At 46.2% G+C, this 288,358-nt stretch overlaps 1 pseudogene; it reads left to right on the top strand.

Annotated features, from left to right (window-relative positions):
* Positions 1-104,802: 104,802 nt before the first annotated feature.
* LOC147716911 (uncharacterized) lies at positions 104,803-254,399 on the top strand (annotated as a pseudogene).
* The last annotated feature ends 33,959 nt before the right edge of the window (positions 254,400-288,358 follow it).

The raw sequence follows: 288,358 nt of genomic DNA, 5'->3' as shown, positions 1-288,358 counted from the left end.
AGCTCATACTTTCTGGTGGCTCCAGATCCTCCAGAAGCTCCACACCCTCCTACTGAAAGCACAGAGATTACTAATAGAAGGAAATTTACAACTGATCCTTGTCCCCGGAAGTTAGAATGAATCCATCATCTATTTCCTTCAAGAAAGAAGTCAAAGTACTCCTTATGAACACATTTCTTCCCTATATTCAGCCACACTCTTGACTACTTTCACCAACTTTCACCAACTACCTCTTGGTTTTCAATTATTCAATTCTCACTCTATCTTATGGTTTACTGTAATACTGTTTACTCACTTAGCCTTTAGCTCTTATGTAATACTACTTACTTTGTTATTTCCCCTCAACTCCACACTCCGTAAAAAAATTAAATCCCTTTCCTGGTTGACACCTATACATTGTTATTGATTGTATTGCTATGCTGATCTCTGTAAACCTCTAAAATATATGAATAAAATAGAGACACAGACTGATAAGTAGGTAGATAAATTAATAGATAGGTAAACAGACAGACAAATAGACTGACACACAGGTAGATAGACAGTTTTAGAGACAGAAACACAAACAGGTAGACCAAATTAGGAGTCCTAAAGTTAGTAGTCCTAACTTTACTTCTACCAAATTGAGAAAAATCCTAATTTTAAGACTTTCAGTATTCACAGAAGGCATTTAGGCGTCATAAAGTTAGTAGTCCTAACTTTACTACTACTAAATTGAGAATAATCGCAATTTTAGGACTTTCGGTATTCACAGAAGGCATTTAGGAGTCCTAAAGTTAGGAGTCCTAACTTCACTACTACTAACTTGAGAAAAATCCTAATGTTAAGACTTTCGGTATTCACAGAAGGCATTTAGGAGTCCTAAAGTTAGAAGTCCTAACTTCTGTGAATAACAAAATGAGTAAGTTCATTCTGTGAATACCAAAAGTAGTAAGTGCATTCTGTGAATGCCAAAAGTAGTAAGTTCATTCTGTGAATACCAAAAGTAGTAAGTGCAATCTGTGAATACCAAAACAGTAGTAAGTTTAGGATTGAGTCTTAAGTTCATTCTGTGAATCGGGCCCCTAGAGAGACAGTGGAGGAAAAACTATGTGTCTGATGTAAAACTTGCCTATAAAAAACAATTCAAAGACTATCAATCCCTTTGCAAAACAGCCTGGGCTGAATATGTTTCACTCACTATCTCCAATGCCCAGAACTGCTCTAGAACTCTGTTCAAGGTGGTCAAAGATCTATCTGGTTCAAAATGCCAGACCACCCCCCTTATCCTCAATGAATTGCAATGTGAGGATCTTGGCAATTCTTTTCTGAAGAAAGTGGAAAAAATATATTCTGCACTAGAGGGTGATAAGCTTACCAATGCCGCACAGCAGGTAACACTTACTCTGGTACAGTCAATAGCATATGTCCGATGAATCGCAAGAGTACTGAAGCTATCAACAAATTGGAAACCTGGTCCCTTATGGACATGAATTTGTTTAAGAAACTCATTGACAGCCTAAAATCTGGCTCTCCGAGTGATTTACTCCACATTTCCCTGCTGAAGCAGCTTGAGTTGTCATCACTCACGCTAATTATGGAGCTGCTTAATGCTTACTTACAGGAAGCTATAGTCCCGCCTGATTGGAAGTATGCAATGGTTCTTCCACTTTTAAAGAAGACTAATGCAGATCCTTCTCATCTTTCTAATTTTTAGCCAATTTCCCTGCTTCCGGCCTTCTCGAAGATTTTGGAGAAACACATAAACTTGCAGCTGGCTCACTTCGTTGAATCTCACATATTTTTACATCCCTCATAATCTGGCTCTAGAGCAGGCTTTTCTATGGAAACAACTCCTTTAGGAGTCAAAGAAATGCTACGACACCACTTGGACAGTGGGAACGCTGTGGCCCTTATTTTACTTTACCTCATTGCTGCATTTGATACAGTGTCACATCCGTGTTACTTAAAGCTCTGCAACTTTTGGGCATTGATGGCCCTGCACTCAAATGGATGAATTTCTTTTTGAGGAATCGTACGTTTCAGGTTTTCTCCTCCACGGCTTGCTAACAAATTCAATCATCCCTGTATGGAATACCCCAAGGTTCTGTGTTAAGCCCTTTACTGTTTAAAGTTTATGTCCAGTCTCTGGCGGTGATTGCCAAAGAAGCAGGGCTGACCCTATTTCCTTATGCGGATGACACCCAGATCATCTTCTCTCTCTCCGCAGAAAGGGAATCTGAGTCATCTACTTTTCAGTTTGGTCTGAGGAAAATCGCATCTTGGATGCAGACAAATTCACTCAAACTAAATGGGGAAAAAACTGAGGTCCTGATTATAGGAAAAAAACAGGACCTCTGGGGTCCTGAGCAGTGGCCTTCAGAAATGGGACACTTACCCCAACCCACTCTTCAAGAGGCTTTATCATAGATGATCAGTTATCTATGAAACAGCAAGTTGTGAAGGTGGCCTCAACTTGTTTTACCATCTTCGAATGGCAAAAAAATATTCTTTGGATGTTGCAGAGTGCCACTCAGTGAACCGTAGACCAGGCCCTTGTCATGTCTAGTCTGGACTACGGTAATATCCTGGATCTTGGTGCTAATAAAGTTGTGACACAAAGACTGCAGATAGTGCAGAACGCTGCTGTCAGGCTGCTCTGCCAGGTTCCTTGAGCTGCCTCTATCTCAGGCTTTCTTCGGGATCTTCACTGGCTTAAGATGGAGAACTGCATTAAATTCAAAGCCTTGAGCTACACGTTTAAGATTAAAACTGGCACAGTCCCTCAATACTTACAATCCTTCGCCCAACCTTACACACCGTCACACCTTCTTCACTCTACTTTTCAGTTGAAATCTTCAGTTCCAAGAATCAGACTGTCATGTATGGGTGGTCGATCTTTTGCCTATCTAGGCTCCATCCTATGTAACTCTCTTCCTTTGTCATTACGTAGCAAAACAGTTTATGGTAACTTTCGCAGATGTTTAAAAACCTGGTTGTTTAACCAGTAATCTTCTGCTCTGCTTTTTCTCGTCTTTCTGGCAGGCGCCGGGAAACCCTTTTGGGGTAGCTGTGCGCCTTACAAATTCAAATTCAATTCAATTCAATTCCCTTATAAACTCCAAAACCCGCATCTAAAATTAATTATACAAACTCAATATTGTATTTTCAATTAATTAATTAATTATTATTAATAAACAAGTAAGTATTAATTAAGTAAATATAAATTAATTCCCACCCTTTACCTCATAAACCCCACATTCCACACCTAAACAACATCACACAATTACCATAATTAATTATCAAGTAATTAGTTAATATAAATTATCAACTAATTATTAATTAAATAAACATAGTTCACTTCCCACCCATTACCCCTTTAAACCCACAACCCGCACCTAAAATTAATTACACAATTTCTGTAATTAATGTTCTATCAATTGATTAATATTAATGAAGAACTAATTATTAATGAATTAAAAATAAATTACTTCCCACCCTCTACCCCATAAACCCACAACCCACACATAAAAGACAATCACACTATTACCATAATTGATTATCAATTAATTAGTAAATATAAATTAGCAACAAAATATTAATTAATTAAACATAAATTACTTCCCACTGTTTACCCCTATAAATCCCACAACCCACAATTAAAATTTAATAACACAATTTCCATAATTAATTTTCAATCAAATAATATAAAATAACAACTAATTAATAATTAATCAAAAATAAATTCCTTACCACCCTTTACCCCTATAAACCCCACAACCCACACCTAAAAAAAGGCAATTGCCATAATTAATTATCAATTAATTAATATTAATTAACAACCAATTAATAATTATTTACAAATAAATTACTTCCCACAATTTACACTATAAAATGTAAATTAAATAAATACATTATAATCTTTAACTTATTATAATTAAATTACTTCCCACCCTATTCCCCTATGAACCCAAAACCCGCTATAGGAGTAACAAATGCAAAATGTAATTAAAATAAAATTCATAACTACTAAAAATATAATACATATATTAAAACACATAAATAATACTTATATAAAAAACATGTCACATACATTTAAAATATAAGCTAAATTACATAACACTATTCAAAAAAATCGATATTTTAAAAACCCCAAAATCTAGAATCTATTAGATCTCTATTTTATTTGGTAGAAAGCATATTGTCATTGCACATATCAAACATTAAAAACGTTTCATTCTCCTATGTTAAAAACAATTTTGTTGCAATTAAAAACAAATTATTGAAAAAAGTCTGTTGATGACAATATGCTTTCTAGCATAGATTTTGGGGTTTTCTTGTTCAATTAAAATACATTTTGTTTGTAATCACATTTTTGGTAACCTACTTTAGATTTTACAGTTTAGAAAATATATTGGTGGAAGTTCCACTAGAGAGTGTGAGAGACACAGATCCTCATTCCTTACAAAAAGAAGGGAAAGGGAGCTCTTTGTTTGTTGCAGGCTCAGAATGAGTCCATACACTTATTTTTCCTCAAATTGTGGTGTTTGCAGCACATTGTAGGAAACACATAGAAGTGAATGCCTCTTCAAATTTCCTAACTTCACCGTCTGCTGCTCATACACTAACTTTTCTGAGTTATATGTGTACTGTAAGTAGCATAGTTTCATCAATGCTGGAGCATGGACCCCTTCTGGCATGTGCATGGATGTTGAAGTTGTTCTTCTGTAGAGAGGATGTGGCTACTATAGGCATGCTTTGCATACCATCACCATGGAAATCTAAGGACAGTTCTGGGTACAGTGCTTTAAGGGAAGACATCAGTTCTGGAGGTATGAATACGCACAGCCATTCCTGTTACCACAATCTTGATGCCGGACCTTTCAGTTGGCAAAGGTCCGTACTGCTCTCAGTGAAGGTGGATGACAAAATGGTGGTGTTTCTTTACCCTGAACTGAGACCCTGCTTATAGATCAGCTGTGAACATTGTGACTACTACTCAGGAATGTGCAATTAATAGTGAACAGAAGCAGAATAAGGTGAGGCATGCTCCCGTGAAGGGAGTGTTGGACCTGTTAACCTTAGGGTAGACTTCCATATTTGCCAATCATGTTTCTGTTGGCCTTAGGACTCTGTGCACTTTACCACTGCTAAAGTGGTTGTACACTCTCCTTTAAACATGGTTAAATGACTGACACCCAATTTGATCATCTAATTTACTTATACGTTTCTTGTCAAGTAGTACTACTTGTACCCAGGGGCTGCAAATTAAATGGTACTAGTGGGCCTGCAGCACTTATTGTGCCACCCACTTAGGTAGCCCTTTTAATATGTCCCAGGCCTGCTATTGCAGACCTGATGTCTTTAAGGAGTTGATGGTGCAGGCAGATTCTTCAGAGCATGGAATAGGGGATGACTTAGCACAGTTAAATGTGGAGGGCCTAGACTAAGCTGTAGCTTTTATTAGCAAGAGATTACTTCCCCAGGAACAGAGGTGAAGTTCTATTGCAATGGATGCCTGCACTGGGCACTGAAGAAGCTGAAACCACACCTGTTTAGGACTCACTTTCGACAGACCAAAGGCTCATCAGTTGTCTCATGCAAATGAGGGGTGGAGAATCCCAAGCTGTTGAGGTGGTCCATCTCCTTACAGGGAAGGGATTTTACAGTGGAACACCGTCCTGAGTTAAACCATGCCAATGCTGTTGGTCTCTCCAGATTCTTCCACCTTAGTGAGTGATGCGAACTCCTAGGAGGTTGGGTAGTCCTCCCTCCTATAGATGGGGGGCATGTATTAGACCTGTCAGCCTTAGGATGGTCTTCCCCCAAACATTTACCTTTCTTCTCCATTTTTGTTGACCTCATTTTTGTTGACCCTATGGCTCTGTGCACTTTACAACTGCTAACCAGTGCTAGAGTGCTTGTGCTCGCTCCTTTAAACATGGTACATTGGCTTACATCTAATTAGCTCATCTAATTTACTTGTAAGTCTCGATTAAAGTGGTAATATATGTACCCAGGGCATGCAAATTTAATGTTACTGGTGGGTCGTCAGGACTTTTATGCGAACCACAAAGGTATCCATTTAAAACATGTCTCAGGCCTGCCATTACATGCACCTTTAAACTAGCATTTTGATATGGCAAAATAAACCTTTTGCCAGGCCAAGACCTTCCTTTTTAATACATATAGGTCACTACTAAGGTAGGCTATAAAAGACTCACAGGGCAGGGTACCTTGTGTTTAAAAGGTAGGACATCTGGGTTTAGTTTTAATTTGTCCGAGCAGTGAAGAACTCCTAAAGTCATTTTCGCTGTTGCAAGGCCTTTCTTCCTCATTGACTAACACTGGGCTACTTTATTCCATTTAATAAGTGATAATGTTTGATTGGGAGCAGATATAGATATGCTGTTTACACTTAAATTAATTGTCATTTAAAATCCTTTTAAATGGTAAACTCCTATTTTAAGTCACTACTCTCAAAATGCTACTTTTAGAAAGATGTCAGTTCCTTGTCCTACCTATTTGTGCCTTTTGCCAGTGTCCTGCATCTCATGACTATGAATGGCTCTACTGTTGAGTTCTGTGTATTCCTTCTAGACAGTGTAAAAAAAGAGAATTAGGTGTGAACAAGATGAGCCATCTTGCCATGATGATTTGGGGCACAGCTGTACCCAGCAAGTCCCCTTTACATTTCAAATGGTTTTGCCTTCTGCACACACAATGGAACCTTACTCTAGTCTTTTGTCACCCCAGAATTATTGGAGCCTTGAAAGGGGAAGGGAAGAACTTTGCAGAACCAGATGTAGGAGTAGTATCTAGAATCCCCTCCACTTTAAACATATAAATATTGGGCCTCCAGAGTAACTCTTAAGTACATTCCTGGACCTTACAGTATTATACAGAAAAAGGTGTGTATTGCCCACTATAGGATTGACCTGCTGTTATCAGAGGACTGCCCTGCTACTTGAGAACTTCCCTGCTCTCTGAGAATGAAGTCTGGACCTGATCCCTTCATCCCAGGGTATATGAGTGACTCTAAGGGTCATTTAGCTAAACTCATGTCTGAGTTACTGCAACTGGACCTTCCTGAACCTTGCTGGCCTCTGCTGGATTGAGTTCCTGAACCTAAAGAGATGCCTCAACCAGCTCCTGAATTCTTGACTGGCATCAGCTGAGCTCTTCCTGAGAGAAAATGTGAAATCCTGAGGTTTTTGATCTCTTCATGACCTTGAACATGCCTGTTCACTCCGAGACTCTGCCAACTGCGAAAAAACCCAAACGCAAACCTCTGGTGAACCCGACTCTTAATGCTACAGCAACTGCCAGCGATGACTGACAACACAAGATCTGTACTTCAAGCTACAGCAATGACAGCCCGCCATGACTGCCAACACGAAACTCTAGCAACAACCATTCGTGACCCCTGACCAGATCTTCGCGCTAACGTTCTGACCAGTCTCAAGGCAAGCCTCATCTTCTGGTGCAGAGATGACCAGCTGCGATGCTCTCCCTGCTCCTCTCATCCACCCCTACTGCTAATGGCACTCTTTGTGCTGGACTTTGAGAAGGTAACATTTTCGGGAGACTAACCTGGTCTCTGTATTCATGGTCAGGAGATGATCTCCTTCCTCCTCTTCACTCATCTAATTCTCCTCCTCCTGAGCTATTGCGTGTACCTGGCAGGCTTCCTCCCAGACCCTGAGGGCTTTCTGGAGCTTCTACTTCTTGAAGCTGTGTGTTGCTGGAAGCCCTATCTGCCTGCAGAAAACCTTTGAGCCAGGGCATGCAGTGTAACTTTCCAGGCTATTGATCTCAAACTTACAGGTGTACAAATAAAACTAGTTTGGGAATGTTTCTTGTGTAGTGTTTTAACTTTATTACTGTTTGTGTGCTGCATAAATACTTTACACTTTGCCTCTTAGTTAAAGCTCATTGCTTTCTGCCAAGCTACCAGACGTTTAATCACTGGTTCGTTTAGTGACTTTTGTGATTCACTCAGACAAGGAATGTGGTTGTTGCATGAGTGGGGTGGCCAATCCCCTTAAGCAATTACCCAATATCTTACATAAGTTAAATATAGCCACGTTTTAATAAAAATAAAAAGAATGTAAAATGAGGAAGTAATGGAAGCAATGAAGTGTTGCCTAACATTCTATACTTAATCACTTAAGTGGGTGACATAGAGTTGCATAATGTAGTGCTTCTGATACAGAGGTAGGAGATTTGGTTGCATCTGATATTGCGAACCACATGCAAGGACTAAGAGATTAAACAGGAACATGTATGGGGCACGCAAAACACCTATGGTGGCAGAATAGGCATATCAGGCATTTGGAACTGCTGTCTGGTGGAAGAAAAATGCATCACTTGTGTTGGAGAGGAGCTTAGGTGTTGATTGTGTGAGGCATGTGGGATGGCTGTCTCAATGTATGGGGCATGCAAAACACCTATGGTGGCAGAATAGGTACAGCAGGCCTTTTGCACTGCTGTCTGGTGGTAGAAAAAGTTATCACATGTTTTGGAGAGGAGCATACAATATGTAATCTTGGGTGCTGATTGTGTGAGGCATGTGGGATGGCTGTCTCAACACATAAGACACATTGGATGAAGGATATGGCATCGGATGCACACAGATCAGAGGGTGAATAGTGTGCATCAAGTGCAGTCAGGAGGTGTCTGTGTCACATGAGGAGCACGTGTTAGTGCCTATGATGTTGTCTGGTGATAGCATTGTGCTCAGTAAATATCTGGTTGCTTATAAAAACAGGTATTCGGGCAATGTAAAGTAATTGTAAGGGGTGTGCAATGTACACAAGGTGAGAATGTTAAAAAGATCAGGCTTTTGGGGTGAGTGTTTGAAGTGAGATACACTAAGTCCTCATTTGGAAGGCATTTGATGTTAGAGATTTTAGCACACTCCAAGAGATGCATGAAAGCACTGCCAGGGATGTGTCAGTCTGCCTTAGCAACTGTTGAGGATGCATGAAGGGTGACTGTGTGGACACCTGCAGTAAACAAAGTAAAGATATGAGTGTGTGCGGCTTGTTAGGTGAGTGAGTCACATGAGTACCTGAGTGGGACAAAGAATGTTTTGAATGCCTCATCTACGCTGGGGAATAAATGTAGTTTATCAAGAATACAAGGGGCCAGATTTACAAGGAAAGTGACAGTGCATGTGCTGCACTGCGTCACGTTAAAAGAACAGGGATACAACATATTTACAACAATATGTCACATCCCTGTGCTTCCCCCTTCACTGGCGCACAACTGCTGTCATGTGCTGGCACAAGCCCCCTTACCCCCTGGTGCAAGGATGCTTGCATCATGGGGTGATTGTTTATGTGTATAAAGGCTTGCTTTCCTGCACATAAACAATCAGAAATGGTGTTTGTCAACAATTATGTGTGTGCAGAATTGGGAAACAGCCTTAATCATGAATATTTTACAACGATAGTACTAAACAACAAAGTTTAACAACAGCCTTTCCTGAACAACGACTCGATGAAATCACAGCCTTCATGAAAAACGACTACATGAATAACGAAATAGGTCGTTGTAAAAATTAGTTGTTTTTTACCGTCTATTGAAAGATTTGTGATTCAGGCTGTTCCTCCTCCACGGAAGGATCTCAATTCTCGATCCATCACCATCCACCATGCACGCTGACACCTCTGCCAGCCTCTCTTACTTTTAGTTTACTACTCTCTCAGGCTGTCTGTACACCCTCCACGATACGTGATAAAAAAGATGATTATTTGTCATTTGGTTACATTGTTAGCTGGGTGAAAAAAAAATGAAAGTGTGATGATGGAATGCTATTTTCAAGTCTCGGGTGCTCGGGAACACTCTCAACTTACCTGCTTTAATCTTAGGGCAGCGAAATCATACAAGGTGGCGCCTCCTTGGACAGGAGAACAGCATCAAAGGTACATGCCGACCAGATCTGCAACGTAGATCAGCTACTTCATGGTTTGGACTGGAGCGAGGCGGAAGTACAGTCTTGGTTCTGGCAGGTAGATTCACGAAGGGAGACCAGCTCACTTTATCATCAAGAAAGGGGAGGTAGTACATTGAGGAGATTGTGTACATGAAAAGGAGAGGGAAAGTGGCGAGAAGGGAATATTTCCGAATATAGGATAAAAGGCCATTTATGCCCTGCCATTCCAGGACAATGAGGTAGGAGCTGAAGGTTTTCAGGTAGGAAAAATAAATGTGTTGAGACAAAAATAAAAAAGTTTTGGGGGAATTAATTTATTAATATTGTAAAATGATTTTAAACATGCGTTTTTAAAAGCACTGAGTAGTATGATTGGATAATGAGATAATTGTATATTTTTCGTGTTTCATGAAGTCGTTGTTAGGAATGTAGTGGTTAAGCATTGTTCATGGTTAAGCATTCGTGGTTTAGGAATTCGTTGTTAAGGAAGTAGTTGTTTAATCATAGATTCTGCGGAATTAGCACACATGGAACTTGTAAACGTCATTTATTTAAAGGATTGTTTATGTGCAGGAAGGGACACCCTCCTGTACATAATCAAACATTAGAGGTATTTCCTCGTTTTGTGTGTGCTGCATAATGAGAGGAGCAATTAATACATTTCTCATCAATGTCCCTCCCTACGCCTCCCCTGGGGAGGCATAGCATTTTAGACACATTTCCAGATTCACGATTTCTTTTAAATATGGAAATGTGTCAGGAACCATGGGTGTTGTGCGGAAACACCCACAGCAACACCCATGGAACGCCCCTTTCAGGCAAAGTGCTGCTTGTATAGGTGCTGTATGTACAAAGACAGGAAATGTCACGCTGGGTGGCGTTTTCAGAAAAATGAGCTCCTGGTACATCACAAAAAGTGACACACTGGCAGCACAAGGGGCTTGTAAATCTGCCCTAAGATATTTTGGGCATGGAAGGTGCAAGTTGCAAATGACTGGGGAAATTCAGATTTACAAAGAAATTGTTTGCTTCCAATTAACTTGGTATTCAAGGCATTGCTGGGGAGTGTCTCAGGATCCCATGGTAGATTTTTCATATATGTGAAATAACTAAGTATGGAGAACAATTGTGTAGTGAGGTTCCGTGACGATCGTAAGTGGTGTTTTCGACTCGCACGAATATGGTCGAGTCTGGTATCTATGAACCGCAAATGACGAGTTTAGTGGGTGTACGCGTTTTCGCTGTGCTAGCCTAAACCGTTTGTTTGTTTCGTGGGTTTCTACATCCGAGCGCATGGGTTCCATCTTAGATGCGGCATCCATTTTGTCCCTTGCCCTCAAGTAGCCAGCGAACGGATGCTGTCCGCTTCGCGACCCTGGGATTCCCAAGATTTTTGCGGAAGACACGTTTCCTTTGAAAGTGTCTTTATGATGAGGGGGATGACACTGTAAGGCAGATGGCCCCGCTCGAGGCTCATCTTCCTGTGCCGGTCTATTGTCTTAGTTGTGCATCTCATTAGGCACGTCCCTCTGATGCCTGCAGCTCGTGTTTCCCGATACCACCCCTTTTACACCCTTTCGGATCTCCCCACTGTTTCTGTCTTCCTCTGCACCTGTTTCTGTCCCTTCCTCGATCTGTTTACTGCTGATGGGAATGTACTAATGGTGGGAAGATGGGTTTTTACAGTTGGGAACCACCAAACGTTTCCGTACTTATGTTCCGGGCCTTGAATACATGAAAGTAACCCCTTATGGTCTTTATGATGGGAACCGAGTTGTAAACCTTTGTGTACCATGTTAACCTATGAGGAAAAACTGTATAAAAGGAGCGACCCACAGTAGCAATTCGAATCAGACTCCACGAACTTACACATGCTGTACTTCTTGTGACTTCTGTGTTCCCTGCAGTAATAAACCTCGAATCTTTGACGCCGAAGGAAGTGTCCCGTGTCTCTGTCATTTGTACGCCGGAACAGGTTACCCACGAAGGTTTTAGGTGTTATCCCTGGCACCGCTGGGTCTTAGCAGAACCCAGTCCTTCAGTTGGCGCCCCACGTGGGGCTGCATCAGTGGTACCGGTCCAAGCCCGACGATCGTGAGGAACTTCGTGTGAAATCTCCGAGGGAAGGTGCACCCCGCTTCATCGATCCTGTTGTCGAAACAAGTGGCCCGACGACTTTTCCCGCGAAGATCCCCGCCTCCTGACGGCTGCGACGGACTGCTGCCCTGACTGTAGACCTGTTTTGGCGCCTGGGGTAGACCTTGGTACAGCGAGACGATAGACGGGCCTTCCTGGTGACGCCATCGATCTTTGAGTTAAGTATTTGTGGGTCGCTCCCAGAGTCCTTTGTTGTGGGTGCTTAGTTGTTGCATGCTTCCATTGCATTTGTGGTTCTTAGTACTTGGTTCTTTGTTGTGATATTTGACGTCTGCAGTCGCCAAAAACCGAGGGTTTTTGCTCTTTGCAGGGACATTGTTAATCCTATAACCCTTGAAGTTTGTGAAACTCGGTTAGTGTGCACGATGCCTGGCCGTAGTACTTTGTTCAGTTGTTTTAGGAGTTGTGGTACGGATTCCCGATTGGAGGACTCGCGTCCGATACCTCCGATTGGAACTCCAAATTATGAACTGTACAGTAAGCACGGGTTAGGTCCAATTACATTCAATGAGTGTTGGGTTCGCTATACTAGAAAGGATGGTGCCCTTAGTTGGCCACCTCATGGTAGTTTTGAGACCCCGATTCTAGATAATCTTGAAGCCAAATTGTTGCAGAAAAAATCAAGGTTTGATTCCTTTCGGTTGTGGCGTAAAGAAGCCAAACAGAAAGAAATCAAGGAAATTAAACGTAATAAGAGAGAAGGAATTGTGACTACGGTAAGAAACGCAGAGCAGTTCCAGCGAGATAAGGAGGAAAAGGAAAAGGAAGTTTTCGATAGATTGCAGCGTATGTCTGTAGATAAGTGCTATTCCGCTTTACCAGCGGATATGGATAAAAAGGAGGAAGGTATAGAGGACCCTTTAATGTCTTATCTCATGAAGTCACCACCTCCGTATGTACAGGGTACCGCTGCTCCTGTGGTCCCCCCTGTCCCTGTTCCCCAACCTGTCCCTGTTCCTGTACTTCCAGCTGTTCCTGCTCCTCTACCTGCTTCCGTCCCTACTGCTCCTCCGCTTGTACTTCCTCATACTCCTGCTCCCGCTGCCTCTACTGTTCTGGTTTCTCCTGCTGTTCCCTCTGTTTCTGGTACTTCTCTTGTTACCCCATTGGGTTATTCTACTACCTCGTCTACGGGACGTGGTGTCCCTTCTGTTGCTGCTAACTTCTTCAATTCTCTTGGACCGATTCTTGAGACCGCTGGTACCGATGGTCCTCAAAGGCGAAGTCAACTTCCCGGTAGTAGGGAACGTGACTGTCTATATAATATGGCGATGGCTTGGATGAAATATCCCCTTAGGAATCCTCCACGTGTGGTGATTGACACGTTCTCTCAGTTCAATATACCGACACAGAGGTTTGTGTTTGAGGAAATGTGCAAGGTTTTGCGAGACCAAATATCAGTTGATGCATCTGAAGAAACGATGTCTGCTCTGACTGACCTCCAGCTTCAGTTCTCGAGCGGAATGGTAGTGGGTAGCAATGTTCGACGTGCTGTCAAGCAGTTGCTATCTTTTCGTCCTTCAATAATGCCTCGAGCATTGTTTGTAGAAGATATTGAAGGAGCGCTAGATGCGCCTGGTCAGTATCCCATGCGCGAGGTTCCACCAGTGTGGATGCCGGGTGATGCTACTCGAGCTCCGCCGATCTTGCCACATTTTCAGAGAGTGTGGATACATCTTCCATGGAAACGATCAGAGGTTTTGCAGGTAAAACAATCTTTGCCTGACCCTCGCAAAAATCCTGCAGGGTACTATAAAGAATTATCGCAGCTTGTGGATGCTACGATAATGAATCTTGCCGATATCGATATGCTGTTTGGTAATGTCGTACCGCAACCGGTATGGGCAAAGATTCGTCAGGAAAATCATGCAAATGAGCTAGGTGGTGACTGGCCTGGTCTTGTGGCAGCAGACACCCGTCAAATTGGTGGGGCTAAGCCTGAACAGTTAATTACGGATCTTCCTCAGAGAATTATCACTCTAATGAAAACGCTTATGCCAGCTATGAAGGTGAATTGGGACAAGTTGTCCGCTTGCAAACAAAAGAAGGACGAGAGTGTCTCTGATTTCTTTACGAGATTTGAGGAGGCATTCATCGATCATAGTGGTCAGGATATGGGTACTGAGGGTGGTCAAAGGTTGTTCGTGGACAAATTTGTGTCCACTTCGAAGACCTCAATAATTCAGCGGCTCAAGTACTGTGCCAAGAGCTGCAAACCTTACAACTAGGAACAACCTCCCTCCTCCCCACCCATCGGCAGGGGCACCTACTTGACCCCATTTTCAACAATATGGAGGATCTGAAGCAGGACCTTCCCATTCCCTTGCTGTGGACCGACCACTTCCTTGTCCCCTTTCACTTCCTAATCCAGACTCGACATAAAAAAATCCACAATAGCGACAATAAACAACAGAGGAAATGGTCACGTTTTTCCATGGACTCTTTTGAACATCACTTCCTTCTAAACGGTTCTCCCATAGACCTAGGAGTAGAGGTTGACAGGGCTTGCACAGCCCTGGACGGAAACATCACTAAAGCCCTGGATATCACTGCCCCTTGGGCCATTAAGGGTCCGGAGCGACAAACCAAAACTGCACCTTGGTTCAGCACAGCTCTTAGAGAAACCAAGGCAGCTTGCAAGAGGCTCGAACGCGCCTGGAGAAAGAACTATTCACGAGAGGCAAGAGATGTGTACAAAGCTAGCTTAAAAGATTACCATCTCCTAATCAGGAAAACCAAAGCGACCTTCTACGCAGATCAAATAGAAAACGCTAATTGCTCATCCAAGGAACTCTTCAGGATCTATAAAGAGATCACTACACCTCCCCCCTCTTCAGAGCAGGCTGACACCTCAGCACAATCTTGTAATGCCATCGCGGAATTTTTTTACAAAAAAGTACGCAACATTTACACCAGTTTCCCTGATGATGCCAGAACTGGCTCCAACCGTCTTCCTCCTCAGGAAGAAGCGATTTGGGAGGCAAAGATCGAAGACTGCCTCACAGTATTCCAGGTTCCGACGAAGGACCTCCTGATAGCCATGGCTAAACGAATCAAATCAGGCTCCCCTCATGATCCTGCCCCGGCCAAATTCTTGGCCAGCGCCATGAGTCTTCTAGCACCTTATGTTGGCCATATATTGTCTACTTCTTTTAACACTGGCAAGGTCCCCCACGGGTGGAAAAAGGCAGTCGTGCTACCTCTTAAGAAAAAACCCCAAATCAGTGCGTCCCAGCTTAGTAACCTCCGCCCCATTTCGCTTCTGCCCTTCTTTTCTAAACTAGCAGAAAAACTAGTCAATCAACAACTCTCAGCACACATAGAGTCCAGAGGCCTCCTGCATACTAACCAATCGGGCTTCCGAGCCCGCCATTCCACAGAATCAGCCCTCCTTTTTTCGACTGAGGCACTAAGGAAGCACGTGGACGCTGGGCATGTGGCAGCACTGGTGCTCCTGGACCTCAGCGCAGCCTTCGACACTGTGGCACATCATACGTTGCTACAGTGTCTGAAGAAAGGAGGAGTGACAGGCATGGCCTGGCTATGGCTGGAATCTTTTCTTACCAACCGCAGCTTCTCGGTGCAGCAAGGAGGAGCACGATCCGACACCTTTGACCTCGGTCAAGGAGTGCCGCAGGGATCAAGCCTCAGTCCAACACTTTTTAATTTATATGTCACCCCCGTGGCCATTACTGCGGAACGCTATGGGGTGGAAGTAGTAACATACGCAGACGACACCCAGCTGGTGGTCGCTCTGACCCAACCCTCTGAACTAGCCGCTGCAAACTTCTCAGCATGTCTCCAGGAGATGGCTGAATGGATGGCGAAGAACTGCCTCCGTCTTAACGGTGATAAGACTGAGGTGTTGATTGTGGGAAAACCCCCCTCAGTCTGGTCATCTGCCTGGTGGCCGCAGACCTTGGGGCCCCTCCCTACCCCCAGTGATCAGGTGAAAAATCTTGGAGTATGGGTGGACTCAAAGCTTGACTACGACTACCACACCAGACGAGTAGCTGGTGCTTGCTTTTCGATTCTACGGAAACTCCGCAAAACCATCGACCTGCTCCCAGAATCCTCAAGGAAGACCCTGGTCCATGCTCTTGTCACGTCAAGATTGGACTACGGAAATGCCCTGTATCTAGGTGCCAACGTCTCTAGTCGGCGGCGACTGCAGACAATCCAGAATGCTGCAGCTCGCCTGGTCCTCCGGCTGCCTAGAAGAGCCTCCTCTAAAAAATCCCTACAAACATTACACTGGCTCCCGATTAACGAAAGGATCGACTTTAAGGCCCTGTGTATTGGCCACAGGATCGTACATGGTAAGGGTCCGGCCTTCCTTCAGAACCTGTTATGCCCCTATACGCCCACCCGTCAACTCCGCTCATTAGGAGCAGGCCTTCTGGCTGTCCCCAGACACAAAAAAGCCAGAATGGGAGGCAGATCCTTTCGTACTCTGGTGGCACACAGATGGAACTCTCTCCCCCTGAGCTTAAGAGTGGAAACATCGGAGCTCATCTTTCGCAGGAAACTGAAAACATTCCTCTTTCCTAAAGATTAGCCCGTCCTGCTATGACTGTCGGAGCAACTGACTCTTCTGACAGCGCGGGGACACACTGACAGTGTAACCAGGCGCTATACAAAATCAGAAATAAATAAATAAATAAATTTGTTACCGGACTTAAGCAACAAATTGAGAAATTCTGAGAGTGCGTGGGCTGTTTCTACTTCTGCTCAAATATTGGCTACGGCACAATATTATGAGAACAGAGAGAAAGAAGAGAATGATCGTGCTGATAAAAAGACGAAAGAGCCCAAAACGAAAGTGCTGTTGCAGCAAGCGTATCCTCCACGTTCGAATCAGAACGATTCGCAACAGCGGAATCGATCGCAGTCTCAGTCGAATAGATCGCAATCTCGAAATGACTCCTCTTTTGACAGATCTTCATTGGGGTACAATCAGTGTGCCTATTGTAGGAACGAGGGTCATCTGAAATTCGATTGTCCAGTCTTGCGTGATCGAAACAGCGGTAATTCATCTAGAGGAGGTCGTAGCGGCCCCCAACAAACATCACGTGGTAGAGGCCGTGGTGTTCAGACTGATCGTTCCAATAATTCTTCCGATTCTAACAACTGTTTTGATCAGCGTGAATCATCACAGAGCAGATCTGCTCAGTACAATGTAGACGATTATTACGTTGATCACAATATCGACGATGGTAATTACTAGGACAGCCATAGACAAAGAGAGGGAGTAGTATCAGTTCCGGTCGATCAGAGAGGGCCTTATGTCGCAGTTGCCACCTCGGGCGTCGTTGAGCCTTTTCTGTTGGACACTGGTGAAGCGAAAAGATCCATCATGCATTCGAAACTCCCTGGCGCACCTTTGTCTGGCTTAACAAATGTTTCCGTTGGATTCTCTGGCGCCCCTGTTAGCAATCCGGTTTCGTGCCCTTTGCCCCTTACAATTGGGCCTCGTGAGCTGAAAGCTCAGCTGATTTTGACCACTGGTTGTGGTGAAAATCTTTTGGGCCTGGATTTGCTAAAACGTCTGTATGCGACTTTGTATTGTTCTCCTGCGGGAGTAAAGCTTACGTTGGGTGAGAGAGTTGTCTCTCCTATGTACTTATCCATCGATAAGCTTCCACCGGAATTGAGTTCTCTTCCTGCATCTTTGTGGGCGACAGGTCCCAATGACGTGGGCCTGCTTGACATCTCCCCTTATGTTGTTCACTTGAAATCTAATGTGCGTTTGCCACGTATTCCCCAGTATCGTATCTCCCTTGATGGTGAGCGAGCGCTGTTAGCAATCATCTACGATCTGATCGAGAAAGACGTTATTGAGGAGACTCGGGGAAACGTGTGCAATAGCCCTGTACTGCCCATTTTGAAGCGCACTGATCCATCAAAACCACCTGTTTATCGTTTTGTTATCGATTTACGGGAGGTGAATAAAATTGTGATTCCTCAGTTCCCTGTGGTGCCTGACATTACGGCTCTACTAACTCTGATTCCAGCCTCTGCATCTTGGTTCTCAGTGATCGATCTGAAAAATGCGTTTTTCAGCATTCCGATTGCTGAGGAGAGTAGAAACCTTTTCGGTTTCTCTCTTGGTGGCCGCAGCTTCAGGTTTAAACGTGCTCCTCAGGGCTACTGTGAGAGTCCCTCGATATACAGTCAAGCCTTGAAGAGTCAACTTGATGCGTTTGTGTTGCCGGCCGGTGCGGCCTTAATCCAATATGTCGATGACTTATTGGTGGCTGCAGACACTCAGGACATTTGCAGAATTGCTACGGTGTCGTTGTTGCAACGTCTCTGTGACTTACATCATAAGGTGTCACCTTCTAAATTACAATATTGTTGTCAAGAAGTAACCTATCTAGGTCACTTATTGTCAAAGGAGGGAAGAAGGTTGACCCCAGAGAGAATTGCAGCGATTGCCCGAATGACTGTGCCAACAACTCAGAGAGATGTGCGTGCCTTTTTAGGTATCACGTCATACTGCAATCAATGGATTCCAAATTTTTCATTGCTAGCGAAACCATTGGTGGGTCTTACGTGCAAGGATGTTCCAACTCCTTTGCCATGGACGGAAGAAACCCGGTGCAGCCGACTAACCCGGCCACCCCCTGGATCCAGGACCTAGCGCGACTCTGCGCTCCCAATCTCCCCGGGACCGCAAGGTACAAGCGGTATTGTGGTAATCTGCCCGCTCCGCCCCCGGACCTTGAAACATTTTTCTTGTAAATCCCGATTCACCAAGTCACACCGATGACTAACCTTATTACCGATCCTGTCTCATCATTTTTAACTTCAGCTCGCCTGTGAGCTCTTCAACCTTATTCCTTTTGGCTAAAGAGGCTCAAATTTTAATAAGGCAACTACTGTTCTGTCCTGATGATGGACCCCAGCATTTAGTAAGGGGGTCCGAAACGTCGTCGACCTTGTGTACCATATACCAGTACAATGATTAACTACATGAAAGTATGTAATGGTACCTACTGGAATCTCTCTGTTTAATTTTGAAACTTTACAGAGACTTTTTTGATTTTGCCTTGTAAGCCCTTCTGTGTATGTTGTCTGTGTCTATGTATTGTCGTGGGTTGGTACAGGCTTGTGCCCCACGAAAGTGAATTGTTGAAGGTGTATTATTGTTTCGCAAAACGTTTATTGAAATATAAAACTTGAAGACCTCTGTCCGGCTGGGCATGTCTTCTACAATATAGAACTGACTGGGTCTATATTTATGTGTGTTATTATTGTCTCCTTGCTAGGGACCACTGTTGTGTCTGTATGGACGGAAGAATGTCAGAAAAGTTTTTCTGAACTGCGTGACGCGTTGAGGTTCGGCTCATGTGTTAGGTGCCCCTGACTACAGTAAGCCGTTTACACTATACGTTCACGAGAGGGAAGGTTGTGCGTTGAGTGTTTTGACGCAACAATTCGGCGGTAAGCAGCGTCCATGTGCATATTTTTCCTCGACCTTGGACCCAGTAGCAAGAGCATTGCCGAGTTGTCTGAGGGCAACAGCGGCAGCTGCGGTGTCCATTCGACAATCTGCAGGATTGGTCATGGATAATATGCTTACGGTGATGGTTCCACATGCAGTTGACACTCTCTTGAATCGTACGAAAACTCAGCACTTGACGAGTGCAAGGTTGTCTGGTTATGAGTTGACGCTTTTGGCAAGCCACATTCAAATAAAACGCTGTAATGTCCTGAACCCGGCGACTTTGTTGCCAATCAGTATGGAATTAGATGAAGTAGCACCTCATGACTGTTACTTACGAATGGAGGAGGAAACAAAGGGTCGTGTGGACCTGAAAAATACTCCTTTGGAAAATCCCGACGGGACTTTGTATGTGGATGGGTCGTGTTTTAAGTTGCCGAATGGTGATGTAACGACTGCGTATGCTGTAGTGACATTGAGTACGGTTGTGGAAACTGCAAGATTGAATCAGAATTCTGCCCAGGCGGCAGAGCTGATTGCTTTGACTAGAGCGTGTGTGTTGTCGAAAGGGAAACGGGTGAATGTGTTTACCGACAGCCAATATGCTTTTGGCGTCGCACATAGTTTTGGACGATTGTGGCGAGAGAGAGGTTTTATGACATCGCATGGCACTAAGATTCAGCATGGACAGCTTGTGAATGATCTTTTGGATGCACTTACTTTGCCTGAGCAGGTGGCGATTGTTAAATGTAGTGCGCACCGAAAGGTGATAGATGATGTTGGTCGTGGGAATGCGTTTGCGGATGAGACTGCTAAGGAGACTGCCCGGAACCTTGGCATGAGAATGTATGTGACGAGTTCGGTAAGGTGGCCTGCAGAAACTGGTATGTGTGAGGACACTATTGAGAGTGTGAAAGCGATTCAGAACGAGGCCACCGAGACTGAAAAGACGAAGTGGAAAGAGAGTGCGGGAAAGTTGGATGCGAATGGTTGTTGGATTGATTTGTCGGAGCATAAGAGATGGATGTTGCCAGATGCGTATGTACTAGCTGTTGTGACGATGGCATACGGTTTAGCACATATTAGTGCGAAAGGTATCTGCAAGTTGTTGTCCCCTGTATGGAAGAATGACGGTATCACTAAATGTGCTGAGAGATTGGTTAAGAATTGTATGATATGTATGATGTACAACCCTGGAAAAGGAACCCCTACACCTCCTGGCCATTTTGCTCCCCCTTCATGTCCCTTTGAAGTAATTCAGTTAGACTTCATCCATATGGATCGATGCAATAACCTGAAGTACGTTTTAGTTGTGGTTTGCGCATTCTCCTGATGGATTGAAGCCTACCCTCTCAAAGATAACACTGCTTTGTCCACTGCGAAAATCCTACTGAAGGAATACTTTCCTCGGTATGGAATGCCACGGATTGTATGGTCTGATAACGGAAGTGAGTTTGTGGGGAGTGTGATGAAGAGTGTCTGTAAGGGCCTTGGAATTACTCAAAAATTCCATAGCGCCAATCATCCTCAGTCAGCGGGTTTGGTTGAAGGGTACAATGGCACGCTCAAATTGAAGCTGGCGAGGATTCAGGCTACGACTGGTCTTGCGTGGCCTGCCGCTTTGCCGCTAGCTCTTCTGTCAACTAGGGCGACTGTACACTCCCGAGTAGGGCTCAGTCCCTACGAAATAGTGTTCGGCCGTCCTGCGAATGTTTGGGGGGTCCCTAGACCGAGTGTGTTTTCTGATCTTGAGTACCCAATGTTGATCGATTATCTGCATGATCTGACTGCTAAACTGAGGTTAATTCACCAACAGGTCTTTGAAGCACTGCTGACGCAGACGGAGGGTCCAGGCCACCAGCTCCAGCCCGGAGTCTGGGTGGTAACCCGCAATTTCGGAAGAAAACGAAATCTTGAACCCCGCTTCACTGGACCCTACTAAGTGTTACACGCCACGAGGACTGCTGTTCGTTTGGAAGGACGTAAGCATTGGGTGCACGCCACCCACACCAAAAAGGTACCTATACCTTTATCAGCAGACTCGTGGGTGAGGAAAGGCATTGCTTCGTCGGAAACGGAAACTGCACAGACCTTCGTCCCTTTTAGCGACGCTCAGCCTGTTGGAGAGCCCTCAGTGCAGCAGAACGACATTGTTGAACATTTGTCATCACAAAACACAAGATCTGAACAATTGACTGATCAGCAGAACTCTGTCCCACCATCGGATCAGTTGTTTGATGAACAGACACGCCCTGGGAGAAGCCGATACTTTCTGCGATCCAATCCCAAGGACTAATAAAAAAGCTTTTGCTTTCCCCCCATTGACACCATTCAGTCTGAACACACTCGTATGATTTTGGTTTTTGTAAATATTGTGAGTTTGTTTCCACATATGTGTTTTGCTTCCACAGCTAGGAGATTTTGTATATATTTGTAAATAGAATACCTTACATCCGGGTGAACCGTAGGGCCGCGCGTGTACTTCCTTCTGGTTAGTAGGTCTTGACACTAGGTCGAAGGCCGTCGGTTCCTGGGAACTCCTGGGGATTGACTACTGCTACACAGAACGAAGTGCGTCAAGAGACGTTGCGGACGGTTTTAGAGGATGCCGTTCTCTAAGTTGATGGATTTGGAAAAAGCTCAGGCCCAAAGATTCAAGTTGCAGCAAATTACTCGTACCAAATGCTTCATGTTTCAAGTGTTCCTTCTGTTCTTAACTGCTTCTTCGCTATTGGTGGGTGGGGTGTATTACCTGATATTGACGTTCTTGCCTTCTGCCTCACCTACCCCTTCTCCTGAACCTAAAACTACATCCACTGTTTCTCCTCATTCCTTCCACATCTTACCCCAACACGAGCAGGTCAGACGTGCGGAATTTATGAACAATTCCTTCATTCAGCTCCTTCATCAACATCAGTTGGTGGTTAACACTACCAATTGTTGGGTGTGTGGGTTGATGCCACATACCACCGATAAGGGAATTCCGTACTTGGTCCTTCCTTATAGTTCCCAGGGTTCAGCTCGAGCATTCCAAACACTGTTTCGAAGTGCACTAGATTCCTACCCCAATCGAGAGCCATGTCCTCCGCACTTTGGTCCCGGTCCGTACCACAAGCCTTTTGCTATAGCAATCGCTGATTTAGATAGGGATATCTATGAGCCGTCGCTCATCCCAGAGGAGGAGGTGCGAGCCTATAGGGATCTGAGTGAGGCTGAGTATAGTGCGCTCGTGGGTGAAAGACAGCTTAAAAGCTCGTCTCCAATATGGATCGTACCCCACCTTGGTAATTTCTGTCTAAAAGGTCGTGGCCGAAGCCCGAGAGCACATCTTGGAGAGAGTGCTTGCTCCGAGACGTATGTCTTACCGATGCTCTCTTCCCCTGTGTTTCTGACTGCCAAGGGTACGTACTTTGTTTGTCATGATCGTGCGTATACGTGGTTGCCCTCTGACTTTGCGGGCACATGTTACATTGCAAATTTTTGCCACCGACTTTTACAGTCGCCTCCGATTACCACAAGACTCGAATTGTGAGGGGCGTGATTAGCGAAGAGGACACTGCCGGTCAAGAGGCAGGAGACTTTTTCAAGGGTTTCTTTCCGTTTTGGGGACCTATGGTCAATAGTAGGAACCTGAGACAGTTGACCCGAGTGGTGGAATCGACAGCTAATATCACTGCCAGTGCCCTTGGCAACATTACAGCAGAACTTCAGGCGGATAGGCTTATGACGTTACAAAACCGTATGGTTTTAGACGTTGTTTTAGCAGATCGTGGTGGAGTATGTAAGGTGATCCATTCGAGCTGCTGTATTTTCATTCCAGATAACGCTCCGACTGTCTATCAAGCCATTTCGAAGTTGCATAAGATCTCCGAGTCCATACACGTGGACGTAGGGGATTGGACGCTACTTGGGTGGTTTTGGGGCCTAATGTCGACTTGGGGTTGGAAAATTCTGATGATCATCGGGGCTGTTGTAGCATTCCTGTTCACGTGTTGCCTTTGTGTGCAGTGTGGTCCTGCCTTATGTGGCCTCTGTGCTACGACGTGTATAAGACAGCCGCCTGTTACCAAAGGAACTCTGATGGATAGAATTATGTTACAGCAGCATCTGGATGGTCTGATGAATATCGAGTATGAATCCGACTAGTGCTTGCCTACATGAGGGCAAAAGGAGCGTCTGAGGTTCCGTGACGATCGTAAGTGATGTTTTCGACTCGCACGAATATGGTCGAGTCTGGTATCTATGAACCGCAAATGACGAGTTTAGTGGGTGTACGCGTTTTCGCTGTGCTAGCCTAAACCGTTTGTTTGTTTCGTGGGTTTCTACATCCGAGCCCACGGGTTCCATCTTAGATGCGGCATCCATTTTGTCCCTTGCCCTCAAGTAGCCAGCGAACGGATGCTGTCCGCTTCGCGACCCTGGGATTCCCAAGACTTTTGCGGAAGACACGTTTCCTTTGAAAGTGTCTTTATGATGAGGGGATGACACTGTAAGGCAGATGGCCCCGCTCGAGGCTCATCTTCCGGTGCCGGTCTATTGTCTTAGTTGTGCATCTCATTAGGCACGTCCCTTTGATGCCTGCAGCTCGTGTTTCCCGATACCACCCCATTTACACCCTTTCCGATCTCCCCACTGTTTCTGTCTTCCTCTGCACCTGTTTTTGTCCCTTCCTCGATCTGTTTACTGCTGATGGGAATGTACTAATGGTGGGAAGATGGGTTTTTACAGTTGGGAACCACCAAACGTTTCCGTACTTATGTTCCGGGCCTTGAATACATGAAAGTAACCCCTTGTGGTCTTTATGATGGGAACCGAGTTGTAAACCTTTGTGTACCATGTTAACCTATGAGGAAAAACTGTATAAAAGGAGCGACCCACAGTAGCAATTCGAATCAGACTCCACGAACTTACACATGCTGTACTTCTTGTGACTTCTGTGTTCCCTGCAGTAATAAACCTCGAATCTTTGACGCCGAAGGAAGTGTCCCGTGTCTCTGTCATTTGTACGCCGGAACAGGTTACCCACGAAGGTTTTAGGTGTTATCCCTGGCACCGCTGGGTCTTAGCAGAACCCAGTCCTTCAGTAGGGTGAAGGAGATGCATGGAGTGATTGGTGTCTCTGATGTGCAAAAGTCAACTGACATATGTGTAGTGAGACCCTGTAACAAATACGATGATAGTCATTGGGCATGATTCATAGAACTAACTTAACACAAAATCCTAAACTTACTACCATTTTGGTATTCACAGAAGGCACTTACTCATTTCGGTATTTACAGAAGTTAGGAGTCCTAACTTTAGGATTCCTAAATGCCTTCTGTGAAAACCGAAAGTCTTAAAGTTAGGAGTTTTCTCAGTTTAGAGTCCTAAAGTTAGGAGTCCAAACTTTACTACTCCTAAACTGAGAAAAATCCTAAGTTTAAGACTTTCGATTTTCACAGAAGCCATTTAGGAGTCCTAAAGTTAGGAGTCCTAACTTTACTTCTCCTAAACTGAGAAAAATCCATAAAAGTTAGGTTAGGACTCCTAACTTCTGTGAATACCGAAAGGAGTAAGTGCCTTCTGTGAATACCAAAATGGTAGTAGTTTTTAGGCCTGGGCGTAGTGGCGTAGTGGGCGTAGTGGGGCTACGCATAGCATCACGAAGTGGGGGGAATCTACGCACACCCACATACTTCACGTAGCCCCACTACGAGCCGCCCGTCTCCCTCTTGCCCTCTTGTAAATGCCCTTAGAACCATTAAAAGCATTCTAAAAGTAATGAAAACGACCTACCTGAGATGCGGCGTCTCGAGGCTCCCTCTTCCTGGTTTATCGCTGACTTCTTCCTCACAAATGCGTATGCGTGGGCGGCCGCACATGCGCCTATCCCGCAAGAAATGCACCTGCGCGGGCGCCCAGGCATGCGTATTGTGGAGGAAGAAGTCGGCGATAAACCAGAAAGAGGGAGCCCCGGGAGGCCGCAGCTCAGGTAAGTTGTTTTCATTACTTTTAGAATACTTTTAAGGATTTTAAGGGCATTTAGAAGAAGGAGGGAGGGAGGCGTGTGGCAGGCAACTTCGCTCCTCCATGGTGTGTGCGTAGTCTGCCTACTACGCCTACTTTGCGGATTGCAAAGTAGGCAACACTACGTACACTCCATGGACGGAGCGGAGCACTACGCCCACCCCTAGTAATTTTAGGATTTTGTCTTAAGTTAGTTCTGTGAATCGGGCCCTTAGACTTCCATTTTATGTATGATCAACTTTGAGTCACACAAAGTGTGAACAAGTAAAGCCATAAGATCTCTTTCTTGGGTGTTAAAGGTGCGCTTTACAGTTATTTGTGGTAGAAGAAGCATGAATATAGGTCAGTTGAGGGTTTGATGTGAACCTGGAGTGTGTGAATCAGGCAGTTTAGTGTCTGAGACAAGAGAGGCCAAGGGGAGGGCGAGGGGGAAGCACAGAGCACCTAACATGATCGCTTAAGTCATGTTAAAAGCACAGATTAAGTTTCAATATCACCTGAGGTGCATATGGTATGTTGGGGCCACAATCATTCAGGGGATGAAAATACAGGTCATGTGAGTCACAATGGCAGAATGTCTGTGGCATGGTGGGTGAATTCCAATAATGCAGGATGTATACCAAGCAGGAGACTATGGAAAGTAAAACAATTCGGATAGGTGGCTGAGGAATTCAACATCCTAAAAACAGCCATCTGGGTCACAAAAGGTGCCTGATTGCACATCATGTTTTGATGACAGGAAATCTTGCATTGCTGCTGGTTAATTACAATTGGCAAATCCTTGCAAACATAATATTTTCAAACAATGATAATATCTGTGCCTTTTTGTTTAAAAGGATATGACCTAATTATAAAATGTAAAAACAATTGCCCAACGTTCTGTCTAGCTGTGTCCCAATCAGTCATTACCAATTTCTTCCCATCAGATTTGTTTCTTCAAAACGTGGATTCAAATTGACCATAACTACCAAGTTGTATGTATAGCACAAGACGGTGAGATGCTCTTCTCTATGTGAAACATTCAACAAGCAAATACACATATTTCACAAGTGGGTCTTTGATCTGGCTCATATCTTTTGTCAAAGAAACTGATTGGTGGAGAAGCATTCCTTTGTTATCCTCTACTTTTTTAATACCCAAATGATTCAACCGTTTAATTGTTTTTCACCTCAGCGTGCTATAGCGGTGTCATGTTTTGTCTGAGCCATGCCTGAACTGAACCAACCTGTTATGAGTCAAAAAGACTCATCCACTATGCACTGTTGCTGTGGTTGGTTACCATACGTAACTTATTAAAAAAAATTAGAAACAACTTCAAAAACAAAACTTAAACAATGTCATATTATTCAACAGGCACTCTCTTCTGTTGATCACAAAGATACCTCAAAAACTTACAGTTCATCAGATTTCATTGATATTAAATCATTGAATCAATGCAGAAACATTAAATGATACTAACACAAACACATTAAGTTAATCACACATAGTAATAAATCCAAAAGTTATTATTTCTTCCTTTCAAATATGCCCAATGCATTTAAGGCCGAGTGGACCCTTCTTCAGGGGCCTTGAATCTAAAAAGAAATAAATAAATCATATTTTCTAAACTTTTTCTCAAATAAAGGATACATTTATTCACACCATAACGAAGCTCAAAGCATCTAGATTCATGCAAGGTGTTTATTATACAGAATAATTGACCTTTCCCTGTGACAGCATGCTTGTGAAAGTTCAGAAAAACAAAATTAAATAGGCATCAGAAAACGGTGCTCGAAATAAACATAAACCTGTCGATTCTACCAACTCCTTCAACACTGAAACAGCTCCCACCACAACTACACATGTAAAGTTACTTCCAGAGAAAGCCGTGATTCTCACCATACTAATGAAAACAACATAACCACCTAGTGTCAAACAATATCATGTTCATCGCTCCGAGTCGATAACCAAACGGAATCCAAACTCCTTTTAAATCGGTACCCGTTTATGTCCTGTTCTTCGGTTAAACCTTCTCGAAGATTGAAATAAGAGCGTTGTCAGTCGCCTGTAAAACAAACGGAACGGAAAATATGACCTTATGGCGCCTATCTCAAAACTTCCAGAATAAAACTGGCAGCAAATGAAACTCCCAAAACGATACTCTCTCAACAAGGTCTCGTACCTTTAGCCAGCGATTGCGTTCAAGGTACGGTAATCCAAATGCTGCCTCTTACACCCGTCAGGACTCGCTTAACATCCATGGCAATAATGCTTAGTTTAAATCCTGCAATTCCGGAACCGGAACAGCGCGGTCAGTGACTGACCACGCTGTTATTTCAATCTTCGGGAAGGTTTAACCGAAGAACAGGACATAAAAGGGTACGGATTTGTGGTGTTGCGCTCTAGTGGTTACACGTCATGCCGTGACGTGACGTGCCGGCGGCCATGTTGGAGGCTGCGCGCGCATCGGGACATTCAGAGGCGCGAAAGCTTATACCGAATGCGCACCGGCTCGGCGCTCTTTAGTGGAAATATAGAATTAAATAAGTATTACCAGCAACACGAGTGTCGTGTCATTATTGGGGAAACACACACCTTTACAATGGCGACGAGGACGGGATGCTGAACACCTGCACACAAGAAAATAAGAACAAAAAAAGGAAACCAACTTTGAAAAAGCACCAGTGATTCAAGCATCCAGAACAAGGAGCAGGGCAGTTGACCCAAGCAACCAAGGGGAGCAACCAGCCGTGGATGGACACGCAGCCCCTCACCCTAAAGAGCATGGCAAAGCCCACCCCAGCCCACAGTGGGTTAGACAAGCACGTGGGGGGGAAGGGTGAATGAACCCAGGCGGAGCCAATGAAAAGGGCACCCAATAGCACCGCGAACCTGCAACAGGGGAAACGCACTGGCTACCTCAGGATAGAGCAAGGGGGAAAACACAGAAAGTCCCCAGTTACTGACTGAGAAACAGGAGTCGGACAGCACGCTAGGCAGTCCCAGAAGTCACAGCGGCACGCCACCCACGGTCAAGCATGAAAAGATGAGTGCGTAAGCCGGATATGCAACAGCACCAGTGCAGTTCCTGCCTAAACCAGGAGAGCCACTCATGAAGTGGGAAGATTGGAGGGACTACATTGACAACTTCATAGAAGTACTTGAAGATGAAAATGAAGAAAAGTTCAACAGCAAGAGGAAGAAGCGCATTCTACTACTTAACCTAGGCCCAGAAGGGCTCAGGATTTACAAGAGCTTAGTACCTAAACAACGAGGAAGCACAGATAATGACGTGTATGCCCATGCCATTGACGATTTGAACGAACACTACAGGCCAGCAGTGTGCGTATCAGAAGATAGATTCAACTTCCAGCAACGGAAACAACGTCCAGGAGAGTCGGTAGAGGAATACGTTTCGGCTCTGAAGAAACTGGCGGCCACATGCAAATATGACACATTCGAAGAAGAGTTCATCAAAGACCAAATAGTGATGCACACCACGAGCACGGCAGTGCAGGACAAGCTGTGGGCCAGTGGGGAAACCACGCTGAAGGAGGTGATGGTGATAGTCAAGAGGGCAGAATTTGCGCGCAGGTGCGCTGAAGCAACCAAGAAAGAGATGGCACCCAGCCCCATGGTGAACAAAGTCGACGATGAGGAGCCTCGCAGAGACTACAAGTACAAGGGATCATAATCGAAGGCACCCAACAAATGGCAAGGCAACCCTGGCCCACCAGGAAAGCAGATGGGGAGCAGCAAGAAAACGTGTTATAGATGTGGAAGCTGGTCCCACGAAGCGCACAACAGGAAGTGCCCAGCGGTCCGCGCCAAATGTATGTACTGCGGCATTGTAGGCCATTACGAGAAGGTTTGCCGGAGGAAATCTTCCAAGAGCATGGGAAAATATATAGACCAAGATCGTGAAGATCAAGAGGAAGGCATAGCGGAAGAAGTCGTCACCGTACTTTCCATATATGACCAAGTGTTAAGTGTGGATGGCAGAAGAACGACCAAACCTGTACTAGAAATGACGATTGGGGGAGTACCGATAAGCATAGTGGCAGACACAGGCTCGCCCTACACCATCGTCCAGAGAGCGGTGTGGAATGAAACATTTAAGCCACATTTAGGCCCAGAATTGGAAAAACTGGACATCCGGCCAGTCACATACAATGGGGACCGCATACCCATGGTCGGATTCAGACCTTTAAAGTTTGAGTTCAGAGGCCGCTCCGCATTCTGCAAGCTATACATATCAGAGAAAGGGCCATCGGTGTTAGGATGGCTGGACCAAGGCGACCTGGGCATCAAACTGGATCCGGCTGGAAAAGAGCAGATACTACTCACCGAACTTGAAGTTTGGCCAGATCTGGACAAATGGAAGAGAGAGTACCCCAAGGTATTCTGAGGCACGGTGGTAAGGCTGGAGAAATTCTCACACAAAATATTCCTAAAGGATGAGGCCGTACCAGTCGCCCATAAGGTGAGAAATGTGCCCCTAGCTGTGAGAGAAGCAGTACAGGAAGAACTACAGGACTTAGAAATAAAGGGAATCATCGAACCAATCACGTGCGCGGAGTGGCTCGCACCATTGGTGGTAGTCATGAAACCCAGCGGGAAAGTCAGGCTATGTGTAGACCTGCGCGAATTGAATAAGAACATTGTGGTGGAGAAGCTCCCATTACCTAGAATTGAAGAAATGTTGGCCAAGACTAGAGGAATCAAGTGGTACTCCACCATAGACTTGACCTCAGCTTACCATCAAATTGCATTACACCTAGAAAGTAGGAAATTAACATCCTTCATCACCCCATTTGGGTGCTATCAGTTCTGCCGCATGCCGTTCGGACTGGCCTCGGCGGCTGTGTTGTTTCACAAACTGATGCACCAACTGTTTAGAAACATGGATGGCATCCAGTATTTTCAAGACGACATCCTGGTAATGGGGCGAGACAAAATAGACCACGACGCAAAACTCAACAAAGTACTGAAGATCCTAGAGGTTAAGGGCCTCACAGCAGAATGGGCCAAGTGCCGGCTAGGCATGGAGTCGGTGACCTACCTAGGACACGAGATTGGGGTGCGAGGAATCACTCCAAAAGCAGAGAATGTAAAGGCAATTTGTGAAGCACCACCACCCACCAGGTCATTTTTAGGTATGGCGGAATACTACAGTAAGTTTGTGCAGCACTTCGCCACCAAGACACATCACATGAGGCAGCTGACGAGAGAAAGTACTGTGTTTCGTTGGACGGAGGAAGCCCAAGGTGAATTTAAAGTCATCAAAAAGGAAGTGGTAGGAGCAGTGCCACTCCAGGGTTACGACCCCCAGGGAAAGACAGTGCTTACAACTGACGCCAGCGATAAGGGGCTGGGTGCAGTATTGATGCAGGACCGAGGGCAAGGAAGGATGGAGACACTTAGCTTTGCATCCCGCACACTGAGCGACACCGAAAAGAAATACAGCGTCATTGAAAAAGAGATGCTGGCAGTCGTGTGGGCAATGACAAAGTTCAGGCAATTCCTGTGGGGCACACGGTTCCAGTTGAAAACGGATCACAAACCCTTACTGAAGGTTCTAACATCCAGCGGACATGCCAGTGCTATGCCCAGGATCTCGAAGATGACCCTGAAATTACTAGAATTCAGATATGATGTAGAATACATCCCAGGCAGCCGGAACAGAGTGGCAGACTACTTAAGCAGGGCGGCGGCCATGGAACAGGGTGAAGAAGACCAAGCAGGGATGGAAGAGCTGGTGGCACTCATGGAGGACCAAGAAAGAGTCATCAGCAATCAGGAGTGGAAAGAAGCTTATGACGAAGACCAGACCATACAGGAGGTGAAAGTGTACATCACGAAGGGCTGACCGGACAAGAGACAAACCAGCGAGAACCTAAAACCATACTATGAGATCAAGGAAGAGTTGTCGATGGACGACCAAGGAGTGTTCGTGTACAGGGGAGATAAGGTCACCCCTCGGCAAACATCATTCCCAAGTTACTGAGCATGCTCCATGAAGGCCATTTGGGAATCGGAAAGATGAAATTGAGGACCAAGCAAAATTACTGGTGGCCAGGTATGGACTTACAAGCTGAGAGACACGTCAGAGACTGCTTACAGTGCCAGGGAGCAGATAAGACACTCAAACCTCTACGCCCAGCATTAGGAAAATTTGACCCCCCGCAGAATCCGTGGGAAGAGTTGTCTGTAGATATCTTGGGCCCGATTCTGGATAAACAAGGTGTTCAAAAATACGTGTGTGTCCTCATTGACAGATATTCGAAATGGCCAGAGGTGAAAGTGGATGAGGCGATGGATACAGAGACTATCCTAAGGTTCCTGTCTGACACTTTCGTGAGAGAGGGTATCCCCAAGTCCATCCTGAGTGATAATGGCCCCCAATTTACTTCCGACAAGTGGAGCAACTTTATGTAGAGGAACGGCATCATAGCCAAACATACTTCTGTCTACCATCCGGCCAGAAATGGGCTGGTAGAACGATTCAATAGAGTAGAGATGGGGTCAGTGCAAGCAGTGATGTCCAACAACAAAGACTGGGAAAAGGAGATATGGCACATGGTGTGGGCGTACAGAATCACCCCCACAGGGACAGGATATAGCTCCTTCCAAATACTGAGGGATCGTGAACCATTCACTCGGGACAACCGCGTATGGAAGGAGAAAACTATAATGAGCAAGTGGTCCCCAACAGTGGTACAAGCCAATTTGGAAAGGGCACAGGCCATCTATGCCAAACACTACAACAACCGCAGAAACGTGAAGAAGACAGAATTGGAAAAAGGCGAATGGGTGCGAGTAAAGTTGGCAACGTTACAAAGAAAGGGGGACAGCAAGTACAGTAAACCTATGCAGGTCAAGGAGGTGTATGACATAGCGGCTTTGTTGAGCGACGGAAACGTGTGGTCCCAGGATCGCATGGCAAGATGCAACAAAGTTTTACGATGGAGCCAAGGTGGAGCAGAACTAGAAGACATGGAGGAAATCAACGGAGAGCAGGAACAAGCGGATGTGGAGTTGGATGAGAGAAGAGGAGAACAGCATGAGGAGAGAGCTAACGATGGCAGCCAGGGAGCTGCGAAGGAAAGGGACATGAGGGGACAAGATGAGAGTGCGGCTACGCTGAGAAGTGGAAGGGGTGACGTAGAGACTCAGGAGGAGATTCCGTCCACCCCGGTAAGACTGACCCGGAGGGGAAGAGCAGTGGTGAGACCGGCAAGGTTTCGAGACTTTGACATGGACAGCGGACTGTAAGTTAAACGTTTCATTGTTTGGAAAAAGGGGAAATATGTGGTGTTGCGCTCTAGTGGTTGCACGTCACGCCGTGACGTGCCGGCGGCCATGTTGGCGGCTGCGCGCGCATCGGGACATTCAGAGGCGCGAAAGCTTATACCGAGTGCGCACCGGCTCAGCGCTCTTTAGGGGAAATATAGAATTCAATAAGTATTACCAGCAACACGAGTGTCGTGTCATTATTGGGGACACACACCTTTACAGGATTTAGAAGGGGTTTGGATTCCATTTGGTTATCGACTCGGAGCAATGAACATAATATTGTTTGACACCAGATGGTTATATTGTTGTTTGTTTTTTATACGACAGCGAGAATCACGGCTTTCTCCGTAAGTAACTTTACATGTGTAGTTGTGGTGGGAGCTCTTTCAGTGTTGAAGGAGTTGGTAGCATTGACACGTTTATGTTGATTTCGAGCACCGTTTTCTGATGCCTATTTAATTTTGTTTTCCTGAACTCTCATAAGAACGCTGGCACAGGGAAAGGTCAATTTTTCTGTATAATAAACACCTTGCATGAATCTAGATGCTTTGAGCTTCGTTATGGTATGAATAAATGTATCCTTTATTTGAGATTTTTTTTTTTAGCAAATATGAATTATTTATTTCTTTTTAGATTCAAGGCCCCTGAGGAAGGGTCCACTTGGCCCAAAATGCATTGGGCATATTTGAAAGGAAGAAAGAATAACCTTTGGAATTAATACTATGTGTGATTAAATAAACGTGTTTGTGTTACTATCATTTCATGTTTCTGTTTTGATTCAATGATTTATCATCAATTAAAACTGATGAACTGTAAGTTTTTGAGGTATCTTTGTGATCAACAGAAGAGAGTACCTGTTGAATAACATGACATTGTTTAAGTTTTGTTTTAGAAGTTGTTTTTTTAAATACGTTACGTATGGTAACCAACCACAGCAACAGTGCATAGCGGATGAGTATTTCTGACTCATAACAGGTTGGTTCATTCCTTTTGTCGCCACTTGTACGCATCAAGTCGAATTGTGTTCCTACTTATTCAAAACCAGCCTGATTAACAGTAGTATACCACAAGTTTTTTTACCTTTTTTTTAAGTTTAAAATCACTTATGTCTACTTAGAAAGATACCTAGTGATAACTTGAGCTTGAAAACGTGTGTGTGGTTCGCCAGCCTGGGCCACCTCCTTGAAAGGCCTCCTACATTGGATTTAGTCCCACATGGATGCTTTAATGACCTAAAGAAAGATATTCTACTTATGAGACCCTTTCCCTCCACTCCTCTAAATCTGACGAAATGTGGGTACCACGGATGCTAATATAGAATATTGACCATTAGAGGATGCTGTTGAAACAAAACTATTGTTCACCCTATATTAAATGCAGTATGAAGAATACACTGTACAAGCTGTGCTAGCCGAAGGGTAGCCTCCTCTACTTACACAATAAATTCATGCCCATGCTGGTTAGAGTTGTTTCGCAGCTGCATTATTGAAATGCTTTTTGCTAGCTTACTTTAAAGTACTTACTTTTAAAAAGCATACATAAATAAAGGCTCCAGCTGAAGTAAGGGCAGTATCTCGCTGGGCTGAAAGGCTCTCCCTTCACTTCCAAGTGTTGAGGTATCCAAGTGTAAGTCTCTGGGCGTTGCCCATAGTGTATTACATGGTTACTACTTTCAAAGTTCTTCCAGCATTTCCACGTGCCCAGGGGCTTAAGGTCACCCACCAAGAACCGACTGTGTGAATGATTATACTTTTATTTGATTTCATTAAAAAATCATAAAAGGATGGGAAAACCACCATGAGTAAAATTTGCAAAGATGTACATTGTCATTATTTTTGTAAAAGATTTTTAAAAAAGGGCATATTTAAAAAAATATCAACATGTAAGCAATGCTGTCGGAGGATTTCGGAGCCAGATGGTCTAACACTGCATGAGTTGATTAACGGATTCTGCATTGGCCAGTTATCTTGCCGCGTTTTTTAGAAAGTTTATGGCTCCGCAGGACAATGGGATGGATAAGCCCCTGAGACACTGAAATACTGCTGCTGCTCAAGTTCTTATTTGTTAGTTCCTGAAGACCTCCCTAAGGCCCGTTTTGTGTGTTTCTATTAGAATAGGGCATATGCATAGTAGATGCAGTAAGGGTTTATCCCAAGCTCCGCACAGGCGGCATTCCTTTGATTGCCATGCGTATTTCCATTTCGGGATTAGGTCCTTTGATGGGTAAGACCCAAGCCTTAACAGCGTTAAAAAGTGTATTTTCTGATGCAGAAAATTATCTAGCAAATAGGATTGGGGTTGCAACCTCTGGTATGTCTGTATCACGGTCCAGGCATGTGTTTTTTTTTTTGCTAGGGCAGTTTTGTCTAAACGTAAAGAGTGCTGTTTTATGGCTTTGTTGACCACAGATTTAAAGCCGAGTAGGTAGGAGCTGTAAGCCATGCCTCCTCTAACTTTAGTGCTGAAAGCGGGGCCAGCAGAGCTTCGAAGATTGAATTTTTGAAGCTGGCTTGCTTTTCGATTTCTACCCAACATTGGTGGGCGGGTGTGTTTTCCTCTGCATCCCGCATCCTCCAATAGTACTTGACTAGTGCGCCTTGTCTGTCGGGGATCTGGTTTCTTAGACCATAGACAAGTCGAATTTGAGCTTGCGAAATATGGCGGGGAATTGAAAACAGTTTCTTTAAGAGAATTGATTGTTCCAAGTTCAGGCCTTTGCTGTCCTTGCCGTTCATGATTTCTCTGCCATATGAGATGGAAGGCAGGAATTTTGCTGCTATAACCTTTAGTAGGTGACTAATGGAGTCGCCTGTAAGCTTGTTTTTTTAAATTTTGAAGGCAAACTGCAACTTCATACGACCTTGGGACAGATTAATCTTGAAGGTAAGTTTGCAATCAATTTGGAAGCCTAAGTATTTGTATGAGTCCACCTCGGTCAAAGGTCGCTTGTCCAAGGTTGAAGTGAATTTGTGATCGGCTTGATGGTGTTTGTTAAAGCGCATCACCTTCGTTTTTTGATTGATGGTTAGTTGGACCGAGGTGGTATAAGCCCCAAGTTCAGTAATTAGTCGTTGCAAACCAATTGGCGTTTGCGCCAGTAAAAGGATGTCATCCGCATATTGACGGCTGGGTGTGGGCTTTGTGCCAAGTTTCGGAGGGTCGGATTAAATTGACCGAAGGTGCTCGTCCAGATCAGCCGTGTAAATGTTGAAGAGGCAGGGTGCCAGCACGCACCCTTGTTTTAACCGACTGTGTATATCTAAATACAAACTATTGTGTGGTATAGGCGACACTCTAGAATGTCTTACTGATAAATCTTAGACTCGTAGGAAAATGTCTGAAGGTTTGGAGCAGCCTAATGTGGCACCCTTTTTCACGCTGTGCTGATTGGCCTACGCCAGCAAACTTCAGCTCATATCTGCATTTATGACCCACCATTTCTTGGACAGCTGCTGTTGGTTGTGTTGCCAAATCTCTTACAGTGTGTATTGAGTTTCTATCGAGCTTTGGAAAATGTAGATCCTTTCATCCCTTCCGGTTAAGTCATTTGGATGTTGTCGTCTTTCTCTATTTAAGCAATGCTTGTTGAGCTGTTGAATTGCATTTTGATCCATCTCCTCTCCCTTGCAAGCACTCTGACAGAAGTCCCTTTCTAGTGCTCAAAAATCCCTAAAGCCAGTTAGTGATATGTCAAAAGCATGAATAAACAAACACATAAATAAATCAATGGTTGGTGCGAGCATGTCTCATACTACATATTGGGTGCGTTTCCTTTGCCAACAAGATCAATGTATGTCGGGAATACACGGCATAAGGTTTTTAATGAAGATACTTAAAGTTTTCAGGGAGTGTCTACTACTTTATTTTGTATGTTTGTGGATGAGTAGGGAAAGTGGCTGGGGCACACTAAGCATACACGGCATGTGGCTGTGGTACATGGGACATGTCGCGGCTGTTCCACAGAGTGGGTGACTTACATGGCTGATATGTATGGTATGAGTGTGATTAATATGTAACATTCCATAAAATCTCAAACAACCATATTGACTTTTTTCACACCATTATCAAAATAATTGAGTTTTTCTGAATTCATGAAGTACAAACAATCTTCTATGTATTGCGTACAATTTTTTTAAACTATTTGTATTGTATAAATTCAGAAAAGTTAAATTTCTTCCAGCTCACTATCCACAAACTAAATACACTGTGGGGCAGATTTACAAGGACTGGCGCATCCCTGCGTATTAGCAGGGATGCGCCAGGTAAGATGCGTCGCATTTACAATGCGGTGCATCGTGGCGCGAGGATAAACAGATGCGTGACGCATCTGATGGCGTAAGGGCGACGCATTGCTGGAGTCGTGTCGCAAACGCGACGCAACTCCAGCAATGCTGAGGGGCTCCCCATACCTAACATGCTGCGTCATGCCTTACGCCTGTAAAAGCAGGCATAGGGTTTTGACGCAGCAGCATCGGAAATGCGTTACTTATCCAAGGCTTTTTCCGACGGAATGCCCACCCTGCATACATTAAACCTAATGCATGTTTAATGTGGCGCAGGGCTTTACAATGTGATGCATCTTCCTAGATGCGTCACTTTGTAGATCCGTTGCAGTATAGTGCTAGCTTTATGCCGCCGCTGCATCACAGAAGTGACACAACGTCACGCAAAAGTGGCACACAAGTCTTGTAAATCTGCCCCTGTGTCACTCCTTACGCCTGCTTCAAGAAGGCGTAAGGTTTTGACGCAGTGGTGTTCTAAATGTCATGTGGTGAAATCTTGTAGATTTCACTGCATCACTTTTATGAGGCTTTCCTGTGTGCGAACGCCTACCCTGCATACATTATACCTGACACAGGTATAATGTCAGGCAGGGCTTTACAACGTGACGCATCTCCCTAGATGCGTCACGTTGTAAATCGGCGGCAACTTTTACGCTGCCACTGCGTCACACATGTGACGCAACAACGGCGCAAAAGTGATACAAGGGGCTAGTAAATCTGACCCATGGGATTTAAGCATAGAAGTGCCATCTCTGAGACGAAACAGAAGTATAAGCTAGACATGAAATAACATAATCAAGAGCATCACAAATATTGTAAATGTGCCAGGAGGTCTTTAGATGACCACAAATGATAACGGGTAGAGTTTATTAAAATGAACAAATTGAAAATTTCAATTGATGCAGTAGAAAAGTTAGAAGCCATCTATTGAGGACAGGAGCGGTGGGAGAAATAAGAAAACGGAGAGGCCGGGGTACTGAGTAGGACAGCAGCAGCAGTAGCAGTTTATTAGAGGACTACTAAGCTTCAGCTAGACAGAAGAATGAGCAAAATGCATCTGATGTGGTTGTAAACGAAGGCAAGAGTACTATTAAAACTAAGAGGATTGGAGAGAGAAGACTCTAGATTAGTGTTCGAAGAGCAGTCTAGAAAAATACAATTACTCGCATTTTCATTTTTAAATCGGGATCCCTTACATGGTGAGTGATATGGGCTGGAATCCTGATGCCATAAAACAACAAATAACCTCAAAACTTGGTCATCACTCATAGCTTTGCAATAATGTGGATATTATTGGGCAGAGAAGAAGTACCTGGCCTGTATCTTCCTAGCACTGATAGAAGCAGACACGATGAGGCCTGAGACCATGGGTTCTGACCCACTGAATTCCCTTACGTTTTCCCCTTTATAAACTACCTGGTTTGGACCCCTGCCGTGAGGGATCCTCATTCAGCACTCAGGTCCCAGCTGTGGAGGCGGCTAACTACAGTTTGACAAACTGGCAGGCAGGCTTTGGGGACACTGTGGTCTCTGGTAACTTTCAGGAATCTCTTCCAGGTGCGGGTGAGGTTGTTGGGTTCAGAAGTCACCACAGGCACATCTAAGGGTAGTAGGGTGGCAGTGCAGTTCTGACACCATTCATTGCACTAGCACAGCAGCTTGGCCTGTATACGGACCTGCAGTAGCATGCTTGACTGTGGTCATGAATGGTCAGGGTTCCAGCAGTGCAGTTCACTTAGCATGCGTCAGGACAGTGCTGCAGTAAAGGCCACTTGCAGGTTCACCGCAGCGCTATCCCTTCAGGCACACTTCAGCAGTACCGAGGTTCCGCTGCTTCAATGTCACAACAGGGCAGTCTTCTTGTGGAATGCTTCAGGACAATGCCGCTGTGCAGGGTCACATCGGTGCAGTCCGCTTGGGCACACTGTCGCAGTGCCACTTACAGCTGCTTCAGAGGCCCAGTGGTACAGTCCTCTTTGAGTACTAGGAACGGCCACTTCTGGCAGGAGAGTCAACTCTCTAATTCAGAAGCATGCTGGTCACTCTCTGGTTAACAGATCCTCCCCTGTGGGGGTCAGCTGTTTCTGCTGCTCTGGTAGTCAGAGCCTCCTTCAGTGTTGGCACTCTCCTTCCCTCTTCCTCTCAGGTGGACCAACCTCCAGGCACTTCACGACAGGGAGATAGCTCTTCCTTCTGTGCCAGGCTCCAGGTGATGTGTCCTCATCTCTGGGAAGCTAGCTGTCAGCCAGACAAGAGCTTTGGCTGCACAACAGTCCTCAGGGTACTCTGCAGAGCACACCCTTCTTTCATCAAATAGAGCTTGGAAGTGGCACAAGTGTGTCAGCAGTTCCCACTAGTATACAGATAAAGCAAACAAGGGATGTGGATTCCCTCTCTGAAATCTCTGAACCAGTTTGGGTTAATTCTTTTATGTGCCCCTTCCAGGCTGTCTTACATACTCAGCCTTTGTGTAGAGTGATGCTCTTCACAGCAAAGCCATCTCCCGTTTTTAGTTCCCAATCACAGGCACAAATAAGTGCGGCTTTCTGAACTCCGCTATCAACATACACTCTGAGCAGTGATCAGGAAAAGAGGAAAACGGCTGCTGTCCCATGAGAGACCCTTCACGTTAGAGGATGCAGTCCCACTCTTCTCCCTGCCCAGTTACCAAATGGAAGTGCTAAGGGAGTACGCAGGAAGATTAATCAGCAGTCCCTTACAGCAAAAGGACATCATTGAAATTCTAAATGGTGTCCTGCATCCTCTTTCCCCAATTCAGTGCCTGGGTCTCCTCCCTCCATCTTCATGAATGTCACCATTATACTTCTGCTGTCTGGGAAAACCATCCTACCTCCAGCATCTGCACATGAACTGAGCAGGCCTTCCAAAATGGAACCCATGGGCCTCCATCGCTTTGGTTCACTCATAAACACAATGTACGGACCAGACGGCCTACACACATAGACACACAAACATGCACTGACTGACATGTTAGCATTCTGACCTATGTTAGTGTGTAGTATTGGGACTTTACATGAATGAGACAGTAGGTCACTTCCATTGCACAGATAACAAGGTCTGGTCACAACTACTGATTTACAAAACACAGTACGCTGCCACCAAGACTCGATAAGCTAAACTAATGACAGGGATGGTCGCCCATTGTCAAACAAAAATGAGGGCATGCTTTGGGTGACGATCCAGGTCCAGACCTCACTTATGTCCTGGGACAAGCATAAGCCTTCAGACACACTTTTGACTTAGGACAAAATCAAACAACAGGATATCATATACTTGCAGCACACAGGGCATTTGAAGAAAATGTACATCATGCAGGGGCTGTGCGCATCCCACCAAAATAGCCTTTCACAGAGGATACTCATAATTGAAATGTTGGTAAAGTCTACAGACCTTATATTGTCAGTGAGTGCTGATAGGGACTGGATGGGAGCAAAATCTACAAGTGCTGATGACCTTTTCTCACTGCAGTGGCCTGGGACGGCTCAACCCAAGGAGAACAACGGGAAAAACCCAGCCTTCTGGAGTCAGTCAGAATAGGGCTCTCCTTTGACGTTTTGGAGGGAAGTTGTGGCAATTAGGGGCATGTCCTCAGGTCTTGCGGAGCTGTTTAAACAGACAACTTGAAGTTGCCATTTTAGAACATTCCAGAGTGCTAGGCAGGAGGGGTGGAACAATAGCAGGAGTGAATGTCAGAAACTCTGCCTTAAATGGGACGGACCATTGGATGTTCATCAGGCTGCAGTCCTGTGGCAGGTGGGCCTCCGCCTAAAGGTTTCTAAGAAAGGAGCCAGTTTATGTTCTGCCAACATGAATCTGGATGTTCCCCGGCTCTGGATAAGGCTGGGTATCGTGAGTTTGGCAGCGTAGGAGCTAAGATGGACTCCCTATCCACCCAACCCTAAAAGGGGGGAAACCCTTTTTTTAAAAAGCAGTAGTTTTATGATATTTTCTAGTTAAAAAGCCAGGTGCGAAATTATCATGTGCTCTCTTGTGAAACCCTAATTATTTAACTTATAATAACTCTCATAAAATGATGTATTCAATCTGAGTTCAACAGCCATATCAGGTATGGGCATAAACTCGGTGTTATTGCCTCTGAGAGGAAGGGATGGCAGACATTTTTCATTTACCCTTACTTCCTGATAACGTATTCACTTGACAATATGAAAACACATTCTGTGAGATCTGATGTGAGGTGGAAGAAAGGGATCCTATGCAGCACAGTAACATTTGAACAGGATAAAGATGGCTACCAGGGCTTCCATATCATCTTTTTACAATACGAATTGAAGCAAACTACTTGCATTGCACTCATCTTTATTACAAGAGAGACAGACCTGGAGCTTGTGTTTCAATAACCTTGCAATTCTTTTTCTTGGTCATACCGTTGGTTGCAAGTTATATCTCTGCTGCTTTATTTCACACCTGTAATATTGACTTTGTAGTGCCGGAAGGCAAACCTAGGATAACGTTTTGTTTCCAATATTGATAAATATTCTGCATTTTAGGGCTAGCACCTAGCACCTAGTCACCTAGTCACCTAGCACTGACCTTCTATATTTTGCACTGGCTAGGACGCTAACCCTGGATACCAGCGCATGGATACTCCATGGCAGTGCCATGATGCCCCTGGGGTGATAAGGCGTGCTTTACAAATCCAGATAACATAACACTGAAGTGACCACGAAACACATATCTGCAGCATTGAAAATGAACTATACATGTGAAAGAGAATGGTAAATTAAGGCACGTTTTCTCTTCCTAGTTATTTGGCTCGTATGTGGTTAAATTGACAGGGAGTTGTATAAATCTTAATTAAAAGCATAATATACTCTGTACTGCTGCCAGCTGGTAGAATTTCCTGGCAGGACAAAATGCTTTCGTGCACTTGGATCGCAAATTTGCTAATAGAATTTTATAAATAAGATTTTATATAAGTATCTGATTAGAACAGAACTAAGACCTGTTTTATTATAGTGCCAACATTAGCTATAAATTATGGGTACATGTCAGCCTCCAATTTTGAGATTACCGATTCTGTGCACACATTTGTCTCGTCGAACAACAGTTGGGAGCGAATAGGTTCACAAAGCTGAACTTAAAATTCAGATTTCAGTCTAGGGCAGGCCATGCTGTATTTTTTGCATAGCTGTCACCAGGGCCAGACTGGGAACCGAAACCGGCCCTGGCAAAGTGCTCGGCCGGCCTCCCCCTCCCCCCAGGGGGTGGATTGGGGTGCGACCGTGCTCTTTGCCAGGGCCGGTTTTCGCCGATTTTGTTACAGGGCCGTTTTTGCAGCTACGCTGCAAAAAACGGCCCTGTAACAAAAACGGCCCCCTGGGGCCCAAAACCGGCCCCCACCACCGGCCCCCACCCATGCGGCCGACCGGGGGATTGCCCGTTGCCCGCAACGGCCAGTCCGGGCCTGGCTGTCACGTGTAACCATGACAAGGATCTGATCAGCCGCCAACGTAGAGGAAACGTGGAGAGGAAATACGTCCATGAGCTGCAGTACTGAAACACCTGGGGGTGATTTACTAAGGATTCGTGGTGGCACATGCATGCACAAGTCGACACAAAATATTGTGCCGCTTCCCTTGTCAGTGTAAAAGCCTGTATGCACATTGCAAAATTGCCGTTTCACAGCAGCGCCTTGACAACTCTTTGTAAATATCAAGGGCTTCATTTATGAGGTTTTAACATGGGGCAGCACCGCAGGCCTTCCCGCTGCCCTGCCCTACGGTAAATGAAAAGGGCAGGAATGCGCTGTATCTATCAGACACTGCACATTTCTGTCCTTTTCCCATATGCCAGCACTCAAAGGGCCACTGTGTGCTAACACAGGCACCTTTGCACGATGGTGTAAGGGTGGCTGCGTTGGGGGGGGAAAAGCCTCTTCTGATAAAGAATCAGAAGAGGCTTTTTCCTCCTTCTGTGTGTACTACATTCTGCAGCACACATAGACAGGCATTTGTAATGCAATAGGTCTCGCATTTATGAGAGTTTGAGCTATTCGAATTGTAAATGACAATGGCTTTTATTTATGAGTTGATTTTATAACAGATAAATAAAAGGCCTTATCATTTAAACTGCCAATAGCCTAAACTCTCGCAAATGCAAGACCTACTGCATTGCAAATGTGTGCTATACAAATAAAAAAAGCGTTAGGAGTTGCAAGCAGGGTCAAAGCTATTTGAGAAAATAGTGTTAGGAGGCTGTAATTAAAACCTACCGAGTAACAACAGGGGGTGTCGCCATGGGAGGTTTCACAATGAGACAAGGCTTTACTAAGGAGGGACTACCATGCCTTTTGACTAATGAACAGCCACAGTTTACAGTGGACAATGACAAAAGCCAATGAAAAATGTGGGCGGAGAGTAGGCAGAGCTTTAAGTGTCTAGCTTAATACAGCATTCCTCGCAGAGCAACGCATGCGCTGCCCAGATTCGACCTAAAAAACAGTATAATGAACTGTCTCAATCTGTCAAGTACATACCTTTTTTGAAGTATTTAGGCATCTTTACATTGGAGGGAATACTTCCTAGAGTGCAGATTTTTAAGAATAACTCACGGGGGGAAGATATTTGTTTAACTGAAAAGTTATCACAATTATACAGATACTTAATTACAAGGGAGACGCTAGGTGGCGCACAAGCGAAATGGCCACCATGGTGTGAGGCTCCCACAGCCTGGCATAGACATCCTCTAATGATCCTTTCCCCAATGACAAAATTTGCCCTGAAACATAGCCCCGAGTGGAGCCCAGAGTCTGGGGCACCAGCTCGCCGAGTTTGACTGCGATCCGACGCGGACTGTAGATGCTGCAGCTGATTGTGTGAGCGGCCGAGGCGAGTCTCTATGCAGCCTGGAGCTGCTGCGTGGGGACTACCAACACACAAGCACCGCGGCTCCCACGTGGTGTCAACGCCTCGGTGTTGAACTGGCAGTGGCTGGGGAGCGGTGAGTATCTTCATGGTGGTGCCGGTCCGCGCATACTTGCAGTGAGGCAGAAGGCCTGCACAATTGCGCCAGAATAATAACTATTGCAGACGTGAGGCCTAGCGGATTATAGGCCTGAACCTCCACACCGGTGGCGGATCGGCCATAGGTGCAGGCAACACTACGCGAGCACCTCTTGATAAAGACTGCGTTGGGTGCGGTGCGAGGTGCGTGCCAAACTGGGGACCACCCGTCATAGAGAGCGCCAATATACGGGACAATGCAGCACAGCCACATAACGCTGTATTACAGCCCTGTTCCCTGGTGAGAGGCTGGAGTGGAGTCACCTGGACATTTGGGAAATGAGGAACGCCAGAGCAGAGGGGGCGTGTTGCCATTGTCTTAGATCCCATACGCCCCTGAGGCCTGCGGACGCGAGCAGTGGTGCGAGGCAACCTCCTGTTCCTTACAAGGTTGCTGGGGGTCCTAATGTGAGGTGCCAGCCACATATGCTATATATTCCTAGGTGACGTTCCATCAGATACACTGGGCATAAACTGATTCATAGCCCTCAACATCTTGCACCGTACTTGTGGCCCACACTACGCGTTCACTACATATGAGAGAGGACGCAAAGAAAGGCACGTGGCTACAGGCAACAGAGGTTGATACTGGCGCAGAGTGTTTATCGCAGGACATGCATCCCACACAGGGTGACGATATGAAGGCGATCCTCCAAGACGCGCGTCAGGGCTTCACGAACATGATTGATAAAATAGATATTCTATCCACGCATATGGATGCGATAGTCCACAAGATAGATGGCCACGGGACATGCATAAAAGAAGCTGAGCACCGCCTCCGGAGACTGAAGACAACACAGCCTGCATCCAAAACACAGTAACGCAGATGGACAAGCTACTAAAAGTAATAGCTGCGAAGAATGAGGACATTGAAGCACGAAGTCGGAGGAATAATATTCGTGAGCTGGGAATACCGGAAAGTACCAACACGGGCAAAATGGAGGAGTATATTGAAAAACTGCTGCTGGAGGATGTAGGAGTGGAATCGCTATCCCCTCACTTTATTGTTGAAAGAGCTCATTGCTCTCTTGGACCAAAACCTCCTCCTGGCAGCACCCCCCGGCCTATCATCGCTCGTTTATAGAATTAGAGGGACTGAGATGTGGCCCTAAAGTTGGCGAGAGAGAAGAAACAACTACACTTCGAGGGAGTACCCATCACCATGTATCCGGACTTTACCACAAATGTCCAAGAGGAGCGGCGCAAATTCCTCCAATTGACTATGCCCTTCTGTACCCCCGCACGTCTCCGAGTCACATACCAGGGTAAACAAATATTTTACACCAAGCCCCAACAGGTCGAAGACTTCCTAAAGCAACTGAAGAAACAAAAGGCTGCATCCTCTACACTGGCGGGCTCGCCGAGATCCCAGTCACCGTCTTCAGACTGATGGATAAATGAACAGCTAAGTAGCCAATATGTCACTTGCTCAAGAGAATAGACATTGCACTGCATCGGAGTGGAGAACATCTTCAATGCATGTTCTACATAACGATGGGGTGCCTGATGGAAAGGACAAGAGTTCCTCTCAGAGGGGGCATAGAGCATGAAGACAACCAGGCACCCTCGAGGCCCACTAAGGGACATGCTTGACAACACATGCACTCCCTGAACGGCGAGGGATACCCGTGGACCACCTAGTAGACTTTTTCCCCTACGGGTGATCCCCCTTTGCCTTTACACAAGATCTGGAGAGAAAAAAGGGAGGTCCCCTACTAATCCAATCTGTGACAGGGGAAATACATGAAACAAAACAGTCCCTAAAACAATCCCATTCTGTAGGGGTGTGAGAAAGTCTATTCAATAAAGCTGGTAGTCAAGAGAATGCACAAAACAAAAGGAACCAAAACTACAATGTCAAAAAGATTACAATTAGAAATTAACAATAACAAATCATATATTACAAAAAGCAATTCATTCCATACAATACAATCATGTACACATTACATTATATTAAAAATATTTTTGGAAAAACAGTTGTCGACACAGCGTTTCTGTATTGTGATTAACACCTTCTTCAGGACAGTTTTTCTAGGTATGAAAAAAATACAATTAAAATCTGTTTTTGTTAAGAAAATTATGACATTTTATGAAAATTGACATTGAGGACATTGAGCATGCTGTTCACAAATAGCATTTCTTTTTTGTTCCTTATTAATTAAACATCTCAAATATATTTGGCATGACCACCAGCATAAGTTACAAGCAATATAAACAATCAGATCCAATGTATTTCTGGTCCTACTTATGATAGTTATCTATAGAGCATAGTACCTTTTTCTCACATAAGAGAATTTCATACATTTAGTCTACATATCTAAGACAGCAGAGGTGCTGATATCCTGCAATTTATCAACCACTTATAGTAAAATAAAATAGTTGGAATTAAAAGCAAGAGAGGTAAATGATGACCTTCTCAAAAGTTTCCACATTTAATAAGGAAAGAGATACGGAAAGAAATATAGATTTCATCTACTGATTGCACTAAAATTATTTGCTGTAATGACATAATATGTGAATTTTTCTAAGAGTTAAACAAAAGAAGTACCTAATAATGCAAGGTATTCTCGGTGTATATATGTGCACTGGAACCACCGTGGAATTCTATATTCAGTGTGCTGAAACAATATATAATAGTCAATGTTCACTGTTCATGGTATAGTGGCTATTTTACCCAAAGGTTACAAATCAGAGTTACCAGGACTTACCTAGTAGAACAATAAATACAACCAACACTGCTGGCTTGATTAGAATACTGGATCTTGAGCTGATGTGCTTCTATAGGGGTGCGCCAACCTGGTTGTGTGGTCCTAAGTGTCCGCCTCGTCTGGCCTTTAAATTACCCACCTATAAACAAATGTCGTTTTCGTGTCAATCACATATTTGTCTTAAAAAGGGTTTATCGGACTGGTTGGACTATTTCTTTATGTCCTGCGTCATGCTGAATAATCACTCCTTCTCCATTTACTCGGGAGAGGCTAAGTCTATCATTTATTTGTGTAAACATTATTTCACAAATTGACTTCATGTATTAAAATTAATCATAATACAGTTCCTGTGTCGCGTACACTGTGGCCGCGACACAGGAAGTCTATTATGATTAATTTTAATGCATGAAGGCATGTTGACGGGGAGCCAGTGCAGGTCTCTCAGGTGGGGTGTGATGTGGCTGTGGTGGGGGATGTCGGGGATCAGGCGTGCCGAGGCGTTCTGGATGCATTGCAGTCTCAGGAACTTGGCCGACGTTCCTGCATAGAGGGCGTTTCCGTAGTCCAGCCTGCTGGTGCTGAGGGCCTGGGTGACTGTTTTTCTCATTTCGGTGGGGATCCACATGAAGAACCTGTGGAGCATTCGGAGGGTGTTGAAGCAGGATGAGGAGACGGCGTTGACCTGCTTAGACATGGAGAGGGGGTGGCGTCGAGGATGACCCCTAGGTTGCATGCGTGCTCGGTGGGTGTTGGTGCTTTTTCCCAGTGTTGTCAGCCACTAGGTGTCTTCCCAGGCTGAGGGGGTGGGGCTGAGGATGAGGACCTCCGTCTTGTCTGAGTTCAGCTTCAGTCGGCAGTTCTTCATCTATTCGTCAACGTCCTTCATTCCTTCGTGGAGGTTGGTTTTGGCGGTGTGAGGGTCTTTAGTGAGGGAGATGATCAGCTGGGTGTCGGTGGTGCAGGAGATGATTTTGATATCGTGCTGTCGGGCGACGTGGGCGAGGGTGCCATGTAGATGTTGAACAGCTTCGGGCTGAGGGATGAGCCCTGGGGCACGACGCAGATGATCTTGGTGGCCTTGGAGCGGAAGGGGGGAGGCGGACGCTCTGAGTTCTGCTGGAGAGGAATGATGTGGTCCAGTCCAGGTCCTTCTCTTGGATTCCGGCGTCGAAGGCGGCTGACAGGTCCAGGAGGATGAGGGCCTCTGTTTCTCTGTTGTCAAGCAGGGTCCTGATGTCATCGGTGGCGGCGATGAGGGCGGTTTCAGTGCTGTGGTTGCTGCAGAAACCGGACTCGGATGGGTCTAGGATGTTGTTCTCCTCGAGGTAGCGGGTCAGTTGTTTGTTGACGATTTTCTCGGTGACCTTCACCAGGAACGGAAGCAGGGAGATGGGTCGGAAGTTCTTGAGGTCCTTGGGGTCTGCCCTGGGTTTCTTGAGTAAGGCGTTGATCTTGGCGTGCTTCCAGCTCTCCAGGAAGGTTGCTGTGTCGAAGGAGATGTTGATTACTCTCTGGAGATGGGGTGGGATGGCTGTGCTGCTTTGTTGAAGATGTGGTGAGGGTATGGGTCTAATGGTGATCCGGAGTGGATGGTGTTCATGATCTTGCTGGTGTCCTCGTCGTTGATGCTGGTCCAGGAGAGCAGGCGGTTGGTGCGAGTGGTGGTCGTGAGGGTGTTGGTTGTCGGGGTGGTTGTGGCGCTGAAACTGTCGTAGCTGTCATAGATATGATTTGTTATTGTTAATTTCTAATTGTAATCTTTTTGACATTGTAGCATTAGTGGTTCCATTTGTTTTGTGCATTCTCTTGACTACCAACATTATTGAATAGACTTTCTCACACCCCTACAGAATGGGATTGTTTTAGGGACGTTTTTGTTTCATTTGCACGAGATCTGGTCATTGACCACCAAAGTTCACAGTAATTGGTTTGTTTAATGGGTACTAGGGAGGGGGGTGAGTTGAATGGAATTGGCATGATTGGGATGCTTCAGTGGGTGGGGGAAGTAGGGATTTGGGTTTGCAAATATGTTGACGGGCGTAATTTACGGAATTCTTTTTGCAAATGTGATTCTCTTGCTGTCCGATTATAGTCATATGTAGCTTTGCACTCTAATAGGTATTACACTACACAGGGGTATGACAGACATGGTGGGTAAAAACCAAGTGAATATAATGTCCTTGAATGTCAGGGGGTTGGGGGATCTGGGAAAGCGTAGACAAATTTTAACATATCTAGACGGTCAGCAAATAAACATAGCACTGCTTCGGGAAACCCACATAGACCCACGTTCCTTGGGTATGTTCGCTAGCAAATGGGTGGATGGTAATTTTTTTCCTCATACTAATCTTATGCCAGCGGCACAGCCATTTTAATAAAAAAGCGAACACGATTTGCATTGGCGGGTCTGTTCAATGACCCCCAGGGGCGATATGTAATAGAGTGGGGTCACCTGGGCAGGGACTCCGTTACAATAGCTAATTTCTACAGCCCTAATGTCGACACACCTGACTTCTTTAATACCATTTGGGGCACAATTGTGAGCGTAGGGTCCACACATATAATATGGGGTGGGGACTTTAATGTAGCCCTTAATCCGGTCCTGAATAAGTCTAATACTGTGGCGCACCATTACACCAACTCCCAAGCAACACTACAGGGTATACTGGAGGAGGAGTTATTGATAGATTGCTGGTGTTACACCCACCCACAGGTCAAAGAAGGCACACATTTCATGGCGCATGCTGGGACGTGGGCTTGACTGGATTATTGTCTACTCTCCAGAGCATTAGGACAGGCTATCCGGAAAGTACTGCCAGCACATTTTCTGATCACTGCCCCGTGAAGCTTCTACTCACACTTCCAGTTTACAATAAACCTAGGCCTATTTGGTGGCTGCAACCTGCTGCCCTATTGGACACGGTTTTTCACACGGAACTGGGGGCGGAGATTCAAGATTTTTTCTGAGAAACAAAGGTTCAGTAGACAATGTGGAGACAATATGGGAGGCCTTTAAGGTCACAATAAGGGGGTATTGTATGGCAAAATGTTTTGGAGTGCTCAGGGATATACAAAACCAGCTCAGGGCACTGGAACGGGACCTGAGGGCACTGGAGGTGCGGATGGGGACTCGGGAAATGGCCCAGGTGCAGACCGACTTCCGGGAGAAACTGTGGGAATATGAGGACACTGCGGTGGGTAAGAAAAAATTTAGGGGAAGATATTGAGTGGCCTGGAGATATGGTGAGGGTGAACGGCTGGGAAAAGCCTTAGACGAAGTGTTCAGACGCCCTTGCTTTTCTACTCATATCCTAGAAATTAAAAGACAGGGGGAGATTGTACATCGAGACACGATTGAAAGACTTAACACATGTACCTTGCCCTATAACATGCTATACACCACGCAACACTGCGGATCGCTGGATATGGACAACTTCATGGGAGATATTGCGCTCGGGTGGTTAAGCGACACGCAGAGAAAATTCTTATGCCTTCCATTTGAGCTGAACAAAGTCAGAACGGCGATTACGCAGCTGAAATATTGGAAAGTTCCTGGTTTAGATGGCATTCCCGCAGAATTCGATAAACACTATATAGACATTATGGCTGCAGTCCTTAATGAAATATATGAGAATCCTTAGAAAGGGGAGTGCTCCCCCTCTCAATGCTTGAAGCGTTGAACACGTCCCTTTTGGAACCGGGTAAGCCCCCCGAGTCCTGTGACTCTTATAGGCGGCTTTCACTTATAAACTGCAACACAAAATATACTAGCTAAAATATTGGCTAATCGGTTAGCCCTCCTAATGGATAAACTCATCCTTCCGGACCAATCGGGATTTGTCCCAGGAAGGGCCACAACTCACAACCTTCTCATCCAGTTTTCCCTACTCCAGAATGTGGCCACTGACTTCCCACTAGCCGCAGTTTTTTTAGAAGCCACTAAGGCATTTGATTCAGTGAAGTGGGATTATTTGTTCACAGTCTTACAGCGCATGGACTTTCCCGCTTTATTCATCTCCTGGATTAAGCTGTTTTATCAGCAGCCTACTGCCAAAGTGTTGATCAATGGTCATCTCTCTTCTGCGCTTTCCATTACGAGGGGCACATGGCAGGGATGCCTGTTATCACCTCTCCTCTTTGTTATAGCGGTCAGGCTGCTGGCGTCCAAACTTCACCAACATCATTGAGATAGGGTGTTCTGGTGCTGTTTGCATCAAATCTTGATATCCTTTTATGCGGATGACATTACGTTGGATCCCCAACAAAATGAAAGCCCTATGCTACGGGGATTTCTCGTCTTTGGCAGGGTTTCTGGGAATAATATTAATTGGGGGAAATCTCAGTTTTTTCCTTTAGCGCCTTCGGTTGTCAGATTTGTGCTAGATTTGCCACTGGAATGGTGTGACACTTACCTACGCTACCTAGGTAAACATCTGACTGGAGACAGGGAAACACACATATGGCTCAACTATGGCACAGCCATCACAGGACTAGCAGACAATGTCACTGGCTGTATATCCCTGCCCCTCTCGTTTGCAGGCCATGCTTCCCTCATTAAAATGGATGTTCTTCCGTAATTTTTATATCTTTTTATGAATATACCCTATAATCCTGGCTCCTATTTCTTTAAAACTCTCTCTGAGTTGCTACGACTTCTTTGGGGAGGAAAGCAGCCAAGGCTTTAGTGGTCTATACTTACAAAACCCTATGCTCAGGGTGGCTTTGACATACCAGACATTGATGTCTATTTTTTCAGCGCACAGACACACTATGCATGTTAGAAATAGGAATTTCTGGTTGGCTAAGGCTTGCGCCAAAGTCAGGCAGAAACCACCATTCTAAGTCAGGGCAAGGAAGTCACCCGCCAAGATAACCCCTGCTCACCCTCTTGGTAGCTTGGCACGAGCAGTCAGGCTTATCTCAGAGGCGATGTGTAAAGCATTTGCGCGCACACCCACCAGCAACAACATCTCAGGCCCCCCACAAAAGGAACTCCACACAAGGTATATGTAAAAATAGCCTTTGTATTACAAAACGCATTAGAAAATACCACACACTTTACAATGTGCCAAAGGCACGGGCAGAATTTACAGGGGGTTATGTACATGGACAGGGCCACCTGGGCCACTGTCAGGAATAGGCACTTTTAGCACTAGAATACTTGTTAGAAGTAGCACTTAGAACATAGAATATAAAATCACTGCAGCACAAAATAGAAAATAGAGCACACAACCAGTAATCACTGGTAACAAGTAAGTACCACCTACGCAACCCTAACCACCCTAGGAGAATGTCACGCAGGGAACCAGGACTTTCACTAGCAACAACTGTACTCGAAAGAACAACTACCTAAGTATCACAATACATTCAGGGGTACATGCATAAAAACGTTACACATGATGCATCACAACACATTCAGAGGTGTAGGGAAAAACACATGATGCATAAACATACATTCGGCGGTGTCAGAACACAGGGTGAGCAAAACATACTACACAGTACATTTCCTAACACCCAAAGCATTAGCGCAGGAATCATGATATCACATACCTCACATCAAAGTCCAGGTTGCGCCACTGCGCCAGAACCTAAACGTAACAGCTGCTTGCTGGGCAGCGGGGGGACAGAATAGGGCCAAAAAGCTGCAGCTGGCATTAAGTGCTGCGCAGCTGGGTAAGGCCAGGGTAGGGATGAAGGAGTTCGTCTCACTCCTAAATTCCAAGAACAAGTCCCTAGAAAGCAAAAGACTTAAACGGCGCAGCTGCCCACTAATTGCTGGGCAGCTGTAGAATCAGGACTGCAACATGGGCCTAGGACAAGACTGCGCCAAACGGAGCCATCTGGCTCTGGAAACAAATATGCGCAGGCTGGAGCCACACTGGGCCCTGTAAATAAAGATGTCCCCCTGGAGTGCACGGTCTCCTGAATTCATCAGGCTCCACTTAAAAAACAAGAACTGGCCCCCATCGATGGAGCCACGCACGGCTTTAAACACAACAGTGCTCCTGTGAGCCGTCTGGCTATCAACATAACATGCCCTGAGGCTCTGGCTCTGGAAGTAAGGGGCAAAGCATTGGAGCGGCCCGCTGCCATCCGGGGCCGCTCTGAAAAAGGGGGCACCCCTATGGTGCCTGGGTAATAGGGGGATACGGGCCCTTTGGGCCTTCCTATGGCCACAGGTTCTCCCCCTGAGGCAGCTGTCCGCCACTGCGGCGCAGCTGTACACATAGCTTAGGGTAGGAGGGAGAGGAGCACTACTAGTGCTCCCTGTGCAGCCCCACTCACCAGCTCCTGGGCAGGCTGACGGCCGCTCTGTCTCTCCTCCTCAGGCGGCGGTAGCGGAGCTCTCCCGACTTCTGGGAGCTCCACCTGACAGCGCCCTTGATTCACCCGGTCCTCCATCAAAGGACCGGGGCTCAGAGGAGCCTGCGAGGCTCGGCGGCTTTTTCCCTCCTGGCAGCCCCGGGGCTCTCCACAGCTCACTGGAGCCCCGGGCTGCGGGAGGACTCTGCTTCGTCTCTCTGGGGTCGAGGAGACGAGGTGGGCTCCCGACCTCTTCGCTGGAAAAAGCACTTCCGGGCTGCACGCTTCACTTCGGTCCTGCGACCCCGCCCACAGTCAGGCTGGCCGCGGGCGGCGGCGGCAGCATCTCGGGGGCATCACCCAGGGCTGGGCATCCTCGGTGCGAAAAACAACCATAGAAGCGGGGTGGGCACCCGTTAGGGACGCCATAAATGGGGTGGCACCCGTAGTTAATTAAATATGCGAATCAAGGGGCAGAATGCAGGGTGGGCACCTGTGCTGGCGACAACAAGGGCAGGAGCGCTTCCCCTGAGGGAAAACAACAGCGCTCTGCCCACACATGGGAAATAAAGCGCCACGAGGCACAGGGGGTACAGCTAAAACCACAGGCCCCAGAGCAGGAAATGACCCCTACAGCAAGAAGGGTCCAAAGAAGTCCTGGAGCATCAAGATGGAGCACAGCAGCTCCCAGCAAGGCAATTCCTCCAGCATCCAGGGATCCAGGGACTGGGCAGGGCCCAGGGAGGCAAGCCTTCCCCTGGGCCCCAGCAGCAGCACGCACCTGGTTGATTCCTGTCAGAAACAAGAACATTTTACAAGAGGTCACAGCCTCTTCCTATACACAAAAATCCCTTTGTCTAAAGGTGCAGGGTGGGGGCAAAACCAGGCGCAGCTGGTTTGGGAGCACTCTTGATGGGCTCAGCCCCTCTCACTATTCACTGGCCATGCTACGGTCATTAGACGCACCACACGGGGCAGAGACAGCATTGTGTGGGGAAAGCCCAGCGCTATTCAGTTCCCAGGTGCACTCCTCCCCAGCCATCACACATGCAGATCTCCCATTCACCACTGGGCAGACCCATCCTGACTCCTGGAGCCTGGCACACCAGACAGCTCCAGACAATCACAAGCCAGCACCTTCACTGCACAGGTACACCTACTTCTAGAAGTGGCACTTCCACACTAGACACAATAACACCGCACACATCATCACGCAGCATTTAATCACATGAGTCCGCACATACCAAACTCGCATCTGCAATCCCCACGCATCAGGAACTACCAGGGACACACACATTCCCCAAGCATTCCTACGGTATGGCAGGCCAATCTCAGTGTTAAAGTGCGCAAAGACCAGATATCACTATAATTATTTACTAATAAAAGGCAAAAAGTTCAGGGATGAAACTGCCAGAAGGGCCAAGTCCAACAATGCATATTATAGGATTAACCCCCCCAGATATATGGCACAGGTTGCTACAGAGGATTGGCTTGCGGACCCTATTCTGTTGACCGGTCTTATACATGCCACTGCTCGAACGCGTGTGACACTGCCTACCACAGTCACAGGTACAGTGGATCCATGGAACCGCATTGCAGACATACTCAACGCTCCAATGCTATACTCCTCGAGGTTACCAATAGCCTATCACCCTAGCGTGCCGCTGCTGCAGGAAAAACGCTTTCATAAGCTATGCAAAAGGGTTAATATTACTAAATTGGGTGATTTTTTTCATGAAGGCATGTTCCGTTCTTCAGACAATTTCTCCCACAGGATTCAGCTTCACCTTTAGATTCTTTCCTATATGTTCGACTACGACAGGGACTGTGTTCAGTTGTCCTTGATTTCCCGCGGGAGCCCACAAACCTTGCACCCCTGCACTTAATTTTGAGGTCCACAGATGGTAAAAATGTAGTGTCTAGGTTATACAACCACATACGCAAGCAACAAATAGGTGCTTCAAGCTCGCCTCAAGTGCAATGGGCTGCAGAATTGGGGAGGAAGTCACTGACGAACAATACACATACTTCTGTCTCCAGACATCACAGATATCTGCTAGCTGCAGGCTAGGTGTCATACACTATACATTTTTACACCGCCTGTACTACACCCCGGCCAAAAAGTAAACGTTCCAGTTGTCTGACAATGATAGTTGCGAAAGGGGTAGGAGACCAGGAGCTGGGTTTCTCCATTCAGCATGGGAATGCCCAAAGGTGCAGGAGTTCTGGGAGCAGGTTCATGTGGCACTTGAGAAAATGACGAGTAGCACGTTAGCAAGGGACCCACTGGTGACGCTCTTAAGCTGTACTGCGCAGATATCCAAATCATATCGCAAATTCCTGGCTGTATCATTTTTACTAGCAAAGCGCAGAGTGGCATGTTGGTGGGGCAGGGGAAGGGCTCCGAAGTTCAAAAATTGGCTAGGAGACTTGCTCTACTGTCAGGAACAGTTAACCATTTATGCTGAGACACTTCCACTAGCCTCTCGACCCAGGGATATATAGGGCCCGCTCCAAAGCTACCTTCTCCTACGAGATGCAGATGGGTCAGATACTACCCCACTGGGATATCATGCTTAACTGTGTTGTGCAGTCACTTCTCTTGATACTACCATTCTCTATGGCACAGGTGTATGATATGAATTTAATGTAGTGATTCTCCGCACTAGACTCTCCTACCTCATCGCTATTGCTAGAAAACCTGTAGTGTGTGGCCTTGATGCATTATGTGTAGGAATGAGCTATATATCTGCTGATCTTGTACCCATGATGTTTTAGAATATGCCTACTTTAGATTATTCGTGACATATGGACATCTGCTTTTATGACATGATATCAAAGATTTATCTTCCGCTGTTTTTACTTTGATGTTGCAAAGCATTAGAAGGGAACACTTTGTAGGATGAAGCTTGTAACATTCATGCATGTAATGACAATGCAATGCTTGTTACATAAGATGAAAATAATTTTAAAAGATGTTTAAAAAAAAAGATATTTAATTACAAGCAAGCACAGGTTGCATATTTTAGGTTTGTCAAATCCAACAATGGGTTCTAGCTGTGATGCACTAATCTGAATTGCCATCTTTGGATCACAGTTCTAATAATCAGTTATACATACAGGTCATTGCACATATTTGAGGAAGTAAAGAAACTAGTAATCTGTACCTGTGTCGTTGGCCTGGCAGTGGCTGTTGGCCTTGTTGTGGCATTGCAAGTCGCTTTCTAAAAGGATCCATCATCATCTGCGGCGTTCCGGGTCTCATGGGAGCACCAGCCCCGTAGGCAGATCCAGGAGGAGGTCCAACTCTCATTCCTGGCACGGGCATGCGACCTCCTGGAGCCATTCCCAGCCGCTACGGACTGACTACCGGGCAGTTTGGAATGCTGCCGAGCTGGGGGCTGCTTTCACTGCGATGGGGGCTGCTTTTGTTCATGGAGACCTGTGTGTGCTTCGAAATAATTAAAGCAAAACGAATTTCGTTTAGCACACGCAGGTTTCCATGAACGAAATTAGCACCCAGCTCAGCAGCATTCCAAACTGCCCAGTAGCCAGTCCGGCCCTGGCTACAGGCCACAAGACGGAAACAGAAACTGAGTTTACTGGGTAAGGTTAGCAAAGTCATTGGTTCAAGTTCCAGGAACACGACTAAAGGCACATTTAAAACAAGCATTTGCAATGCAATAGGTCCCACATTTACGAGAGTTTGAGCTGTTGGCGTTGTAAATGACCATACCTTTTATTTATCTGTTGATTTTTAAAATATAAATAAAAGGCATAGTCATTTAGAATAGATTAAAATCTCGCAAGGGGGCGTGGCCAAGATGGCGGTGTGAGTGGACGTGCCTCTCTGAGCTCCCGCCGCCGGCCGCTGAACATAGCACCTTCATAGCCTTTGCCCGGCCGAAAGTGACCCCAGGGGGCCCCTGGCAACAGCGCCTCGCCAGCGACGACCTTCAGGCCCGGTTCTACGACCAAAGGCGGCCTGACCCTTGCGGCGTTCGGCCGCGGACACAGCGGCGGTTGGGGCCTGGCGCGCTCCGAGAGTCCGGAGCACAATTGAGAGCGAGGCCGAGGGGGGCGGAGCCACGGAGCCGCCAGGGATCGCCTGCAGCAGGGACCAGCAGAGGCGGCGGGTCCGGCCCGCACGGGGACGTGCGAGGCCTCCCACGGTCCCGCGTGGAGGCTTCTGCGGACCTGCCGCCCCCGTAGGAGATCGACGTGCACATTGCCTGGCTGCCACCGGCTCCCGCCGACGGACCCGCGTGAGCCCCTGAGGCCCACGGCACAGCCCCTGAGACCAACGGCGCAGCTCAGCGGAGAAGAGGTACGGGGGGTGAGACAGTGATACCGGCCCCCCCCCTCGCACAACACCTGTGGCCCGGCGCGCCTGACAGAGGTAACGTCGGCGCGAGTGGCGCAATTCCTAACGGCAGACCAGACACTGGGGCGGCGGTGGAACGCCGCCTGGAGGACCCACGCGAGCCCCTGTGACCCGCAATCCAGCCCCTGGGACCCGCAGCACGGCCCCTGGGACCTGCAGCACAGCACGGCGGTGAGGAGGCACAGGGGGGGGTGAGACAGTGACACCGGACCCCCCCCTCCCTCACGCAACCGCCATTTTGGGTGACCAGACACTGGGGCCGCAGTGGAGCGCGACATAGTCCTGGCCCGAGCCCTGCGGCCACCGACACCGTGAGTGGCGCTAGGGACCGGCTGCCTTCCAGCCCACCCTCTCGCGCTGCTGCCCGACGCACTAGCACTCGCACCTACCCGGGCACCACACGGGGGCTGCACCGAGGGGACACATCGAGAAAGGAGCCTTCCAGCGGCACACGGCGCCTGCCTGCCCAAGGAGCCTGACGGATAGCCCGGCGCTGTCCTCTCAATCACTTAGCAGGCCTGGGCGGCGGATCTAGCACCTACCTGGACACTGGCCAGAAGACGCTCCTCGACACCACGGCGAGTGGGGGGTCCCGTCCTCCGGCGTAGCTCCTACCTGCGTAGTATACCCCTAGCGGATCCCTCACACTTGGGCCCCCACTGCGAGGGCCACATCGCGACGCCGACACCCGGCTGGACACACAGCCATCGCCCGGAGCGCGCCGCTTCTCCGCTGCCCGCGTGCCGGATGCCGGGGGACACAGCAGCGTCTGCGGCCCGAGCAAGCAGTGCCAGTAGCGGCTTGCTGCTGGGCAGGGGACACCGTGGGAGCCATGTCCAACGCTAGGACAAGGAAGGACCGCTCCATTGCTGAGCTCTTCACCCCTGGCGCAGTGGGAAAGAAGACTGATGTCGCAACTACCAGCCACCGCGCGGGCTCCGAGAAGAAGAGCCAAGCCTCGCCAGCCCAGGGACAGACGGACCCGGAGGGCCCAGTCACGCGCTCCTTTCTGGAATCGCTCTTCAAGGGGCTGCGCGACGATATCCAGGAGCTGAAGAAAGAACTCCAGGACGAGATAAAGGAGGTGCGCCGGGACACCGACGCCATTGGCGAGAGGGTGGCGGAGCTAGAGACGAAGAGCGACGCAAGGGATCTAGAAATTGAAGCGCTGCGACAGGAACTAGTGCGCATACACGACCAGCAGGTGGACCTCCAGACACACGCCGAGGATTTGGAGAACCGCTCCAGGCGGCATAACATCAGGATCAGGGGGGTGAAGCACTCCCCGGACACGGAAGATCACTTTCGCTTTACTCAGGGCCTGTTCAACCATATCCTAAGCCGGCCGACAGACTCTCCCTTGGGCCTGGACAGAGTGCACAGGACAGGCCCCCCTAGAGCGGCCACGGCCCACCCAGCCGACATCCTCGTGTGCGTGCAGGACTATCGGACCAAAGAAGAGATCCTCAACAAGGCGCGCCAGATGGCGCCGGTGTCCTATGGCGCGCACTCCCCTGCTCTTTATCAAGACCTCGCGGCGCTGACCCTAGAGAAGAGGCGCATCTTCCGACCTGTCACAGCAGAACTGCGGAAACGCCACATCTCCTACAGCTGGGGACACCCCTTCCGGCTTGTTTTCAAGATGGGCAATAATCTTCACCAAGTCCGCTCCCTCAGGGAGGCGTGCAACCTCCTGAACATTGAGGAACCGACCGAAGCGGAGAATCCGGTAGCCGGGGGCACCCCCAGCGAAGAGGCACCGGGCCGATGGTGGCAGCAGCGGAGGCGCCATAGGCCGCGGCGTCCCGCCACCAAAGAGATCGCAGACGGCCAACGAGCAGCAGTGGAGACCGTCGCGCAAAGCCTGGTGAATCAAGAAAACGACTGACCCGGGCCAGGGACCCACGAACCTGAGAGGTTACGGCTCGGCCGAGGCTGCTCGCGCCGGCGGCGGGGGTGAAGCCTCGCTAGCCCGCGTTCTTCCTTCGCCGGCCCTTCGATGGCCGACCTGGAGGGTGGCGTGCACTGTCCGCCGTCACCGTTGCCATCGCCTACACTCCAAGTGATTTCCTTACCACAGGTCCAGCGGACATTCACCTGGATCTGGGACTATGATGGTTCAGACTTCTTTATGGTTGGGTTGACATGGGCAGAGGGGGGAGAGAGGGGGGGTTCGGAATTGCATCGGTGCTCGCACCCTTCTCAAGGTTCGGACACTGCGTCCAAGATGATTGTGGGGAGGGGGGAGTTGCACCAGTTGGGGTTGGGGGGGAGTCTTGGGGGGAGAGGGGGGAGGGGCGGGGGGGTTCTCCTTGTCCAGGGGGTTCGGTCGCCGAGAGGTGCTCTGACGCGGCCCCCAGCGCGGTGTCCTTCACGACCCGCGGGCCCACAGTCACTGCCGCCGAGCGGGCTTGGCACTACTCGTACAATCCCAGTTATGACACGACACCTCATAGTGCTTACGCTTAATGTGCGGGGTCTCAACAGCCCGAACAAACGCAGGGCGATACTATCCTATCTCGAGCGCTCCAAGGCGGATATCTGCCTTCTCCAGGAAACACACCTTGTGCGCAGCGACCAGCATAGACTCAAATCCCGCGCGTTTCCATGGCAGTTCTTTTCCTCTTCCCCGAAGAAGTCTGCAGGGGTGGCGATCCTCGTGGCTAAGTCCTTTGAGGGGAAAGTCCTCCAGAAAGAGGCTGAAGTTAGAGGGCGGCTCCTACTCTATAGCTTCCAAATCGCGGGCCACACCTTGCTTGTGGGCTCTGTTTATGGCCCGAACGAGGGTCAGGAAAAGTTCCTGCATACAGCTCTGGAGACCGTTACAGCCACCACACACACTCACTTGCTGCTGGGGGGGGACCTCAACATAGTCTTTTATAACACAGCGGATCGCTCGGGTCAGAGATCCGGTCAAGTAGGGGCGCTCACGGCGGCGGGTCACGCGCACCTGACAGACCTGGGCCTCATCGACCTTTGGCGGCACACACACCCCCAAACTACTGCCTACACGTATTACTCGGCTGCGCAAAAGACGTATGCGAGGCTAGACTATTTTCTGGGCTCCTCGCAGCTGGTGTTACAGGTGGAGAGCGTGGAGATACTGCCAGCCGCGCTCTCGGACCACTCCCCGGTGGTGGCGACGCTTCGGGTGGGAGCCATGCCGGCTCCACAACGGCACTGGAGGCTGCGAGACGGTCTCTTACAGCTGCCTGACACCCAGGCCCGACTCACGACAGCGATTAACCGTTTTTTGGAGCACAACGCCAATGATGACACCACCAAGGCTACCCAGTGGGCAGCCCTCAAAGCGGTCCTGCGCGGGGAAATCATTTCCATCGCCACGGCCAACAACAAGGAGAGGGAACTGAAACGTGCCGAGCTCTCCCAACGCGTGGCGGAATTGGAACAGATGCACCAACGCACGGGGGCAGCCAGAGCATGGCGTCAACTGTGCGCCGAGCGGAAAATGCTAGCGGCCTTGGACCAAGATGTGGCGGAATACGCCGCTATGCGCCTCAAACACGTCTACTATACCGGTGGCGACCGTTGCGGGGGACTGCTGGCAAGTAGGCTTCGGGCGCAAACCCAGAGGCAACAAGTGCGCTCTCTCCAGTTGCCCAATGGCGACTTGGTCACAGAGAACGCAGCGATTGCGACGGCCTTTGGCAGTTTCTATGCGGCGCTCTACGACGCGGATCACCTAGACCCTGACGCCGGCCCAGCCTATTTGCGGGGCGCAGAACTCCCCACCCTTACCCAGGCCCAAGCGGACTTTCTGGAGCGGCCCATAGGCCTGGAAGAGGTCATCTCGGCCATTGCCCGCCTCAAGGTCGGGAAATCCCCGGGACCCGACGGCTATACTGCAGCATTTTACAAGACCTTCTGCCAGCAGCTTGCACCCCTCTTGCGCGATCTGTTTAACACATTTGACACGCCCGGCGCCATACATCCGGACTTGCTGGAGGCGTCTATCTCTGTTATTCCCAAACCGGGCCGTGATCCGGCAGTTTGCGGCTCCTACAGACCCATATCGCTACTGAACGTAGACCTGAAGCTCTACACTGGCATACTAGCGAGCCGCATCGCCCCATATATGCAACAACTGATAGACCCCGACCAAGCGGGCTTTATCCCCCAACGGCAGACCAGCGACAACACCAAGCGGGTGCTGCACCTCATTGAGGCCGGATCGCGCACTAAACCCGGCTGCATGCTGCTCACCATCGATGCGGAGAAGGCCTTCGACAGGGTACACTGGCCATACCTCGACCAGGCCCTCCGTCACTTCGGCTTTGGAGAGAAACTTCGCCACCGCATCTTCAACTGCTACCGCCGGCCCAACGCCGCGGTAAGAGTGAACGGTCATACCTCCCCGAGGTTCGACATTGGCAGAGGCACGCGCCAAGGCTGCCCGCTGTCGCCGCTCCTATTCGCATTGTACATGGAGCCGATGGCCCAGAGGGTGCGGCAACATGCTCTCATTTCGGGTATCAAATTTGGGGCCGACACGCATAAGATCAGCCTGTACGCCGACGACGTCTTGCTGTCCCTCACTGACCCAATGCGATCCCTGCGTGCTCTCTTTGTAGAGCTCCACACCTTCGCCCTGGCCTCTGGCTTCAAAATCAACGAAGCCAAATCTGAGGCCTTGAACATCTCACTGAGCCCGGAGGTGGTGGCCGAGATTAAATCGGAATTCCAAATCCAATGGTCGGACGCAACCGTCCCGTACCTGGGCGTTCGCCTGGCTCCTACTGTCCGAGGCACTGTGCGGGTCAATTACGAGGCCCTCACCCGCAAACTCCGGGAGCAGCTCCGGCGTTGGAACCACTTACGCTGTCATGGTTAGGCAGAATTGCCGCAGTCAAAATGACACTGCTGCCGCAGATTCTGTACCTGTTCCAGACGCTCCCCCTGAACCCCCCGGCAGGTTGGCTTCAACAAACTCAATCGGAATTGTCACGGTTCATCTGGAACGGCCAGCGACCCAGGCTCAAGCATACTCTCGCCACCCTACCCCCCGCGAACGGTGGGGTCGGCGTGCCAGACCTTACCCTGTACTTCCAGGCGGCACAGCTGCGCACCTTTGTGGAATGGTTCCAGCTGGAGTCCGGTAAGCACTGGCTCTTCCTGGACCAGGCAGTGGCCGGCCGTACCCTCCAAGGCGTGCCCTTCCTTCCGCGCCGACACCGTCCCCCTAACTTGTACGCCTCTGAAATCACCAGCACCGCCCTGCGAGTGTGGGATAAAGTAGCCGTGGCCAAGGGGCTGACCACCTTCCCCTCACCCATGACTCCCATCTTTGAGAATCCTGACTTCACACCGGGCTTGGACACCGGCACGTTCACGAGGTGGCGGACGACACCCTGTCGTGCGGCGGGACACATGTTCGATATCAAGGGCATCCTGCCGTTCCAGCAGGTCAAGGCGGATTACGGCGTGGCCGAATCGGAACGCTTGCAATACCTGCAGGTGCGCCACTGGGTGCTCCACCCCTCGATCCAGCCCGGAGCCCAACGGCACCTCACGCCTTACGAACGATGGCTACTGACGCGCACCTCGGATAAGAAGTTGATATCGGACCTCTACCAGCAGCTACTCCTCACGCAGGCACACACATACAACGCGGGCCAGTTCCGGTGGGAGAGGGATCTGGGGAGGCAGCTCACTAGGAAGGAATGGGAGGGGGTGTACCATAGAGCCAGACACTCGGCGCATCACACTGGTCTTACCGAGACATTGACTAAGGTAGCAACATACTGGTACCACACCCCTGAGAGACTACACCACTGGGAGGCCCGAATCAGTGACAGATGCTGGAGGGGATGTGGGGAACTAGGGACACTGGAACACCTGCTGTGGAGCTGTAAGGCGCTGCGCCCCTATTGGGACCCTATCCTGGATCTTATAGATGCACATCTGGACACACAACTGCCGCGCTTCCCAGCGTACATTCTACTAGGCCTCCCAAACGCACTCATGTACCCTCTGAAATCCTGGCGCGGGCGCCTGATCGCGCTTGCGTTTGGGGCTGCGGTCCAAAACATTGTGGCACACTGGAGGGCGACCCAGGCTCCGCAACAACTGGGGTGGCTTCACCGACTATGGGCGATCCTGGGAATGGAGAAACTATCGCTGGCAGCATCAGGGAGGGGGGCGGACTTTGCGGAACTCTGGCGGCCATTCCTCGCCTTGCTTACCGGGGAGTTTCGGGAGGTGAGCTGCCCACGCTACCTGCGTCTGCTACGCTTGGCAGAAACACCTCTCCCGGACCCCAAAACACACACCCGTAAGCGCACAGGCCCCGCGCGCGTGGCGTCCACTGACTGTTGAGGGTGGTTCACATCCTATAGCTGAATTCCGGACATGGACAAGGAGAAGGGAGGGCTGGGGAGGGGTGGGTGGTGGGGTTGTTTACAGTTCTTTGTTTCTCGTGTTTTTCTTACAAGGCACTAGCACTGACCAGCTTGCACCGTTGTAGCACCTCTTAAGACGCGGCCGGCCCATTGGGTTGTAGGCAGCTTGCTGTGTTAATAAGATGACGTACCCGCTGGCCCCATGTGGGGTATCCGCGGGGTCGCTGACCTCGGCCTCCCTAGAGTGGTGGCGGCCCCTACAGATGTCGCTGAGGTGCATTTTTTCTGCCTATGCTCACTAAAATATTTAATACATAAAATCTCGCAAATGCGAGACCTATTTCATTGCAAATGCTTGTTATAATATACAGATGTCTTATGTCTGCCATATTGTATTGGTCAAATGATGTATCGAACAGAGAAAACACCTGTATGTAGGCGAGATACAAAAACTTCAAAAACCAGTCCTCAGAGCAGACGTACCATCTATTTAGTGATGGTTTTAGTGTTAAGCTTCATTACTAATTGAATTCAGAGAGGTTTCTCCTCCAAGTCCTTTCAGAATTAAACTTGTGCCGTAGGTGCCAGCAGACCTCTGCTCCTAAGGCACTGTAGCATCACTAGCATGCAAGGGTCTTCATGTCCCTATGGGCAGGGCAGTGCATGCAGGGATTCAAGCTGCTGGAGAAGCAATAATCATGGATCACCTTAAGATGTGGCCAGATGGAGTCAGTTTGCTTTACTTAAAAGCACTGGAAAAGCCAATTGTCCTGACTTGTATTTTGGACCCTGAATTAAATATTTTTTTTAAGTCTGAAAAAAGCTTGCTGAAGTGAGAAAAAAAGCAACAAAGAGGGTTGTTTTACATACACAATGGGGCAGATTTATGAGGCCCTTGCGCCACGTTTACGCCGCTGTTGCGTCACGCAAGGTGGCGTAAACGTGGCGCATCCCTACGAACGATTTACAACGTGACGCATCTAGGCAGATGCGTCACGTTGCAAAGCCCTGCGCCGCTTGTGGGCGTTCCGGCGCAGGGTGGGCGTTCCGGGGCAGGTGCGCCTCGCAAAAGTGGCTGAGTGAAATCTATGAGATTTCACTCAGTCACTTTTAAGCCAATGCTGCGTCAAAAGCCTCCGCCTGCTTAAAGCAGGTGTAGGTCTTGACGCAGCATTGTTAAAATGGGGCACCCCCGAGCTTTGCTGGAGCTGCGTCGCGCTTGCGACGCAACTCCAGCAATGCGCCACATTTCCGCCACAGATGCGTCTCGCATCTGTGTCGATTTGCACCATGGCGCGCCGCATTATAAATGCGGCGCACCATGGCTGGTGGAGCTGTGGCGCACTGTGGCGCATGTTAACTGGCGCATCCCTGGGGATGCGCCAGTTAACATGAATCTGCCCCAATGTATTTATGAGGAAAATAATGTAATGTTTGAAGATTCAATGTACTTTCATATGTAAAATAGTCCCTCATGCATTGCAATGCAAGCACTCCTCAGGAGGCAGACTGACACACCAAACAGCCAATAGCAGGAAATCCGAGACTCAAGCCTGAGGGTGGAGCCAAAGTCGGATATTTGTATATTTGAAAGAGATGTTAATCTATCATGCTTACAAGCATGATCTAGAAGGTATGCAGCCTCCTTTCCCCAATAATCTTTCAACGAAATGCTTTGCTAGGTATGTTGGTGGCTGCAGACATATCTCCTGCCTGCTGGTCTCTCCTGCCCCGTCTTCTTGGTCACTGCATCAGTTCTTCATGCCTTCAGTGAGCATGAGGTGGGAGGGACAACCTAAAACAGCATTACTGGTGGGACAGTAGACTGGGGGGCACTTAAGTGGATCACAGGCCAGAAGGGTGGGGTCAGTGGAACAACAGACTGGTGGCCAGTTAGATGAGGCCAGTGGAAGAGCAGATAGGACGGGAAGATAGGTTGGGCAGTGAAACTATAAAGGAATGTGGCAGTAAGCGGGGTTAGCATACAATAGAAGAAAGGGGCATTCTGGTGGGGATAGTGGCAAAGTAGAGGGGTTGGGCAGTCAAATGGGTATAGAGCGACAGCAGAAGGGCGGAGCAGTAAGATCGGGTCAGTGGGACAGGACTGGGCATATAAGGACAGTTAGGAAGAAGGGACATAATAGCGAGGACAGGGCTACTGCAGCTGTTAAACAGTGGAGCAGGAGACGCCTACGCTGCTTTTAAAGGGACACACGCATCTGACAGAAGTCTCTTCCTGCCCAGTCAGACTGCCCTCTGGCTCCACGAGTCAAGCTACAGCCAGAAGATGATTGAGAGTGCTGGCGACAGTTGGCTGCGCAGGGGCGGGCACCAGGGCTTTAAGTGTGCCAGCACCGGCAGTTCTTAAATGCAGGTGCCGAGACGGGTCCCTTTCGGTCTCTCTACTATTACTTTCAAGGTGGAAAAAAAGCTTAACTCGGCGATAGTACCATCTGTCACTGCATTGATTCAAGCTTCAAAAAGACTAATTGTTCAGTATTATAAAGTGCAAGCACCAGTTACATAATTCGAGCACATATTCATTTTTTCTAGCAGACGTGAGGCTCGAACCTGCTTTTTCAGCTCGATGGGCGGCAGCTCTAGCCTTAGGCCACAAACTCACCCACAAGAATGATAGTATTTTTATTAATAGTATTATATATCACAAAGTCATAATTGTTGCCCACTTATCTTATGCAGGTTACAACCATTGACGCTAGTCCTGGCTAGTTGTAGGTGTAATGTTACTTGTTGTAGTAAACAGCTGGATAAATGGACAGAAACAGCAAAATACCAGTGGGCGGCACACTATGCTAAGGTCAGCTTTTTAGCTTGAGTGTTTTAGGACAAACCCTTATTTACATCGGTCACGTCCCTATGTGAGACCCCCCAGTGTTCTTTTTAGCTTGAGTGTTTTAGGACAAACCCTTATTTACATCGGTCACGTCCCTATGTGAGACCCCCCAGTGTTCTTTTTAGCTTGAGTGTTTTAGGACAAACCCTTATTTACATCGGTCACGTCCCTATGTGAGACCCCCCAGTGTTTTCATCCCACTTAAAGCCCTGGTGGTCACCCTCCTTTGCCTGGCGAGTCCTTTGTTAAGCTGCTGTATGTCGTGTCTACGAGGTTGTCGTGTCTACGAGGTTGGCACTGCGCCGCAATCACTCACAGACACAGGTAGGTGCAATCACGCTTCTTTATTTCGGTACTATATACAGCTGGTTACATGCACGTCCTTCTCCTTGGTCGCCCTGGTCGAATCTGTCCTCTTCCTGTCCCCTGACCGGATGTGGTGTCCGGTGACCTGGTCACCTCCCTCACGACCCACAGGGTCCTAGTGTCTACTGTCCCTACTGTCCTGTCGCCTTGTCCGTCGTCTTTCTGTCAGGTCATGACATCTCCCCCCTTGTTGCAAACAAACAGTTCGTGTCCCAGTTCTACTAATCACTCCGTGTCACCACCATTTACATTATTGCTCGTCGTTGCAGTGAGAGAGAGAGAGAGAGAGAGAGAGAGAGAGAGAGAGAGAGAGAGAGAGAGAGAGAGAGAGAGATTGTCAGTCTCGTCATTTCTTCTCCCCAATCTCTGTTTCCTACTTCTTTCTACGTAGTCTCTTTGTCCCTTTGCATCCCTTTCTTGGTCGTCGTTTTCTGCCGCCATCTTTCTTTCTGCTCTTCAGTTGTTCTCCGTCTTTTTTCAGTTTGCCAGTCGCTCTTTCTCTTTGTCGTTGTTCTCTCCTCTTGCTCTTCTTTCTGTCTTTCCATTGTCCTTCTGCTCTCTTTTTGCCGGCCTCTCGTCGCTTTGATCGTTCTTCTTTTGCCTCCGTTTTGTTTCTGACTCCTCTCTTTCTACAGCCGCCTTCTGTTGTATTTGTTCTCTCTATTGTTCTTTTTTGTTCTCTTCCTCTTTCTTTGTTCCCTGAGTCTTCTCTTTGCTTGCTCTCAACAGAGCTGTTGTCTTTCTTATATGTCATTGTTATAAGGCCCATCGTTTGGGCGGTGCTGCTGCTCATCAGGCATGGCCCTGGTACATCACCTTGTAGAACATGAATGTCCTCCGTGTTTATCTTGTCATTGTATCTCAGTTCCTCTGTGAACTTCCCCAAGTTCGTTACTTCTTTCCTTGCCCCCCATGTAAAGATCTTTACCTTGGACGCTCTCAGGGTCGGCTTGACTTCCATTTTCTCATACTCCGATGCACACATGACATTGCAAGTTGCACCACTGTCCAGTACAAAGTCTGTTTCATACACCCCTACTCTTATCTTTGCATGGTCTGTCTTTCCTCGGGTGCTTCTGTCTGCTGGCTGTGGTGTTTCTCCTGTTTCTTCTTCCTTGCTCTGCTCAGTGTGCACCTCCGACATGTGATATAGTCTTTCTACTTTCTCTGTTTCCTCTTCTTCACCTGACCCTCGTGATGAACTCCTCCTTTCATTGTCAACATATCTGACATGCCTTGTCGTCGATTCCTGTGGTCTTCCTGTTCTCACATTGTCGTCTCTTAATGGGGCACCTTGGCACATGCTGGCGTAGTGATTTCTTCCACCACATCTTCTGCACGTCTGGCCAAAGGCGGGGCATTGACCTCTGTGTGGAAACTCCATTCCACATTTGTAGCACGTTCTTTCCGGTCGTCTCCTCTCTTTTTGTTCCCTCCAGTCATTTCTTCGTTGGTCTGTGCGATATCTGCTTGTCGTAAAATGTGCGTTTTCCGTTTCAACGCTCTTCCCTCTTTCCATTTCCTTGGCATGTTCATCTGCTCTCGCCTCTGCTCTCGCTAGTGACAGGATGTTCTCCAATGACGTTGGTTCCTTAAGTATCCTTGCTCTGAATCCTGTGTCACGACAGCCTTCTATGATCCGTAGTCTGATTGCTTGCTCGTTATCAAATTTATCAAATTCACAATGTGTCACCAATTTCCTCAGCCGTGTCGCAAAGTCGTCTAGTGTTTCGCCGACATGTTGACATGCGATGGTAAAAGTATACCGTTCGAAATCAATGTTTCGTTGCGGGTCGAATTTGGCTGTTAGACATTTTTTTAGTTGGTCATATGTTTTTGTTTCATCAGTCGGCAGTGTCACCAGAAGTTCTTCTACGTCGTCCCCTGCCAAATTCAATAGTAGTCCCAGTTTCTTTCCAGCTGCTACATCCGTGTCGTCTACATATCTTTCGAACCGTCTGATCCACTTTTCCCACCTTATTCCTATTTGTGGCTCCGATAGGTTGAACGGTAGTGGTCTCCTGTATTGTGCGTTAGGCTTTGGATCTGCCATATTTCCTTCTTTCTTTATTTGTTCGTTCCTCTTTTTCTTCTTCTTTTGTTCTCTTGCTTTATCTTCCTTTCTCTTTTGTCCCTTGTCTTCCCTTTGTTTTCTTCTCCTTTTGCTTTGGTTTATTGTAATCTTTCCACTTTCCTTTTTTTTTTTTTTTTTTTGTGTGTCTCTTTTATTATTTTCTTCTCTCTTTCTTTGTTTATTTCTTCTTTGTCTTCTCTTTCTGTTCTTTTCTTTTCCTTTTTAGCCTTTCTTATGCTTTTCTTCTCTTTCCTTTATTGTTTTCTGCTCCTTTTTCCTTATTGCCTGACTCCTTGATGGCCACTCTCCTTATTTCTATGTCTTTTCCGCTTTTGTCCTTTTTTCTAAGATGGCCGCCGCTCTTCTCGCGAGATTTCGCGTTCGAGATCTCGCTTGCCTGGCCCCAAAATGGCCGCTTCCCCGTTCTCGCCTCTGATTGGCCTAGCCGCCTGATCTCAAAATGGCCGCCGAGACTCTCGCGAGAGCTCGCGCCTATTTTGAGATTTCGCGCGTCTCTTCGCGCTTACCCTAGTTTTGCCGGATTGTTCGTCAGAGGCGGTCGGGTGGGCTCCGATGTCGCTTCTTTTCGCTCTTTTTCTCCACTCTTCTTCTGCTTTTGGGCACATCCAGGGTGGGCACCTGGTTCTTCCGATGTCGACGGCGTCAGGATGCACGTCGGTTCCCTTCACACTCTTCGTCGCCAGTTGTCGTGTCTACGAGGTTGGCACTGCGCCGCAATCACTCACAGACACAGGTAGGTGCAATCACGCTTCTTTATTTCGGTACTATATACAGCTGGTTACATGCACGTCCTTCTCCTTGGTCGCCCTGGTCGAATCTGTCCTCTTCCTGTCCCCTGACCGGATGTGGTGTCCGGTGACCTGGTCACCTCCCTCACGACCCACAGGGTCCTAGTGTCTACTGTCCCTACTGTCCTGTCGCCTTGTCCGTCGTCTTTCTGTCAGGTCATGACACTGTAATTGCCGGTTCAGTCTTCTCCGCAGCAACAGGCCATTTAGGAATTCTGTATGGTCCCTGAGGGGTGGCTCAGAGCTGTGTGCGTGTGAAGGACAGGAATATGTGGCAGCAACACCACATGAAAAAGCTGACAAGGGACAGGCTCGTGGGTCTCAGACGACACAAAGAAATCACGCCAAACATTACTGAAACCCCTATTGAAATGTGCCAGAAGTGAGTCAGTCTGCGGGGAGCAGCCCTGCCACAGGACATGTCACATGGCTTTACACAGCAAATCAAACAAGCTCAGTCATTTTCTCACAGTACATAGATGTCTCACCATCCATGCTTGCTCTCTCTTCACCTTAAGGCAGCAGACTCAGCTCAGTTCTAATATCGCTCCTCTCTGCTGCGCCATCCTCCATCGCACAACACCAGAGTGTTGCGGCATGACCCATACCTGCAATGCTCATAAATGTGTTTTTTTTTTAATTTGAAGAAAAAATCAGAACCGGCAGATCGATTTCGCAGGAGGAAACACTTAGGAAAGTGACCGCCGGGAGAGAGGCCAGGAGGGGTGGAACTAATGGGCCAGAGATAGCTGTCGGAGCAAAGCATGCGTTCTGCCTTAATGCCATCATGCTCGCCACTGCTGGCTCCCGCAGCAATACTCGATGGGAGTGAACTAAAAAAAAAAAGGTGGAACATACACACACCATTAGCCATTTGCAGACTACGATTTTCGAAGAACATACATAAAAGCCTATTTGAAGCATGGGAGGAGTCAGACTTCCACAAAGTACCTACAACAGATCGCGTAACAGTGCAAGCGCTGTAGCCTCGACCTAAAACAAGACAAGCATTTGTAATGCAATAGGTCTCGCATTTACGCATGTTTAAGCTAGTGCCTATGAAAATGACAATGGGGCATATTCTCAAGAACGTGTGATAACCATCTCAAAAGTAACTTAACGCAACACTCAATATCACATTCTATTGTGGGAAAATTACGGAGTGTTAACTAAGTATTCCCAACACGGCAGCACCATGCAATGGTCTCCAGACAATGCATCAAATGACCGCATTAAAATCAACGGCACGCCACAAAAATGCGCTGCACCCTGACCGAGCGCAGAGGCCAACGCGAACCCCACAAGCCCCACAGGCCACCAGCAAGGAACAACGGGGTTGGGGAAGGCCAAGGAGAAGAGGAAGATGGGGTGCAGTCCGCAGGAAAACCAGATCAGCGTCACGGAGTTAACAGTACACTACCATCAACTGACCCACAATTAGCCTACTGTGAATGTAGTTGGAGTGTTAAGGAGGCCAATGGAGGAGGCCAAGGGGCGCAGGCATGATGTGAAAATCTAAACCAGGTACCAAGCCGCAGCTAACAGGAAGGCAGAAATGGCGACAGGAGGTAGAAGTCCTGGCCACAGGACGAGTTGGAGGAAATGGAGGCCACAGACATCAGTGTGGAGACGGTGCAAGGAGTCGGGAGTCTGGACACAGCTCGGGAGGACCTGACACAACATCAACAGTGTGGGTAACGACCATGAACTGGGGGGATGGGGCGAGATGGGCACAATGGCACACATGCACAACGATATGTAGCACACTGCACACCCACAGTGACCCTGGATCATGTCCCTGATCCCAGTGACACATTGCAGCACACACACATAGCAATAACAGCACATCCACATTGACGACAATGTGGTACAATGCGCAAACCGACACTGCAGAACAGAGGACACAACTGTCTCTGCACATGCGCAGAAACAGGCCAACTACATCTGACAGAGCTGGAAACTGTGAAATGGAAATGTATGCGTACAACCTCACATCCATCATGTAGTCCAAATGTCCACTGTCCGACATCTAAATCCAGCACCTCCAATGTATATTGTCATACAGTCTGTATGTAAACAAGAACAATGCGCAACATTCATGTCAACACAATATCAACATGCATCTCCCCTTCACATTGCAGAGGGACGCACAACACCTCCAACAGAGCAGAAAAGACCACTCATCAGTGATGCCGGAGAGGACCACCACTCCTTCGACACCGACGCCCTACAACAGCCCATGGACATCCCACGCAACCCACCACCAGGACCACGGCAGCCAAGCTACATAGAGAACACAGCCCCTGCAACAGACCACACAGCAGGAAGCTCCCACAAGCACGGCTGGCTCCCCACACTCTACTGACCCACACATGGCATCCCAATGCCAGGTGTCAGAACGCTAAAAGGAGGTGGCTGAACAGGTGCAGGTGGGGTCCGAACCTATGGAAGGTGAACTAGATCACATACATGGGTGTCTAATACCCTTCAGGGACCACCTACACCCCACAAAGGAGACCCACACTGCCACAGAGACACATGCAGATGCACATTCCCAGTACAGAACCACGCCCAAGGGCACGCAAATATCACAGTCACACACCCACGTTGGCTCTGAGTACGACGGCCCAGTCCACTCCTCTTACATTTTGAGTGGGTGATGAAAAAGCTATGTGTTCAAGCTCTAAACAACTGCCTGTGGTGACATGTCTGCATCTGCTGTACACAGCACAATGTAATGTTGTAGGGCCCGGGGCCCTCATGCATACAACAAGACCACAGGGATACACGCAGATAGTATGTGGAACTGGCTACAGCCACGTGCACCCGCTTCTTTATTTGCAGGGCCACATGTACAGTGACGCCTGTGCTGGATGTGTGTGGGGTGAGTGTAAGCCAGCCAGCACGGAATGGTTGGTGCTGGCAACAACTTGAACAGTGGACACTATTGAAACAGAAACAGAAAACACCAGCAAAACAGATTCATCTATTGAGCAACATGGAGGGAGCCAGAGCAAGTACAGAGGTAACCCAATAGGCACACAGAAGTGTCCGTGAGTTGCAGTGCACTGAGGTAGGGGCAATAGAGCTGTGCGCGCTCATGTGAAGAAAATGTCTAGGATAGTGTCCCTTCGAGATATTCCTGCTGCAAATGCAGTGGAGTGTGTTAGACCTGCATCATCTTCCTCATCAACGTCCCAGGTCTCCCACACTGCCTGAGGTGACATTGCTGCGCAACCTCTCCACAGCAGAAAACTCAATCAGTAATGGTCCATGGGTTGCGGTGCACTGAGTCAGTGGCACTTGGAGTGCTGAGCAGCGTATCAGGCAGATGATGGCATCCACGACAGGTGTGAGAAACTCTGTCAGTCTGCCAGTACCACTGTTTCAACTCTGGCAGATGGCAGTTGGAGGTGGTCCTGGCGATTGTGGAGTATGGCTCCTGCGGTGATGTCATGTCCGGGCCAGTCAGGACTTTATTGGATGTGTGAGCCCTGGTGGACCGCAGTTGAAGCCGGAAGCAGCGGACAGCGCTGGGCCACAGACACATGACGTTAATGACCCCAAGGCTATTGTCTCCGTGGCCATCCAATATTCATTCAGACAGGGTACCTGACTTGAGCTGCATAGAGTTAGTGGCCCCAGATGCACAGCGGCCGGCACAGGCACACTGACACCGGACGGTGATTTGTGGTCCACTGAGGTAGGGCCATGCAGACTGAGCGGGTCCTCGACGATGTCCAAGGGGACTGTGGCGGTGGCTTATGGGGGACAGTGGTAGGTGTCCTCCAGGGCATGATGCAGAGGGCAGTAGCCGTCTGGAAGCAGCAAATGGGGGAGTTGAATGCTACAGCCTTGTTGCCACCACCAATTTGGTATCAGCTACATGAGGATGAAAACTACCCCCTAGTCCATAGACACAGACGCCACGAAAGTTCGACCAGAGAGTGTCCATGAATGTCGGGGAACAGACTTAGTGGTACCGGGGCTGAGCGGGGATGCAGTCTGCAATGATGCTGGTACACTGATAAGACTCTTTGACTTACTGGACCACAGTGCAGGCCGGAGGCAGCAGTCAGCAGTGGCCCACAGCCACGTGTCGTTGGCTCGAGATGCACAGAGTTAGTGACACCAGGGCAGTTGTCGGTGGTGTTCAATCTCCTCCGTAATGATGATCCTTTTTTCATCCTCACTGCAACACGTCTTCCTCTTACAGCTCTCCTTGTGTGTGCAATGATATGTACTCTGCCATTGAAAAATCGGTGCTCAGTTCCAATTGTGTGACCTACCCGAATACTGTGTGGCCCGAGGGCAGTAGTCCGCGTGGGCCAACAGACAAGTGTGGTTGCTATGCTATGCACAGACTTGGTGGCACCACATCGAAGGGAGTATAGTGACGTAAACTCTGCCTTAAATAATGTTCACTGCCATGGTGTAATCAAGACTCAGTTCCAAACGCGTGACCTACTAGTCCGCTGTGTCAGCCGGTAGGGTACGTCAATGAGAAAGGAGTACTGCGGGCCATGCTTGCGGAGGCCGTGATGGTCGTATCAGATTGCCAGGGTCAGGGTCCTCCGGAGTGGAGTTTGCACCAGCACATGGTGGGCCCTCTTCGACACATGCCGGAGTCGGTAGGTGGGCATTGAGGCCTGGGTGCGCAGGGGTGGGCAAGACTGGGGCAAGGACCAGCATCCTGGGGGCAGCAGGCACACACAGTCGCAGGCAACAATGCTCAGGGCAACAGCATCGGCCTCTTGGTGGGGTGAGTGATGCCACCCTGGCAGACACGTTGGGCATTCGGGAAGAGGACAACGCCCAGAGTTACATGCCTTCTATTCACACCTCTAAGCTGGCCTGGCACACGCCAGGCTAGCCCACTCCGCTCACGCTTACCGTGGAGAAGTAACAAGCTACATTTTCGCGATCTTCCCCACTGGCTGGGGTGACATGGTTGCGTCCACTGTCCACTACACTCCAAACACCATCGGTATATGTCAAAATGGACATGTCGGTGGTCTGCAAACTGAAGTATGGAAAGCGCATCCACGCCACACTTGGCATTGTGTACATTCTTATTCATGGTTCATTTTTTTTTAAAACATATTTTATTGGATAAGCAGCACAAGGGTCAATATATGAAACATTACACATTCAGTCATCCCATATGTCCTCATTCGAACCCCCAACTAACCCCACAAATAACCCTCCCCCCAACTACTGTAGGTGTGGGCACAGTTCAAGCAGCTATAACAGAAGAAACCTGGTGGATCAATATTTGTCTTCAGTGGCATCCCATGGAATTCAATTCAACAATCTCCCCCGCTAGTCTTCATCTTCTACTTGAGAGTCCCTAAGTGCTTGTACTAACGCCTCCCATGCCCGTGCCAACTCCAAGCTCTTTTCATTTGCTGTGCGGGTGGCTTGCCTAAGTCTGACAGTACTCTCACTGCAGGTCCATTTATATAATTCACTTGTCAACCTCCTCCTAGATGGACCCTCCCTCGACTTCCAGTGCCAAGTTATTTCCCTCTGGGCTAGGATTAGGCCTAAATCAATGAACTTGCTAGTAATTTTCATTTTAGTCGTGTGGGAAACCAGAGCAGCAGACATGTTGCTATGTCATACTCCACCTGCCTATCAGTAACTTCATTAAGGAGCGCTCCCTCCTCAGACCAGTACTGCCCCAGCTTCGGACAATCCCACATCATATGGTCCAGTTCCACATCAGGTGCTAATCATCTAGGGCACGCTGCATCTTGTACATGGTATTACTTCCGGATCTTCCCTGGGGTGAGATAAGCTCTATGCACTATAAAAAAGTGTACCTGTTGGAACCTAGCATTCCTACTCTCTTTCCATGTCCTCCTCAAGATATGATTTATGACCCCATGTTGTATCCGGTATGGGCTTCCCTACACTTGCCTCCCATTTTAGTTTCAATGCTATCAGTGGTACTAAGCCCTCATGCAACATTCGAGAATGTAGGCAAGTGACCTCTTTGAATGCTCCTGCCGCCATTACCACATATTAACAAGCCATGGTGGTCAGTGGTTCCTCCTGCCCAGCCTTCCAGTGTTTCCGTATTGCCGTTGTTATAGCTGCATGTAATAGGAAAATCCCATCAGGAAGGACAAATTAATCTTGCAATACCCGGAATGGCAATAACTCGCCATCAGTATAGAGGTCGCCTACCATTTGAAGTCCCAACTCTTCCCAGTCCATGAGTGAGGACCAGTCCCCTCCGTGTGGCAATGCGGTTAACATACCCAGAGGAATTTCTGGTGCATACGGATGGGCTACCCCTTCTCTCTTTTGGTTTTTGTTCCAACATCATCGTAGGGTCTTCTCCTCTAATGTTAAATCCCGCACGTCAAGCTTCTGCTGCATGATGATATGCGAGAGGACATGCCTCTGTATCCCCGCCCCTCGGGCCAGGTCAGGGCCTCTAAACTCTACTGCGACATTTTGTGTAAGGATCTGCAGTTGCACTGCTAAATAATGAAGTTCAAAGTTAGGAACTGCCATCCCCCCTTCCGTCTTTGGCCTCATCATCGTGGTTAGTGCTACCCGTCGCCTTCCGTGCCCCCATAAAAATTCCGTAGTTAATGTTCTCAGTTCCTGAAATATCCGCTGAGGAATCCATATCGGGAGCGTGCGGAAATAGTAGAGCAGCCGAGGCAAAGCCACCATCTTGAGCAGTGCTACTCTCCCTATTACGGAAAGGGGAAGAGTCTTATTCATGGTTCATGTGCCTCTGCACTAGGTGTGGGCGGAAAATCCGTTCCGCTCGCGGATTTTGCGGATTTTCGGGAAATCCGCAATCCGCGAGATTTGCGAATTTCCCGCAAAATCCGCAAATCCGCGAGCAGCGGATTTTGCTCGCGCTGCTCGCACTGTTAGCGTGAGTTCGCGCCCCGCGAATAAGTGCGAAATTGCAGAAATACGATCTTGGCAAAACTGAAAGTAACTACTTACCAGGTTCAAAAGTTCAGGCACATCATTAGTAGCCATTTCCTGTAGGGCTTCCTGAGGGGCCCCTCCAGAGTTCAGTTGCCAGTTGAAACTATTATGTGACCCTGCTCTGAACCTCAGAATAGTTACACATATGCCACAAAGGTCCTGAATTACAGCTAAGGGAGACAAGCAGGAGCCAGGCTGGAAGTTAAAATCCATTAATCAGCCCCTAATTCATTATTGTCAGTTGGGGCAGGGCAGGTGTTGTAACTAATTTTGCAACAATGAAAGCACTTAGCAAGTGCAAAAGATCACTAATCAGGGCGCACTAAGGAAGCAGGTGCCAGCTAAAAAAATATTCTGTGACACATTAATCAGCCCCAAATTAATTCAGGTCACTTGAGGCAGGGAAGGTGTGCTTTGCTTTGCCGAAAATAATGTACACTGGACAACCAGAGGGTGTAGTGATGAAACAGAGGGTGGCATGGGTGGGCCAGAGGGTGGCATGAGTAGTCAGAGAGTGGCAGTGGTGACAGAGAGTGGCAGTGATGAAGAAGAGTGTCCCAAACAGGCTGGACACGTAGAAACAACAAGTTCGCAAAACTTGCGACCCGACAGGTAAGTTCGCAAATTGCGAAATTGTAAAAACCCTCGCGAACTGGCAGAAACACGGGCGAACACAAAAAAAAAAAAAATCCGCAAATTCGCGGGAATTCGCGGATTTTGCGGATTGCGAATCCGCAAATCCGCAAAATTCGCGGATTGCCAATCCGCAAAATCCGCTCATGCTTACTCTGCACATGCCTGGGCCCCACCTCTTCCCACATTCTGCTATTGTGTGGCTGAGGTGCTATGTCCTTGATGGCTTCTGTGCATAGCTGGACCATGTTACCACAGTAAGTTGCGCTGTTATGTCTGGTGGGTGTGCATGTTGTTTGGCATGTTGTATGTGAGCTTGTGACATGTGCATTCCCAGAGTTGTGAGTGGCATGATTGTGGAGTTGAGGTGTGTGGTATGTACATTTGGTATGTGCAAACAAGCAGTGCATTTCTGTGGGTGCCATCCTGGTATCACTGGTTGGTGATGGACTGTCGGAAGATGTAGGGATCATGCACACTGCCTGGGTGGTAGGCATCGCCTTTGGGGGAGATTTCCCGGTGGTCGGCTATTGCCTGGACATTGAAGGTATAGGTGCGCTTTCTGTTGCGGTTATTGTGTGCAGTGTTACCAGGGGGCACAAGTAGGACATGTGTGCAGTCAATTACCCCATAGCACATGTGGGTTGCCAGCTGTGGTATAGATGCCTTACTTGGTCTCCGGATGTTCCTGCACAGTGTGGGGGAAGTATAGATAGTGTGGTACCAAGCTGCCAAAATTTACTCGGCATTTCCTAGTCACCCCATCGCAGGGACGGAGTTTGTGGAAAGCCCGAGGGAATGGGGGGAAAGACACATACTGACCAACTTTTTCACCCCGACCCCGGAGGCCCTTCTAAAGATCTGCAGATCCGTCAAGTCAGGCTCCCCACGGGACCCCACCACGCCGAAACGGCAAGTCGATAGCTTGCCAGTGCTGGAACCATACATCAGATACCTACTGGACGTGTCATGTAGGACTAAGACCGTGCCCAGAGACTGGAAACAGGCGGTGGTTCTACCTCTTAGGAAGAAACCTAACATCAGCTTCGAAAAGCTGGAGAACCTCCGACCTATCTCCCTTCTGCCCTACCTGGCTAAAGTGGCGGAAAAAACGGTAAACATACAACTGATGGATTTCGTGGAAGAGGCTGCCCTTCTGCACGACACCCAGTTTGGTTTCCGTCCCCGCCACTCAACTGAATCAGCACTCTTGATGGCCGTGGAGACCCTACGTCAGGGGGTGGATGAGGGGCAGACCATGGCCCTCATCCTATTGGACCTGAGTGCAGCATTCGACACTGTAGCTCACACCTCCTTGCTACAGTGTCTGAATACTGGAGGGATATCTGGTGCTGTACTCAAATGGATCCAGTCCTTCCTGACAGGGAGAGGCTTTCAGGTCCACCAGGGCGAATGTTATTCTAGGGAAATTGGTTTGGGCCAGGGCGTGCCCCAGGGCTCGTCCCTGAGCCCCACCCTATTTAATCTATATGTCTCCCCGGTGGCTCCTATTGTGGAAGGCCATGGTCTGCATATAGTGTCCTACGCTGACGACACGCAGTTGGTTATCTCCCTTTCACGTGCGCCCGGTCTTGCAGTGGATAGATTCAGAGCTTGCATGCAAGAGCTAGCAACCTGGATGTCCACCAACTGCCTCAAATTAAATGGCAGTAAGACCGAGGTACTCGTTGTGGGGGGGAACCCATCTGTCTGGTCGTCGGCGTGGTGGCCTTCATGCTTAGGCGAGGTTCCAACACCCTGTCAAGAAGCCAGGAACCTTGGTGTTTGGCTTGACGCTGACCTGTCCTTTGGACCTCAGATAGGCCGTGTGGTGGGTGGCTGCTTTAGCGTCCTAAAAAGTCTGCGGAAGGTTTTAGATCTCCTTTCTATGTCAGCCCGTAGGACGCTGGTGCATGCCCTCGTCACATCGCGCCTGGACTACGGCAATTTGCTGTACCTGGGAGCAACCAGTGAGGTAATAAATCGCCTCCAGGTGTTGCAGAATGCGGCAGCCCGCCTCATTCTTAAATTTCCCAAAAGATCTGCTTCCAAAGCAGCCCTTCAGACCCTTCACTGGCTCCCAGTAAAGAGCAGGGTCGAGTTCAAGGCCCTTTGCACTTGCCATCGTATCCTTACTGGGAAGGCACCAACACCGCTCAAGAGTCTGGTCACCAGATACGCGCCCACGCGTGCCTTGCACTCCTCCTATGGAGGCCTATTAAAGGTCCCTAGGATAAGAAAGGCTCGCATGGGAGGCAGATCTTTTCGTTACCTGGCGGCGAAAAGCTGAAATGCCTTACCTCTGGATCTTCGCCTGGAGCCATCTGAACTTGGCTTCAGGAAGAAGTTAAAAACACACCTCTACAAACAGTAAACCGAACAGACCTTGCGGCCCGGCTTGCTGATTCCTCCTGTCTTAGCACGGGGACACGCCATCTGAGCGTAACCAGGCACTTTATAAAATTCCCTTATTATAATATTATTATTATTATGGTATCATCCATGACTCTTGTGAGGGACTTGTATTGGGCTAGCTGTGGGACTCCTCTGACTCAGGCGGTTGTTAATAGGAGGGTATCAGGTGACAACAAGTACAGCACAGCCAGCAGCTTTGTCTGAGGTGGGATATTAGTTGTCTGCTGTGTTGGTACCGTAAGCCTGTTGGCAATGGTGGTCATGATGCAGAGGATAGTTGTCCCTTTGAGCCTGTGGTGGGCAATGACTTTCTCTGGTGTTGGGTCTGTGAGGTTGGTGCATTTTCTGTGGGTCTGTCTATATCTGTACTGCTTCTGTATTGATCCGGGGGAGTGAGGCGGACCTGGGGTGGGTGTCGGGTGGGGGTTCGGCCCTGTTGGGGCTCCCATCTGCATGGTCAGTGGCTCCATGGCATCTGTTGCCCTTTATGTGTGGCTCTGGCCTTGGTCCCTTTTCTGGTGCAGGCTGTCGTCCGTCTTTACACCAGGTCAGAGCAGGTGTTAATTTACTGCTGCTAAAGTGCCTTATCGCCTGTTTTGGGTTCTCATGGCCGATCTGGCTGGTCATTGAGAATGTTGTGGAGTGGTGTTGTCGCTTCTTTTTGCACGGGAATGCCTACTCTGCATCTCATTAGCGATAGTTGCGGGGGTCGTCTGTGGCAATGTTTTTTGCAGCTGCTATCGCAGGTTAACTGGTGATATGGGCTGTTTGCATTAGCTTGTGAATAGGGCGATATAGGTATTGCCACTTTGGCTGCGATAAAGTGACTATTAACTCGGCGATAACTCCTAGAGAATATGCCCCAATATGTTTTATTTATGTTTCAAAAACCAAAACCTAAACAAAAGGGATTATTATTTACAATACCAATAGCTCAAACTTGTGTAAATGCAGGGCTTGTAGCATTGCAATTGCTTGTTTTTAGTGGTTGTCCTTAATCAGCCCATAACAAGTTCTCTTGCAGGCAGATTCACTCAAAGCAAATAACTAGTCTGAGGAATGGCTCATCTCAGTGTTAATTTTTGACCCACAATTAGTATTTGCGCCTGTGTGAGACAACTGGTAAGTTGCCAATAGGAAGTTGCCAATAAGCGTATCACTGTTATTTTTTCGTACCTGCATGTGGTTCTAAGTCAAGTATGACACGTTCAGTCTGTCCTGGCTTAAACTGACCAACACATTTCATTCTGGTACTTGTAGTTTCACTTTTTACATTATATAGACCAATAATTTCCATCAAGCAATCTGATTTGGGCTTAAAAACTGGGACTGGCCGACGGTGTGACATGTAACCTGAGGCCACTTGGTAGCTATGTTTTGTGAAATGTTGATTTCTGCATTATTCATAAGTGCTTTGCAAGTTTAAAAGAATGGGACTCCTTGGCTGGAGTCTGTTTCATCGAGATGCGGGTTCAAGAATAAGCACACTCACGGACTATGTATTTTTTAGATCTGCAATCTGTACGGGATTAACTGGAGAAGGGTATAAATCCTGTGAACCAGTAAGGTTAAATGAGCTTTCTTTAAAGAAGTCATGCTCTTTTGGGCCAGGTACACTTTCTGGTAACCTAATAAGTTATGGGAATTGGAAATATTTAGATGTTCAATCATTCGTCAAGATTGGGTGGCAGTGAAAAGCCACGATTCCTTGGACATTTAACAAACCTGGGAGCATATCAACAAGCGGCAGCGATAATCATCGCTGGCCGCCTTTAGCATGAGGAATATTATCACCGGCTATAGCAGATAATTATTGCCATGCCAGCGCTGCATTACCAACGCATAGCACAATGGTGATATTTATTCCTGTGATAGCAATTTTTTCCATGGAACATCACTGGTCAGCGATGTTCCTTGGAAAACGTCGATATCATTGTTGATAGGGCTGGGTGGTCTCAGCCTTATAATCCACCACCCATTGGCTAACATTGTTTAGTCAAAGGAAAAGCAGGCGTAAGGAAAGTAGCGATAACCAAGGTTAGCGCTACTTTTCTTATCGCTATGCTTGTTAGCGATTCCCTTCATAATTGAAGAAATGTCGGTTAGCGACATTTCTCCAGTTATTTCGGAACCGAGAACCCACTTTGCATCTCATTAGAGATGCAAAGCTGGGCATTCAGTAAATAGGCGCTAAGGCATGGGTTCACGCGTTAGCGTGTCCATGATTATAGGGCGATAAAATGATCTGTGTTTACTCAGCCCGGATCACCACATGCACTTCTCACATATACACAGATGAATGCTTCAAGGGCCAGCGCGCCTACCCAGCGTGGATCAAGAGAGACATAGCTGTACAATCAGCCATCACATTGGGCTCATTGACTATGGGCCATAAGCATTTTGGACACAGGTGGACACAAGTTCAGGCATTTAGCGGAGGGGTGCAATATGTGGTGATTCCCAACTGGAAACAAACCATTCACACCAAGTTGCACATATAGACAGGGCTGAGCACACAGATGGGCATAAAGTCTTCCAGGTCAAACTGATTTACATGTCACTTTACTATTCAATTTTAAAAGCATCAGTTCTACTCCATTGAACAATTACACAGCCCCTAGCAAACTGAGCCACATGCCCTTAAAACAACAAAATGAGCTGCGCTCCTCAGAACACTTTAGATAAAACTATATGTCACACAAGAGTACTCATGTACAGCTGTACACAGAAACACTCAGAATATGTAAAGGGTAAATAGGGCGCTGGTTTTATCCCTGCTTTTTTGGCTTTTTAAGCCAAAAAAGAAGAGATATAGCCCTTGTAAATATGCCCCCACGTTCAGGTCTTGGCGTTGGCTCAACATCTTGCAATTGTGGGCAAATTACTTTATCTCCAGAGGCTACAACAATGAATGTGTCCTTGTGTAATGGGTACTCATATAACGTGCTCCATACCTTTGCCTCGTGTTCATGATATAGAAAACAGTAACAATATATATATATATATATATATATATATATATATATATATATATATATATATATATATATATATATATATATATATATATATATATATTACCTACTGGCAGTCGCCAGTAGGTATATATAGTTAGGATTTTTTCTCTATGGGACTTTTGAAAATTCTATGTCTAATAACTTTGGCGTTTGTGGACGGAATCGGCTGAAAGTCTCAGGAAAATGGCACATTTTGTTTCTGAGCAGCCCCTGAAAATTTGGGGGGGTTTCGTCAAGGGGGGGCCGAGAAAAAAGGGGGGTCCCAAAACGCGTTTTTCCCATTCATTTTTCCATAGGGCGGTTGGCCTCACTTTTAGCTCGAACGGCTGAATGGATTTGCACGAAACTTGGCAAAATTGTAGGGACTGTTAGCCCGATGTGCCTTTGTTAGGTCTCAATATATGTGCTCCACTGGATTTTGAGAAATTAACGTTTTAAAAAACATATATCTGTGACAGCGTCCCCGGTAGCGCTCCGGTTCGCGTACTTTTCGCGTAACGGAACTTTGCGAAGCGAAGCTGATTGGCTCTCCGGTGTCTGTCAACATTCTAAACAGTCCGGAACGGCCGCCATCTTATCTCTCGGTAGGATCGAGAGACAAGAGGAGGAGAAAAACGAAGGGGGAATTTAATGAAAGGGGGCAAGGTAGACCCCTCTTGACCCCCTAGGAATGATGTTGGGGTTATTAAAGGGTCCCGTGGGGCAAAGAAAAAAAATTAGATTTTTCGCGGTAGAAGCGCTTCCCGGTTCGCGAACCGGTAGCGAAATGGGAATTCACCATTTTGTGTTTCGTTTTAATTAAATTACAAGATGGAGGAAAAACAATGTGAGAAATGGGAATAAGGGGGTACGGGAGACGTATCCTGACCCCCTATCTTTTCTGAGGGTGGCTGAGGATGCTCATATATGTTGATACATGTCTTCCAGCGGCTGCGCGTGAGCGGATTTTTTTTTTGCTGCGTGACGTCTGTTAGCGTTCGATTCGAAGGAAATCAGGAAGTGTTGACCGCCATTTTGTCACTGCGAGTAAATATATTGTTAAAAATAATTGTTATAAATTAATCCGCATTGATAAACATTGTCTGCGCCATCTTGCCTTTTTTCCAATGCCACACTTTTGTCGTGCACGGCAGCCATTTTAGATGCCTTGACCAGACCCACTCTCTGCACGCCGCCGATCCTCAGCATGGCTCCCCACCCTCGCAAGCATCTCCCCCACGCACTGGTCACCCCCGCTCTCTCTCTCATGCATGGGCCATAAACCTCCCCACATCTGCGCTGCTCTTCCCTGAGAATCACACCCTGTGCCCGCCCGACACCTCCCTTTCACCCTATTCACTACCGCACCCTCTGACACTCCTCTTCCTCTGTGTCCGATTGTCCAGACCGGTCCCAGGCTATCACCTAGCCCTGCGGATGTAGTTTATGGCCCCAACTGTAAAGAATCACCCCTCTTCAAAGGAGTTACAGTAGATCAAGGCCTCCCACCCCATCAGATCCGTCATACCACACGCGTTCCTACTATCTGATAACGATCCTGCATTGTGATTGGGGAGGGGATTCTCACTGTAAGGGTGTGTGGGACCGAGCCTGAAGCGCAAGATTCCAGGGATGCCTTTTTGTACATCAAAGTCTTCACAATTATGTGTCACATTCTTGTCTCCTATGCTGATGACTCTCAGCTTCTCTTTTCCCTTCCGCCTACAGACAATAATGATCCCTCTATCTTGAGAACTGGGCTTACAAAAATTGCTGGATGGATGAAAAATAACTTTTTGAAATTAAACGGTGAAAAAACCGAACTCATAATCCTAGGAAAAAATAAAGAACTCTGGGGACCCCAACACTGGCCCCCAGAAATGGGCTCTCCTCCTATACCAACTAACCAGGCCCGTAACCTTGGCTTTGTGGTAGATGACACTCTTAGTATGCACCAGCAGGCCATCAAAACATCAGCCACCTGCTTTGTCATTCTGAAGTGGCTAAAGAAAATCTGCTGGATGCTACCAGATCACACCAAAAGAACTGTCATTAACGCCCTCATAACATCCAGATTGGATTATGCCAATATACTATACTTGGGAGCCAAAAAAGCCACTGTTCGCAAACTACAAACCGTACAAAATGCTGCGGCTAGATTGCTAGGTAAAATTCCCATCCATGCACCTACTACCAAACTCATACGAGAATTACACTGGTTGAAAATTGAGAGCAGAATCAAATTCAAATCATTATGCTTTATGCATAAAATCTCAGCAAACAAAGCCCCTAAATACCTGTTAAATCTGGTATAACACTACCGTCCATCCAGGACGCTGAGATCCGCAACAGCAAACAAATTTGCTGTGCCTAAAATAAGACTATCACGCATGGGAGGTAGATCCTTTGCCTACCTTGGCCCCTCCCTGTGGAACTCTATGCCACAGGCTTTGCGCTCAGAGGTTAATCATATCAGTTTCAGAAAAGCCATTAAAACTTGGCTGTTTAACATCTAGTCAGCTGTCCAAACTTCCTTCTCTGAATCACAAGCGCCGGGAAACCCTTTGTTGGGTAGCTGTTTGCGCTATACAAACTAAACTAAAACTAAAACTAAACATTAAAAATATATAGCACTCCAACAAAGTAGTAGGATTATAACACTTTAATAACTTATAAATATATACAACGCTCCAACAAAGTAAACACGTTAAAAAAAACATTTTAAACAACTCAAATTAAAGTCAACCAGCAATCAGCATTTTAAACAACTATTTACATGGCAGCCTGCTGCAACATCCATCTCAAAGCATTCACCGTCCGCTTGATACTGTCCTTGCCCCTCCTTCCCCGGAGTAGCAACAATGGGCTGCTTTGGTCTGTCTTTTAGTTGGCTTTGGGTTATAAAAAGCCTACAAAATCCGTCGGCCTGTGAGGTGGAGTCAGTAGCGGTCCGTTGTGCGAATAGGCCGAAGGCAGCACAACGCGCCGAGATCCGGACGGCACCCAGGTGGTGTCCAGCAAGTTGCTGCACTGGTCTGGCCATCCTACAATGCTGCGCCGAAAAACGGCGTGGGGCGCCCGGGGGGTGGGAGGCGGCGCGAACGGGCCTCCCCCGCCTCCCCAGGTGGAGGCTCCTCTGCTGCAGTGGGGCGCCCCTTAGCGTTTAAGTCGCCATTCAGCTGAATTGCGCCCGCTCTTGTGGCACTGTGCCTCATCCGCCATTCAGCTGAGTTGCGCCCGCTCTTGCGGCTACAGCATCTCGCCCACCATCCAGTTAAATTGCACCCACTCTTGCGGTGCAGCGATAGGCGGCTGCCACAGGACTCTTAAAATGGCGGCCGGCTCTTCGGATTTGGGCCTGGTCCACTAAAATGGCCCTGGGACACATTTGAACTCGGACATTTGCCTGCTAGGGCTTGGGCCCCATTCCCGAAAGCGTCCCCTCAGCCTTGAAGATTCTACAAAAGTCATCGGGGCCCCCGACTCCCGCAGGCTTCCGGTGGGGAGCGGCTGCCATGATTGGTTGCGGAATGGCCACGACGGAGCCACGAGATGGTGGTGCTCTCATGCTGACGCCAGCTTCAGTCTGAAACATCCAGAAACACTGTAGACTACCACCAATTCGATAACTTCCGGTGGAGCCCCAACGTGACCCGGTAGGGAAGAACTTGCCCTCCCCTCTTTTGACTGATGGTTCTTGTTGCCTGTCCCCTCTGTTGTCATCTAACTGAACCTTTTTGGACTGCCGAGTGAGAAAAAAAAAGGTGGGACTTTCATCATTTGGGAAAAAAAAATGTTTCAATCCAATGAAAAGTGTTATTTTTAGGTCATATGATCAAGCCTTCCATCATTAGGAAACCAAAAGTAAAATGAACCAATGAAAAGTTTTATAAACAAGTGAGAAAAAAAAAGGTGGGACTTTCATCATTTGGGGAAAAAAAATGTTTCAATCCAATGAAAAGTGTTATTTTTAGGTCATATGATCAAGCCTTCCATCATTAGGAAACCAAAAGTAAAATGAACCAATGAAAAGTTTTATAAACAAGTCACATGACCTGTTATGCGGCTTTGGGCTATAAAAAGCCTACAAAATCCGTTGGCCTGTGAGGCGGCGTCAGTAGCGGACCGATGTGCGAATAGGCCGAAGGCAGCACAACGCGCCGAGATCCGGATGGCACCGAGGTGGTGTCCAGCAAGTTGCCGCACTGGTGTGGCCATCCTACAATGCTGCGCCGAAAGACGGCGTGGGGTGCCCGGGGGGGGGGGGGGAGAGGCGGCGCGAACGGGCCTCTCCCGCCTCCCCAGGTGGAGGCACCTCATCTGCAGTGGGGCGCCCCTTAGCGTTTCACTCGCTGTCCAGCTGAGTTGCGCCCGCACTTGCTGCTACAGTAGGCCGAAGGCAGCACAACGCGCCGAGATCCGGATGGCACCGAGGTGGTGTCCAGCAAGTTGCCGCACTGGTGTGGCCATCCTACAATGCTGCGCCGAAAGATGGCGTGGGGTGCCCGGGGGGGGGGGGGGAGGCGGCGCGAACGGGCCTCTCCCGCCTCCCCAGGTGGAGGCACCTCATCTGCAGTGGGGCGCCCCTTAGCGTTTCACTCGCTGTCCAGCTGAGTTGCGCCTGCACTTGCTGCTACAGTAGGCCGAAGACAGCACAACGCGCCGAGATCCGGATGGCACCGAGGTGATGTCCAGCAAGTTGCCGCACTGGTGTGGCCATCCTACAATGCTGCGCCGAAAGACGGCGTGGGGTGCCCCGGGGGGGGGGCGGCGCGAACGGGCCTCTCCCGCCTCCCCAGGTGGAGGCTCCTCAGCTGCAGTGGGGCGCCCCTTGGCGTTTCACTCGCTATCCAGCTGAGTTCCGCCCGCTCTTGCGGCACAGTGCCTCACTCGCCATCCTTCTGAGTGCCGCCCGCTCTTGCGGCACAGTGCCTCACCCGCCATCCAGCTGAGTTGCGCCCGCTCTTGTGGCTACAACGTCTCGCCCACCATCCAGCTGAATTGCGCCCACTCTTGCGGTGCAGCGATAGGCGGCTGCAACAGGACTCTCAAAATGGCGGCCGGCTCTTTGGATTTGGGCCTGGTCCACTAAAATGGCCCTGGGACACCTTGGAACTCGGACGCTTGCCTGCTAGGGCATGGGCACCATTGCCGAAAGCGTCCCCTCTTTTGACTGATTGTTCTTGTTGCCTATCTCTTCTGTTGTCATTTAACGGAACCTTTTTGGACTGCCGAAAGGGGTTCTGGTCCGACCGCTGGTTGGTGGAGACATTTTGACTATATCCTGGACCTGCCCGGCCTCGCCCAAAATGGCGCCGGTATAAATGGGACTCGTAACTCCTTGTTGTGTACTGGTTGCCCAACCTTGATATCACGAGATACGTATGCAGTTTTGAAGCACATGGCGGGCGGGGACGAGTACTGATTGAACATTTGGACATCCCTATTGATATTAAGTTCTGATGTGTTATTGATTACTGTACTATTGAAAGTTCGAATTAACGTCACCCATGGTACTTGCCCGCAAATGTATATCTAGATAATTTTATTGTAACTGGTCCTGTCGTACTTTAATTATAAAATGTACGTCCACCGATTCCGCATCTGTTAGACACCTTAGTTCTTGCAACCTAATGGCCCGCCCGTTACGTTCTTCTACAGTGTAAATGTCCCCTCATCATATACGATTACAGTTTGCTCCGTGGCCGGCCCACGTGGTTATAGGCCCGTATTTGTATACTGACATTTTCACAATAAAGGTTTTTAAAACAAAACATGGTAGTAGTACCTAGATTGATAAAGTTTTGAATAATAGCCACGGTTTTCGAATCAGTAAAAGGCAAGTGAAATAAAGCAGCCCGATTACATGACGGTTAAAAGGTATAATACGCAGGAAAGCAGTAAAGATAAATGGTCAAGGGCTGTTGTGTTTTCCACTCCTGCAACATAAAGTGATCAATAAGAATCCGATATTCATGACTATCAGCGACTAAGACAGCAGGTCGAGCCTCTTTTGTTCAACGGCTCCCTCATGGGACGAAGAAACGCCCTTTTTCTCGAAATAGGAATATTTTACTTGCAGGACAGTTGTAAATTTCCCGGGAAAATACATTAGCCAGGAACATTATTAGTGAAAAACTGTAAATGCATCTGGGTCCTTTGCTTTACAAGTCAGAGTGAGAAAAAAAAAGGTGGGGCTTTCATCATTTGGGAAAAAAAAATGTTCGAAACCAATGAAAAGTGTTATTTTTAGGTCATATGACCAAGCCTTCCATCATTAGAAAAACAAAAGTAAAATGAACCAATGAAAAGTTTTATTAACAAGTCACATGACCTGTTATGCTTACGTTACGCGCTGCGCGCCGCGCGCCGCGCCCTGGATCGCTTCTGGGAAGCTGCGCCTCGCGCACCGGAGCACTTCTGGGTGCGCTAACGCGGCGCGTCATATGACGCATTACGCGACAACGCAGGTCCAGAATATAGTCAAAATGTCTCCACCAACCAGCGGTCGGAACACAACCACTTTCAGCAGTCCAAAAAGTTCTGTTAAATGACAACAGAAGGGACAGGCAACAAGAACCATCAGTCAAAGAGGGGAGGGCAAGTTCTTCTCTACCGGGTCACGTTGAGGCTCCACCGGAACTGATCGAATTGGTAGTTTACAGTGTTTCTGGATGTTTCAGACTGAAGCTGGCGTCAGCATGAGAGCACCACCATCTCGTGGCTACGTCGTGGCCATTCCGCGAGCAATCATGGCAGTCGCTCCCCACCGGAAGTCTACGGGAGTCGGGGGTCCCGGTGACTGTTGTAGAATATTCAAGGCTGAGGGGACTCTTTTGGGAATGGGGCCCATGCCCTAGCAGTCAAGTGTCCGAGTTCCACGGTTGCCCAGAGCCATCTTTGCAGGCCAGGCCCAAGTCTGTGGAGCCGACCGCCATTTCGTGAGCTCCGTAGCAGCCGCCTGTCGCTGTACCGCAAGATTGGGTAGCAAGAGCAGGCGCAATTCAGCTGGCTGAGCGAGGCACTGTGTCGCAAGAGCGGGCGCAAGTCAGCTGGTCGAGTGAAGCGCTGGGGTGTAGCTGAGAAACCTCCACCTGGGGAGGTGGGGGAGGCTCGTTCACGCCACCTCTCCCTTCTAGTGCACCCCACGCCGTCTCCTGGCACAGGTATATGTGATTGTCGGACCAGGGCACCGCAGGACGTGTCTTCAGGTCAAACGGATTGTGGGACAAGGTGTGGAGCAGGCGCAATTATCTCGGGGCCTCCGTCAAGCGGTTCAGGTAGGCACCGCATCACATTGTTTTCCAATGCAGTCAGGTCCACAAACAGCCCCCACTTACTTTGAGAATAGTGAAGCTGCAGCAGGTGCAAATAAGCTTCAGACAGTGTTACAAGCGCTGCTCGGAACCCTCAACTATGGCACCCAACATCCAGGACTTATGACATTTGTGCAAGGCAGTGACATCGAAGCATCTCAGGGACCAAGCAACATACCATATCCAGAGTCCTTCCCACAACCTCTGCCTTCTTTCTTACCTAGTTATTGTTCTTTCACTCCCAGTCCAGGCTTTTAGTCTGTGGATGGAAAACCATGAACCTACACTCACCTATGAAAATCTTACTATTGATGGTTGATTTTGAGCCACAAACACAAAGGCTTGTTTGGATCGATGTTGCAGCAGGCTGCCATGTAAATAGATATTTATTAAAACGTTTTACCCTGTTACTTGTTGATTTTGAGCCCCAAATACAAAGGCTTGTTTGGATCGATGTTGCAGCAGGCTGCCATGTAAATAGTTATTTAATAAAACGTTTTACCCTGTTACTTTGCTGGTGTGTTGTATATATTTATAATATTTGCATAGGGTTTGTCGTTATTTTGGGTGGGGTGGGCGGCGGAGCCGAGCTGTCTTGCAGCCATCATGGTGTCGAGCTCAGTTCCTCTCACTAGTTTCGTATTTCTCATGAGGGGTTGTTCATAATGTTTCTATTTTAGCGAGGTCAAAAAGAGATCCATTAGTGGCCTACTGATTTTGCTTGATTCCTTTAGTTTTTTTAACGATTTTTCACTATCTGCAAAGACTAAACAGAGTATTGCGACTCTGTTCTTGTTTGTAAATAGAGAATGAACCAAAGAGAACCAATTCCAAAACAATAAATGCTAGGATAACAATCAATCAAATGGAGAGGGAAGCAGGCACGACGGATTACAAGGGGGGCAAAGGCCTGCGTTACCTACCCTTCACTATCTGCAAAGAGAGAATACTCCTAAAAGAAAAGAGGGGGGGGCAGCGTTCAAAGCACATCAGCGTGCATAAACACGAAAATGTTTTTACCTACCACGTACTTGACATTTTAAAGCTTTTGATATTTGCTATTAAAAAACCATTGACATTCACTGAAAAAAACATTGGTTATAGACCATATATAGTTAGGAATTAGCATTTACAAAACCTTGAAAATTCACTGAAAAAACCATGGGTTATAGACCCTATATAGTTAGGAATTAACATTTACAAAACCTTATTTTACTCACACAAAACCATTGAAATTTCATATATAGTTAGTTGCACTAACTATATATCAGTGATGTCATCAGTGATGTCATTTGAGATGTCATCAGTGATGTCATCAGTGATGTCATCAGTGATGTAACTGATCATGTCATGAATGATGTAATATGTGACATGATCAGCAGTGGATTGCGGGTGCGCGATATATAGTTAGTGCAACTAACTATATATGAAATTTCAATGGTTTTGTGTGAGTAAAATAAGGTTTTGTAAATGCTAATTCCTAACTATATATGGTCTATAACCCATGGTTTTTTCAGTGAATATATATATATATATATATATATATATATATATATATATATATATATATATATATATATATATATATATATATATATATATATATATATATATATATATATATATATATATATATATATATATATATATATATATATATATATATATATATATATATATATATGCTGATGGCTACGAAGTCATAACTGAAGGTGCACACAGGGCATGGGAACATTCAGGAGCTATACGGAGTAGCAGCCCCAGTTCCCATCCCCAGCTTGCTGTAACCCCCAACCCATGTTTTAAGCCTGCTCTCCTGACTACTGGCCACTGCTCCTCGCCTGCTAACTGCCCCATACAGAATCCTATTCACTTTTCACAGCACCCGCTCCGGAATGTTATTTTCCAGAGCCCGTTCCACCGATCCAATGCCGAGGCGCTGCTGGGCTCAGAATCTACAGCCAAGTAGGAGCATCCAGAGCAGAGGTGGAGCCATGGGGGAAAATGGCAAACCCCTGGGTCGGCGCTAAAGCCATGGGGTTGTCATATCACTGAAAATACAAAATTTGAAAAAATATTATTGACTATGGGTACTCATGGAAGACAATTTCTATGGACTGAAATTTTGAGAATGCTAAAGTGAATCTGGTATTTTACCTACCTTTGCTAGTCGTTTTCTATCAAGAAAGTTAAATAGAGGTAGTCGCCAGAAAAATAAAAACAAGAAAGTCCCTAAGCAGAAAGCAATTCTGGTATTTTACTGACCTCTGCTGGTCGTTTTTTATCAAGACAGTTAAATAGAGGCAGTTGAACAGCAAAAAGTCCCTAAGCGGAAGCAGACGTGTCCTAGGGGTGATCTCCTGAGCCCACAAAGTACATACACATATAAGTATATACTAAAGTATGAGAAGAACAATACTGAGAAAAAACTTTGCAAAGGAACAGAAAAAAATCTTAAGTACATTTACGGTTTCCCATCACTCACCAAACCTGGTGACATGCTTCATCATCTGGGTCTCCTTTTTATTAGCCACACTAGTGGCTGTGAGGGCTACAACCTTATCATAGTGATGGGGAGCCCGAGGATGTTTTAGTTTAATTGCTTGAGATTCAACCAGATGAGAGTGGTTGTTTATGTGGGAACTAGGTATAGTGCGTGGGTGAAACCTGAAGGTAAAATTGAGTTGTGACAGACCATAACTTTGTTGATGTCTCCCACAATTCAAATAAAAAACAGTGCAAACTAAGACAGTGTTAACAAATAGCTGTCTAGAATATTAAAGTGGTCAACATGTTTCAGCACATATGGACATCATTCAATCAGTGCCTTCATCAGGACCCACCCAAGGTTTGCTACTCCAACAGTGTCAAAAGCAAATATTAAATGCAAAACCAATTCTATCATTAATAATACATACAAGATGGTTGGTAACGATACACCAGAATCACCTATATTTTGGTGTGTATTTGTCTTCCTTAGCGATCATCCTATGACCAATGGTGTCTACAAAAAATGAATAAAAACGTATGTCTCAATACCGTAAATTCCCAAACAATAAAGGCATATCAAAAAATGCCAAAGGTAGTGGCACGAATGTTGCCAGCTACTATACTCCAATAATGGGCCATAAGCTTATGATTCTTACCTAGATGTTGCTACCTCACCTCACCTGGCAACAGCTTAGGAAAAAGGGGAGGCACCGCTCTAAAAAGTAAAAAGTAGAACCATAAATGAATATGTTCTTCTAGCTTTCTTAACATCCTCTATCTATATTACTATGCTTTCCATACCATGCATCCACTGTCATTCACACATCGGTTTAGAAATAATAATTCACGTATGACTAGTGTTGAAATACCTAGCCATCGTTATATACAGAGATAGTATAACACTGATGTGGAGTTCTATTGTTACAGTCTCCCATATCTCACTGCATTTCCTTCATTAAACTCAACCCGTTGGACATGCGGAGAGAACATACATCCAGCTTTATAGTGTCGCGCTACCGAGTAGTGACCTCTAAATCAGCATGTATCATTGCCCACCACAACTTTTTTACAGATAAAATTGGCAACATTCTCATGTTGCACGTATCTGTCATTGACACACAAGCCTGTTGATTAAATACAAGCCCGAGGGAAAAAGACCAAGATATGTCCCTCATCGGGCTTCACTCAATTGATAACAACATGAAATGGCTAGTAGATTCCCTTCATGCGTTTCTCCCCAAAACAATATTCTGCTAGTGCATTCCCTTGGTGCAAGGATTGTGATATCACCCAACTAATGGACATAATACACTACAAACAATAGTGCCTAAGTAATGCCTAAACTGTTTGGTTCTCGACTCACCTCTCCATCGGTACCTCAAGACGGTCAGCTGAGCCGTCGGGGAGGTACCGGCGGGGTGAGTACGTTCCATTTTTATTCAAGAAACCATTCCTTCTTCCGTCCTTGGCCGGCTGTGTACGTGATAATGTCATCAGGGCGCCTCAAAGATTTCATGGGAAATGTGGTGCAACACGCGAACAAAGCGTTATCTATGTTTGACAATTTGTATACTAACGAAAAAAACGAGAAAAATCAAGAGCTTATGTAGAGGTTTCATTAAAAGCAAACTTTATATTGAAAACTCGCAAAAAGACAATGATGGCGAACAAAATGTAAAGAAGGATTTTCAATGAAATCTTAGATGGTACTTAGCCAACCGCTGCACCATAACGCCATAAAGTACTAGATAATGCTATTCAGAGGGCAACTGATTGCGAACATAACTATAGTAAGTTTCGGTAATTATCAAGACTGTCATCTAGCGCGACCTATGGTATAAAGGATCACGCCGAGAATTATGGGTGATGTAGTCCTAACTCCAATCCAATGATTTAATAATTTAGTGCACAATACAAAACCTGTACAGAATAGACCACCATCAAGAACTTAGCCTACCGAGTTACTCAAACAGTAACTCAATCATGCATATAGAATATACTAGTGTAGTGTGGATATAACCTATTGCTACAAAAGTCTTGTATTTTCTGATTCAGGTCTGCCACGCTAGATGGTATATAACATTTACGGTGTTGTACCAAAAAGAAAACAGCAGACCGAGTGCTTTGACCCTACTACAATTGTTTAGGTGTAGGTAGAATCCCCCTTGCCCTGTACCCCTCACTGTGTGACTCATCATTTCTTACTGCTGTTGTATCCATAGCCTTCATTATTATGAATGTACAAAAAACCTGCTGGAAATCTATCCTAAATCTAAAACCTTAATAATCTTAAATAAGACATTAGAGTGAAAGCACTTAAGGTAAAATACGGAGGCAGTCTAGGTGGCTATTTACGTAGTGGCAAGGAATGCAAATAAATCATTAGTGGCTTTATAACTCAGGCCTAGGTATAACCACACTCATTATAACATTACCCATGGTATGGCGTTGTTCAAGCCTACTTTGTCACTCTTGAGCTTGAACACCCACTTCTGTTCTTTTAGTAGGAAAAACTTGGAGATGTCTGTCACATGTTCTGGAATATAAGGTTATTCCAGAACTGTCCATGTGAAATCGACTGGGCAATGATTTGCTTCTAAAAAGTGACTAGTTAGTCTTGTGGCTTGTCTGTTACATCTTACTGTACTTCTATGCTCCATTATTCATAATTTGACCTTACGGATCGTCATTCCCACATACATCAGCTGACACGGGCACGTAATCAAGTACACCACCTTTTCGCTGTTGCAATTGGTAAACTTCTTTTGGACTCATGGTCTTCCCATTCCAATATCAACTGATTTGGATTTGCAAGTTTGAGGGCAAGCAAAACAGGTACCACAAGGGAAATGCCCCCACAGCGGGTCCGAGTTTTGTATTTGAGCACTCCTTGGTCTTGTATGAACCAACTGGTCGCGCAAATTAGTACTCTGTTTGAAAGAGAAGAGTGGCTCTGGAATATTTTCATTTCCGATGTTGAGGATTTTCCAGTGTTTCCGCACACTCTTCTTGATGGCATTAGATACTGTACTGAATGTGTTTACAAAGGTTAACCTTGACAATTCTGGTTTCTGAACGTGTGGATCCAAAAGTGCCTCTCTGTTGTTATTTCTAGCTTGTTTTTCGGAGAGCTTAATCAACCTGGACGGATATTTCCATGCGTGCAGATTGGATGTTAAAGTTTTAGCATGTTTATTGAAACTGTCTTTAGTGGAACAGTTTCTGCGAAGCTGCAAAAAACTGGCCATATGTCCTTAGCGGTTGAGGATGAAAGCTGTCATAGCTCAATAGCGAGTTCCTCGCCATCGGTTTGTTATACCATGCTGTTTCCAGATATAGGTGATTCTGGTTGTATCGTTACCAACCCTCTTGTTTGTATTATTAATGATAGTATTGTTTTCACATTTAATATTTGCTTATTGCACCGTTGCAGTAGCAAACCTTGGGTGGGTCCTGACGAAGGCACTGGCTGAATGATGTCCATATGTGCTGAAACATGTTGACCACTTTAATATTCTAGACAGCTATTTGTTAACACTGTCTTAATTTGCACTGTTTTTCATTTGAATTGTGGGAGACATCAATAAAGTTATGGTCTGTAACAACTCAATTTTAACTTCACGTTTCACCCACGCACTGCACTTAGTTCCCACATAAACAACCACTCTCATCTGGTAGGATCTCAAGCAATTAAACTAAAACAACCTCAGGCTCCCCATCACTATGATAAGGTTGTAGCCCTTAGAGCCACTAGTGTCTAATAAAGAGGAGACCCAGATGATAAAGCATGTCACCAGGTTTGGTGAGTGAATGGAATCCATAAATTTACTTAAGATTTTTTTCTATTCCTTTGCGACGTTTATCTCAGTATTGTTCTTCTTGCAGAGTTTTGCAGGGTACGGAATATTTAATATAGACCCACTGATACTCTAGGTTTTTGATGATAGTATTTTGGGGCAAGGTATCCAGGTTGGTCTTTAAATGTCGCCTCTGACCCTATTCAAAAATGTTTTGTGTTTTATACTAAAGTATATACAAGAGGTCTCGAATTCTCGACTTAAAAAGGTGGGACATACACCAAGCATCAGCCATTACTAAACTCCCATTTTTAAATTACACATAGATAAGCCAATCCTAAGCAAAGGAGGAGTCAAACTCCACAAACTAGATACAACAGATTGCCTAAAGCGCAAGAGCTCTTTAGGCTCGACCTAAAAAAATGAGAGAAATAAAGATACTTCTCCTCATTGTACCTCCCTTATGCCTCCTCTGGGGAGGCGTAAGTTTCTAGTGCTGCCTCAGATTTACGATTTCTCGTAAATCTGGGGCAGTGTCAAAAAGCCATGGATGTTGCTGGGAACGTCCCCAGCAACACCCATTGCATGCCACTTTAACACAGAAAACTGCGTTAAAGGGAGATATGTATTACGAGGCAGCATTAAGCCAAAGAAAGTGGCTTAGTGCTGCCACATAAATATGGAGCAGGCTCCCACGCCACAGAACGTCACAAAAAGGGAAGTTCCGGTGGTGCAAGGGGCCTCATAAATTAATGTAAATGTAAATGTATTTGAGCTTATATAGCGCACAGCTACCCACAAAGGGTTTCCCGGCGCTTGCTTAGGGAACCCGTCCTGGTATTCCCCTGTGAGATAACCCCAGCAGGGTATCCACAAGGTGAAAGCCAGGCATTCCACCGCGAGGGGCCGTTATGGAGATTAAGCAAGCTATTGCCCAGAGTCGCAGAGCGTGAACCCGTGAGTCGAGAAGGCACCGGAGCGAGAATAATCGAGTCCGTGGAATTTTTGAGCCCAAGACCCGCCGAGGCGGGGAATTGAACCCTGGTCCAGGGCCGATCTCAGCTTCCGGGTCTGCCGCCTCTAACCCCTGAGCCACACTTCTCCAAATAAAGGCCCAATTATCTCAGCAACTTGACCTTTAGATGTCATTAGTCCAGATGGACATTAACAGTCTATTGCACCCTTGTTGACCGCCCTCTACCCCATCAGATCAGCACAGACTATGGACTCAATTCCCCTGGCACAAGACTGTTCACCATTTCATGGGAGCCGGCCCTGTCTGGTGGCAATCCTATTGCCTTCTGATCCTCTGCATGGGTATAATACTGTTTTGGCCCTGCTAAACATTTTGCTTTTCGGAAATAAACTGTCAGTGCCACCTGTTTAAAATAAAAATAACATCCATATGGATCTAACATTGACAGGGCATTCTGACAGCACAAGTGGCTTTGTTTATGATGAAATAGTCCTTAAATTAGGCCGTCCTTCTGATGTCATTGAGAGACAGCTCTTTGGTTGTTGAACAAACTAACATTGAATGGTGCTGCTCTCCAGTGTCCTGGATTAGTCAGGTGGGGGCAATCCTAAAGTATGCATAGAGCACTGAATGTGAAAAGGCTGTCACCCAGCATCTTGGGGTTCTCTGTCACAAATGCCTACACATTTTCCTCAATTAAAGAGCACCCCTACCAGGAAGAAATACATCACTTTGCATTAAAAGAAACGATTGACATTTGAAGGAGTTTGAGGGAACTTGTTCTTAGTTTTCACCATTGTCATCAGTTTCTCTTTTTCTTTACATGTCCCTCCCAGGGCTACTGTTCCTCTGTTGCATAATCTTAGTACAACATGTTTGCTTTTAACTATACTTGTGTGGACAACAGAATTCTTTACTGCCTTGCTCCAGCTATTGTATATAAAACCTGAGTTCTCAGGTTTGAGGACCTAGTCATAGGGTAAGGATATGGAATCCGATAAATATGATCAGAGATTGCCTTCAGGAAAGAAAAATTTCTTTCTGGAGTCCCCTCACTCACCGGGGTTTCCCCACGGTGAAATGCTTCATCATTGGGGCCATCCCAGTTCTCTACAAACTGGGGAATGCTGCGACTTGCAGAAACTACGTAGGAGCACTTTAGGTGGAAGACTATGTGGACTGCACAATGTGGTGGAGTGGATTATAGTGATTAAAATACCTTGCTACTGTATTATCGCTTCTAGGTTGGTATGTCTAAAAGGGTGTGTTACACAGAGAAAACTAACTTATAATTGGCTAGAAGTTCAGTGTAAGATCAACATGTTTCGAGCCTACATGTACTTCCATGCAAGTAAAATGCTCCTTATTGGTGCGTGCAAGAGTGTCATGCTTTATCATTGGCTGTCCTTGCTCTCTAGAAACTCTGTTTGGCAGAGAGCAGGCCTACACCTGGAGACAAGGAGGCACTTCTAAATCTAAGTGGGGGCCAGTGAAAATGAGTGGCTCTAAAAACCTTTGTCAAAGCCAAAATAAATGTATTTGAATGGACAATTACTTGGTACTAAAGTAAAATGTGGGGAATGGGAGAGTCAGTACCCCATCACCACAGTCATTGCAGTCGTCAGTTTGTTCCTGCCTAAATGGCCCTTAGGGTCCGTGGCATTCATCAGGACGGGAAAAAACGTGGCCTCCTATCTTTCCAAGGTTGGTTCAAAATGACCACTGTGTAGGGTGACCTATGGCAACCTCTACCTGTATGAGTTTTTGTAAACCTGTAATGCAAAATGAGATTGCCATCAGAGAACTATCAGAATTTATCTGAATTGCATCCGGTCAGAGCACAATAAACATTACTAATCATGCATATATTTATATATATATAGTGGCTATTGAGTGTGAGACATGTGTCACTGCAAACGTGAGACACGCAGTATTTTTACACAATAGTGTGAGACCAGCCCACAAATGTACCCCAATGGAGGTTCCCAAATGCCCCATGGGAAGAGCGTTACACTCTGGAACAAAATTAAATTGATTGGGAGATAAATGTACGTTTTACACTTCTTTTGGGAGTCGGATTGACTAGACAAAAGAACTCATCCACACCACCATTCATACTCTTACTGCCTCAAGGTGTGTCTCTCTCTGTCTGCCTAGGTATTCGCTCCTCTTCCCTGTCTCATGTATGTACCGGAAATGACTTGAACCAGCGTATCAGCACATGTGCAACTGATTAAGCAATTTCAAACCTTTATGATAACCTATTTAAGGTTGACCTCTCGCCCCTCTCCATTCTACATCGGGGAAGAGGAGCGAGCATATCTGGGCTGACGGAAAAAGGTTCACCTTGAGGCAGTAAGAGTATGAATGATGGTGTAGATCAGTTCTTTTGTGCAGTCAATCTCACTTCCAAAAGAAGTGTAAAACATATGTTTATCTCCCAATCAATGTAATTTTCTTCCAGAGTGTGACTACAGGGGTCCCTCCTCTTCACCTTGGGCATTTATGAACCTCCATTGGGGTAAGCTTGTGAGCTGGTCCCACACTATTGTGTAAAAAGTACTGTGGGTCTTACGTTTGCAGTGACACTTGTCTCACACTCAATAGCCACTGCGCTGGGATGCTCACGGGCAGCCATGCACTTTATAAATCCTATTTCATTCATTTAATTATATATGTGCATGATTTGTAATCTTTATTGTGCACTGACCGGATACAATTCAGAAAAAATCAGATATTTCTCTGATGGCAATCTCATTTTGCAGTACAGTTTTAAGAAAAATCATACAGGTAGAGGTTGACATAGGTCACCCTATACAGTGGTAATATTGAACCAACCGTGGTAAGGTAGGAGCCCACTTTTTTCTAAGCATGGGCGTAAAATCCGTTCTGCTTGCGGAAGTTGCAGATTTTCGGCAAATTCGCAATGCGCGAACTCTCGTGAATTTGCAGAAAATCCGCAAATTCGGACGCAGCAGATTTTTTTGCTTGGTGATACAATATTGCGGCGCTCGGCGTTCACTTACCGTCATTCAGCGTTTGCAGAGTTGTTTTTCTCCATATTTTGGATCTTGCTGCGGGAACCCGCGGGAGTTTGGCGATCGCGAATACGTCATCGTGGCTTGCCACCTTGCACAACACGCATCGCGAGAGTTCGCAATTGCGAACACGTAGATGCGGCGGGCATCAACAATCTCGCACTCGCGAAATTGCAAAATTTGCAATTCTGCACAAGAAATCCACCAGCAAGCAGCATAAACCTTCTGAAAATGATGATTTTTATCAGAATAACTCCTCAGGTTGACATTTGCCTGCACTTTTTTTTGCAAGGAGTTCATTTTGGGGAGGGGGGAAGGAAGTGCCCCACAGTCTTAAACTTCCTGTTCCTGTCCAGCAGGCTCCTCCCAGTGATTTCTTCATGTGCTGGTCACTTTCATTTGAATCTTGACCTGGATGGATTACTTTTTGTGGATGCTGCTGGATATTTGGATTTGAGGCCTTTTTGACTTTCTTTGGATCACTTTTGGATTCGAAATTTCACAAGTAAGTTTGTTTGGGGCATTACAGTTGCTGCAACTACAATTTTGGAATTTTCGATTTTTGGGCTGTTGTAGGGGCCTTTTGCCCAGGGGTAGTGAGTGGTGCGTGGACTGAGTCTTTCTGTGGGGTCTCTTTAATGTAAACATCATGGAGGGCATGGGTGGCATGAGATTGTGGTATTTTTTGTGTGTTTTTCCATTTTTTGGGCTGCTGTTGGGGCCTTTTGCCCAGGGGTAGTGAGTGGTGCATGGACTGAGCTTTTCTGTGGGGTCTCTTTAATGTAAACATCATTGAGGGCATGGGTGGCATGGGATTGTGCTGATTTTTGTGTTTTTCGATTTTTTGGCTGCTGTTGGAGAGTGGCCATGTGGGTGGGGGCCATTTTGAGTGCTGGTACAGGCAGGCCCTGGCCATGTGCTGGGGGGCAAGGTGCCATTTTGAAGGCAGGCAGTGTTCTCAGGCCTGCACCCATTTTGACTAGCTTTCATCCTTTATGCCCAGCAGTAGTGAGTGGTGCATGGGCCTAGTCTTTCTGTGGGGTGTCTTGAATTTAAACATCATTGAGGGCAGGGATGGCATGGGATTGTGCTGACTTTGTGTGTTTTTTTATTTATTTGGCTGCTGTTGGGGCCTTTTGCCCAGGGGTAGTGAGTGGTGTATATACTGAGTCTTTCTGTGGGGTCTCTTTAATGTAAACATCATGGAGGGCATGGATAGCGTGGAATTGTGCTGATTTTTGTGTCTTTTTCGATTTTTTGGGGTGTTGATGGGGACTGGCCATGTGTGTGGGGGCCATTTTGAGTGCTGGTACATGCAGGCCCTGGCCATGTGCTGGGGGCAAGAGGCTATTTTGAAGGCAGGCAGTGTTCTCAGGCCGGCTCCCATTTTGCCTAGCTTTCATCCATTATGCCCAGGGGTACTCAGTGGTGCATGGGCCTAGACTTTCTGTGGGGTGTCTTGAATTTAAACATCATTGAGGGCATGGATGGCATGGGATTGTGGTGATTTTTATGTGTTTTTTGACTTTTTGGGGGTGTTGTTGGGACTGGCCATGTGGCTGGGGGCCATTTTGAGTGCTGGTACAGGCAGGCCCTGGCCATATGCTGTGGGGCAAGGGGCCATTTTGAAGGCAGGCAGTGTTCTCAGGCCTGGTCCCATTTTGCCTAGCTTTCATCCTTTATGCCCAGGGTCAGTGAGTGGTGCATGGGCCTAGTCTTTCTGTGGGGTGTCTTGAATTTAAACATCATTGAGGGCATGGATGGCATGGGATTGTTCTGATTTTTGTGTGTTTTTCGATTTTTTTGGCTGCTGTTGGGGCCTTTTGCCCAGGGGTAGTGAGTGGTGCATGGACTGAGTCTTTCTTTCTGTGGGGTCTCTTTAATGTAAACATCATGGAGGGCATGGATGGCATGGGATTGTGCTGATTTTTGTGTGTTTTTCGATTTTTTGGGCTGCTGATGGGGCCTTTTGCCCAGGGGTAGTGAGTGGTGCATTTTTGTGTGTTTTTCGATTTTTTGGGGTGTTGATGGGGACTGGCCATGTGGGTGGGGGGCATTTTGAGTGCTGGTACAGGCAGGGCCTGGCCATATGAAGGGAGGCAAAGGGGCCATTTTGAAGGCTTGCAGTGTTCTCAGGCCTGCAACCATTTTGCCTAGCTTTCATCCATTATGCCCAGGGGTACTCAGTGGTGCATGGGCCTAGACTTTCTGTGGGGTGTCTTGAATTTAAACATCATTGAGGGCATGAATGGCATGGGATTGTGGTGATTTTTATGTGTTTTTCAACTTTTTGGGGGTGTTGTTGGGACTGGCCATGTGGGTGTGGGCCATTTTGAGTGCTGGTACAGGCAGGCCCTGGCCATGTGCTGGGGGGCAAGGGGCCATTTTGAAGGCAGGCAGTGTTCTCAGGCCTGCACCCATTTTGCCTAGCTTTCATCCTTTATGCCCAGGGGTAGTGAGTGGTGCATGGGCCTAGTCTTTCTGTGGGGTGTCTTGAATTTAAACATCATTGAGGGCAGGGATGGCATGGGATTGTGCTGACTTTGTGTGTTTTTTTATTTATTTGGCTGCTGTTGGGGCCTTTTGCCCAGGGGTAGTGAGTGGTGTATATACTGAGTCTTTCTGTGGGGTCTCTTTAATGTAAACATCATGGAGGGCATGGATAGCGTGGAATTGTGCTGATTTTTGTGTCTTTTTCGATTTTTTGGGGTGTTGATGGGGACTGGCCATGTGTGTGGGGGCCATTTTGAGTGCTGGTACATGCAGGCCCTGGCCATGTGCTGGGGGCAAGGGGCTATTTTGAAGGCAGGCAGTGTTCTCAGGCCGGCTCCCATTTTGCCTAGCTTTCATCCATTATGCCCAGGGGTACTCAGTGGTGCATGGGCCTAGACTTTCTGTGGGGTGTCTTGAATTTAAACATCATTGAGGGCATGGATGGCATGGGATTGTGGTGATTTTTATGTGTTTTTTGACTTTTTGGGGGTGTTGTTGGGACTGGCCATGTGGCTGGGGGCCATTTTGAGTGCTGGTACAGGCAGGCCCTGGCCATATGCTGTGGGGCAAGGGGGCATTTTGAAGGCAGGCAGTGTTCTCAGGCCTGGTCCCATTTTGCCTAGCTTTCATCCTTTATGCCCAGGGTCAGTGAGTGGTGCATGGGCCTAGTCTTTCTGTGGGGTGTCTTGAATTTAAACATCATTGAGGGCATGGATGGCATGGGATTGTTCTGATTTTTGTGTGTTTTTCGATTTTTTTGGCTGCTGTTGGGGCCTTTTGCCCAGGGGTAGTGAGTGGTGCATGGACTGAGTCTTTCTTTCTGTGGGGTCTCTTTAATGTAAACATCATGGAGGGCATGGATGGCATGGGATTGTGCTGATTTTTGTGTGTTTTTCGATTTTTTGGGCTGCTGATGAGGCCTTTTGCCCAGGGGTAGTGAGTGGTGCATTTTTGTGTGTTTTTCGATTTTTTGGGGTGTTGATGGGGACTGGCCATGTGGGTGGGGGGCATTTTGAGTGCTGGTACAGGCAGGGCCTGGCCATATGAAGGGAGGCAAAGGGGCCATTTTGAAGGCTTGCAGTGTTCTCAGGCCTGCAACCATTTTGCCTAGCTTTCATCCATTATGCCCAGGGGTACTCAGTGGTGCATGGGCCTAGACTTTCTGTGGGGTGTCTTGAATTTAAACATCATTGAGGGCATGAATGGCAAGGGATTGTGGTGATTTTTATGTGTTTTTCAACTTTTTGGGGGTGTTGTTGGGACTGGCCATGTGGGTGTGGGCCATTTTGAGTGCTGGTACAGGCAGGCCCTGGCCATGTGCTGGGGGGCAAGGGGCCATTTTGAAGGCAGGCAGTGTTCTCAGGCCTGCACCCATTTTGCCTAGCTTTCATCCTTTATGCCCAGGGGTAGTGAGTGGTGCATGGGCCTAGTCTTTCTGTGGGGTGTCTTGAATTTAAACATCATTGAGGGCATGGATGGCATGGGATTGTGCTGATTTTTGTGTGTTTTTCGACTTTTTGGGGTGTATAACTGATGTTCCTCTGTCTTCCATTGCTTTTAGGTGCACAAGAGAACCACCAGTGCCAGGAAGAAGTCCTGCAGCGGTGTGTGCAGCATAACGTCACGCAACGTCACGTGTGGCCACAGACAAGACAACTCTGCAACTCGTGCAACTGCGGCCTGCTGTTCTGACATCTGAAGAAGATGGCCCCAAAAAAAGTTCCCCGTAGCTCCTCTAGCAAGAAAGTTGCCAGTAAGGAGCAGAAGAATCAAGTGGCGCCACTTACCAAGGAGACTGGTGTGCCGCTCGCCACATTTTTTGGGAATAAAAAAAATGTACGCCTGCAGCAGCAACGGGATCTGCTGGGGACCAAGCTGGGAGCAGCACCCCCGCTCCATTGGGCTCAGTGCCACCACCACCATGCCCACTTAAGTCCAAGCCCTTGAGTGCTGCAGAGGCAGCCAGTCTAGTTGTTCAATCACCATCGACAACTGATGTTGGCTCATCGCAAGAAAGTAGCAGCAATGTCCCTCAATCAACACAGGTGGTTGTAACTCATCTGACGAGTGTTTAACAACCACAGCCGCAACAACAACCACATTTGCAAGTACAAGCCCAAGTACATGTGGAAGGAGAGGCAGCGCAAGGAGATGCGCAAGCAGAGGTGCATGGAGTGGCACAAGAGCCCACAATAGTTGTTACTCCCGAAGTAAGGGCACATCAGGAAATCGACATTCAAGCCGAGGTATCATTTGAGGAAGCCACTCCTCCTGATCATTCATTGTCTTCCACATCCCTAGCAAGGAAAAGATCAAGGATGGTGTCTACATCTTCTTCAAGCCCCCTTCCTTCTGATGATATGGATCAAACTTGGGAACCACCATTGCCATCTGAGAGTGAGGCACACCATGATCTGACAAAGGTAGCTAAGCGTAAAAGGAAGGTCCCCGAAAGTCTCATAGTTATGAGGTGTGGTGATGACGCTGAAGAAGTGGTGTATACTACTCCTGCTGATGAAGACTCTCACGACGACGACGCAGTCATCATACACGCCACTCCAGCCTCAGCGGGCATGCAGCAAACAGACATTTTTACCTTAGCCCGAAAAGCTGCTGAGCATGATGTTGTCGATGAGGAGGCAATGGGACCACCATCATTGGAGTTAACTAGTACACCACCACCTACCGCTTCCATATTTTCTCGCCAGAAGGGACCTCCATCCACCTCGACCTCCATTTCCTCAATTAGTGGTGCTGCAAGTGCACAACGTAGTAAAGTTCGGCAACACACATCCTCCACTTCATCTGGCATTAGCAGCATGGCCAGTATCGCCTCCTCCGCCCCCCACAGACATTTGAAGTCCGCAGTTTGGGACTTCTTTAGTGTTTGCACAACAAGGGAAAACATAGCCATTTGTAGCATTTGGTACCAACTATGGTACCGGAGGCCAGAGAGGTCATCTTGAGAGATAGCACACTGTCCAATTGCTTGCGCACCTAAAGGAGATCAAGGAAGTCTGAATTGAAAGTCAACAAACTCTATCCGTTGATGTTTCATCTGATGATGACGAGGAGGAAGAAGCGTCAAACACTTCACTAACACCCAGTACCCCTGTCAGCAGCACACCCCCTGTGAGCCACACTAAGAGTGTGGGAGAGAGTGAGACACCAATGCGAAGAAGTTCATCATCACCAAGCGTAACTGGGTTGAAGAAGTCATCATCATCAACATCCCATAAAATCATGGTCCAGCCCACCATTAGAAGCATGTTGTTTTCAGATGCGCCATTTGAACGCAACCACCCAATGACGCGTCTGTATAACACTAAGCTGGCTAAAATGCTAGCTCTGGACCATTCTCCTTTTTCTTTTGTGGAAGGGGTTGGTTTTCATGAATTAGTGGCAACGCTCTGCCCTTAATGGAAGGTTCCTAGCCGGTTCTATTTTGCCAGAGTTGCGGTTCCAGCACTACATGAAGATGTGCTGGAGGTGATTGGGGCAGCTTTGCAGAAGAGTGCTGTTCACACTATACATCTGACAACAGACATGTGGACCAGTGGCGCAGGCAATGATTACATGTGCATCACTGCACACTGGGTCTCTTTTTCAGGAGGTACAGCAAAGCTAAGGGCAGGTGTTGACCCGGACAACGTTTTTAAATCTGCTCGGAAACATGCAACACTAGCCATGTTTGGCATGGAGACAAGTCATACAGGAGAAAACATTTTGCAGAAGTTTAACTCAAAGGTCTTTCAATGGCTGTCCCCAAAAAAACGCAAGATTGGTTATGTTTCCACGGATAATGGCGCTAATGTAGTTAAGGCCATGGATATGGGTAACTATTTCAGAGTGCCGTGTTTGGCGCACTGTATAAACCTGGTTGTTAAAAAATTCTTGAGTGAAGAAAGTCCAGTGTGCGAGTTACTGACCACCTGCCGAAGAATGTGCACACATTTCAGCCATTCTTTTAAGGCCCAGAAGCATCTGAGGAGCCTGCTACATGAACGTCGACTGCCAGTGAAAGCACTCATCCAGGAGGTGGCAACACGTTGGAACTCAACCTTCTACACGCTTGAGCGTCTGTATGAGCAGTGTGCGGTAGTCGATCAGTATTTCTTTACACAGGGTATAGCTATGAAGGACCTGAGGATACATGCGGAGCAATGGAAGCTAGTTAAAAGCCTGACAGACATGCTTCGTCCTTTTGAGGTCTTCACGCGTGCAGTCAGCAGGGAGGACTGTAATTTGGGAAAAGCTATCCCATTGTTGCGCATGCTAGAGCACCAACTGAAGGCGGTGTCTTCTACGTTTCAAAAAGATGAAGAAAAGCAAGAAGCTTTTGATTTGGCGGAGAAATTATTACAGCGCCTACTTTGCGATGAACGTCTTCAAAAGATCCACACAGAACAGCATTACATTTGTGCTACTATTCTGGATCCACACTACAAAAAGGCACTGGCAGGCAGAGCATTCTTTCCTTTTGGTGACGCAGAAGTTTAAAGTACAAACGTTGGCTAGCTCTGTCAGCCATGAGGTTTGAAAGAGAACGGCAGGAAAGTGAAGGAAAAGGCAGTACATCAGCATCAGGAGGCCATCTGGAGTCAAAAGAATCCACTTCTGCACCTGTGGCTGTGGCAGAAGTGAGTGATTTTCCCTCTCAGCCGTTAAAGACACCAGCAACCGGATTATCTGCACCAGACACAACAGTAATATTGTGTGCAGAAGAGGATTGGCTAACTCAGCTTGGGTTTGCTTCTCAAAAGGTCCCAGCAAAAAGTCAGCAAAGTGGAGGAACCGTGGAGAACCTTGAGTCGATGGTGCAGGACTATCTGAATGACTCAACAGAGATCTATGTTCATGATGACCCATTGGCGTACTGGCATGGGAAAAAAGAATTGTGGCCAGAGATCTCCAACCTGGCTATAAATTACTTGTCTTGCCCACTCGCAAGTGTGTCTTCTGAACGTGTTTTCAGGGCTGCTAGTGGCATTGTAACTTGCAAAAGGACCCGCCTCTCTCCCAAAAAAGTGGAGAGGTTAACAATGATCAAGATGAATCAGCACCTCATACCACCAGATTACAAAGTATGAGAATACACGCCGGAAGAAGACAAGGAGAACACCAACTAAGATGAGGGAATTTCTTCTCTGTTAGGTGACCTACTCCCGCCTGAATTTGCAGAGTATGAGGACGAACTCTTCTTCCCTGACACCGAGCCCTGAAAATGAGCCAATGAATCAATAACTTTCTTTTTCGTCCGTATTCACTTATATTCCTGTGTGTCTGTCTTTCTTTGTTTTGCAAAGTCAATATAAATAAAAACTTTAATCACCTAATCACAAAAACAAGCCCATCAGCAGAACTGTCTTCACTTATTTGCTTATTGATCTGAAGGTGCTGCAGTCTGCATTCCTCAGGTTCACAAGTTCACAAGAACATGCTCCTCTATCCTCCTCCTCCAGACTCCTATTTCCCTCAAAGCAGATGGCTGGATTACGCCCAATGAAGAAAGACTCTGCACTTGTGGGGGTGTTCTACTTCTTTGCGGGTGAGGTGACGGCTCTGGGGCCATTGCTGGGAAGGTCTAATACCGGATAAAAGTGGTTTGGAGAAAATCAGAGTTGAAAAAGTTTTTGCCTTTTTCCTCACTATCATGTTTTCGGGAGCCTTTTTGGGAGGGTTCCTGGTGTTTGGGGGTGGGTTTTGGGGTCTGGGAGCACTGCAGGCACAGTCTAATGTTGATTGCATTTGTTTTCTAGGACATCCATGGTGGAAAAGTGGAGTTATGACCTAGCTGCACAGCGCGTTTGGACAGAAGGCCGAAAAATATTGTAAGTATGAGATTTTCCATTTTTGCTTTTTGCCTGTTTGGGGGTGTTGTGCTTTTTTGTGGGGGGAGGGGGGGTTGCGGGTCTTGGGACATTGCTGGGAAGGTCTAATACCAGATAAAAGTGGTTTGGCAAAAATCAGACTTAAAAAAGTTTTTGCCTTTTTGCTCACTATCATGTTTTCATGGGCCTATTTGGGGGGCTTCCCGGTGTTTGTGGGTCGGTTTCGGGGTCTGGGAGCACTGCTGGGTATGGATACTTTTGATTGCAAGAGGTTTGAAGCAAATCCATGGTGGCAAAGGGGAGTTAGGGCCTAGCTGCAGAGCACGCGCGGAGTGATTCTGGAAATTTGCCTGAAAATTTCTAAGTGCCCATTTTTGAAGTTTTGCTTTTTGGCTGTTTGGGGGTCTTCTACTAGTTTCCGCCTGGGTTGACGGCTCTGGGGCCATTGCTGGGAAGGTCTAATACCGGATAAAAGTGGTTTGGACAAAATTGGAGGCGAAATTATTTTTGCGTTTTTGCTGACTTGCTTGTCTTTGAGGTGCTGTTTGGGGGGGTTCCGGGTGTTTTGTGGGTGGGTTTTGGGGTCTGGGAGCACTGCTGGCACAGTCTAATTTTGATTGCATTTGTTTTTCAGGAAATCCATGGTGGAAAAGGGAAATTAGGGCCTAGCTGCACAGCGCGTTTGGACAGAATTGAAAGAAGGCCGAAAAATATTGTAAGTATGAGATTTTCCATTTTTGCTTTTTGCCTGTTTGGTGGTGTTGTGCTTTTTTGCGGGTGGGTTGGCGGGTCTTGGGGCATTGCTGGGAAGGTCTAATACCGGATAAAAGTGGTTTGGAGAAAATCCATGCTGAAAAGCCTTTTGGCACTTTTTGTAACTTAGGGTTTGTTAGGGTTAGCACTAGCAGCAGGATTGCATTTGTTTCGGGGTGTTCTAGATTTTTGCAACTGAGGGCTGGGGTCTTAGAGCACTCGTGGGAATGTGTAATTTTGGTTGCAAGTGATTTGAAGAAAATCCATGGTGGGAAAGGGGGTATTTGGCCTAGTTAAAGAAAGCGTTTGCCACTATTCTTAACTTAGGGCTCGTTAGGGTTAGCAGTATTGTATTGCATGTGTTTGGGCGGGGGGCTGTTTGTGGGGGGGTTTGTGAGTCTCGGAGCGATGCTGGGTATGGATACTTTTGCTTGCTTGCAAGTGGTTTGAATACAATCCACGGTGGGTAAGGGGGGATTTGGGCCTACTTTACTTTCAAAGTACGTTTTGTCACCATTTTTCTACTAGGCCCCGTTTTTTGAGATCTGATTGGGGGTCTTCTACATTTTTGCAACTGGGTTTAGTAAGGGTCTGGGAGCACTCTGGGAAGGTCTAATTTTGTTCTAAAACACAGTTTACAGTACACCTAGCTTGAGGGGAAAGATCCGCTAAATGAATTCTCCCATACTTATTTATCCTTCAAAAAGAGACTCAGACAGAGTACGCACTTTCAAAAATATTTTACTGTCTATGAGGAAACTCAAAGTGTGATTTTTTGCACTACACAGCTTACATACCTTATATTTATTTGTCAGTGGTGTTCTAATGTCACTTCCTGTTTTTCCATCAATAATTACAGGCCGGGTTTCAGTCTGTGTAATGGGAAAAAAAAGATGAAGTCAGGCTTCAGATTAGCAAGCCGCAATTCAGCATCCGCCAGGCAGGCAGTGGACAGGGTGTCTTCTGGTCACCAACATTGATGGACGGAGCGTCAGCTGAAATGGAGGAGTCCTGCTAATAAGAGGAATGGTTTGATGCATGCAACTTACCAAATTCAACAGGACAACTACAACAACATACAGATACGGAATCCGTTCTTTCCTAATTATTTTTTAAGTAATGGTATTGCTGTGAACTTCTATGACTGTGACTCTGCATTTCTTTGATCTCTGCTTCTAAATTCATCCCTACAGCCATTCTATAGGTTTTACTTCTGCTATTTTTTAAACCTAATTTAATGTAAGAAGTGTTTCTCTGAGTGCAGAGATAGGCAAGTGAAAACGCTGCAGCCCTGTACTGTTGCATTCTTTCATTCATGGTTGTCGAAAGTACTACTTACTTTTCAGTCACCATGCATGCAGTAGTGCATGCACTTGCTTTATGTCACTTAAAAGATTTATGGTAAGCTTTGTACCCAAAGATTTCTTTATCTTCAATTATTATTTGTCCATGCTGTGCTTTTTTTTCTTCTCTCAACAAAACTTTCCCAAAATCCCCCATTCACATCCATTTTCTAAACCCTAACCCTCTTCCCCCGGGCTGTGTGGTTTTGATTGATGTGTGACTAAATTACAGCAATAATTCCACATACTTGCTGGGGAGGATAAGGTCATAGCAACAGGCTGGTGAAGGAATCCGAGGATATGTTCTAACCTTACTCAGCTTGACACTCAGTCACTATTGGCAAATGAAAGCAGATTTTCATGTGCGCCATCAACTTGATTGGTCATCAAGAACATCCTCCTCCTAGACGTGGCAAATTATTACGCTGCTGTGCCCTTCACCTTCGGTACTATTTCTTGTAGTAGTAGCCAATGTCAAAGAAATTAAACGCAAGTACTAGTTATACTTTCAATACTTTACCATTTGTTAGGCTACATTGTGGCACTATTCTAGTGTACTTTCACCTGCTATATTCTCTATCGTACCGTTCTAATGCTACGGTAAGGACAAACAAGGTTTCATTTTCTTTTTTTTCAGATGCTGCAACTGCCACTGTGTAACACCACAAGTACCACCGCAATGATGACATTTCATCCACCCAGGATTGCCAACCTTAATCGCCATTTGGCGTGCAGCCAGCCCTGTGCCTAGCCCTATTTCCAAACACAAATTACAGGTAAGATAAGCATTTGGGGAGAGGTACTATAATAGAGTATTAGGAGAGACAAGAGACTGACGGTCCTAGGACTATTGAATTCACTTACTCTGTGAGAGGCACTTAGTTTTGAAAACATTTGGGCCATTAGTACTTACACAACTTGAATCAAGATGCCACTTAAGTTTCTGGACTGTTAAACCCCCACCCACCAGCCTCAAAAGCAGTAAAAAACACATATGCTAAAATAAAGTTTAAAGTATATTTATATACCCTAACATAAATAATCTCCGGCAAGACCCAACCCACTCCCCCTCCCGAACCCCAACGAATGTCCCTGAAAACTAAGTCCAAAAAAATAGAAAAATCATCTCCCAATTCCCACCCCCCAGAAGTCTTTAAAAAGGGGGCAAGGGACAGTCTCCTCCTACTGCTGGCTGCTGTTGACTTTTTGGGCCAGGTCGGCATGCTCCTTGCGGAGGGTCTCGAGCAGGGTTTTGGTATTGAGGAGCTCCTGCTCGAGGTAGGAAACCCTCAGGGAAAGGCGGTGCATCCTTTTTTTGGTACTGCTGTGGGGGGCAGCTGATTTCTTTGCTGCTCGGTGGTGGCGGGTGGCTGCGGTACCCCGGCTCCGTACCGCTGGAGACCTGCTGCGCTCACTGGCTGATGCAGGTGTCGCCGTCGATGTTGTTGACGTACTAGTCTGCATGTCCTCCTCGTCCTGGGCCTCCAGCCGCCGATATTCGGCGACAGTGGCCTCCAGCCTCCGTTGCCGAGCCCTTTTAGCCAGCTTCTTCCGTGTTGGTTTGGAAGGAGCATCTATATGAAGAAAGAAAGACATAGTCTGTAACCAATGCTCTTTAAGATTAACACAAAATGGTTCAGCAGAAAGTTGTGTCACAGTAGAACTAGCAACTTGCAAGCGCAGTACATAACTATTGTGGCCAGTATCTATCTAACCTCCCACTTCTTCATCCTTGCTCTAACATTAGTGGGAGTTTAAGGAATCAATTCTACGAGCACCATGGACTCACTCCATTAGAGTCGACTATGACAGCACACCAGTCTTATTCTTCTTCTTCTCTCTTGTTTAGCAAAATTGGTACGTTAACTTCTGCAAGCCGTCATAATGCCAGCGCAGTCAATTTGCACCCGAGAAAAACAGACGCCCGCCATGATGAGTGAGACAGACTTGCGTTACTTTACCAGTCCAGTACATGCAGGTGGTGATGCTCTTACTTTTCTATTATGGGTGGCACTGAGAATACTCTGTTACAAGGGCTACTGCTTAATTAATTTAACTTTCACCCTACAGTGCCAATGAATACTAGAAAAGGAAAATGAAGAAGATAAATAATCTGATTATCTATCACTGCACATGGTATGTACTTGCTTACATATGGGATGACTTTAGGTGCTTTGCTTTTTATTGAGTGAACAGTGATACATCCACACATGAATGACCGAGTTCTTCTAAACTTATTAACAGAGGTAGTGAGTGGCCATAGTAGTAGCCGGATATATGCTGTGCTTGCAATACAAACTACTGCTACTATTCATGGTAGTATTCGGACAAAATTAATTTAAAACTTCTTTTCCTTGCCTTTCCTACACTGGGACAGACGTGCGGGTGCGGTGTTACATGCTCTTCAAAGTATCACTTAGTTCATCCAGTGACCGTCTACTCTCTCTAGATACACATATGCTATCTAAGAGTCAGATAGTACCACGATCCAGGCATCCATTTATTCAAACTATATGTCAATCATTCTTCTTCATGTCTCTCATCTGGACAAACCTTACGTTTTCTCACGGGGAGCACACTATGCAGTCTGCAATCTCAATAAGTAAGGAAAATAAGAGCTTACCACTGCCTGCCACAACCGTGGCAACCCGCACAGCAGTTTGGTCCGGCACTTGCACCGCCCCCTCCCCAGAGCTTTCCTCCTCCACCTCCGCGCTGGGCCCAGCACCAGATGTTCCACCTAAAAGTACATTTCAGAATGTTAGATGTCATAGACATATACCACTCACTAGTATTTTGTCTAGGAATGAAGAAATGTGAATACAGAAACCAATCTAATAATTTGTGACTGTCTACTCTAAAGTAAAAATGTCCCTTTTTCCAGAGAAGGGTGTTGTCTTGCAGCACTTTTTGGCACAACTGATGAATGCTTGCTTTTTAACACGCACCATTTTTCTCATAACAGACAGAAGCTTCACTTCTAAGAACAAATCATCATCATCACCACTAGGACAGAGGGACCAACGATTTAGCACCAAAAAGAAAAATTAAAGTTCAAACCAGGTGAGGGCTCGGCTCGCCCACAATAAATGTGTGAAATAAATCACTATAAGCACTTTTCCATTTTTAATCAACCGTACTTTATGTTTTATGACAAGCTTGATTTTAATAAATATTTTTACTTTTAATAAAGCTTTAAAACTTTAATAGCCTCTGTGGTTTTTGGTCAAGAGTGAATGAGCAAAAGGTTTTGCAATTTGCAAGCATGAGTCCGTGCCTCTGACACTTCTGGACTCTGACTCCGTACTCTAGTCCTGCATTGGATAATCATCATTGGGGATCAATCATCGATGAATTTGGGAGCTAAATGACTCTGCCACACTATCTAGTCAGTAAGGAGATTGGGGGTTCTTCAAAGACTGATATCACTGAGGTATGTAGAAAGTCTACCTGCGCCTATCATAATTGATAAACAATGCACTATTTAGTGTGCATAGTTCTGTTTGTGCAGATTTGTCCCTGCAACAGTAGTAGTATGGATTGTCGTCCTATCCAAACCAAAAGCAAAGTACTAGTATCTTATTCTTTCTTGGTGGTCATTCACCTTTTTATTGTTGGTAATTGTCAAAGAAGCATAAACATTTAGAAGACTTGAAAATACATTATGGGCAATCCCAGAGGACTGCACTCAGTGCATAGAGCTATTGCTGACTAGAAAGGGAGTTTTGTTTTACACCTTTTGCCAAATGTGCAATCTTAGTTAGCTACACAGACAGACTAATAAGGATAATCTAGTAATACCACAGGGAGTCATAGTCGAGGCAGGATAAGAATTTAGATACAGTCTACAAGAAGATCAAAGATGATTTAGAAAAAATCGAACGAGGAACACGAGGAAAAAAATAAGTACTCTGTATTAAAATTAAAACTTACTGGGGCCAGCAAAGGAGCCCTCGCCTGACCGATCCTGGCCTTGTTCAGCAGCAGCAGCAGCAGCCTCCCCCAATGTTCTCTTGTCCCTGGGGGGAGCTGATGTACAACATGAAAGAAAGAAAGACCAGAAAACATGGATGATATTTGTCAACCAAATCAAACATTTCAAAAGAACAATAACTAAATATTTCGGCGAAATAGCAAATAGACAACTATTCCACCGGATATATTGACCTATCTCATGTGGTCTACTACGATATAGGTATTGCTTGATTTGCAGACCGTCAACTTGGAAAGTTATGTTACTCACTAAACAAACTACTAAAAAGGTTTGCCTAGGAGTGGCAGGCAGCAGTACGCAGCACGCGAAGTGACAGACAAAGTCCATTGTGATTGCAGATCAGCGACAACACTAAAAAGTTTCCTACTACATTAACCAGTCATTAAAATACTCAAACTATCAATCCACCACCACTATTTCTTCTTATTGCCAGGTGTACAAAGGAAGGACTTGACTTGAGTCTGTAGGGGCAGATTTAGAAGCCCCTTGCGGCTCTTTTGCTCCATTGTTGTGTGACTTTTGTGATGCAGCGGCAGAACAAAAGAGGCGCCATGGTGCGGCGTATATTAACAACGTGACGCATATGGGAGATGCATCACGTTGTAAAGCCCTGCGCCATCAGGGGGCGTTCCGGTGCAAGGGAGGGAGTTCCAGCGCAGGAACGCATCTTAAAAGTGGCTGAGGGAAATCTACAAGATTTCAATCAGTCACTTTTAGGACAATGATGCGTGACTCAAACCCTGCGCCTGCTTGAAGCAGACGTACGGCTTGACGCAGCATTGGGGAGATAGGGCCCCCCAGAGCATTGCTGGAGCTGCGCCATTGTTGCGACGCAATTCCAGCAATGCGCCGCCTTTACGGCACAGATGCATAAAGCTTCGGTGACGTTTTGGGCCCATGGTGCGCCGCATTGTAAATACGGCGCACCATGGGTGGTGGTGGCGTGGCGCACAATTACTGGCGCATCCCAGCTACTTTGCAGGGATGCGCCGGTAATTAAAAATCTGACCCTTAGTGTCTAGCATTACGCAGTTCTTTAAACTACACTCATACATAATTTCTCAGGCCAATGAAATGAACACAAAATCGAAAACAAATAAGCATAGTAGCAACGCTACTGAAAAGGAGAGCAGTGCATCTGAAATGCACAGAACATTTTGAAATATAATTTACCTACAATGTAATCAGCAGCATTATTGCTCTTGGAAAAAAAACAAAAATTTGCAATATAATGACACACAGAGCAGGAGAAAACAGAGTAGTGAAGAAATAGCTACTACTACTCACCAAGCCCGGGGATCTCGAGGCCGAGAAGATCGATCAAGTCGCGTTCCCGTCCAGCGGTGGGTGGCCTGGTTGTAGGTGTGCCGGACCCGAGAGTGCTGGTACATGGCCCGGCACACCTTCTCCCACCGCTTCCGGCGCTCCCGGATCCCGTACCCGCTAGCGATCTTGCCGCCTGCCATGATGGTCCTGGGGAGGCGGCGCTGAACATAAAAAACTAATGCGGCCACCTCCTCCGCGCTAAAGATCTCCCGGGCTGTGACCTGCTCCCCCCTCAAACACCCGCACAATGCTTCCCGGCTCCCTTTACCATGGTCTGGGCAGAAAGGAAGGTAAACAATAAATAAGAAATAGAATAGGGAAGAAGAAAAGAAAAGAGTTTAAAAAAGTAGTTTAAAATTAACCAAAAGTAGCAGAAAACACAAAAATATAGAGCTAGAAAAATAGAGGGATAGATAATAAGTAAAATAGATTAAAAAAAACTTCAAACAAGCAGAGGATGGCAGAGATTCGGAGAGGATACAGAAAGCATGCCCAGAACCATAGCAATGAATGAGAAACAAGATAGCCGTGCCCGTTCACGACCGCGTGGGTAAGTTTGCGCCAGATTTCCCTCGCGATCACACGCGAACTTGTACTAGCGAGCCGCACACTTTGCGAGATTACACATAGCGCCTGGAAACGGAAATACGTCATGCAAACAAGATGGCCGCGCCCGTGAACGACCGTGAGGGTTACTTTGCGCCGTTGCGCTCCAAGCGGCTCGTTAAAACGCACAAAACCTTGCGAACTAACATGCCGCAAAAAAACAAATCGCATATTCGCACGAATTTGCGGCTTACGAATTTGATCTCGCGCAAATTTGCGCCCCACGAATCCCGCGAAATTGCAGAAAAATTAGTTTTGCAAAACTGAAAGCACTCAGCAGGTGCAAAAGTTCAAACTCATCATTAGTAACCATTCACTGTAGTGCTTCCTGAGGGCCCCCTCCAGAGTTCAGTTGCCTACTTGCAACTATTCTATGACCCTGCTCTGACCCTCACAGCAGGCTCATAGAATAGCTACAAGTAGGCCACAAAGGACCTGTGAAAAAAAATTGCACTGCAACAGAAAGCAAATTACAGATAAGGAAGCAGGTGCCAGACTGGAAGTTTAAATTCAGTGACACATTAATCAACCCCACATTAATTCATGTCAGTTGAAGCAGGGCAGGTGTGCTTGCTTTCCCCCCCATAATCTACAGTGATGAACCAGAGGGCGGCAGTGATGTACCAAAGGGTGGCGTGGGTGAACCAGAGGGTGGCAGTGGTGAAACAGAGGGTGCTGTGAACCTGTGATGATGAACCAGACGTAGAAACAACATAGTCGCGACTGTTGCGAGCCGACAAGTAAGTTCGCAATTGCGAACTGGTACAAAACCCTTGCGAACTGGCAGAAACCCTTGCGAACACAAAAAAAAGAAAAAATCCGCAAATTCGCGAGAGTACGCGGATTTTGCGGATGGCAAATTCGTGAATACGCAAATTCGCGAACCGCAAATTCGCAAAATTCGCCCATGCTTACTTTTTTCCCGTCCTGATGAATGCCACGGACCGTAAGGGCCAATTAGGCAGAAACATGTAGACAACTACAAACACAATGGTGATGGGGTACAAGCTATCCCATTCCCCACATTTTATTTTAGTACCAAGTAATTGTCCTTCTAATAAATGTATTTTGGCTTTTACAGAGGTTTTTAGAGCCATTCACTTTCACGGGCCCCAACTTAGATTTAGAAGTGCCTCCCTGTCTCCAGGTGTAGGCCTGCTCTCTACCAAAGAGTTTCTAGAGAGCAAGGATTGCCAATGATGAAGTATGACACCTGGTGGTCTGTGAAGACAGTCCTTCACTTTTTTTTGAGATGCCTGGTACTACACCAAGCACCTTGTATACTCCTGGTCATTTTCCTTCAGGTTAGCTTCTTTTGTGTGTACATGTTCAGGTTGGAGGCCAGCTCACCCTGAATACCCCATAGCCTCTAGTTCACTCCCCTGGGGAACCCCAGAGGGCATATTACCAACGAGTAGGGATATTTATCGCTAACTAGGCTTTGCAACAATTTTTTTTATCGTTAAGTATCGCCGGAAATTATCACTGAGATAACTTGCTATTAGCAATGTTTATCTCAGAAGTGATAAAAATCCTCACGCTAACTGACAAATGAGAGATTATCGCTGGAAAACCAACGATAATCTCTCGAAGTTTGGCGTTAGCTTGATGATAGGGACTCACAAACTTAGCCATGATATCCACCTTCCATAGGATATCATAGCTAAGTCAGGAAAATACCAGGTGTAAAAAAAGCAGAGCTAACCGTGGTTAGCGCTGCTTTTTTTGTCTCTAACAGGGTTAGCGTGAAGCTTGATAATAGGAGAAATGTCGCTTAGCGACATTTCTCCTATTATTTTGCTCTGGAACGCCCACTTTGCATCTCATTAGAGATGCAAGGGGAAGCGTTGTGAAAAAGGGTGCTAACTTGCAAATTTGCGTGTTAGCACCCTGTTGCTGATAGGGAGATAATTTTATCTCCGCTTTCTTGTCTTTTAAAGCCAAAAAAGCAGAGATAAATCCCTTGATAATATGTCCCCAGGTTTTAGTGTGTTGCAAGTTGAGTAGTCAGCCAGAAGGCTGAGGTTAACAAAGGCAGATTGCAGGCGAGCTGAAAGAGCCTGGAGGGTGTCGTATGACAATCAGGCCAGAGAACTGTTCTTGGAAAAAAGGCGCCTGCACCATAGGCTGATCAAAAAGTCTAAGGCAGCCTACTATGCTGGACAAATCCTGGGGTCGAAGAATTCGGCGAAAGCACTCTTCGGTATTTACAAGTCCTTGACCACGGTAAATTCACCTACTGAGCCGGAGAGTTCCTCTACGGAGTCATGCGACCGTATTGCCGAATATTTTTCAACTAAAGTCGAGAAGATCTACTCGACTTTCCCCAATCCGACAACAGGGATTGACTTCGAAGCAGCATTTGCGGACACGGAGTCGGCAGGGCACCTTACTAACTTCCACACCCCTCCATCTGAGGATTTAGTAGTGGTGTGTCGCTCTGTTAAATCAGGGTCCCCGTGGGACCCAGTGTCTCCCAAACGCCTGACGGAAAGCCTTGAAGTTTTGGAACCTTATATGAGGCACGTCCTGGATATCTCCTTCAGTTCGGGGAAGCTGCCTGAGGGGTGGAAACAGGCGGTGGTGCTCCCGCTCCGGAAGAAACCCCACCTAGGCTTCGAGGTATTAGAGAATTTGAGGCCCATCTCCCTCCTGCCGTTTCTGTCCAAAGTGGCAGAAAAGGTGGTTAATACCCAAATCATGAAGCACGTGGAAGAGACGGGATTGCCCCACGCGACACAGTTTGGCTTCAGGCCACGCCATTCCACCGAGTCTGCCCTCCTTATGGCTACGGAACATCTGAGGGAGGGGGTGGATGCAGGCCAAACTATGGCTCTGATCTTGTTGGACCTCAGCGCGGCGTTCGACACTGTAGCTCATAACATCTTGCTACAGTGTCTGAACAGAGGTGGCAACTCTGGCACCGCGCTGAGATGGATCCAGGACTTCCTCATGGGGAGAAGCTTTCGAGTTAGGCAGGGAGACTGCTATTCAAAGGGGGTTCCCCTGGGCCAAGGCGTGCCGCAGGGTTCGTCATTGAGCCCGACCCTTTTTAATATGTATGTCGCGCCGGTGGCCTCGATTGTAGAGAGTCATGGTCTCCAATTGGTCTCGTATGCCGATGATACACAGCTGGTGATCTCCCTATCGCACGCGCCCTGTCTTGCTGCCGATGGCTTCCGCTCGTGCATGAAAGATCTTGCCGAGTGGATGGCTATCAACTGTTTGAAGCTTAATGGCAGCAAGACAGAGGTGCTGGTGGTGGGGAGAGCCCAGTCTGCCTGGTCGTCGGCATGGTGGCCACCCTGTCTTGGACCAACCCCGACCCCCTGTCAAGAGGCACGCAATCTGGGGGTGTGGTTTGACGCGGATCTTACTTTTGGCCCCCAGATCAATCGGGTGGTAGGAGTCTGCTTCGGGATTTTGAAGAAGTTGAGAAAGGTCCTCGACCTACTCCCGATCAGTGCCCGTCAAACCCTGGTTCATGCCCTGGTGACAGCCAGGTTGGACTATGGGAACCTGCTGTACCTGGGGGCTCCGGAGAAAAGCATGGCACGCCTGCAAGTGCTGCAGAATGCGGCAGCCCGTTTGATTCTCAGGCTGCCCAAAAGGGCGCCTTCTAAGGCGGCCCTTCAGAAGCTACACTGGCTCCCCGTGAGGAGAAGAGTGGAGTACAAAGCCCTCTGCACCTGTCATCGAATTTTGAATGGCAGGGCACCCGACCCTCTGAATAAATTGATCGAAGTGTATCAACCAACACATGCGCTTCGATCCGCAGGGGGCGGTCTCCTCAAGATCCCCAGAGTTAAGAAAGCCCGCATGGGAGGCAGGTCCTTCAGATGCTTAGCGGCCAATAACTGGAACAAACTTCCAGTGGACCTGCGCTTGGAGCCGGAGGAAGCCAGGTTCCGAGCGAGATTGAAAACATTCCTCTACACAAAATAATTGTCTGCTCTGTCTTTGTGATCCCTGCTCGCTGCCTCTTCCTCTTTTAGCGCGTGGACACGCCGGTGTGCTTAACGCAGCGCTCTACAAATGTCCCAATAATAAGGCTTGTGTTAGAAGCAAACGCTTCACTAGCATACTGAGGGGCTTATGTACAATGAGTTAACTCCACCATTGCGTCAATTTTTTGACATTACTTCAGCTTTTTTTTATCTCCTTATTTACAAGTTGCAGCTAAACTCAGTTAGCGGCAGTTTTCTGGTGAAAACTTGAATTTTTAAGATCAACACTTCTGTTATTGGGAGTTATTGAAGGTAGGCGTTCCTGTGCAAAAACTGCCCCTAACCCCACTTCGCGATATTTACAAGGAATTCCTTTTCTGGTGCAAAACTAAAAAACAGCCTCAGACTGCAGTTAGAGGCAGTTGTTTAAGACTGGAAAATAGCTGGACTTAAAATTGGTACACACACTAAGGGCCTCTTCTCAGAAGGTTTTGGTGCTGGACAGCCCTGCAAGGAATGTTGCTGTTCTGTTCTGCCCTGCGAAAAAACTACAGGACAGGAATGCACACCATCAATAAGATAGGGCTTATTCCAGGGCCTCATTCATGAAAAGTGTTGCATTGCTGCTACAAAACAGCGTTGCAACACTTTTCACTACACCCTTCTTGCGACACGATGGGTGTGCTGTATTTAATGTACAGTGCTCCATGTCGCAATTAATGATAGATAGGTCTGGAATCCTGATGTATCTATCAGCGCTAAAGTCACCCATTGCTGCAGTTATATCACAAGCATGATACAACTCCAGCTTTGCATGGGGCCAGCCTATCCCTGTGGCACCCTTACGCCTGCCATGAGGCAGGCGTAAGGTACTGATGCAATGGCAACCTACAATTGTTGCAGTGAAATCTGAGGGATTTCATTGCACCACTACAATGAGGCTTTCTTGCGTGGGAACGCCCACCTTGCATACTTCATACCTGATGTAGGTATAATGTGGCACAGGGCTTCACAGGGTTATGCATGTGCTTAGATGCGTCACTTTGCAAATACTGTGGAACATGGTGCAAGAATCACACTGCAAGTACGTCAACGAAATGATGCACTGGTGGGGTGAAACTGTCAGAAGGGGTTCATGAATAAGTCCCCCTCTCTTTTCTCCTGCGCTGGCGTACAATGGCAACCATGTGCCAACGCAGGTACTCTTGCGCCATGGTGCAAGGATGACTGTGTTGCGGAGTTGTTTGATGTTGTGGCTCCATCACTTCTCGAGACGTCTGCAGGTGCGTCTGTACTAGTGAGAAAGTGAATGAGTGAGTGTACACTTGTAAAGCGCATGGCTACCAAAGGCCTCCCAGCACTGAAGACAAGCCAACACAAGGCAGGCTGCCAACTCAGGGGAACAGCATAGTCTTTAGAGGTTTGTGTAACCGTAGGTGGTTGGTCTCAAGCCTGATGTGGTCTGGAAATAGGGTCCAGCATCTTGCAAAAATGACGGCAAAACGCCGGCCCCCACTCTGTACTCGGTTCACTCTGGGAATGATGGCAAGATGTTTATTCTCAGAGCGCAGTGACCTCGTGGGGAAATACCGGGGAATGATGGCACGGAGGATCGGAGGAGCAGTATCCGAGACAGATCTGTGAGCCATGCACAGTGACTTGAATTGAATCCTTTCGGCAACTGGCAACAGTGCAGAGATGAGATGTGAGGTTTGGCACATTCACGGTTATGGGCCTGCATCAAAAGACGAGCGGCACAATTTTGAACTATTTGGAGTTTGCTGATGGTCGTAGCCGGGGCGCCCAAGTAGATCACATTGGCGTAGTCCAGCCGAGAAAGAATCAAAGCTTGTACCAGCAGTTTCCTGGAATTGAAAGGCAGAAATAGTAAAAACCTTTCTTATCATTTTAAGGATACCATAGCAAGCACCTGCCACTTTACTCGCCTGTATCCCAAAATTCAAGTTGTTGTCCAACCAAACCCCAAGACTTTTGATATGGTCTTTGGGGGGAGGCGGAGCGCCTAAGCAGTTTGGCCAAAAGGCGTCGGAGTCCAAATAATAGGTTTCCCCAGAAACATAAGCTCCGTTTTAGCAGCATTCAGTTTTAAAAAGGAGCTGTCCATCCATGTGGACACTCTTTCCAGGCAATTCGCTAGGCTGGCAGAATTATTGTTTGAGGGGTTAAGGGACACCACCAGCTGAGTATCATCAGCATAGGTAACAAATATCCCCACTCCAAAGGGCTTGACTATGTCGGCCTAGGGACGCAAATAGACATTAAAAAGCCTGGGACTGAGAGAGTAGCCCTGAGGCACCCCACATCTCAAAGGCATCCTATCTGACACAACATTATCCTCAAAGACCTGAAAAGACCTTTCTGAAAGGAATGACTCCAGCCAATTCAGGAGCATACCCATCACCCCACATTCTCTTAATCTTAATACCAGGAGTTGGTGGTTGACCGTGTCGAAGGCCGCTCTAAGGTCAAGTAGTATAATAGCTGCGGACCCTCCGGCATCCAGAATTTTCCGTGACTCCTCAATGACCATTAGTAATGCCGTCTCTGTGCCTTGGGAGGGTCGGAAGCCAGTTTGTAAGGGGTGTAAACAATTGTTTTGTTCAAGAAATGTAGAAAGAACAGATTTAATGTATTTCTCGCTGATTTTGGCTATCCCAGGCAAGAGTGAGATTGGGCGGTAGTTCACAAGGACCTCAGGGTCCATGGATGGTTTTTTCAGCAGGGCTCTTAACATTGCTCTTTTCCAAGCAGAAGGAACCATCCCGGTCGAAAAAGAGGTATTAATAAGTTCCAGGATGACAGGAGCAATAGCATCAAAAACCTTATTAAGGATAGTGGGGGGGGGGGGGACGCTGTCACGTGGGGAGCCCGATTATTTCAATTGGGTAAAATACATTTTTAAAATGTTTATATCCATGGGGGAATTATGTCGATAGTGGGAACAGGGAGTTCGATAAAGTGTTCAGACACATCGGGCCATGTTGGCATTGCCCAAGGGGGAAAGGTGGAATAAATGTCTTCAATTTTCCTATGAAAGAACAGTGCAAGGTTTTTACATCTTTCACCTTTATCCTCTGGGGGTAAAGGGGGTTGCAGGTGGTTTTAAGAGGGACTGAGTGATTTTAAATATTTCTCTAGGGGAGTTGGCAGCAGAAAGAATTTTCTTTCCATAGTAGCCCGATTGAGCAGTTCTGATTTCTGTCTTGTAGGCTCTCAAGGCAGCTCTATATTGAATTTTTTCTGTTGTGGAGAAACCCCTTCTCCAATTTCTCTCCAAGCGCTTACACACTTGTTTCATTTCCCTAAGTTTGGGGGAATACCATGGCGCACAATGTTCTACTTTTTTGCTTGATATCCATTTTTTTGGGATTAGGGTATCTTGGGAGATCTCCAACCACTGATTGACCTTAATGCTAGCAGATTCCGAATCACTCCCGAGAGCTGGCCTCGTATTGTTTAGAAGCGCTACCCAAGACTCTGGAGATAATTTGGCCCAGTTCCTATTCCACGTTTTTACCCTTTCACGTTGCTGGCAACCCTCCGAAAGGGCCCAGACAAAAGGAACTAAAAAGTGATCTGACCATGGCAGGGGAATATGTTTTTCTACTGTCAGACTATCAATGTTGGAAAAAAGAGGGTCCAAAAGGTGAAGGGCGGGAGTGAACCAGTTGGCCTTCATGGAGTGTTGTTTGCCTGGTCTTTCCGTGAGGGGTGCTATGGTGTCAGCGCAGTTGTAGATCCATCGGTGGAGGTTGTGTGCAGCGGTGTTGGCATCTATAAGCATTGGGGAAGTGGTGGTGCTGAGGGAATTGACAAGAAGTTCTTCAGTGGCCTTGATCCAGCTGCGAGGGGGGGACGATGATGGCGTTGGTGTACAGTGGGCATGGTGAAGATGTGATATATACATTAATGGTCGGTCCAGGAGAGTCTGGTGGTGTGGCTGTAGTTGAAGTTCCTGCTGGCCGAGAAGACGTGCTCGAATGTGTGTCCATCTATGTGGCTTTGTGCAGTGACTAGCTGCTTGAGTCCAATGTTGGCGAGGTTCCCCAAGAGGGCTGTGGTGTTCTGGTCACTGGGGTTGTCAAGGTGGAACTTGAGGTCTCCCAGTAGGGTGTAGTTGCTGGATGGGAGAGCCTGGGGTACAATGAGGCCTACCATGGCATCAGTGAATGTTGGCCCATAGCCCGGGAGCCTGTAGATGAGGGTACAGCAGATGATGTTGTAGGGATTGGTCCGGATCTGGAACTAGAGGTGTTCCATGGTCACTGTTGAGTCATTAGAGTGTGGTCAGTCTGAGTGTGCTTTTGTAGATGATGGCAATGCCTCCTCCTGGATGATTTAGTAGCAGTCAGAGATGGCGATAGCGATGTTCGGTCTAGAGCAAAGGTTGGTCCAGGTTTCAGTGAAGAAGGCGATGTCTGAAGAGGTGGCATCGAGGAGGTCCCAGATTTCTGCGGTGTATTTGTGGAGGAACCACACGTTGGGGAGGATGGAGTTGAGCCGGTCGGGTGCGCTGTTGGGTGGCTGGGCGTCAAGAGGTGCTGGTGTGCTAATGTGGCAGAAGGTGCGTTTGCAGTTTCGACAGGTAGAGGGTGCAAGGGTATTCTTCAGTGATGTGAGATGCCTGGTGGCGTGGCGTCCATGGTCGAGGGCGAGGAAGGTGCTGGCTTCTTAGCGGGGTCGGGTGCCCGAGAGGCAGGGTCCCTGGTGCTGGACACGATACGGAGCAGGACGGACACAGATGGGCTTGCCTTTGGATTCCTTTCAGTGCACCAGTGGCCCGCCCCTTGCGCATGGCCGCACAGCATCCGCCATTGAGTAGTGCTGCAGGGGGGCTGGACAGCTGTGAGACAGGAAACACGGGAAACGACACTAAAGGGGTGGGGATCGCGGGTGTTCGCAGCGGCAACAAGGGAGAGGAAAGGGAAAAAGGAACTGCAAAAAAGCACAGGAAAAACAAAGCCAAACACAGCAAAGATAAAAATAAAGAAAAAGGTAGAAAGCAAGGGAGAAGAGCGAAAGATGAACAGGAACAGCAGATGAGAGGGACAGGAGGGCAGTCAAGCTGCAGAGCTGTGACTCTCTGCCACTCGACCACCTAGGATGAGACGCAGGCAGGAGCCTGTGGGTGGGGGAGGAAGTCCACCAAGGGTTAGTCCCCTGTACACCCAAAAGCAAACTAACAGGAGGCAAGTAAAGGCAGCATCACCCGGTTGCCTCTTCCGATCCTGATAGTGGTGACCAGATTCTGTGTTCCCCAGCGAGTAACAGCATATCAAGCTGCATACCCAAGGGCCTGGGCCACAACCGGCCCTGTCCCCCTGGCATCCACTGCCACCAATGGCCATTCTCATTGAATTGAGCTAGTTAGTGGAATCCCCCACCAGTCTTGTGTGGTGCCTTCTGTGATGTAGGTAAGCCTCACAGCAAGGAATGTTCAGGGCACAGTGTGCGTCACCTACAGGTGCTAGATCTGGACCCGACTCACCCCCGGGCCTCCACCGCTACACGCCCCACCTTCTCCTCACCTGGACTTTGACAACGGGGTTCAATATGCTGCACTCTCTCCAAATCTGTGACTCAGCCAGCAGGTGCCTCAGCCAGGTGGGATTTTACAAGCCTGGGTACAGCACTCGCCACCAAGTCCACTGCGGAACCCCCCGATGGAGGTGTGCTAACAGGCCTCCCTTAGGCGTAAAGTTTCAGTGCTCCCAGCACACAAATTTGGTACAGTTCAGGGGCCTCACCCTCCACAGTGTCCAACCAGCACAACATCCTACGGCCTATGATGCAGAGAGGCGTGGCACACCATTTATAATCTCCTCTGTGCACCCGGTGGTAGTGGTGGACCGTAGTATGTGATGCAGACCTCCCTACATTGGTGCGCAGGAGTGCCTCTACCGTTCACAGCTCCAAGGGGCGCCATTCTGTCTTCTCACACAGGTCAGCAACGTTTCTCCATGTGACCTGCCAGATGTCACCACCAGGTAAGGGCGTTCGCCGTGGCTCAATGTCTACCGCCACGGCCCAGCGAATCCACAGCACCTCTGTATCCAACTCCGGGTCCCAGACACAGGCCCATTGAGGTCTCCGGGCCCCGGGGACTGTGCATGCTTTCAAGGTTTTGGATGTCACCGTGTTGTAAGGAGTCAAAAGTGATGCATCACTGGTTTGGCACAGTGATGTGCCTCTTTTCATAGATGTAATCCTGAATTTCCTCTTCCAATGGTACTCTGGCTGGTCATCCTGGCTATTGGGGGGTTTGGTGGGAGAGTTGATCTGTGCTGAACTTATCCCTAGCTGCTCCATTCTGCAATCCATTGGTTTAATTTCCTATTTTCCATTGGAAAAAAAAGTCGTGTCGGGCTGAGTAACGTTAGTTGTTTTGCGGCTAATGGGCCTTTGGCCAGTTTTAGCCCGCTAACGTCGAAATTTGCATCTACTTCACGCTGGAGTTACTGGCAGTTTTTACCGCAGCTACCTGAAACTATTGCCATGTAGGGACGTATTGTAAATACATCGCTAACAGGGCGATAGTTTTTTCTGATAGGCCGCGTTAAGAAAACTGCAGCTAACTAGCATTAGCGTTAGTTATCGGCAGTTCTTGTTCAAATGCCCCTCAGAGTCACAGCCTATCACTCTCGTGATGTGGGGAGATAGTTCTCAGTACATATATAACTGGAGTACCCAATCTTAACCAGGACACTTTCAAGGTATTTTTAAAAGATACTCACCTGAATGGATCCCTCATGTGATTCTAAAAGGTTCCTTTTTTTGTTTAGTGCAGCTGTCAGTCATGAACGATTCATACAGAGATACATAACACGGATTGTAACACAAAATGCAAATGTATCAATTACAATTCCCCTTATACAATTTATTCACCAATTCAGTTTAAATCATACTCATTTAGTGGTTGCATACTAGATCATGCCACTTTTTATTTGCCCTTTGGCACACTGCCTGTAAATTATTGAATGGATAGATTACCAAACCATACCTCCTGACTGAGCCAGAGCTCTACTCCGTATTTGTTCCCCATGCATTCCGCCAAGGCGCCCATTTCTAGGTTCCACATTTCCTTGCTCTCCTGACTTTGCAATCAGATAGATTTAGTTTTCGAAATTTTACATTGACATAAATCGTGCCAGCCATTGGTGCATGGTTGTGGGCTCAGCCAAGCAGCAGCTACATATAAGTGTGCTAGTGCCATGGCTACGAATATAAAGTAAAGCTACCCCTGTGTACCTCGCAGTTGTGGTGTGAACTCGAACTGGACCTTAAAAGCAGCACTTATGAAAGCACCAATTCCTTCTTTTTGAGTTTTTAGCTCTGGGCAAGTAAAATACATGTGACCTGCATCTGCCAGACCCTCCCCCGACAAATATATACATTGGAGACAGCTAGTATCAGGTCTCTTCCGCAACTAAGGGGCATATTATCAAGGACGGCGTTAAAATTATCGCTGGTTTAGCGGCAGAAAACTGCTGCTAAAGCGTCGATAATGGGCTTGAAAATATGCCCTGGAGAATTCCAATAGAAGCCCATGTTCACACCAGAACATGGACTTCTATTCGAATTCTCAAGGGCATATTTTCAAGCCCATTATCTCCGCTATAGCGGCAGTTTTCTGCCGCTAAACCGGCGATTAGTTTTAACGCCATTCCTGATAATATGCCCCCAGACAACTTGGCAGACGTTAATACAAAATACATATGGTCTTGTATTGTTGGCTCATCAGCCCTACTGTTAATAATACTTCAATACCCACCTTAAGTGGCGTCTGTAGATTCACACCACTGATCCCCAATCTTGTCTCCCATTTCGCTACTTGAGTCTCTAGGTCACCCTGCTTTAGGTCAGCCAATCATTTATACATTCGACCAATTCAGGCTCACCTGTTCATAATTTCCATAAGTGGTATTTTACTATCTGAGAACTGATCAATACCTATCTTTGATATAAAATCCATTATCTGTGGTTATTTGAAAATATTTTTCCTGGCCAAACAATATTTTTGCCGAACTTCACTAAATGAACGCATCTGTCACTGATTTAATAATTCTGTGAGTTTAATCACACTGCTCGCTCCTACCCATTATAAGGTTTATCAAGAAATATAAAAGGGAAGATTTGTGCTCCAAATCGAAGTATATTTGTTATATGTTGTTAATCCAATTCTTGTCTTGAACTGCTTCCAAATCTTGTGTGCCCCTCTCACTGTCTTTTATTTAACCTTCTTGTAATAGCTGTGTTCTATATTCCTTAAAAACATCTTTTAGTCTCAGAGCACAAGGTGTGGCTCACTGGTTAGAGGCGGCAGACCCGAGAGCAGAGGACGGCCCGGGACCAGGGTTCGATTCCCGGCGCGGTAGGTTTCTGGACCAGGGTCAGCGGACTCGATAATTCTCTCGCCTCGGTGCCCACTCTGATCAGCGATCACACTCGGCAACTCTGGGCATTAGCTTGCCTCATCTTCACTAACGGCCCCACCAGACCGCCGGGGATGCCTGGTCTCACCCTGGAGATACCCATTAAGGGACCATCTCTCAGGGAAGCCAGGAAGGGTTTCGCAGCGGTCGAAGCGCCTTGGGACCCTACGGGTAAGTAGTGCGCTATATAAATGCCAATACATACATACATACATGGATGGCAGCCCTGACCATATTAAATCCTCATACTGCCTTGCTGTGGTTAGGATCCCCATATGCTGCAGCATGGATGACCAGTAATAAAACCTAAAATTAGGTACATCCCAGCCACCCCTATTTCTGTGGAGCACCATATATATATCTTAAGGCTCTACTTTCTCTTTTAAACGGCCTCATGAAATCCATACAAGTGGTCTCCAGTTCCGTAAACCATTGTTTATCGATTTCTAGCATAATGACTTTAAACAAATATTGAACTTTGGGCAGTATTACAATTTGTATTGCATTTGATCTGCCCATGAGCGTTAATTGCAAGTCGTTTATTCTCCTCAAACTTTACCTTGCCTTGGCCAGCATTGGGGTAAGGTTTATGTCCATTACTTGCTCCATGCTGGCTGTGATCATAAGCGCTAAGTAGATTGTGCTACATACTCTTCGTTTATCCCTCTTGTCTCAATAGCTAGTGCACACTATGTGAATTTTCCCCTGCAATATACCCGAACAGTCCAGCCTCCCTTTCTACTTCGACGAAACTGCTAACAGGTTCTGGAGTGCTATATTGTCTGCATATGCTAGTATTTTAGTGTCAATACTGTTTGCTGTCACTGGCCTTATTAGGGGATTCTTCTCCAATCGGATACTAAAAGGATCTATATCTAGCCGGAAAAGAACTGTTGAGCACGGGCAGCCCTGCCTTGTCCCTCTGGTAATTAAGATCTGTCAGAATTCATCCCCATAATTTGCAGTCTAGCGCTTGGATTTCAATATAGCTCCAATGCAGATTTTATTAAGCCAGGGCCCAGCCCCTTTTACCTGAGAATTTACCCATGATAATCCCAGGAAACCCGGTCAAAAGCTTTCCATGTATAGAGCAGGTTCATTGCCATTGAACTCCCTCTTATTTCAGCTACATCAAACAATGTAATTGCTCTACAAATATGAACTGTAGTTCCTCAACCAGGAATAAACCTGTACTGCCTGGGTGAGACCAACTTGGCTATGTCCCTGCCCAAATGCATTGCTAGAATTTTGGAATATATTTTTGGGCCGCTGTTAATCAGCAAGAATAGTCTGTAACAACCAGGGTTCAATTGATGTTTCCCTTTTTTCTGAAAATTACTATATTGATAGACACCCAGGAGGCTGGTGCATATCCCTCCCGCTATATTCCAGGGAAAGTGCCAACCATATCCCTGGCAAGATTGGGATAAAGTACCTGATAACATTCTAAGGGTATCTTGTCTGGCCCTTTTGCCTTAACAGAGGCTAATGATGTTAGAGACACCTTCACTTCCCCCTGAGTAATTAATGACTCCAAAGAGGTTTGCTGTTTATCTTCTAGACCATCTTCATCGGTTACATCTAAAACTACTTTATACCCACTCAGAGGAGGAAATATGTCTTCTTGATAAAGATCAACATTGTATTCCTTAAATACTCTATTAATCATCTCTGGGGTGCTAACCTAACATCCTTCCTTATCAATTATGGCATCTATGCCCATTTGTCTCTTTCTGCCTTGTGCAGAGGGCTAGCTGTTTACCAACATTTTTGCTGTACTCATAACTTTCTGCTCTGTGAATTATATATTTCTCATTTATTTCCCTGCTGTGATAGTTATTAATTCTAGTTCTGCTGCTGCCATCCTTTGCTGCATCTCCTAATCACTTAGCCTGCCGCAATCAGCTTGACAACTGCGCTTCCAGTTCTGTAAGCTCCTCATAGAGCCCCCAAGTATTTGTAGCCTGCTGCCTCTGGTTATGAAAGCTGAACATGATAGTCTCACCTCTTATTCCAAATTTTAACGAGTCCCACACCAAACCATCAAACTGTCAGAAAATACATTAGTCATCTTCTCATATGCTCAATATATTGGGAGTTAAGAAGCAATTTCCTGTCATATGTCCAATTTCGAGTCATCCTTGTTATCCCCCCAACCTGGTTTTCCAGAATCAGAGTATTGTGATATAAAGAAAACCCTTGGGAGTCTCCTAATACCAACCTTTCCTGCAAAACCCGCTGATATTAAAAAATAGTCCAGTCAAACATATTTCTTATGCGCTTAAGAAAAGTATGTATATCATAGGTCAGGAGATTTTAGCTTATCACAGACATAAACCAGCCCATGATCTACCATTATCTGACGCAACCCTCTGCATACCATTGACTTCCTACGAACGTACTGCACTGGCTGTGCCATATTGCAGATAACCTGCATATGTAAAATAAAATCACTAACACCACTATAAGAGTTGGCCACAGAGACAATTCCATGTCTAGGCAATGAATGGCCTTGCCTTCATCTAGATTAGATCCATATACAGAGAATAAAGTAAGGTTTGCCTCCCCAACCTGACAGTCTACTATTACCCAGCTTCCTAGTTTATCAGTGAAACTCCATTTCACGACACACCTATTATTTCTAGTTAGGATTGCCACCTCCCTGGTGGCTGACCCCTGAGATGTACAGGCTAAAAGAGTATAACCCATGGTTTCCAGAATACCTCTGATTTCCCCATGTAATATGAATCTCTTGTACACAGTTTATGTCTACTGATACAGTGTTTTCTGAGCATACTTGCTTACCATTTGTCCTTTGACAGATCTTTCAATCCAACTGAAAGGTGATGGGAGTTGGAATTAACGTCAATCAAACCCAATTATCAGTGCAACCCATTTGGCTACACAATGAGGGCCAGAAATTGTTTGGTTTAAGACGGTTTAATACAAATTCTAAATTAAGTTCAAATTCACAACTTTGAAAATCAAGTTATAAAGATACAAAATAACAGCTGGGAAATCCAACCTTCTGAAAAAAGTTTAGGTGTTCCAGTATTAAAGAAACTAGGAATTCAGTCACAGAAATGCTAAAGATTAGTTTAAGTAGCTGATGCACAGAGAAAAGACTCAGGTGTTGTTGTCTATGCACAGGTAATTTTAGAGTCACTTAAATTTGAGTCCAAGCTAAGAGGACGGTTCTGTCAACTAAAGAGTCTTAAAAGCCAGAAAATCCAATTACGAAAATGTAGTCACCAAAGTCAAAGTAAATAGCAGAAGATGACTTTATTCATAGCAGGGATTGCACAGCAGCCAACACAGGAGAGGACTCCAATCAACTGGTAACATTTCATTCAAATAGTAAGTTCCAGGTTTTGTTGTGGAATGCACACGCGCAAGGGAACCATGCATTCCTCAACAGAGAAGAGTGATAAGTAAAACCACTACATTATCCCCTCCTCTAAATGTTTTCTTTAAAAACACCAAAACATGCCCAAACAAGAAGGAAACAAGAGAAGGGAAAAAGGAGGGAGGAAAGGGGAGGAAGGACAAAGGACCCCATGAGGAGGAACAGGGAAAAAGGGCACCGAAAAGAATAAAGAGAACGACATTAGGGAAACCCCATAGGAACAGAACAACGTCTATTGCTCCTACACAACTCAGAAGGAGGAAGAACACCAGCGCGTTTATCATTAGGCAACTCATCCAAATTGCTACAGGGACGTCTGCCAGAAGCATGTCCACTTATCTTAATAATCCTGGACATCTTCCACCAATGTTTGTTGTTCACCATAATAGCATTTCCAAAAACATTGTCTACCTCCATGGGCTCAGAGAACTTAGCGTCTCCCTTTTTGTTGTGGACAGGAATCTTCACACGCACAGTGTCCCCAATAGCGAATGTTTGGGGAAACATTATTTTCCTAATATCAATGTAATATTTTTGGGGTAGCGTTACTTCGGAGACATTTTCCCTGACGAGGTCATGCACTCCCTCAATGGCATTCATCTTCACCCATTTAGACATCTAGCCAGGACAAACCTTCAAAAAACGCTTCCTCCCCTGCAATAATTCAAAATGTGAAACCTTGATGGATGAATAGGGAGTGGTGTGGTAAAACCACAGCATGGAGAGCACAGCATTCTGAACAATACACTTGCTAGCAACAGCCCATTGTACACAGTTGTTTAAGACACTGTTCATTCGCTCCACAAGACCATTTGTTGGTGGATGATAAAGAGAACTCTTTCAGTGAGCAATACCACCTTGTGCTAAAAAGTCTTGGAATTCCTGACTGACAAACGGCACACCATTGTCAGGTGCAATGGTGGAGGGGAAACCCTCCCGCAAGAAAATGTCCATAAGGAAATTGATAACATTTTTGGAATTTGGCTCACCAAGCAAACAAACCTCTGGCCACTTTGATTAGTAATCAGTGGCAACAACAGCAAAGCGAGAAGAACGGGTAAGAAAGGTGAATGGACCAACCAAATCAATGCCAACTTTCTTCAAGGGCCTAGCTGGAAGTTCAATGTGTAGGAAGGGAGGTGTCCTTACCTTAAACCCTTTTTCAGCATTCAGGCACACAACACACTCTCCTACAAAAGCATGGATCTCTCCGCCCATAAGGGTCCACCAAAAAAGATGCCAGCAGGCTGCCCTTGGTGAGAGTTTTTCCCAAATACCCCTTGTGAGCACCATAAATCAACCTTGCTCTGAGTTTTTTAGGGTGGATCAATCTATCACCATTCACCAGGATTCCGTATTCAACAGAAAGTTCAAGAGAGACCTTTACAAACGTTTGCAAAGAGTACAGTGCATTTTTTTCCTTAGGCCAACCACAACTGATGGATTTCATGACCTGATCAAGCAAGACATCTTTACTCAATGTATCGCTCCATTCTTCCTCACTCAAAGCACTCGTCACCCATAACCATGGAGGCAATATAGGAATTATCCTGATCCTCATCTTCATCTGAAGGGGTATCCTCAACGGCCACAGAAAATCTCGAGAAGAAGTCCGCCTTGCCCTTCTTGTTACCAGGCAGGAGAGAAACATCATACTGTAACAACTTAGTGAACAAGCTGGCAATTCTGGGAGTGTGTTCTTCGATTTTGTCCCCAGAAAGGATGGAAACAAGGGGACTGTGATCGGTGCGCAACACAAAATGGTTACCTCAAATGTAGGGATGACATTTCCTGATGGCCTACAAAGAGAGGCCAACAGCTCTCTTTCAATAACAGAGAAATTGAACTCTGGACCCCGCAAGAACATTGAAGCATACCCCAAAGTGTTCTCCGTACCATCTTTGTTGTTTTGTGAGAATAACACCCAACCCAACACCACTGGCCATAACGGTGATGGTGCACCCGACATTGGGATCAAATGGTTTTCAGAATATCTGGACCAACCATTTGGGACTTAAACCATTCAAAAACTTCCTGACAGTGATTGTCCCAGACGAAAGGAACACTTTTCTTTAAGATGTTGGTGAGAGGTTGGACCTTCGATGCATGATTATTGCACCAACCGGGAATAGAACTCACAGAGACCAATGAACGATTTGAGGCCCATCTTATCAGTAGGCGCTGTGCAGTCAATTATGGCCTACACCAACAGGGCCTGGATTCCACCCCTTGTTCAGACAAAACATGAGTCAGGTATCCCACTTTTCCTTTTTGAGAACAATACCTTTCTCCTGCATGATGCCCAGAACATGAAACAAGGATTCATCATTTTGTTCCTTGGATTCACCATCGATCAAGACATCATCCTGAAAAACAGGAACACCCTTGACCCCCTTCAGCATGTGGCACATAATCCTCTGAAAAACCGCTACCACTGAGGCAAGGCCAAACGGCATTCTGCAATATTGGAAAGTTTCAATAGGCCACACAAACATTGTGAGATGCCTTGAAGAAGGGTCCAAGATAACCTGGTGGTAAGATGACACTAGGTCCAGTTTGCTGAACCACTTGGAACCGTTAATCATGGTCTCACTTCCAAAATCTTAGGAAGAGGGTGGGAGTAAATCTAGGCATTTTTATTGAGACTGCATAAGTCAGCACAAAAGCGAAGATCTCTGTTCTTCTTCCTGGTCATGACTAAGGGAGAAAGCGCAAAGATGACCATACGGGCTCAATAATGCCTTTCTCACACAAGTCATTTACATCATGCTCAAGGCAATCCCTGACACTAAAGGAAACACTCCAAGCCTGTGATTAACAAGAATGGCTTGATTTGTCCCAAACCTTAACCAAACACAGAGGGTAAATGTTAGTAGACATTTTCAGAATAGTCATTGAAGGAGACAATATAGACCTGTTCTTTTGTTCCTGACCTAAGAACCACCTGAAAGATCCCTTGATGTAACCACCCCAGTTTCGGCAACCCCTTGATAGCCAGATACACCTTACCGAGAATCTTCTTACCTTTAAATTCTAGAATGTCTTCAAAGAAACCAGCCAACTCTATCCTCCGCCCCTCATAAGAAATGGGAGCCCTGACTGGAGGTTCCAAAGGATGAGAACCCCACACCTCATCAACCAGAATCCACCAACAGACACAACTTTTAATCACCAATACCAAGTTCTACAAGAGGGTGAAAACATTCGAAGGTGTCACCCATGACAACAGACTTCCACTTACCACCATGACCATATCTCCCAGCTCATCCTGAATACTGCAATAAATATGCGGGTCAGAACATTCCACATCATACACATTTGCAACAGAAGGAGAATTGACCTGGCCTTTGCCAACCTGAGGAACAAAAGCACCCCACTGACCACTTTGACAGACTTTTGCAAAATACCCCAACTGCAAGTAACATTTTTGGTTGGGCGACCTCTACCCCCTCTGACAGGAGAGGGGTTGCCACAATGAAAACACATGTTATGTTGTTTAAAAAAAAAAACTTTCAGAACAAGAGGCCACATTGTTTTTAAAATCCTTGGGCCTAACCGCACCCACCAGTTCATTTGACTTGTCTTCTAGCTCCTTAACAGAAGGTATGGGGAGCTTGATGTTCTTCTCAGTGCGAATAGTCTCTTCGAGGGATGGATTACCCATTGATAACAGTTTCTGTTGGATAGCCTTGTCCGAACACTTGCAAATGTACTGGTCCTTGATCCATTGCTCTGTAAACGCCTCAAACTGGCCATCTCCACTTAATTTACATAGAGCAGAAACAAATGCACCTACGTCCTCTCCAGATCTTTGCTCCCTTTTGAAGAACTTGTGTCTAATGACAACCAAGCAGGGCTGAACCTCAAAGCCCAATTCTAATTTGTTTACAGCCTCAACATGTTCATCAATGTCTTCCTCATCATGAGCTCTTCCCAAAGGTGGCAAGTGCTTGAACACTGACGGATCCTGGAAACCTAAGGCATGAAGAAGTACACATTTTATTTTTTTCTTTATGCTCCAACAGCTCCCAAGTAAGTCACAAAGGCACCATCACAGTTTTTCCATGTAATTTCCAGGTTTCCAGGCACCTCGAGAAAAGATGGAGGAGGAGAAACTGACTGCAGAGTAAAAAGGGATATGAATCTGTTTGAGCTGACACAACACCAGAATAGTGAATAAAGGGAACTACACCACCAGAATGCAGGCGAATAATATAGAAAGAAAACAAAACGACCTAAAAATAAACCATAGACCTGCTGAGATGTGCGTGTCACCGTGAGATGTGTGCACTAATGTATAGGCAAACAAGGTGAGCGAGTTCTCACACAAAAGGTAGAAGGGCTGGTGCCCGCACTGCTGACAGAGAGAGATCTGCACCAGGCTAGTACACAAGTGTGACACACCAGGTGTGCGTGTCACAGTTGAGCCGCATGCGGACTTTGCCTAGCCAGAGTTTTAATAACAAATAAGTGGCACACAGGGTGTGGGTGTCACTGTTGCAGGAAAGATAGATGCAGCTCAAGCTGTACGTGACACACAATGTGTGCGCGTCACCGAAGTCAGAAGAGGCTTACCAGCCTAAGCGCAACAGATGCAGTGCTGAAGGGAACATACGCTAAGAGAAGAGTGACACACAATGTGTGTGTGTCACCACGGTAGAAACAGCCCTTTCTGTTTCTGACGGAGCTCAGCTTGACTAGCTGAATCCCAGAAGCGGTCACATAAAAACAGCCAATTCAAAATGTCTGTGATGCTTATTACGTTCTGATCGTAATGTGCATAGTGACGTTGCACGCTACCTCTTCCTTTGCCTGGCCCTTGTCCTGATGAACACCTGATGCCGAAATAGCGCATTGCGTGATGCCGCATAACGTCAGAAATGTCTGCCCACAGCCTCAGATTTGCCATTCATTGGACTGCGCCATTAGGGAGAACAGTACCTTTTTACGTACACACCAGGCAGGCAAACAAATCTGCACTGTGTCTCATGAGAAAGGACGTGGGGACCCACAGCTCAGTTTCGCAGTCTGCGGAGGTCTGGAAAGATCTCAACACGCCGACCTAGAGGCCATCGCGGGTTCTGCAATGCGTTGCTGCTCTTTGCCATCACAATTGTAATAATGAAGTCACCAAAGCTGAAGTAAATAGCAGAAGATGCCTTTATTTGTAGCAGGGACTGCATAGTAGCCAACACAGGAGAGGACTCCAATCAACTGATAACATAGCATGCAAACGGTAAGTTCCGAGTTCTGTTGTGGAATGCATACGCACAAGGGAACCATGAGGAGTGAGCATTCCACAACAGAGAAGTGTAATAAGTAAAACCACTACAGAAAATCCGACTCAAGCAAGAAAAACGTACGTTGAGAAATGTGTCAGCATCTAAGAACCTCGGCCAAGAGTCTTCTATGGGTCGAGAGAATAAGTGTTAGCCTAGACCATACTTAGGAAGAGATCAAATAGGCATTGAGGTCTAAATCTCTCATGATTAAGGGGGAAATACTCTAAGTATTAAGGATCTGCAAAGAGGGGTTTGGAAGGCTCCAAGAGAGAATCTTAAAGATATGTAGAAAGCATCTATCAAGAGTGAAATGTGCATCTGAATCTCCAACGGTGTGAACACTAAATTATAACGTACAAAGTCCACTAGGTAACACCCCCTTTCTACGCATCATCAGGAGACCATTGTTCTAGTCCGTTTCTCATATTGCAGACTGCAACATTGAGGAAAAGTCTCAAACTTGACATTGGAAGGGCATCAGTTTCTCACGTACAAGTCAAGTGGCAACATTGGTCAATAAGCCTTTTAGTTGATGCTCTGTTTCCCTTTGTTCCTTCATCAAGGTCTTCTTCTCAGGACCTTTCTTTTTCTCAAGTACAGCAATATATCTATTCTACAACTAACAATGCATGGTAAAACATGTAAGAAATGGCAGGTTAGCAAAGAATAGAAAACAGTCTTTATGCAGCATGGTGAAATACATGCCTACTTAGGACAAGTTAAATATTAACTCAATGGTGCATATTTAATATGCGTGCACACACTAAAGCACACGTGAACATAAGTTTTAAGTTTTAGCGCATCAGATTCACATTAGATGCAACATTCATTAAGTCTACAATATAATCAGGTGTATGTGTGTCTAGGAACTACATTTAAATCAAATGTATGGAATATTAATGCATACATAACATAACTCTTTTATTGTTTTAAGTAAAATCACATTCTACATAGGCGAAAACAGCCTCCATTAGTGAGCAAATCAATAAAGGTTATTCAAAGTACTAAAGCACACATTACGAATGTTGAATTTCATCTATGTACAGAGTACATTATTTACTATTCAATTCAATTCAATAGAGACTTTATTCGGTTATATTTCACACAATAAAAGTGCACATATATACAATGCGATTAAAAACATTATTCATACTATTACAATAATTCATAGTCACATACAAAAATCATATTACACGTAGCCCATTGTCAATAAAATGATCCAGATACATGGTAAAGTGCAGATAGTAAGTACAACATCATTGGTCTAGACAATTCCTTAATTTGATGGTTAATTTTAAAAATGCTTTAACCTGTAAAACACTATCGCTGTACAAAAGCATTATTTACTAAATGATGGCCAATCTACAAAAACGTTGCGCTCAACCCACAGATCACCTGAACCCACAATTTCACAATAAGTGTTCAAATCTTCAAATGTTTCGACAAAACCAGTGGAGACGAAGCATGACGTTTTCACAAATTGATCAAACTGTCTGTTCGAAAATCATTGTGAATGATGCAAGATCAGTCCTGCTCCTGTCTTGCGTGTCTAGTAATGTGTTTCACACAGGAACAATAATTCTCATCCAGATCATTTCTATTAATTCTTTTTTCAATTTGGCCAAATCCATTGCCCTTTCTCTCTCTGGCACCTGAGCTTTCTTTCCACTCATTCCACAATTCCACTACTTGACGGGGTGTCTATACCGTTAATCCAATCATAAAGTTCTCGGGCAGGAAGACCTGGTGGTTCTGCTGGGGCGTGAAGAAATATTTCTCTGCCATAGGTACCACCACTAAGACCAGTGGGGGAATTCAAAAGACACATGTCAGAAGTAGGCATTCCCATAGGCACCTCTGCTCTAGGGATACTAGAATTCATCATCGGAGGTGCATTTGTGTTGGGTAAGAAAAAGGGTGACAATCTCCAAGGAAATCTCCATGCCAAGTCAAACCCTGTCTGATTTAATGTAGGGTCTGGACTCGAATCAGATGGGATATTCCCTTGTGTTGGAACCATAGGAGCTTGAGGAATGGGTCTAATTGTCAAGCCCACTGAATTATTAGCTGCAACATTAATTCTAGAAGAAACAGCCAAAGTATGTTTGGTATTTCCTACTACTCCAGGCTTATATAAATGAACTTCAGGACCTATTGTGACAGGGATGGTCAATGCATCTCGGGAATTTAGAGCATGTGAAGTAGAAGGGGGTGTCATTCCTGAATTCTCTGCCATCTGTTTAGGATCCATATTTAGAGGTGCCATAGGTACATCAAAAGTTTCACTAATAGGTACATTACTTCCTCCCCCAGTCTGTATGTAATTTATGGAGGCGAACGATTTAACAGTAATTCATTCAGAAAATCATCATTTAAATTGCAGTCACTGTCCTCAGCTATATTCTCTGTCAGCCGCAGCACTTACATTTTGTGATGCAGGGCACGCTACGAAATTAGTTTTATTTATTAAATTGTTTACTTACCTCCAATTATCCTTATTCTGGTTTTTAGCACCCCCCCACCCTGCCCCTCCCCCGCTCCGCCATTCCGCCCCACCGCAACTCCCTCCACGGGCCGTGGCTGTTCTCTGTGTCACCTGTCTCTTTCTTCTTTTTCCTTTTCTGGTGTTTACCTTTCCCTTAATCTTCTCTTGTTAGCGCAGGATATAGGTTAACTCTCTTAGTCATGTCAATTCTCTAGGGTTTTCTGTCCTGCATCCCATCTTGCAACCACACAAGTGAGTATGGATTTCTGCACTCTCCCTTGAGAATCTCTCTCTCTGCCTAAGATGAGCCATATGTCGACAGGCATTAATGCTTCGTATTCCCTTACAATTTCACAAGTGTGCTCTCTAAGCAATTTTCACGCAAAACATTGCAAGCTATTTCAACTAATGACACTGTTTGCTCCTCTAAGGAACTGAAATAATATTCATACACACAAGAGGCAATTCGGAGCAACCTTTTATGACCTATTGTAACATGCACTTAAAGTGACCAACGGGATTTCAGTCAGATTGAAACAGTTCTTCCCTGTGCACTAAGATCAGCTATACCAACCACAACTCAAATATATTCCCCCCTGGAGAACCTCAAACTAGAGCTGCCTAATACAGCTCCTTGTAGTAAATGTAAAGAAGGGGTCCCCGTGAAGAGAACGTTTAAACACGCAAAAACACACTTATAAGTTTAAATAAAGATGGGAAAGTTGATTCTAAAGAGAAGGTTGTGGTTTATTCAACAACACTACATTTAGATTTGATAAAGCATTTTTACAATCACTTTAAGAGGAGTGAGAAATTCGAAAATTGAAAAAAGCCCCAAGTTGGGAAGGGAAGGGAGGAGGGAGAAGGTGCTCAAGGGCTGTGAAAAGGTAAGGGGAAGTACACAGACTTAAACAATACGTAAATAAATACAAGAGTCAAATCAGGGATTTGAAATTATTCCAAAAACCAAACAGCCTATATGAATTGAGGCAATTATTGAAAACACAGTTCATCTGAGGACATTCTACGGTCACATTTACGGTTAAGTATAATCCACGGGATGTGCCGGACGTCCAAGGGTTGAGAGTCGTCGACGTTTCGACCCCTATTAGTAGGCTAAATTAAGTCCTTTACCGGGGTCTTCATCAGGACCGATATAGTGAGGGAAGGGACGAAGTGGGGCCGTCCTATCTGTAAAATTAAAAGCCAATATCAGAAACTTCAAATTAAGCTTGACATCACAGTCACTGTCCTGTAAACCATAAAGGTTGATTAATCAAGGCAAAATTGCACCATGGCGTCCGGGTCACTGGGACCTCTGGACAGGGGGAACTAGGAGCAGAGTGCGCGACATATCATACTCAAGCTCAATGGTATAAATCTAAATTACCAAAAAGAACACTGAATTACCGAAGGAAACACTAGCCAACAAGAAATAATTAGAATACATTGTCTACTGGGGAGACTCACTTGTAATAGGAGAGAAACAGTGCAGAAGATAATCCAATTGATGTACTGCTCCCAATGGGAAGGAAACTGATTCCAAGAAGACTGTAAACTGTGGATGAAGCCACAGGTGGTCATTAGTACATGTGTAAGTAGGTAATGTTAAATGACCATAAATGGACAAGATTAAACGGCTAAACCACCAAATTGAGAGTTCCAGAATCCCAAATGTGAGAACAAATTACCTTTGATGTAGTCAAACTAACTCCTTGGAGATAGTTGCCACGACAATGTGGTCGATGTGCTGGTCTACTGCAGAACTAACTGGCAAATCTGGGTGGAAACATAACGTTTGGATAAAGGATTAACATGTAGGTTCACAATGGAAACACTACAAATGTTATGAGCATATCCGTTCAGCATGGGCAAGACTGTCAACCATTAAATAGGGGCTCAGCGCCGAATAGCGAAATAATGGTCATTAATGAGCATGTATAACCACTATGTGCCACTGGAAGCAGTTTAAACGTGAGTCAAACATAAGTTGGGCACTCGATGCAGAAACAAGATATAGTGAGAAATAATCACATGTGAGCGTTATGGGCCACTGGGGACAATACGTGAGTCACAAAAAGATTACTAACTTATGTAGGTCCGCGCTATTTTCAGGTGGAAAGGAAACCACCAGGACCCACATCGGTCGCCATGAAAAATCGGCCGACTTGGTGCTGACACGATTGAATCCTGTGAACCAAGGAAATCGCAATAAGGGAAATCATTCTCGTTTCTAAGCGAGGTCGAGGTCAGGGCGCCTGAAATAAACACTTACTTGCAGCAAATGAGACGCGGCAGAAGCCTTCAGTCCGGTTCAACGACTCCGCTGAACTCCGTCAACCGCTACGCGGAGTTTAGGGGCGGAGCCTGCCACATGACGTGGGAGGTAGATATAGAAGAGTTACTGGCTCGTCCAGTTCTACAGAACTACGTCAACCGCTACGCGGAGTGTAGGGGCGAAGCCATCATATGACATTGGTTGGAAATATAATGTAATCGCTGGGTGATTAAGTATTAAGGCTGTAAATTAATAGCGTGACTCGCAATCGAATACAAGGTATTTGAACCAAATTAGAGTGTTCAGAAAAGTCAAAGCGTCTCAACCTTGACAACAAAAATTATGGAAAAATCACATATAGAAGAATCATATGCACCAGAGAACTGTATGATTAAATCGACCCCAGGGTTAACTTGAGAAATCACATACATATGTTAGGCTGGGTAGCTGAATGAGAATTCATATTGTATTACACTCACGCACTACCCAAAAATGGGAGTGTAGGCGAGCGAACAAATCACAAAACCGATCATATATTGTGGGACCTCAGGATTAACTTGAAAGATCTCATACATATGTTAGACCAAAACTTTCCCACATGGTGAGCAGGTTTTCACATTAAAACATCACACTAACTGCAACACCAACAGTGTGATCTACATATTAACATGTCCATGCAACAAAGTGTACGTTGGACAAACCCAGCAAAAAATAAAAGCTCGGATTTCCTCACATTGCAGCAGGCTACGCTGCAAGGTCCCCCCTGGTAGACCATTGGCAGAACACAGGACATACAGTGGCTGGTAATCGAGAAGGTGTCCCTAGGGAGGAGAGGTGGTAATCTAGCATCTGTCTTGAATTTGCGAGAATGTAAATGGATGTCCCTCCTAGATTCAATTAAAAATGGTTTCAACGAGCAGGATGGCAGCCTTGCCCAATTGGCTGCATTAAGATGATGGATTTGTTTGTACTGTTGTCGCTATTGGCTGTACCATGTCACTTATGAGGTGCATGGTCCCATCTAAATTGTTACATTCATGGTTCACTCGTTTACACCACCTTGTTGGTTAGGTGCACGAGTCCAACAATTCTCTGCTGTCCCATAATAAATAATTTATGATCTGTTTCGCGATGAGCTGGCTCACCTACACTCCCATGGTTGGGTAGTGCGTGAGCGCAATACATTATGAATTCTCATTCTGCTACCCAGCCTAACATATGTATGAGGTCTTTCAAGTTAATCCTGAGGTCCCACAATATATGTTCTGTTTTGTGATGTGCTCGCTCGCCTACACTCCCCTGTTTGGGTAGTACGTGAGCGCAATACAATATGAATTCTCAGTCAGCTACCCAGCCTAACATATGTATGTGATTTCTCAAGTTAACCCTGGGGGCGCAATACATTATGAATTCGCATTCTGCTACCCAGCCTAACATATGTATGAGATCTTTCAAGTTAATCCTGAGGTCCCACAATATATGATCGGTTTTGTGATTTGTTCGCTCGCCTACACTCCCATGTTTGGGTAGTGCGTGAGTGCAATACAATATGAATTCTCATTCAGCTACCCAGCCTAACATATGTATGTGATTTCTCAAGTTAACCCTGGGGTTGATTTAATCATACAGTTCTCTGGCGCATGTGATTCTTCTATATGTGATTTTTCCATAATTTTTGTTGTCAAGGTTGAGACGCTTTGACTTTTCTGAACACTCTAATTTGGTTCAAATACCTTGTATTCGATTGCGAGTCACGCTAATAATTTACAGCCTTAATACTTAATCACCCAGCGATTACATTATATTTCCAACCAATGTCATATGATGGCTTCGCCCCTACACTCCGCGTAGCGGTTGACGTAGTTCTGTAGAACTGGACGAGCCAGTAACTCTTCTATATCTACCTCCCACGTCATGTGGCAGGCTCCGCCCCTAAACTCCGCGTAGCGGTTGACGGAGTTCAGCGGAGTCGTTGAACCGGACTGAAGGCTTCTGCCACGTCTCATTTGCTGCAATTAAGTGTTTATTTCAGGCGCCCTGACCTCGACCTCGCTTAGAAACGAGAATGATTTCCCTTATTGCGATTTCCTTGGTTCACAGGATTCAATCGTGTCAGCACCAAGTCGGCCGATTTTTCATGGCGACCAATGTGGGTCCTGGTGGGTGGTTTCCTTTCCACCTGAAAACAGCGCGGACCTACATAAGTTAGTAATCTTTTTGTGACTCACGTATTGTCCCCAGTGGCCCATAACGCTCACATGTGATTATTTCTCACTATATCTTGTTTCTGCATCGAGTGCCCAACTTATGTTTGACTCACGTTTAAACTGCTTCCAGTGGCACATAGTGGTTATACATGCTCATTAATGACCATTATTTCGCTATTCGGCGCTGAGCCCCTATTTAATGGTTGACAGTCTTGCCCATGCTGAACGGATATGCTCATAACATTTGTAGTGTTTCCATTGTGAACCTACATGTTAATCCTTTATCCAAACGTTATGTTTCCACCCAGATTTGCCAGTTAGTTCTGCAGTAGACCAGCACATCGACCACATTGTCGTGGCAACTATCTCCAAGGAGTTAGTTTGACTACATCAAAGGTAATTTGTTCTCACATTTGGGATTCTGGAACTCTCAATTTGGTGGTTTAGCCGTTTAATCTTGTCCATTTATGGTCATTTAACATTACCTACTTACACATGTACTAATGACCACCTGTGGCTTCATCCACAGTTTACAGTCTTCTCGGAATCAGTTTCCTTCCCATTGGGAGCAGTACATCAATTGGATTATCTACTGCACTGTTTCTCTCCTATTACAAGTGAGTCTCCCCAGTAGACAATGTATTCTAATTATTTCTTGTTGGCTAGTGTTTCCTTCGGTAATTCAGTGTTCTTTTTGGTAATTTAGATTTATACCATTGAGCTTGAGTATGATATGTCGCGCACTCTGCTCCTAGTTCCCCCTGTCCAGAGGTCCCAGTGACCCGGACGCCATGGTGCAATTTTGCCTTGATTAATCAACCTTTATGGTTTACAGGACAGTGACTATGATGTCAAGCTTAATTTGAAGTTTCTGATATTGGCTTTTAATTTTACAGATAGGACGGCCCCACTTCGTCCCTTCCCTCACTATAACGGTCCTGATGAAGACCCCGGTAAAGGACTTAATTTAGCCTACTAATAGGGGTCGAAACGTCGACGACTCTCAACCCTTGGACGCCCGGCACATCCCCTGGATTATACTAAACCGTAAATGTGACCGTAGAATGTCCTCAGATGAACTGTGTTTTCAATAATTGCCTCAATTCATATAGGCTGTTTGGTTTTTGGAATAATTTCAAATCCCTGATTTGACTCTTGTATTTATTTACGTATTGTTTAAGTCTGTGTACTTCCCCTTACCTTTTCACAGCCCTTGAGCACCTTCTCCCTCCTCCCTTCCCTTCCCAACTTGGGGCTTTTTTCAATTTTCGAATTTCTCACTCCTCTTAAAGTGATTGTAAAAATGCTTTATCAAATCTAAATGTAGTGTTGTTGAATAAACCACAACCTTCTCTTTAGAATCAACTTTCCCATCTTTATTTAAACTTATAAGTGTGTTTTTGCGTGTTTAAACGTTCTCTTCACGGGGACCCCTTCTTTACATTTACTACACAACGCCCAGGTCCCCGTGACTGCATGGGTTCAACCCCCTTTTGTAATGTAATACAGCTTCTTGGACCTCGACATTGACTGCCATATTTGGTTCGGTTACCAATGACACAGCAATCACCCTGCGGACTGTAGTCTTCCACTCCCTATGAACTTGTTAATCCAGAAAGGACTCTGGCAGGCCCTCCACGGGCCAACAATGTTGAGTGCGGTTTGCATGGCCCTGTACTGGTCCAGCTTCAACACTCCACTGAGTGTGAATAAAACATTCCAATTCACACAGATGTGTCATGGCCATGATCGATCAAGAATGAAAGTATGGATGAATGTAGGGACAGTGATTCCACAAAAAGGTACTCCCTGGGTAATGCTATCAATGCACATGTATGGCCATGGACCAGATAGGCATTGAGACACACATTGTCATTCAAATCAACACTTATCATAGTGGAATACAAGTGAAGGTGCATAGACTTTATTAGCAGTCAGTACGGGCAGGATAAGGGCCACAACATTCAGACCCAAGCAGCAGTATGTCAGAATGAGACACAGTGCCAAGCGCCGCTGTCCACTCTGGGGGAGTGCCCCACCTTTCACAGGTGTGTGTAAAGCTGTGTTGTTGTCCGGGCGAATGCGGCCATGTCCACTGTTGTTGTGGGATATGTTACCAGATCTCCAAGGTGCACCAAGGTGTTGGGACATGTGCAATGTGTTCCAATTTATTGTGACTGCAGGTACATAGTTACTCGTCCATGAAAGCATTTGCAACTTCGTGGGCTAATGTTTCCAACATGAGGTCGTTGTCGACTTCATCAAACAGGACGGCGAGACCATCCATTAGCAGGTCTGGAAAGAGGTGCTGCGTCCACCCCCTTTCACCAATTTGCACTACAGCCCAATAGGGGAGCGGTTCAATGTGGTCACTGCACACAACAATTTGTGCAATCTCCCAGGTCCAGCTGCCAGCATTATGCCAAGTATCACGGCATCCCATAAACGGGTATCACTGTGACAATCCTGGTCGTGGGCTAACACGGGGTGCACACACATGTCAAAATCCACTTCAGCTACCGTCCTGTTGGGAAGGCAGACATCCATTCATCACTCGAATATGCACGATCGACAATGCAACACAGGCTGAACGCAGGTGACGTTGGCAAGGTGGAAGCTTAGCCGGTAACTGATCAGCATCAGTGCCAATGGCAGTACCCCCAGTAAATGCACCATACGTGCATGGTACAGATCCAGGTGACAGAGTTTGTTCATGTGCCCGGGTTGTTCTGCCATTGCGTCAGTGGCTCTGGTTGAAGGGGCACTGTTCTGACCTGCGCCAATTCTGTGGATGAATGGCCACAGCTCGTACCAATGAGTTGTTTTAGTGTGCAACGGTTGTACACCTGGGATGGTGTGGAAGTAAGTGTGAAGGCCATTTATGCAAGATAACTTCGAGCAAGGACTTCTGCCTGTGGAGTGTTAATGCGTTGTTCTTTCGTCAGGCTATGCATAGTGTGGGAGTCATCATCAGCTGCTATGGTATCTGTCAGGGGGTGCCGGGCACATGAAATTCCGAGGTTGGCGGTACAGATATGCTCCCGCCTTATAGTTCAAATAAAGGAGCTTTCATTCCTAATGTTATTTTTTCATCTGCTTGCATTAAGGAAATGTAATGTGGCTTGTTGGGGGGTGGGGTTTTGGGATGTGTGCTACTTTGGGATTCATGTTTGACATGACTAGCATGTGGCATATGAGTGTCATCACTGTGTGTTACTTTGACTCGCAGCTGCTCCTCCCTCCCCAGTGTGCGCTGTGCGATTGCATCACTTGCACTCCTACAGCACAGTATAGTCATGTGCATGTCCACAAGCCTGACAACAACACTGGGATGTTGGCCGTTGAAGGTGGTGGGCCAAGTGAGTGTAAGCCTATGGTAAGGATAGGGCAGACACAAATGTAGAGTACATGCCTGGCTGAACTGGCACTGCTAATGTGGCTAGGCATGTGGCTCATGCTGCAGATAATACAGATAAACACAACACTTGGCATGTATGCTCCTGAAACCCGAGGGGTCTTGTGCTCTTTCATTACTCCATTTTTGTGAGCCTGCCCTCTGTGTACATGCTACATTGCAACATTTTCGCTTACAGGGGGGACAACTTAGCTACACATCCAAGCTCTTACCCACTGCCTCTGGTGAGATAGTTGCGTTCGCTGTCCACAGCACAATGTAATGCGGTAGAGCTCGGGGCCATCATTCATACATAATGACCACATGGACACTCTTGGATAGATAGTGGAACTGGCTACGGGCACGTGCGCCCGACCCCTTTTTATTACCAGAATCACATATCCAGTGACGCCTGTGCTGGATGGGTGTGGGATGAGTGTGAGGCAGCCTTCAGGGAGTGGTTAGGGCTCGCAACAACTTGAACAGTGATCACTATTAAAGCGGAAACAGAAAACACCAACATAACACAAACAACTGCAAAGCATCATGGAGGTAGCCGGAGCAAGTACAGATGTCATGCAATATTCAATATGAAGGGCCCTGACTTGTGGTGCACTGAGGTAGGGGCACCAAAGCTGAGCATACTCATGTGAAAAAATTGTCAATGATTGTGTCCCTTCGGGATACTCCTGCTGCAGCTGCAGTGGGGTGTGTTACATCTGCCTCATCTTCATCATCATCGTCCCAGGTCTTCCACACTGCCTGAGGTGACATTGTTGCATCCGCAGTACGTAACTCAATCATAAAGGGTCCATAGATTGTGGTGCACAGAGTTAGTGGCACCTGTGGCGATCAGCGGGTGCGCAGCCTGCGATGATGCATCATCCGTGAAGGTTAGGAATTGATTGGATGTGTGTGAGCCCTGCTGACTGCAGTGTAGGCCGGAGGCAGAGGTCAGCAGGTGCCCTCAGTCAAGTGGCATTGACTTGTGGTGCACAGAGTTAGTGGCAACTGAAGCGCTCAGGGGGTGCGCTGCCAGTAATGATGGGTCATCAGTGAAGGTAACGAATGGATTGGATGTGTGTGAGCCCTGCTGACTGCAGTGTAGTCCGGAGGCGGAGGTCAGCAGGTGCCCACAGGCACGTGGCATTGACTTGTGGTGCACAGAGTTAGTGGCACCTGAAGCTCTCAGGGGGTGCGCAGCCAGAGATGATGCGTCATCCGGGTGGGCATCACTGGGAGCAATGTCTTTTGCCTATTGGACTGCGTTATCTGCAATCGCGACTCAATCTGAATTGTGAGCCTTGCTGACCGCAGTGTAGGTTGAAGGCAGTAGTCACCACAGACATAACTCTGCGGTGCTGTACCGCTGTTTTGCCGGGGACCTGGGTCGAGAAGGCCGGCGGACATGGCAGTGGCCTTGTGGTAGGGTGAGGGGCACCACCCTGACAGACGCATTGGCCTTCCTGGAAGTGAACCACCCCCAGGGCCCCAGCCTATTTATTAACACTCCTATGCTGGACTGGCTTACGCTTGACCAGCCCACTCCACTTACACTTACAGTAGGGGGGGTGACACAGCTACATGACCAAGGTTTTCCCCACTGCCTGAGGTAACATGGTTGCATCCACTGTCCACAACACTACAAACACCAGCAGTATATGTCCACATGGACAGGTCTGTGCTCTGCATACTGAGGTCTGTCCAGCACATCACCGCCACACTTGGCATTGTGTGCATTCTTATTCATGGGTGACTTTCCTCCTTCACATACTTGATTCCCACTCCCCACTTTCTGCTATTGTGTGGCTGAGGGGCCATGCCATTTTCGGAACGTCCGCTGTCCTGTTCTGCGCTGCCTCGTACTAGTCTGGGTAGGGGGCATGTGGGTGGTGGGGGTGGGGGTTGTGGACCTCTTTGGTCTCCGAGCTGCCTGATCAATGTCTCCATGACATGTGTTGGTCTTCAGATGTGGCTGTGGTTTGGGCGCCCTTTCATACTGCCTCAGGCCAGGTCCGCTCCCCCACCTCTCCAGCGTTCCCTGCTGGTGCTCTGCTGCTGCCCACGCCACTGCTGCCGTTGCTGGAAGTTCGAGGCCCTCCTCCACCCGCAGGCTCCCGCCTGCGCCTCATCCCTGGTGGCCCAGTGGTGGGCGGTAAGTATCACGTCTGACCTCTTGCTCTGTTTGTGTCTCTCTCTCTCTCCTTTATTTCCTCTTTTTTGCTGCACTTTAAAAATCGTTTCTCGCTGCCTTTAACCTTGTTGCCTGTTTCTATTCTCTGCCTGCTTGTCTCCTAGTGCCCATCTCGCCCGCCCGCCCGCCCCCGCATTCCTCCTGCATTCCTTCCCGTCGCTGCGTCCCCTGCAGCCCCACCCCCTTCCTCTCCCATTGGGTACCCACCTCCCAGCTGCTCCTCCCTCCCTCCCTCCCTCCACCCTTCCTAATGCAAGCCGCTGCGCGGCCGCGCACCAGCTTCTCCTTCGAGTGCCTAGGGTGAAAAGGTAAGACAGGGCGGGCAAGCTCTGTCAGTGATTGGCCCCATATTATGGAACAAGCTCCCCTTGATGCTTAGGCAATGACCAGAACACTTGATTTTCAGGAAAAAGCTGAAAACCTTCTTGTTTCAGAACTAGCGCACTTACATACTTGCCCTCCTAAATTGCTGTTTCTGGTGTTTTTGGCGCAAAGATACTCCTCGGGTAGTTGATTCAAGCGCGGTATAAACCCATAAATAAATAAATAAATAAGTAAGCCCGTCTGCGCCTGTCCGCGCCTGGACCGCGCCCAGCGCCCGAAACCCTGGACCCCGTGCACCCCATGTGCCAGTTCTAGACTCAGATACGACGCCAAATCCCTCCACGCTCAACACTGACCGAGACCAACGCTGCGTCCAGGCAGCCCCGAAACGCACCCACGGACCCTTCTCCTGTCGGAACTGCAGCTTCACCTGCAACAGAATGACCAAACCATCGAGGACTAGACCCAACCACCTCTGCTGCATACTCCTCCACACCCGCTCTGCACGGAAACACGCCATTGAACTGTGGGATCTACTCGACACCACCACCCCGGACGTAGCCTTCCTGACGGAGACGTGGTGGAACGACTCCTCAGCCCCAGACATCGCCGTCGCCATCCCAGACGGCTACAAGATCACCCGCAGGGACCGCGCCAAAGGCACAGGAGGAGGACTACCCATCTTCCACAAGTCCACCATCGAGGTCACCACCCACTCAGACGACACCCTCCACACCGCCGAACACATGCACTTCCAGATCCACACCAACCCCAACACCACCCTCAGAGGAGCGCTCGTATACAGACCCCCCGGACCCCGAGCCCAGTTCAGCGACTCCATCGCCGACCTCGCCAGCACCCATGCCCTCGCCTCCACGGACTACATCCTCCTCGGGGATCTGAACTTCCACCTTGAGAACAACAACGACGTCAAGCTGATCGACAACTTCGCCAACCTTTGCCTCAGACAAACTCGTAATCACACCCACCCACGCCGCCGGCTACACACTGGACGCCGTCTTCTCGACTAGCACGCACGTTGCCTTCAACCACACGACTGAACCCCACTGGATAGACCACCGCTGCATCCACTTCACCTTCAGAAAACCCACCATGCACCACCGCACCCAACAGCTACCTCGCTGGTACCGGAGCAAAATAACCGAAGACCAGCTGACCTCCACCCTCGCCATGAACCCTCCCACTGAGCTCAACAACCCTGACATCGCAGCCCGCAACCTCAGACAGTGGATCGACGACTGTGCCAACACCCTCGCCCCTCTGAAGAAACCCCCCAACAACAACGCCAGCAAGAGAGCCTCCTGGTTCACCAACGAGCTTCTGACCTCCAAGCGCACATGCCGGTAACTGGAGAAGATCTGGCTCCACGCCCGCACACCGGAAACCCAGGCAGCCCACAAGGATGCCACCCGCAGACAACGCCACTGCATCAGACAAGCCAAGAGATCCTCCTTCACAGACCGCCTAGACAACAACGCACACAACAGCAAAGAGCTCTTCCGCATCATGAAAGAACTCTTCAACCCCAGCGCCAACGCCAACGACATCCCTCCCTCACAGGAACTGTGCGATTCCCTCGCCAACATCTTCCATCGCAAGATCGCTGACATCCATGACAGCTTCAACACCGCGACCGACCCGACCGCACCAGACCCCAACCCTCCCGCGCGCACCATCAGTACCAACCATCTGACTTCCTGGTCCAAAGTCTCTGACGACGAGACACGCAAGGTCATGAACTCCATCCACTCAGGATCACCGACAGACCAGTGCCCACACCACATATTTAACAAGGCAGGCACAACCATCGCACCCCAACTACGGAGGGTCATCAACGTCTCCTTCGAAAATGCGACATTCCCGTAAAGCTGGAAGCATGCCGAAATCAACGCCCTCCTCAAGAAACCCTTGGTGGACCCCAAGGACCTCGAGAACTTACGGCCCATCTCCCTGCTCCCGTTCCCGGCGAAGGTCATTAAGAAAATCGTCAACCTGCAGCTGACCCGTCACCTGGAAGAAAACAACATCCTGGACCCGTCCCAATCCGGATTCAGACGAAACTACAGCACCGAGACAGCCCTCTTCGCAGCCACAGACTACATCAGGCGCCAACTAGACAACAGGGAAACATCTGCCCTAATCCTCCTGGATCTATCGGCCGCCTTCGACACGGTCTGCCATCACACAGTAATGACCCGCCTCCAGGAAGCCGGAATCCAAGAGAAGGCCCTCGACTGGACCACTTCCTTCCTCTCCGGCAGATCCCAGAGCGTCCGCCTCCCGCCCTTCCAATCCGAAGCCACCGACATCATCTGCGGCTCCTCCTTCAGCCCGACACTGTTCAACATCTACATGGCCCCCCTCGCTCAAGTGGCCCGACACCACAACCTCACCATCATCTCCTACGCCGAAGACACTCAGCTCATCCTCTCCCTCACCAAGGACCCGCACTCTGCTAAATCCAACATCCATGACGGGATGAAGGCCATCGCTGACTGGATGAGGAGCAGCCGTCTGAAACTAAACTCGGACAAGACGGAGGTCCTCATCCTCAGACCCACCCCCTCAGCCTGGGATGCCTCCTGGTGACCGACCACCTTGGGAAAAGCACCAACGCCAACCGACCTAGGATTCATCCTCGCCTCCATCCTCTCCATGTCCAAACAGGTCAACGCCGTATCCTCCTCCTGCTACAACACCCTCCGCACACTCCGCAGAATCTACAAATGGATCCAGACTGAGACAAGAAGAATGGTAACACAGCCCCTCGTAAGCAGCAGGCTGGACTACGGCAACGCACTCTACGCCGGAATCCCAGCCAAACACCTGCGTCATCTCCAGCGCATCCAAAACGCCTCTGCCTGACTGATCGTCAACGTACCCCACCGCTGCCACATCACCCCCCCACCTGCGAGACCTCCACTGGCTCCCCCTCGAAAAGAGGATCACCTTCAAACTCCTCACCCATGCAAACAAAGCACTCTACAACGCCGGACCAGCCTACCTGAACAGGAGAATCAGCTTCCACAACCCTCCCGCCAGCTCCGCTCCGCCAGCCTCGCCCTCGCCACCGCCCCCCGCATCCAGCGTACTACCTCCAGCGGCAGATCCTTCTCCCACCTCGTCCCCAAAACCTGGAACACGCTACCTACCCACCTACGTCAGACTGAAGACCTACTCGCCTTCAGAAAACGCCTCAAGACCTGGCTTTTCGAGCAGTAACCCTCCGCCACCCAGCGCCTTGAGACCCTCACAGGTAAGTAGTGCACTATACAAGTCCTCTGATTGATTGATTGATTGATTGATTGATACTGCAGGTAGTCTTCCTGCTTTACACCAGTAAAAGGCAGGTGTTAAATCCCTGCTGCTAATGCGCCTTATCGCCTGTTTTTGGATTGCATCGCAGATCTGGCTGGTCTTTGAGAATATTGAGAAGTGGTGTTTTCATGTGTTTTTGCACCGGAACGCCTACTCTGCATATCATTAGCGTTAGTTGTCGCCCTCATTCATGGCGATGCTTTTGCGGAAGCTATTGCTGGAAAACTGACTATCTCGGCAGTTTGCACCAGCTTTTTCTATGCTAGAGTGCCGATAGCTAGGCGATAAGTCCTTGAGAGTTTGCCCCCCAGTGTCTTCTACACTGAAACATGATTTTTCATTTCATATCCATGACGGACCTCATAACCACTTCAGCTTCTCTGCATTAAGTGCCACATTCATAGCTCAACTTAAACCAGCTCTGAATAACACCCTACAGCCATTTCAAAATACTGCAATCTAAGCATAAGCAATTGCAATGTGCAACCCTATTGGAAAGGGGCGACCATTCGGTCCCCCCGAACGTATGGTGGAGTACCACAATCCCCCCGGGAAGCCATCTTGGGCGTGAGGCGAGTCTCGGCTGGTATGCCCGAAGCGGCGTAGCCGGGGCGCGCCTTTTTCCCGCCCTAGAGTGGGTTGTCCTAGACACTGACGCGGCCGGCCACGCCCTCGGAGGCAGGCGGGGGCGGGTTTACGCCCGCCCTGAAGACGGATAAAAGGAGCAAAAGCCAAGAAAGCATCCTCTTGTTCCTGTGCTCTGAAGCTGCACCTCCCCGCTGCACGTGAGCTCGAGACGGAACGAAGAGCCAATTTTGAGCGTTGTAATCTTTCTTTTTGTCTTACAGATATTCCGTCTGAGAATGCCCAAGAAAGTCGGGAAGCGGGTCAGTACCGATCAGATGCTCCGCATGCTCATGAAGGAGGTAGCCGATTTGAAGAAGCAGATGGCGGCTAGGGACGGGGAGGGAGGATCGAAACGGCCTTTGCCGGGAGCAGTCCCCGGTGGGAGAGGCAAGAGGTCCAGAAGGGGAGCACTCGGGGGGGAAACCCCGGTTCCCGATACCCCACTTGAGGAGCCAACCCCGATGCCGAAAGGAGGGAATCCGATCCCTGTGGTGGTCACCCCCGTGAACGGGGAGGATATGCCTCCCGAGTTAGCGGCACAATTGGCAGCGTGGTTGGGAAAAGATAGCGAGGGCACCACGGCTGACGACGCCCGCACAGTAATGAGGCAACTGCGGGAATCTAGGGAGGCTGCGAAGGCACCATCTTCTGTTAACGCATCAGGCCCAGGTTCGGTGGCAGATGCAGCGTCTGGTTCAGGTAAGCGGCCATTGCCGATTGCGGGGGAGGGGTCTGTACCTTCACGAAGGGAAAAGGTGGCTCAGCATGTTCCACTGGAAGTTAAGGAAAAGATTTGGGCGAATAAGTATGTGAACATTTTTTCTTTACTTACCGATCATTACGAGATGGAGCATGTAAAGAGCCAAAAGGAGCTCATGCATCCGAGTGTTTGGCGCGCAAAAATGGCCGCCTTTAAGGTTGACGAAAACATTGGTACTTGGGGCAGAGCGTGGGGCATTTTTACCTCCATCATGGGCGAGCGCAGGCCCGAGTTGTTGACCGAGTTGCCAATTTATCAATCTTGTATCATGGAGTATTCCGTAGCATATGGGGGCAATCAGTGGTTCTGCTATGACAATCTTTTTAGAAAAGCTAAGGAACACGACCCTTTTTTGACTTGGGATTGTTACGACTCCGTGTCATGGCAAAAAATGGAGAGTACAGGAATGTTGAAGGTACCATTGTTAGGGAGTAACGGGGGGGAATCTTCCCGCCAAAACTCTGGGACACCCTTTCGGACGGGTGCAGGTAACGAGTACCACTCGAAGCCGAGTGGCAACACAGGTAAAAGGGGGATCTGTTGGAATTTTAACAGAGGGAAATGTACGAGGCCCCAGGGGTCATGCAAATTCAGACATGAGTGTGGGGGGGTGGGCAGCCATCCCATCCTGAGTCCATGTGCAGAGCCAAAACGGGTGATAACGGTGGTAAGGGAAGCGCCAAACAGGTCTGATATAGTCCGAGGGGCGCCTTTACCTACCCCGATTGATACCATGGCAATGATTCCTTGGCTCAACGAATACCCGGATCATGCTTCCGCTGGGGTGTTACGAAACGGGTTTTCATATGGTTTCCGCATCCCAGTGGGGGATTTTCAAGGTGTAGCAAATTGTAAGAATCAACTGTCGGTCTTGCAGCACACGGCGGTGGTACAGGTAAAGATTGGGAAAGAGGTGACTCGAGGTCGCGTCGCCGGTCCATTCGATTTGCCACCGGTTGCTAACTTTGTTTGTTCCCCTCTAGGGGTGGTCCCCAAGAAGGACCCGGGTGAGTTTCGGCTGATACATAACTTGTCAGCCCCACGGGGTCTTTCCGTGAATGACGCGATAGACCCGGAAGTGTGTTCGGTGCGGTACGCATCTTTCGATGAGGCCGTTGCCATGTTGAATCGCCTGGGGCCCGGGACGCTGATGGCAAAATCAGACATCGAGTCAGCGTTCCGGTTGCTCCCGGTACACCCAGACGATCAGCGTCTCCTTGGTTTTCAGTTTCAGGGTCGCTATTACATGGATAGATGTATGCCAATGGGGTGCTCGATTTCCTGTGCCTATTTCGAGAAGTTCAGTTGTTTTCTGCAATGGGTATTCACAAGGAAGACAGGTTTTCAACATGTTATGCACTATCTCGATGACTTTCTGTTTTTGGGGGCAGCCGGGGATCCTGAGTGTGGACAGGCTTTACATGAATTTCGTGTCTTAATGAATCAATTCGGTGTGCCATTGGCACCAGGTAAGACTGTGGGTCCCTCAACCTTGCTCGAGTTTCTGGGGATCGAGCTCGACTCGGTGGAAGGTTGTTTTCGATTACCCAAGGAAAAAGTGTTAAAATTCAGGTTATCCCTTGAGACATGTATTCGTGCAACAAAAGTAAACCTGCATCAATTGCAACAGGTGGTGGGTCAGTTGAATTTTGCCCTGAGAGTGATGCCAATGGCGCGCCCCTTTTCCCGCTCGATTGCACAAGCCATGGTCGGCCTGAAGGAAGGTCATCATCGCACGAGGCTCTCGGCAGAGGTTCGCCAGGACATGCGTATTTGGTTGGCATTCCTGGCGGATTTCAATGGTCGAGTTGTCTGGAACAGGCCGGCGATGTCCTCCGAGGAGCTGGGGCTGTGGACAGATTCGGCGGGGAGTATAGGTTTTGGTGCCATATTTGGCGCACAATGGTCGGCTCAAAAATGGCCGTCATGGTGGCACGAGTCCGGGTTGACAAGTAACATTGCGTTTCTCGAACTTTTCCCTATTTTGGTGGCACTGAAAACTTGGCCCGAGGGGTTCCGTGATCACTCTGTGGTGTTCTGGTCTGATAACATGACCGTGGTTGAGTGTATCAATAGTCAGGCAGCACGATGCAAATTGATTCTGAGACTGCTCAAGGAAATTGTGTTGTTATGCATGCAACTGAATGTACTGTTTAGGGCAAGACATGTGCCGGGGGTGATGAACCAAGCGGCTGATGCGCTTTCTCGTTTCCGTATGCAGGCCTTCTGGGGTTTTCTGCCCACAGCGGACCCGGTGGCGGCACCCTTTCCCGAAGCTCTCTAGTTTCTCGGTGCCCCGAACTACAAAACCTCGTGGGAGAGAGTTTAGCACCCAGGACGAGGAAGGCATATGAAGGGGCGTTCCGTTCCTATTGGGCCTTTTTGGGTACTGCTAGGGGGGAGCTTTGGGGTCAGGAAGAGTTTGTAGTGAAATTTCTGCTCTCTTTACGTCAGGCAGGCAAATCAGTAGCTACGGCCCAGAGGCATCGGGCCGCCATTTCCTTTATGGCAAAGGCTCATGGGATCCAGGACCCGACAGCGTCTTTCGTTGTGCAGAAAGCGCTACGGGGGTGGCAACGCCTTGAGGGTCGCAGAATAGATGAGAGGCACCCGATAGGTCTGGATAGGCTGACCCTGTTATGGTCCGTACTCCCGGCAACGTGTTCATCCCAGTACGAAGCAGTGTTGTTCCGAGCCGCATTTGCACTAGCATTCCATGGGGCTATGCGGGTAAGCGAATTAGTGGCGAAGAACAAGCGGGATACGATGGGGGGACTGTGCCGGGAGCACATTCAGGTCAGGGGGGAGACGATGACGGTCTCGTTTGTTAGGTCCAAATCCGATCAGGGTGCAATCGGGGACTGCGTAATCATTCAGAGGATCCCCGGTTCTTCCATGTGCCCTGTGGTGTGCGTAGAGAAATACTTAGCGCAGAGGGTGGCAGCATGGGGGGGGACCTTGTTGCGACACGCTGACGCCACCCCACTGACGAGGTTTCAGTTCCAGAGGGTGCTTGCGATGTCGATTTCGGCCGCGGGCTTGAACCCCGGCGAGTTCGGGACCCATTCCTTTCGGATAGGGGCTGCTACTGAGGCTACAGCCAAGGGTCTGAGTGTAGAGGAAGTAAAACGTGTGGGGCGTTGGTCCTCGAACTGTTATAAAAGGTATGTGCGGTTGCACATGTTGTGAAGCTGTAATGATATACTCACGCTTCTTGTTTTTGTTTGGTTTTCAGTTGCGCAAGCTTACGAAGCGGGGCGGACTGTGCAGTCGACCCGACACCTGGGGACCAGCGGTCAGAAATCACCGACTGCGAAAAAGGAGGTGTGGGTCGTGGGCCACTCATACGTGAGGCGTGCCGCGGACGTATTCAAAGCAGGTGATATGATTCACGTGGCTGGGGAATACGGGTACAGGGTGTCCTTCTACGGAAAGGGCGGGCTCTGTATTGACCAGTTTCAATCCTTTTTCGAGGGTTTGTTAGGGCGGACAAGGTCACCGCCGTCTATAATCATAGTCCATCTTGGGGGCAACGATCTGGTGGCCACTGGTAGACGACTTCTTCTTGAGGCAATGCTTTCCACAGTAAGTTGGTTGGCAAGGAGAGTTCCAGGGTGCACAATTGCATGGTCCCATATGATCCCACGGAAAGTGTGGCGGGGGGCTATTTCGGTTTCTGCTCTGAATCATTCCGTAAGGAAAATAAATAACAAAGTGAGTAGATTGTTTCGTTCAAGTACACTGCATTCTGTTTCGCATGGTTGTATCAAAGGGGACAGTATGTATTTGGGGGACGGGGTTCATTTGTCCCGGGTGGGGAATGAGTTACTCATAGGAGACCTCATAGCTTGGTTGAAGGGTTTAAAACATGACCTTTAGGCAGGAGTGGGGGGTCCGGATAGCCGGTCAACTATCCGGCCTGTGGCGGTAAGGTCATGATCGGTGAGCAGTAATTGGAAGATCCCTATGGGGGGGGGCGTCACCCATTACGGATGGGAGCGCTCGGGGGAGGTGGCCAATTGGCCCCTCAACGGGGAGGCGGTCCCGTCTAAGGATAGGCCGCCGGAAGGAAAGGAAAGGTGGTCAAGGCCCCTTCCTGGATAGGAGGGGCTACGGGCCCTCCTGGGGAATTTCCCGGGGCCAGGACATCTGCGACGGCAGATGGGTACGTTGTGTGGGGTGCGGGAGGGGGTTTACGCTACCTTTTAGACACCTCACACGAGTCCTCGGACGACCGTTAAATGGCGTCGAGTTCATTGGGGCCCCCGTCAAGTCCAAGGGAAATTGGTAGATGCACTTGAGGTACGCCTCTGTGCGGTCGCTCCCCTCACAAGTGAGGGTGGTATTTCTGGTTTAGGGATCTGACACCGGTTACGACCTTGCCGTTGGCCCTTAACGTTAGGATGTACAATTTCAAGTCAAATGTTTTGTAGGATGTTAGTTCGGCTAGGAGAACCTTTGTATTAGAGATCTGTTAAGGTTAGCCAAACATCGTAATGTGGAAATGAAATTGTACATAATATGAAACTGTTATTTTAATGTTTTGATTTTGTTTCATATTTTAATAAATACGGCCGGGAAGGGTAACTCCCTTCCCGCCTTCCAAAAGTTCAAGAACTGTTTCCGGTTTCCCAATTCTTGGGGATTGTGTTGAGAGGGGGTGGCGGGTATCTCAGCCATATGGAAAGGGGCGACCATTCGGTCCCCCCGAACGTATGGTGGAGTACCACGATCCCCCCGGGAAGCCATCTTGGGCGGGAGGCGAGTCTCGGCTGGTATGCCCGAAGCGGCGTAGCCGGGGCGCGCCTTTTTCCCGCCCTAGAGTGGGTTGTCCTAGACACTGACGCGGCCGGCCATGCCCTCGGAGGCAGGCGGGGGCGGGTTTACGCCCGCCCTGAAGACGGATAAAAGGAGCAAAAGCCAAGAAAGCATCCTCTTGTTCCTGTGCTCTGAAGCTGCACCTCCCCGCTGCACGTGAGCTCGAGACGGAACGAAGAGCCAATTTTGACCCACCCACCAGCCCCTGAGGACAGCGAGTTGTTTTGAATAAAGTTTTGATATGGTAACTCTTTTTCTTGCAGGTTGTGATGATTGTCGTGAAATGTTTGAATATGCAATAAAGAATGGTTATTTTCAGTATGTTTGCAAATAAAGTAATTTTGCACTAGTATTGATCAGTATTTATGCTTGTAATAAGTTATGTTTGTTTTGTAATCTTAGTAATTTAGGTAGAATTGTCGTATTTATTTTGGTCGGGCGGTAAGGTCATGATCGGTGAGCAGTAATTGGAAGATCCCTATGGGGGGGGGGCGTCACCCATTACGGATGGGAGCGCTCGGGGGAGGTGGCCAATTGGCCCCTCAACGGGGAGGCGGTCCCGTCTAAGGATAGGCCGCCGGAAGGAAAGGAAAGGTGGTCAAGGCCCCTTCCTGGATAGGAGGGGCTACGGGCCCTCCTGGGGAATTTCCCGGGGCCAGGACATCTGCGACGGCAGATGGGTAAGTTGTGTGGGGTGCGGGAGGGGGTTTACGCTACCTTTTAGACACCTCACACGAGTCCTCGGACGACCGTTAAATGGCGTCGAGTTCATTGGGGCCCCCGTCAAGTCCAAGGGAAATTGGTAGATGCACTTGAGGTACGCCTCTGTGCGGTCGCTCCCCTCACAAGTGAGGGTGGTATTTCTGGTTTAGGGATCTGACACCGGTTACGACCTTGCCGTTGGCCCTTAACGTTAGGATGTACAATTTCAAGTCAAATGTTTTGTAGGATGTTAGTTCGGCTAGGAGAACCTTTGTATTAGAGATCTGTTAAGGTTAGCCAAACATCGTAATGTGGAAATGAAATTGTACATAATATGAAACTGTTATTTTAATGTTTTGATTTTGTTTCATATTTTAATAAATACGGCCGGGAAGGGTAACTCCCTTCCCGCCTTCCAAAAGTTCAAGAACTGTTTCCGGTTTCCCAATTCTTGGGGATTGTGTTGAGAGGGGGTGACAGGTATCTCAGCCATATGATATTCACACTCCTCCACTGCTACAAGTTCTTTCCCGAACAGGTAAAACACCATCAATCGTTTGTCCGAAGCATGGGTTTGTGGGGTTTGGACTGGGTTTGGGATATTTCTAGATAGGACACCATAACTCCCTCATGTCAGTAGTAAACCATCTGATGTGCTTTCAGATTGATAAAGCATTTTCTAGGCCTTCTTGCTTACCATTGGTCCTCTGATAGACATCTATATCCAACTAAGCGGTGATGGGAGTTAGCATTAATATCAATCAAGTTCAATTAACAGTTCAACCCATTCTCCTACACAATGAGGACCAGGAATTGGTAGCTTGGGTTAAAAAGGTTTATTAAAAATTCAAAATTAAGTTTAAATACACAACTCTTAAAACCATGCAATGAAGATACAAGTATGAAACAAACAAGGAATTAACTTACAGCAATGCAAAAGAATAGTAGTAGTTGCTGATGCACAGAGAAAAGTCTCAGGTTTTGTCATCTGCATAGGTAAATCTAGTCCAAGGTAAGAGGATGGTTCTTTTTCAAAAATCTGAAAATTCCATAAAGGAAACCAGAGTCAAGCAAAAAAAATGTATGCTTAGAAATGCATAGGTATGGCTTGGAACTACATTGAAATCAAATATATGAAATATTAATGCTCACATTACATAGTTATTTTACATGTTTTAGGTAAAATCAGATTCTACATAGGGCAGGATGGTTTCTATTCAGTTTGCTAATCAATAACTGTTATTCACAGTATTAAAGCACACATTATGAAAGTCCAATTTCCTCTATATAGTGAGTAAATTATCTACTAAATAAGGACTGTTTATTATTTCTTATTAGATTTAGTAAACACATAATACGAGTAAATTCTCTAGTTCTACAGTGAATGTACTCTTTATTAATGGTTGCCAGGTGCAACACTTACATTAGTGTGTTAAACCATACAGGAAACATATGCTACGTGCATGTTCATACAATGTGTCTGTTAAGTATCTGTGATGTATTTGTACTGTGTAAAGGGTGGGCAATTTTGCGCTGCACCATTACCATAGTTCTAAACCCTGCCACAACGCTCCCCCTGTTGACTCTGTAATTTAGCCCCCAAACATTGGCTGTTCTGATCTGCAGATTACTATTTTGCATCAAAGAAGTCAATTATTTTATTCAGGGAACATGGCGGCCGGTTAGGAGCCTAGGTGGCGAGCTCCACAAATGTGAGGTGCATAGAGGACGCAACTGGCTCTTGCAGGCGTATGAAGCGAGACTTTGTTTTCGGCGAAGTTGAGGATTACTCATCGGGTTCTGGGGACTAACGAAGCAAGAAAACCCGGGAAATCCACATTTGGCACCTGTTGACCCCCGAGGCTCGGCAGCATGGAGGCGGGACGGAGGCAGAAGTGGTGGATGGCGTCAGGGGCTGAGGCGGGTCTAGACTTGGAGCTGGCATCTCAGGCCCTCGAGAATGCTGGGGAAAACAGGAAACCTCTGGGCAGTTGTTGCTGTAGAATTTCAGAACCAACGGGTGCAGTACTAAGAGTAAGTCTTAGGCATTCTCTATGTAAGTCCCCTCGTAGCACGCAGAAAATTCGGGAGTTTTCAGGTTTTGGTACTAACGACGGGCATGGTTACAGGGGAAACGTTAGTGACATAGAAGAAGAAAGTAAAAAGACTAAAATTAATTCCAAAATTAAGGCTAAGACCAAAGGCTGCACGAAAGTAATTGTCTGCATGAATTCAGCTAAGAAGAGAGGAAGAGGCAAGCGAAGGGGTCTGTCCATCTCAAACACCAATTTGGCGGTTCTGTTACAAGGGGACACACCTAAACAACCCGCACAAATGCTCCAAACTGCGATGGCACCTCAAATAAGGGTTTCTCCTAGAAAAGACAAAACATTTTCAAAACCTTATGAGTGGGAAGACATTAAAGATGGTGTCATTGACTTTAAGATACCTGTCATGCGCTAAGAATCAAGTGTTTGTATTTAGATCTGGCTCCCATAGGGGATGACGATATTCCCTTAACAGAAACAGGGATAGAGAAAGGAAGGGTGCAAGACAAAGATAAAGAGCAGATTACGTCACAGGAAGGTGGCGAAGGGAAATACATTAATAGAAAACAAAGGGGTCAGAGAGCCAAAGGAGGCACAGCAGCGGTAGTTTCAACTAGAGCTGCCAAAACAGCCAAAAAAAACAGCTCAAGAAAGGTTCTAATCTGAAAGTGACTCCTTCCCTCCGTTCCTTTTTTAAGGTGCAAGAGAAGTTAACACTAGGGCTCAGGTCACTTAAATTGGAGAGTGTTGCTGAAGGGTCTCTAGTTAAACAAAAGCTAATGTCCTCCTCAATTTTAACAATAATGGAATCTCTGAATAGGATCCAAGTTCTTATGTCAAAGGACCCGGAAGACGAGAAGGAGAAGGTTATAGGAATAGAGGAGGCACCAGAAAGTGAAGATAATCTGCACTAGGTCATGAAGAATAAAGATCAAAGGTTAGAAATACCCACCCAGGCTGAAATTGGTGACTTGATGGGTTCACTTTTCAAGAAGATGAAACCTAGGTTTGCAAAGTCTGAGAAAAACCAAGAAAAAATTAAAGCTATGTGCAAAGCCTTGGTGTCTAAGGTCAATGAATTAGTCAACAGAGTTGTGGCTATTGAGAATACTCTGGAGCAGACCTGGGAGGGTGTGAAACTCTGCCATAACAATATTGATAAGATGGGATAAGCTGAAAAATAACTCAGGGATAAAGTTGAGACCTTGGAAAACAATTCAAGTAGGAATAATTTACGATTGTTGAATAGCCCTGAAGGCATGGAAGGGAAGAATATAAGGTGTTTTAAAGTCAATTTGTTAAAAGATTTTTCCCCAGAGTTGGACGAAAAGATCTTAGATGATGACATACAAAGGGTGCATAGGGACCCTTTCAGACCAAATAAAGTAATGAAAAATCTGCGTGTGTGCATATTATTTTCAAGACCCACACCTTAAAGGAAATCATCTTGAATAAGGCTTTGAAATCAGGTAACCTCACTAAAGATGGTTATAGCTATAAAAAATTTGTCATACATTTCCAAGGCAACGGCAGACAGACAGTGGGCGCTAGGAAATTATATGTAAGACTTAACGGCTGAAGGGGCAACTGTCGAATGAAATTTCCAGCCCTCCTGCAGATAATGTGGAACAACAAGACCTACAATATCAGAGAGACGAAAGAGGTGGAATTGCTTTTAGAGTGAATGAAAACAAAAATAATAAGTAATGCTTAACTGCAAGAGCCAAGATAGTTAAATAAAATACTCACGATAGCGGACCTCAAACAGGGAAACTAGGTTTTTCCAAATGACTGTAGGGAGGGTTCTCCAGGGTGGGGGTAATGTTAAGGGTTTCTTCATTTTCTTTGAGCACAGCACATTTTCTTTAGGTGGGGAGAATTGGGGAAAAAAGACAAAAAAATATTGTCCAAAATGCAAAATATATATAGCAAACAGGGGCATGGCAAATTACAGATCAATAAACTTTTATTCAGATAGGCGAATTAAAAATCGTGACATGGAATGTGAATGGGCTAAGAACAAGGGGAAGGCGACAAAAAATCTTTGAATATCTTAAGGTAATAAAGAGTGATATAATCATACTGCAAGAAACCCACCTCCTTTAAGAAGAGTGGCTTGAAATCATAAAACATGAAAAATGGGTTAAAAACAGTGTTTGCACAAATCAATCTTGTAGTATTAAGGGCATATCAATTATTATTAAAAAATCATCAAAGTTAACATTAGTAGGGGGAAGGGAAGATTCAATAGCTATAGCTAAGATAAAGTCGGGAGATATTTATTTCTCTGTCGTTGGGTACTATGGCCCTAACACAGATGATCCCCCACCACTCCAGTCCCTCTACACGCAGCTAATAACAACGTCCACACCACTCATATTAGGTGGTGACTTTAACATCCTATTAGATCCAAAAAAGTATAGACACCCACCTGCTAGAACTTTGAATCTCCCTAAAATGAGGGAGTGGCAATTTAGACTCAAAGATGATTTGGGGTTAATTGGTATGTGGAAAATCAAAGGGGATCATAGTAAAAGGTATACTTATAGGAATCATGAATATGGCCATGCTTCAAGAATTGATTTCTTTTTAATTAATGAACTCTTAAGCAAAAAGGTGAAAAAAGTGTTTCAGATGCCCGCTCACCTCTCAGACCATTCATTAGTCCAGCTAGACATATGTTATAATCTCATGCTGGGTGAGAAAAGATGGACATTAGACCGTACTCTTTTGCTAGTCCACCATGTTACAAACAAGATGAGACAACACTACTTTAAAGACAGGGTTAACGTAGAAATACATACTAATGTAGTCTTGGACGCTTATAAAGCTGTGCTCAGAGGGGTCTTAATTGGTTTAGCAATAAGCAGTGACAAGGAGAAAAGGCTTAAAATCTTGCAGTTAGAGGCCGATATATTAGAATCACAGGAGAGGTGGATGTTGCAACCACGGAGGAAGAACAAAATAAATCAAAGGGAGAATTATTTAAAAAAATATATGATTTAGCACTCTACTTAGAGGAAAGGGTAAGGAAGAGGTGGCAGGCCAGTTGTTTATCAAATTACGAATATGGGGAAAACAGCAGGAAAACTCATAGCGTGGAAGGTCAAAACTGACTCCAACAGAAATAAAATCATGGCAATATATAAGGGTAATGAAGGAAAAAAAGTAGAGGAAGGGCAGGTATTGAAGAAGCTTTAGTAGACTTCTTTCAGTCATTGTATGAGGAAGACCTTTTACCTTTAGCCTCAGCAGTGGACCTCTAACTAAGAGGATCACAACTTCCTAAGCTGGATGTAGACTCTTGCAAATTATTAAATGCAGCTATTATAACGGAGGAGGTTATTGAGGCGATAAACAAATTAAAAAGAGAAAAGTCCGCTGGTCCCAACGTAATTCCAAATGAGCTCTACTTAGCCTTAAAGGAATCTTTAGCCCCTAAATTAGCAGACCTTTTCAACACAATTTATTTAGAAGGTTCCCAGATTCCAAAAACTTGGAACGAGGCAACTATTAGCCTAATTTTAAAATCTGGCAAGGATTCCCTTAATTGTGAGTCTACGATTAACTAACGACTATAAAATATTCACACATATATTAGCAAGACTTGGGTCTCTGTCAAAGAAACGTATTCACAATAACCAGAAGGGTTTTATAAGGGCAGACAGTTCCATGATCTCACTCACCAACTTATTGGAGCAATCGATATTGCTGTTCAGGAAAAAACCCCTCTTGCGGTTCTTACTATTGATGCAGCCAAAGCATTTGACCGCGTGAATTGGACATTTTTGCAGGAGGTTATCATCTACTCTGGCTTAGGCGAACATTTCTCAAGAGTAATAGCGAACATATAGTCTGCTCCTGTTACAAAATGTTTCATTAATGGTACATTATCAAAAGGCTTTCAGATCAAAAGCGGCACCACACAGGGATGACCGCTCTCCCCATCTCTTTATTCTCTATATAGACCCTTTAGCTTACATGACAAGGAGGTCTCATGAAATTACTCCTTTTAATTTTAAGGGACGGAATCTGAAAGTGGCATTATATGCTGATGATCTAATGATCTATACAAGCAACCTGCATGAATCTCTGAAAAGTATAACAAGTCTATTAACAGAATTTTGGGAGTATCTCTGTTTATCAAATCAACCATCAGAAGACTGAGGTCAGGTACTGGAATACGATCACTCCAGTGATAGAATCTAAAAACAAAATTAAATATTTGGGGATAGAAGTTTTAAAAAATATTGATAAAATTGCCCAACGAAATTTGGACTTAAAAGTTAAAGAGATGAGGAAGTTATTAAAATCATGGAGCTGTTTATCCCTTACATTCCTGGGGAGAGCTAATGTTATCAAAATGGCTATTCTCCCAAAGTTTACTTTTGTTTTCAATGCCATTCCCTTTGAGTTCAAATCACATTGAATAAAAAAGGGTGAAATAAATACCTTTATCTGGGCCTCTAAAGTAGGAAAAAGCTATGCCAAAAGAAAAATCTAGGGGGGGGGGGTTGCTAGCCCAGACCTCATGATGTACTATAAGGCCTTCCATTTTAAGAATATCAGGAATCTTTTTCAACCGCATACACTTTATTCAGCCTACTGGAAGCAGAAACTGAACATGACCATTGTCTCTATAAGTTTGGCCACCCCAAGTATTTAAACATAAATAATTAAAGGTTCTAGGATCAGGGTACAAGCAATGGTACGAGTTAAGGAAACTATGGAAGTTCCTCTACTACAGTCCGCTAGCACCAATATGGAATTCTCCGGGAACACCAGAATGCCTGAAAGACTCCCTAGCAGGCCTTTAAAAGAGCAGGAATTGAGAAATGGGGAGAACTTTTAGAACATGGAAACTTAAAAAGTTGGCACACTTTATCTGAAAGAACTAACACGGAAATATCAAGGTTCAAATACTACCAGTTGGCTAGTTGGTCCAAAGAATAAGTGACAATGTCAGATCATATTGGGAAATTAGAGGGAGAAATACAAAAAGATCCAGCTCGAAAAGAAATCTCGAAATGCTACTGGTACCTGACCCAGAGGGATGAGGTTGGATTTAGCACACCAGGCGATATATGGAAGAATACCTTTCGGGCTCAAGACTTGCAACAACTCTGGAAAGTATCCTGCACTTTTTTATGGCATATTATAGTTTCTGCACCCCTTAGTGAAAATTATCTTTTTACTTTGCACAGGTCCTACTGGACACCTGAAAGGTTAACAAAATTGAACAACCAGGTGACGAAAAAGTGTCCTAAATGCGGCGAGGTAAAAGCAAACGACATTCACATGTTTTATTTATGTGCCCATCTCGATGCTTACTGGAATGAAATTGGTAAGATTGTTGATAAAGTTCCAAATACTAATATCAAGGTAAGCACCTTTACTGTAATTTTGGGCATTCTGGACACTATTGAACCTAATATTGTTTTAAGCAAAAACCAGAAATATCTTTTATTTACGCTAATGTTATTAGCCAGATGTGAGATATGTACAAATTTGATTCTTCCATCTCCTCCTAAGGTGTAAGATTGGCTCTGTTCAGTTGATAAGTTTAGGAAGCTGGATAAACCTAGAGGGGAAAGCAAACGTATGAAGAACTGGGAAGTTTGGGACATGATTATGTGGTAGGGTAGGAAGGGATGTCCAATGATTCCAACTAACGCAATCAAACAAATAAGAGGGAATCATGATGGTGGTTCTGTGGTAGTAAACTCAAAGAATGTGCAGGTTCTTAAGACATGGTCCTACCTCGCTATCCAAGGGGGGCCTCTTTTCCACTAAACATTAGGTGACCTTGCTTACTATAACCATAAAGATCGCATAAATGAGAAAAAAAAGTACATTATTTGGACATGACATTCATTGTCAAGAACATTTTAACCTACCCTCCTATTGTCATGTGTTCTGTACAGAGCCCTTTGTCATTTTCCCTATGTCAGCCTAACTGTAAACAACACTGACCGCATTGCGTTTGCACATGTTACTATGTAAACACGTTTGCTTTTGTGCCACATTATATTTTCACACAGAACCTGCAATTGTTTTCTTGTTCTGTTCTGTCCTGGGATTTAATCTGAACAGCAGACAAGGTCAAATAACAATGTCCCTTGTTATTTTATTCTGGTCAGGCACTCGCACCTAGTCACAACACAGAAATAAACCTTGTCATTTGGTATACATAGAAATGTCATACACAGAGATAGATGTATATTTCTGAGAGAAGATCACGGCTGTATCTGAGATGGAGAAAGTTCATCTGTATATGCTAAGGTACGGCGTCCGGTACTAAACCCAGAGATCTTTGCTGCATAAACAGTTTCCTTCTGTAGAAGGGGCGGGGTTAGGCTATTTTCTTTTATAATATGACAGGGCTTTTCAAAATATGCGGTCTATTGCCAATGCTGAAGGTATTTTTGATAGACAGAGGTTTTTTGATTGTGGCATGTATACTGCCTCCTAGAGCACAATAGTTTAAATAAACATGTCATACTTCCTTTGTATTTCTGTCATATCTTATTGTGGACAAGTACAAGTGTGTGAGTGAAAGGGCGTCCTGTCACCACGATCCCTTAGAGGGATGGGAGTGTTGTGTTCTAGTGTGTCAATTCACTTGACTCTCTGGATATGAGTATGAGGGCAAGTGAGACACTATAGCTAGTAGGACTCTGGATCATGATACTGAGGTGGTATGGTGACTCAGTTTCTATCTACTAATGCTCTATGGTCCCAAGCATAGTTCTGTTCCTGATCAGAATCCATGCAATTCTATAACATGGGGGAATCTCTCTTGTCTCTCTAAACTAGATTGATTTCATTATTGACAGGGTTACAAGCAGCCTTACCTGTAGGTTGCCTGTAGATGATTTCGCAGAGACGTTATGGACCAACCTTCCCAAATTCTAGGCAACACCTAGTGACTGTTTTAATACACTGAGGTAATTAAATAGAAATCAGGGAGGTAGGCCGGATCGTGGACGCTACCTGCTTCCTTGATTGTTGACCTGCGAAGCAATAAGGAGAACTTTTGTAAATACTGATTTCTATACTGTCTATTTTAATCCTAACAGGTTTTCTATGACTCTACTTGGGCTTTAGTGAGTCCTACCTGCGACTGGTTAAGATCTGGCGTCGCGTCCGTGTTGTCGTCGTGAAGGGGGGTTGGGCAAGGTGATTGTTGACGTAGAAGATTGATTGTTCAGCGTTTGTTCTCTGTAAAGTAAGTGTTCAAAGAAGAATGATGAGTTACTGCCTTGCTAAATTGTTTGCATTATTCATAACATCCCTTTAAACTATCTTCCACTTACTCTGACTTCTCACCATGCCGTTCTTCACCTTCACTCCCTAATATGTATCATATTAAAACAAAAGACAAAATGGCAAACACAAAATAACATTAACTCTCTCTCTTTGATAATTCTCAAAGTCTCTAAATCCTTTTTCTGAAGTCTTTGTAAATTGCTCCTTTCCTTGGAATTTCTACAGAATTGGAAACTTGAATCTTTTCCAGGTAAGTCTCTAGTTCAAATATTCTCTGGTCGCTTGCTTGCGTTGGGCGCCAATAATTCAAACAAGAAGAAGAACTGTAACTTAGCTTTAAGTTTTCTTTTCTTCTTTTCAGGTGATGCGCGCGATGAAACCAGACCTTCAAAGTCCGTCGTGCAGGCCGTCGTCTTGGGACTCCAGCAAACACCTCCGATGGGCGACGAAGACAGAAGGCAAAGCGTCGGTTTACGTTGGGTGTGGCTTTTTATAGAGGAACCACACCCAAGGAAGGTTGACGCATCGCGCGCCAAAACCATGCGTGCCGTTTTCCAGCGTGCGCGCTGAAAACGGCATCTCTGCTCTCAGCTCTCCGCTCCTTCTCCGAGCCTTCTCCTGCCCTGAACACAAGTCGGCAGACCCTTTCTGCATCAATACCTGTCATTCACTGGCCACAACGTTCCTCTCTGTCTGGCTCACAACTCGATAAACTTGGGCCATGAATCCAACAAGCACTTGGCAAAAAAAATGACATCATAAATAACAATACTATACACATGAATCATAAAAGGCCTGAATCACTGTATGAAACAGATTCTGAGTATTACACAATCACACACTAACATATTTCTGGCGTGCTGGTTGCACGGGACAGGGGTGGGTTTCAAGAGTGGGAAGTGGGAAAATCTACACCTGCATGTATGTGCATATAAGGCAGGTGAGGGATGGAATCATGACAATTATCCTTCTAGATTTCTGGCCTTCCACTATTAAAGATCCCTTTTGCATCTGACCTCTATGCTCCTTTTTCTGCCCTTAGTCCCTGTTTTGACTTTCCCCTGCCACAGGGCCACCCGTACCCCAACATCCCTTTTCCTCCTTCCACCTCCATTCCCCCTAGTGAAGCGTTCAGACCCATTGCTAGTCAGTTGATGGTTTGGTACCCTCCACCCATTGTCTAGAGCTTAGCATTTGTTACAGATTATTCACTAGTTATTATTGCACAGACATAATACCAATGTGATCCTATCCCAAGCTAATAAACCAGAATACAAAAGAAAGGATAGACGCAGAGGAATGTGGAAGACAAATATGAGAACAAGGAAGAGTAATTCATCAGAGTGGAATCAATGAGCAATCTAATGACATTTCTACTTTCAAAGTTTTAGGGCACAATCCTTGCTCACTTTCTTCATGACATCTGTATCATGTATCACCCAGATCCTAATTCATATTAAGTAAGAACTCTTTAGCTTTGACCTTGGATGTAAAAATATGTCTTGTCGTCCCTGAGTCTAGCCAGATTTGCTAAAAAGGCCTGTGCCCCCTTGTCCTGAAATGGGTGGGTTGATCAGTTGCCTTAACCTCCAGAGTCTCTCGATCGTGACATGACAAAAGTCTGTACTCACGAAAAAGGAGCATGCTTCAACAGTATGCTTGGAATCCAGGCCTGCTTTCTCAAACACCGAATGCCTGAGGAGGATTCCCGAAAAAATACAGACTAGCCCTTGGTTTATCTGATCTGTGTTTTGACTGTTTCATAGTGAACAGGATTTGATGTGGCCTTTTTACCTCCTAGTTACACCGTTCCAGCTCAGGGAAAGCACTCTTGAATAGTTTCACAATAAATGTTCTTATGTCACTCTACCCAACACTCTCCTCCACCCCCAAAACTCTCAAATGATTATGACGTGACCAGTTCTCAAAGCTTGCCAGCTTCCATTAGGCGTCCATCAGATGCACCTTCTGAGCTGCTGTCAGTCTTTTGTTGGCCACTACTTCAGATTCCAGTGTTGTCACCCTCCCTTCCATTGCTGCCATCCTATATGAAATCTCTGAGCAAGTCTTTGCCACCTTTAAAATTGCTCCATGTCATTTTCTGGTAGCAGCGTGGGCTCTGCGGCTATCTACCTGGGTCTCATCCTTGTTAGACATTATCCCTTGATAATGGCTTCAAGTATTGGTGAGTCAGATGATGGCCCTTGATTTAGATGGTCTTGGGTTTCCACTGAGTTTCCCCTTACACAGTGCATGGTTGAATAGTCTCATTTTAAATTGCCTTCAGCAGCTGGTTTTCATGCCACCTGCAGGGAATTTCTTGACTGTTGGCCAGGTGTTATAATGGAGGGTGTCTCCTGCTATAGAATAACTTCCTTTGCTTTCTCCATTCAAAACACTGTGTTTGTAATTGCCTCCAGGGGAATCAGAGTCATCTCCAGACCCATTTGACCAGTCAGATAGTGAAAAAAGCACTCCATTACCTCAATATCTGACCCTGGTTTCCTGTAGGCAATATCTCTCTTGTTTCAACTGCCCTTCTCGCCCTTTCCTTGGAGGGCTATCCCATGTTCAAAGAGCCACCTTTCCCATGGATTATTCATCCCTTTGCCCCCCGCTTTGAGGAAATTGCCCCCATATAGTCTTTGGTGCCTTCCCCATTCTAAGGGTTTCAAAGCCCTTGGGCCTCCTCCAGAGCCCATCAGACTCTCCCTATGGGCTTTCATTGACCTGTCGGCCTGTGTTGTTGTTGACATGAGGTCAGGTGCTTTTAAAATCTGGAGGACAAATACCAGTTCCTTCAGGAGGCTCCTTGGGCATAGACAGAGGCTGTGTACACACTTGCTCCCTAATAACTTCAGCTGAGTGGGCCTCTCCTTGAGGTGCCATTTGCTCTGCTTCCAGCCGAGTATCTCCTGTGGTACCTGTCATCGCTCTCCCCTGGGGGGAGTGGAGGGGCATGTAGGCCTTTTCAAAAGATCCACAATAGTCAGCCCGGGCACTGATGTGCTCCCTGGATTGGCCCTTTTCCTCCTTGTCTGCTCTGGAATTCAATGGGTTTCTATATTAGTTACTGCCGCCAAACCTTCCTCATCCCATGCCTACTCCGTTAGCAGCTTCTGAAGTTGTCATGGCCCAGGCCTTTGAGAGGCCCACAATCTTTGGACCCATCGACCCTGCTGTTGGTCTCCAATATTTACTTCCACTACCACCACCCGCAGGGCCTCTGCTGCTGCACAAAATACGGAGCAGCTGTCTTACTGGTCCTGGAGCTCAGCTCAGCTCACTCAACTCCCAGAGCATCCTCACTGTCCGCCACAAGCACCAGCAAGCGCACACAGCAATCATGCTCCAGTAGAGGGGAGGGGCGTCGGCTACAGATGAAGCCAAAACCACCAGCTTCGACAAAATGGAGGGCAGTGCACAGCCATTTTCACACACCACCATCTTGTTCTGTGATTCTAAAAGGTTCCAGTTATTATGGAAAGGTATATGGTGTGTCTACCCAAGCTCTTCAATACATAATTCTTTGCTAAGACCCAGTCCCATTCCAACGTTATTAAACAGACAAAGACTGCACTTCTTCCGTTCCAGACAAGGGAACAAGAAAAGCAGGTATGCCTATTGAATCGTTGAGCTATGGAGGTTCTCTGACAGGCAGCCTTTTTGTTATCCTAGTCACTGATTTCCCAAAGCCTGATGGCCCCTCATCTTGGACCCTGCTAATTCTCCTTGACAGCGGAGCCTCTTGGCTGTCTTTGAATGTCATGTCTGTCATGTAACTCCCAGTACTCCACGTATTGTGGTTTGCTTAATAAAAAGCTGTTTTGATCAACATGGGCATCAGCAATTAGGATGGCTTTTGAATATTTTAATTAATTACATTTTCTTTGAGAACTGGCAAGAATTCCCACCCTATGCTCTCTGTTTTTGCAGTGTCCCACACATGGATAGATCCTGCCATGAAGAAGACCTTTGCTAAAATTACCTAGGCCCAATAAGAAGGTCAAAACACGTCACGGTATGCATAAATGTAGCCAAGAGAGAGTCATTACTGAGCAAAAGAAGACAAGTAACATACAGGAGCGGCAAGGAGACTAGTGATACCTCCATGACCATAATAAAAAGCTCTGACCACTAAGGGTCACATGGTACTTTTGGGACCTTAAGACTGAAGGCCATAAGATGGTCCCTGGCTAATGGAAATGTGTAATCGTTGTTGGTTAATATTGTTGAAAACTACTTCACAATGAACACAATATTTGAATAAATATGTTGGACACTTACAAATGTAAAATCATTGTATCTTAGTATGCAGTAATGTTGCATTGAATGTATGTTGTGTATTTTTTTGATGTGATGTTAATGCAAATCTGTAACCATTATGTATTGTTTGTTTGTCGCACAGAATCCATGCAATTCTATAACATGGGGGAATCTCTCTTGTCTCTCTAAACTAGATTGATTTCATTATTGACAGGGTTACAAGCAGCCTTACCTGTAGGTTGCCTGTAGATGATTTCGCAGAGACGTTATGGACCAACTTCCCCAAATTCTAGGCAACACCTAGTGACTGTTTTAATACACTGAGGTAATTAAATAGAAATCAGGGAGGTAGGCCGGATCGTGGACGCTACCTGCTTCCTTGATTGTCGACCTGCGAAGCAATAAGGAGAACTTTTGTAAATACTGATTTCTATACTGTCTATTTTAATCCTAACAGGTTTTCTATGACTCTACTTGGGCTTTAGTGAGTCCTACCTGCGACTGGTTAAGATCTGGCGTCGCGTCCGTGTTGTCGTCGTGAAGGGGGGTTGGGCAAGGTGATTGTTGACGTAGAAGATTGATTGTTCAGCGTTTGTTCTCTGTAAAGTAAGTGTTCAAAGAAGAATGATGAGTTACTGCCTTGCTAAATTGTTTGCATTATTCATAACATCCCTTTAAACTATCTTCCACTTACTCTGACTTCTCACCATGCCGTTCTTCACCTTCACTCCCTAATATGTATCATATTAAAACAAAAGACAAAATGGCAAACACAAAATAACATTAACTCTCTCTCTTTGATAATTCTCAAAGTCTCTAAATCCTTTTTCTGAAGTCTTTGTAAATTGCTCCTTTCCTTGGAATTTCTACAGAATTGGAAACTTGAATCTTTTCCGGGTAAGTCTCTAGTTCAAATATTCTCTGGTCGCTTGCTTGCGTTGGGCGCCAATAATTCAAACAAGAAGAAGAACTGTAACTTAGCTTTAAGTTTTCTTTTCTTCTTTTCAGGTGATGCGCGCGATGAAACCAGACCTTCAAAGTCCGTCGTGCAGGCCGTCGTCTTGGGACTCCAGCAAACACCTCCGATGGGCGACGAAGACAGAAGGCAAAGCGTCGGTTTACGTTGGGTGTGGCTTTTTATAGAGGAACCACACCCAAGGAAGGTTGACGCATCGCGCGCCAAAACCATGCGTGCCGTTTTCCAGCGTGCGCGCTGAAAACGGCATCTCTGCTCTCAGCTCTCCGCTCCTTCTCCGAGCCTTCTCCTGCCCTGAACACAAGTCGGCAGACCCTTTCTGCATCAATACCTGTCATTCACTGGCCACAACGTTCCTCTCTGTCTGGCTCACAACTCGATAAACTTGGGCCATGAATCCAACAAGCACTTGGCAAAAACAAATGACATCATAAATAACAATACTATACACATGAATCATAAAAGGCCTGAATCACTGTATAAAACAGATTCTGAGTATTACACAATCACACACTAACATATTTCTGGCGTGCTGGTTGCACGGGACAGGGGTGGGTTTCAAGAGTGGGAAGTGGGAAAATCTACACCTGCATGTATGTGCATATAAGGCAGGTGAGGGATGGAATCATGACAGTACTCCCCTCTCAAGATCCCTCCCAAAATCTGTGGTACAGGTCTCGGTTTGTTTGGATAATGAAGATGAAAATTCTTGATCAATCGAGCAGAATTTTGGACGTTGGAAAGAGGTTCCCATGTCCGTTCTTCGGGGCCATAACCTTTCCAATGTATTAAGTAAAACAGTTTACCTCGGACTCTCTTTGCATCTATAATTTTTTGAACCTCAAATTCAGGGACACCATCAACAAGGATGGGTGGTGGATTTTTAAGAAATCTAGTCATTGAATTACAGGGTTTGATCAACGATACATGAAACACCGGGTGAAACTTGTACCTACTGGGTAAGGTGAGTTTGATACTGACAGGATTTATTATTTTTTCTACTACAAAAGGTCCGATATATTTGGGACGTAGTTTTTTACAAATAGTCATTCTCAAATTCCTTGTAGATAACCAAACTCTATCTCCGATTGAGTATTCTGGTGACGGTTTTCTATGTAAATCTGCTGACTCTTTTTGACTCTCTTTCGCTTGAGCTAAATGATATTGAGCCTGTTTCTGAACTTGAACCAATCTAGTAATGTGTTCCTCCAGTGATGGTATGGCTGATGGGATGCTTACTCTTTCTGGAACATTTTTAGGGTGGAAACCATAAACACAAAAGAAAGGTGACAGACTAGTGAAAGAGTTGTCTAAATTATTGAAAGCGAATTCTAAAACCCACAAAATATCTGACCACTCTCTTTCGTCTTCTGCTAAAGCACACCTAAGAAACTGTTCAATAGTTTGATTCGTCCTTTCAGTTAAACCATCCGTCTGAGGATGATAACCGGAGGACATGCGAATGTCCATGTTCAAAGTTTTTCCCAATTCTTGCCAGAAGTGAGAGATAAACTGTGGACCTCTGTCAGAAATAATTACAGAGGGAATTCCATGTAATCTAATTATTTCTTTAGAGAAGATTTGAGTCAATTCTCTTGCAGAAGGGATGCCTTTTAATGGTATGAAATGAGCCATTCGAGAAAAGTGATCTACCACAGTCAAAATAGTGTTGAACCCCTCTTTGGTCTCTGGAAGCTCCACAATGAAGTCCAGCGATATCGTGTGCCAAGGTTGAGGCGAAATTGGGAGAGGAAGTAAGAAACCACTAGGTGCTTGATGTTGTGTTTTATGTTGGATACAAATTACACAAGTTTCGATATAATCTTTTACATCATTCAACAAGGTTGGCCACCAAAACCTTCTTTTGATTAACTGACTAGTTTTAGCAACTCCTGGATGTGCACACATAAGAGGATCATGATGTAATTGTATCACCTTTTTTTGCAGTTCTTGCGTTGGTACAACAATTTGCTCATTCAAATACAATAAACCTTCTCTAGTTTGCATTAAAGGATACAAAATTTTCCATTCTTGAAAGGTCTTATCCTAAACTCTTAATTTAATGTCTTCTACAATATCAGTGACCACCACTCCCACCTTGAAGCAAGCCTCAGGTAATACTGGTCGAACTTCTTGAAGAGAAATCTCCTTCTCCTCTACAGTCCCCAAACGTGATAATGCATCTGCCTTTAAATTCTCTCTTCCCGGACGATAAGTAATTACAAAATTGTAATCATTGAAAAACATTGTCCACCTTAGCTGTCTAGCAGTGAGAGCTTTCACAGAGCGTAAAAATTGTAGATTCCTGTGGTCGGTGTAAATTGTTATTGGATGTCTTGCCCCTAACAAGTAATGGCGCCATTCTTCGAAGACTGCTTTTATGGCTAACAATTCCTTGTCAGCTATGGCATAATTCTGTTCAGTAAGGGTTAGCTTTCTTGAGTAGTAGGCGATTGGATGCATTTGACCAGTTTCTTTGTGCCTTTGAGACAAAATGCCCCCTATAGCAAACTGTGAAGCATCCGCCTCTACAATGAATGGATTAGAAGGGTCAGGATGCATTAACACAGGTGCTGAAGTGAAATGATTTTTTAGATTTTGAAAGGCTTCTTCAGCATCAGTATTCCAATCAAATTTTGTGTTCTTCCTCAATAACTTAGTAATTGGGGTTACCAATTGCGAAAAATTACGTATAAAACGCCTATAAAAATTTGCAAACCCCAAGAAACTTTGTACTTGTTTGACTGAAGAAGGGCTGGCCCAATCTAAAACTGCCTGAATCTTCTTAGGATCCATTTCAATACCATCTGGGCTCAGGACATATCCCAAGAAATCCACTTTGGTGGTGTGGAAGACACTCTTTTCCAACTTAATGTACAAGGAGTTGTCAAGTAGTTTTCGAAGAATAGCTCTTACCTGTTGTACATGTTCTACGGTGTTTTTAGAATAGATGAGTATGTCATCTATGTACACAATGCAACAGATATCCAAAAATTCTCTCAAAACCTCATTTATGAAAAATTGAAAAGCTGCGGGAGCATTACAAAGCCCGAATGGCATGACCTGGTATTCGTATAAACCAAATTTAGTACGAAATGCCGTCTTCCATTCGTCTCCGCTGCGGACTCTAACCAAATGATAAGCTCCCCGCAAATCTAATTTAGTGTATATCTTAGCATCTTTTAATTGGTCCAAAAGTGTCGGGATCAAAGGAAGAGGATATCTGTTTTTGATGGTAACATTATTTAGAGCTCTATAGTCGATGCATGTTCTCAACTCTCCCCCCTTTTTCGGAATAAAAAAGAGGGGGGAGGATACAGGAGATTTCGAATGTCGGATAAAACCATTGGCCAGATATTCGTCTAAATATTCTCTTAGGTGCTCGTTTTCTTTCTCGGTGAGAGCATAGATTCTACTACATGGCAATGTAGCCCCCGGTACCAAATCTATCCGACAATCGAAATCCCGGTGAGGGGGTAGTGTGTTAGCCTTCTTTTTGTCAAATACATCATGGAGGTCGGAATATTCTTCTGGAATTCCTTCCAGTAGGAGTATGCTCTTTGAAGTCAGGGGAAAATTATTTCCTAGGATTATCACTTGGGAATCTGGTGTTGTTAGACAAGAAGATACACAATGATCTGAGTCAAATAACAGGGTTCTTTCCACCCAATCAATTTTGGGATTGTGTTTGACTAACCAAGGTATCCCTAAAATCAAGCGAAATTGAGGGGCGCCTATGACGTCAAAAGTTATGTTCTCCTTATGTTTTTGTAAACAAGTCATTGACAGTGTTTCGGTGTGGAATTGAATTAGTCCCGATGATAACTCCTTACCATCCACCGCTTTAACCACTTCTGGGTGTTGTTTGGCTTTGGTTTTAAACTCTAACTTCTGCAAAAACATAGTATCTATGAAGTTGCCTGTAGCTCCAGAATCAATCAAAGCATCAACAGTCCATTCCTTCCCCTTTTCTGTTTCAGATTGCAAAGTAACAGTAATACTAAGATGATGGGAAGCAATCTCAGGAGTTATTGAGGCCAAGCTAGATAACTCACTCGACAATCTGACCTCTTGATTAGTCGAGCCAGTTAGTTTTCCGACTGCTGTACAAGAGCCACCTCAGAATTCTTACTCTTAGGTTTATTTGGGCGAACTGGACATTCCTTGACGAAATGACCTGATTTGCCGCAATATAAACACTGATTCAATTTTCTTCTCTTGTCTTTCTCTTCCTTACCCAGGGGCCCTTTAATTGTACCTATTTGCATTGGTTCAACTCCAGAATCTAACTTTGACGAGCTTTCAGGCTTAACACTATTGTACCTTTCCTTAAATGAGAACACCTTAATTTCTGTTTTACCTTTTTCTCCTCTGCGTTCTAAAAGTCGATGATTAAGCTTTACTACTAAATCAATAAAATCTTCGATGGTGTCTGGTGGGTCTAAGATCTGTGTGACCATATCTTTTAACTCATCTCTAAGCCCTTTGTAAAAAAGGGAAACTCTTTTTTCTTCAGGCCAGCGGGCCTCAATAACAAGTCTATTGAACTGAGAAATGTAATGTAATAAATCCGAAGACCCTTGTTTGAGATGCAACAATTCATGGTCTGCGGACTGGACAAAAACGTGCTTGGCAAATAACTTTTTCATAGTATTCTTAAAAAGTCTAAGGTTATATAAAATTGGGTCATCGCGTTCTACAATTGGCACAGACCAAAGGGCTGCGTCCCCCCCTAGATATGACAAAATAAAGGCTACCTTAGAGGAGTCATCTGGGAAGGCTGCTGGCTTGGCTATAAAATGCAAATGGCATTGATTTAAAAAGATCGAAAACTTATTACTATCTCCCAAAAAGCGTTCAGGAGGTGCTAAAGGTACTGTAATTGGAGTAACTACCTGAATCTGAGTTGGAGTAGAGGAAGAACTGGGACCAGAATGCAAGGTCTGAAGTCCTGGCTGAAACGTGGCTGGTTTCAGAACTTGTCTTTGTGTTGAGGGAAACCCCCACTGACTAGAACCAGATTGCATATTGCTCTGAATATCTGTGATATCCCTACGAAGGGCTGCGTTTTCGGCTTGAATAGTCGTTAACAAGGTTGTTATATCTTGCAAAGAACTTGCGATGGAAGGATCCATAACGTCTGGGCGAAAATATCGTCGTGTGCTTTGCCTTCTGACAAGGTTACAAGCAGCCTTACCTGTAGGTTGCCTGTAGATGATTTCGCAGAGACGTTATGGACCAACTTCCCCAAATTCTAGGCAACACCTAGTGACTGTTTTAATACACTGAGGTAATTAAATAGAAATCAGGGAGGTAGGCCGGATCGTGGACGCTACCTGCTTCCTTGATTGTCGACCTGCGAAGCAATAAGGAGAACTTTTGTAAATACTGATTTCTATACTGTCTATTTTAATCCTAACAGGTTTTCTATGACTCTACTTGGGCTTTAGTGAGTCCTACCTGCGACTGGTTAAGATCTGGCGTCGCGTCCGTGTTGTCGTCGTGAAGGGGGGTTGGGCAAGGTGATTGTTGACGTAGAAGATTGATTGTTCAGCGTTTGTTCTCTGTAAAGTAAGTGTTCAAAGAAGAATGATGAGTTACTGCCTTGCAAAATTGTTTGCATTATTCATAACATCCCTTTAAACTATCTTCCACTTACTCTGACTTCTCACCATGCCGTTCTTCACCTTCACTCCCTAATATGTATCATATTAAAACAAAAGACAAAATGGCAAACACAAAATAACATTAACTCTCTCTCTTTGATAATTCTCAAAGTCTCTAAATCCTTTTTCTGAAGTCTTTGTAAATTGCTCCTTTCCTTGGAATTTCTACAGAATTGGAAACTTGAATCTTTTCCAGGTAAGTCTCTAGTTCAAATATTCTCTGGTCGCTTGCTTGCGTTGGGCGCCAATAATTCAAACAAGAAGAAGAACTGTAACTTAGCTTTAAGTTTTCTTTTCTTCTTTTCAGGTGATGCGCGCGATGAAACCAGACCTTCAAAGTCCGTCGTGCAGGCCGTCGTCTTGGGACTCCAGCAAACACCTCCGATGGGCGACGAAGACAGAAGGCAAAGCGTCGGTTTACGTTGGGTGTGGCTTTTTATAGAGGAACCACACCCAGCCACACCCAAGGAAGGTTGACGCATCGCGCGCCAAAACCATGCGTGCCGTTTTCCAGCGTGCGCGCTGAAAACGGCATCTCTGCTCTCAGCTCTCCGCTCCTTCTCCGAGCCTTCTCCTGCCCTGAACACAAGTCGGCAGACCCTTTCTGCATCAATACCTGTCATTCACTGGCCACAACGTTCCTCTCTGTCTGGCTCACAAACTCGATAAACTTGGGCCATGAATCCAACAAGCACTTGGCAAAAACAAATGACATCATAAATAACAATACTATACACATGAATCATAAAAGGCCTGAATCACTGTATAAAACAGATTCTGAGTATTACACAATCACACACTAACATATTTCTGGCGTGCTGGTTGCACGGGACAGGGGTGGGTTTCAAGAGTGGGAAGTGGGAAAATCTACACCTGCATGTATGTGCATATAAGGCAGGTGAGGGATGGAATCATGACAATTATCCTTCTAGATTTCTGGCCTTCCACTATTAAAGATCCCTTTTGCATCTGACCTCTATGCTCCTTTTTCTGCCCTTAGTCCCTGTTTTGACTTTCCCCTGCCACAGGGCCACCCGTACCCCAACATCCCTTTTCCTCCTTCCACCTCCATTCCCCCTAGTGAAGCGTTCAGACCCATTGCTAGTCAGTTGATGGTTTGGTACCCTCCACCCATTGTCTAGAGCTTAGCATTTGTTACAGATTATTCACTAGTTATTATTGCACAGACATAATACCAATGTGATCCTATCCCAAGCTAATAAACCAGAATACAAAAGAAAGGATAGACGCAGAGGAATGTGGAAGACAAATATGAGAACAAGGAAGAGTAATTCATCAGAGTGGAATCAATGAGCAATCTAATGACATTTCTACTTTCAAAGTTTTAGGGCACAATCCTTGCTCACTTTCTTCATGACATCTGTATCATGTATCACCCAGATCCTAATTCATATTAAGTAAGAACTCTTTAGCTTTGACCTTGGATGTAAAAATATGTCTTGTCGTCCCTGAGTCTAGCCAGATTTGCTAAAAAGGCCTGTGCCCCCTTGTCCTGAAATGGGTGGGTTGATCAGTTGCCTTAACCTCCAGAGTCTCTCGATCGTGACATGACAAAAGTCTGTACTCACGAAAAAGGAGCATGCTTCAACAGTATGCTTGGAATCCAGGCCTGCTTTCTCAAACACCGAATGCCTGAGGAGGATTCCCGAAAAAATACAGACTAGCCCTTGGTTTATCTGATCTGTGTTTTGACTGTTTCATAGTGAACAGGATTTGATGTGGCCTTTTTACCTCCTAGTTACACCGTTCCAGCTCAGGGAAAGCACTCTTGAATAGTTTCACAATAAATGTTCTTATGTCACTCTACCCAACACTCTCCTCCACCCCCAAAACTCTCAAATGATTACGACGTGACCAGTTCTCAAAGCTTGCCAGCTTCCATTAGGCGTCCATCAGATGCACCTTCTGAGCTGCTGTCAGTCTTTTGTTGGCCACTACTTCAGATTCCAGTGTTGTCACCCTCCCTTCCATTGCTGCCATCCTATATGAAATCTCTGAGCAAGTCTTTGCCACCTTTAAAATTGCTCCATGTCATTTTCTGGTAGCAGCGTGGGCTCTGCGGCTATCTACCTGGGTCTCATCCTTGTTAGACATTATCCCTTGATAATGGCTTCAAGTATTGGTGAGTCAGATGATGGCCCTTGATTTAGATGGTCTTGGGTTTCCACTGAGTTTCCCCTTACACAGTGCATGGTTGAATAGTCTCATTTTAAATTGCCTTCAGCAGCTGGTTTTCATGCCACCTGCAGGGAATTTCTTGACTGTTGGCCAGGTGTTATAATGGAGGGTGTCTCCTGCTATAGAATAACTTCCTTTGCTTTCTCCATTCAAAAAACTGTGTTTGTAATTGCCTCCAGGGGAATCAGAGTCATCTCCAGACCCATTTGACCAGTCAGATAGTGAAAAAAGCACTCCATTACCTCAATATCTGACCCTGGTTTCCTGTAGGCAATATCTCTCTTGTTTCAACTGCCCTTCTCGCCCTTTCCTTGGAGGGCTATCCCATGTTCAAAGAGCCACCTTTCCCATGGATTATTCATCCCTTTGCCCCCCGCTTTGAGGAAATTGCCCCCATATAGTCTTTGGTGCCTTCCCCATTCTAAGGGTTTCAAAGCCCTTGGGCCTCCTCCAGAGCCCATCAGACTCTCCCTATGGGCTTTCATTGACCTGTCGGCCTGTGTTGTTGTTGACATGAGGTCAGGTGCTTTTAAAATCTGGAGGACAAATACCAGTTCCTTCAGGAGGCTCCTTGGGCATAGACAGAGGCTGTGTACACACTTGCTCCCTAATAACTTCAGCTGAGTGGGCCTCTCCTTGAGGTGCCATTTGCTCTGCTTCCAGCCGAGTATCTCCTGTGGTACCTGTCATCGCTCTCCCCTGGGGGGAGTGGAGGGGCATGTAGGCCTTTTCAAAAGATCCACAATAGTCAGCCCGGGCACTGATGTGCTCCCTGGATTGGCCCTTTTCCTCCTTGTCTGCTCTGGAATTCAATGGGTTTCTATATTAGTTACTGCCGCCAAACCTTCCTCATCCCATGCCTACTCCGTTAGCAGCTTCTGAAGTTGTCATGGCCCAGGCCTTTGAGAGGCCCACAATCTTTGGACCCATCGACCCTGCTGTTGGTCTCCAATATTTACTTCCACTACCACCACCCGCAGGGCCTCTGCTGCTGCACAAAATACGGAGCAGCTGTCTTACTGGTCCTGGAGCTCAGCTCAGCTCACTCAACTCCCAGAGCATCCTCACTGTCCGCCACAAGCACCAGCAAGCGCACACAGCAATCATGCTCCAGTAGAGGGGAGGGGCGTCGGCTACAGATGAAGCCAAAACCACCAGCTTCGACAAAATGGAGGGCAGTGCACAGCCATTTTCACACACCACCATCTTGTTCTGTGATTCTAAAAGGTTCCAGTTATTATGGAAAGGTATATGGTGTGTCTACCCAAGCTCTTCAATACATAATTCTTTGCTAAGACCCAGTCCCATTCCAACGTTATTAAACAGACAAAGACTGCACTTCTTCCGTTCCAGACAAGGGAACAAGAAAAGCAGGTATGCCTATTGAATCGTTGAGCTATGGAGGTTCTCTGACAGGCAGCCTTTTTGTTATCCTAGTCACTGATTTCCCAAAGCCTGATGGCCCCTCATCTTGGACCCTGCTAATTCTCCTTGACAGCGGAGCCTCTTGGCTGTCTTTGAATGTCATGTCTGTCATGTAACTCCCAGTACTCCACGTATTGTGGTTTGCTTAATAAAAAGCTGTTTTGATCAACATGGGCATCAGCAATTAGGATGGCTTTTGAATATTTTAATTAATTACATTTTCTTTGAGAACTGGCAAGAATTCCCACCCTATGCTCTCTGTTTTTGCAGTGTCCCACACATGGATAGATCCTGCCATGAAGAAGACCTTTGCTAAAATTACCTAGGCCCAATAAGAAGGTCAAAACACGTCACGGTATGCATAAATGTAGCCAAGAGAGAGTCATTACTGAGCAAAAGAAGACAAGTAACATACAGGAGCGGCAAGGAGACTAGTGATACCTCCATGACCATAATAAAAAGCTCTGACCACTAAGGGTCACATGGTACTTTTGGGACCTTAAGACTGAAGGCCATAAGATGGTCCCTGGCTAATGGAAATGTGTAATCGTTGTTGGTTAATATTGTTGAAAACTACTTCACAATGAACACAATATTTGAATAAATATGTTGGACACTTACAAATGTAAAATCATTGTATCTTAGTATGCAGTAATGTTGCATTGAATGTATGTTGTGTATTTTTTTGATGTGATGTTAATGCAAATCTGTAACCATTATGTATTGTTTGTTTGTCGCACATTACATAAGCATGTGTTTTGGTGTATGAAGTAAAGATACTCAACAAAGTGACATAAGTGTTTAAGGTTTATATAATTTATTATCATATACTGCTGTTTGTGTTACCATACATGATGGGCCTTTTTGTGTGAAAGGTAATGGTTTAGTAATTCAAATATGTGAGAGCTGAGTGGACACAAATTTATGAAAGAATAAGAAGCCATCATTGGCTAACATGGACACAGAGTAATGACGCAGTCAGAAACAAGATACAAAAGAATTTATGGTGTAGGGGGTACACACATTTTCAATACATCAGTTTGAGCCCCACCCCTTATTACCTCAATTGGATCACTCCCCATCATGATATGAACTTTATAAAAGTGGCATTTTCAAAATTGTAATTAGAAACCTGACTTTACCATTAAATATGGGTTTTCATTACAATTCCAAAGACACAAAACTTGACATAGATACCTGCTCCTAATGGGAAATTAAAACAATATTAAATGTAATAGGAAATCCCCAATTTTATCCTATTTTAGGGGTAGACCTCAAAGTAGTAGGAAAGACTACTACCAGGATATGCGCAACTCAAATGTACATGTCCAAGTGTTTTATAAGACAGCACTCTGTCTATGGGCTACCCAAGACCGATCTTAGGTGTGCCTTATCTGTAACAAAAGAGGAGGTATAAGGCTTGGCAAGAGGAGTTTAGGGCAAAGTTGACATAGCAGTTTAAAACTGCATTCAGGATGCATATCTGGCCTGGGTCACGTTTTAAGGTACTACTTAAGTGGGTGGCACAATAGGTACTCAAGGCCCACTGAAGGCATTTTAATTCACAGGTCCTGGGTATATAGTATACCACTCTTCAAGGGACGTACAAGTAAAGGAGATATGCCAAATGAGTATAAGCCAATTTAACCATGGTTCAGACAAGAGTTCACAAGCTCTTTAGGATTGGTTAGCAGTAGTAAAGTGTGCAGAGTCTTAGACCAAAAAAAAAGAGTTTAACAAAAAGTGGCGGGGTGACCCTGCAGAGAGGCCCATGTTCAAAACTGACTGAATGTATTCCAGGGTATTAAAGTGATTGTTTGGAAAGTATTTCATTTGTTATGGACTACTGTTCAAGGTGAAAGCAACGACTCTGTAAACTGCTGATTTAAAAGCTTCTGTCATTATTTTACCAGAATATATCTAGAATCTCCCATCTGATCATTAAGCAACCAATCCATCGTCCTAATATCTGACTTGGAAGTCTTGTGCTTATAAAAATGGAGTTAATGACAGATGTATCGTCCATTCATTTTGGATCCATGGACTTTATGGGAGATGTAAATCTATCACGAATAATGTAATTGCATGTGTTGCTGTTTAGTTTTATTTACTTTCGTACGTAAACCACTATGGAAACCTTATAACTTCCAAAACATTTGTTAAATACAATGCTATGATCAATCAATTTACAATTTTGTACTTAACATAATGTCACAGACTAAAATACAAATGAAATGGAAGAAAAGATGTGTTCGCCCTCAGAAATAGAAAGTAAAAACTGGATAGTCACTAACTATTTCCCAATTCAATATATAAGAAAGTTCCAAAATAAGTGTTTGAAAGCTATTTCCAAACATTGCCTCACCAGATCTGTGAGACTCTCTAACATCGTAAAACTGTGATGCTTCGGATACTGTAGGTATACCACTGAGATTCAAGTCCTATCTCTGGTACTGTCTATAGATGTCAAGCAGTCAAGGGGAAAGACAAAAAATGCGACAAAGTGATTCCACATCCATGTTGCACAAGTGGCATGTTGATTTCGGTACCTTGTTTAACAATGGGATCAAAGTTATTAACCCCTTCCAGGCTCATGACGAGCTGGGCTCGTCATGAAGTAGCCTCCTACCAGGCTGATGACGAGCCCAGCTCGTCATACTCAATGGACTTTTGAAAATTCCAGCACAGGAGGAAAATATCACTAGTAGCGATGGTGTTAAAACAATTTGGAGAAAGCAAAACTTCGTTTAGGATTTAGTCAAACAATAATCATACTCATCTTATGAACCAATGATTCACTGCTTTATTTCTGCCTGTTTTCAATATTTTAGTCTTAGCCATAATCAGGTGAAAAAAATGTTTACAGCTATAAATTCCAACGGTTCATAAATCTTTGAAGTCCAATCAGTGTTTACTCCAAAAAGACCCAAATCATCAGCTTCCACTAGTAAGAAGAGGTCTCTAGTCTGGTTGGAAAATAAAGCACCATTATCAGGAAATAGGGAGGTTCCATAGGTAGAGACGAAACAAAGTGAGGGCCAGCACATGGTTTTGTTTAAGGACAATGTTGGTTGTTTTTTATCTGTACAGAAGGCATCTCTGTCATAGCAAACCCTGATAATTTATATGAAATTCCAGAATTCCAATTAGTATTATCTTTGCCTAAGATTTTATGTTTGGGCATAGTGTGTTCTTCGCGTAAAGGATCAAAAACTGTGGAATAATCTAACCAACTACAATATAGGTTCCCTTTTCATTTGCTATCCTTTCCAAAAAGCAGAAAGATATATTGTAATCTGTGGGTCACAACCAAGGTCTGAAGAGAGAAATATTATTCATGTCTAACCAATCCCTAAGTTATTGAGGCACAAATCCATCAAAACCAATCCTGACAATGAAACAAAGCAATTATTCTTAAAATTCACAAACATTGTAATTTTTTTAAGGATAAAAATGAGTTGGCAACCCATGAGGAGGCATGAATGAAACTCTTTTTAATTTCTTCTTTAAACAGTGGTAAGGCACAAAATGGTAGGGTCAGTATGTAATGTGTAGTCAATAACAACTATAACAATATGCATAACCGTAGAATAAGATAAAACAATAGTATGAATTGTGGAGAGAAAAAAAGGAAAAAACAGAGAGAAATTAATTTTCTAAAAGATATTGATAGTTAGTATGGCCCTCACCCTCATTATGATGGCAGGTGGACCGCCACTGACAGGCCATCGATATCGATCCGCCCAACTAAGGCATCGGTCTGACTGCTGCATTACAATGCAGCCGGTTGGACCGCAGAGGTGGGGGGGTAGGACCCCTATCTCCAAAGGATCAAAGATCCCATTGGGATGTCAGTTTGATTCCTAATCCCTATAATGAAGTCCTGTGCAGGCACCACCATGTGGATTAGGATATCCCTTTTTGACTGTCTGTTCATGGCGGTCCCCCCATGGCCTCCGCTGTGTGTCCCGGGGGCACATGTGGTGCCTCCGGAAACAAGTAAGTAGGCACCAAATGGTGCTTGACACACGGTGAATGGATGTTTAAAAACATCCCTTTTTCTATTGCAGCTTGTGCTGCAGCCCTTTTCTGGGTTGCAGCACAAAACGTAATAGAAAAAAGGATCTTTACAACTGCCTACAGGGCGGTTGCATCCTAATCTGGCAGGGGGAACCGACGACTGCTTTTCGGTTGGTCTCACCTCCTGCTGCAATGGCAGTCGGACACTCGTCCGTGGCTCGTAATGTGGCCCAATGTTTTTTCATTGGTAAAATTCATACTGCACTTAACCTTCAGTTTTTCTTATGCAGGGAAATCATAACATATTTTGTCAGTGTGCCTTCTTCAGATTAAGGATTTTTTTAATCTGTGCTTCGGTTGTTATAATGTATCAGACACCAATATTTTGTCTCTTTTGCACTATAAAAAGACAAGAATAGAGTTGTCAGATGCTAATAGGCACACTTGGCCACAAAAGGGATCTCATTAATAAGGGACTTGTACTCCTCTTCCTGTCCTTTGTCATTCACAGACCAAAAATGTATTCAATCTGGACTTCTACACCATATAGGTTCTCTACTCTTGAAGTGGTCAGCTGCTGGTCTCACTGCCTCAAAAATCTAGAAACTATTGGACTTGTACCAATAATATCTTCAATCCCATCAAAATGGGACACACAGTTAAAGATTTTGAAAAAGAATTTGAAAAAAGATGAAACTTTTTTTTGATGCAAATTAATAAACTCCATTGGCTGAAAGTTGCAGAGTGCCTATGTATCATTTTTAAACAATCTATGACTTTGGACCATCCCACTGCAATACTTATGCCATCTGCATGTACACAACCCACTTCTATCAACCATGCTGAACATGCCCTTCTTGATCTTTTACTGACCATCGCAGCGAAGGGGCACTTTCCTGCACAGAAACAATCTTTTGAGGCGTTTTACTCTTTCAATGTATGCTGCAGAATATGCAGCTCACATAGAACGAGGAAGTAGAGAGGAGAAATAAAGACATTTGTTCTTGTTACGCCTCACCTTGGAAGGTGAAGGGATTTGACGCTTTCCCAGGTTTAAATGCTCTTTTAAATCTGGGACAGCATCAAAATCCATGGGTGTTGCATGGGAAAATCCACCCAATGCCCATAAAACACTTCCTGATCGCAGAGTACGGCAACACAGCGATTTGCGCTGCCTTGCCGTAATCCATTATCTAGGAGGTCATTCAAGGCCACTCATAGTGGCTTTGTGTGGCCTTACAGATATGATTTTGTAATCTGCGCAGAAGGAACGTCACAAAAAGTGCACCCGGCTGCACAGGATCATCCTTAAAACGTAAAAACCTCACTGGCTTGCACAGTGCTCAAGCTTATTAGCCATACACTGCCCCCTCTTCCTGGTAATTCCCTTCTCCTTTATCTTCTATGTCTTTCCTTTTACTCTCTTTATCTGCTTCTCTTTTCAGTTCTCTCCGTCTTTAAAGACTTCTAAATCCTTATGGGTGACTGATACAATGTATCACTCTACCACCCATTTTTTCTTGTTTACGTTACTTACTGTTTCCATTTTAAGTTGTTACCAATGTTTCAGTCACCTTTGTTTTAGGTGCATTCCATCCTGTTGGCATGTAACCACTGTTCAATAAGATTCATTATTGCTCTCATGAGATTTTCCTTGTATTTCTTAATTTTTGTATTTAATGCTTGTGAGCTGGAGATTATTAATTTTGGGTAAACTCACTATAAAAACGTATTGAAAAAAAAAAAAAATAGAGCAGCAACATTCAAGACAATTTTTTTTTTCACTTTTCCTGGCAGGCTTTCTGAGCAGGGTAAGAAATTTTGATATCTATGTGGTAAGTCGATTACACTGAGGTAGTGCTCTATGTGACAGGGTTAGCTCTTGCTGTGAATGAGCTATTCTAGGTCTATCCTGTTTCTACCTCAACGCTTCCGATCTGTATTCTTTCGGGTTGGCATTTTATGTTAATTTTTATATGAATCTTATCACTTTTGCCGATGATGGTGAAGAAGAAGATGCTGCATTTATGGCTGCCTTCTCGTTCATGCTTAGGAACAGTCCTATCTTGACTTCAAAGACAATCTCAGGTCTGACCTTGTAATGCAGATTACAGAACCTGCTTCCTTATTTCATGCTTGAGAAACTATAATGTATTGCTTTCTTAAAAGTAAGGGGCATCTTCTGAGATGATGTATTTATTTGGTGAGTTTGATGATGCCTATGTAAACATATTCTGAATAGGCATGATGTGGGTCCCTGATTTTAATTTGTGCATGCACATTTTCGGGTCTTCGGGTAATCAAATATTTGGGTAGATACCCCAGCATTAATCTGATTTGGTCTCTTTCTTCTAGACTTACAATGATGTGGATAAGGTGCACTTTATTTCTTCACTTTTAGTTCGCAGCATCAGTTGTTGACATGTTAAATCCTAGAATGCAGATTTGTAACAGTGCCAAAAACTCTGCTCCGTCTACTGTTGACCTGATTCGGTTCTCCTTATAAAGCAGTCTCACATGCTGTTGTTTACGATATTTCCATGTGGTATGAGATTACTAGGCCGACAATTCTTGTGTTATAAAATTCACTTCATCAATTATTGAACTAGGCAAGGGAGAGCTGTCATGAGCATTTCAAAGGTCAGTTTGTGCATTACAATATAAACGTTAAAGTATGCAACCAGCAAGTCTGTCAGTCCCGAGTATATTTTTCTAAAGTTTGACAAACTATACTGCGAGTTCTACATCAGGGGTAAGTCTACTATAGGTAGAAAACAGTCCTAAGGTAATTGAAAATAATTAATATTATTATTCTGTTTTCAAGTTGGCCAGTATAGGTTAATGAGCGCCCTTTGGTTTGTCTTCTGACTTTGATGATGACATTTGGTCAAGCATCTTGCATGCAGTTCTTTGTAAAGGAAATACAGTTCCCCTGTTGAGTATGTTACTACAGATGATGACGTTTAGAAGGAATGTCTGACATAATATCGACAGACAGAATATCGAAATACAAAAATATCGGCACAAAAATATCGACATCAAAAATATCGGAGTCATATCTTCATAAAGGTAAGTACAAAAATATCGAAAAAATAATATCGTAGTACAAAAATATCGAAATTAAAAATATCGTTTTTTTAAATGTATTAATAATAATGTAAAAATAATTTTAAAATACATATAATTTTACAAATATTAAATAAAAATATTAAAACAATTTTTTTTTTTTAAACTTTATTTTTGGTGGCGAAGAAAATAAAGAGGCACAAATTATACAAGTGACAAGGCAGTTAACATAGACGGACCAAGAAGGTCAGCTCCAAAAAGGAGGTACACAGCCAGGTGCGGCCCACATCCCGGGGGCAGGGCGGCACCTCGTGAAACCTGCAAAACCATGAAGGGATTCGCCTTTGTGCTCCCAGAATCCCCTGATCAATATCAATACCTTCGCCAATTTTCTTGTATGGTGCTATACCAATCCAAACAAAAACATAACAAGAACAAGAACCCCATGAATGGCATTTGTGGCATTGATGCAATCACAGAAGGAGAGGTAGGCAAGGGCCTACTACAAAGTGGTCCTCATAGTAGAATGTGGTCGATGGTAAACACAATAACAAACAAGTGTACGCAACAAGGAATATCGGCATGACTCAGGGGACTGCTACACCACCTCAAGACCCTGCACCCGGGATCCCCCCCCCCACCATCATCAGACTCCGAGGAAGCGGAGGAAAACAGCTCCGCGCTAGTAGCGTCCGAGTCATCCTCCTCCATCCCCTCGATGCACATGGCCCTCCAAGCGAGTAAGTCATCCTGGAGTTTCCCATCCCTGCGTGTGCTCTGCATATGAGTCTCCTCCGCTAAGGCCCATTCCCTAGCGTCCCGTAACCAGCTAGAGATTTCAGGCGCCCTCTGTCCCATCCAAGTAATGGCCACCCGCCTTCTCGCCAGAACCAACAGGAGTTGCAGTAATTTGTAGGACAGACCCCTCTTCCTGGGTTTGGGCACCAGCGCCAGCAGACAGTGAAGCGGTTCCAGTTGGATCGCAAGGTGTGTAATCCGGGTAATGTGTGCCACCACCTCCACCCAAAAATCATGTACTAAGGGGCATTCCCAGGCCAGGTGAAGGAATCCCGCCCGTTCAGCACTACACCTAGGGCAATTATGGCTCCTGTCCGAAGAGATACGGTGGAGGGAGGCAGGCGTCATATATGTGCGATGGAGAAAGTTAAAATGTATCAATTTGAAACGCGCATTACAAGAGACTTTACGAGTCAACATTCCTATCCGCTTCCTCTGGGCTGGATCCAATTCAATCCCCAGGTCCGCCTCCCAAGCCCTCCAAGCAGGCATCAATGGGGGAGTTGAGTCCCTGCGCAATATTAAAACAAAATTAAAACTAATACATATACATTTAAAAGAAATAAAACACTTAATAATTTAATGTAATTTTCTTTTTTTTAATTTCATTTAATTGATTAAATGTAAATTATTTTTATTTTTACCCTGTACGCCTGTACCCCAAAAATCCAAAACTGACCCTGAACCCTAAAAATATCCCTGTACCCCAAAAACCCAAAACTGACCCTGAACCCTAAAAATATCCCTGTACCCCAAAAACCCAAAACTGACCCTGAACCCTAATAATACCCCTTTTCCCAAAAACTGAAAACTGACCCTGAACCCTAAAAATACCCCTTTACCCAAAAACTGAAAACTTACCCTGAACCCTAAAAATACCCCTTTACCCAAGAACTGAAAACTGACCCTGAACCCTAAAAATACCCCTTTACCCAAAAACTGAAAACTGACCCTGAACTCTAAAAATACCCCTTTACCCAAAAACTGAAAACTGACCCTGAACCCTAAAAATACCCCTTTACCCAAGAACTGAAAACTGACCCTGAACCCTAAAAATACCCCTTTACCCAAAAACTGAAAACTGACCCTGAACCCTTAAAAAAACCCTTACCCAAAAACAGAAAACTGACCCTGAACCCTAAAAATACCCCTTTACCCAAGAACTGAAAACTGACCCTGAACCCTAAAAATACCCCTTTACCCCAAAACTGAAAACTGACCCTGAACCCTAAAAATATTCCTTTACCCAAAATTAATTAATATTATTTAATTACCATTTAATTATTAATTAACAATAACAATAAAGTAAATATATTAGCACATTAGCAGTAATTAATTTAATTTCAAAATTAATATTATTTTTTCCCAATTAATTAATGAAGAATAACAAATAATTATATATAAAAAGAATTACTCTAATTAATGTAATTAACTAATTAATATTAATTAATTACCAACTAATTAATAATTAAAAATATGTACAAAATTATATTAAGTAATTAACTAATTAATATAAATTAATTACCAATTAATTATTAATTAAAATATTTACAAACATATATTAATTAATTAATTATTATTAAATTACTTCCCACCCTATTCCCCTATAAACCCATAACCCGCTACATAACATATTTATCAATTAATCAATTAATTAAAATTAATTAAAAATTAATTCACAATTAATTAATTAATAATTCCTACTAATTAATAATTAATTTAACATAATTAAATTACTTCCCACCCTATTCCCCTATAAACCCACAACCCGCTACAGTAGTAAAAGACAATATTTAATTAAATTACATTAAAAATAAATAATAAAACATAATAAATACAATATAATATACACTAAATTTATTTAAAAATTGATATTAGTAACATCAAAGTTATTTATTTCGATATTATTGACATCGATATTTAAAACTTCGATATTACTGATATCATACTAATATCGATATTAAGACTGTTGATATTACTTACCTTCGATATTTTGTCCCATCGATATTTAAACTTCGATATAATTGTATATCGAAATTTAAAACTCGATATTTTGTCTGTGTACCGTTTAGAAGTCAATGATCAGCATAACAAGCAAATTGCAATTTGCAGTCATTCATCCTTTGTTAATTTTACCTCCCTTCAGAACTAGAGGATACAAGAGGTGTAGTTACCAGTTTCCCTTTCAAGATGGGTTCCACTTATGGATAAATAATGTTTTCCTATTTCGATATTAGTAAGGTGGAATGGCAGCACAGCAGAAAAAGATTATTATGAGAGCAAGCCACAAGTCTCTGGTTTTCAAGAGCCCTTCATTGTGATAGCGTCTTTAACATCCCGCACCTTTAGCTTCAAGTGCTCTCTCAACCTTGAGGTGGAGTCCATTGAAGTAAGAGCTGTAGCTCAGCTGAGGGAACAGCCCCACGATGGAGCTTACCATCAGTTGATGGGTGCAGGTTCGCCATCCTAGTAAGGAAGGAACGAGAACAAGGTAAAGATTTTGGCAAGTAAAGGGTAACATGCTGGCATTCCTCTGGGGACTGAAACAGCGGGGTTCACATGGGAAGTTGTTCTCATCATAATTATTTCGCCTGTGTATAGATAGTATGTTTAGTTAAGCTGTGATATTGGAGGGTATTTCCCTTCTCTTCATTTTTTATTTCATTGCCCCCCAAGATTAGCCTTGTTGCGGAAAATTGCTATTTTCAAAACAAGAGGCAGTAGAAGTATTTACAAATCTTTTTTCCAAAACACAAGCCCCTGGCAGCACACAGGACAACCACCAACCAAGAGTCCAACTGGAAAGGCTCCCTTGGCATTCCATCCCAGAGTAGAAGTCTAGAATGGACTGCATGTATTCTTGATATTCCCTGAGGACAGTGCACCCCTTAACAATAATGAACAATAATGAACATGAAGAATACCACTAAATATAAATATAACAATGTAATACTGTTTGGAGAAAATCAATGATAAAATACAGTAAGATGTTACACAATAAGTTGTATATTATCACTGTAGGTGTAATTCAAGTACTTACAAAACCTTATTAGCAAAATCTTCATGGTATTTTGGTCTAACAGTTCTACTACCCAATCTTCCCTTATAATTTCCAGTTGTATGTATATCACTGCCTGTATAATTATTTGCAACTGAAGTAGAACCTCAGAGTAATACAGTAATGCTACCAGTTGTATCAACACACCTAGATACAACAGAAGTGTCTACATCAGATGAGGCAGCAGAGGCATGAATCATCTTCACCCAGTGCATACACGACGTTGTTCAACCACTCATAACTGTCTACCTCAGGTCAAATACACACCATCCCTTTCTCTTAGAATAAGGAAAGGACCACTAGCATGACGCAACATACCATCACCCAATAACACAGCTTTACATAAAATGTTCTTTACAATCAAACAAGCTGCAATTTTTATTTCACCTTTATTCACAATTCTGCAATTCTAGATCTAAAAAATGTCCCCAACTTAGAGTTCCACATTCTTAACATCAAGTGACTTAACAACTTGTTCTTAGAACTTGCTCATGTTCTCCCTATTTTACCTTTCACTTCTTCAGGTCACCATTCGACTTTTCTGGCTGGCTTCCGACTTTTCCGCACCTTATTGTCCTAACTCTGCAGTGTTCTACAACTCATCGAGATTAAGGAGATATTGAATTTCAAAGTGTTATGTTAAAATAGCACCTAAAAGGACAAAGCACCACTCGCAGTCATCTGGTCTTGTTAGACTTGGGAAAGACACAGGTTTTGCAGGGAACATGGGCCAGATAGTCCTTCAGAAAATGTTACCTTCTATAGTCCAAAGCAAAGAGTTCAGATCATGTAGAATGAGGCCACGAGGAGCAAGGTGAGCATCACAGATGGCTGTCGCTGTGGTGTGAAGAGCTGTTTGGGCATCACAGACTGTCATTACTAAAGCTTCTTTTTGCTGGTCACCATGGGCTGTCATTGCTGTAGCACCAAGTGCAGATTTTGCATTGCTTGTTATTACTGGCGGTTGTTGTAGTACTAAGAGTCATGCTCACCAGAACTTCACGTTGGCTGTCATCATGGGCGGCAGAATATCGGTGTGAACATGCCCATTCATGGTTGAGAGGATCCAAAATGTCAGTAATTCCCTTTTTTTGAAGTGGTGTGCACTCTGATGCCAGACAAAGGATCACACCTGGGAAGTCACGTCTTGGGGATCAGGGACTCACTCTACCAGAGGCCAGCAGGGCTCATGAAGGTCATGTTGCAGGTCCAGGCCAGTCCAGTGCAGCAGATAAACTGGGTAGTTTTTGGGAGGCCTCCAGAGTTTGTTGTGTCTCTGTAGCTCAGAACAGGATGTCAGCCAACTGACCCTTGAAGTCAAGCAGGTAGTCTGGGAGTGAAAGGAGCAGGTCAAGTCTTCCTTCTCAGAGATCAGGGTAGGCCTCAAGCAGCAGGACAGTTTTCTGGGGAACAAGGCAGGTGGTAAGCAGCAGGGCAATCCTCTAGGAAACAAGGCAGTCCTTCGTCTTGTAATGTCCAAAGATGCAGGACTGTACTTAAGAGGGGCTCTTTAGGTCTAATATATATATATCTGGTGCCAGCCTTTGAAATGGGGGGATTCCCTATGCTATCACCACATCTCATTCTGGAAATGTCTTCACTTCCTCTATCAAGGTTCCCAGAAGTCTGGGATGACAAAAGACTAGAGCCTGGCTCCTCTGTTTGGGCTGGAAGCAAGCCTTTTAAAACGTAAGTGGCACAGGAAACAGCTCTGCCCTCAACTATTCAAGCAGGATTCATTCAATCAACTTGTAAATCGTGCTACTTACCCGCGAGGGTCTCAAGGCGCTGAGGGGTGGGGGGGGTATAGTGCTGCTACTGCTTGAAGAGCCGGGTCTTGAGGAGCCCTCTGAAGGCGAGTAGGTCTTGGGTCTGTCGTAGATGGGTGGGGAGGGTGTTCCAGGTCTTGGTGGAGAGGAAGGAGAAGGATCTGCCACCAGAGGTTGTTCATTGGATGCGCGGCATGGTGGCGAGGGCGAGGCTGGCAGAGCGGAGCTGGCACGCGGGGGTGTAGAAGTTGAGTCTGTCATTCAGGTAGGCTGGTCCTGTGTTGTGGAGTGCTTTGTGTGCATGGGTGAGGAGTTTGAAGGTGATCCTTTTGTTGACGGGGATCCAGTGCAGGTCTTTGAGGTGGGGGGTGATGTGGCTATGGCGGGAAATGTTAAGGATCAATCGGGAAGAGGCGTTCTGGATGTGTTGTAGTCGTCGCAGATGTTTGACCGGAATTCCTGCGTAGAGTGCGTTGCCGTAGTCCAACTTGCTGCTGACGAGGGCTTGGGTCACTGTTCTTCTTGTTTCGGTCGGGATCCACTTGTAGATCCTGCGAAGCATGCAGAGGGTGTTGTAGCAGGAGGAGGAGATGGCCTTGACCTGCTTCGTCATGGAGAGGGAGGAGTTGAGGATGAATCCTAGGTTGCGTGCGTGTCGGTGCTGCTCCCAGTGTGGTTGACCAGCAGGAGTCGTCCCATGAAGAGGGGGTGGGGCCTAGAATGAGGACGTCCGTCTTGTCCGAGTTCAGTTTCAGGCGGCTGCTTCTCATCCACTCAGCGACAGTCTTCATTTCCTCGTAGAGGTTGGTCTTGGCGGTGTGCGGGTCCTTGGTGAGGGAGAGGATGAGCTGGGTGTCGTCGGCATAGGAGATGATGTTCAGGTCGTGTTGGCGGGCCACTTCTACGAGGGGGGTCATGTAGATGTTGAACAGGGTCGGGCTGAGGGATGAGCCCTGGGGTACGCCGCAGATGGTGTCGGTGGCTTCAGAAAGGAAGGGTGGGAGGCGGACTCTCTGAGTTCTGCCGGAGAGGAAGGACGTGGTCCAGTCCAGGGCCTTCTTCTGGATACCGACTTCATGGAGGCGTGTTCTTAGTGTGCAGTGGCAGACCGTGTCGAATGCAGCTGACAGGTCCAGGAGGATGAGAGCTGAAGTTTCGTTGTTGTCTAGCTGGCGGCTGATGTCCTCTGTGGCAGCGTGAGGGCAGTTTTGGTGCTGTGGTTGCATCTGAATCCCGACTGGGATGGGTCTAAATGGTGTTGTCCTCGAGATGGTGGGTGAGCTGCATGTTGGCGATTTTCTCGATGACCTTCTCCGGGAAGGGGAGCAGGGAGATGGGCTGAAGTTCTTGAGGTCTTTGGGGTCTGCTTTGGGCTTCTTGAGGAGGGTGTTTATTTCGGCGTGCTTCCAGCTTTCCGGGAATATTGCTGTGTCGAAGGAGATGTTGATGATCTTCCACAATTGGGTTGCGATGGTTGTGTCCGCTTTGTTGAAAACATGGTGCGGGCAGGTGTCTGTAGGAGATCCTGAGCGGATGGAGTTCATGACATTGCGTGTCTTTTCGTCGTTGACGTGGGACCAGGAGGTCAGCTAGTTGGTGCAGGTGGCGTTCGGGGTGTGGTTTGTTGTGGTCAGGGCAGGTGGGGAGTTGAAGCTGTCATGGATGTCGGCGATCTTGCGATGCAAGAAGGTGGCCAGTGAGTTGCACAGATCTTTTGAGGGTGGGATGTCGTTGGTGTTGGAGCTGAGGTTGGAGAGTTCCTTCACTATGTGGAACAGTTTGTTGCTGTTGTGTGTGTTGTTGTCCAGTCGGGCTTTGAAGGATGATCACTTGGCTGTTCTGATGAGGTGGTGATGTCTGCAAATGGCGTCCTTGTGGGCTGCATGGCTGTCTGGTGCGTGGTCGTGAAGCCATTTCTTCTGTAGCTTCCGGCATGTCCGTTTGGAGATCTGAAGTTCTTCTGTGAACCAGGCGGCTTTCTTGCTGGGGTGGTCGACGTAGGGTTTCTTGATTTGGGCAAGGGTGTTGGCGCAGTCGTCGATCCACTGTCTGAAGTTTCGGGCAGAGGCGTCTGTGTCAGTGGCGTCGGTAGGTGGGTTCTGGGTGAGGGTGGAGGTTAGCTGGTCCTCTGTGACTTTGCTCCAGCGAGGCAGCTGTTCGGTGCGGTGGTGCGTGGCTGGTTTCTTGAAGGTGAAGTGGATGCACCGGTGGTCAATCCAGTGGAGTTTGGTGGTGTGGTTGAAGGCGACGTGGATGCTTGTGGAGAAGAGGGGGTCGAGCGTTTGGCCGGGGTCGTGGGTGGGTTTGGTGACGAGTTGTCGGAAGCCGAGGTTGGAGAGGTTGTTTATCAGGGTGGTGGAGTTGGCGTAGTTGTTGTTCTTGAGGTGGAAGTTAAGGTCTCCGAGGAAGATGTAGTCCATGGAGGCGAGTGCGTGGGTGCTGGCGAGGTCGGCGACGGAGTCGCTGAAGAGGGCACAGGGTCCGGGGGGTCTGTAGATGAGTGTACCTCTGAGGTTGGTGTTGGGGTCAGTGTGGATCCGGAAGTGAAGGTGTTCGGCAGAGTTGAGGGAGTCATCTGCGATGGTGTGGACCTGGAGGGTGGACTTGTAGACGATGGCTATTCCTCCTCCCATCCCGTTGGTGCCGTCTCTGTGGGAGATCGTGTAGCCGCCCGGGATGGCTGTGGCAATGTCAGGTGCCGAGGAGTTGTTCCACCAGGTTTCGGTCAGGAAGGCAACGTCAGGGCTGGTGGTGTCCAGCAGATTGGTCCCAGAGCTCGACCCCGTGTTTGCGTGTGGAGCGGGTGTTGAGGAGTATGCAGCGGAGGTGGTTGGGTCCGGTCCTTGGAGGTTTGGTGGTTCTGTCGCAGGTGAAGTTGCAGGAGTGGCAGGAGAAGGGCCCGTGGGTGCGTTTTGGGGCGGCCTGGAAGCAGCGGTGGTCTCGGCTGGTGTTGAGTGCATGGAGGGAGTAGGCGTCGTATCGCAGTCTTGTCCAGGGGTTCTGGTACTGGGCACGGTCCAGGCGCGGACGGGCGTAGACAGAATCGCCGTTGGCATGCCTTCAGCGCGCAATCGGCGCCCAATCGCCGCGCCCGCTGCGCGTCTGGGCTGTGGTCGCCATTTGAGGCGTGGAGGGTGGGAGGGTCAGCTGGGAGGCAGGAGCGGGGTGGCGAGGGGGCGTGGCTGCGGGGACCAGCAACGGAAACACAGCGGTCAGGGAAGCAAAGAGAGGGGTGGGGGGGCGGCGCCGGGGGACAAACGGTGCAGACAGGCAGAAACAGACTAAAGCAACAGGCAAGGATGGCAAAAGATTGCCAAAATACACAAGAACAAACCACAGTCCAGGGCACAGGAGATTCGAACCTGTATTGGGAGCAGCAGCAGCGGGGGTGAACACGCTCAGGTGGCACTGTTCGGCGGCAGGGGAGCGACTCGGCCCTGGAGCAGGGTCAGAGATCACCCATCCTGTCTACACCCAGTCCACTTTGTCTCTCTCTATCTGGCAGGAATACACAAACCCCAATAAAACACCCATTCAAAATGATGTGACGCCGGAACTGGCAGAAGGCACAAATGGTTAGGACAAAAAAATGCCAACTTTCTGAAAGTGGCATTTTCGGAATTGCGACTTAAAATCCAACATTGCCATTCAAAAGGATTTAAATTGACAGTTCATTTGAGTCTGAATAGAATAGATTATCACTTATTAAATGTAATTAGGTAACCTTAGGTTACTCTATGAGAGAGATGTTCTTTATAGTAGTGAAAAAACAATGTAGGTGTTTTCCACTACCAGGACATGTGAACTTAAACAGATGTGCCCTACAAGTCGCTCTGTCCTACAAGCCGTTAGGGCGTACCATAGGGGTGAGTAATATGTATTAACAAAGAAGGTTTAGGCCTGGCAAAATGCTTATTTTAACAGGTCGAAATAACAGACTAAAACTGTACTACAGGCTCCACCGGCAGGCCTGAGGCATGTTTTAAAAGTCTACTTTAGTGGGTGGCACAAAGAGTTCCTTAGTCCAACTAGTAGTTTTTAATTTACAAGACCTGGGTACATGCAGTACCATTTACTAAGTACTTAAAAGTAAATTAAATGTGCTGATTCGATGTAATCCTTTTTTACCATGTTTTAGGGAGAGAGCACAAAAACTTTAGCACTGGTTAACAGCCGGAAATGCACAGGGTCCTAATGCCACAAAAGTGAATTTGTGTAAAACAAAATGGGTTTGCCTATAGTACACCACATAATCTGGCCTGCAAAGTACAGAAATAGAAAAATGATATATAGTGGGGATCCATTATAAGCTATAATAATTGTTCACAATTATATAATCAATTGTCGTTGGGAATCTGACTTAATCACACATGATTTATTACTTGATGAAGTATAGTGATAATGCCAACCAATAAATATATCTACAGTTCATCAGTCTATGAATAAAATAGATATGTACACCATATCTCCTAAACAAAAATATTGACACACAAAAAAACTAATATGAAGCCAACAATGAATGCAGCAAATCCTATACAATTTGAGTCTGTTTCTTGTCTCCCAAAGGTATTCAGCATGAAAGGTGTTTATGTGGTGATTTCACTTTCGTATTTCTGAACAAAAGCAAATTCAGCAAAAAGGGGAGTGAAGGCAAAATGTTTGGGGGAAGGCAATGCCAAGATGTCAGGTCTGCAACCTTCCTTTTGAAAACTTTGTTCCACAAAACTTACTACTGTATTGGCATATGCTTTACTTAGCACTTTCACTTCAGGCTATTCAGAAAAATGAGCAACACAAACAGTGTCAAATTTCACAATAACTTCTATACTTTACACAGGTCAAAACACATCTATTCCAATCCTCTCCCAAGGAATCTTTGTTGATTTAATTGTGTGTATGTATCAGAGACCTTTGTCTTTCCTCATTGCAAATTTGTTTCTGCTGTAATGTTAAGCCATATATTACAATATTACTAAAAGTGCCTACAGCTTCCAATCATGGCCTTCTTTGTTCCTCCATATCACTAGTATGTCATCCTGGAAAAATGTAACATTCTTAATTTCCTTGAACAACATATATATCTGCGCTAAAATATGGAAGTGCTAAGGCCAGTTGAAAAGTAACCCTCTCCAACTGGTAACAACCAGCAGGTGTTACAAAAGCAATGAGGTCCTTACCATTCTGGTGTAGCGGTATGTGGTGCTAAGGAGCAGGGAGATCAATTGTTGGGAACAAATTCATGTTGCTAGTTAAAACTAAAAAATCATTAATGAGTGGTAAGCCCCAATCGACTAGGATGTTCTTGTTCAAGTCCCTTAAACTGACCCATAACCTGAACTGCTGTTGGCCTTGCGAGGAGCCACCCAGTGTACCAATAAGATAGCCAAAAACTAAATATGGAGAAATACAGACAGAAATATTAAAAAAATAAATACCATAAAACCGGGAGCCCTAATTACGATGCGACCGAACACTGTTCGGTTGGATTCCCATTGTTTCCTAAGGGAGCTAGTGTTCCGCCTGACAACAGACCGTAACACAGACTCCTCTGGGGAAATGGGGTGTTTGCGGAAAACCCTGCACCCAGTCGCAGGCACCCCAATGGGGGTAAAGTAAAGGCAGAACACATTCCTACAATAAATATCACGTTGAGTTGTATATGAGATGTGTCAGCCATGATGTCACCAACAATAATCACGTCTTCATGTATAATGAAGTCTCTACATCAGTCCCCGGCTTGAGGTGATCATCATGAGTGCTATTGTGGGCAGAACAGGAGGCACTAGTAGTATTAGCTAATCTTTATTCCAAAACTCACCCCAGCAGCAATCAGCAGACCCACCGACCAGGAGGTCCATCTGCAATTGCTCCCTTAGTAGTCGATTTCAGAGTAAGATCCTAGAATGGAATCTAATTGGGCTGTGGTTCATTGTGCACCTCATTGCATGTCCTTAGATGAGCACTGTTAGATCTGGGGGTCTCTAGTTGGCAATAGTATTCAACTTTGTCCGAATAGGGACCTTTACTTCTAAGTCAGGATAAGGGGATTACACTCATTAATAACCCCTGCTCACCCCCTTGGTAGCTCGGCACGAGCAGACAGGCTTATCTCAGAGGCGGTGTGTTAAGCATTTGTGAATATACACAGTAATACAGTGAAAACACTACAGATGGACACAACACAGGTTTTATAAAACAACAAAAATCCACAATACTACACTTAAGATTGCTTTAAAGATGATAAAAGTTCAAGTTGTTAATAAATGCGACAAAGTTCTCAACAAAGTACCTGGATGCGTAACGCAAAGTAAACAAAAGGCTTGCAAAAGGGGAGATGTGTTGGTTCCGTGATCCGGGGGAAATGATGTGTTGTGCCTCAATGCTTGCGCAGAGTAGGGGATGCATCGTAATTCTTACAGTGCGGATGTGATGTGGAGATTCTCGGTCTGCGGGCCTGTTGTGGTGCGCAGATGGCGCCTTGAAGTGATGCAATGAGCCGGTTGGGATGCGAGTAGTTTGGTGCCCTTGATGCGACGATGCGATGACGTTGCGATGGTGATGCGTAGATGCCCTGGCAGCCTTGCAACGAATGTAATTTGGAGCCGTGACATGCCCTGCGACATGCTTCTCCGGTGATACGATGGTGACTATCTCCATGGCGGAATATGCAAAAACAACAGGTGATGGACCGAATGTGGATCAATGTCACACACTCACCCCAGTCCAAAGATCTGGGCCCAAATCCATCGTTTTTTGCACTCCACACCACCCTGGGTTAGACAATGGCGATATGCAAATCAGCTCTGACCCTGTGCCCCATGGGAACAGTCCAGTCCGAACTACAAAAGCCATGTCCTTCCCAGAACGGAATCAAGCATCCGAGGACCGGACCGGTTTCGAGGTAACACCTCTCATCAGCCCGGCTAGCTTGACTCCAGTGGTGTGGAGTGCCTGGGACCCACGTCTGGGCATCTCCAGCGCACTTAGGGCGGAATATGCAAAAACAACAGGTGATGGACCGAATGTGGATCAATGTCACACACTCACCCCAGTCCAAAGATCTGGGCCCAAATCCATCGTTTTTTGCACTCCACACCACCCTGGGTTAGACAATGGCGATATGCAAATCAGCTCTGACCCTGTGCCCCATGGGAACAGTCCAGTCCGAACTACAAAAGCCATGTCCTTCCCAGAACGGAATCAAGCATCCGAGGACCGGACCGGTTTCGAGGTAACACCTCTCATCAGCCCGGCTAGCTTGACTCCAGTGGTGTGGAGTGCCTGGGACCCACGTCTGGGCATCCCCAGCGCACTTAGGGCGGAATATGCAAAAACAACAGGTGATGGACCGAATGTGGATCAATGTCACACACTCACCCCAGTCCAAAGATCTGGGCCCAAATCCATCGTTTTTTGCACTCCACACCACCCTGGGTTAGACAATGGCGATATGCAAATCAGCTCTGACCCTGTGCCCCATGGGAACAGTCCAGTCCGAACTACAAAAGCCATGTCCTTCCCAGAACGGAATCAAGCATCCGAGGACCGGACCGGTTTCGAGGTAACACCTCTCATCAGCCCGGCTAGCTTGACTCCAGTGGTGTGGAGTGCCTGGGACCCACGTCTGGGCATCCCCAGCGCACTTAAAGCGGAATATGCAAAAACAACAGGTGATGGACCGAATGTGGATCAATGTCACACACTCACCCCAGTCCAAAGATCTGGGCCCAAATCCATCGTTTTTTGCACTCCACACCACCCTGGGTTAGACAATGGCGATATGCAAATCAGCTCTGACCCTGTGCCCCATGGGAACAGTCCAGTCCGAACTACAAAAGCCATGTCCTTCCCAGAACGGAATCAAGCATCCGAGGACCGGACCGGTTTCGAGGTAACACCTCTCATCAGCCCGGCTAGCTTGACTCCAGTGGTGTGGAGTGCCTGGGACCCACGTCTGGGCATCCCCAGCGCACTTAGGGCGGAATATGCAAAAACAACAGGTGATGGACCGAATGTGGATCAATGTCACACACTCACCCCAGTCCAAAGATCTGGGGCCAAATCCATCGTTTTTTTGAACTCCACACCACCCTGGGTTAGACAATGGCGATATGCAAATCAGCTCTGACCCTGTGCCCCATGGGAACAGTCCAGTCCGAACTACAAAAGCCATGTCCTTCCCAGAACGGAATCAAGCATCCGAGGACCGGACCGGTTTCGAGGTAACACCTCTCATCAGCCCGGCTAGCTTGACTCCAGTGGTGTGGAGTGCCTGGGACCCACGTCTGGGCATCCCCAGCGCACTTAGGGCGGAATATGCAAAAACAACAGGTGATGGACCGAATGTGGATCAATGTCACACACTCACCCCAGTCCAAAGATCTGGGCCCAAATCCATCGTTTTTTGCACTCCACACCACCCTGGGTTAGACAATGGCGATATGCAAATCAGCTCTGACCCTGTGCCCCATGGGAACAGTCCAGTCCGAACTACAAAAGCCATGTCCTTCCCAGAACGGAATCAAGCATCCGAGGACCGGACCGGTTTCGAGGTAACACCTCTCATCAGCCCGGCTAGCTTGACTCCAGTGGTGTGGAGTGCCTGGGACCCACGTCTGGGCATCCCCAGCGCACTTAGGGCGGAATATGCAAAAACAACAGGTGATGGACCGAATGTGGATCAATGTCACACACTCACCCCAGTCCAAAGATCTGGGCCCAAATCCATCGTTTTTTTGAACTCCACACCACCCTGGGTTAGACAATGGCGATATGCAAATCAGCTCTGACCCTGTGCCCCATGGGAACAGTCCAGTCCGAACTACAAAAGCCATGTCCTTCCCAGAACGGAATCAAGCATCCGAGGACCGGACCGGTTTCGAGGTAACACCTCTCATCAGCCCGGCTAGCTTGACTCCAGTGGTGTGGAGTGCCTGGGACCCACGTCTGGGCATCCCCAGCGCACTTAGGGCGGAATATGCAAAAACAACAGGTGATGGACCGAATGTGGATCAATGTCACACACTCACCCCAGTCCAAAGATCTGGGCCCAAATCCATCGTTTTTTGCACTCCACACCACCCTGGGTTAGACAATGGCGATATGCAAATCAGCTCTGACCCTGTGCCCCATGGGAACAGTCCAGTCCGAACTACAAAAGCCATGTCCTTCCCAGAACGGAATCAAGCATCCGAGGACCGGACCGGTTTCGAGGTAACACCTCTCATCAGCCCGGCTAGCTTGACTCCAGTGGTGTGGAGTGCCTGGGACCCACGTCTGGGCATCCCCAGTGCACTTAGGGCGGAATATGCAAAAACAACAGGTGATGGACCGAATGTGGATCAATGTCACACACTCACCCCAGTCCAAAGATCTGGGCCCAAATCCATCGTTTTTTGCACTCCACACCACCCTGGGTTAGACAATGGCGATATGCAAATCAGCTCTGACCCTGTGCCCCATGGGAACAGTCCAGTCCGAACTACAAAAGCCATGTCCTTCCCAGAACGGAATCAAGCATCCGAAGACCGGACCGGTTTCGAGGTAACACCTCTCATCAGCCCGGCTAGCTTGACTCCAGTGGTGTGGAGTGCCTGGGACCCACGTCTGGGCATCCCCAGCGCACTTAGTGCGGAATATGCAAAAACAACAGGTGATGGACCGAATGTGGATCAATGTCACACACTCACCCCAGTCCAAAGATCTGGGCCCAAATCCATCGTTTTTTGCACTCCACACCACCCTGGGTTAGACAATGGCGATCTGCAAATCAGCTCTGACCCTGTGCCCCATGGGAACAGTCCAGTCCGAACTACAAAAGCCATGTCCTTCCCAGAACGGAATCAAGCATCCGAGGACCAGACCGGTTTCGAGGTAACACCTCTCATCAGCCCGGCTAGCTTGACTCCAGTGGTGTGGAGTGCCTGGGACCCACGTCTGGGCATCCCCAGCGCACTTAGGGCGGAATATGCAAAAACAACAGGTGATGGACCGAATGTGGATCAATGTCACACACTCACCCCAGTCCAAAGATCTGGGCCCAAATCCATCGTTTTTTGCACTCCACACCACCCTGGGTTAGACAATGGCGATATGCAAATCAGCTCTGACCCTGTGCCCCATGGGAACAGTCCAGTCCGAACTACAAAAGCCATGTCCTTCCCAGAACGGAATCAAGCATCCGAGGACTGGACCGGTTTCGAGGTAACACCTCTCATCAGCCCGGCTAGCTTGACTCCAGTGGTGTGGAGTGCCTGGGACCCACGTCTGGGCATCCCCAGCGCACTTAGGGCGGAATATGCAAAAACAACAGGTGATGGACCGAATGTGGATCAATGTCACACACTCACCCCAGTCCAAAGATCTGGGCCCAAATCCATCGTTTTTTGCACTCCACACCACCCTGGGTTAGACAATGGCGATATGCAAATCAGCTCTGACCCTGTGCCCCATGGGAACAGTCCAGTCCGAACTACAAAAGCCATGTCCTTCCCAGAACGGAATCAAGCATCCGAGGACCGGACCGGTTTCGAGGTAACACCTCTCATCAGCCCGGCTAGCTTGACTCCAGTGGTGTGGAGTGCCTGGGACCCACGTCTGGGCATCCCCAGCGCACTTAGGGCGGAATATGCAAAAACAACAGGTGATGGACCGAATGTGGATCAATGTCACACACTCACCCCAGTCCAAAGATCTGGGCCCAAATCCATCGTTTTTTTGCACTCCACACCACCCTGGGTTAGACAATGGCGATATGCAAATCAGCTCTGACCCTGTGCCCCATGGGAACAGTCCAGTCCGAACTACAAAAGCCATGTCCTTCCCAGAACGGAATCAAGCATCCGAGGACCGGACCGGTTTCGAGGTAACACCTCTCATCAGCCCGGCTAGCTTGACTCCAGTGGTGTGGAGTGCCTGGGACCCACGTCTGGGCATCCCCAGCGCACTTAGGGCGGAATATGCAAAAACAACAGGTGATGGACCGAATGTGGATCAATGTCACACACTCACCCCAGTCCAAAGATCTGGGCCCAAATCCATCGTTTTTTGCACTCCACACCACCCTGGGTTAGACAATGGCGATATGCAAATCAGCTCTGACCCTGTGCCCCATGGGAACAGTCCAGTCCGAACTACAAAAGCCATGTCCTTCCCAGAACGGAATCAAGCATCCGAGGACCGGACCGGTTTCGAGGTAACACCTCTCATCAGCCCGGCTAGCTTGACTCCAGTGGTGTGGAGTGCCTGGGACCCACGTCTGGGCATCCCCAGCGCACTTAGGGCGGAATATGCAAAAACAACAGGTGATGGACCGAATGTGGATCAATGTCACACACTCACCCCAGTCCAAAGATCTGGGCCCAAATCCATCGTTTTTTTGAACTCCACACCACCCTGGGTTAGACAATGGCGATATGCAAATCAGCTCTGACCCTGTGCCCCATGGGAACAGTCCAGTCCGAACTACAAAAGCCATGTCCTTCCCAGAACGGAATCAAGCATCCGAGGACCGGACCGGTTTCGAGGTAACACCTCTCATCAGCCCGGCTAGCTTGACTCCAGTGGTGTGGAGTGCCTGGGACCCACGTCTGGGCATCCCCAGCGCACTTAGGGCGGAATATGCAAAAACAACAGGTGATGGACAGAATGTGGATCAATGTCACACACTCACCCCAGTCCAAAGATCTGGGCCCAAATCCATCGTTTTTTGCACTCCACACCACCCTGGGTTAGACAATGGCGATATGCAAATCAGCTCTGACCCTGTGCCCCATGGGAACAGTCCAGTCCGAACTACAAAAGCCATGTCCTTCCCAGAACGGAATCAAGCATCCGAGGACCGGACCGGTTTCGAGGTAACACCTCTCATCAGCCCGGCTAGCTTGACTCCAGTGGTGTGGAGTGCCTGGGACCCACGTCTGGGCATCCCCAGTGCACTTAGGGCGGAATATGCAAAAACAACAGGTGATGGACCGAATGTGGATCAATGTCACACACTCACCCCAGTCCAAAGATCTGGGCCCAAATCCATCGTTTTTTGCACTCCACACCACCCTGGGTTAGACAATGGCGATATGCAAATCAGCTCTGACCCTGTGCCCCATGGGAACAGTCCAGTCCGAACTACAAAAGCCATGTCCTTCCCAGAACGGAATCAAGCATCCGAAGACCGGACCGGTTTCGAGGTAACACCTCTCATCAGCCCGGCTAGCTTGACTCCAGTGGTGTGGAGTGCCTGGGACCCACGTCTGGGCATCCCCAGCGCACTTAGTGCGGAATATGCAAAAACAACAGGTGATGGACCGAATGTGGATCAATGTCACACACTCACCCCAGTCCAAAGATCTGGGCCCAAATCCATCGTTTTTTGCACTCCACACCACCCTGGGTTAGACAATGGCGATCTGCAAATCAGCTCTGACCCTGTGCCCCATGGGAACAGTCCAGTCCGAACTACAAAAGCCATGTCCTTCCCAGAACGGAATCAAGCATCCGAGGACCAGACCGGTTTCGAGGTAACACCTCTCATCAGCCCGGCTAGCTTGACTCCAGTGGTGTGGAGTGCCTGGGACCCACGTCTGGGCATCCCCAGCGCACTTAGGGCGGAATATGCAAAAACAACAGGTGATGGACCGAATGTGGATCAATGTCACACACTCACCCCAGTCCAAAGATCTGGGCCCAAATCCATCGTTTTTTGCACTCCACACCACCCTGGGTTAGACAATGGCGATATGCAAATCAGCTCTGACCCTGTGCCCCATGGGAACAGTCCAGTCCGAACTACAAAAGCCATGTCCTTCCCAGAACGGAATCAAGCATCCGAGGACTGGACCGGTTTCGAGGTAACACCTCTCATCAGCCCGGCTAGCTTGACTCCAGTGGTGTGGAGTGCCTGGGACCCACGTCTGGGCATCCCCAGCGCACTTAGGGCGGAATATGCAAAAACAACAGGTGATGGACCGAATGTGGATCAATGTCACACACTCACCCCAGTCCAAAGATCTGGGCCCAAATCCATCGTTTTTTGCACTCCACACCACCCTGGGTTAGACAATGGCGATATGCAAATCAGCTCTGACCCTGTGCCCCATGGGAACAGTCCAGTCCGAACTACAAAAGCCATGTCCTTCCCAGAACGGAATCAAGCATCCGAGGACCGGACCGGTTTCGAGGTAACACCTCTCATCAGCCCGGCTAGCTTGACTCCAGTGGTGTGGAGTGCCTGGGACCCACGTCTGGGCATCCCCAGCGCACTTAGGGCGGAATATGCAAAAACAACAGGTGATGGACCGAATGTGGATCAATGTCACACACTCACCCCAGTCCAAAGATCTGGGCCCAAATCCATCGTTTTTTTGCACTCCACACCACCCTGGGTTAGACAATGGCGATATGCAAATCAGCTCTGACCCTGTGCCCCATGGGAACAGTCCAGTCCGAACTACAAAAGCCATGTCCTTCCCAGAACGGAATCAAGCATCCGAGGACCGGACCGGTTTCGAGGTAACACCTCTCATCAGCCCGGCTAGCTTGACTCCAGTGGTGTGGAGTGCCTGGGACCCACGTCTGGGCATCCCCAGCGCACTTAGGGCGGAATATGCAAAAACAACAGGTGATGGACCGAATGTGGATCAATGTCACACACTCACCCCAGTCCAAAGATCTGGGCCCAAATCCATCGTTTTTTGCACTCCACACCACCCTGGGTTAGACAATGGCGATATGCAAATCAGCTCTGACCCTGTGCCCCATGGGAACAGTCCAGTCCGAACTACAAAAGCCATGTCCTTCCCAGAACGGAATCAAGCATCCGAGGACCGGACCGGTTTCGAGGTAACACCTCTCATCAGCCCGGCTAGCTTGACTCCAGTGGTGTGGAGTGCCTGGGACCCACGTCTGGGCATCCCCAGCGCACTTAGGGCGGAATATGCAAAAACAACAGGTGATGGACCGAATGTGGATCAATGTCACACACTCACCCCAGTCCAAAGATCTGGGCCCAAATCCATCGTTTTTTTGAACTCCACACCACCCTGGGTTAGACAATGGCGATATGCAAATCAGCTCTGACCCTGTGCCCCATGGGAACAGTCCAGTCCGAACTACAAAAGCCATGTCCTTCCCAGAACGGAATCAAGCATCCGAGGACCGGACCGGTTTCGAGGTAACACCTCTCATCAGCCCGGCTAGCTTGACTCCAGTGGTGTGGAGTGCCTGGGACCCACGTCTGGGCATCCCCAGCGCACTTAGGGCGGAATATGCAAAAACAACAGGTGATGGACAGAATGTGGATCAATGTCACACACTCACCCCAGTCCAAAGATCTGGGCCCAAATCCATCGTTTTTTGCACTCCACACCACCCTGGGTTAGACAATGGCGATATGCAAATCAGCTCTGACCCTGTGCCCCATGGGAACAGTCCAGTCCGAACTACAAAAGCCATGTCCTTCCCAGAACGGAATCAAGCATCCGAGGACCGGACCGGTTTCGAGGTAACACCTCTCATCAGCCCGGCTAGCTTGACTCCAGTGGTGTGGAGTGCCTGGGACCCACGTCTGGGCATCCCCAGCGCACATAGGGCGGAATATGCAAAAACAACAGGTGATGGACCGAATGTGGATCAATGTCACACACTCACCCCAGTCCAAAGATCTGGGCCCAAATCCATCGTTTTTTGCACTCCACACCACCCTGGGTTAGACAATGGCGATATGCAAATCAGCTCTGACCCTGTGCCCCATGGGAACAGTTAGTCAAGCTAGCCGGGCTGATGAGAGGTGTTACCTCGAAACCGGTCCGGTCCTCGGATGCTTGATTCCGTTCTGGGAAGGACATGGCTTTTGTAGTTCGGACTGGACTGTTCCCATGGGGCAACAGGGTCAGAGCTGATTTGCATATCGCCATTGTCTAACCCAGGGTGGTGTGGAGTGCAAAAAAACGATGGATTTGGGCCCGGATCTTTTGACTGGGGGAATGTGTGACATTGATCCACATTCGGTCCATCACTTGTTGTTTTTGCAATTGCCGCCCTAAGTGCGCTGGGGATGCCCAGACGTGGGTCCCAGGCACTCCACACCACTTGGAGTCAAGCTAGCCGGGCTGATGAGAGGTGTTACCTCGAAACCGGTCCGGTCCTCGGATGCTTGATTCCGTTCTGGGAAGGACATGGCTTTTGTAGTTCGGACTGGACTGTTCCCATGGGGCAACAGGGTCAGAGCTGATTTGCATATCGCCATTGTCTAACCCAGGGTGGTGTGGAGTGCAAAAAAACGATGGATTTGGGCCCGGATCTTTTGACTGGGGGAATGTGTGACAGTGATCCACATTCGGTCCATCACTTGTTGTTTTTGCAATTGCCGCCCTAAGTGCGCTGGGGATGCCCAGACGTGGGTCCCAGGCACTCCACACCACTTGGAGTCAAGCTAGCCGGGCTGATGAGAGGTGTTACCTCGAAACCGGTCCGGTCCTCGGATGCTTGATTCCGTTCTGGGAAGGACATGGCTTTTGTAGTTCGGACTGGACTGTTCCCATGGGGCAACAGGGTCAGAGCTGATTTGCATATCGCCATTGTCTAACCCAGGGTGGTATGGAGTGCAAAAAAACGATGGATTTGGGCCCGGATCTTTTGACTGGGGGAATGTGTGACATTGATCCACATTCGGTCCATCACTTGTTGTTTTTGACTATCTCCATGGCGTCACGCTTCTCCAGTGATGCGACAGCAGGCAGCTTTGATGAACACACGCTTCTCTGGCGATGCGATGATTTCAGCTGCGGCCGCAACACGCTTCTTCTCGATGAGTCGCGCTTCCAGCTCCCAGCGAAGCGCAAATGTCTGTAGATAGAATTCCCAGCAAGGAAATTTCCCGGGGGAGCTGGAGATGAAGTCTTTTGTCCCTGACAAGCACAGTTCAAGCCCTTGGAAAATATTCTGTAGATGATGAAAGTCCTTAAACATTTCCTTCTCCTTTCCTTGGCAATGGAGCAACCACTGCAGGCCAACCCAGCAAACAGCACACTGGCAGAGGGGCAGTAAAACTCCTGGAGCTTCCATGGTTCTTCTCCTTAGCAACAGGTTTCTTGTTCCAGAAGTGATCTAATTTCTTGGGATCAGGGTCCCAATATTTATACCAAAAGTCCTCTGCCTAGTCCAAACCAGTTTCTGAGCACTTTGTTTACATGACTCTCTCCTTCCTTTCACTGTGCAGGGCAGAGACATCAGACGCCCCACAGGAGGTGGAGCCAGCATAGGGGAGGGAAGGCACAGCTCTGGAGCACTTAGTTGGCAAGATTCCTTCTCTCCTTTCACAGTGCAGGGCAGAGACATCAGAAAAGCCATAGGAGGTGGAGTCAGCATTGGAGATGGAAGGCCAGCCCTTGTCAGGCCCCAGGTGCAACTCCTCCCTCCCATCTGGATGCAGATCTCTCTATTCACCACTGGGCTGCCCCAGCCTGTCTCCTGGAATCCCCCAGCCCTGTCACTCACAAACCCAGACAAGGAATACACAACCTAGCAAAGGCAAGCCTGGACAGTTAGGCAAGAAAATGCCTACTTTGTAAAAGTGGAATTTTCAAACACAGAATATTAAAACGAACTTTACTAAAAGATGTATTTTATCATTCTGAGTTCAGGCATACTAAATTCGAATTTTGTTCCCTTAGTCAGTTAGGATTATAAGAATGTAATAATCTAACCGCCCATTCTAGCCTATGGAGAACAGGTAGCCTTGAACTAGTGAAAAACAAAAATTACTGTAGTTCAATTTTAGGACATGCTACACACATCAGAGCATGTCCTACCTTATACTTACAATGCACCCTGCCCTGGGCCTACAATAGGGGTGTCTAATATGAAGGAAAGGGAAGGTTTAGGGGCTGGCAAGTGGGTACACTTGCTAAGTCGACATGGGAGTACTAGACTGCACACAGGCCGTGAAATAGCAGGCCTGAGACACACTTTATAAGCTGATTCTGCGGGTGGCACAACCAGTGCTGCAAGCCCACTAGCAGCATTTGATTTACAAGCCCTGGGCACACATGGTGCACTGTACTACGGGCTGACAGGTAAATCAAATAACCCAATCATGGAATCACCAATTTGTACCTCAATTTAACATAGGGAGCATTTGTACTGTGGCCCTGAATAGCAGAGCACAGTGCCCAAAGCATATAACGAGCAAAAACATATAAAAACAGAGGAGGCAATCCATCACGTCAAAGATGCCAGGTCTAACAAGCCCCATGCCCTCTTTTCACCACGGATGGTTTCAGATATGTTTCATGATTACCATCACCTCACATTCAATTTAGAGTCTTATGAAATAGAAAGATGCACACATCAGCAGTGACGTGAGAGTTGCTGGATTCTCTGCTCCTGCAAGGAAGGAGGGACTGTGGTTGTGTTTGAGAAGTGGCTGCAGCATGTCAGGAGCTCTAGCAATCTCACAGCTGTCAATTCATAGATACATAGATGCTGAGTAGAGGGGTTCCCTCCACCCAGCAGCACAGGACACTGAGCAACAGTGAGGGGATCCACAGACTCCAGCAATCACTCTTGAGTAAGGGGCCTTGATTCCCCTTCAGAGAAATCGCCAGAAGACTCAGCTGCTGTATGCTGCTGTTAAGGGGGTGGAGCCAATCAAATTCTGTAAAGTGCACCTTCTAACCTTGCAGTGCAGGATACACAGCCGGCACCCGGACCATAGCTCGCAAGATCCTGCGAGCTATGGTCACTTCTGCTGCGCTGTCAGGCATTGGCTGGGCGCATTCTCTGTTCTTGAGTTGTGCCCATGGAATCCTCGGCATGTTTTACTTTAAAACTGGCTACCTTCTTTTTGGGAAACTGTAATTTTTTACTTTGATGAGCGGGTTCTTTGTCTTTGGACTTGACGCGCTCTTCTTTATGTTTTGACCGTCCTCTTCTTTCCAATTTCTGTGAGGAAGATCCTGATGAATCTTCTGGAGACAGTGGTCACGAATGAATACATTCAAGTGGAAACTGCAGATACCAGAGTTAGTGTGCCCCATAAATTATATGAAATAACATTACGTATAGAGGGGGACAAAACTAGGAAAATAAGAGGTCTCTTCTGGGAGAACCTATCTAAAGGTTATGATATCCTTCTATCAGAAAAGGACTGGCCACCAGAGTTTGTCAGGGAGTGCCCACATGGCAAAGAAATGATTATGCCTGCCTTCTCAAATCACATTCCAATTCATAAAAAATACACATATGCTAGAAAATGGGCAGTGGCCCAAGCTCCTGCATTATATAAAAATCATGTAGGATGGGATGAGGACTTTCCTCACCATAAAATCCAGTTAAAAAATCAACCTGCTGCACAAAGGCAGTATCCTGTTAAGCAAGAAGCTAAAAAACAAGTCTGGGAGATCTTAGATCAACTTGAGTACTAGGGGGTGATTGAAACATGCACCTCACAAATGAACAATCCTTTGTTTCCTGTATCTAAACCAGACAATTCATATCGTCTAGTATTGGACTACAGACACTTAAACTCCTGTTGCAAAACATTTGCAGTACACAATTCACACAGTGTAGCACTGATGAATAACATTGTGCGCAAAAAATATAAAACGACATTAGATATTTCAAATGGTTTCTTCTGTCAGAACATTGCACCAGAAAACAGGTATTTGACCACTTTCTCCAGTATGGGGGCCCAAGAGCAATTTTTTCGTCTCCCACAGGGATTCACGAATAGCCCAGGATTATTTTCAGCCAGAGTAACAGAATTACTACAAATGTATGATGATGTCGACGATATCTATCTAACAGACGATGACCTGGAGACACACTTGAAAAGAGTCAACACCATAATACTTGGGTTCACATCTGAAGGGTACAAATTTAACTTTAAAAAGTCATGAATTGCCCACCTCACTGTTCTATTCTTAGGATATGAGTTATCAAGTGAAGGCAAAAGCCTAGCAGACAACTTCTTAGAGAAGTGTGCAGTACTTCAAGCTCCAAAAACACTGAAAAACTTACAATCAATTCTATGTTTCCTGAATTTCGGAAGAACATACATTCTAAATTATGCAGAGAGGGTTAAACCGCTCTACAAACTAATAAAACCTGATTTTAAAGCAATTAATTGGACTCAGAAACACACAGAAATTTTACAATCATCACAAACAGACATGCTAACTAAAACAAAACTGCAAACACGCGCGAACGAACGCAACCTTGTAATCTGAGACATCCCAGGGAGATGCGGATTTACATACCTGACCTCTAATGAGGGAGAAACTGTACCAATAGCTTACAAATCATACTTGTACACACAAGCTGAAATGAAATTCAGTTCCACTGAAAAGATTCTAACTGCGGTACAAACTGCTGTAGCAAAAGAAAGAGCCCTGGCACAAGGTAAACGCATAATAATTGTTACACCGTTACCTGCCCTAGAAGTAGTAACAAGAGCAAGCATTCCGAATGCTAAAGCCTTACATCCGAGATGGATACAATGGGTTAATTCTCTTGCTGCATCAGACGTAGTATACAAATTTGATCCTAACTTAAAAACGCAAGAATTTCTCCAATACGAATACGAATGTCCTCTGCCAACTGAAATTCTGCCTCTGGAACAGTACACCTGTGTAAATTACACAGACAGATTTGCACAACACTGCGTTGTGGATAAAAAAGATACAGTGCTGTGTGCACGATTGTAAAAGGTCGCTGGCGCATAGGTAAATTTAGACCGTTAATCATTAAAACTGAATCGCTCAGAAACTGTACAGCTCAGCGAGCTGAACTACATGCTTTTAAGATGGTGCTTGAAAATGCAGATCGCGAATTCCCCACACTAATAGTGTGCGATTCGCATTACTGCGTCGAATCTTACAATAATTCCATGCAGACCTGGATTGAAAATGGTCACAAAGATGAAAGAGGTGACACAATAAAGCATAAAAAGCTTTGGGAATAAGTAGTTCTTTTACAGAAAGGACTACGAAAGACTCACGTGATACATACGCAGAGTCTTCAACGTGATGGAGTTCACTTTGCAGGGAATTCATTGGCTAATAAAGCCACAGCGGCAGCTGGTCACCCGGCTTCCGTAGCTACAAAAAAAGGGTTCTAAAAAACAAATAGATGGAGAAATGCTATTAGCAGTAAAAGCCTCAATGGAAGGCAATTATGCAGCGTTATCTCTAAATTATCCACTCGGAAATACATACATAATTGATGCAAACTCCGTTCCTTTTGCTCAAATCCCTGGAGTGGGGGATAGAGTAATTTCAAACACGAACCGGAGATTCTTCTTGATTCAAGAAGCACACATGGGAATGGGTCTGAGGCATCAAGAGATCCTGAAATCTCTAATAGAATTGCAATCAAGATACTGGTGGCCGGGAATGAGCGTGCAAGTCTATAACTTTGCAATGGATTGTCAGGACTGCAATAGAGATCACAGTTATGAACCGGACCAGGTATCTGATTCTAGCACAGTAAGACAAGCCCAGACACCACTATTAGACAGCATTAGACTATCTACACACAGGCGTCCGATCGGGCAAACGCGATCCCATAAATGTTAAGACGAGATTCATTTGGATGTGGCCCGAACGCTCGGCTGACGCCAGAACTGTTATAAAAGATTTACGAGTCTTTATCGGCACATACGCAATTGGCATGCTACATTCTGACCAGGGTCCTGCGTTTAGCTCTCGAGCTTACAAGGAGGCCATGACTAGCTTGGGTATTGCATTGCGGTACTCTAGTCCATTCCATCCTGAGGGAAATGCGGTAGTGGAGAGAAAAAAACCGTGACATAAAGCAATCTATAACAGCGAGGGTTTGGGTGATGGGTGGGTCAAGCATCTAATAAGTGTCCAACGTAGTTTTAATAATCTGCCATGAAATTCTCTGGGTGGAATCACTCTGTATGAACTTTTATTTGGTACAAGAATGATAATCGAAGATCTCGATTGTCAGACTTCAGTGGTGGAACAAAAAGCTTTTGATATCAAAGATCGTTTGGCTGTTTTACATGACTTGAATGAAACGAGAAGAAGTAACTGTAACAACCGAATTCTCAGGACAGGCAGCTCACCAACCGTGGCTAACCCAGTCGTCACTTAACGACACTCTTCTAGGGCCACTATTTACAAGATATCTAGAATACTCACCTGAGAAAGTGAAAAGAAGCTATTTACAAGCCTGTATAATCACAGATACCACTAACACCTAATGGATTCCATAAATTATCCTATAATTACCTCATCTTACATTCTTTAACGTCTCCCGACGATATCTTTAACGCTATATTTATAGTCCCGTAAGACTGTTATCTTTAACGTCACCCGACGATGTCTTTAACGTCACCCGACGATATCTTTAACGTCACCCGACGATATCTTTAATGTCACCCGAGGATATCTTTAACGTCACCCGACGATATTTTTAACGTCACCCGACGATATCTTTAACGTCACCCGATGATATACACTAATGAGGATACTAATGGGAATTCATCTTTAAGAGTTATTTCCCAAATGAAGTTCACACTCTCCCCTCATCATCAGTTACCTTTGCAGAAGGGCATATCCCATCCTTCTGTATGTCTGCACCTGGTTAAAAGGAAAGGTCAATCCCATTCATAAAAACAACATTCAAAGATATTTATTATTAAATCTTTATTCTACAATCAAGCATGACAGAATGAGCAAAAGACACATGAATTAAGTTAGTCGCTACCTATAACCTAAAAGGGGATAAAAATGAATGGTTAGATATATTCTCCACTAAGCTCAGAACGCCTCACCTTAGACGTGTGTCTTTCCATTTCAGCAGCGGAGCTGATCCCTCTCTCTCTCGCTTTGTCTTCAATGTGCTCGGGACTCTGCTCTCCCTCTATGGCTCACGAATACACGTCTGCACCTCTACGCCTCATCTACGCTGTCATGGTTCCAGGATACTCGAACCCTCTTCTGGACTTAGTCTCTGCCACTCCTGTATGATGTCACTACAGGATTCTCGATCACTCTCTCTCTTCGTTTCAGGATTTCTATTAGCTGATGGTATCAATCTCTATGCACCAGCCTTTGGACCAACTTCTGTCTACTCCACACGCTGCTCTCTCTCTCCTCTCTACTTGCTCCTTGATAATATAGAGCTCACTTTCTCTATGGAAAATTTCGGTACTAGGCCGACTCCCACCAAATTCCTGTACCAGTCCCCGGCTCCCTTCGCCTTCCACAGTGGCCACCTGCGTATTGCGTCTAGAGCCGGGGAGACAAACACATTCCTTCGAAAAGGGCCAATCTTGACCGGTTCCTCTCTAGCAAACAACAGGATGAATTCTAAACACTACCTTTACCCTGCAAGCGCCTCGGACAGTCAAGGCAGGAATATAAAATGGCTTCTCTCTAGCTTTCGGGCCTGTAGGCCCAAGAAAACGGAAAAAGGCACTAAACCCTGTCAAAGCGCATAGTTAAGCCCTACAAATGAATGCAAATGCAACTAGTACTAAAATGGTAGTGGATTATAGTCACCACCAGTCTGAAAATAGACTAAAATTACCCTGTCGCTACAGTAACACAAAGCTAAAGCCAACGGCCACTGAAGATAAACCACCTGTCCCAGCAAGACCTGTCTGGATTCCAAAGATCGGGGATCTGGTGGTCAGAGAAAAAAATCACGGTAAAGAAGGAATTTCGGCCTTCTTACAGAAAAGTAGTACCTGTCTTAGCTTACAAGATCAGTCGTACTACCGCCCTTGCTGGTAAAAAGGAGAACAGAGTTGTATAAATCGACCTGCTAAAACCACAACCATGTGGCCAATAATAAGTAGTAGGCCCACAGGAAGTAGCAGAAGACCAAACCTTGCTACAATCCAAGAGGTTCAAACTGAGAGACTGATCACATTCGATAAACCTGCAGTGAATAAAAAAAGGCTATGCAACAAAGCCATGGAACTTGTGCCTCTTGAAACCCAAATTGCAACAGTTCGTCAAGAAACACCTGTCTACAATGATGTAGCCTTGGACTATACCAATATGAAAAAGGAAAAAGCAACTACAAAGATTAATAACAATCCTGATGCCATTCAAACAATTGACAGAACTGCATCTGGCTACTTCATCAATTTCAATGACTTTTCTGATGATCCAAGTGAACATGAAGACAAGCCAGCAAGCACAACTTTCAAAGACAAAATTACAGAACTCTCGCATCAACTTGGAGAAACATATCTGATTTTACCGTGGATTAAATTGTGGATTGTGTTATGTATACTTTTCCTCCTGCTCTGGCTCATTTTAATTCTAAGCTTGGAAAGAATTATTGATGGAAAATACAGTACCATGGACACAGCAAGTCAGAACATCAACTTGGTTCTAAAACCACATAGATCATCTCACATTGAAAAAAGAGAACTATCAACAGTGAACATCACAGCCATTCGTATACCTGGTGGTGTAGCGAGGGACACTACTGATTACGACATCTATGGCCCGGTTGAACTCTTGAAGTATGCACGTCAATTCAAGATTTCTTTAAGTGACTTTGTATCGCCTAGTACTTTCTCTGATGATTGGGACTTTGAAAATATTAACAATATGATGTCAGATTTAGAAATGTCAGCTAAATATACAGAACATGATTATTTACAAGGTTCATCAAATTATGAAGAAATGTATTGCTATAATCATTATGGGCATCACTATTTGCATAAATCAGCAAATCCTAGAAATGTTTTTATGTATAATCAATGGGAACATTGTCCAACTCCGCCAAAAGGCAGCTCAAAAATATTTAATGAAAAATTCCCATACTTTTCAGGGTTTAATATCACTGATCCAGAAACGTTTATTTTAAAATGATGAATAAGACAGGAATGAAAAACATGTTGAGAAATACTAAACTGATTTATTCTGAAAAATGTTATGAAAAAATGTCTATGTTTGGTTTTGAATTTTGGAAAAACAACATTGAGACAAAAACTGTCTGGGGTACAAAAGACTGGCAGGTACAATATTTAGAATCATTATTCAGAGCCTGCATGATCCCAGAACAAATAATGTTCCTGAATGACACCATTCAACAAACGACCTGTCTTGGCTTAGCCAGGATTAAAGACCTAAACAAACTGTCTATACCAAAACCCATACATGATAGTAATAGCACTACAGAAGTGGAGATAGACGTATCCCATATTTTAAAACATAACAGAACACTTCCTAATTGGAACAAATGGTTCATCTGGCCCACAGACTATAATAACTGTCAAGATAGATTCCTGAACAAAATACAGGGGTTCAAACAGAATAGGCCAGACCCAAGATATTCCCAGAGACAACGTCCAGGGATAGTAATAACCTATAGTATAGGAAAACCATGCCTCGAATGGCTACAGAAATCCACACTACCTGAAATTAAGCAACACTTCACTTTCCTTAAAGAAGGTGCTGACTTGCGAGATTTCTTACTGGGACCTCACAAACAGCGTCAAAAACGTTTCATATACGCCGCTATATACGCAGCTTACAATGAAGTTTGGAAAATAACACAAATTGAAACTGCAGAAAAAATACGAGAAATTGATCGTATTAATTTGGAAAAATCACTTTCTGTAGTGGACATTGGGTTAAAGACTCTGTCCTCCAGAATGTATTCACTGGACAGTATTGTATCATCTGCTAATAATATAATAGAATAGAACAGGATATGCTAATGTTACAACATGGACAGTCCCAATTACGTTCTATTGTACAGTTAGGCTGGACGTTACAAAATCTGCATTCAGGCTACGTGCCATGGCGTCTGATAAACACAACGTCATTATATTCTATCTTTAACCTTACTGATAAACAAATCTCTTTGGCACAAAGAGGGGCAGACTATACGGTGCTGAGCATTGAAAAACTAGAAAGATTACCATTGACAGTCTCCGAAAGACCTGTAATTGAATGGATAATACATGGCACCATTACAAATCCGATACCGACTTTTCAGTTTCAATATTGCCAAAAGTATATACCAGCAGGCCTGTATGAAAGGTTGGGTAAAGGGTACATCAATTCAACCTGGAATTTACCTTACACACATAGATGTTGGAGTGGGGGCAAGAAAGAGGTATTCCTTAGTGGTAACAACTGTAAAAATTCACTAAGCGGTACACTTCTTTGTCAAGGAATTAACTTACACGGAGCCTGCGATGGTTCATCAAATAACCTTTCATGCAACCTGCATGGCACCCCTGCTACACAGATAGATCCTTTTTTCAGACAGCTTTCCAACGGCAGCTACGTTCTAATAAGTGACCACAGCTGTTGTGGCATGGTGCCAGGAACAGCCTATCTCGTGAGCGTTACTTCCAGGGTCACTTGTTGTATGCAAGTATTGTATCCAAACAACAAGCTAGACATGGAGGTGTCAATATGGCCTTCTTTGAATATCTCTTCTATTCAAATTGATACTTTAACCGCATCGCTGCTGCGGTGATTTTTGCGCTGTGCGGCTGTTTTCCATTTTCCACGTTACATGACGAGCTCAGCTCGTCATCAGCACACTCCACCCGTGGCTGATGGCGAGCTCAGCTCGTCATCAGCAGCGAAGGGGTTAAGCAGAATGAAGTCTATTCTTTTACAAACAACTGTGCCTTTAACCTCATCTAGAGAAACGTATGATCTGCAAGTTGCAAGGACAGCAGCAGAGATACATACATTATTATCAACAAATTGCCCCGTACATTTCGTAGAAATGTTAAGCCAAATCTTAAACATGTCTGATACCAGTAGCATCGCACATGTATTTAAGACAATTTTTTCGGGACTGTTAGCACCTTTTGAAGCAGTCCTGAGCATCTTGTGGAGTGGAGGAGTGTGGCTCACTGATTAGAGCAGCAGACCCTGATGCAGAGGTCTGGCCCGGGACCAGGGTTCAATTCCAGACGTGGCAGGGTCCTGAGCCCAAAAATGTCCATGGACTCGATAATTCTCGCCTCGGTGCCGACTCTAATCGTGGGGTCCCACGCTGCAACTCTGGGCAATAGCTTGCTTAATCTCCACTACGGTGGCCCACCCGCTGCGGGATGCCTGGCTTTCACCTTGGGGATGCCCAGTAAGGGTTATCTCACAGGGAAAAAGCCAGGACGAGTTCCCAAGGCAAGCACCTTGATGCTTTCGGGTGATACGTGCGCTATATAAGTCGCAATACATACATACATCTTCCCGAATTTCCTGCACTCTGTGTTCGGCGGCCTGCCTCTCATCTTGGGACTTGTAGCAGAAATCTTATTTTTGTTCCTTCTGCTCCGATATGGCAAGTCAAATCACAGACAAAACTCAGGTTACAATGGAAGACACGATCCTAGCAATACAGTACCGAGAGCGGATTACTAAAGTCCTCGGCTTGGCTCAGTTAAGAGATCTGAATACTACCTGGTTTCTTTCATTCAGACCAATCTGGCAAGATTGCATCTTACCTGTTCTACGATGCCTGCTATGCTGAGAAGAATGCGTGTTAGACATCTGTCTCTCACTTCCATCAGCAGTACCTATGGATATCAATACTTGGCTTGGTTCGGTAACGGCTCATGCAACGTGTTGTCCCCAGCGGCTGCCCATTCTGATGACGCCATTTGTTGAGACCACACCATTACGATTAGGTGGCGGTGAGGTACGAGATGAAAGCGGCACACAGGTACCACCTTCTGTGAACATTGCTGATCCAGATAACGCTGACAGTAATGCATCTCACATATGCACTATTTCTACATATTCGGAAATGGCCCAACTGTCACCTACTGTTGTAGACAAATTTTTTGCCAGCCTATCTTAGTTGATGTTCTCCCCTAACAACGAGAATAACTGTTGAAAAAGCAAGCACATGGCTTTCCCTGAAATCTGAATTCGGCCTTCAGTTTTGGTAAACAGAACCTAAAAAAAACTTTGGTACTATTTTTTTCCTAGGAGAGCGAAATTGATTTTTTTCAGTTCCCAAAATATTTACCTTTTTGGCACACAATACTCTGCTTAAAGTAGAACTATTCTTAGAGAACAAGATTTCTATTTTTAGAAACTCTAGAGAAAATATTTTTACTTAGTCTCTAGCACATGTACAGTCTTGTATAAATATGTGATGAAATGGTCTCGACCTTCTCTTCTGTATTAAGAGCCATTTCATAAATGTAAATTTCGTTATTCATTCAGTCAACATTCTAAATGTACAATATATGCATTATCTGAATGACATCACTGCTTACAAAAAACGTACAGTATAATACTCATTTTCGTGTATATACCATTTCAAATGCATTTTATGTATTTTGGGGTGGGATGGAAAACACATGCATAGTTAGGCTTAAACATTGCTTAGTATTTAGTATTGATGGACATTATACGTGGAGTGGGTGTTGTAGATGATTCTAGGACTCTAGTAAATATTCCCGATTTCATGCCCTTATGTGGTTATATCAAATCATACCCTTATACAGGCATTAGAATCATACCCATATTAAGACATAACCAATGCAGTCCAAATACGGCAAGGCTACTCCCATAGACTGCTAAAAAGCACAATGCCTTCTTAAACAAACCAAGCCTCCAGCAGCCTGGGAATTCCCCCTGCTTTGGTATTGATTTGTCCTAGAACTCCTGGAGTTCTGAAAGAACTGCGAGTTCTCAGTGATGTCTTATGTCCAACCTTACGTCAAACTCGGCACCTTCCAGGTATAAATATACCAGTATCTGCCTTAAGCAACACACGGTGGTTTGGAGCAGATCGGCTATCTACTTGCCCGACGCCCTGCTGATGCGAATGCTGAAGGAAGCCGACCCTCCCTGCTGAGGCACTGAGAGAGACGCTGTCTTTTCTCCTGCCAAGAAATCCAGCTCCAGTGTTTCCCTGTCACCCTTGTGGGTTGCTGGGAGATCGAGTCCTGAGAAAGAGATACAAGAACTCCTTTATTCTATAAACAAGGTACGGAGCTGATTAGACCCACAGAGAATTCTTGATTCAGATTCTTGGCAAAAACTGTAACTCATCTACTCCTTCCCTGTACTAGACTTAGGTACACTGGGGTAGGTGTATCTTAGAAACACCAGTCGAGTACGTTTAGTTATTATTTTATCATTGAATGTATTTTATTTTAAGTATCTTATGGCTTAGAAACATATAAATCCTTTTACAGTATTATTTCATAATACTCATTTTACTGTACGCACTTTACTTTATGACAAGTGTTGCAATTGTGGCAATTCACATCTCTTGCATGAGAAAGTAGACTGCTCAATAAACACCCTTTTTATTGAAAACGCCCATCTCCCTATTTCTCTGCACTTCTGGTGAAACTAGGCATGCACGATTGACTGAGTGAAATAGCTATCTATTGTTTCCGCGACTCTGGAGATGTACTCCTTATTCTGGGGGAGCAAAGTTGTCATATTTATGCAGTTGTCAGAAACTAACCCTTCTTGTCTATTCAGGAAAGTTAACACCTTCTTGTTTACTCGAGAAAGTTTCTAGTGACCTCTGAGCTAGCTGGCACACACAATTAAGTCTAACATATTTAATAGAGACCTAATCGACCTCAGTCCTACGTCTACACTATCATTTATGTTATTCCAATGCGCAGAGCCTATTGGGAATATAGGAACTACACTACAATCCTATTTCCAAACCCTAAGGTCATGCCTATAGGTCGCTTGTAGCCACAAACAACAGGAGAAACCTGAGATGGGAAGAAGTCTCCTCATCCCCGGAGGGACGGCAAGCCCTATATTCCATTTTGGCTTCATATGGAGACCATTGGCGCCAACCGGGGAAAGAACGACTTGATCCTTGTTGAACACCACCTATTATTTTCAATGCAGAAGGGTGACTTGACCAAAGAGGTTGGAGGCTGTCCAAAACAGCTAGGAGGCTGGTTTAATGATGAGTGTAAAAGGGCAATGCTGAACCTCCTACAAGCCTGTTAAACTTGACCATTTTTTGCAGGATCATCCCAGAACTTTATGCCTTCCTCCAGTATATTTTCTGACTTGTGTCTGTTGGTTTTATGACTCTGGGCACTTTACCACTGCTGACCAGTGCTAAAGTGCATGTGCTCTCTCATAAACATGGTAAGATTGGTCTACACCTGTTTGGCGTATTTTATTTACCTGTAAGTCGCTTGTACAGTGGTATCCCATGTACCCAAGGACTGTAAATTAAATGCTACTAGTGGGTTGGCAGCATTGCTTCTGGCACCCACCGAAGTAGCCTTGCAAACCTGTCTCAGGCCTCTGCCACTGCAGGGCCTGCATGCACAGTTTACTGCTGCAGTGACGTGACATGTAAAGTGGTTGCCATGACTGAAACTTCCCTTTTACTACATATAAGTCACCCCTAAGGTAGGCCCTAACTAACCCTACGGGCAAGGTGCTGTGCAGGTAAAAGGTAGGACATGTGCTTTAATTGTGTGGCATGTCCTGGTAGTGACAAACAGTCTATTTGGTTTCTCAGTGCTGTGAGGCTGCTCTCTCATAGGTCTGAGTTGAGGATTCCCTGATATGTGCTTTTAAATGTGCTTCAGTGGTAATTTCTGACATGAGCGGGGTAGCGTGACCATGTTTGGTATGTTTCGAATAGTAGTGATTAATCCTGCTTATTGGTGAAAGGTGATTTGTAATTACTATTTTAGAAATGCCACTTCTAGAAGTGGGCATTTCTGTGTGATTATGAGTCCCTGTGCCCTGCCTGGATGTGTATTTACCATCTTGTTTTGACTGACAGGAGAGAGGGGGTGGGCATTCACTCTAGACAGTCACAAGGGGAGGTTGAGGTGTGTCCTGCCTTTCCTGGGTGACTCAGTGCTAGGCTGAATAGACCTTGGCTGCATTTAGAGTAGCAAGAGGAGTTTTCCCTTTCACCTGAATAGGCCTGGTATGCATTTGGAGTGGTGGGAGAAATTGCACCTGCAGCTGCATAAGGCTGTGCCTGTCTTCTAATCTATCCTGCTGTCTCTACCCCCCTGTAGTAGGTCTGGGGCCTGGGCTTGGGTTGTGAATAGGGGTGTTGTGGACTTATGGAGAATGTGTGAAGTGCCCCTAGAACAAAGACTTTTGAACTATAAGTACAGGGGCTGTGACCCCATGAAAGTAGACACTGCATGGAACTTGTAACCAGCTGCTACTGCCTCTACAGTCTGCACCTGACCAGAAGGGGCTGTTATGCTGCCAGGAGGAACCGGTATAGGACTCTCTTGCTTGTTGTGCTGACCAGTGGCCTGCGGGGCTATAAGAAGATCTGCCACTTTTTACTGCAAGTATCCTCGTTCCTGCCTGCTGCTGGTTCCCTTTATTGTGCCTTCCAGTTGTTCTCCGGGGACTGGGTAGCGAAGCCCTTCCTGTTTTGCCATCAGCATGTTGATAATTATGTTTGCTGCATATTCGAAGGAAGAGTGCTCTCGGGTGCAGACCGCATTCTTGTTTCGGCAGCATCCATGCCACGAACCTCACATCAGGAAAATGCTTGAACAGCTGTAGAGAGATGGCCGCACTGACATAAAAGGATCTGATTGGCAGCTCGTAGAGCTGGTGAGACCGTGCATCGCCCTGCTGAGAGCGGGACCACCGCACCGACATTTCTTTCATTTCCTGAGGTTGCTGAAAAGTAGGCTCATCATCCCTTCTTTGTTACCATGGGCAGGCCAGGCCTCCGAGGATTGTTCATCCGGCCCTGCCCAGCTAGTGCGTGCTGCACAGACCCGCTACGCCCGGGCCCCATCGTCTTTCAGCCCAGCCCCTCCGGTGGAGGAGGAGACCTGCCCAACAAGCATTTACAATGCAATAGGTCTCGCGTTAGGAACGTTTGAGCTTTTGATATTGTAAATGACACATTTTTTATTTATGTGCTGGTTTTGAAAATAGCGAAATTAATAGCTTTGTCATTTACAATGCCAATAGTTTTAACTTTCGCAAATGTGACACCGGTAGCATTTGTAATGCAATATGTGTTGTATTTACGTGACTTCAATCAATCAATCAATCATCGCATTTATATAGTGCACTACTCACCCAGAGGGTCTCAAGGCGCTGGGGGAGGGGGGTCCGCTACTGCTCGAACAGCCAGGTCTTGAGTTGCTTCCTGAAGGCGAGGTGGTCCTGGGTCAGGCGGAGGTGGGTCGGGAGGGAGTTCCATGTCTTGGCGGCGAGGTAGGAGAAGGACCGTCCCCCTGTGGTGGCTCTTCGGATGCGGGGGACAGCGGCGAGGGCGTGGCCGGTCGATCGAAGCTGGCGTTTGGGAGCGTAGAAGTTGAGGCGGCTGTTGAGGTATCCTGAGCCTTGGTTGTGTAGGGCTTTGTGTGCGTGGGTGAGGAGACGGAAGGTGATTTTCTTGTTGACCCGGAGCCAGTGCAGGTCTCTCAGGTGTCCGGAGATGTGGCTGCGACGGGGGATGTCCAGGATGAGTCGTGCTGAGGCGTTCTGGATCCGCTGGAGTCTCTTCTGGAGTTTGGCGGTGTTTCCGGCGTAGAGGGAGTTGCCGTAGTCCAGACGGCTGGTGACGAGGGCCTGGGTGACTGTCTTCCTGGTCTCGGTGGGGATCCACCGGAAGATCTTACGTAGCATGCGCAGGATGTTGAAGCATGACGAGGAGACGGTGTTGACTTGTCTGGTCATGGAGAGGGAGAAGTCCAGGATGAAGCCCAGGTTGCGTGCGTGGTCTGTTGGTTTGGGTGCGCTGCCTAGGGCGGGGGGCCACCAGGAGTCGTCCCAAGCGGAGGGTGAGGATCTCAGGATGAGGACTTCCGTCTTGTCCGAGTTCAGTTTCAGGCGGCTGTTCTTCATCCATTCGGCTACCTCTTTCATCCCTTTGTGAAGGTTGGCTCTGGCGGTGGCGGGGTCGTTGGTGAGGGAGAGGATCAGCTGGGCGTCGTCGGCGTAGGAGATGATGTTGAGGTTGTGCTGGCGTGCGATGTCTGCGAGGGGGCTCATGTAGACGTTGAAGAGGGAAGGACTGAGGGAGGAGACTTGAGGAACGCCGCAGATGACTTCGGTGGCTTCAGATCTGAACGGAGGGAGGCGGACTCTCTGTGTCCTTCCGGCGAGGAAGGAGGTGATCCACTCCAGTGCCTTCTCCTGGACTCCGACGTTGCTGAGGTGTTGTACTAGGGTACGGTGGCAGACAGTGTCGAAGGCCGCGGAGAGGTCGAGGAGGATTTAGATTTATTGATATTACAAATAACTGGCTTTTAATTCTTTTTAATAATTAATACTTAAATAAAAGCTATTGTACTTTATAATGACAATAGTTTAAACTTTTATAAATAACTTTTGTTATTTTCAGTGTATTTTATTGTGACATCTTTTTGTGACATTTGTAATAAAGCTTGAAACATTGAGAGAACATATTTGAACCAGTTGTTGTTGAATGGTTGCACAGATTGATGCTGTGGTGGCGCTGAGCGATTTTGTGGTGGCGACGAGTGATGCTGTGTCATTCAGTGATGGTGTGGTAGCGCAGAGTGATGTTGTGGTAGCACAGAGTGATGTTGTGGTGCCCCTGAGTGATGTTTTGGTGGTGCTGAGTGATGCTGTGGTGATGCGAGAGATAGATAGAGTGAGTGTGATAGATAGAAAGAGTGAGGGCGATAGATAAATAGATAGAGGGAGGGCAATAGATAGACAGAGGGAGGCTGATAGATAGATAGAGTGAGGGTGATAGATAGATAGATAGATAGATAGATAGATAGATAGATAGATAGATAGATAGATAGATAGATAGATAGATAGATAGATAGATAGATAGATCGATAGATAGATAGATGAATAGATAGAGTGAGGGCAATAGATAGATAGAGTGAGGGCAATAGATAGATAGAGTGAGGGCGATAGATAGATAGATAGATAGAGTGAGGGCGATAGTTAGATAGAGTGAGGACGATAGATAGATAGACAGAGTGAGGGCGATAGATAGATAGATCGATAGATCGATAGATAGATTGATAGATAGATAGATAGATAGATAGATAGATAGATAGATAGATAGATAGATAGATAGATAGATAGATAGATAGATAGATAGATAGATAGATAGATAGATAGATAGATAGATAGATAGATAGATAGATGGAGTGAGGGCAATATATAGATAGAGAGAGGGCGATAGATAGGTACAGCGAGGGCAATAGATAGATAGAGTGAGGGCTGTAGATAGATAGAGTGAGGGCGATAGTTAGATAGACTGAGGGCGATAGATAGATAGATCGATAGATAGATAGATAGATAGATAGATAGATAGATAGATAGATAGATAGATAGATAGATAGATAGATAGATAGATAGATAGATAGATAGATAGATAGATAGATAGATAGATAGATAGATAGATAGATAGATAGATAGATACAGTGAAGGCAATAGATAGATGAGTGAGGGCGACAGATAGATAGAGTGAGGGCGAGACATAGATAGAGTGAGGGCAATACATAGATAGAGTGAGGGCGATAGATCGATAGAGTGAGGGTGATAGATAGATTGAGATAGATTGAGGTGGCTTTGTGGTGGACGTGGTGGTGGCTGTGGTGGTGGACATGGTAGTGGTGGACGTGGTGGTGGATGTGGTGTACATGGTGGTGGTGGACATGGTGGTGGTGGACATAGTGGTGGTGGATGTGGCGGATGTGGTGGTGGTGGATGTGGTGGTGGAGGTGGTCCTTGTGGACGTGGTGGTGGTGGAGGTTGTGGTGGGTGTGGTGGTGGTGGTGGATGTGGTAGTGTTGGTGGTTGACAGGGTGGTGGTGGACGTGGTGGATGGGGTGGTGGTGTACGCGGTGGTGGTGGATTTGGTGGTGGTCGACGTGGTGATGGTGGAGGTGGTGGTGGTGGATGTGGTGGTGGACGTGGTGGATGTGGTAGTGGTGGAGGTGGTGGTGGTGGATGTTGTGGTGGTGGATGTGGTGATGGTGGTGGACATGGTGGTGGTGGTGGACGTGGTGGCGGTGGTGGTGGTGGTGGTGGACGTGGTGGTGGTGAATGTAGTGGTGGTTGTGGTGGTGGACTTGGTGATGGACTTGGTGGTGGACGTGGTGGTGATAGTGGATATGGTGGTGGCGGAGGTAGACATGGTGGTGGTGGACATGGTTGTGGCCTTGTGGTGGATGTGGTGGTGGCCATGGTGGTGGACATGGTGCTGGTGGACATGGTGGTGGTGGAAGTGGTGGTGGATGTGGTGGCCATGGTGGTGATGGACATGGTGGTGGACGTGGTGGTGGTGGACGTGGGTGTGGTGGACATTGTGGTGGTGGACGTAGTTGTGGTGGATGTAGTGGTGGTGGATATGGTGGCGGATGTGGTGGTGGTGGAGGTGGTGGTAGTGGACTTGGTGGTGGTGGTGGACATGGTGGTGGTGGACATGGTGGTGGTGGACGTGGTGGTGGTGGACATGGTAGTGGTGGACATGATGGTGGTGGACATGGTGGTGGACGTGGTGGTGGTGGACGTGGTGGTGGTGGACACGAAGGTGGACATGGTGGTGGTGAACGTGGTGGTGGTGGACGTGGTGGTGGTGGATATGGTGGTGGTGGACGTGGTGGTGGATATAGTGGAGGATGTGGTGGTAATGGACGTGGTGGTGGTGGATGTGGTGGTGTTGGTGGTGGACTTGGTGGTGATGGATGTGGTGGTGGATGCGGTGGTGGTGGACATGGTGGTGGACATGGTGGTGGTGGACGTGGTGGTAGTGGACATGGTAGTGGTGGACGTGGTGGTGGTGGACATGGTGGTGGTGGATGTGGTGGTGGTGGATGTAGAGATGGATGTGGTGGTGGACATGGTGGTGGTAGTGGATGTGGTGGTGGTGGTGGTGGAGGTAGACATGGGGGGGTGGACATGGTAGTGGCCGTGGTGGTGGTAGACATGGTGGTGGTGGATGTGGTGGTGGATGTGGTGGATATGGTGGTGATGGATGTGGTGGTGGTGGACATGGTGGTAGTGGAGGTGGGTGTGGTGGTGGTGGGTGTGGTGGTGGTGGATGTGGTGGTGGTGGACATGGTGGTGGTAGACGTAGTGGTGGTGGATGTGGTGGTGGTGGACGTGGTGGTGGTGGAGGTGGTGGTTGTTGGTTCTGGTGGTGGTGGACATAGTGGTGGTGAATGTGGTGGTGGTGGGTGTGGTGGTGGTGGTAGATGTGGTGGTGTTAGTGGTGGACATGGTGGTGGGGGTGGACATGGTGGTGGTGGATGTGGTGGACATGGTGGTGGTGGACGTGGTGGTGGTGGTGGTGGTCAACATGGTGTTGGTGGGTGTGATGGTGGTGGTGGTGGACGTGGTGGTGGTAGACATGATGGTGGAAGTAGTGGTGGTGATGTGGTGGACGTGGTGTTGGTGGAGCTGGTGGTGGTGGAGGTGGAGGTTGTGGACGTGGAGGTGGTGGTGGTGGACATGGTGGTGGTGGATGTGGTGATGGTGGATGCAGTGGTGGATGTGGTGGTGGACTTAGTGGTGGACTTGGGGGTGGAAGTGGTGGTGGTAGTGGATGTGGTGGTGATGAAGGTAAACGTGGTGGTGGTGGACGTGGTAGTGGCTGTGGTGGACATGGTGGTGATGGTGGTGGTGGACGTGGTGGTGGATGTGTGGACATGGTGGTGGTGGACGTTGTGGTGGTGGATGTGGAGATGGGTTCGGTGGTGGTGGACATGGTGGTGGACATATTGGTGGTAGACATCGTGGTGGTGGATGTGGTGGTGGTGGACGTGGTGGTGGTGGACGTGGTGGTTGTTGGATGTGGTGGTGGTGGACGTGGCGATGGTGAACATGGTGGTGATGGATGTGGTGGTGGTGGATTTGGTGGTGGTGGTGGATGTGGTGGTGTTGGAGGTGGACATGGTGGTGGTGGTGGACATGGTGGTGGTGGACGTGGTGGTGGATGTGGTGGACATGGTGGTGGTGGATGTGGTGGTGGTGGTAGTGTTGGTGGACATGGTGTTGGTAGTGGACGTGGTGGTGGTGGGTATGGTGGTGGACGTGGTGGTGGACATGTTGGTGGTGGACGTGGTGCTGGTGGACATGGTGGTGGAGGACGTAGTGGTGGTGGACCTAGTGGTGGTGGATGTGGTGTTGGTGGACGTGGTGGTGGTAGAGGTGGTGGTTGTGGACGTGGTGGTGGTGGTGTAGTGGTGGTGCTTGCTGATTACCTGAGTAAGAGGCCTTGCTTTGTAATCAGCTGCGTCTGGTGGTGAAAATGCCATGGGGAAGACAGAGAGAGAAAGAGAAAACAGAGGTCATCAAGGAGAAAAAGGCAGGCACAAATGTCAAAACAATGGACCCAGTTGTTGCAAAGGGCCATACACATATTTGTAATCAACGAAAATGTAAAAAGTTATACATAAGAGCAGCCGTTTGATGCCGAGGAGAGCGCTGGTTAATTCAGAACATGCACGGCCTGTCATTTGCTCATGGGATGGAATTTCTCTCATTCAGACAGTCTTCAACATGAGGGATTACAGCTATGGCACTGCCAGCAGGCATGTTAAGGCGCCTGAATATTAACAGACTCTATTCATGAATTATAGTGGCAACTGCATAGCGCTTTCTGTCACTGAAGATCGGCACTGATGCGCTGTCAGGGCGGGTAGCAGTCTAGTCCGTAGTACTGCAATGGGTGGAATAAAGTATGTGTGTTGTATAGCCAAGACCTGATATTCCGTTCTTGCGTTTTTTGTCACTTTGTCTATTCTTGAGCTTGAATGGAGGGGCAGATGGATGCTTACGCGTAAGAAGTGTCATGCATAAGGACGGACAAATTTGTTATGCTATTTGGCACACATCGGTAAATTCAATTTATTAGCAAACAAATATAATTTGTGTAGTGCTTTCCTACTCCTAATGATAGCTCTAGACGCTTTCTGGATGGTCTAGTAAACAGCTTTTCGGTTTGATGTCCATGATTGGTGGAAAGTGTGGTTTATAGAGTGCTCGGTGTGGCCAATGGTGAGCACTTTCGTGGCCATTTTGATGTTCTCAGTGGCCGCGCGGCTCACTGAGAACATGAAAGCGGCCGTGAAAGGGCTCCCAAAGGCTGCAGGCGGACAATTGGTGCGCGCGCCCGGCACATATGCACTGTACCCGATCCGCCTGCAGACTTTGGGAGCACTTTTGAAAGCCCCTACTTAATATCTTGCCACGGCATCGCTAACTCGATGGCTAAGGCGAGGCCTAAAAACCAGCAAGCAGCACTGCTCTTGCATGAGCAGCTGCACCGTGAGGTCGCTGGCAGTTGCTGTGTTGTTGATCGACACAGAGGACCCAGTGAGGTAACCCCAAAAGTAGGCAGTGTTTGCCCCCAGGGTTGGGACATACATTTGGTTTCTGCAATTACCTCCCCGCACCCCTGGGGGCTGTACTGGCATACCTTTTGCACCACATTTGTTCCACTGCCTACCCGGTCCCGAGGGGCCAGGATTAAAACGTACTAAAGTGTTTTCTCAACAGAAGGCAAATTATCGTAATTCCTGTGGGAGGTGTACAAATTGTTCCTGACGCTCAAGTATTGTGAAAATTACCATATATAGCCTGATCTGAGCTCATGAGCCCTTTGCCGTAGATTTTCACTATGACGAAGGGGAACAATATGTGTTAATCATTATCTGCTGCATGTCATAACCTGAATGTCTTGGTATGTCACTTTAATCCTTGCATTGACTAGATAGTGGGTATTATTTCACGAGTTGCCTTTATGTACTGTGAGGATGGTTTTATAACATGTGCAGACGATGAATAATAACTTGATCGCACTATCTATACTGTTATGATCATTGTCTAGTGTGAAAGTGATTTTATGAATCTATATGATGTCATGACAAGTGCCTAGTGGCACAGTGATATATATGATTGTGGTCTAATGTGTTTTATGAACAATACAAAGGACATTTTTTATTTACCTTGTGTGGAGTCTCTTTTCTGGTGTGCCTAGTGTGTCACTGGTGTGTGTGGGTATGTTGTCCAAATGCTTTAAACATTGCCTCTGGGATAAGCCCGACTGCTCTGCCAATAATTTTTACCCTATAGGAAACATAATGAGCGGTTGTATCATTCAAACTAGGGAAATGCCTGGGGCTTGATAGAGTCTCCGTAGATGTCTTCAAAGCAGACACCACAATTTGAATACCTTACATCAACGTGGTCTCCAACGCTGAGCTACAGAAGGGAAAACTGGGAAAGGCTTGGGTCCTGTCACTGACCGGACTGGACCACTATTATGCGAAGAAACAAAACAAGGGCCGGGCATTTTAAATTTGCATCATAGTACACAGCCTAGTATAATAAATCACTAGGTTGGACAACCATTTGTATTGATTGACTTTTTTGTTTTATAAAATATTTTAAGATTTTTTTGGCATCAAAAAATACAACACAACATTTATAAAGATACACAAATACAAAATCAGTGAACCGAAAAGAAATTGTCAAAACACAGTATTTAAACAAGAGAATTGCCACAAATAATTAACATGGACAACTGTGAAAGGCCTCAGGTCAATCAATCATAGAGGCTCCAATCCTGAATATAAACTAAACAAGTGGACTGTTAGATTACAAAAACGTTATGTTATGTTATGTTATGTTATGCAGGGGTTTTGTATAGCGTACGGCTACTCAGAAGAGTGTCCCGACGCTTTGGATTGCACACTAATCTCATAACACAACAGGGAAAATAAGAAACAGAAATAGAAGGAAGCTAAAAGGGACCGAAACTAAGAGGAAAAGAGCCAGGTTTTAAGCCCTTTCCGGAAGGCCAACAGATTAGGAATGCTGCGCAAGGACACAGGCAGTTTATTCCATAACTGAGGTGCTAGTAGTTTAAAAGAGCGGCCTCCGATGCGGGCTCTCTTCACACGAGGAACCGCCGCAAGAAACATTCGTTCTTACCTCCAGATAGATAGATAGATAGATAGATAGATAGATAGATAGATAGATAGATAGATAGATAGATAGATAGATAGATAGAGTGAAGGCAATAGATAGATGAGTGAGGGCGACAGATAGATAGAGTGAGGGCGAGACATAGATAGAGTGAGGGCAATACATAGATAGAGTGAGGGCGATAGATCGATAGAGTGAGGGTGATAGATAGATTGAGATAGATTGAGGTGGCTTTGTGGTGGACGTGGTGGTGGCTGTGGTGGTGGACATGGTAGTGGTGGACGTGGTGGTGGACGTGGTGGTGGATGTGGTGTACATGGTGGTGGTGGACATGGTGGTGGTGGACATAGTGGTGGTGGATGTGGCGGATGTGGTGGTGGTGGATGTGGTGGTGGTCGTTGTGGACGTGGTGGTGGTGGAGGTTGTGGTGGGTGTGGTGGTGGTGGTGGATGTGGTGGTGTTGGTGGTTGACAGGGTGGTGGTGGACGTGGTGGATGGGGTGGTGGTGTACGCGGTGGTGGTGGATTTGGTGGTGGTCGACGTGGTGATGGTGGAAGTGGTGGTGGTGGATGTGGTGGTGGACGTGGTGGATGTGGTAGTGGTGGAGGTGGTGGTGGTGGATGTTGTGGTGGTGGATGTGGTGATGGTGGTGGACATGGTGGTGGTGGTGGACGTGGTGGCGGTGGTGGTGGTGGTGGTGGACGTGGTGGTGGTGAATGTAGTGGTGGTTGTGGTGGTGGACTTGGTGATGGACTTGGTGGTGGACGTGGTGGTGATAGTGGATATGGTGGTGGCGGAGGTAGACATGGTGGTGGTGGACATGGTTGTGGCCTTGTGGTGGATGTGGTGGTGGCCATGATGGTGGACATGGTGCTGGTGGACATGGTGGTGGTGGAAGTGGTGGTGGATGTGGTGGCCATGGTGGTGATGGACATGGTGGTGGACGTGGTGGATGTGGGTGTGGTGGACATAGTGGTGGTGGACGTAGTTGTGGTGGATGTAGTGGTGGTGGATATGGTGGCGGATGTGGTGGTGGTGGAGGTGGTGGTAGTGGACTTGGTGGTGGTGGTGGACATGGTGGTGGTGGACATGGTGGTGGTGGACGTGGTGGTGGTGGACATGGTAGTGGTGGACATGATGGTGGTGGACATGGTGGTGGACGTGGTGGTGGTGGACGTGGTGGTGGTGGACGTGAAGGTGGACATGGTGGTGGTGAACGTGGTGGTGGTGGACGTGGTGGTGGTGGATATGGTGGTGGTGGACGTGGTGGTGGATATAGTGGTCGATGTGGTGGTAATGGATGTGGTGGTGGTGGATGTGGTGGTGTTGGTGGTGGACTTGGTGGTGATGGATGTGGTGGTGGATGCGGTGGTGGTGGACATGGTGGTGGTGGTGGACATGGTGGTGGTGGACGTGGTGGTAGTGGACATGGTAGTGGTGGACGTGGTGGTGGTGGATATGGTGGTGGTGGATGTGGTGGTGGTGGATGTAGAGGTGGATGTGGTGGTGGACATGGTGGTGGTAGTGGATGTGGTGGTGGTGGTGGAGGTAGACATGGGGGGGTGGACATGGTAGTGGCCGTGGTGGTGGTAGACATGGTGGTGGTGGATGTGGTGGTGGATGTGGTGGATATGGTGGTGGTGGATGTGGTGGTGGACATGGTGGTAGTGGAGGTGGGTGTGGTGGTGGTGGGTGTGGTGGTGGTGGATGTGGTGGTGGTGGACATGGTGGTGGTAGACGTAGTGGTGGTGGATGTGGTGGTGGTGGACGTGGTGGTGGTGGAGGTGGTGGTTGTTGGTTCTGGTGGTGGTGAACATAGTGGTGGTGGACGTGGTGGTGGTGGATGTGGTGGTGGTGGTAGATGTGGTGGTGTTAGTGGTGGACATGGTGGTGGGGGTGGACATGGGGGTGGTGGATGTGGTGGACATGGTGGTGGTGGACGTGGTGGTGGTGGTGGTGGTCAACATGGTGTTGGTGGGTGTGATGGTGGTGGTGGTGGACGTGGTGGTGGTAGACATGATGGTGGACCTAGTGGTGGTGGATGTGGTGGATGTGGTGTTGGTGGACGTGGTGGTGGTGGAGGTGGAGGTTGTGGACGTGGAGGTGGTGGTGGTGGTGGTGGACATGGTGGTGGTGGATGTGGTGATGGAGCATGCAGTGGTGGATGTGGTGGTGGACTTAGTGGTGGACTTGGGGGTGGAAGTGGTGGTGGTAGTGGATGTGGTGGTGGTGAAGGTAAACGTGGTGGCGGTGGACATGGTAGTGGCCGTGGTGGACATGGTGGTGGTGGACATGGTGGTGGATGCGTGGACATGGTGGTGGTGGACGTTGTGGTGGTGGATGTGGAGATGGGTTCGGTGGTGGTGGACATGGTGGTGGACATGTTGGTGGTAGACATCGTGGTGGTGGATGTGGTGGATGTGGTGGTGGTGGACGTGGTGGTGGTGGTCGTGGTGGTTGTTGGATGTGGTGGTGGTGGACGTAGTGATGGTGAACATGGTGGTGATGGATGTGGTGGTGGTGGATTTGGTGGTGGTGGTGGATGTGGTGGTGTTGGAGGTGGACATGGTGGTGGTGGTGGACATGGTGGTGGTGGATGTGGTGGACATGGTGGTAGTGGATGTGGTGGTGGTGGTAGTGTTGGTGGACATGGTGGTGGTAGTGGACGTGGTGGTGGTGGGTATGGTGGTGGACGTGGTGGACATGTTGGTGGTGGACGTGGTGCTGGTGGACATGGTGGTGGAGGACGTAGTGGTGGTGGACCTAGTGGTGGTGGATGTGGTGGATGTGGTGTTGGTGGACGTGGTGGTGGTAGAGGTGGTGGTTGTGGACGTGGTGGTGGTGGTGTAGTGGTGGTGCTTGCTGATTACCTGAGTAAGAGGCCTTGCTTTGTAATCAGCTGTGTCTGGTGGTGAAAATGCCATGGGGAAGACAGAGAGAGAAAGAGAAAACAGAGGTCATCAAGGAGAAAAAGGCAGGCACAAATGTCAAAACAATGGACCCAGTTGTTGCAAAGGGCCATACACATATTTGTAATCAACGAAAATGTAAAAAGTTATACATAAGAGCAGCCGTTTGATGCCGAGGAGAGCGCTGGTTAATTCAGAACATGCACGGCCTGTCATTTGCTCATGGGATGGAATTTCTCTCATTCAGACAGTCTTCAACATGAGGGATTACAGCTATGGCACTGCCAGCAGGCATGTTAAGGCGCCTGAATATTAACAGACTCTATTCATGAATTATAGTGGCAACTGCATAGCGCTTTCTGTCACTGAAGATCGGCACTGATGCGCTGTCAGGGCGGGTAGCAGTCTAGTCCGTAGTACTGCAAAGGGTGGAATAAAGTATGTGTGTTGTATAGCCAATGTCAGTAGTTACGTGGCTCCTGAAGACCTGATATTCCGTTCTTGCGTTTTTTGTCACTTTGTCTATTCTTGAGCTTGAATGGAGGGGCAGATGGATGCTTACGCGTAAGAAGTGTCATGCATAAGGACGGACAAATTTGTTATGCTATTTGGCACACATCGGTAAATTCAATTTATTAGCAAACAAATATAATTTGTGTAGTGCTTTCCTACTCCTAATGATAGCTCTAGACGCTTTCTGGATGGTCTAGTAAACAGCTTTTCGGTTTGATGTCCATGATTGGTGGAAAGTGTGGTTTATAGAGTGCTCAGTGTGGCCAATGGTGAGCACTTTCGTGGCCATTTTGATGTTCTCAGTGGCCGCGCGGCTCACTGAGAACATGAAAGCGGCCGTGAAAGGGCTCCCAAAGGCTGCAGGCGGACAATTGGTGCGCGCGCCCGGCACATATGCACTGTACCCGATCCGCCTGCAGACTTTGGGAGCACTTTTGAAAGCCCCTACTTAATATCTTGCCACGGCATCGCTAACTCGATGGCTAAGGCGAGGCCTAAAAACCAGCAAGCAGCACTGCTCTTGCATGAGCAGCTGCACCGTGAGGTCGCTGGCAGTTGCTGTGTTGTTGATCGACACGGAGGACCCAGTGAGGTAACCCCAAAAGTAGGCAGTGTTTGCCCCCAGGGTTGGGACATACCTTTGGTTTCTGCAATTACCTCCCTGCACCCCTGGGGGCTGTACTGGCATACCTTTTGCGCCACATTTGTTCCACTGCCTACCCGGTCCCGAGGGGCCAGGATTAAAACGTACTAAAGTGTTTTCTCAACAGAAGGCAAATTATCGTAATTCCTGTGGGAGGTGTACAAATTGTTCCTGACGCTCAAGTATTGTGAAAATTACCATATATAGCCTGATCTGAGCTCATGAGCCCTTTGCCGTAGATTTTCACTATGACGAAGGGGAACAATATGTGTTAATCATTATCTGCTGCATGTCATAACCTGAATGTCTTGGTATGTCACTTTAATCCTTGCATTGACTAGATAGTGGGTATTATTTCACGAGTTGCCTTTATGTACTGTGAGGATGGTTTTATAACATGTGCAGACGATGAATAATAACTTGATCGCACTATCTATACTGTTATGATCATTGTCTAGTGTGAAAGTGATTTTATGAATCTATATGATGTCATGACAAGTGCCTAGTGGCACAGTGATATATATGATTGTGGTCTAATGTGTTTTATGAACAATACAAAGGACATTTTTTATTTACCTTGTGTGGAGTCTCTTTTCTGGTGTGCCTAGTGTGTCACTGGTGTGTGTGGGTATGTTGTCCAAATGCTTTAAACATTGCCTCTGGGATAAGCCCGACTGCTCTGCCAATAATTTTTACCCTATAGGAAACATAATGAGCGGTTGTATCATTCAAACTAGGGAAATGCCTGGGGCTTGATAGAGTCTCCGTAGATGTCTTCAAAGCAGACACCACAATTTGAATACCTTACATCAATGTGGTCTCCAACGCTGAGCTACAGAAGGGAAAACTGGGAAAGGCTTGGGTCCTGTCACTGACCGGACTGGACCACTATTATGCGAAGAAACAAAACAAGGGCCGGGCAGTTTGAATTTGCATCATAGTACACAGTCTAGTATAATAAATCACTAGGTTGGACAACCATTTGTATTGATTGACTTTTTTGTTTTATAAAAAATTTTAAGATTTTTTTGGCATCAAAAAATACAACACAACATTTATAAAGATACACAAATACAAAATCAGTGAACCAAAAAGAAATTGTCAAAACACAGTATTTAAACAAGAAAATTGCCACAAATAATTAACATGGACAACTGTGAAAGGCCTCAGGTCAATCAATCATAGAGGCTCCAATCCTGAATATAAACTAAACAAGTGGACTGTTAGATTACAAAAACGTTCTTACCTCTAGATAGATAGATAGATAGATAGATAGATAGATAGATAGATAGATAGATAGATAGATAGATAGATAGATAGATAGATAGATAGATAGATAGATAGATAGATAGATAGATAGATAGATAGATAGATAGATAGATAGATAGATAGATAGATAGATAGATAGATAGATAGATAGAGTGAAGGCAATAGATAGATGAGTGAGGGCGACAGATAGATAGAGTGAGGGCGAGACATAGATAGAGTGAGGGCAATACATAGATAGAGTGAGGGCGATAGATCGATAGAGTGAGGGTGATAGATAGATTGAGATAGATTGAGGTGGCTTTGTGGTGGACGTGGTGGTGGCTGTGGTGGTGGACATGGTAGTGGTGGACGTGGTGGTGGACGTGGTGGTGGATGTGGTGTACATGGTGGTGGTGGACATGGTGGTATTGGACATAGTGGTGGTGGATGTGGCAGATGTGGTGGTGGTGGATGTGGTGGTGGAGGTGGTCGTTGTGGACGTGGTGGTGGTGGAGGTTGTGGTGGGTGTGGTGGTGGTGGTGGATGTGGTGGTGTTGGTGGTTGACAGAGTGGTGGTGGACGTGGTGGATGGGGTGGTGGTGTATGCGGTGGTGGTGGATTTGATGGTGGTCGACGTGGTGATGGTGGAAGTGGTGGTGGTGGATGTGGTGGTGGACGTGGTGGATGTGGTAGTGGTGGAGGTGGTGGTGGTGGATGTTGTGGTGGTGGATGTGGTGATGGTGGTGGACATGGTGGTGGTGGTGGACGTGGTGGCGGTGGTGGTGGTGGTGGTGGACGTGGTGGTGGTGAATGTAGTGGTGGTTGTGGTGGTGGACTTGGTGATGGACTTGGTGGTGGACGTGGTGGTGATAGTGGATATGGTGGTGGCGGAGGTAGACATGGTGGTGGTGGACATGGTTGTGGCCTTGTGGTGGATGTGGTGGTGGCCATGGTGGTGGACATGGTGCTGGTGGACATGGTGGTGGTGGAAGTGGTGGTGGATGTGGCGGCCATGGTGGTGATGGACATGGTGGTGGACGTGGTGGTGGTGGACGTGGGTGTGGTGGACATAGTGGTGGTGGACGTAGTTGTGGTGGATGTAGTGGTGGTGGATATGGTGGCGGATGTGGTGGTGGTGGAGGTGGTGGTAGTGGACTTGGTGGTGGTGGTGGACATGGTGGTGGTGGACATGGTGGTGGTGGACATGGTGGTGGTGGACGTGGTGGTGGTGGACATGGTAGTGGTGGACATGATGGTGGTGGACATGGTGGTGGACGTGGTGGTGGTGGACGTGAAGGTGGACATGGTGGTGGTGAACGTGGTGGTGGTGGACGTGGTGGTGGTGGATATGGTGGTGGTGGACGTGGTGGTGGATATAGTGGTGGATGTGGTGGTAATGGACGTGGTGGTGGTGGATGTGGTGGTGTTGGTGGTGGACTTGGTGGTGATGGATGTGGTGGTGGATGCGGTGGTGGTGGACATGGTGGTGGTGGTGGACATGGTGGTGGTGGACGTGGTGGTAGTGGACATGGTAGTGGTGGACGTGGTGGTGGTGGACAGGGTGGTGGTGGATGTGGTGGTGGTGGATGTAGAGGTGGATGTGGTGGTGGACATGGTGGTGGTAGTGGATGTGGTGGTGGTGGTGGAGGTAGACATGGGGGGGTGGACATGGTAGTGGCCGTGGTGGTGGTAGACATGGTGGTGGTGGATGTGGTGGTGGATGTGGTGGATATGGTGGTGGTGGATGTGGTGGTGGTGGACATGGTGGTAGTGGAGGTGGGTGTGGTGGTGGTGGGTGTGGTGGTGGTGGATGTGGTTGTGGTGGACATGGTGGTGGTAGACGTAGTGGTGGTGGATGTGGTGGTGGTGGACGTGGTGGTGGTGGAGGTGGTGGTTGTTGGTTCTGGTGGTGGTGGACATAGTGGTGGTGGACGTGGTGGTGGTGGATGTGGTGGTGGTGGTAGATGTGGTGGTGTTAGTGGTGGACATGGTGGTGGGGGTGGACATGGTGGTGGTGGATGTGGTGGACATGGTGGTGGTGGACGTGGTGGTGGTGGTGGTGGTCAACATGGTGTTGGTGGGTGTGATGGTGGTGGTGGTGGACGTGGTGGTGGTAGACATGATGGTGGAAGTAGTGGTGGTGATGTGGTGGACGTGGTGTTGGTGGAGCTGGTGGTGGTGGAGGTGGAGGTTGTGGACGTGGAGGTGGTGGTGGTGGACATGGTGGTGGTGGATGTGGTGATGGTGGATGCAGTGGTGGATGTGGTGGTGGACTTAGTGGTGGACTTGGGGGTGGAAGTGGTGGTGGTATTGGATGTGGTGGTGGTGAAGGTAAACGTGGTGGTGGTGGACGTGGTAGTGGCCGTGGTGGACATGGTGGTGATGGTGGTGGTGGGCGTGGTGGTGGATGTGTGGACATGGTGGTGGTGGACGTTGTGGTGGTGGATGTGGAGATGGGTTCGGTGGTGGTGGACATGTTGGTGGTAGACATCGTGGTGGTGGATGTGGTGGTGGTGGACGTGGTGTTGGTGGTTGTTGGATGTGGTGGTGGTGGACGTGGTGATGGTGAACATGGTGGTGATGGATGTGGTGGTGGTGGATTTGGTGGTGGTGGTGGATGTGGTGGTGTTGGAGGTGGACATGGTGGTGGTGGTGGACATGGTGGTGGTGGATGTGGTGGACATGGTGGTGGTGGATGTGGTGGTGGTGGTAGTGTTGGTGGACATGGTGGTGGTAGTGGACGTGGTGGTGGTGGGTATGGTGGTGGACGTGGTGGTGGACATGTTGGTGGTGGACGTGGTGCTGGTGGACATGGTGGTGGAGGACGTAGTGGTGGTGGACCTAGTGGTGGTGGAAGTGGTGGATGTGGTGTTGGTGGACGTGGTGGTGGTAGAGGTGGTGGTTGTGGACGTGGTGGTGGTGTAGTGGTGGTGCTTGCTGATTACCTGAGTAAGAGGCCTTGCTTTGTAATCAGCTGCGTCTGGTGGTGAAAATGCCATGGGGAAGACAGAGAGAGAAAGAGAAAACAGAGGTCATCAAGGAGAAAAAGGCAGGCACAAATGTCAAAACAATGGACCCAGTTGTTGCAAAGGGCCATACACATATTTGTAATCAACGAAAATGTAAAAAGTTATACATAAGAGCAGCCGTTTGATGCCGAGGAGAGCGCTGGTTAATTCAGAACATGCACGGCCTGTCATTTGCTCATGGGATGGAATTTCTCTCATTCAGACAGTCTTCAACATGAGGGATTACAGCTATGGCACTGCCAGCAGGCATGTTAAGGCGCCTGAATATTAACAGACTCTATTCATGAATTATAGTGGCAACTGCATAGCGCTTTCTGTCACTGAAGATCGGCACTGATGCGCTGTCAGGGCGGGTAGCAATCTAGTCCGTAGTACTGCAATGGGTGGAATAAAGTATGTGTGTTGTATAGCCAATGTCAGTAGTTACGTGGCTCCTGAAGACCTGATATTCCGTTCTTGCGTTTTTTGTCACTTTGTCTATTCTTGAGCTTGAATAGAGGGGCAGATGGATGCTTACGCGTAAGAAGTGTCATGCATAAGGACGGACAAATTTGTTATGCTATTTGGCACACATCGGTAAATTCAATTTATTAGCAAACAAATATAATTTGTGTAGTGCTTTCCTACTCCTAATGATAGCTCTAGACGCTTTCTGGATGGTCTAGTAAACAGCTTTTCGGTTTGATGTCCATGATTGGTGGAAAGTGTGGTTTATAGAGTGCTCGGTGTGGCCAATGGTGAGCACTTTCGTGGCCATTTTGATGTTCTCAGTGGCCGCGCGGCTCACTGAGAACATGAAAGCGGCCGTGAAAGGGCTCCCAAAGGCTGCAGGCGGACAATTGGTGCGCGCGCCCGGCACATATGCACTGTACCCGATCCGCCTGCAGACTTTGGGAGCACTTTTGAAAGCCCCTACTTAATATCTTGCCACGGCATCGCTAACTCGATGGCTAAGGCGAGGCCTAAAAACCAGCAAGCAGCTCTGCTCTAGGCGTGGGCGGAAAATCCGTTCCGCTCGCGGATTTTGCGGATTTTCGGGAAATCCGCAATCCGCGAGATTTGCGAATTTCCCGCAAAATCCGCAAATCCGCGAGCAGCGGATTTTGCTCGCACTGCTCGCACTGTTAGCGTGAGTTCGCGCCCCGCGAATAAGTGCGAAATTGCAGAAATACGATCTTGGCAAAACTGAAAGTAACTACTTACCAGGTTCAAAAGTTCAGGCACATCATTAGTAGCCATTTCCTGCAGTGCTTCCTGAGGGGCCCCTCCAGAGTTCAGTTGCCAGTTGAAACTATTATGTGACCCTGCTCTGAACCTCAGAATAGTTACACATATGCCACAAAGGTCCTGAATTACAGCTAAGGGAGACAAGCAGGAGCCAGGCTGGAAGTTAAAATCCATTAATCAGCCCCTAATTCATTATTGTCAGTTGGGGCAGGGCAGGTGTTGTAACTAATTTTGCAACAATGAAAGCACTTAGCAAGTGCAAAAGATCACTAATCAGGGCGCACTAAGGAAGCAGGTGCCAGCTAAAAAAATATTCTGTGACACATTAATCAGCCCCAAATTAATTCAGGTCACTTGAGGCAGGGAAGGTGTGCTTTGCTTTGCCGAAAATAATGTACACTGGACAACCAGAGGGTGTAGTGATGAAACAGAGGGTGGCATGGGTGGGCCAGAGGGTGGCATGAGTAGTCAGAGAGTGGCAGTGGTGACAGAGAGTGGCAGTGATGAAGAAGAGTGTCCCAAACAGGCTGGACACGTAGAAACAACAAGTTCGCAAAACTTGCGACCCGACAGGTAAGTTCGCAAATTGCGAAATTGTAAAAACCCTCGCGAACTGGCAGAAACACGGGCGAACACAAAAAAAAAAAAAATTCGCGGGAATTCGCGGATTTTGCGGATTGCGAATCCGCAAATCCGCAAAATTCGCGGATTGCCAATCCGCAAAATCCGCTCATGCTTACTCTGCTCTTGCATGAGCAGCTGCACCGTGAGGTCGCTGGCAGTTGCTGTGTTGTTGATCGACACGGAGGACCCAGTGAGGTAATCCCAAAAGTAGGCAGTGTTTGCCCCCAGGGTTGGGACATACCTTTGGTTTCTGCAATTACCTCCCCGCACCCCTGGGGGCTGTACTGGCATACCTTTTGCGCCACATTTGTTCCACTGCCTACCCGGTCCCGAGGGGCCAGGATTAAAACGTACTAAAGTGTTTTCTCAACAGAAGGCAAATTATCGTAATTCCTGTGGGAGGTGTACAAATTGTTCCTGACGCTCAAGTATTGTGAAAATTACCATATATAGCCTGATCTGAGCTCATGAGCCCTTTTCCGTAGATTTTCACTATGACGAAGGGGAACAATATGTGTTAATCATTATCTGCTGCATGTCATAACCTGAATGTCTTGGTATGTCACTTTAATCCTTGCATTGACTAGATAGTGGGTATTATTTCACGAGTTGCCTTTATGTACTGTGAGGATGGTTTTATAACATGTGCAGACGATGAATAATAACTTGATCGCACTATCTATACTGTTATGATCATTGTCTAGTGTGAAAGTGATTTTATGAATCTATATGATGTCATGACAAGTGCCTAGTGGCACAGTGATATATATGATTGTGGTCTAATGTGTTTTATGAACAATACAAAGGACATTTTTTATTTACCTTGTGTGGAGTCTCTTTTCTGATGTGCCTAGTGTGTCACTGGTGTGTGTGGGTATGTTGTCCAAATGCTTTAAACATTGCCTCTGGGATAAGCCCGACTGCTCTGCCAATAATTTTTACCCTATAGGAAACATAATGAGCGGTTGTATAATTCAAACTAGGGAAATGCCTGGGGCTTGATAGAGTCTCCGTAGATGTCTTCAAAGCAGACACCACAATTTGAATACCTTACATCAATGTGGTCACCAACGCTGAGCTACAGAAGGGAAAACTGGGAAAGGCTTGGGTCCTGTCACTGACCGGACTGGACCACTATTATGCGAAGAAACAAAACAAGGGCCGGGCAGTTTGAATTTGCATCATAGCACACAGCCTAGTATAATAAATCACTAGGTTGGACAACCATTTGTATTGATTGACTTTTTTGTTTTATAAAATATTTTAAGATTTTTTTGGCATCAAAAAATACAACACAACATTTATAAAGATACACAAATACAAAATCAGTGAACCGAAAAGAAATTGTCAAAACACAGTATTTAAACAAGAAAATTGCCACAAATAATTAACATGGACAACTGTGAAAGGCCTCAGGTCAATCAATCATGGAGGCTCCAATCCTGAATATAAACTAAACAAGTGGACTGTTAGATTACAAAAACGTTCTTACCTCCAAGATACCAAATCATTAGGGAACGCTAGGAATCAACTCAATACACTTGCGAATTGTTGATCTGTTCTCATGTTATTCCTAGCCATAGCACTTGATGTTAAATCCATTGTGTATCTTGTGTTGGTTCTAACAAGGAGGCTTTTTGTAATCTAACAGTCCACTTGTTTAGTTTATATTCAGGATTGGAGCAAATTCAAACTGCCAGAGCTACAGAAGGGGTCATTTCTCCGTCTTGGAAAGGGACAGAAATTGTTCCAATTTTAAAACAAGGATTGGCATAGCCAATAAGTCTCACCTATGGGACCTTATAAGTGTTTAATTATCCATCACTATATCCTTGGTGCAACAGCATCAACTGTTGCATAGCTTAACATTTACAAGGGCCCAAAGGCGAGACCTATTGGCTGTGCCAAAGCTTGTTTTGTCCTGTCGCTGATACAGAACGGCATCGGCAAAAAGAATTAAAAAAGCCCAAAAAGCGAGATCTAATGGCTCTGCTAGTGCTTGTTTCAGTAGTGGAATTTCCATGGCAACTTAAAGCATTCAGAGTATAACTGGGTGTAGAAGTAAAACTATTGAGCTGTCGGATAAGAGCGAAGGGAAAGCAGGAGGAGATTGTTAGGGGCGTGATGATCCTTGAACTGCTTGGATCTGAGGGGGCATAGGGGCCAGACTGATTCAAAGACAGGAATTAGCTCGGTGGGCGCAGTGCTGGCAATGGTGAGGGATGCTAAGAGAGTATTTACTGAGAGACATCATTAGTGCAAATACATGCGAGTGCTGGCAAAGCTGATGTACACACCATTACTCCCTTTGGTGTTAGCCAGGAAATGACTTCCTCACAAAAGGTGCCCACCTGCTTGCGGTATGCTAGCCAGTTACCTCACCTTCTCTCTCAAGAATGGGTATTGCTTCGACCCAGAGTGAGCAGGTTGCTAGGGCTACAGAAAGAAGGAAAACAGAAATAGGTTAGCGTTTACCAGCACCTTCTCGTGCCAGTGTGTCCAGATGGCCTATTGTGATATAGGGAACAAGATGACGGTAAACATGGTACCTCGTGCACTTTGTGGTGTGTCTGTGCTGTGAACACTCATCTGTCAGTGGGTCCCAGCCCGAGGACACAGAAAATATTGGCTTGATTAGGAATTGCTGCTAACAAGGTGCATATGGCATTTCAATAGATAGAGCTGAATGTCCGAAAACACAAAGAAATATTACAGAAATAAGTTATAGGCAGAGAATGTAATAGCCAAGTACTGAGGCGCAACTAGTGCCACATTTTGGGGGGCTAAGAAAAAATTTCGGGGGGGGCTGGGACTTTAAGCAATAGGCAAAGTGGAGCTGCAGGGGCTCTTAGAAGGGGTGAAACAACAACAAAGCCTCTTTAACATGCAAATGGTCTTTTAAAGACCTCTGAAGTGCTCGGGTGCGGCTGTGTGTGTGCCCGGGAAGTAACCCTGCAATACTAGGCAGCAGCGTAAGAGGATATGGGACTCCACGTCTAACGCAAGGATTTGTTGGTTTTGCCACTTGGTGAAGAGTGAGGACTTCCGCGTTACAGACTGTGGTTTTGGTTTGTTTACGGACTGAGAAGGATAAGGCATTACATACTTCAAATGGATGTAGAGCTTTGTTTGCCCAAAGTCCTGAAGATACCTGGATTAATGAGAGGCTGAAACGCGTCAACTGTTTTTCAAAGGCACCAACACAAAAGAATTGATGTTGAATACATGAAATCAATAGAAAGGAGCTAGACATAAGGGAAGGATAAAAGGATTAGACCTTCATGAGCTCCATCGTATTCGTTTTTGGTGACCTGAATAAAAGAATGTGAAATATTTGTGCGCAAGAGAACCATATAAAAGGTTCAATAGATTTTTTGATTCATTATTTTTTTCATTTGTTTGTATTCTGTGAATTTGTATTTATAGTGTAGATATGTGTAAATATATATGTTGAATGTGTGTATATATATATGTGTTAAAAAAAGAGAAAAAGAAAAGAGAGTTTGTTTCCTTTGAAAAAGATATGGTTTCCTAAACTAAATATGCAAACCAACCTTTGACCGTTTTCTTTGATTTATTGAATTTGTTGGATTGCACTTAGAAGAATGAGTGTAAAATATAACTCAAGATTGATTTAATTCTTAGGAGAATAATTGTTTCAAGAAAAGATAAATAACAGTATCTGTCCTATAACCAATACTGACAACTACACCACAGGCATCATTTTTTCATTATTGGACGGGAAGTAACCCTGGGCAAAGCACTACGCTACGCTCGCATAGTTTGTGAAGTTTGCGCTACTTCGCACTATGTGAACTGCACGTAGCACAGTGCAAACACGTGTAGCATAGCGTAGTGCAGCGGTACTTTTTGGCTTGCTCAAGGTCCTCAACGTCAAGTTAGCGACTGCGAGCAAGCAAAATGACATCCCGGCGAGACTTCTTCCTTATTCGCAGTTCGCGTAGTGCTACGCGTAGCTCGCGCAGTTTGAAGTGCACTTTGCGTAGCTTTGCGTAGCGCTACTTTGCAAACTATGCCCGGCACTACTGGGAAGCTGTCTCATCCCGGGCTGCCACACACGACGGGGGGTGGGGGGGAGGCTGAAGTCCTTTGAGTTCAATGGGTGTTGCGCGCCCGGACAAGTGCACATAAAAGTCCCACACGTTCCTATGATTTGCTGCATTGTTCTGTGGTTCAAATCTATTTATTATCACACAAAATTAAACAAAGCTGCAGTCAATAATCTAAAAATAAGCTGATATGTCACAGGCATCATTTGTTAAAGTACCTGCCGGACTCATTGGAAAACAAGGTCTATTTTTTGCTTCGCTGTAATACAGCATTGACTGACCCCATCCAATTGACTTCTGCTTATTTTATCTGTGCAAACAAAAAAAATCTTTGCGTGCATTTTTTCCCATACTTCTTACATGATATAATCTTTTGTTTTCACTTGCAAGCCTCCGCCGCCTCAGGGCTGGTCGAGAAGCAAATTTCAATGGTCTGTAGTTTAAGGCCCCAGACCAAGGTTGAGGATTCCCTCCTTTTCCTTCCCGCCATTGTGCTGGTCCTCGTGGCCGCACCGCCACCGCGGCTGTGATAATGGTGACTGGCACCAGGCACGCTCCGGCTGCCCGTCGACATCTGTGAGGCACTTGCTAAGCTTGCATCACAAAAAAAAAAGCACGAGCACAGATGCCTTCAAAAGAAAACAAGCCACAAACTCAAATACAAGGAAAGCTGCAGTCTCAAACACCTTATTTCTTTCTGGGTTGGTGCTGCAGCTACGGTGACCAGGCGTCCGGTATTTGCCGGACAGAACCAGTTCACAACCTGCGCCGGGAAATTTCAGTAAACATAGCCCATGTGCCGGTTTTCGGAAATGTTTGACTGACCGTAGAGTGAAGTTAGTTTCATGTGTTTCAGTATATGATTAGTTAGCAGCCCTTACCTCAAAGCAACTTATTTAGCACTAAGCATGGGCGGATATTGCGGATCCACGATCCGCGGATTTTGCGGATTTGCCGATCGTGGATCCGCGGATTTGGGGCGGGGGCGGGGCTTCCATGCGAGTGCACATGCCTCTTGTGAGGCCTCTATCCAGCATCACAGCTGATTTTCCACGGTAGAGTTGGGAAGAAGGCACACCTGTCCAGCCTCGACGACGCTCACGATTGTTTTTGGGCTAATGAATGAGTCACTGAATTTGAGCATCAACTAGTTCGAGCGACCATGTGTGTGTTACTATGCAATCGCCCCGACGGGCGCAGGGGTCCCTTGAGTGAGCTGTCCATCATAGTGGGTGAATGGCGGGAAGACGGTGCAAACCGCGAGTGTGTGGGTGGGGCCAAACGGGCAGGGCTACCATGCGAGTTCAACATGCTTCTTCTGTGTATAAAAGGTCTGAGAAAGATCAGTTCAGCAGATGAAGAGAAAGAAACCCCTGGTCACAAGAACAGCACGGGTATTGTGCTCGTGAAAGTCAAGGATGCAAAGGCCTCTATCCAGCATCACAGCTGATTTTCCACGGTAGATTTGTGAAGAAGGCACACCTGCCTCGACGACGCTCACGATTAGGGCATGTTGTAACTATTTTAGGATGGCGCCGGCAAGCTGCCAGCGCCATCCTAAAATACTTACTAAATTAGCTTCAACAGGAAGCTCTAATAGATAAAATAAAGCAGGCCAGCCAGGCTTCAACTTTTGCCCCCGGAATCCGCCGCTCGCGGATTTGCGAATTCGCGGTAAATTTGCAGGAGTTCGCGGATCGCGAATTTACCGAAAATTTGCAAAATCCGCGAGCGGAACGGATTTTGCGCTCACACTTATTTAGCACACAAATTATATGATGTGGAAAGGTTGCGCTTCTTGCATCATTCTTTAAGCATTGTCAATGAAGCAACTTATTGCCCCATGTGTCGATGCGTAATTATAGTCAACCTTCTGTGCTTGTGGAAAACCCCACTTTCTGGTCACCCTATTTACAGCACGCCCATGTTAAACAGCCACATAGGGCATTAGCAAAGAACAGAAGCAATATACGGGGAGGGGAGCAGCTGGAGCTCTTGCCCCAGATCACCCACTTTCCTGTTACAACATATTTTAGAATATTATACCAAAAGGTCTGAGCCTTTTCTTTTTGAGGCAGCAGGACAACTAGGTGTTTTCTCTTTCCCCGGAGTACATCTTCTTATTTCCCAGCTACTCCTTTGATCAGGAGACTCTACAAAAATGTTGGTGCCTAGTTCCCCAATAGCTTCTGACATGCTGGAAGAGAAGCAGGCCAGATTGCTCGCAGTAACATCAACATTGGACCCACTGCTGGGAGGAGTGAGGGTGGCAGATAAAGGGCAGTTCATCTCAAGTGCTATAACCTATTCCAAAATTACTCTTATCAAATCAATTCATTTTAGAGCTCGAAAGGGGGCTTGCATTGTTTTACTAATCAGAAAAGGGGTGCATTCTAAAAGTAACAAGACTAAAAATGTTCTCAGAAAGAAAACAAGGACGACAGGCTGCCAGCAGCAGGAGGTGGCGCGTGCGCGCCTTGCGCGGCAGCAGGGGGAATGTGGGAGGGAGCTGCACGATTTTCTTGCGAGAGCGATAATTGCTACCATATGGTGGCGCTGACTCCCGCAAGTGAATCGCCAGACGTGCACGCGTTGCCATTAACCTCATGCGCGCTAGCGGAATTCGCTCGCACGCTGAGATTTTGTAAATCGCATGTTACGTGACGAGCTGGGCTCGTCATCAGCGTGCGAGGAGGCTACGCCATGACGAGCCCAGCTCGTCATCAGCGTGGAAGGGGTTAAAGGCAATGGAATGTGTGCACGTTTTTGGCTGAAAAGCCAAAGCGATAGCTAAAGTCTTTTTGCCTATGCAGCTCATGCGCACTGCGTAGGCGAGACCTAAAAAGGGGACCCTTGTGTGCCCTCTACCGCCCCATATGTTTACTGGACATCCTCCAAACAGCTCTCCAGCAAACATGGTCCTTGAGCACATGCTGGATTGGGTTGAGGACAAGCAGATCCTCTCAGGCCTAAAGTCAGGCATTAAGTCTGTGCCATGGACCATGCCTTCCGTTCCTCCTGGTCAAATGGAGGCTGTTTGACTTGACCAAATGTGACCTCCATGTGGCGTTCATCAATTTGAGTACTGCATTTGATTTGGTACCAAGAGGGAAATTGTGGGTGGTGCTCAAAGAAATGGGAACCCCACTTGACCTTCATCATTTGATTAGATTACTTCAGAAAGGGAACCTTGCCAAAGGAAGGTTAAAGGAGAACTGAGGCCTTTCATGTAGACCAAGGCGTGCACCAGGGGGTGTTCTTGCCCCTACTCTTTTCCTTTTATACATTAACAACTGTATTGAGTTTTTATCCAACTGTGTTAATGATTGCCCTAGCTTGAAGGAATAAAAATACTTGCCCTCCTCTTTGTGGATGACATGCTTTTGTTGTCCAAAACTAGGCGGCAGCTTCAAAACCTGGTTAACAGTTTCAACGGGTTTTGCTCTGATTTTTATCTTGAAGTCAACATCTCTAAGACCAAATACATGACTTTCACCAAGAGGGGTAAGGTGAAGGAACTTATTAAGGTGTGAGCGAAAGTACTGGAAAGAGTAGGAGTTTGACAATTTAGGGATTAGATTAGACGAATCCAGATCTTGGGAATCACAGGGGCAGATTTACAAGCCTCTTCGCCACTTTTGCGTCACTTTTCCCATGTTCAAAGGGACGCAAATGTGGCACAAGGGGCTTGTAAATCTGCCCCACAGATTTTAAATAGCACCCCAACTATCAAGCAGCGGGCGGAGCCATAATAATGTTTGCTAAAAAAGCAGCCTGGTCACCTGTTACACCCAGCAGTAAAAATCTATAAAGCTCAGGCTATAGGGGTTTCTTTGTATAGGGCAGAACTATGGGGCTACTGCAACGTCAGTGCCCTGTGCATAGCAGAAAACAATTTAATTAGAAGACTTGTGGGCCTCGGGAAATGAAAGCCATTGGTGCCGCTCTGGCTGGATCTTGGTATTCATGAGATATCATCACGGCTAGCCCTGAGAACTTTACTGTACCGGATCCGAATATGAAGCACTGATGAATTGTGCCATCTCAGGGAGGGCTTACAGGATGTTATTATGGAAAATGAAGAAGGGAAAATTAGACTGTTGGGGGCTCTCAAGAAAGTATGGATCAACCTGGGCCTGGGAACATTTTGGAGTGAGCCACTGGAGAGGAGAACATCTGGAGAGGAGATGTTGACCTAGTTTAAAAAAAGGGTGAATGAGGAAGCCAATGGGCACAGGGACCACTCACCCTTGCCTGGGACCCTAACAAGTGTTTTTCTCGTACACAAGTTGCTGTGCAAGGCTGAGGAATTTATGGATTTTATCCTCCCAGCACATGTTCATCACTGTTCCTCCAATTCAGATAAGGGTCCATTCCAGTTGCAGCTTTTACTGTTAGTTGGAGGAGGTCTGACCAGGGATCTGACTGTTGTTTTCATTGTAAAATCTAGCGCAAAAGTGATGAGCATGTCTTGTTCTTCTGCCCTCTTTATGCAAAACCAAGGTCTAAGTGGAATGTGCCTATGTGTAGAGCCCTTAGCCTATCAGCCAGGAAAGAAGCATATAGAGGGTCATATTATCAAGGAACGGCGATAATGGGCTTGATAATATGCCCTTGAGAATTCCAATAGAAACCCATGTTCTAGTGTTAACATGGGCTTCTATTGGAATTCTCTATGGCATATTATCAAGTGCATTATTGCCGTTTTCGCTGCAGTTTCCTGCCGCTAAGGCGGCGATAATTTTAACGCCGTTCCTTGATAATATGCCCCAGAATTTGTAAAAGTGACACTTCCTCATTTGTGGCTTTGGTCGTTTCCAAATTCTTATATACAGCTTGGTTGATCTGGAGTTACTTGTCAGCTAATGTGCAAAACAAAGGCCCAGACGATTCTTCGATCTAGTGGATTGTGACTGTGTGATGTAACCCTTATGCAAGTTTTAGATTATTTTCTGTTTTTATTGCTTGTAACTGATTTAAAATACACATGTTTTTGGATTGACTGATCTCAAAACGTGGGAGAGGGTTGAAAGGGATCACTGCGCGTCCAGCCGCAATATCTGCGATGTGATTTTTTTTGCAATTGATTGTTCACCAGAGGTGGTCACATTTAAGGGGCCAAAGCTTGATTTGAAGTTCAAATCAAGGGACCATTTTGTTTAACAGCGGCCATGTCCCATACCATACACATTTACTAGAAAAACATGTTAAAGTAAATGGATAAACAAGTCCAGTTGCACTGTCAGCTCTGAGGAGGACAACGTAGTTAAAGAGAGCCTGATATTACATAACACAGTTCTCCTAAAATACAAATGAGTGCAACTAAAACTCAGGTTATAGCACAGATTCGTGCAGAAGTCACCCATCACCGAACGTTTATGAGAAAGAGCCACGGTAAACAAATCTGAGACCCTTTTGAACCCAGCTTCATCTGTGCAGCTGGAGTTGTGACTCTGCCTTTCATTTTCATGCAAATAAACGAGCACAAGATCACAAGGTACGCTAACCCAGAGCATGCAAACACAATTTCCATAATTATGTAGCAGGCCTGTCTGCACTTTGAAAAGATGTGACATGGAGCTATGCGAATATGCAAACTCCCAAGAAAGCTCAGAGCAGCGTGTGCTCAATCCTCCAGGCCGGAAATTCTGAAAATAAATCCGACAGAAAAGTAGAAGACATTTAGTACAGCAAATCTCGTTCCTACCGCGCTTCTTATTTGCAGTGCGAAGAACTGAGAAACAAATGCCTGTCCAGACCTCACCTCACGAAGTGATGTGAACATGGCGCATCGCAGAGGGGATAATTATTTCCAGGCAGGAGCCAGTGAGCCGTGCATTTCCACACAGCTGGAAATGAATTCCTGCCAATCTCCCTTTGATTAGCGTGCAGCAGTTGTTCCGCTCGGCGAAGAAACGGTGCGAGAACTGTCCATCTACACACTTACCTTGGATAGGACCAGCCAATCAGGGAGCGTCGAGGTCTCCGGTGATATATAATTACAGCTCTGATGCGTGTTTAAAAGATAATCCTCAATCAAAGAGCGCCGTCATGGGATGTCACTGCAACATCACTACACCTGCGAGCCTAAAGACAAACAGCGTGGCCCTAATTACGAGATGTGAATTTACTGCTATCGAGTAGGAAATCCGCTCAGGGCCGTGGAATTACGAGTTAACCCGCAGGGAATGTGGAATTAGCACGTGGGGGCGGTTTTTCCGGCTGTTAAACCACTCAGAATACGACATTCTGTACGGTTTTCAGCATATATTTTCCACGCGCTCTGATCAGGTAGTAAAGGGAAGATTTACAAGGCCCTTGCAACACTTTTGTCCCGCTGTTGCATTACTTTTTGTGACGCAGCAATGTCATTGTTGCATCCCATTGACAACGCAGCGCATCTAGTGAGATGCGTCAACTTGTAAAGCCCTGCACCACATGATACCTGTGTCAGGTATAATGTATGCAAGGTGGGCGATCCCATGCAGGAAAGCCTCGTAGAAGTGACGCAGAAAAATCTCCAAGATTTCACTGCGCCACTTCTAGGATGCCACAGCGTCAAAACCCTACACCGGTTTGGAGCAGGCGTAAGGAGTGACGCAGTGTATTATTAATAGACCTACCCATGCATTGCTTGAGTTGCATCGTACTTGCGACACAACTCCAGCTATGCGTGACTTTTGCGCCGATAAAATCTGTCAATGCTTGCGCCATGGTGCGCCGTCATTCTCAATGACATTGACTCCTGGAGAGGAACGGAGGAGACAGGAGAGGGGAACTTAGTAGGGAGTTTGCCTGATTTTGACACTGTCTCCTGTTTACAAGGGTGCCGCAAATAATAGGCTTTCTCTTTAAGCTTTCTTTGCTTAACCTCACTCATCACTGCAATATTTCGCATGCCTCAACACTTCGTCGGCAGAACATGACTGCCCACCCATCAAGTTATGCTTGATCATATCTCCTATCTCTGGTCTTAATCCAAAGACAAAACGATACACAAAATGACTCATGTCCTTTTCACTCAATTCCTCATATCCACTGTATTGTTTAACCCCTTGGATGCTGGTGACAAAGCCAGCTCGTCATGGGCGTTACCGGCGCTGCGCGCATGACGAGCTGGCTTTGTCACGTAATGCTCGATTTTTGAATTCTCAGCGCGCAGCGGGTAAACCCGCTAGCGCGCATGCGGTTAAACACTAGCAACAATCTTTCATAAAAGGAATCTACGGATTCTTTAGGTTCTTGCAATGTCCTGTTAATCTTTATCCAATCTGTTTCCTTGGGAGGGATTTTATTTTTCAAGAATATTATTACCTGTTCATACTTCCTCTTTACCTCAGGTCCAGGAGCACCTCTTCTATTATCTCTTGGATATTCGGCTTTTGGCCAGTCTACAGGTATTTTACATTCAGACCATAAGTCTGCTGGTACTACTATGTCAAATAACCCATCCAAACCTTCCCATAGTACTTTTAAGAGTTTTACAAATCGATCCACTTGTCGATACCATTCCACTGGTTTCTCTCGCAACCTAGGGAAATCATTTGTAAATGACAATATACCCTGTCAGCATCCCTATTAGTAATTCAGAAGATACTCGACACACGTCCACGCCCACACTTAGTCCCAACGTTATTCATACTTCAACTGCTAGAAATCTGCCTCCCAAGAAACTTTTTCACATTTGAAAACCTTTTTTATCAACAAGTCAAGGGCACCTCAATGGGGGATATTTTTGCTCCTAACTTGACGATTCTGTTTATGGACCAATTAGAGACAGGTTCCATTCTTTGCCATACCAACCCTTTCTTCTCCGGCATCGCCCTATGGCGGCGATATATCGATGATATTTTCATCATCCGGAAACAAGACACCAATGCACTACAACATTTTCTCCATTGGCTAAACAACAATTGCTCTGGCTTAACATTCACTATCACTGTTGATAACTCTGAAATTCCCTTTCTTGACTTAACAATTTTCCATTCTGAGGGGGAACTTCTTACGCGTCTGTACAGAAAACCAACTGAACGCAATACACTTTTAAGCTATGCCTTTAACCACCCAAGAGCACTAAGAGATTCGCTCCTCTACTCTCAATTCTTGAGAATCAGGCAAAATTGTTCCTCTAAAGTGGACTACTTCAGAGAAGCATCCATTCTCTCAGACAAACTAAAAGACCGTGGCTACCCGAAATATATAGTCAAAAACGCTTCCAAACGTGCGTGGTATTGCCCATGTGACGTCCTGCTAACTCCCAAATCCAAAAGCGATGTAGAGAGAATAGCTTGCGTCACCACCTTCTCGCCAGTATCCCAACAAATTCGCAAAATGATGACAAAGCACTGGCCAATCATTAATGCAGGCAACCTCAATATTAAAAAACCTTTGTTCGCTTTCCGCAAAAGCAGCAATTTGAAAGACCACTTGGTCAGAGCAGCACTACCACACATTGAGAACAACACAACACTTGAATCTATCTGGGGGCTAGCCCCCATCGTGGGACATGTAAAATGTGGTGGGTGCAATGTTTGTCAATTTACTATTGAAGGTAAAAGTTTCACTTTCAATGATGTCACATTCAAATGCCGTGCACTCACTAATTGCAATACCTGTAACGTCATTTATCTCATTCATTGTCCCTGTATGAAATTGTATATTGGGCAAACTACCCAAAAGGTCAAAACCAGAATAGGACAGCACAAGAGCTGTGTCAGGTGCAAAACGCCCAAAGCGCCAATGGTCGAGCACTTTATGGAAGCCAACCACGGTGAAGATGACATCCGTTGGACTGTGTTGAAAGCACTGAAATTACCCCAAAGAGGAGGCAATTTGGCAAAACTACTAAACCGTGAAGAACTAAAAGCCATAATCCTCTTTGATTCAATCAGACCATGCCTTAACAGAAATGAAGACTGGGCCACATTGCTATGAATAATTTGTTAACACATTCTTGACTTTTGAATTACTACAATGTTTCCATCCAGCACCTGGCCGCTCCTTGGTACATCCGAACTATGAACACCGTGAATAGTTCCTTCGAAAACCTCACAAATGCAAATCTTAATCAATTTTTAATTTTAATCTCAATTGATGAATCGCCTTGGTGTCCAAAAAGTTGTAATTGATAACTCATCTGTTTGAGAAACTTACTGTCAAATGTTAATACAATCAATAGTCACCATGACTCTGTCGTCTAACTTTGGGTTCCACTAACTAAATCACGGAATCTCTTTCACCACTATTGCACACATTTTTCCAAACACCATTTTAAGATGGCGGCCCATAGGCACACCTAACGCTCGATAGTCCTTCCTCTATTTCTGCACTCGCCTGCAATGGCGCTCACACTTGTTTTATATATACACGAGTGGGGAGTTGAGAGCAACCAGTACCAGCCATCGAGCCCGGAACCGAACCGCACACCGCTGCTGTCCAACGACCCTGCCATCGTGCATTTGTAATGATCCTGCCATCAAGCCCCTCGAGGTAAGCTCGTCATTGAGTTTTTGCGCCACCGTCACCCTTAATTCTCACCCTGATATCTGAACATGACCGGGCTGCGGAAAATATACATATATTTCTCTTTCGCAGCGTGCCTACTAACTAATCCTTGTACGGCACTGGACCTAACATCCGATTTCTGACAATCCGAGCCACACAAGGAGAAACCACCGGGCGGACGCCCTTGTCCCAACGTGTGAGAATACAGGTTTGCACACTTGCAATTTCTTCACATGCCCCTTACCCTCATTATTACGGGTCAAGTAACACGGGTACCCCTCCTTCTTGCAGCGGTACGAGCAGCTCCACAACGCTCCCTCATCCAAATTAGAACTCTTGTCACTAACCTTCAACGGTAAGCACACTCTGGCGCCATCAAATTGCATCTCAGCATGAGCCACTTTTTGCTAAACACCAATCACCAACTCCCGGTTTAGACACAGGCCTGCAACCTCAACCATAGTGAGTTCCCCATTGACATCTGGCATACCTAGCCCCTTGTACTTGCTGCGTATGAACACTCCTTGAAAACTACCAGCACATGCGACCCACTACACTCGGTCCCTCCTGTGCATGAATGTTGCCACCAATTGTTACCAACTGCACTCGAGGTACTCGTTCTTTGCATCCCAATGCCACAATAGTCACACGATCTACAGTTCACATGTCTGTATCCGCTGCACCTTGCAGTATTGCTGCCTTTCTGAACTCAAGTACTTTCAAATAGCCACTTTTAATGCTTATCCATTGGCCTTCACATGTTCACTCCTTTGAGCCGAATTATATCCTCTCACAAACGCTAGAATGATCATTCACTACGTGCTGTATAACTTTGTAATGGTCTTTTCATTGTAATTTCTTTGATTCTCATAGGTTTTTTTCCCTCCTTCTTTCCCCTTTTTTCCCCTGTTTTTCATCCTGACAGGTAGTAACGTTCTAAACCAGGCAAATGTAATGTTGTAGTCCTGATGATGATCCCGTTTCTATTTATGAGCATGGGAGCATCAACAAAATCTACAGCTCAATCAAATGCACAAGGAGAAAAAAAATGCTTTAATCAGCAATCTGCCATCTTCAAGGGAAAAACAACAAAGAAATGTAGTGCAATGTCCATTTGAAAAACCAAAGTCCAATAATGGTGTGAGTGACACCTATAACCCATTGCTTGCCTGCACTGATAAGGACTGGGGAAATCCACTCTGAGGGGCATACATGTGGCAGGCCAGGCACCACAGGGACCGGATCAGTGTTCATCAGAAGGAGGTAGTGAAGGGGTGCTGGGTGCAGGAGAGTCAGTGGCAACTGCAGTGGAGGGGTCTGACATGGGTTGTGCCATCACAACTGTGGGGCACAGCTCTGATGGGGTGGAATTGGAATTGGAAGTGGATTTGTAGAGCGAGTGGCTACCCAAGGGCGTCCCAGTGCTGGACTTAGAGGATGTAGCTAGGGAACAGAAGTGACTAAGGGGAAGAGCCAGGTTGGGTGCTGGAACCACTGCAGTGGAGCTAGGGTGCGTGCTGGAACCACTGCAGTGGGCAGGTCAGGTGTAGTGGACATGGTCCCCACTGCTGTGCCCATGTCAGACTGGGTGGGCGTGGACTCCACTGCAGTGCCCAACAACATGGGAGTGGAAATGGGTGCAGGTGAGGATGGCAGGACAGCTGGGGGGGGACACACTCCCCACAGTAGTTGCAGCAACAGACAGACTGGTGGTGGTGTCAATGGAAGAGCAAGTGGGAGTTGGGGAGGGCCTGCGCATTTTGGGGATGATGTATCTGTGGGTGAGGGAACCTGGGACAGGGAGTGTCGGACTTAGAGTGTAACCTTATGTATTCAGTACCTCTATACCTCTACAATCATGATCTCATTTCTGGCTTTCACTTTCTTGATATATTTTTATTTACGGGGCATTTGCACACAGATTTTATTGATTCATTTTTTCACTTACTGTTACATTTTTATTTTTTCATTTGGATTCATTAAGGTTTTTATTCCGCACAATAGTCAGTACGCTCACCATTTTCAGTCATTGGTTTACATTTTGGGTTTAATTTTACACTTCGTGATATTTATAGGCACTATACCATGGTTCGCACGGGTCTAAAGTGTGTTTGTTTACTTTTTCTAGCGTCCGTTCCGAGTCCGTCATTTATTTCCACTGTCACAGTCCTATTTTTATCGCGCTCACTGGCGCGGCTCGTGAAACTTTTATCGAGTTTTGGAGGTTTGTGGAGTGGAGTTGGCGTCATCTTTCTTAGTCACTGGCATATGCAGTTTCGGGTGAGCTTATTTTTAGCGGTTAACGCCGGACGTATTCAGCATTGCATGAACATTGAGGTTTTCCGGTTCTTAGAGCGGAATTTTATTTCCATTTTTATTTAGTTTTTCAGGTTCTGGCATCTACAGCGATTTTCTTAAACGCCTGTCTACAGACAGGCAAGACATTTTACTTAGCCCATGATTAGTGGTGTTTCTGTCATGTATTCGGCTACAATTTTTATGTTAGTCTCGCACATATTTTTATACAGTACATGAGCCTTCTTCATCCTACTAGGGATCCTCCTTAATATTATTGGTAAGGGTCACTTTATTTTTGTTCAGCAAGCCCCACACGGTATAATGCTAGTATCAACATTGAACTTCTTTACTTTGCAGAATCGTCATCCTCTTTTCAGAACCGGCATTTAAGACACTTCTTCCTGGATTTTTTCCTTGAAGATCATCAGGTAGGGCAAGGATTCACTTGAATTTGGCACTGTTGTTTAGGTGTTTTTTGTTGCAACTTAGAGCATGGGTTTTCAACCATGTGGCACGTACAGCAATCAGCATGTGACAGTCTTTTCACATACGCTACGTTATATATCCACCAGACTATTTTGGTTGCGTGTTTGCTTCCATCACTGAAGTTGCACACCAATTGCATGGAGCATGGCACACACTTTGCTCTAGTTTCACCATCTTATGATCACTTTGGCATTCATATGATGAATCTTCATGTATCTATCCTCTACTGGGACATCATTTTTGATATATACATGATATACACGCAATATTACTACTAGTCTAATTGAGATCGCCTCCATTGTATACAGTACATACATTAGAGTAATGTTAATTTATTTGTCCATAGATGTGCCCCTGAAGAAGGGACCACAAGGTCCTGAAATGCATTGGACTGATTCTCTACATATCTGCGCACCATAATCCTTATGTTTATGAAGATTTATGTTCATTTGGGTTCATTTCCCCTATAAACCCACAACCCACAACCCGCTACAGTAGTAAAATTCATTTGAATTAATTTTTATTGTATAAATCAAGGTGGAAATTATATCCACAAATATTTTGTGATACTCATTTGTGTGTTTGAATTTCAAAACATACGATTAATACATAGCTGAAAAGAATATTGGTGTTGTATTTTGTACATTATTATATGCACTGATGAATATTTGATTTATTCTGGCAACTTCCATAAGTACTGTGCTGCCCACACTGGGTTTGTTCCTGGTCATCGATTGTATGTTTTTCCTGTTAGGTCAATACAGGTAGTGGGCATGCACCATTTATTTTACATACATATTAGAGATTAGTTTGATTATTTAGACAAATCAGCAGTGCATATCCCCATCCAATATTTTGTGACACAATTGAGAGACACAAGTCTTGGACTCCAAGACCAACGTAAAGTCAAACATGTTCACAGATCAGCCATGGACTTACCCCCTCCTTGCTGCGGTCTGGCCTTCAGTTGCCCATCCATGTCCGGGAAGATCACCCACCGCAGGATCCTGAGCATGTGGGGAGTCAGGGTCCGGTGTCCGCCTCTACGGTGAGGAGGCGACAGCTTCAGCTGGACCCTCGCAATCCTCCGGGTCAGCCACGTAGGTCCTGCCACCTTTTCTGGCAGTTGCGGATCCGGCGCCTGTAGACCCCCACTGATCGCACTGCCCGGGCGATGGTCATTCAGATTTCTTGCTTTTGGTGGGTATCAACCTGTGAGGATGACAAAGTTAAGAGGACATTACCACACATGCCACATAATTGTGCTGCATATAGTTGAGTATACATGTAGTCATCACAAAGCTAAAAGATGCACACAGGTAGTGGGCACATGTGAATGTGCATTTGTGCTGTGGATCTGACATGGCAACACTGGCTAGGAATTTAAGGCTAGCACTCCTGCAGCAGGACACCTGTTCATCACATGTACCCACTTGAATATGTAGCTGAAAGTACTCAGTGCACATGCCTCACACTGCTGTGCACACTTCTATTACTTTTAGTCATACAACGTGCATAAAATGATAAGCAGTGGACTGCACACTCACCTGCTCCCCTGGTTTCCCATACAGCGTGCTGTACTCTGGGAGGACCCCATCCAGCAGGGCCTGGTTCTTCTCCTCAGTGAATGCTGGGACCCTCTCCAAAGTACCTGCCATTGCAGGATCCAGAGGAAGCACAGACAGCAGCAGCAGTGAATTTTGGAAGTGGTCCTGTAGCATGTAGTGTAGGCAAGTGAGCTCCCTGGGGGCCTGCCAGCCTTAAATCAGTGCTGCAGAGGCAGATTCTGTGACATTGCCCCTCACTGATAGGCCAGACTTGGTTGCATTCTATGAATCTGTCCAACCCATGGAAAAGTAAGACTCCTACACGTCTTTCACATCGTTCAAATCACTCACCTTCGGGAGGCCCTAGGATTGCAACAAAGTTGTATGCATCCAAATGTATTTCCAGCGCATGACTCGAACGTTTTTTGAATTCGCGTCCATCTCCATACAGCCCATTGCCAATGACTGCACACGGCTCGGTAAACTGACTATCTGACATGTATTTTTTGATCAAGACACATCCGTGCGGATACGATTTTATGGGCTATGCGTGCACGCAGCTCAGTCCATGCCTGTACGACCCGTCTCCTTACAAGTCACCCGCGTCAGGTCAGATTGCATATGCGTCCAACAAGCATGAACCGAGCCGTGCGCACGCCTTGCCTATTGGCATCAATGTGATCAGATGCAGGGACTGTAATGCATACGCATCGTGCAGTCAATGGACAACGTGTGAGCACTACTCGGTCCATGCATGTACGGCGCGTCTGCATACGAGTCAGCCGTGTTGGTTCTAAAACAGATTTAAGTGCCATGCCCACACCTTCAACACCACAGCATGTCCCACACTGCATCCCATGACATGTAAGGCTGTATCACCTGTGTGTGTAGGGGGAACAACATTCCTATTCTTGAATGGCACTTAGGTCAAGCCACTCCTAGGCTGGGCAGGAGTTAATGGGGACAGATTAGTTTTGGTCTGGTGCACCTTTCAAATTTAATTTCAAAGTGTTGGCGTATGGGCATGAGTAATGGACACAGTACCAGTTTGGAGATGTGTCACATACACCATGAGTACAGGGTTGCATGTCATGTACATCACAGCCAGACCCATTGCTACAATCATGATCTACCCACACAGTCTGTGTGCATGTTGTGTCTCTGATGTTTGTGGTTCCAAGTCACCAATGTGAGACAGGGTCCACCATGTGCCTTGTGTATGCATTATCATACTGTGTGTGTGGGTAAGGGGCATTCATGTATGGCCTGCAGGGACCACAGGGGCCACTAACTGTGTGACTCATTATTGGCTGCGTGATGTCCATGATGAATGTCTGACATAATATCGACAGACAGAATATCGAAATACAAAAATATCGGCACAAAAATATCGACATCAAAAATATCGAAGTCATATCTTCATAAAGGTAAGTACAAAAATATCGAAAAAATAATATCGTAGTACAAAAATATCGAAGTTAAAAATATCGTTTTTTTAAATGTATTAATAATAATGTAAAAATAATTTTAAAATACATATAATTTTACAAATATTAAATAAAAATATTAAAACAAAATTAAAACTAATACATATACATTTAAAATAAATAAAACACTTAATAATTTAATGTAATTTTCTTTTTTTTTATTTCATTTAATTGATTTAATGTAAATTATTTTTATTTTTACCCTGTACGCCTGTACCCCAAAAACCCAAAACTGACCCTGAACCCTTAAAATATCCCTGTACCCCAAAAACCCAAAACTGACCCTGAACCCTAAAAATATCCCTGTACCCCAAAAACCCAAAACTGACCCTGAACCCTAAAAATACCTCTTTACCCAAAAACTGAAAACTGATCCTGAACCCTAAAAATACCCCTTTACCCAAAAACTGAAAACTGACCCTAAACCCTAAAAATACCCCTTTACCCAAGAACTGAAAACTGACCCTGAACCCTAAAAATACCCATTTACCCAAAAACTGAAAACTGACCCTGAACCCTAAAAATACCCCTTTACCCAAAAACTGAAAACTGACCCTGAACCCTAAAAATACCCCTTTACCCAAAAACTGAAAACTGACCCAGAACCCTAAAAATACCCCTTTACCCAAGAACTGAAAACTGACCCTGAACCCTAAAAATACCCCTTTACCCAAAAACTGAAAACTGACCCTGAACCCTAAAAATACTCCTTAATCCAAAATTAATTAATATTATTTAATTACCAATTAATTATTAATTAACAATAACAATAAAGTAAATATATTAGCACATTAGCAGTAATTAATTTAATTTAATAATTAATATTATTTTCCCAATTAATTAATTAAGAATAACAAAAAATTATATATAAAAAAATTACTCTAATTAATGTAATTAACTAATTAATATTAATTAATTACCAACTAATTAATAATTCAAAATATGTACAAAATTATATTAATTAATTAACTAATTAATATATCTTAATTACAAATTAATTATTAATTAAAATATTTACAAACATATATTAATTAATTATTTATTATTACATTACTTCCCACCCTATTCCCCTATAAACCCATAACCCGCTACAGAACATATTTATCAATTAATCAATTAATTAAAATTAAATAAAAATTAATTCTCAATTAAATAATTAATAATTCCTACTAATTAATAATTAATTTAACATAATTAAATTACTTCCCACCCTATTCCCCTATAAACCCACAACCCGCTACAGTAGTAAAAGACAATATTTAATTAAATTACATTAAAAATAAATAATAAAACATAATAAATACAATATAATATACACTAAATTTATTTAAAAATTGATATTAGTAACATCGAAGTTATTTATTTCGATATTATTGACATCGATATTTAAAACTTCGATATTACTGATATCATACTAATATCGATATTAAGACTGTCGATATTACTTACCTTCGATATTTTGTCCCATCGATATTTAAACTTCGATATAATTGTATATCGATATTTAAAAATCGATATTTTGTCTGTGTACCGTCCATGATACAACATGTCATTCCAGTGCACATGTGGAATTCTAGGGACCATGGCTATTTCCCTGACATGGAGTTGTGATGCTTGTTAAACATCAGTCCTCCCTTGTCACTGTGTTGTGTGTTTTGAACGTGACAGCAGTCCATGGGTACTGTGCCACAGCGCAATGATTTGCCATAGCACCCCAAGGAACTAATATACACATGTGTGAATAATATGAGAGATGATGGGCATGAAGGTGACATATGTGTCCATAACCAACAGCACACACCTTAGTTAATTGTGATTAGCTATGATGTAAAATGTGATTTTTTGCAAGGTGAGTGCCACATGGGTAGCTGAATATATGATGTGACTTTGCTCATCCCTGTACTGCAGGGCCCCAGCAGTCCATAGACCGTTCCCTGACCTCAAGACCATGGTGGAACACAAGAGCATCCAACTGTACTGCTTCACCAGGAGCATGATTGATGAGTTGGCGGAGCAGTTGGCAACAAATCTGCTACCTGGTCGCATATACCCTACAGCACTGACACCAAAGGTGAAGGTTATGGGAGCCCTGCACTTCTTTGCCACCGGTACCTTCCAACACACACTGGCTAGTGTTGGTGGTATGTCACAAACAATGTTCAGCCGTGTGCTACGAGATTTCTTGGAGGGGATGTTGAGTCACCTGGACTCCTCCATCAAGTTTCCGATACCGGGTGAACTTGCAGAGATCAAGGATGCCTTTTATGGACTGGGGAGGATGCCAAACGTAATTGGCTCAATCAATGGCACACATGAGACCCTGATACCACCATGGGCACAGGAACAGACATACCGCAACCGCAAACATTACAACTCCATCAATACTCTTGTGGTATGCCTGGTGGACATGGTGAATTCACATGTGTGTGTACGTTTCCCTGGTTCAGCTCACGATGCCTACATCATGAGGAGGAGTCGCATACCATTGATGATGTCACAGATGCCAAACCAGCGTGCCTGGCTTGTTGGTGGGTACTGTTTACCATTGCGTGTGTTTTGCAATGTTGTCTCCCACTCCCTCACAATACTCAACTTATGTGTGATTCTTTGCATGTAGGTGACTCTGGATACCCCAACATGCCATGGTTGCTGACACCCCTGAGGAACCCTGTGACAGCATCCGAGATGCGCTACATTGAGGCACATGGCAGAGCCAGGCGAATCATCGAGCGCACCTTTGGTGTCCTGAAAAGCTGCTTCCGCTGCCTGGACAAGACCGGAGGGGCCCTCTCATATGAGCCTGCAAAGGTGTGTAAAATCATCATCATCTGCTGCATGCTCCACAAAATGGCAGTATGGAAGGAGGTGCCTCTCATCCAGGACGACGACGTCCAACTTCCACCACCTGTGGTGGATCCTTGCCTGGGCCATGAGACTAGTGATGATGATGATGAGGGTGAAGTATTTGTATTTGTATTTGTATCTGGGTCTTGTATAGCGCCAACTCACCGACAGGTCTCAAAGCGCTTCTGACCAAGTACAGCAACAAGAAAGAAGATGGAAGAGTGTGGAAATATCGACCTAACTACGGGGATGTAAACGCGTCCTTGAAAAGTAAGGTTTTCAGGGATTTCCTAAAGCGGAGAAGATTGGGTTCTCTACGAAGCACCTCCGGTAGCTTGTTCCAGATGGTAGGAGCTTGGACTGAAAAGGATCTGCCTCCTTTTGTTGCCAGTTTAAAACGTGGGCAGGATAGCAGGAAGGAGTTGGAGGATCACAGGGCGCGCTTAGGTTCATACATTTCAAGCCTATCTTTTATATAGGCTGGTGCCTGTCCATGAATTGCTTTATGGCAGATGCAAATGCTCTTAAATTCGACTCTTTGCTTCATAGGGAGCCAATGTAGCCTATAAAGCAAGGGGGAGGCGTGGGCCCGCCTAGGTACTCCGAATATCAAACGGGCTGCGTCGTTCAAGACGACCTGAAGACGGTTGATAGAATTTTTTGGGAGACCTAGGTATAACGCGTTACCGTAGTCAATTCTAGACACTATTGTGGCTGAAACAATGGTTCGAAGCATATTCATTGAGAGTAGGGGGACGAGCTTACGTAGTTGCCTGATCAGGTTGGTACAGGAACCAACCACAGCGGAAACTTGATTGGTCATTGAGAGTTCCTGATCGATTTTCATACCGAGGCTCTTTACACTGAGGCACGGTTTAGGGGTGGGTCCAAGTTCTTGTGGCCAGAACAAATCGTTCCAGGGGGAAGTAGAGGTTGAGACTACAAGGACTTCCGTTTTGTCTGGATTGATTTTTAATAGGTTGGACGACATCCAGTTTACTGTGAATCGTAGTATATTTTGGGCCATGGACTGAGCCGATGTTGTGTTGTCGATACTCAGCAGCAGCTGAGTATCATCGGCGTAGTTAAAAACTTTACAGCCCATGTTTGCCAGGGATTCTATCAGTGGCTGTAGGTATAGGTTAAATAAAAGTGGAGAGAGCGCGGACCCTTGCGGGACTCCACAAACTAAGGCGCCCACATCGGAGACCTGATCTGCTAACTGGATCCTCTGCGTCCTCCCTGATAGAAAGGCCGTTAGCCATTTAATTTAATTTAATTTAATTGCGGGTTTATATAGCACTAGGATTGACTCCCGGAGGAGTATCTCCGCGCTTCGACCGCTGGGGAACCCGTCCTGGCTCACCCTGAGAGATGGTCCCTAATGGGTATCTCTAGGGTGCGACCAAGCATCCCCGGCGGTCTGGGGGGGCCGTTGTGAAGATGAGGCAAGCTAATGCCCAGAGTTGCCGAGTGTGGTCCCTGACTGGAGTAGGCACCGAGGCGAGAATTATCGATCCCGCTGACCCTGGTCCATGACCCTGCTGCGTCGGGAATCAAACCCTGGTCCCGGGCCATCCTCTGCTTACGGGTCTGCCGCCTCTTACCAGTGAGCCACACCACTCCACCAGAGAGCTTGTTCTCCTATCCTGGACCTGGCTAGTCTGTCCAGGAGCAGTGCATGGCTGACAGTATCAAACGCCGCGGAAAGATCTAATAATATCAGGGCGCTTGGCTTTTTACTGTCAGCCATGCATCTGAGCTCATCCAGTACTGACAGCATTACTAGTTCCGTGCTATGGTGGGCACGAAAACCAGCTTGCCGCTCTTGGAGAAGATGGTGAAATTCCAGAAGGGGTGACAATGATTTTAACACATGCTGTTCTAGTACTTTTGATAAAAATGGCAGCTGGGAAATTGGCCTGTAGTTCTTCAGGCTAGTTGGATCTGCCCCAGGTTTTTTTATCAGGGGTCTGATGCGTGCCCCTTTAAAGGTGGTTGGTAATGATCCATTAGCTAAAGATTTGTTTAGGAGGTCTTAGATCTGGTCCTCTAGGATTGGAATTGCTAGTCGAAAGATATCAGGCGGGCAGGGATCGGCGGGGGAACCTGACTTGGTGGATGCTACTAGTTGTCTAAGGGTGATGGAGTCAATTTCAGGAAATCTAGTGATGATAGGGGTTGAGGGGTTTAAAGGGGGCAATGGCATGGTGTGAATAGTTGAATTATCTTTTTTTGATATCTGACAGTATAGTCACTACTTTTTCAAGAAAGTATCCTTGAAAGGTGTCACAATCAATCAATGTATCTGCCTTTTCCTCCTTCTTACTTAGCTCTTTCAGTATTTGGAAGGTTTCTTTCTGGATGTTTGTGGCGTTGTTCATGCGTGTTTCATAATAGTCCTTCTTTACTGAAACAATAAGCTTTTTATACAGTTGAAATGATATTCTGTATAATTCCCTATCAGTGTCCATTTTAGATTTCCTCCAGCATCTTTCAAGATAACGGAGCTTTCTTTTTTGGTCTCGTAAGTGTTGGGTAAACCAGGGAGCTCCTTTTTCTGCACCCTTTATTTTTTGTGTTTTTTCGGGGGCTATCTCATCAATTGATTGCCTAAGGGTGGTTATTATTGTGTCGTAGTTTAGGTCTAGGTCAGTACCATCTAATGGGATTATGGATTCCTGTTTACATTTGGACAGGACTTTGGTCAGGGTTTCAGAATTGACTTTTTTCCATTGGCGCACTTTTTTAGTTTTTAATGGGAGTTTAGCCTGGGAATTGTTTTGTGGTATATCATACAGGATTAGGTGGTGATCCGACCAGATACAGGGTGTGATATTTGTGACGACCGCCTTTGGCATAGAAGACCAAATAAGATCGAGAGTGTGGCCTTTTATGTGGGTTGGAGCTTCCACTAGTTGTGCCAATCCAAGAGCGGTCATGGAGGTCTGCAGTTTCTGAGCTGATAGATCTATGTCCCTTTTATCCCAGTGAACATTAAAATCACAAGTCACCAAGATGTTTTTGTAACGTGTGCATAGATCCGATATTATAGGGAAAAAGAGATCGTTGAACATTGGAGTACTTTGGGGAGGGCAATAGACTGTTAGGATGATAAAACAGGAATTGTTCATGGTGATTTTTATCCACAACAGATCAACGGCATTTATGGTCTCAGTTAGGATTTTGGTCACTGTAAGCTGATTTTTAAAAATCGTTGCTACACCACCACCTCGAACCCCATAAGGGGTCTAAGGCGCTACTAAGCGCAGGGGGTCTCAGCGCACCTATTAATCTCAGGTGTGCTCGAAAGTGCAAAATACAATTTCCAAATTAAAAGCAGTTTTAAAACAAGAGGAAAGGAAGGAGACCTCCCGGCTTCCGCCTCAAGAGGGGGAAAGTGAGTGCTAAGTTAGAATTACCTGCACACTAACACACGTCCCTTTTATCACGCTTCCTATCGCGTCACCAGCCCAACCCGACCCAAGATGGCCGCCAAAACCGGAGCCCTGCCCTCGCACAGAGCTCATCAACAACTTCTTCAGCTGAAGGTGAGTTCACAGGGTTGTCATGTCAATGTCCTGAGTGAGCCTGTGATGTGTTTGTGTAGCTCAGTTAGTGTTTGAGTTTGTCAGTGTGGTACTTGACTCGAAGCGTGCAGTGATGTGTCCTGTCATATGGTCTGTAGACCACAATGGTGTTGATATAATAAGTTGTTAGTGTGTAGGTTTCTTGTGACATGTCTATTGCTTTTCCATCCTGTTCTGGTGTGGTTCTGACTGTGTCTCATTTCTGTCCTTGCCAAGGTACTTTGCCAGTTCCACTGGCAAGTCTGACACTGACATCCAGAATCCACCCTTAAAGCACAATTTGACGACACTTGGTGACCCTGTGCCCACTGTCATGTGGATTCACCTTGATATTGTTGTGTAATAAACTTGTTTATGATTTGTAATGTACCTGTGCTTCACTTAGTAATGTGTGTTGTCTGTCTTCACACAGTTGACTGACATGTGGTAACCTCACCTGTGGGCTTGTTGGCAGTGACTGTGGAAAGGTGTGGTGTCTGTGCATTTAACCGTATATCTGGCAACCATCTTTGTAGGCAATGTGTCATGTGTCCATGGTGAGTATGTGTTGTGGAGCCCTATTGGTGTGTCTCCCTCATAGGTGTCACATAAACATGAGTCACATAACGGTAATGACATTGCTGTAGCAGTCGGCACGCACTGTGTGCTTCAGCATTTCATCATCTCCATGAAACCTACCAAGTTGGAATCAGAACATAGGCAAGTATAGTGTTATGGTGATTTTATTTACATGTGTGGAGATAGTGCTGTACATGAGGTTTAGAATCCACAGTTCACACATGAGTCCAAAGTATTGGTAGATGAAATGTCAAGAGTAAAGTCCACATTCATTTTCTACATTGGTACATCATGGACCCTACATGTCATGATGGAGACCTGTATCATGTGCAACAAGGTGAACGCTTTGCACACAAAGACCAACATCCAAAACAGAATCTGGGTTCCTGGGAGATGTGCAGGGACAACTGTGGCTCACTTGTCCTTCTTTGGACGACACCTCCTCTTTTTTTGTGGGGGATCCTCAGGAGCAGGCGCAGACAGTGCATCAGAGTCTCCACCAGATTCATCCTTCCTCCATGTGGCATTAGCAGGTGTTGTTGCTTGAGATGTTGTGGGCACACAGGGAGGTGTGGGCATATTTATGCTGATCTGGCGGAGACAGGTCAATATGTCCATATGCCCCGCCTTGAGTTTGTCCCACTTGGCCTCAATGCGGGCATGATGGGCAGCTTGCTCCTGATGCATGTCCTTGAGGACTCCCACTACCTGACTGAATCCTCCGGTGCTATCCAGTTGGGTGTCATCAAGCAGTCCAGGCCCCTCTGCAGACCATGTCCTCTACCTAACACCACTCCCACCACCCCTAGACACACAGGCTCTACTTGTGGTGGCAGGCACAGTTGACCCGGGCCCCCTTGGCTGTTGCCACTGGTGTCATTGTTGGTAGCATCCTGTGTGGCCGGGGCCCATGTGCTGCTTGAACTTGGTCTCCTAGGTCGGTCCTATTTGGCAGGGGTGTTAGGTCTGTGGGCAGATGGTGTTGAAATGGCTGCAGGGGGTGCAGGTTGTTCTGATGGTGGGGCTGCCTGATGACTCACCCCGGAGGTTCCAGGTAGATTGTCGTCATCTGAAGAGGACAGAGACAATGCAACACCAGAGAGCGCATCCCCACCAGAGTCTGGGCCATGGACTCACCTTCACTTGGTGCTGAATCCCCAGTGGCTCCTGTGTTTGGAAGAGACAGACATTGTAAGGTATTTTACTACAGACATCAATGGTTGACCTATGTATATTGCAACAGGGAGGGGGGAAGAGGTACTGAAATATTAATCTTGCAATGGGTAGTACTAAGAATGAAGGAGGGGGCAGTGGATCACAAATCCTGTGCATCCATGATATGTAAATGATTTCATTCCTTAGTAAATTCCCTCCTATACTTATACTGGAATGGGGCCGTTCTACTTGGTTTGCCGCCTCAGTGTACTGTAGCTGCATTTACTTTGGTTCACCTTTACTGCAAATCTGATGTGCCTCCACCTGGAGGTAGACTGGCTGCTTTCCCAGTAGTGTCCAGAGGAGATATTAGGTCTAGGTTCATATGGGGCTGCTACATGTTGACCAACAGCGTCCAACCCTGGTGTGGTGGATTAGTAGCTGGATCCACACACAACACCTTTGTTTGTAACTTCATGCATCACAATGTTCAACATTTTCCTTTGCCTTTGGGTGTTGTATGTGTTTTTGACTCACAGCACTTGAGCACAAAAACACACACTCAGTTTTCTCCTCTGGGCACTAGTGGGGAACCAGCCAAGTTACCTCCAGCTGGAGGCATAGCATATTTGCAACAAGAGGGAGCCAATGATGCTGCTGCTACAGTACACTGATGCAGAAAAACATGATGTCAAGCACTGCGCATGTGTACATATGCGTGCCTTTCAATGGAGGCAACACAATCAGTTATGATCCAGGTTGCACAGGAGGAGTAGATCATTCACCCCTCCTTGAGCTTTGTAACAATGTTTTATATACATGACATTTGCAACGTGACGTCAGGATGCATGACTGAACACTGCATTCTCTTCAGTTGTCACAGGTTTCAAGTTTACTTTTATTTGCATAGTTAATTAAAACCGTTGCAATACAAAAAATAGATTCAATTAAAAACTATCACGTACAAAGATAAAACTCTTGTATCTAAAAACCGTGCTAAAAAGCTTGCTGATTTTGTGCAGATATGATAGTATACATAACTTGTCAGTTTTCCCAACTATCAATTATATGCTCGAAGTGTCCTCAGACCCTTTGCACTTTTGCTTATGTTTTGTACTGGCTAGGTTCCTATTGTCGGTAATTCTGGCATTTTGCTGCCGCACAGTCTCAGATATTTTACTGTTATGCAGTTCAATTGTGTTTCACTAGGTGCAAAAACATGCCAGCAGAGCTTGCCTCCTGGTGTGAATCCCTCGTTGATTGAAAGGTTGTTTCAGTCATTTCTTTTGTGCTGTTGTGAGTTCTCTACATGAGCAACGTAGATGCAGCATGTCTTCCTGAGCTGATCCACATAGGCGGCACACAGAGCCAGCTTTGATGCTAAACCAGGGAGGGAGATGCTGGGCGCAGGGGAGCAGTCCAAGTCTATATTTCATAAAAGCAATTTTTATGATTTTGTCGTATCCCAAGTTGAAGTAGGCTTGGGCACCCGGCTTCGTATATGTATTCAGGGTCATCCAACCGTGGGCTCTCTTTGAGAGTGCATCCATGTCCTCCAGCCATGAGATGAGTTTCACTGTCTTCCACACAAATTTTTAAAAAGTTGTGGTGGTTGTCGGTGTTTCCTAGAGTTGGTTTAGCCCCAATTTGTGTAGACTGCTATGTAGATATTTCGCAGCTGGTAATGTCGGGTGCAATTGTAACTCTTTCCACAACTGTTCGTTTAGCGTACCCCATTCGGCTTTTCGCACTTTGTCCCATGTAATGATAAAGGCCCCTTGTCTAGTAAGTGATTGTTTCAGAACACCAAATTCAAGTCTTATTTGTGCAGGTGAAGTGTATTTCGGCAGCCCAAAAGTAAACCCTATATGATGTTGTTACTGGGTATTGAGTGTTTTCGCCGCCTTGCCTTCCTGTGCCTCGCTAACGTAGGTGATTGTTGGCAGACGTTTTGCCCGGACCACCACGACGAAAGGCAGGATCAATGGGCCAGTTAGTTTACAGTTTCATGTTTTTAGGGAGATTGCTAGTGCTAGACCTGATGCTGTTCTTCTATGCCACAAAGCAGCCGCCTGTATCCAGCTTCACGCCTAGATATTTATATTCGGTTGTGTCCTCTATTCTGGTCTCTCCCCAGAACCAAGCAACAGTTTGTCGTCTTTTTTTCCTGACTGTCATTGTTCTCATCTTGTCAAAATTAATCGTCAGATCATTAGCTTGGGAGAAATTCTGCGTTATGATTAAGAGATGTTGTAGCCCTACTTTAGTTTTGCTGGTCAGGACTATGTGGTCTGCGTAGAGGAGACAAGGTAGTGAGATATCTCCTAATTTCGGGGCATGTGAATTGCAGCTGGTTAGCAGCGGGTCTAGATCAGCAATATACAGATTAAAAAGGGTGGGTGCTAAACACGGATGTATGTCGTTACAACGCATACCTTTACAACACTTTTTTACACCGCAAAATCCATTACAACGCATTCCATTACACTGCATGCCATTATAACGAATTTTTTGAAACTACCTTTACAATGCATTCCACTATAATGCATATTACATTTACAACACACACCATTACAACGCATACCATTACATTGCATGTATGGTAAGTATTGGATAGTGTAGGGGTAAAAATTACTATTCTAACTCCAGGGGGTGCAACAGTAGGGTAAGTGTTGGATAGTGTAGGGGTAAAAATTACTATTCTAACTCCAGGGGGTGCAACAGTAGGGTAAGTGTTGGATAGTGTAGGGGTAAAAATTACTATTCTATCTCCAGGGGGTGCAACAGTAGGGTAAGTGTTTGATAGTGTAGGTATACATTGTAATGGTATACCTTGTAATGACTGCGTTGTAATGACATGCGTTGTAGTGGTATGAGTTGTAGTGACATTCATTGTAATGGTTGCGTTGTAATGGCATGCGTTGTAATGGATGTTGCGTTGTAAAAGTTTCGTTGTAAAGGTAGTGCGTTGTAAAGGTTGCGTTGTAAGTGTTGTTTCCCCTAAAACACAGCCCTGTTACAACCCTTTTTCCGTGGATATGCGTCTCAACAGATGCGTTCCATTTCCCAGCTTCACCTGTAGCCACGTATTTGTATATTTTAGAAGAACATAGGGTAGTGCGCTTAGTAATTAAGCCAAAAAACCCAAGGAAACAACGAAGCTAATTAGCTAATACATGTGACATATAGAACAAATTAATAGAACAAAACCCAATATTTATATTCAAAATAGTATTGTGGTTTATTTAAATATTTTCTTCATTTTTTTGATAAGAATCTTATTTCTAAAAGATACATATAAGAATTTAAAACATCAATAACATACAGTTTGTAAATACAAAAAATTATTGACATATTTTCAAAACACGTGACCAAGGAAATGTGAATGTGTGAAATTGACATACAAAAAAAAACACATAAACAGAATACAAATGACTATGATGGTAGGTCGGGCTAGTGGAGTAAGCAAAGCGGTGGGTGGGAACGCTACGCGCGTTTCGGCATTTGCCTTCTTCAGGAGTCCGTCATTTGCTTTAAGACAGAAACATAACACTGCAAAACATAAAATTAATATCACATACACTTGCATTGAAAAATTAGTATAATGTTTATACAATTCTGATAGAAGACTTGGGTCTAGGTCTAAATGATATACATTAACATATTCTACAGACATATTTGAAACCAGTGCTTGTCAATAGGCTTTTTAACGCTGAGCAGTTACATCTTAAAAGCAAGCAGATTGATTTATATACATTGAAACAATTGTTAGCTAGATGTTCGAGTGTACCTGATATATTCTATTTGAGACATTTATATTCCAGATCTGTTTTTCTAGTCCATTAATGTATATTCTCTGAGACATTTGTAATCAAGGTCTGTTTTTATCGTCCACTATTTGTATATCTAGATATATTTGACAGAACAATCCACGTGAGCTTATGAAGAACCATATATGATATAAGTGAGGAGGTTAGTGGATTAAGTTGTGAAAGCACGAGAAAGGGGAATAGTAAGGAAAAAAGGAAATCAAGGGAAGCAGAAAAAGGGGGGGAACGTAGCAGATAGCTAGATTCATATTGTTATAAGTAGAATGAAAATATATAGATTAAAGGTAGAACTTAGGTGGTTTAAGATACCCTAATAGTAGTTTCTCCTAATATAAGGATTAGAGGAAAACTAATTAAATTTACTCACAAAAGACAGAAGGTTTACTCTTATTTTAAGAAAAATCTCTTGCTGGTCAGTCAGGAAGGCTGGGTGATAATCTGTACCTCGCTAGATGTAAAAAGAGACAGTTTTTTTTGGTAACAAGCTAATATACATCGTATTTTTGATGTTCATAGTCGACTAAAAGTTAGTGACTAATTTAGGAAATGTTCTTAACTGTACATTAATACGGTAGATAATAAACTATTTACGTAGTCCTTCACTTTATATCAGTTCGATAGGCTATAAACTGTTTCAGTAGTCAGAAAATATCTATTGATCTGAATTAATTAAAACAGATGAACCATGTGGGAAACAATATAGATCGCATTTAACATATTTGTATACAGATTTATTTTTAATTTGAGTAAGGGCTGAGGCAGCTCCCAGCTGTGCAATTTGGACCAGAGTCTGTTGCGGTTGACGTGATCAAAGGCAGCTTTGTAATCAATGAAGCATAGATGTAAAGACGTCCGTGTGGCCTCAGCCTTAGCCATAAGCATAGCCATGCTTAGTATGTTAGTCATTGTCCCGACCGATTTTGTGAAGCCAGTCTGTTGTAGGGGAATTGCAGATTTTTCTTCCGCCCAGGCCTGGAGATCCTCCAGTAAAAAGACTGCAAAACAGTTTGCTTCGTTATCTAATAGTGCCACTAGTCTGTATGTTTGTGGCTCCGCCTTCTCACCAGATTTGTGGATTGGGGAGATAGTTGAACTTCTCCATGAACTAGGCAGGATATGCAATGTTCTAATTTTTCTGAAGAGTGGGTCAAGAGCTTCTGCCCAGAAGATTGCCTCCTGTTTATATAGTGCTGGTGGTAATCCATTTGGGCCAGGAGCGCCTTCTCTTCTCCCCTTTCCTGTCTGCCGTTTGATGACTCCTATATAGTTAGTTTGGACGTCCTCAGTTGCTAAGTCTGACCCTAAGTTCCCAGAGTCAGCGAGGTTGTTTTCGGCCCAGGACTTAGGTGTCGTTTGGCAGTCTGCTTCATTTTGGTGTACTTGACCGTGCTCTCTGCGGTCGGTACCTTGGTGAAAATGGGACCTGAGGTAATTTGCCCAGACTACCTCTGAGATGTTGGCGGAGATACCATCATGGCTGTTATGTATAAATTGATTTATAGTCCTCCAAAATCTGGTGCTGTTGTTGTGTTTGACGTCGGCATGTACTTTGGCCCAGAGATCTTCCTCCATAGCTCTGTTTGCATACTTTTTTAGTTTTTTGAGGACTGCCCTTTGATTCTGTAATGCTTTCAGTTGCGTTTTGTCACTGGGTCTGTCCCAAAGGTGTCTGAGAAGTTGGTAAATCCTTTTTTTTGCATGCTTGATTTCTTGTTTTGCGGTGTATGATATGGGCTTTGTGCCACTAAATCTTTGCTGGTTTAGTGGTTTGACCTTAGTCCCGTATGATTCCATCGCTGTTAGGAAGTTTTTCGATTTCTCAACTTCGTCATCTCTGACCCTCGAAGCAAAATGTTGTTTTGCGGTTTCCAGCATCTCGCTGCCTGCGGCTAATTTGAATTTAATGTGTCTTAGGTTGATGGTAGCAGTTAGCCCTTGAGGCTCCCGACAGCGTTCAAATGTTGGGGTGACTGTTCTCAGTACTATTTCTTGGGGCCGATGATCGCTGTCGCCTTTATTGCCCAACTGAAAATATACAATTTGCTGGAAAAGGCCTAGGGAAACAAAGGTGCAGTCCAGAATTGAGCTTGTTTTTTTTTGGAGCTGTATGTGGTTACAGGAAGATTATCTTCGTGCAATCTGCCATTTAGAGCCCTCAGGTTGAGATGTTCCAAGTCCTCCAAGGTTGTTTGTCCTATCTTGGTTTGTTTACAAGCTTCCAGTTTTCCTTGCAGTGGGATATTCCAGTTTGCATTAAGCAAAAGCACTTCTTCATCCGACGAGGAGCCCATTAGGTTATGGTTTAAGTCCCAGGTTAAAAAGAGATTAGTTGCAGGTCCCTCTCTTAAACATGTTTCTGCAAAATTGCACATTTTCTTTACTAGTTTGGTTTTGTCTTTCAGTTGAATGTACACGTTGATTATCATGATGCTGGTGTCCCTTTTGTTTGTCGGTGTTGACGAGAAGGATGCAATAACTGCTAGTGATGATTGTGTTTTAGGGCCGAAGAAGCGTGCAGAGCGTGCAATTGTATTTGCCACATATGTGACCAGCCCTCCTTGCAGATGGCCATATTTTGCCCCCTGATGGCATTTGTATAGAAGCGCAAGAATCCTTGGAGATGAGGAGGGTCTAATACCCATGTTTCTTGCAATGCCACAATGTCTAAGGCCCTGACATAGGTGACAAAGTCCAGATCAGCTAATTTGTTGGCGAGGCCATTTACATTCCAAGAACAGATCCGTACAGTCTCTTTTTTTTTTGCTGTGTATAGCTGGCGAGGATCGCGTCAATCTTTTGTGTTGTTAATGGTTCTTGCATGTCCATCGTGTGTCTTCTTCCCAAGCTTGCAGTGTAAAGGGGCGGTTCCAGCCCTTGGTTGCTCTGCTTGATTCCTCATATCCATATTACAGTGCCCTGTGGCTCCTCTCAGCACTGATGTGGTTGGTCTAAAAGCAGCCATCTCAGGTCCCCTCGGGGGAGCTGGGTTTAACAGATCCGGATATCCTGGTTTGAAATACGGGGCGATGGTTATCTTTCATACCTACGTTTTCGGAGTGGAGGAGCATGGTGTTAACAATTTGTGCTTAATGTAATTTTCCCACATTCCCTTGCAAATATGCCCCATAGTTCCTTAGCAGTAAGGAGCGAGATGATATCAAAGAAATATTCAAACAAGAGGACAGAGTTGAAATCCAGAAATAGTACACTTAAAGGTTTGTATCTAGGAGTTGCAATTTGAAATGTAGACACAGATACTCAATATGCATCTTTTATCTGCTCTTTGGATATCTATGTCAGTGCATCCTATTTTTCCATAGTTTTTCCAGGCCAATAGTGGATTATCTACAAATGATCTCTTCACGAGGGAGTTGGCATTGTGTTGATTCCTAAGTGCACCTTTACCTCAACCAGTAAAGCAGGAGTCTAATGTTTGTGCTTGTTGAGATAGTTTTTACTCCCAGATCCATAAATAATAATAGCATCGAAGAGCTCTGTGACAAATTAACGAGAATCCTCAAAAATGTATTTTCTATTAATTTGAGTTTGTTTGTTGTAGTGTGTCCTCACAGCTCTGCTCCATAGCGTGCACGTCCTAGAGCTCTTAGACTGCATTTATGGATAGCTGGGGTAATAGTCTAGAGGTTGACTATTTAAACACCGTAATAGATGATCACCCACCAATTATATACAGGAGTTTATTAGTAAGAGATCAACTAGTGCACATGTATCTCCCAGATCAAGAGAAAAAGAAATCACCCCCAACAATCAATGTCTTTTTTAATGCAAAAGGTGCAAAGACTGAAAAAATAGTGTGGACCAAACATTGTATGAAGTACTATACCAAAAAGGCTAGTGCATGGAGAAAGTATGCAGTTTAATCATGCCAGTGCATGTTGAAATATGTTGGAATGCACAAATCTCGAAGGTAAAAAAAAAACTTTGGAGCACATAAATGTGCAACAAGGAAAAAGAATAATACACATCAAAGGGCTACACATTTCCAACAAAAACATTAAAGCAACGAGAAACCTTTATGCTAGCATGACATAGACACTATTACACCAAAACGCAACTGGATTTGATAAAACTAGATTCCACATATCGTGTTGGGTTAGATAAGAAACATCCAAAAGGACTAAGGGTATACTTACAAACGGATTGTGCCACAGGAAAATCACTTTTACCGATGTTCTGGTGGCGCAATGCCCTGCACCATATTTACAAAGGGACGTAAAGCTACGTTTTCTGGCATAACGCTGCTTTAGTACCCTTTCATGTGGCGTGCACTGGGTGTTGCTGTGTGCGTTCCAACACAAAACCCATTGCTTTTTGATGCTTTGGCGTGGGTCTCCCTTCCATTTTTGCTGTTGCCTCATGTGTTTGTCTGGTGTTAGATGCTATGGGCACTGTGCCACTGCTGTCCAATGCCACAGTGCGAGTGCTCCCTGCTGTAAATTGATGTATTGATTAGTGGTTCCATGATTAGATATTTGGTTTACTTGTCAGACCCTAGTACAGTGCACTGAGTGTGCCCAGGGCGTGTAAATGCAAATGCTGCTAGTGGGCTTGCAGCACTGGTTGTGCCACCCACAGAAGCAACCTTGTAAAATGTGTCTAAGGTCTGCCATTGCAGAGCCTGCGTGCAGTCTGGCACTGTCATGCTGACTGGGCAAGTGCACTCACTTGCCAGTCCCTAAACCTTCCCTTGTCTTCATATTAGTCACTCCTATGGTAGGCCCAAGGGCAGGGTGCATTGTAAGTATAAGGTAGGACAAGCCCTGATGTGTGTGGCATGTCCTAATAGTGAATTACAGCCATTTTAGTTTTTCACTATTTCAAGGCTCCCTGTTCCCCATAGGATAGAATGGGCTGCTGGATTGTTACATGTTTATAATTCTAGCAGACTCAGGGAACATGATAGAAATTTGAGTTTAGTATGCCTGGACTCAGAATAATAAAATACATCTTTTAGTAAAGTTTATTTTAATATTCTGTGTTTGCAAATACCACTTTTAGAAAGTAGGTATTTGCTTGCCTAACCTTTTGAGCCCGCCTCTGCTAGGTTGTGGATTCCTTGTCTGGGTATGTGTGTGACAGGACTGGGGAATTCCAGAAGACAGGCTGGTGCTGCCCGGTGGTGAATAGGAAGATCTGCATCCAAGGTGGGAGGGAGGAGTTGCACCTGGGACCTGAACAGGGCTGGGCCTTCCCTCTAGAATGCTGGTTTCACCCCCTGTGGTGTGTCTGATGTCTCTGCCCTGCACACTGAAAGAAGAGAAGGAAGACTGTCAACAAAGTGCTCCTGGCCTGTACTTGCCTTCCACAATGCTGGCTCCACCTCCTGTGGGGCGTCTGATGTGCCTGCCCTGTGCTGTGAAAGGAAAGGAGAAGTCTGGTAAACAGTCTGGTAAACAGAGTGCTTCAGACCTGGCTTGAACTGGGCACAGGCTCCTCTCCCCTCAGAGAACAAAGGATTTTAGGGTATAAGTATTGGGACCCTGAGCCCATGAAATTCGATCACTCCTGGAACTGACAAAATGAAACCTCTGCTGAGGAGAAGAAACCTGAAGAAACCGAGGAGAGACTATTCCCAAGCTGAAGTGCTACTTGGGGGATTTGCCTGGCTGCCTAGAGAGGAGAAAGGACTTTGTGGATTTTACCTTTGCTTTTAAACTTGTGCTAAAAAGATCTCCAAGGGTTTGGAAGAGAGCTTGCTCCCTGACCGAAGTCCCAGGACCAGTGGACTTCACCAGCCTTTGTGAATTGCTACTATTCCAGTGGCTACAGAGGCAGGGAGCTGTGACCGACTCTCATGACTGGCCCGGTGTCCTGTTGGCACCGCACTGAGCAACGTCCACCTCGAACAACGCAAGCTCCCTGCTAACCGACTCCGTCTCGACGCTGTTAACGAGCCGTAGCCTGCAACGCGACTGGAAGGACACCGCAACGTGCAATGCCTCGCTACACCAACTCAAACGGGTCTGAACGACGCGTCAATGCTGCTGACTTTGAGTCCTGTGACCGCACCGGAGTTGGGCACCACCTCGCACATTTTGCGACGCACCGCCTGACTTGCACCGCTCTCCGGACTGACCGACGCCAGCTCCCGAACTCCGGCTCGAATGCCGCACCGTAAAGCTGGAAGCACCGCAACGAGCAAAGTCTGCCCTGAACAACGCCAGCTCTGAGCTCATCGATGCCGCCAATAAGCCCTAGCCTGCACCGCGACTGAAGGGACACCATGACCTACAACGCTTTCTCTTTTGTACACCGCGACGATCCCCGGAACCGGCTCGCACATCCGTGCAGGCCGCCTCAAGGAAAAGATACTGTCGACATTTGAGTGGGCCCGGACCGTCACATTCCGCTGGATTTGTTAGACTCTGTGCTCTTTTAGCACGCCGTAGCCAGACGAGGCTACCGAGTCACACAGAACTTTGATTTACACCTTTTTAACCAGAACTTTTGAAATTTAATAATAATGTGGATTCTTTTTGTCGTTTATTGGTCTTGTGATAATCGTCTATAAAGTATACTTATTTGTTATATAAAACCTTGTGTGGTGTCCATTTGTAGTGTTGTCACTGGGTTACTGTATGTGGTCACAAATGCTTAACTAACGTCGCCTGTGAACTAGCCTTGACTGCTCGCGCCACACCGCCTAGAGGGTGAGCAGGGGTTATTTTAAGAGGGCAATTCCCTTGCCCTGATTAGAGGAGAGGGTCCCTGCTTGTCACAAGTACCTACCCGTGCCAACCAGAGACCCCCAATTCTAACACTGCCCCACAATTACAAGGATCTGTAAATCTGAGGCAGGGCTAAAAGTTAACACCATGTAATAGCAGGCGTCTGAATGGTGCAACGAGGAGAAATACTTTTATATCTTCTCCTTTTGCTTTTCCTACGTGTATTGCATTGTGCAGCACACACAAAAAAACACCATTGATGATTGTTTATGTGCAGGAAGATGCCCTTACCTGCTCATAAACAATCATGAAATAATGATGATTTTTTACTTCTATGTGTGCTGCAGAAGTCCAGTTTCATTTGGCGGTAATTTGAGACCCCTAATAGCAAAATCGCTATTTCAATTCGGAACATGCATTTCCTTAAATGCAATCAGAATTTAAATAATTCTGCAATTACTTTAATTGCGATTTTTGCATTTGGGATGGGGCCTATTCACAAGCTGTATTTTGCAGTACTTTTTGTAGTATACTAGTACTACAAACATACTACAAAATGTTTTTCCCAAACCAACATCCGTAGTTTCCACCTCAACCTCTAATATCTTTTTCTTTGTGAAGATCTCTGCTCTGACTGCAGAGTCTCCGCATACGTAGGTTACGTTTTAGTAGTAAATGTAGGAAGAACTGGGAAGTGGCTGGAAAATGGAGAATACTTACTACTATATGATCGATTCCGATGTCGGTTGGTCAGCCCTCCTCTTAGTAGCCTTACCTTACGGCCAAACCGTACCTGGAGAGGGACCGTCTGGGCGAGGAAGTACGATGCGCAAAAGTGTCAAATTCCAGACCGGCCCGCACGATCTGACTCCATCATTAATTCCCGTCCAACCCTGACCCGAAAACACCCAATCTGTGCCTCACGGCAACATAAACACAGCTGCTTCCGTCCGGTCAAGTACGATGCGCAGTTCCAACGTTCCGGACGGGTCGTCACGTACAGGACATCTCAGCACCCGGATGAGCTGCATATAAACTCCAATTCGTGCCATTAACTCATCCCACGGGTTCGAACCGGAGCAGGCAGCAACGGATCGAGATGGAGCATGTATCCAATCGCGCAGGTCATACCACTCCTGTACATATATGACCGGCTCAGGGACAGACATGAATGGCACAGACGGTAAGTCGGACACCCACCCTACAAATTAATCCAGGGGGTCTAGACCCTGTCCACCAGTACCACGCCTCCTTAGGGAACCCATGGCCACCACTACTGCCACCCCACCCATAGGGGCATGTTACCTATCACTGATGCCTCCCCACCCATAGGGGCCTGTTACCTATCACTGATGCCACCCCAACCATAGGGGCCTGTTACCTATTACTGATGCCACCCCACCCATATGTGTCATGTGCTCTACCACTGATGCCACACCACCCATATGTGTCATGTGCTCTATCACTGATGCCACCCCAACCATAGGGGCATGTAACCTATCACTGATGCCACCCCACCCATATTTGTCATGTGCTCTATCACTGATGCCACCCCACTCATATGTGTCATGTGCTCTACCACTGATGCCTCCCCACCCATATGTGTCATGTACTCTATCACTGATGCCACCCCACCCATAGGGGCCTGTTACCTATCACTGACCCATAGGGGCCTCATCACAGTGACCACAAGGTAGGTGACATCATGGAAATAGCAGTGCATGCCAAACAGTAGGTAAGGTTCCTGGGCATGTCAGCACAACACCTGTACTCGCAACCTTCATCTACCACCCAATGTAGTCACTGGTGACATTCGCCTGTTTACGGTATTGCTCCTTAAGTCACCTGCACATAGACAATACATATGTCTACCAAGCTGCACTGAGGACACATTTGACTTTACACCAATGATGACCACACCTGCATGTACAGTGGAGATGGCACAACAGTCTGGGAAAATGTCCATTTGGACATTGTGAAGCACATCATATGTGTATGGGTGCAAGCCACAGATGTGGCCATGTCAATGAAATGTTAACATCCCTGTGCTAAATTATTAAACCATGACACCCACTCAGCTGTCAGTACCAGACATTTGAAAATCCTGCATCATCACACCAAGGTCAGGCTAAACAGCATCAACAAAATCTACAGCTCAATCAAATGCACAAGGAGAAAAAATGCTTTAATAAGCAATCTGCCATCTGCAAGGGAAAAACAACAAAGAAATGAAGTCCAATGTCCATTTGAAAAACCAAAGTCCAATGATGGTGTGAGTGACACCTGTCACCCATTGCTTGCCTGCACTGATAAGGACTAGGGAAATCCACTCTGAGGGGCATACATGGGGCAGGCCAGGCACCGCAGGGACAGGATCAGGGCTCATCAGAAGGAGGTAGTGAAGAGGTGCTGGGTGCAGGAGAGTCAGTGGCAACTACTGTGGAGGGGTCTGACATGGGTTGTGCCGTCACAACTGTGGGGCACAGGTCTGATGGGGTCTGTGCTGTAACCACTGCAGTGGGCAGGTCAAGTGTAGTGGACATGGTCCCCACTGCAGTGCCCATGTCAGACTGGGTGGGCGTGGACTCCACTGCAGTGCCCAACAACATGGGAGTGGAAATGGGTGCAGGTGAGGTTGGCAGGACAGCTGGGGAGGACACACTCCCCACAGTAGTTGCAGCAACAGACAGACTGGTGGTGGTGTCAATGTAAGAGCAAGTGGGAGTTGGGGAGGGACTGAGCATCTTGGAGATGCTGTATCTGTGGGTGGGGGAACCTGGGACAGGGAGTGGCGGGGGAACCTGCGGTGTGCTGACCTGGGGGATGGAGGAAAGAGGCTCTGCATTGGAGCTGGGGGGTGGGGTCTTGTTCTTTCAGGTACAGGGTGACTTGCGGCTGGGGGCCTCAGTTTGCTTGCGCTTGGGGGAGGGTGTCCGGGTGTCTGGGGCACTTTTCTCTGTGTGTGGGGACTTCTCTTCCCCCTGTAGTCAGGATCTGCTGGATCTGAGGGGAAGAGGCCTTGGTCACACAGGAAGAGCTTATTAGGAGATGGGATTGCAGGTGAGGCAAGGGAAGGGCTCTTGGAGGAAGAGGGATCTGAGGACTGCGGAGTGGTTGTGTGTGTGCATGTGACCCATCCCCTGTGTTTGTGGAATCAGTCCCCTGACTTAGCTTGCTTGCACGTTTAGACTTATGTTTGGGTGATTGTGTGCTGTCTGTGTCTGTGTGTTTGGGTGACCGTGCAGGTGCGTGTGTGCTGGGGACAGGTGGGGTGCAAGGAGTAGTTGTTTGGGCTGAGGATGAAGGAGTCAGGGACTGCTGTAGGAGGGATACTACTGCCGGCAGTGAGGAGGCCATGGACTGATTGGTCCTCTGTAGGGCAGACATGCCATATTTATTTATTTATTTATTATTTATATGGCGCACAAATCATCCCCAGCGGGATCTCTCGGGACCCGGGATGCAGACAGCGACATGCATAATCAACACACTAAAATAGCCAGG

The sequence above is a fragment of the Lissotriton vulgaris genome, chromosome 5 (assembly GCF_964263255.1).
Source record: "Lissotriton vulgaris chromosome 5, aLisVul1.2, whole genome shotgun sequence".
Lineage (NCBI taxonomy): Eukaryota > Metazoa > Chordata > Amphibia > Caudata > Salamandridae > Lissotriton > Lissotriton vulgaris.
Note: the sequence above shows the minus strand (reverse complement) of the source record. Positions and strands in the feature narration are given on the sequence as shown.